Here is a 287,579-nt window from a genome sequence, read left to right as displayed (position 1 = left end):
CCGGGACTGAGGCCCAGCCCAGGCTGCATTTTCCCTGCAGGATTATTTTTAAACAGCTATTCAGGCTGTGGCGCCCGAGGCAGCTGCACCACTTTCTCTCACACTAATTAAAGCCAACTCGATGCTCCTTAGCATATGAATCAAAGCGCCCTCGGAGTAGGTGGTGCTGGTACCGCCCTCCTGGGCTCCCCTCAGCCGCCCCGGCGCTCGTGCCCAGGCAGACGGAGGCTGCGCAGGTATCATCTTCCCGTGGGTTGCAGATCGCACAGGGTCCAAAAGCGGCTTGGAATCCACACCAACTAGGAGACAGATACTTCTGCTGGAACATCAACGAAACAGAAAATGCGAGGCTCGCCCCTCCCTGGATCCTTGGGATTCAAAACTAAAGAGGATGCTGGAGATTCATCTGGCTCACAAGACTGGAGGAATTTCCCCCCAGAATGAGGCACCCTGGGTTTCCTGTTTCCCGCAAAAGTCCTGTGGCTGGTGCTTCTTTGTATCATTATTTTGGGAGATTAAGACCAACTCATGTTCTGAGGTTGCTGTGAACTCATATGCTGTGGATTATGTTGAATACAATGACTGAGTATGTTTTGAAACGAAGCAGGGAGGTGCTGAGGACGATGGTGCCTTCACACCCCTTGGCGAGAAGCCTGGACCTTTCTGATAGCCAGTCAATGTAAAAGGATGTGTATTAACATTAGCGATTGGAAAAGCGTAGGTAGCTGAGTGTACTACGTGAGTATTTTCCTATAAACGAACCCTCCGCATCAGTCTTTAATTATCTCCCTTTTAAGAATCACAGAGGGGCTTCCATGGTGGCGCAGTGGTTGAGAGTCCGCCTGCCATTGCAGGGGACACGGGTTCGAGCCCTGGTCCGGGAAGATCCCACATGCCACGGAGCAACTGGGCCCGTGAGCCACAATTACTGAGCCTGCGCGTCTGGAGCCTGTGCTCCGCAACGAGGGAGACCGCGATAGTGAGAGGCCCGCGCACCGCGATGAAGAGTGGCCCCCGCTTGCCGCAACTGGAGAAAGCCCTCGCACCGAGACGAAGACCCAACACAGCCAAAAATAAATAAAAAAAAAAAAAACAAAAAAACTATTAAAAAAAAAAAAAGAATCACAGAGAAGAGATCGTGCAAAAGGTCTGAGGGTTTTGTGGCCTGGGGTCTGTGGTCAAGCAGAAGGTGTGCAGAAATGAATTCCCGCCCCTGCGGCATGACACACATCCCTCGGACCTAAACAGTCCCCTCCTGCCAGGACCCAGGGAAGCGAGCCTCAGCTGCTCCTGGAAACCCCTTATTCTTCCATCACGCAGGGGTTGGAAAGCCCTTGGGGAGGATTTCGAGGCGCCCAGAGTCTCAGTGGCCCACTCTGCCAGCTCAGACCCTTCATTTTGCCGCACGCCGTTTGCTCAGGGTAGACCCAGGCGTTAAATCTTTCCTGTAAGTGGCCCCTCAGTTATGTCAGCACCAGGGACGCTGACTGAATAAGCCAGAAATCATTCTTGGTGACCTAAGTACCTCCCGTCTGTCCAGGGAGAGCAGACACCGTATCAGGGATCCTGCTGCTGTGTCCGGCTCGTTCTGCAGGAGGGGGGTGGAGCCTGCCAGCGCTGCGGGCACTGGGGGCCCCTCCTCATCTCCCTCCCAGGGGCACATCCTCCAAATGGGGGAGACTCGCCCCCAGCCAGGGGTGCACGGGCAGCCCAGCTCCCCTGCCTTGTCCGACCCTGGGTCTCAGCACACGTAGACCCCAGAGCCGCATTTCCAGAGGTGTTGCCAGATCCCGTAGGAGCCCAGGGAGGTCAACGAGGCGTCAGCGTGAGCCCTGCAGGCCTCTGTCCGGAGACGGTGTCAGTTACAGAAGCAGGTGGTCCCCAGGCATAAGCAGGAACCACAGTCTCCAGAAATCAGAATTCGGGGACTGGGACCCGATCTGAGTGATTTGGGCAAAACTCGTGGAATGAGAAGCTCCACCAGGACAATCTGGGATCTGGGGGGCCATTTAAGAGAGCCCCGTTTTGCTCAGGAGAGGGACAAGCCAGTCTGTGCTGGGTCCCGAGAGCCTGGAGGACACGTGATGGCCTGGGTTAGTCTCCTCCCGGCCCCAGAGCATCTGCACCGATGGTAATTGCCCAGCCGTGAGGTCCTAGTGTGATTAACCAGCTCAGGACCCTGACCGCTGAAGGACTTGCCGTCCCTGCCAGGTTGGCCCCAGGTGAGGCCACATCAGAGGGTGACTGGCAGTGCCCATGTGGCCTGGACACTGCTGCCCACTGGACGTCACGGCCACTGAGCTTGTGTCGCGGAGATGGCAGGAAAAGGAACTCATGACTCCGGGGCTTGTTGCAGAGCTCAGAGCTGGGGAGAGAGCCTGAGGGAGAGGGGACCGTCTGAAGGGAACACGACAGGGACATTCAGCCGGTCTCGGGCTCCTGGTGGCGCAGCTGGGAACGTGGCCCCTTTACTGGGTAGCAGCTCTGGGTCGTGAGAAAATAGGGTCAGGCCCATCCAGGGAGGGCTCCGAGAGACGCAAACCAACCTGCTCTGGGGGAGACGCAGGCTGAGCCCCCAGCGACTTCAGGGGAGACGGAGCCACAGCCCAGAACGAGGACCGGGAGGTGGCACAGGTGTGGAGAGGGGTGGACTCCAGGGGGAAAGGCAGAGCAACTCCTGTGGCAGAAATGGGGGGGTCGGGGGGGCGTGACGTGATGCTGAGTCGGCAGTTTGAAGCTGTTCCCTGCCCTGTGCCGGCGGCTTCACACCCCACCTCGGAGTGGCTCTGTGGACCCAGCTCTGTGTTAGGGACGCTTTGTGGGGAGAGCACACAGAGCAATGTCACCCATGACAGAGGAGCCTGGCAGCCTGCTGGCTGGTCCAGGAAGCATCTGGATGAGCTTGAGCCCCCACTTGCCCCTCCCCACCCCCCAATCACAGAAATCTCAGAAATACTTGGAAGGGGACTAGATTTCCCACAACAGAAAAGATGAGGCCCAGGTCCCACGACTGGGTTTCCAAGGGAAAGAGTTGATCAGAGGCTGGAAGACACAGGGAGGCCTCAGTGTGGAACCAGTTCAGCAAGAAACAGAGCAAGTCACCACGCCAGGGGCACCTGGCAGAGCTCTGCTTCAGCCGGCAGGCATAGAGCAGTGCCACCTGCGCCCTCACTGAGGTCTCCACGGTCCAGGTGGGTTCTGCCTGGAGGCTTCAGGGCAGCCTGCATGGGGAGGCCCCATCCAGCCCTAGAGGGACTCCTGGGGACTCGGGGAGCGGCCGAGACACTCGTGAACAGCTCAGATAAAGAGGAAGTAAGTCAGCCTCCCCGTGTGCTGTGTGGTCAGCTCCTGGGTTAAAGATAAAACACTTTAATTTCCCAGCCTCATCGGTTACTAGATGACCAAGTGATGCACAAACGTAAGATGCATGATGACCTTTCTCATTCAGAACACACTTGGTCAAAATCTGCCAAGTCCCTCAAAAGTTGGGACAAAGTTCTTAGTATTTTCATTTTATTATAAATACATGTTCGATTAACAAAATACTGATCATCCAAAAAGTACTTTGACTGATGACAAGGTCGCTGTCCCAGGGAGCATTTGTCAGGGTGGGGAGTTGCCCCAGGTCGGCATGGGCTTAGGGGTACGGCTCGCTGGCTGGTCGTAGGTTCCACCAACGATGACCAGACCCTAGGGGTCCTGTCTTTTCCGCTGCAATAAAACCAGCAAGGATTTGTCTTTCTCGGCACCAAACTCACAATCGGAACGTGTTCTCCCAGCCACTTCTCGGGACTTGAGGACAAGAGGGCCTTGTTTCTTGTTTGGCCGGGAGGTCAAGGTCCACCACAGTGGGCGTGTGGGTTTTCCCATCTCAGAAGACTCTCCTGTGAATGTTTCTTCAGTGCCTGGTGCTGCGTCCTCCCTCCGGGCAGAAGCCTGTCACCATTGTGGGCAGACGTCTGTCCCTGCGGTTCCCACGCCCTCTGGCCCTCAGCCCTCACTCCATCTCCGTCTCCGAGAAAAACTTCCTGTGACAGCTCCTGCTGACTATACCAAAGCGACACCATGAAACGGTTTTGCCCAAAATGAAATACACACGAGTCCACATTTGTCATTCCATGTTGGTGCGTGTCTGCCTGCACTAACTGACTTAGTGGGAAATGTAAATTTGGTCCCCAGTCTCTGATGCAGTTTAAGAATTCATGGCTGACAACGAAGACTTCGTGGTGGCACCTACTGAAGGGGGAAGAGGGATAGTGACCGCTGTGCTGGACATGTGGGGAAGCAGGAGACAGAGCAGGCAGGGGCCGAGGCCAGAGACCGGGGCCCTGATGCGGCGGCCGGCTCAGCATCCTGCTCTGTTTGGGTTTTCCACCAACGTAAGTCCTACCACCACCCAGCACATCCCTTCCTGAGAAAAGATCCATTTTTAGGGCAGATAAAAGACAGTCCTACACTCAAGACATGTGCACTGAAGCAAACCCCTGGCTCCAGATCCAAACCCGAATAGCTGCCCCTCCTGTGGGCCACTGCACGCCGTTACTGTAATACAACCGTCAGCAATAGGCACGCTTGTGTCTGTGAATTAAGGCCTTGTTCTGGGTTCTCAAGAACGCATCCAGGAAGTTCAGCAGTTTCTGATGGAAATTAACCCCACACCCAGAAGGAGTGGAAACACCTGAAAAACAGTATTTGAAAATCTTACAAAGAAGAGATGAACCCTTTCCCTCAGACTGGGTGGGGTGAGTAATGGACCCACCGCAGCCTCCGATTTCAGTGAATGGGACCTGCTCTCCGAGACGCTTGCCAGAGAGAAGGGGAAACAGTGTGAACAACCAAGACGGCAGGTGAGTCCTCAGTCACCTCAAGGAGACCACACGGGCCACCGCGGTTCGGTCCCACCGGTCTGGACGCATCCAGGCCCCTCGCCTCTCCCAGCTGTTCCGCATCCGCTCCTGCAGCCCGGCCCCAGTGCTGCCTGCAGGAGCGGGAGGGGCGACCGCGTGGGCTTTCCCTGCCCGGCCCCTGTGGCCGCTACCATCCCTGCGCATCGGTCAGTCACCGGTCACCCCGGACGGCCTGCATGGGCCGCGCCCCCGTTGTGGTTCTGAGAGCTGTCTCTCTTGTTTGACTTTTCAATGTTTCATTTCTTATCTCCTAAACCGGATTTCAAGCTTCCTGAGGAGACGTTGTTTCTGGCTTCTATCTCCCCGAACTTTACGCCTTAGTTTCGGGGCTTTTTCAGTCACTCTCATGTAGTGCTACAGGGCTCACTGCCCTGACTCGGTTCCTTCCTCGCTCTCTCCTCGCAGGGACCAAGGGAGGAAAGAAGTGGGTGCCCAGGAGCCCCTGGAAACAAGGGGACCTCCTCCCCTTCATCCAAAGTGTTAACGCATCAGAGGTGCAGCCTCCCTCCAGATTGGGGTCGGGAGGCGGCTCTCACGATCACCGCAGGTTCCTTAGGGCCTGTCTCCCGGGAAGCGTCTCGCCCGCTGACGGCAGAAACCGCGTCCTACATGCAGCGGCCAGTGCCGGGTTAATAAGCAGACATGTGTGATTGACCAGTGCCGCTGCCCGCCCCTTCCTTGCCGCTGGGTCAGCTCGAAGTCAGGCAGGAAGCGGGGACACCTGGGAGGCGGGCGAGGCCCTGCCAGCCTCTGACCCCAGCAGGGACCAGGAAGGACACAGGTGCCTGGTCACCCCACACCTCTGTCCCTGCACCCCTGCACCCCGTGGCCCGGGCAGCGTACAGTTAGATGTGATGCAGAAAAGGACGGCCCCTCCACACAGCTTCCCTTCATTCCTGGTCAAGAGCAGGAAACGTTTCACTTACTGAGCTGGGAAGTGACTAATGTGATGGTGTGTGAGCGTGTGCATGTGTGTATTCAAATGTGTGTACCTATGAATGTGTTCTTATGTGTATGTATGTGGGTATAGGTGTGTGTGAGAGTGCGTGTTTGTGTGTATGTGTGAGTGTATGTGAAAACGTGAGGGTTTGTATGCAAGTGTGCAAGTATGAATGTGCATTTGTGTGTATGTATATGTGGGTGTGTGTGCATATGTGTGGGCACGTGTGTATTCAAGTGTGTGCATGTACATGAATGTGTGTACACCTGGGGGTGTGTGCATATGTGAGTGTGTATGTGGGATCTGGAGGAGTGGCCGCCCTCTTTCCCCAGAACGAGGGCAGAGAATGGCCGAGAGCCTTCGTTCTAAGCCTTTTGCCTCCTGCCCCCAGAGGAAGAGGAATCAAAGATGCATCAGACGTCCTTCCTTGTTGCAGGCGTGTGGCTCCAGGTTGCAGGGCTTTCATTGAAATCACCTCCTTTTCGGTGGCCTGAGCTGTGGGTTTCATGATTACATGGGAAGCAGGTTTCTGTCCTGGTGAGTGGGACAGACGCCAGGACACGGCAGAGCCAACGGGGGCCAAGGGTGCTCACGTGGAGCCCACAGCAGGGAGGGTCGCATTGCTCAGGGTCCAGCTTGGCATCTGCAAAACCCGCCAGCACTGCGGGGGATTCACTGGGAAGGGAAGGCAGGGGTCTCGGGCGGCCTGCGATCCAGGACCCTGAACCTTCAGACGAGAGTGCAGGTTCCATGACGAGAGAGGATCCAGGAAAAAGAACGGAAGGAGGCAGGACCGGCTCCCGAGGAATCCAGACGGTTTTCAGAAATCGGGTCAGCAACGTGGAAAGGGATCTTGGAACGAAATGGTGTCATGGGTGTGCCGAAGGGTCTGGGACAGCACCTCCAGGAGTTCCTGCCATCAGCCTTCAGGAGCGCGGGCTCTCGCCTGGACTCCCCTCCCTGTGGTGTCACGGGGGTGGTCTGTTCTACACTGAATCTCACACGCACATACGGCGGGAGGTGGGCGCATGGAGAGACCCCGATGGCAGCTCCACTCAGGACTCGGGGTTCCCAGAGAAAGAGCCACGAAGTCTCGCTCTTCCGGGGTCCATGCCCGCCCTCCCTGTTCTGCCACGGGTGGAACCCATCCCCTCACCTGCTCTCCCTGGTGTCCCTGGAAAGACCCGTGTGTTCCCATCTGAGGGTCCATGGCATGTCTGAGCTGTGAACTCACTTCAGTACGTGGTGGTGGAGCTGGTCCCCACGTGGTGACGTTTGCAGACCAGACCCTGCTATCGGCTGAGGACAGTTGTCCCCCCCTGGGCCCCTGCCCGGAGGGTGGCTGCTGTGAGAGTCTCCTCTCCCACTGGGAAGATGGGGCCTCACCCTGGCCAGGGCGCCACGCTGCCGTCCAGCCGCATTGGCTCCAGATGCCCTGCAGATGATGCTCGGCCCCTCTCCAGGCACCGTGCACGGCGGTGGCTCAGCTTGGAGACTGGGGCTCCGTCCCAACCGTGCCCTCATTCTGCCATTCCTGCAGCCTTTGCTGAGAGGTCTTGTCGTGCAGCTCCCCCAGAGGAATAGCACACAGACAAAGGGATTTATGGAAAAGTCAGACTGCTTCCACTGTCCTACCCACAAGGCTTTCAGTCAATGGGCACCAGGCTGCTCAGGCAGGCTTTTTCCCATTAAGTCATCCCAGAGTTTGGTCGAGCTTCTGTAGAAGCTTCCTCTTCCCCTCCATTCCCCTGATTCTGAGACCTCCCTTAATCAGAGTTGGGAATCACAGGGCGATCGCCCATTTCCAAGGCCCTCTCCTCCCTGGCTCGGCAGCCCCTCTGAGCCCCTCTGGCCCCCGAGGACGGCCGCAGCCCTGCCAGCCCCGAAGGTCTCTGGGTCAGAGGTGATGAGGCTCTCCCCGGCCTGTGTGCGGCCGTGGTGCTGACGTGGACGCCCGTGCATCTCCGTGCAAAGGACAGCGACCTGCTCTGTACACCCACACCTGTGACGGTTTACAGGTGAGGCGGCCGCATCTCCACGTCCTGCTGCCCCGCGGCCCCAGGGAGCCAGCACCCCGCCCAGGCCACACCGCTCAGCGCGGCGCAGAAGGTGGGGAGAGACGTCCAGGCCAAATCCCAAGGGCCGGCCCACAGTTCCTGGGGTCGCGGGGAGCCGCGGCTCCATCGGTACTTAAGAGGAGAGTGTCTGCGGTCACGGCAGGAGGGGCGTTGCCTTCTGGGCGGCCCAGCGATGTGCTCAGAAATGAAGTCCAGGCTTTCCTGGCCACATGGCCCCGGGGGGACCCCCAAGACCCAGCACTGTCCAACAAGGCCCCGAGGGGGAGGCCGAACCTTCACCTGAGAGCCCCCCCCAGCTCCGTGTGCACTCACGGGGCCCCAGCTGCTGACCACACGGTTCAGAAAACAGGAAAAGTCAGTACCAGGCACTGGGAGTTTCAGGCACCAGATGAGGACATTTGTGCAAACCTAGTTTTCAGGGATCACTTAACCACCCACCAGATTTCCTGGGTCAATGGCGAATACAAAGCTTTAAGAACGAAATCACTTCCTGTGCTTCTGAAGGTGATATTTTGTTCAGAGTTTAAATGGACTCTTTGAACATTTTGCTCAGTGGACAGAAAGTGAGACGAGCCCTGGAGCCCTCTCCTCGTCACCACCGCCCTTCTGGATTCACCTTGTTAGTGGTAAATGGCCTGTCTGCTTGGAGGCAGGATGTGCTTCCCACCCTCTCTGATGCCTCCTCTTCCTTCAAGTTCATGCTCCGGGACCTCCCGCTGCAACAGAGTACACGTCTGCACACCTAGGAATAGATTTAAAGACCCGAAACAGACTTTTCGGTTTGCAGCGTCATGATATGCTGTGGAAACTGCCGTGTGCACCAAGCCGGGTTCTCGTTTAAATAAAGCATCAGATCAGAGCATCTTCATTTTCTTACATCAAGTTTGCTGTCAACATCACCAAGGCCACAGGTCAAATTTAAAATACCACACTGTACACTTGGTCTGGAATCAGCTTGATAAGATTAATTCATATTCTTATCCTTATTAAGAAACTAATGCTGAACTATTCTAAATACGAGGCTTTGACACAAGAGCGGGGACTTTATCCGGGTCTATTTACTGTCTCACCCATGGCTGAGTTTGCATGTGTGTCTTCTCAGCTGCATTATATCCTTGGAACAAACGGCCTTCCAACATCAGGTCACCAAATGGTCTACCTTAAATCAATAAGGTCTTTCTTGAAATACCGCTGCCCTGATCCTTGAAAGGCAGCGAAGCAACGATCTGCTCGTCCGTTCTCAGGGGCTCACAGTGAACTAAGCGGAAACACTAAATACGACGAACTCAGCAAAGAGCTGCGAGCGGTGGGGCCTCAGACAACCTAGACCTCCTCCAACGAGGGAACCTCAGGAGGGCTCTCAGTGTACACCTCCCGTGATGCACACCCCCTAATACACACCCCCCCATGCACACCCCCCTCCCCCTCTCCGTGACAGAGGACCCAGGAGATCTGACAGAAGCCTCTTGATCACCAGAACTCAGCTCCCCATGGCAACAAATCCCCAAAGAGCTGACTTCAAACACAGCTTACAAATTCTTAATATACAGCCCTTGGGCCATGATTTAAGGGAACAATTCAAATATGGTCCAGGTAGACAGAAGCCAGCAACAGTATTCTTGGGAAGAAAGCAGGCCAGAATAGAACTTCCCTGTTCAAAGATGGATGATAAGGGGGAACCCTCCAGCAAGGAACCTATAAAAGGTCCTTATCAGAAAAAGAGGGGGAGGGGAGGAGGAGAGGGAGGGGGAGGACTGAGAACAAATAGGATATTAACAAGACAGGTGAATGGAGAATATGAGGCAAGAAAAGATTATCTTAAATATAACGGACATCTGGGCATCAGAGACAGAGTATCTACAAAGACAAAAATCAACCAGCCTCAGACTTATCCTCGGTAAGGACAGATGCGTGAAGGCAGAGGGACATCGTGCGCAGAGAAAGGAGGAGAAGAAGACCTGCCCTCATTACACACCCTGCCCAGGTGTCACCTGTATGCACGGGCGACAGAGCGGCTGCATCTCATATACAACCTCGGGGATCAAAGCCCGGGGAAAACTTCCTTAAACGTCTGCTTAACTTCAGAGTGTAATCCAGCGAACCCTGGATGAGAACAAAAAATTTACACTTTTCTCTCCCTCTTCCCTTCCTCTCCTTCTTATTTTCTTGAAAAATATTTATTAGTTCTCTTCCCTCCCTTCCCTTGGTCTTTCTTGAAACGGTGGGACCAGTGGGGTCTGCAGAGCCGGAGCCAAGAAGGTGATCACAGCTGACTAGAGGCTCCAGACTCACCAGAATTTTCTGAAAGATGGAGAACATAAAAGAATTCTGTTTTAGGAGAAGTGACAGAAGTTGCTACAACATAATATAAATATAACTTTCATAGGCACTGGGAAACCAAAAAATTCATGTCACTCACTTTTTCCTGATATTCACTTTATTATGGTGGTCTGGAACTGAACCCACAGTATCTCCGAGGTGTGACTGTACATTTTTTTGTTGTTATATCACAGCATATCAAGGCAAAACTGAATAATATCAAAGACAAAGAGAAAAATTTTAAAGCAACCAGAGAGAAAAAGACATACTACCACCAAAAAACAATAATTTAACTGCAATTGGACTGATAAACGCTGAGCTAAACTATCGTTCAACAGGGAGAGAGAAGCTATTTCCAGACAAAGACCAAAAGAGATCCACCTGCAGACCCCCATGAAATGACTGTGAAAGAACTTCATTCAGTAAGAAGAAAATCAGAGCCAGAGAAAAAATGGGATTTGGTAGGAATGGGGCCAAGAAGCATATAAAAACAACGGTAAATGTAAATAAACACTGACAGTAAAATCCATCATCATAATAACACGAACCGTAATGACTATTAGGCGGTTAATAAAAATATGAAACTAGACCAATACCAGGGAGATGGCAGCCCAGGTATCCCTACTTCCTTGAGGTCTTCAGACCAGGGTACCGGTTATTTCAGGTCTTGTTAAGCGGAGTGGGCTTGCTGAGACATTCACAGTCAGCACAGGAAGGGTAGACGGAGGACGTACAACTTCTAGCCTCCGAAGGAAAAGGGGGGACGTTTCGGAAAACCTGATCGTTTCCATAAGGGGTAAAAAACCAAATCTAAAGAAAGGCAAGGCAGATCACGGCAAATAGAAGCACCTGTTAGATGGACAGCAGAGCCCAGGTCCGTGTTCTCATGGGAACCATCTGGATCCACGGTGGCAGAGCCGACTTGCAACCCGGGGAATCGTGTCCCAGACGGTCCCAGTACCGGGCTTCGAGAAATGGCTAAAGCCACGAGAGCAGACAGACGATCTGGGTCTAGAATATGCAGGGTCTTCTTGCGCAGTGAACTCGTGTTTCGTGTGCTTATGCAGGCCAGAGTTAAGCCTCCCCTCTCCTCTTTGGTACGGGCCTCCTCCAGCCTCTCGGGCCCCGGGGAACAGAACCCTACAGGCTGCTACCCAGACCAAGCCCTTTGTTTCCTGTGTAGCCCCACGGAGCCCTGCCCGCTCCTCCATTCTCCGAGGGGGCTTGGAGAGGACACATTGACTCCTAGGAATGTGCCCCCAAAAACATTCACCTAAATTCACAAAGATTTGTGTACACGGATGAAATAGCAAAAGTTGGGGGAAACCCAAATGTGGATCAACCAACGCTTGGTTCATAAATCCTGGTAGAGCCGTACAACGCAGCTGTTCAAAAGAATAAGGTAGATCTGTAGTCACTGATGTGGAAAGACGTCCAAGACATATTATTAAGTAAAAGAAGGTAACAGAGTCACATGTATAACAGGATCCAGTTTCAGGAGAATTAATTCATATGCTCTCTTTGCTTCGGTTCAGGCCCAGAAAAACAAAACAGGAAGGGTATCTGTCGGCTCCGATTGTGGCTCTTTGAATGGAATGTGGGCAGGACGGTGGTTATGGAAATTTTTATTTTCCAATCTTTCCCCACTTCTCTATTGTTTTTTTCACTAGATTGTATTTATTGTACAGACAGGGGAAAAAAGTAATAAAGAGAGGGTTTTTTACTGTAAAGTTATCTTTATATGAGTTTTTAAATTGCTCTTGTCCTTTGTAATAAGAAAGAATTTACCCTGACACCCTGGGCTTTATCTGATCTGTTTATCTACCCAGAATTTTCAGGATTATTACTCTTACACATCTAAGCAGTGCCAAGGTTTTTTTTTTATGGCCTTTTTGCAGGGAGGAGGGGTGTGGGCTGTGAAAAACGCACTTGGCAAAGGATTCCTTTTGTGTTGGGAAAGAATTTGTTTTGATTGTACACCACGGGGTAATTTTATTCCTATAATAGCACTCATAACTTCAAAGCTAATTTCAATTATCATAGTATTTATGAACAAAGCGACTTTTACCTTGATGAATAAAACCAACGAGATAATTTAAATAACATCTTCACAACCATCACCACCCTTATACCACGTCCATCGAGTCCTCTAAAAAGGTTTGTGTAGTGAACGAACAACGGGAGAGTGTTCACATCATTAGACCAAATCAGTATCTGAGGCAAGGCCATCGGGCCATCATTCCCAAATTGCCGGCCACTGTTCTTGCAGTCATGGCTGCCCACGGGCCTCTGTCCTGAGCTGTGGCCCAGAGTGTGAATGGTCCTGCTCCTGCCCCAGGGATGCTTCCTCTTTTTCCTTTTCCAGCTTTCTTTCTTCCTTCCTTCCTTTCCTTCTTTCTTTCTTTCCTTTTCTTTCATTCTTTTTCTTTCTTTCTCTTTCTCTCCTTTTCTCTTTCTCTTTCCTTCTTCTTTTTCCTTCTCTTTCTCTTTTTCTCTTTCTTTCTCTTTCTTTTTCTCTTTCTCTTTCTTTCTTCCTCTTTCTCTCTTTCTCTTTCTTTCCCTTCCTTCCTTCCTTTCCCTTTCTCTTTCTCTTTCTTTCTTTCTTCTTTTTTTTGTAAGGATGTTAAAGACAGCACTAATTTCCAACAGGTCAGGCCGATGGGCACCCAGGAGCTGCAATGCTCACAGCCATTGCTAGGGGATTCCTGGTGTGGGTCCCCAGTGACTCTGCCCCACCGCAGGGACGGAAGGAGGGGCAGTGATTACAATGTACTTGGGACACTTACAGCCTCTCGAGCTTTGAGCCCTCTTTAATTTAATGCCTATGGTACCACATGACACAAGGTAATACCCACGTCCCCTTTTCCAGGTGATGAGACTGAGACTTCGGGCGGGGATGAGGCTTCCCAAGGTCATGTGGCCAGTCTGTCCACATGGGAGGAAGGCTGCACTCTGAACCCGGGCCGTCCGCTTCCAGAGACGGGGTGCTCAACCAGAGACTCTGCTGTGTCCAGCGGAGGGTCGCAGACTTGCTAAACATACCTGCCCTGCTGGACAGGGACGTGCGCGGGGGACAGTCACCACCTGCCGCATCGGAGCTCTGCCCGAGTTTGATGTCACAAGTGGCTGGACACGCCAGGCAGCGGCTGAGAGACATGGAAAGGGAGTGAGTGGGCAAGAGCCCCACGTGGGAGGAAGGAGGGCGGAAGACAGAGCAGGCCAGGAGAGTGGGAAGTGGGCGTCGGAAAGGGAGGACACGGGGGTCTCCTCGGAGGCGGGCTCTCGCCCAAGGGAGGAGCCGGGCACTGGCACTGACCATCCGCAGGAAAGGCCACGTGGCTGGGTGCAGGGGCCGGAGGCGGGCTGGGTGCTGTCCCGTCCCCACCCACAGAGGCGCCCGCTGGGCAGGATGCTCTGCACCTGCCTGACGGTCAGGAGCCAGCGGCACAGACGCCAGGTCTGGCGCTGGACGTCTCCTGGCCATGCGTCTCTGCCCCTCAAGGGCTCCCTGCTTCCTGCTCGGGGCCCGGACCTGCCTCCCACTCCTCGGGCCATGGGTGCCCTGGTCTGTGGTCCAGGCACAGGGTGGGTGGCCAGGTGGGTCCACCTGGGCCCAGCTCTGCAGAGCTCACGCTTTTACATCAGCCCCCAGGTCTAGAGGTGGGGAGACCGTAGGAGGCCCCCAACTTGGGTGCCAGCTAGATTCCCCAATCCAGCTTCACCAAAGCGCCCCATTCTCTGGGGCTATGAGGCACTCGCCCTGTTCATGGAGCTGATTCTCCAGCCTCCATTGGGTTTTTTCTCGTCTCCACCAATTAGAACACAGGAGGAGGGTAAGCAATCTGTCCCCCCCAGCTCCATCCACAGGGGACACTTTCTCCCGCTGAAAGAACCACAGTTTTTAAAATTTTACTGACGTATAGTTGATTTACAATGTTGTGTTAATTTCTGCTGTACAGCTAAGTGACTCAGTTACACATATATACACATTCTTTTTCATATTCTTTTCCATGATGGTTTATCACAGGATACTGAATGTAGTTCCCTGTGCTGTGCAGCAGGACCTTGTGGTTTATCCATCCTGTACACAACAGTTTGCATCTGCTGACCCCAAACTCCCACTCCGTCCCTCCCCCAACCCCCTCCCCCTTGGCAACCACAAGTCTGATCTCTGCGTCTGTGAGTCTGTTTTTCTTTTGTAGATACAGAATCACGATTCTGTTCCCATTTCTACCCCCTCCCCATGTAATCTCATCTTCCTGCGGCAGGGGTTGCAGTGGGCCAGCCCAGCCAGGGGTCTGCAGCCCTGGGGTCTAGGGCTCAGGACCAGAGATGAGCCTCTGGGCACACAGCTGGTACCCCATCCGGTCACAGTTTAGGTCCTGCAGGGAGAACAGTGCGTCAGAGTACAAAGAAAGATCCCCAGTCCCGCGCTGGGGCGGGGCCCTCTCCCTGGGGCTGGCGTGGAAGCTGCAGCTCCTGCAGCTCTCAGCGTCTGACGACAGGGGAAAACCGGCCTTCGGATGGAGAGCCGCGGATGACCAATGGCCGCGCTGAACCACTGATTCACGGCATCCACACCCCACGCCCGCCCAGAGCTTCCCGTTTCCTGATGTGTGAGGTAATACATTTCCTTTTTTCTTTTAAAGCCAGTTTGAGTCAGAGTTTCTGTTTCTTGTAGCTGAAGGCACCACCTATTTCCTTTCATGGCTAAAACCCATTTACCCACAGTCCTAGAACCATAAAAGCAACAGTGCTGCAGCCTGATGGGGCTTCAGGGATCAACTGCCAACCTTCCCCAACCTTCCCGGTGGAGGGAACCATAAAAAACAAAAAAGAAGTGTACTGTGAGAAATCAGCTCTTCAGTTAGAGAACATGTTTTGTTCATGCTTTACAATTCTCCAACTTTCGTATTTTTTTCCCGTAATTTCAGCCATATTTTCTTACCACTTGCAACATCATTGCCTTTTATTTTTCCTTAAATTGATTCACTTTTTAACTTAAAAACATAGTATAGCTTTTTCCTTAAGCAAAAATAACCACCAGGTCATGGGTCTGCAGTATTTTCTTTTCCTAATACACATTGAAACAAATAACCATTAAGATAAAAGCATTCAGTATAAAGAAGGTGTGGTACGTATATACAATGGAATACTACTCAGCCATAAAAAAAGAATGAAATCATGCCATTTGCAGCAACATGGATGGACCCAGAGATTATCATACTAAGTGAAGTAAGTCAGACAGAGAAAGACCAATACCGTATGATATCACTTATATGTGGAATCTAAAATACGACACAAATGACCGTGTCAACAAAACAGACTCAGAGACAGGTTTCTGAGCTCTTACTCCAAGCTCTGCGTCCCCCATGGATAGAAAATCGATGGACAGCTGCTTTAGCCCTGGCGTTTTTTACTTAAAATGTCTTTCTTAAGAACTCTTGGTACATTGAAATGTTATTTCTTAGGGTTATTAAAATATTAGGTGTATGATTTTGTCTCCTTGGATATTGAGTTTAGGAGCTGTAAATGAGGATTTGTGAATAGAAATACAAGTACCTCTTACTTAACCTTATAAATATCCCCAAATTGGGGTAATAGTCAAAACACTGTGAGCACTCAGAAGAAGAAAAAAATCACATGCAAAGAGATACAAATTAAGATTATCTTAGATTTCTACAACGCAGCCCTCTGTGCCAGCATGGAAGGAAGCCACATAGAAAGAGTTGTAAGGAGGAGAAAACGTGATCCCCACACCTCGAAGCCGGTCAAGCTTGGATTCCTGTGTAAAGACAGGCTTGCATGTTTAAATCATATTCTTGTGCTCTCATCAAAAAAGATTATTTAGTTAAAAACAACAGGAATCATATCAAATCCACAAGAACTTACAAAGAATACACCTTCCTGGAAAAATTTACTTGAAAATATGTTTCAGCCACTGAGGTAAGAAGCAAAAATTAGCTCAAGAAAGGGAAAGTCATCCATGGAAACACTGGCCAAGACCACTGAGAGTAGTTTAAAAAAAGCGAAACTTCTAAATCTACCAAGTTCCAAAAAAAAAAAAAAAAAATCTGCAAGATAGAAAAGGGACAACAAAAGCTATCAGGAAGAGAAACCCCAGATTAAATGAGCAAAAGTCAAGAAGCTGAGGGCAGAGGGGTGTGGGGCAGGGAGGAGAACAAAGGGTCCTTCACGGCCTCTCTCCTGCACGTACGTACACACGTGCACACGCATGCACACACAAAACCCACTTTGTACACTGTTTCAAAAGTGTAAATTAAATAATTACTTTGAAATCTTAAATATACTCACTCACTAGTATAATTTAAAATAGGATATGTGATTTTGCAAACACCGAAAACAGCAATAGCAAAGAAAATACAGTCCATTTACATGGGTTATGTTGACATGACAGGAAAAAGGAATGAAAAACAGAACCATAAAAAAAAAAAAGAAGTGTACCGTGAGAAATCAGCTCTTCAGTTAGAGAACATGTTTTGTTCATGCTTTACAATTCTCCAACTTTCGTATTTTTTCCCATAATTTCAGCCATATTTTCTTACCACTTGCAGCATCATCGCCTTTTATTTTTCCTCAAGTTGATTCACTTTTTAACTTAAAAACATAGCATAGCCTTTTCCTTAAGCCAAAATAACCGCCAGGTCATGGGTCTGCAGTATTTTCTTTTCCTAATACACATTGAAACAAATAACCATTAAGATAAAAGCATTCAGTATAAAGAAGGTGTGGTACATATATACAATGGAATACTACTCAGCCATAAAAAAGAATGAAATCATGCCATTTGCAGCAACATGGATGGACCCAGAGATTATCATACTAAGTGAAGTAAGTCAGACAGAGAAAGACCAATACCGTATGATATCACTTATATGTGGAATCTAAAATACGACACAAATGAACGTATCAACAAAACAGACTCAGAGACATAGAGAACAGACTTGTGGCTGCCGAGGCGGGGGTAGGGGTCAGGGGGATGGGTGAGGGATGGTTTGGGAGTTCAGGGTCAGCAGATGCAAACTATTATCTATAGGATGGATAAACAACAAGGACCTACTGTAGAGCACAGGGAACTATATTCAGTATCCTGGGATAAACCATAATGGAAAAGAGTATGAAAAAGAATGTGTACATGTATGACGGGGTCACTTGCTGCTCAGGCAGAAATTAACACAACATTGTAAATCAACTATACTTTAATAAAAGAAATTTCAGAAAAAGATCAAAGCATTCATACATGGACTACCTAAAGTTATTTTCTAAATTACCAGTCATATATTCCACACTTGGGAAACACGTATCTTGGAAAATATTAATAAATAATATTTGATAAGTTTAATTTATTTTGTCTTTACTCATTATAACGAGTATCCAGAAGAACACAGATGGTTTTAGTAGCAGGTGGCTTTTGAAATGTGAGGTTTTAAAAGCAGAGCCCACGATGCTCCTTAAGGATTACACGCTAAAAATCTCAAAAAAATCAGAGCACACAAACTCATACTGAAACATAAAGAGCTGGAATCCCACTAAGGTTCTTTCTGATGCTGCTAGAGCCCACGGCGTGTTCGCGGTGTGTCTGTGCTCAGGGGACCCCCCATGTCATGGTGAGGGCCTGAGCCCGGCTGCTGTGAGACCAGGATGGGCCATGCTGGGCTCGTGGTGGCTGACCCTGAGCTCCGGCCCTCACACTGCACGGGGTCCCGTTGTGGGCACCTTGGAGACAACTTGCAGGAGGCTGTGACCCTGTGAGAACCCACCCCCTGCCAGAAGGAGGTCAGGCTCAGGGGGAAGGAGGGCGTGTGTGTGTGTGTGTGTGTGTGTGTGTAAGTGTGAGGGTGTGTGTGCATGCCCGTGGCAGCGACGGAGCCCAGGGCGGGTGGTGTCACCGAGAGGGCAGAGGCACAGGGCTGGGCGCTGCCCTCTGGCAGGACAGTGGCCTCTTCTCTGCCTCTGACGGGCCAGGCCTCTCTGGCTGTGACACAGTTGGTGGCTGCCCATCCCTCCCCGGCCTCCGCCCCTGGTGACTATGTTGGGTTCCTTCCTCCCAGGCGTCCAGGGTGAAGGGAGAGCGTGTGAAAGTCCCTGCCAGCCCCTCACCCAGCGGGCAGCTCCCAGGGCACTGGGCTCCTTCGGGCTGTTCTCTGGGTTCTGCGGGGAGGCTCCCCGGGTCTCTGGGGAGTGTCTGAAGGTGGCCCACCTCAGTCCTCAGGACACGGCCGGGCACCGGGCTGAGGCCTGGAGCTGCTGCGGTCCCCTCCGGCGGCCTGTGGTTGAGGTAACTGGGCGGCCTCCTCTCGGCCCACCTCCCTGGGGACACAGGACCACTGCCATCAGAACTCCTGGTGTGTGGCCCCAACGTGGCCGCGCTGACAGCTTCAGACACTCTCCGAGCTCCTGAGGGCGACCTCGGGAAGCTTCCAGAAGCTTCTTGAAGAGCAAGAAAGTTCCTTCTCACAGTACATCTTGTGGATCAGATGTCACCTCCTCGGACGGGCCTTTTCTCCACCATCACATCTGTCCCCTCCAGGCCTCCTTCCTGATTTCTAGGGCAAGCTATACTCTCCCCCTTCTCCCCCCTCTGGCCGCGACCCCCAACCCCTCACGCAAAGATCAGCCTACACCTCTTCCGGGGCTCCCATGGCAGCTCCCTCCTCACCGTGTGGACCCAAGTGTCCTGGGTCTGCCATAAACACTCAAGACATGAGGAGAGGAATGGTAAATAAAAATGAATCTCAAGGTGTTAAACAGTCTCGGGGTGGTTTCTTCCCTTCACTGCTCCCCGGTTCACTTGAATTTGTTTGAGCAAAACTTTGTTTTATTTTATTGCATGACGTTTACAGAGAATGCACATTATAAGATTAAAGTTAAAACATAAATAAAGAACTCAGAGGGAAGGGAAAGAAAAAAATAAACCAGTAAAATAAGACCAGGGAGAAGAATAACAAACAAAAGAAATCTAAGTAAGCTTCTTCCCCATTTCTGAAGTTAGGCTGAAAATTTAATCAAGAGCTTCCTAGTTGCCAAAGCAAAAAGGAACACAAAGTTGTCAGGAAAATACTTATTAGTTTTACGATTTTTGCTCAATTTTGCTCTAAATACACTTTTAGAAAACTATCCAGAGCGTGGAGGTGTGCATCATAGTTTTCTCCACCTGCTGGGCTTTAGGGTGACTTTTTCCACTTTGCACATTTTTATACCTTCTACAATGAATGCTCTACAGCGAGCATGTCTGGGAGGCACTACTGTTTTCTCATCAGTTATCTGTTGCCATAGTGACAACCACAGAAGAAACCACACGACCTTGGGAACAGCCGGTGCCACGTTCTTCACTCACCAGTCTGGGCGCCGCCATATGGGCAGTTCTGGGGTGAAGACTCAGGGACACGCATGTTTCGGGGTCTGCTGGGTGGCCTTGCTGTGCTCTGCGGAGCCCGGCACCGTCTGGAATGAGTGGCCGGCGTGGCTCAGCTCAGCCGGGTTCTCAGATAATCATCTCTGAGGAGGCGGCACCGGCAGCCAGGACCCAACAGCCCGGCGACCACGGGGATGTGGTTCTATTTTAAGGACCGTGAAGCCAGGCTCAGGAGCTGTGGTTGGAGTGTCGCGCTCTGAGAGCCGTGGCATTTTGCTAACTTATCCTGTCAAGGCGCCTGCACGGCGGTGACAAGGAAAACGCTACAGCACTGGGGGGCTGAGCGATGATACCCAGGCTGCGCGCTAGGGGGGCGGCTGCTCCAGATGAGGTCAGTGTCACCCCGGCTGTTTGCCTCCAGAAGGAAGGGGTGGGGAGGACTCCTAGGCTGGCCTCTGCCAGAGCAGCCTGTTTTCTCAGACACTGTGGACGGGCGGAGCTGTGTCACTGGCCTTGGGCGGGTGTCAGGGCCACTGGACATCCCCTGTGAGCTCCTCAGCAAACCAGCAAGAACACAGCAATCAGAAGGCCCCAATTCAAAACTGGCCGAAAGCTTAAAGCATCTGGACAGTCACTGAGGATGCATGTGTGGCCAGGGATCCCCTGAAAACCTTTCTACACCCCAGAAGATGTCACCTGAGTGGCTGTAGGAATATCCCAGAGGCAACCCAGGCTCCCTAACCCACTGCCCCCCACCCCACCCACCAGGGCCGCCTCCCTCTCCCAGGAGCCCCGCACAGCCAGCAGATGCCCCAAAGCACCAGTATTTTATCCAGGCTGCGCCTTCCCAGGCCGGCACCCTTGGGAGCACGTACTGAACTTCACTTGGATGTTTCTTTCCTTCTGGGATAATCCCGTCTGCACCTTCTCCTGGGCCTGTTGTGTGGCCCAGCTCCAAGAATAGATTATGCCAGAGCATTCGGCACCTGCCCCGTGGCCTGGGAAGAGCCCCACTTTTCCTACTATCCCATGGGAGCAGAGAGAGCAGGGGTGCAGGCATGGGCAGGCTGTTTATCCGACATGTTTAGGGAGTTCTTCCAAACCGTCCTGGGTCAGTCTTGACTTTGGTGTTAAAACTCGGGAAGGGAGAGAGACAGAAGGAGGAAGAGGGGTGGGAGGAAAGCAGGTTTCAGAGAAGTCAAGTAATTGACCGGATGACACAGCTCACACGTCTCAGAGCTGGGATTTAGACCCAGGCCAGTCTGACCCTAAAGCCAGTGTTCTCTACATTAGTGAAAGAAAAATAAGCGAGAGAAGGGAGCCACTAGCATCAATAACTCTGATTTCCTAAACTCTGATCCAGTGAAAATTGTGCAGATACGCTGGGGTCTAGGAATTCCCTCGCAAGCCCATTCATTCATTCCTTCGTGACCAGCGCGGGAGGGATAAAATGAGGACTGTGGTATCGTGCAGTCCCAGTTTTAAAAGCTCAGAGCTAATTGAGAACATGAGACACACGTCTATAAAAGTCCAGCAACTTAAATGGGAAGCAGGACAGCAAGTCCCAACCACATGCAGCAGATGTGGTGACAATACTGGCTCATTAAAAAGCTGGGACCTGGGGCCACACCGAGAACTTTATTTTCCTGATGTGAGAGTTTATTAACATGAAAAGTCTTTCAAAGATACACAAACGGTGCATCTGCTTTATGCCCTTGAGGACTCGCCCTCATGGACAGCAGTGAGGTGTAGGGCCGACCGCTCTGGGGGGGCGGGTCCTGGGGAGGGTGCAGGAACACAAGGATTAGAGCTGAGAGTCCCGGGGACTGGGGGCGGGTCTGATGGGGTTTGGGAGGGAGGGGCCCTGAAGACAGGACCACATCCCATTCCTCTTCATGTTCCGAGTGGCCAGCGAGGCTTTGGGCACCTGGAAACTGCCTGGTTGTCTTTTAGGCAAATGCATCACATGTGCACGGGTTAGAATTCACCAGGCACGTTCCTGCAAGAATGAAACGCAGTCACATCCACCGTACATCGGGTGTGAACATCAGAACACTTCCTTGACATGTTTGTTCCAAATAAGGCATTCTCGCCCAACAAGTCCTTGAAGTCTCCTAATAGGTTAGCTTAGGACTAGTTAATGACTACTTTTTCATGCAAAAGGAGCTTTGTTTTCTAAAAGAGTGTGTCCTTTGGATTAAAGGGGAAAGAAACTCTGGACCACCCCCAGGTTACCCAACAACGTGGCTGGGAGGCCATCAACTCGGGAACTGGACGGCCGGCGTTTCCCAGAGTTTCTGGAAGGCTCTCCTGAGGGAACAGGTGGGGTGGTGCCCGCGAGGGCTTGTCCCGGTGCCACCGTGTGCCGGACACGAGGCCAAGGCAGTGTTCTCTGTCCACATCCCGATCCAGATCACTCCACCTCCCGTAACCTCTCAGGGCAGGCCTGGCCAAAGGAGGAGGAATTCTTGTTGAAAAGACAAGGAAGGCGTCAGTGGTCCCCGGGGTCTCCAGGACCAGCCCTCCACTGGGCCACTGGGCCCAGGAAGCCCCCTCCTCAGGCCTCAAAGTGGTTTCACTGCATCCAGGGAGCCCAGCCCATCCTTTGAGGGGCAGCGTGGCCCCCACAGCCCGGGGACTGGTCCAGCGCAGCCAGCCCGGCCCAAGGTCGGCCCAGTCGGCCCAGGTCAGTGCCCAGCTCCTCCCGTATTGTGGGCCCCTGACCACCCCCAGAGGAGGACCGACGTTCTACCCACCCCCGGCCCTGAGCCGTGGAGCCCGAGGAAGGGCAGAGAGAGGTGGCTGTCCAGGGCGGACTGCCCCACTCACCTCGGGTGGATCCGAGCGGAGGACGGGAACTGGAGCAAGAAGGCCGGCAGGGGCAGCGGGCCCAGCAGAGGAGGCCCGGCACACATGCAAACGTCCCGGGTGGGGCTCGAGCTGGAAGGGTGGCCGGTCCTAGCAGAGGCTGAGGGTACACCCAGGAGAAGAGGCCCTGCTGAGAACTTGCTTGAACTAGGATAGGCCGTGACTCTAGGCTCTTAACAAAATACGCAAAACCAGGATCAGATTTCAGCTCCAATAACCAACTTTGACCCCAGGTACACCTGCCAGCAGCCCCAGAGCAGGGAGGATACAAAACCCAACGCTCAGAGGGAAGCTTCACTTTACATTTAGGCACATAGACGATTCAGAGAGACCTGCCCCCACTACATGAGCGAGAGAGAGAGAGAGAGAGAGAGAGAGAGAGAGAGAGAGGGAGAGAGAGGGGGAGAGGGAGAGAGAGAAGGGGTGGGGTGAGGGAGAGGAGCGAGGGAGGCACGGGGACCACTCAACACATCACAGCTATAAAGGAAAAAGAAAAAGAAGGAGAGAGGGGGAAACAGCATGCAAAACATACACGTTACGCCTACTCTTAAAACATACTCCGGGAAATAGGAAAAACGTTTCAATAGTAAATTATATGAAATTTAGCTAAAAATAAAGAGAATCAGAAATGACTGAGAAATGAATTCAAAGATGAAATGAGACAACAGAATAAAATGAAAAGTTGCCAAGATACGGAAATGGATTGAGGCCAATAATTCATTGTTAGAGAGGTAAGGCCTATATTCAAAACCACAAGGAAACGGGCAACACAGCTCACACCTAATTAGTTCCACTGAGGACAAGCTAATCGCCTTTCACAGAGATATTCACACAATGAGAACAAAGACGAGAGCAACAGTAAGAAAGGGATGATTGGTCGAACCAGGAGAAAACGCCATGTTTGTAGGTTTAAAAATGGCCCAAAATGGCAATTCCATATGGCTCGACCTAATTAGACATAGAGGTGAGCCAGACACGAGGGCAATTGGTCTATCAGAAACGAAAACGAGTACACAGGAAAAGTATATTACTGGGAAGATTTTCCTGAAACAAAGAAAAAACAAGTCTGCAGATATAAAGGGCACTTTTTCCTGTTCCAGGAAAAATTGGTTCACAACCATTGATCCCTGAGACTTATCTGAATTTACTGACTTTCAAGGATAAATCGCATTGTCCGAGTGTCCAGGCAGAAAGGTAGATGTCTGCATCATCTAAGATGGAAAAGTGTAGGCCAGCCTCAGACTCCACCCCAGGGGCACTCGGGTCAGAAGACACTGTGGTGTCAGAGGCCCTGGGAAAGGCACTCAGGGGTCAGAACACCCCGAGAAGTTCTCCTTCTCCACCAGGGAAGAGTTCAGTCAATAGTGTCACCCACCAGCCCTTCTCGAAAAAAAATACTTAACCCCAAAAATTTAACCAACGCCAGTTGAATCAAGACTTTTAAAAAACTTAAGTATGAAAAAGCCTGGAAGAAAAGGACACTGGCTCTATATTTGAATACAGAAAGGACTGCGGCTAAATACTGTGCAACCATGGACACAGAGCAAACACTGGCGGTGTAAAATGCAAGTCTGTAAAAGTGGGAAAACCTACAGCAGTCGTGGGGAAGGAAAATGGGCGGGGGAAATGCAGGTGCAAGGAGGAAATCAATGGGTTTTTTAAGTTATAATATTAAATTTTTAAAAATTAATTAATTAATGTATTTATTTATTTCTGTCTGTGTTGGGTCTTCGTTTCTGTGCGAGGGCTTTCTCTAGTTGCGGCAAGCGGGGGCCACTCTTCATCGCGGTGCGTGGGCCTCTCACTATCGCGGCCTCTCTTGTTGCGGAGCACAGGCTCCAGACGCGCAGGCTCAGTAGTTGTGGCTCACGGGCCTAGTTGCTCCGCGGCATGTGGGATCTTCCCAGACCAGGGCTCGAACCCGTGTCCCCTGCATTGGCAGGCAGATTCTCAACCACTGCGCCACCAGGGAAGCCCCTAATATTAAATTTTTAAAAAATTTAAAAAAGAAAATTGACCCTAATTCCAACTTTTTAGCTTCACTCTTTTGAGCCTTAGAGTTTCTAGGAACTAATGTCACTTACGAAACTTACACATTTCCGTCCTTTTCATCTTATTTTGTTAAATACAAGTTATATGAAATCTAATAAATGATATATATTTTTAAACCATTGAGCTCATTTTTGTAAAACTTTGTAAGAATGTCTATCTACTTTCCTCTGAGAATATATGCACTGGAAATCTCTGAAATGATGTTGAACAAACATGAACAGTGACGATTTCTGGGCCACAAGATTTGGGATGAATTTTTGCTTTTCGTACATAGAGCATTCTCACCAATACAATAGTTATATTTGAAAGAAAAGAAGAGAAAGTCTATCAATGCCGTAGTCCCCACCTGGCTGTCATGGTGCTCACCCAGGATTTCTTCTTCTTCAGGTGTCAATGTCCTGTCACCTTGTGGACCCGTGAGGGCCCTGCTGAAGCTTCGTATAAACATAGAACCTTGTCATCTCCATCCAATTAAAATCATCTGAGAAGGTACCACACAGTCAAAAATGTCCTCTGTTATGCAAAAGATGGTCATGACCCCAGTGAGTTAGTGATCCGTGAAGGGGCAGCCCGACTGAATTAGAGTGTTGAGAACAGAACAAGCACGACCAAAAAGGCTTTTGGTAAAATAATGATGATTCACTCACAGCTGCCTGGCCCAGGAGCCCCTGAGCCCTCCTCTTCCCTCTGCCTTCACAGAGCGGCTCAGAGCAGGTGACGCCCGCTGTCGGCACAGGACACAGTCCCGCAGGGCCTGAAGACCCCTGACTCATGCAGGCTCTGCGGCGGCTCTGGGGGACCCGGCAGAGGGAACACGGAGTAGAGAGGCTTTGTATCTCACAGGGTCAGGAGCTGGCTCCAGGCACCCACGACCATGAATCCAAGAGCAATTCTTCTTCTCCTTTGGGTCACAAAACTCCTACAAACTGGAAACAGAAACATGTCTTCTGTGAAACATACTTCCCAGCTCTTGCTATAAGGATGGCCATGTAAGAAGCTGTTGGATGGGGCTTCCAGGAAAGCTATCTAAAGGTGGCTGATTCAGCTAGGTGGAATGTAGACGTGATGGCCACAGCCACAATAGACATTTTGCAACCATGAGGAAATCTGGAGCAGAAAGAAAAGGCCTATATCCCTGATAATGGGAGAAGGGTTGTGTGAGAAACCAACTCTAAGCAGCCTACCTCCAGATTCATTTTATGGAAAAGAAAAATAAATCATTATCTGGTTCAAGTCTCTCTTATACATGTTTTCTGCTATGTGCATCTGAACCTAATCCTAAATGATACAGCTAAGAAATTTTATTAAAAAGTCAGCTATTTATTTCCCTAAACTCCTGCAGTATTTATACTTTGCACTAAATAATTTAGCCCTGAATTATACATATATGTATTATTTATTAACCAACCGCATGATAGATGATTCCCATCTTACCTCAGGATCATAAGCTCTGTGCATGGACATGAACCGTTTACACGGCCTGCTGGGGGCTCAGAGCCCCCCGGGCCGCCGGCCAGGCTCACAGCGGCCTCTCCTCTCCACCCTCTCGTTCGCGACGAGTACGCGGAGGACAGGGGAAAGCGAGTCTCTCTGTCTGCTCTTCAACCGGTGATGAAGGTGTTGTTTGCACGGGCGATGGATGAAGAAATGAAGGTTCAGAGCCATGAGTCGCCTGCCTGGGCGGCTCAGCAGGAAGATGGCAGAAGCCGGTGCACACGCTGGTGCCCCCGCTGGGCGGCCTGGTTCCCGGGACTCTGGCCGCCGCGCCCCTCAGCCCGACGGCTTTGCTCTGAGAAGAACCTTGCTGGGTGGGATCTCCATCAGCGGGCAGAAGAGTTAAAATCGTTTCTATTTTACTCTTTCACTTTGGGTCTGAAATGGACAGCAGCCTGTTCCCACAGCGCTGCCGCGGGGACCGTGAGGGCGGTGGCTGTCCCAGGAGGGGCAGGAAGGTGGCGCGTGTCCCTCGGCGCTCAGGAACCACCCCGGCAGGGACAGGGGCGTCTGCACGTTGTCCCGCCCCGCCAGCTCCCCCTGCGGAGAGCGGTGAGTTTATCTCACCTCGCAGCCCCCTCCCCTCGCACAGGGAGGCTGGGGGCCCTGGTCTGGAACGTTCTGGGGTTTCTCCCTCCCAGCAGGTCCCAACGAGAGGCGACTGGGAGAGACAGAGCTGAGCCCCTCCTTGCCTACCGTGGCTCCTGTCACGACCTGCCCACCGGCACCCCGCTGTGCTGGAGACTCGGGACGAGGCCACCACTGCGTTATCCCTAGATCTGCCCACAGAGCAGCTCGCAATAAAACACACGTCCTGGTGAATGAAGCTCTGCCGCGTGTTAAGGAGGGCGCTGCCAGGTGCAGGCAGCTCGGGACTCCGCGGTTCCCAGGTGGTTTGGCTCTGACCCCAGAACATGCCTTCATTATAATTATTATTATTCTTCTCGTCGTTGGCTGTATGAATTTCCAGTGTGGCTGCTTTTCTGCCAAGTTTAAATGTAATAACAGCTTCTGGAGCAGAAGTTCAAATTCCTTTTCTACATCCTCTGTGATCACTGGCATCGACTTTCCATCTTCGTAGGGCTCAGCCTCCCAGTCTCCGTCCCCTCAGGACCTACCACACCGCAGGCCTGCGCAGATATACAAAATGGAAAAGAAGCGCGTTATTGCTGACCCAGAAGGATTCTTTTAGACCACCAGGGAAAAGAACTAAAATGAGAGAAAATCCTTTAGAAACAAGAGGAACGCTTGTTGTCATGACTTCAGTGGATTGAACCTTGCCCGGTTTTTAGGCAGGCTGTGACCCCGTAGGAGATCGGGGGTCCAGCTGGCACCATGTTCCCTACATTGTTTTCAGGCAACCGAACCCCCCACTCCCGAGGGGAACCGACTGGGTGGGGCTTGAACGAGGCCGAACCCACTCCCCACAGCTGCCTACTGGGGGTCAGCGCTCCTGCCACCCCCGTGGGTTCAGGGGTGGGCACCTACCTCGCCCCCTGAGGCCTTCCTGCAGCCGGAGGAAGACAAAGGCCTCTCTTCCTCTGGGAGGGTAAGAAGCAGATGTTTACAGAATGAGACCGTAAACAGGGAGCAGCCCTCGAGATAAGGAGAGAGAGGCGGGGCACCCGTGTTTGAGCCCCTGGGTTGAGGTGGCCAGGAAATACAGATTGCCCAAATAAAGGTGAATCTCAGGTGAAGAACAGATACGGGATGTACTTTCACTAAAAAGTTATTTATTCTTCATCTGAAATTCAAATTTAACTGGGTGTCCTGGTTTCGTTTGGTTTTGCTTTTGTTTTTTTGCTAAGTCTGCCATCTTACCAGACTTGGATCCATCTGTGCCTGAAGGCCAGCATGCCCTCACCTTCCCGGCGAGCGGCTGGGTTTCTCTGCTCACAAATGGAGGGGCGTTTGCTAGTCTGTCCTTCTGTGGCAAACGCTCTCCTCCTCCGCGGGAGAAGAGAAAGTTATCCGGGGTCCACGAGCGCCAACCCTAAAGGAGCAGGAGTGATGCCCCCGCTATGCTGCTGTTCCGTAAATGGAGAAGCGTCGGCTCTCCCGAAAGCCTGTGGTGTTGGTAGGAATGCAGCTTCGTGCACCAATGGGATGGTATAGAGTCCTGAAAGATCCACGGGCCGCGGCTCTGCACGGCCGGTGGGGAAGGAGTGTTTCTGTGGTCTGCTGATGAATGACAAAGCACCCCAAAACATAATGGCTTAAAACAATCAAGTATTAGTCTTACTTTCCGGCTGCAGTCCTGAGCTGGGACGTTCACGATGGCACGCGCACGCACGCGCCCACGTGGCTCTCAGCGGCTCATTCTTCGCTTTTCCTGCACGTGACCTGGGGTTTCTCAAGTTTGGTTCCGAGAGGGAGCCTTCCGAGCCTGGGGCAGCAGGAGTCTCAGACTTCTCACGGCACAGCCTAGAGGTCACATGGTACCCGCTGATTGAAGCAAGTCCCAGACTTGTGAGCGTTTCTCCATGTATGTGACACTTCAATAAAAGTCTATTGAAAAACATTAAACAACACAAATTTTTTGTGGTCAAATTTATCAGTCTTTCATTTCTTTGTCTCTTCTGGGTCTTGCTTAAGAAGGCCTTTCCTATCCCTGAAAACTGAAATACTCTCTCATTTATTTGCATTCATTAGTTTTAGAATCTTTTATAACATTCAGTTTTTTAACTGAAAATTATTTTTGTGAATATTATGAATTAGAATGAAACTTCTTCCCAAAAATAGATGAGTGATTGTCCCAGTACCATTTATTAAATAATCTACAATTTCCCTTACTAATTTGAAATAAGTCTAGACTCTCCATTCTGTATCATTATAGTGTTTTTTTCACTCCTGCACCGCACTAATTCAAATAACTTCATACTACATTTTGATATCTGGAAGGGCAAATTTTCCCTCTTTGTTCTTTTTTTTTGGTTATTCTTGCAATGTAAGTGCACCTTGTCATAGCCTTTGGTTTTACCAATCTTAAACTTTTATCCAGCAATAACACAATACAATAATCTTTACCTATTTACCTATAATTTGCATATACTGTACATTGAGCAGTTTCTGAAAAGTGTTTTCAGACCCATCATCATATTTGATTTTTCACAAGCAGTGCATTACTACCATCCTCATTTTTACAAACGAGAAGACACACAGAGAGGCTGCCTTCATCACCTGCGGTCATACACACCAGACTATTAAATGGCAGAGGAAATAGGAACTCAGGCCTTTGGGCGTTTGGTCTGCTGGGCCCAGGGCCACCCTTCCCCACCATCCTCATGTGCTGGTCAACATCGCTGAGCTCTGCTTCCACAGTCCGTGAAAATGAGATGCTCACCAGCATCACTTTGGCTCTATTTGGTAAGTTGTACTTTACCGTGGGTTCAGCTGTTCTCTAGGTAGGAGTTCCCTGGCACAGAATGAAGTCCCTAAGCCCACATTCTCTGTCACCTGCTTTCCTCCACGGGGAATGGTGGGGTTCTGTGTACAGAACGTGAGTCGAGCCCGCTCAGAGCCCTGCGTGGCGGAGGTGCGGGTGGGCATCTCTTCCCCCCGCGCGGGGCTCAGGGTCACGTTGCCGGTTACTAAGCCGATGCTGAGAGCTGCTCGAGCGTTTAAAATCTGTCTGTCTCGATAGGAAATGCAGAGAGGAAACCCTGGGTGACTGGCAGGGCAAACTGGAGTCCTGCGTGCCAATTCTCTTCCCATTTGCAAATTAATTAGTAAGACGCCCAAAGCAGTCAGGCCAGTGTCACTAATCCAGCCTCACAGAGAGACCCTCATCTTAAAACAGAAATGGGACATTCCAGATTTCACAGCTGTTTATTTGGCTAGTATTCACCCTGAATTCAAAAGAAGAAAGGAAATTCTGGCTCAGGAATGAGGATTTTACAGGACAATACCTTTCCAATTGTGACAAGACAGGTCATTACTGAGCTGATGATATGAAAAGCCCAGATGTTATTTAAGGCATTTGGCTGAGGGCAGCCAAACAAAGCATTTGGCTGAGGGCGGCTCCTTGTTAGGGCGGCTGAGAGAGGAAAATGCTCTCCGTCCTTTTATAATTTCAGTGTTTAGATAATTAAAAAAAACAAAAACTTTCCAGAACATATTTATTAAGTGGTGATTGACTATAAATCAACGTTGAAATAGGGTTGCGATGAGACATTCAGAAGCGCCTGCATCAGTGGCGGCTCTGGGGCTGTCAAGCAGGATGCAGGGGAGGCTGGGAGAGGGATATTCGATGCAGAAACAGGCCCTTTCTCTCCTTCCCTGTCTCTTCCTCGTGGGCCTCTTTCAAGGAAGAAATGAAACAGGAAACATTCAAAATGTGTCTCATACGTTAGGCCATAAAGCTCATTCATTCATTTGGTAAATAATTATCCAGCACTCCTGTGCATGGGCACGGCCGAGGGCTCTGGGGACGCAGCGCTTCCCCGGAGCTGATGGATGGTCAGGAACACCAGCCGGGCAGGCACATGGGTCCTCAGACCCCGCGGCTCTACTTGCCCTGGGTCCTCCCTCACTCAGGCCTTCCTTCCTCTGGGCCCCGCTCTTCTGTCCTGACTGGAAGACTTGGACCACCAGGCCTCTGGGTCCATCCACCCCAGACCCCAAGTCAGCTCGGAGGCCGCTCCCCTCGCCACGTCTTCATCTAGAGCTGGAGCTCCCACGGCAAGCCGTCCTGGACGGTGCCACAGGGTGTGCACTGCACAAACGCTGGCGCCCCTTAACACCCAGCGACGCGAGCTCCCCAGTGCCCTTCATCCCGCTGTGACACTGCCAGCCCCCGCCTGGTGAGGGTCCAGGCCTTGGACCCAGAGCTTCACGTGTGTGATCTCACTCAGCACTCGCTTCCCACGCAGGTGTCCTCTACTGAGGTCGGGACATGACACAACGTACCTCACTGGAAAATGTGCATGCATGTGTGCTCACCTGTGACTTTTTGTCTGTCCAGCGTCACCCTTTCCGGAAGCCCCTCCCTCTCCATGTTGACCTGTCATCACGTGGCTCTGCACCTCCACTCCCCCCACTGGAAAAGGGCAGGTGAGACCCAGTAGGACCCATGGGGAGAAAGTTCTCCCCTCTGGCACCCCTGCCCGGGGTGGCCCTGTCCCCCACGAGCAGTGAACAAAGCCAATGCAGAGGCCGGGGCAGGGGGAGGATGGACAGAGCTCCCACCTCGAGCTGGCTAGAGCTGACCTCTGTGTCTGGCGGCTGAAGCCTCATGACTACTGCAGCACCGTGTACTACTGGCGAGGAGCGGGACGGGGATCTGAGCTCTGGCTCCAAGGCTGACGCCATTTCATCACACCCCACTGTCCCAGGTCCTCCCTACGCCAGGGACACTGGTTATCACCCCTCCTCACCCTGGAATCCATCACCCAAAAAACTACATCTAATCAGTGGTCAGTTTGTGTTCCCAGCTCTTCTCCATCAGACGGACTAAAATAGCTCACCCAGCCCCTAATGGACACTTAGACACGCCAAGCGAGTCATTCCAGCTGGAGGAGCCCGGGGTGTCCCAGCTTCAGCAGCCTGTCCTGAGCGCGGGCCCGCTCTGTGGCACCGGTGGTCTCCCTGGCTGTCCCTTCTCAGCCCCCCAGCTGGGCCCTGGCCTGCAGTGCCTCTCAGAGCCGCCCCCGGCTGCCCTCTCTCTACGCCCATCCCCTGTCACTGCCCCACTGCCCTCCTCTTTCCAGAACCATCATCTAAATGCTGATGAATCTTAAATCAGTGACTCCAGCCCCGATCTCTTCATTGAGCTTCAAACCACACACACAGGCCCCACCCACCACTCCCGTCACGTGTCCCAAGTGGCTGCAAGTCCAACATGGTCAAAACTGTGCTCGTCATCTGCCCTGATGCCAGCCTGCCCCCCTCCCCCTGCTCCGCCAGGGGAGCTTTGCTGCATCGAGCACCCAGCTGCTGGAGGCGGAGACTCCTGGACCCACACCCCGCCCCAGCCCAGTCAGTGACCGCATCCTAGCACAGACGACTTCCACGTCCACTGGCCTGGAAACCAGTGTCCACCGTCTGTCACCTTGGCTGCCCGTGTCACCTGTCCTAACAGCCCCCTTCGGGGCCACCGGAGTGAGTAACCCCAGTGGGTAAACAGTCCTGCAGGGGGTGCTGGTGGCTCGAGGACACTTTCCCGGGAGGGGCCCCAGCTGCACGGGGGACTGAGCCGGACAGGAACACGTGTGCCCGGAAGACCTCCCAGACCTTTGACCCAAATCCCAGCGGCATTTGGTCCTCTGCCTGCAGGGCAGGACATCTTCCAAGGACGGTGTGAGGACGCGGGCCCCTCCCGGCCTGAGCTGCCCTCGCTGACTCACTGTGGGTCCCTGCCCTCCTCTCAGTGTTTGGACAAGTGTGGGCTTTCTGACCAAACATCTGATTTTAAACAATGGCCTAAATTCATCCCTCAGAGACTGACACTCAACCTACTGTTTTCCGTCTTTGAACTCCGTGTGTACTTGGACCCGGGTTGGACGTTGTGCAACTTCCTGCAGGAACGTGCCATTAGCCTGGGGGAGGGGCCGCTTCAACCCCGGCTTCGCCGACACTCAGCCACAACAAACCCGACCTCCCAGTGCCCCGTCCCCTGAACTCCCAGTGCCCCTCAGCAATCTGGGTTTAATTACAGCGTTTTCAAAGGCGGCTTCCCAGTCAGCCTCAGACAGTGGGGTCTGAGCCTAAACCCCGCGGTGCCACGGGCGTGACGGGCGCCGGCCGTGGCCTGGGTGGGACCCGAGCTCAGCACACAGCCTGGGGGGACGGAGCGTCCCTTTGGGGGACGTGCCCCCGGATGCCCCGGCTTCTGGGCAGGGGTGAGGAGGCAGTGCACAGAATCCCACCGGCCAGGGATGCTGTGGGTCTGGTGTGCGGTTGTTCCCCCGAACCGGCCTGTGCCCCAGGATGGTGCAGGACCAAGACCCCTCCCGGCTGGGCTGCAGGCGTCGATGACCCTGACCATCCCAGAGCTGGGCTTCGTGGTCAGTAATCAAAGATGCACAGCTTTGTCGGGTCATCATTCCTGCCCCTGCTTTAATCAGCGCCTGCTCTGTGCGGGTCACTAGACACCCACCCACGAGGGAGGGAAAGTTCCCGCTGGGCGATGACGTAGCTGGAGCTAAGGCTGAGTTTCAAGCCAGTGCCGGGCGATGGACTCTCCCCGGGGCTGAGGAGGCCCTGTCCCCAGTGTCCCCAGGGCCACAGAATCCTCACGGCAGCGCTACTGCTGCAAAAGGCCATTTTGCAGATGGATAGACTGAGGCTTTGATGAGTTAAGAAACTAGGCCTGGGTTTCGCAGCAAGAAAGGGCAGAACAGGGATTCGTATCCAGGCCGTGTGACCCTGGAGCCACGCCCTTAACTGGATACTACACTGGCGCCTGGTCGGCTGACCAGCTGGGAGCCCCTGGGGTCACTGGGGGTGGGCAGCCCAGTCAGCTGGTTCCTGTAGAGGAGAAGTTTCCCCACATCCTCTGCCCGCTGAGCTCTCTCGACCTGCTTGTGGAGGTGTGTGTGCCCCCGGCCCTGCCAGCAGCTGCCTAGCCCCTGGGGCCTGGTCCCCTGCGGCTCGGCTCACGGACCCCAGCCCGCAGCCCCCGACCTGGCCCCGCCAGCACGGCCAGTCTTCACAGTTCAGCCCTGCTGCCACCAGGGCCAGAGGACGTGCGTGTCGTCAGGCCTTTGGTGTGAAGTGCTGCTTCATGATTTCTATTCAGACAGGACAAAAGGCCTAAGCAGCCTGCTTCCCGTCATGGGCGGGGGCCCCGTGGTCCACCCACAGTGGACACGGGGTGAGGGTCCCCTGGGCCTCCCGGGGAGACGCAGAGCAGCAGGAACCAGCAGGGGGCGCTGCAGAAACACAGGCCAGCGTGAACGAGCGCGGGCCAGTCCCCGCCCTGTCACCTCTGCCAGCTGAGCCCCCCTTCCGTCCCTTCAGTGCCCAGAACGGGCCACCTGTGCTCACCTGTCTGTGCAGCACGCCCCTCGTGGAAGGCAGTGCCAGATCCCAACCTGCAGCTTCAGAGCAGGATGACGGGCCGGGAAGCCGACCGCTGCATCGCCAGCTCCCCAGCAGCGCTCGCCACGGGGCGCGGGGTCAACCCAGCATCCTCAACGCGAGCAGTCACCCCGCTCCCTGGTCATAGTCACCAATACGCTGCTCCTCCAGCCCTGCCCTCTCCCGCGTAGCTGGCCCCACGGGAGCCACAGGTCACTCTCCTGGTCCACGGAGGCCCCTCCAGTCTGTTCCCCCTAATCTGTCATCCCAGTTACCTCTAGGATGAGCCCCAAAACACATCCCGCCACTTAAGGAGCTGAAAATCGCTCTGGGTCCCCAAGCCCATGCGTGGCCTCTCCTGCTCCCCGTCCCCACCCATGCTGAGCCCCCAGTGGCTCATACCCCTCCACACGCAACTCCATGCCCCCCATCACTCTCCCCCTGTTCTCCTGGCTGGTTTCCTTGCATTCTGCACCTGTCTGTACACCTGCACCTCCTCCAGGACACCACCCGAAATGTCCCTCTTCTGAGCTCTAGAGCATTCCATGCCCCTGACCTATGGCAGAACTTACCACATCCTTCATCAGTGCAGGTCTACGTGTGTCTCCCCTATTGGACGAGGTAGTGTCCACCTTTGTCCATCCAGAACCTAGACCCCCGCCTAGAACACGTATTCAGTACATGTTCAGTAAAGACTTGTGGGAGGAACCCATGAGAACCCCCCTCCTGATGGAGACATGAACCCCGTGAGTCTACCTCCTTCTGTGACAAAGTGAATAAGCCCCGAGGAAGGCTGCCCTGGGCAGCGATGTCACCTGTCAGCCAGGCCTTTCCCTCCCCATTGAGACACCCCTTCTGGTGGGGTAGAGGGAGTGTCGGGGCACGAGGCATACCCCACTTTTAGTTAAGAACCTTCCCCTTCTCCTATGATTACCAGCATAGGTGACTTTGTTGGGATTTCATGCATAATCTGTATTATTAAAACAATAGTGATTCTCATTTTTATATAGAAAAGTATAATAGTGACTAGATTTTTCAGAGTAAATTTCCCTCCACAGGAGAATCACTGGCCTAGGGGTGGGTTGCCCATTAACTGGGGCCTATTGGCTACTCAGGCTGGGCTGCAGTGCTGAGTGCGGTGACCAGGCCCGGCCCTTCTCCTAACAGGGCTTCCCCGCCCAGGGCATGTGTGGTGACGTTCCCAGGAGCCAACCTGCCCCAATCCTCCCAGACACCCCGACAAGCATCCTGGCTCTGCACACACTAGCGCCGAGAGAGACAAAAATTGGAGGAGATTGGGACAGGAGAACTGCTGGAAGTTGAGAACCACGGCAGAGGGGGTACACTGAGTTCCACTTCACAGCTGAGAAATATCTCAGGGGACCGAGAGGAGAGAGGGCAGCGAGGTTCCCAAATAGCAGAATAACTTTAGCATAGTTTTTAACATTCCTTTTATTAAAGACTGTGGTGGGCAGTAGCTTTGGAGTCTGACGGACCTGAACTTGAACACCAGGCTCTGAGGACAGGGGACACTCCGTTGATGATGGTTGTCCTGGCTTTGGGTGTTACTCTTTTGCATACGTGTCCTGCACATGGGAACCACCCCCAGACCAGGATCCATGAACCTCTAGGAGGCCACGGACAATGGCAGGAGCTCACCCTCAGTCCCCTAAATCACCCACAGTGAAACCCACATCTTCAGGAGAGAGAGAGAGTTTGCTGAGTGTAAACCCCTCAGCGACTGCCCAGGCAGCTGTAAGTGACCGACTGTTCCTGAGGAAATTCCAAAGCCACCAACATCCAGGGTGGGCTTCCTCGAGTCCCTGAACCCTCTGGTGTGGAATGCAGAATTTAGTGTGTGCATGCATACGTGCCTTTTTCTGGGGACAGGTTATGCAGCTTTTCTCAAACCCTCCAACGGACGCATGAAGTTGTCCCAGACCCTGGAGGGGGAAAGTTAAGATTCTTGTTTGTTCTTGGCGGGAACGTGATTCACGGGATTCCCTGCCCTCCGGACTAGACACCAGCGTTCAGCAGGTGTAGGGTTTTGTGGTCATTGTGAAACCCCACATTCTATGCATCCCGTTATGTTACATCATAGACTGGTATTCTGCAATCAGTTTTTATTTGGGGCGAACGCTGTGTTAGAGCAGATGACTTTTGATGGTGGGTGGGGACCCCGTGGCAGCCACAGCCGTATCTTCTCAATGAATCCAAACAGACGTATCTCACAGATAAACTGAAGCACAGAAAAGTTACACCACCTGCCCGAGGTCACGTGGCAGGCCATGGGTCCAGGACTGGAGATCTGGTCTCTCAGATCCCAGAGATGAGAGGCTTTGGAATGGAGAGACAGCAGCCCAGCCTTCTCCTTTCAGAGACGAGAAGAGTTGAGGGCCAGAAATGACTCCCCACAGAAAGTCACACAGAATGAAAGGGCCAGTGCCAAGATCGGGGCACCCCCCACCCCGGGGGCCAGTCTCCCCAGGCCCGGCTGGGTCTCAGCGCTGCCAGCCTGCGTCAGGATGAAGAAGCACTAAAAGTGAATCCCAGGCATTCCGAGGGATTCCACTGGCCCTGCTTATCAGAGGGTTTGTTGGGGTTACTGTTATCTCTTTAAGTATCAGTGATAGAAGTCTTCCATCACCCCTGTCTATCATCTGCAAAGAATCCCATGGGCGTGTGGTAACATCTCAGATAAGAGAGGACCAGGGGGCTGGAATCTTTGGGGTATTATCTATTGACATTTCCCTTCAAACGTGGTCAGCTGTAACATAAACGTACATATTCAAATCTTATATGATAATAATACTATATAGTAAAATCGTATGTAATATATGAGTATACTATTTAACGTAACATATATTTTAAAGCTTTTTAATATTTGAATCTTAAAGAGAACAAGAGCTCAGGACAATGGTGTAGGCTTGGCCTTGACCGTGTAAGTTAGCTCACCTCCCCCTCCTGTGAAGAAGTGATTGTTTCAAAGAATAATTGTCAACCGGACTGGCAGGAAGAATTTGGTGTTAATCACCGAGAAATCAGAGTTCTAGCCCCAGGCCCCCCTTCCATGCCTGCGGGACCTGGGACAGGTCTCCTCCTGCTCATGGCCTCAGGGTCACGTCTGCTGAAGGAAGGCTGGGCTCAGGGCCTGAGCAAGGACTTCTCTCCCACAGGCCTATTTGTTTGCCAATATTTTTTAATCATGAAACTTCACTTAAAAACTTAAATATTCGGCTTGTCTTTAAAAGAAAGAAGGCGCTCTGGCACACAGGCCCTTCCTTCCTGCTCTATCGGCCTTTGCCTCCAGCCCCCAAAACCCTCAGCCGGGGACCCTCCCCCTCCCCGGGGGTCCCGCAGGCAGCGCCGGTCTGGACCCCTCGCGCCGGCCGTGTCCGCGATCCCAGCCAGCACTGCCATTCCACGGCTCTCTGGTTCCAAACCAGATGGTCGTTGACCACGCACAGTGTCAACTGGCCACTGGAGAACATGGGCCCTTGGCTCTGGGGAAGCAGAGTTGCCGAAGCCCAGCGAAAAGGAGAAACTCCACTTAAGAGAAAATATGTGCCCTGTCTTTTCCACAAAGAATCCAACCATAAAAATGTCTGGATGTGCAAAAGAGTCTGCTGCCGAACCATGGAAACGAAACCAGGAAGTTCTTGAATGACACAGCCCAGGAGGGCCAGGAATTATGGGCTCAGCATTCCTCCATGCCTTTTCTCTGCCAAACCCTAATAATAGTATCCCGCCAGGGACTGGGACGGAGGCAGCCGTGTCAGAATGGTACCCAGAGTCACGTTCTCTGTGGAAGAAGGTAGCCCCATATCTGTGTCCACCTGGCCTCATCCCCTCCTGCCTTCTCGGCTCTGGTGTCCTTCTGGATCGGGCGGTTTTAAGGGAACGTCAGCTGTGCGGTTTGGGGACAGCCGAGTGTGCCCAGGGCCAGCCCCTCTTTCACAACCAGCCCAGCTTAGTGGGGTTGGGAAGATGTTTATCAAGTGACTCCTAGCTGTTTGGAATATTTTAATGATTGGATTTTACATGACCTGTGCTCTGGGGCTTTTTCAGTAAAGAACAATTTTAAGACGAGCCTTCTGAACTTCTATGTGGAAAAAAAATATAGCGATTCGTGTATGTTTCTTTTCCGGGCCCGTCCTCCTGAAGTCCGGCTCCTGAGAGCACGTGATCATCTATCCCCCAGAAAAGATCTTAATCCCTTTTGGGATTGCTTTGCAGACTTCAAGTGCTTAAGAGCTAAGCCTTCGGTGCTCAGTGTGTAGCACGCTGAGCCGCGATGCGCACGGAAACCTCCGGAAACCGCGAGGGTTCTCAGGTAGGTGGGGTGGGCACAGGGAGACGCGCGTTTGCTCCGTCCTGTGGGTGAGCTGCCCTCTCTCCTCTGGATGGATTCTGCAGTGTGTTGACCGCAGAGGGCGGAGTAGTGAGAGACGTGAGTCTAATTTGGTTTTTTGGTGCATGGCCTGAAGCAAATTAACGTTCTCCAGCTGGATGCATTATTGATGGGCATGTAAATTTTTAAACAAAATAAATAATGTATTTAGAACAGTGTCAGTGTATGTCTGCTTACCGACGGGGTGGTTTAAATGTTGTACCCAAACTATGTAAAAATACTCTTTCGGAATTAACAGTGTTTGAGTAAAAAGACAACAAATTCTTACTTTTAAACGCTTCTTTTTGTGTCTCGTGTTATTGTGTCGACTAGTGTCTGTGCTATGGAAGAAAGAAGCGGTGGGGAGGGAGGAGGGAGGGAGGCAGGGAAATAGAAGAGCGATCAGAAAGAGGGAGGAAACAAAGGCTAGAGAGAGAGACGCAGGGAGATGTGATCACGTTTCCTGAATTCCTACGGCCAGACTTGGTGGTGGTGTGCACGCGCGTGTCTGCGTGTGTGTGCGTGGGCGTGAGCACTGGGAGGGAAAGGGAGTGGGGTGTGAAGGGGGTGTGACTCTGTCCCGGGAAACGCTCCCGTCTGAGTAGGGCCCTTAACCCCAAGAGCAGACGCCTTCTCCACTCTTCGCTTTCCTCCTCTGTCCCGGGAGCCCCACGAATCAACGGAACTCACAGCACACGGGCGGCAAGTGCTCGATAATCGTTTTCCCTGTTTGACGACATCATTTAACCTAATTCAATCCGTTGACCGTCGCACAGACGGAAGCAAAACAGGAGGCTTTGCGCCGTGGATCGCCCAGCCCCGCGCCCGGGACTTTCCTTGGACTTCTTCCCCGAACCGCGACGGCTCTGGGGTCCGGGCCTGAGAGTCCCCAGCCTGGGACTGAGACGGGGATTCAGCGGGAAGGGGGCGCCCAGGGATCCCTGACTCAAAGCCCCCCTGGAAGCGCGGAGCCCTCGGACCTGCCGGGCTCCCTCTGGAGGGAAGGCACATCTAGTCCCCGAGGTGCCGCTGCGGCCGGGCTATGAGTTAGGCCCTGAGCAGCTGCTTCGCCCTTTGTCTGTATCCCCGCAGGCGACGGCCCTTGGTCCCAGAGCAAAGGCCACTCCATCTGTCCCCACTGCAGAGCGCTGGCCGCCCACACAGAACAGGTGCGGAGCCACCGCCCTGGGCGGGCGTAGGGGGGGCAGGGTCAGCCCCAGGGCCCCGTGGGAGCCGCGGCGAGCTGGGCACCCAAACACCACCCACCAGCCCACCGGCCGCCTTCCCACTTGGAGACACGAGTCGTCTCTAGGGCCGCGGAAGAGATCACTCCTATAGCTCCTCTGATGACCTGGAAATGCTGGGCCAGGCTTGGCTGGGTGTAGAGTGTCCAGGGGCCAGGGAGTTGTGCAGATGGCGGCCTCGGTGGGTCGGAAAGCCACCCTCACGGGACAGCTGTTAAAGGTGAGATGCAGGCCACACCCAGAGGGAGGGGACCGCGGGGTCCCGGACAGCAGCACCTGAAAACCTCCTGACATTTTCTGCAAAGTTATGTTTGCGTGTTTGTGTGTGTGTTTCTGGGGAAGGGGTTTGTAGCTTTTCAGATGTTCAAAGGCCATCCCAGAAGGTTAAGAGCCATAGTTATGGAACATTCCTACATTTTAGGCAACCGGAACACTTGAAAGATGTAGAGGACTTATATTCTTCATTCCGACACCACTTCAGTGCGCGCTTCTATTTTATTTTCTTCCTTTCTTGGCTGCACCCCACGGCATGCAGGGTCTTAGTTCCCCAACCAGGGATCAAACCCGCACCCCCTGCGTTGGAAGCGCGAAGTCTTAACCACTGGACCGCCAGGGAGGTCCCCTCAGTGGGCACTTTTAACAGCTCTGTTGGGGGAAAGGGGGTGGCTGCAGACAGCCTCGCATGAGTAGAGGGTCATTTCTAAAAACCAGTCTCATCTAAGGCCTTTGAAGGAAAAAAGCTCACAGTTTATTTTTTTTTTAAAGCATTGATGGCATAAATGGCAGGTAGCATAATTTTATTCTCACCTTGGGATTCCAAGTTTATTAAAAGTTTCTGTTTACAACCTCTCTCCTCCTGGGTTATCAACCGTATGCAGGCCTCCACACACCCTTGTGAATAAATCATTTGTACTTTTCACTACATTTAATGAACTGCCATTTTGATGACCTGTAAAATCTGTCTTAGTACCTTTTTTATTAGAAATGCAAAATAATCCACAATGTCCAAGTCACACAGCCTTGGGGAAATGCCTTAACCGCACGGGCGTGTTTCCTGACCTACATGGAGAGCCCGCCCTGCTGGTGGGTGTCGATTTAGGGCTGGACGAGCCCAGGACAAGTTCCTGAGACAGGGCACAGCGGGAAATCAGGACATGGAGTTTGCCTGGTTCCCTTCATGATCTGAAAGCTTCCAGCTTTTCTCCAGACTCGAGAGGGTCCAAACTGCCATGACCACCTAGTTTTCCATCTCGGGTTGGGTTCGGATCACACACTCCCTGCGTTTGAGAGGCCCCGTGTTAGGGTCCAGGCCCCATGGACTTTCGCTCTGGGTTTCAGCTGAGACTCTGGGCGGGGAGCCAGCCAGTGGCCCCAGGACGGAGGGTGGGTCCTGCCTGGCCAGCAGGGAGGAGTGGGGCTGCTTTGCTCCCCGACTGGCTTTTCTGGAAGTGCTGTGACACCGAGTCCACGGTCTGCTGACTCTGAATCCCACGGGGGCGGGGGTGACCTGCACGTCCGCCCCACGCGGTGCCGGGGAGGTGGGCGTTTGTTATTTCAAGAGTAAGTTACGTAAGTGACCAAGTCCGGGCCTGGCCCTGCTGCTTCGCAGACCCACCCAGCTGGATCCATTCAGGGATCTTAGCCCGTGTGTGAGAAGAGATTTATGAGTCCTCCGAGTGAGGCCCTCCGTTCAGGCAGGACTCTGGATGGCTCCCAGTGGAGATGCCAGGGCCGCAGGGAGCAAAGGGCGTGACGTTGGGTTCTCCCCCTTTCCCCCTCCCCCCTCCCCCCCCAGACTCCTTCTCCTGCATCCAGACCCTCCAGTGGCCCCCTTCTCCCCCTCCCCGTTCTTCTCCATGAAGAACCTCAGAACCAGGTTTGAGGCTCAGTGATCGGGATGGGTTAGCCCTTGAATGACATGTGTAAAGATCTGGTTTCTCTTACCAAGCCCCAGTTTCAGATCTGAACTCACCACTCTGCCCCTTCACGCCCACTGTGGTGAGAATGGCTCCTTTTCGGGGCAGGAAGCTTAGAAATTACATTCAGAAACTGAAAGCTGGAAAGGGTGTTCAGAATCATCTATTTCAGTGTTTTCTAATCATTTGCAGCTTCCCAGAGCCCTCCTTGGCAAGTCTGAGAAAAGCCGGAGGTTTGCTCACCGGAGCAGAGTTGCAGAAGTCGCACACGTGTGGCTCATCCTCTCCGGGGATTCTCGACACCACCGGCCCCCGGTGCTCACCCACCTCCCAGCGGACCCTCAGCTGGCAAAGGCTGGGCGGTGGCACTACCCAGGAGCCACGCCAGCTGAGCAGGGCTGGGCCTCTCTGTGGGCAGCCCACACACCCGCCGAGTGACCGCAGGCCTGTCCCTTCTCTCTCAGCCTGTGCTTCACCTGGAAACAAAGGACGTGCCCTCACCGGGCTCCAAGGCCTCTTCGGCTCCAGGCTGCTGCGAAGGGGCAGGGATGGCACTCACGCCCATGAGTGGAAGCAGCGCTGGGGCGAGGGCACCAGGCCCCCACTGCACCCAGGCTGCCAGGGGCTCTACATGGGGTGGGGGGCAGAGGTGTCCCCTCCCCTCCCACAGGTGCTCCCCAGCCTCCCCTGACTTCAGGCAGGGTGCCCTCTGTACACAGAAAAAGTAGATTTCTGTGCGCCAGGAGGTTATTACAGAACTTTTCAGGTGAAATTCAGGCAGTCGTGGATGAACCCAATGAATGCAGTCATCAGAAAGCAAGGTGTGAAGGGGTCAATTATTTCTGAAGTAAAAGATAAAAAAACCAAAACAGATTCAAACACCTGACAGTCCCTTCCAGGAATCCCACGCCGGACTCACACGTGCGACACCAAGACGGCTCTGGACCCTCCGCGGCCAGTGTAGACTGTTTCCTGTCTAGAGCAGAGCTTTCCAGGCTCTGTGACTATTTAAGGAAAAGCCTGGAAAACCTTAAAACAGAGACCACTTTCCACCTCCTCTTTCAGAGAGAGGAAGACCAGGGCGAGGGCTGGGGGTGACAGATCCACACCTCCCCCCCCCGTGACAGGCTTCCTGCTTCTCGCCGAGACCAGTCAGCGCGTCTTATCTGCTCCAAGCAGATAAGTTGGCGCCAAGGCCGTGAGAGGGGACTTTCTCCCTGGGCTGCATCAGGCCCCCGCGAGCTGATGACGGACTGCCCCCTCCCGCTCACCTTCCTTCTCATCCTCGTCTTGGGCATCTCCAGATGCCGAGGTCCCTCTAAGCACAGCTAAGCAGGAAGAGGGGACAGCCTCTCTGTGCAGCCAGATTCATACTAGGAGTAAGTGCCCTCCCTCTGGAGTTGAATTCCCTGGGCTTTCATTAGAAAGCAAATTCCTTGCTTTCTAAGTGGTTTTCCAAGATGCTCACACATGGGCCGTCCTGCCAACCCATCCTCTGAGCAGGGGCTGCTGGTGCAAGATCGGACCCCAAAGGAGGTTGAGGTTATGGACCCAACAGGACATTTGGGGATTATCTCTGCTGTTCTCAGAAACCCGGCGCGACGGGCCTGTTATTTCAGCTTCTCTGAGCAAGATGCCAACAGGGCCAGGTGGGTCCAGGACAGTGGGGCGGGGAGGGGCAGGAACAAGGGCATCGGGACCCTGAGCCTCTCTGCTGCCTCAGGACCGAGCCCTTGTCCTCTGTCTGTCTGTCATGTAGATTGGCTCTGGGAGGCCTGGGCGCTCTTGTCACATGATGTCACTGGGCTGAGACGCCTAGAGTCGGACACAAGGCCACGTTCCCTTCATCTCGACATTATCGTTCACCAAGGGGGCCTTCTCCTGGATCCCATGTCCACTCGCTATACTGGGAGCACTTTGGGGCGTGAGGGTCTACAGGCCACGTCGAGAGGGGCACGATCAGAAAGATGTGTGGTCACCAAACAGTGTCCCAGATGGTGTCCTGTCCCAAAGGGGGCAAAACCAGGAAGCTGTCCCTGCCCGCCCTCCTCCCCGGCCCGTCACCTGCACCACGGGGTTAGGAACCAGAGGTGGCGGGGGTCACAGCTTGCCCCGTCCATCTCGCCCACCCCTGCCTGGAGCCAAAGCTAACTGGACGGAGAGGAAGTGCTGCATTTTCACTGACCCTCTTTCTCTGGCTGCACTGACCAGCTGGAGCTCGCCTTCTCCCCCAAACCGTCGGCCGCCTCACTCCCGGCCCCACCAGGCCTCACGCTCACCCACAGCCCTAAAGCAGGCCGTGCATCCAGTCTCAAGGCGCTTGGCCCATGCAGAGGCCCAGGCCCCAGGAGTCACCGTCTGTAGTGCAGCCCTCCCCCCATCCTCTCACCCCCCATGACCCAGAGGCCACACTTGACCTTCTCACCCATCCTTAACCTTGACCCATCCAGGCACTTCGGGGCAAGCCCCTGGCTTCAGCTCTGCTGCCCCACAAGTTTTATTGCTGAATAAACAGTTGAGAGCCCTTTTAAATAGTGATTAAGAAAAAGTACAAACAAGACCCAAAGCCATCTCAAGCCTTAATCCACAAAAGGAGAAAACGGAGCAGCCGTGGCTCACGCCCAGGGCTGGGCATGGACAGCAGTCGGGGGGGAGCCACCTGCCAGCAGTTACGCTGCCAACGAGACGCCCAGTCTGGCTTCACCACCCCCAGAGTCCAGAGAGAACCTGAACCATGAAACGTAAGGCTCAGAAAGACCTCAGAAATTCAGACCGCGCTTCAGAGCACTGTCTCTCGAGGGTCATTTGCCCAGGAACTCGTGGGTCCGGGGACTGACTCTGAGCCCATGGGTCCGGGCGCCTGACACTCTGCATTTTTACCAGCTCCGCGAGGCCGGCGCCGAGGCTGCGGGGCCCATGCTGAATGCAGGCTCAGGGCCCCTGCCCCCGTCGGGGAAGGTGGAGGCGCTCCCTGTTCCGTGTTTCCTGGGGAGGACCAGGGCAGACTGTGCTCAGCAAACCTCCTCCCAGACAAGCTCCCATGTACCTGCAGGCTTGAGCCACCGCAGCACGGGCCGTGACCTCTGCAAACTTCCAGCTTCGTGGTCAGAAACGCTGAGCTTTTAAAACTGACTTACAGGTTTTGATTTATTATGAATTTTTTTTACGAGTTTACAACAACACTCAGGCATGGGCTCAGAAGAGGTCTTCTCCATTTGAAGAGTGTTAACAAAATGCTTCAGGCAATGAAACACGTCATTGGGGTCAGCCTAGGAAGGCGGGCATGGGAGGGGTGTTGTGTGGTGTGTGCCACTTAGGAGCTGGGTGGTCTTGGACCAGGTGACAGCATTTCTGTGCTTCAATAATCTTACCTGCAAAATGCGGATAGCCGTGGGCCTCGTCGGGCGTGGCAGGGAAAACACGAGGGTTAACACAGGCTGCGCCGCAGCTCCCGGCACGCGACGTGCAGGAAGCCCTCATCGAACGTGAGTTGCTAAGTTGTTGTTGCTACTCTCTCCTTCATTGGCGCCTGGGAGGGGAGACTTACACAAAAGTGCAGGTATTCCTCAGCGTGGATTGCAGACCCGAGTGTGGGAACCTGGCTGCATGTACATTCAGTAACGGGGGCGATTTCCAGGCACGAAGCAGACGGAAGAAATGGGCCTTGGGTGACAGGTGAGATTTACATGGAAGATGCGGATCCGATGGAGCCAGCCCCCAGGACCCAGCTCCACTGCAGAGCCGGGGGGCAACCGCGGGCCCCCAGGGACCAGGGGCTCCATACTAGGAGCTGGAAAAGCCCCACCCGCCTTGGAAGGTCAGAATTCCATGAATCACTGAGAGTAAAAGAGTGCCTCCAAAGCGGGCTCCAGCTTCACCCAGACCTGGCCTTGGTGTTCTGGGGTCACACACCGCATTCTTTAAGGGGCCAAGGAGACGGGTAGGCGAAATGCAGACCGGGAAGGCTGTCAGCCCGTCCCCTGCTGCGTAGGGTCTCAGGGTGGAAAGTGCTGTCAGGAAGCTAAGCAGCCGTATTGGAAGGTCACTCGTCTTCTGGAAATAGCGCTTAGCGCGAACAGGCCCTCGGGTTAACCCTCCCAAGCCTTTCACTTCTCATTAGGCCCAGGGCCACATTGCCTGGGGTGACCTGGCCACTCAGCCGTCTCCACCTCTCACACAAGAAGGCCTCAGTGTTTCTGAGCACAAGAGATGGATCAAGTTAATCAGGTATTGATCGACTCAAACGTCTCATCAACTATTATTATTGCTATATCCATTAGCTGAAGTTACATTTTTTCAATTGATGAAATTCTCAAATTATTTGGCATGTGTAGACACATCTGTGTAGAGAGGAACGTCCTTTGCCCTCATATTGGAAACAGGACGGCCACTCCCCTGGGACAGGGCTCAGCGGATCAAGGGAGCCTGCCGGCCCATGGCCTCAGGTCAGAAGGAGCATGGCCTGGGAGACCAGGGTGCCCATGGCATTCCACGGTCAAGCCAGAGACTGGCACTGAGAGATCCCAGCATCCCAGCTCATCCAAGAGAGAATCCGAGTCACTGACGCAGCTTTAGAACCACACAAGGTAGGTGTGAGCCCTCCTGGGGCTCCCCTAAATTATTCACTCACCAGCAAATACCTGTTCTGTCAGCCACTCCGTGCAAGGCGCTGTGATGAGTAACACACGAGTCTTTCCCTCAAGAACTCTATCATTTGGAGGAGACAGGCGGGTTAATCACTAACTCTTACGCGGGGCGGGATGAGATAAATGCTTTAATAAACGTATGGGCGGTGCCTTACGGGGCTGCTGGGAGGGAGTGATGAGCCCTGACTGGAGGCCTGGGGGGTGAGCCAGCATTGAAGTTGGGCCTCGAGGGCCGCCACGGGCAGAGAAGAGCGCGGGAAGCATGGCCCAGGTCGTGAGCTGTGACTTAATCCGTAACTGTGTTACTCCACACCGTCCAAATATTTCAGCGACATTTAAGGATGTGTCTACCCAACCCCCTCGCCTCCCCGTATAACTAGCCACCTGTGCTAGGTTTGTGCCTATCTTCTGTGCTCCTTTAAGCAAATGAAAGTAATGCTAATATATCTTCTTACCCAACCCGCCCCCCATACACAGTCTGTCGTCTGCTTTTCGCCCAGCATCGCGTCCCGAAGGCCTTTCCCCACCGGGGCACAGAGACCTTCCTCATCCCTTCTCGCCTCTGCGTATCATCCGGGCTGCAGAGACCTTTCCGGCTCCTGCTAAGCATGGCAAACAGCATGTTCTCATCAGTTCTTTATTCGATGTCCACCTAAACATCCAACGTCGGTTTTAGGAAGTCAGCAGTTCCACGTCCCGAGCTCTGGCGCTCGGTCATAGTCTCTCCAATACAAGTGAAGCATCTGAGTCCGGGAAGCCCCTCCTGAGAGCACAGCGACCGTCTGCTACGTGTCTGCCACCCCCCCAGCTTAGGGTGGTGCGGAGGCCTTGCTGGTGCTCCGTACCTGAGGTCAGAGCACCGGCCAAGGGTCCAGAGGGTGCAAGGACGCCTCTCCCATCACAGCCTGGACCCCTTTCCTCTTAGGCTGGAGTCCGCCTGTCATCCAGGCCCCCAGGAAGTGAGTGGCTACCAGTGACTCTGGACGAGGCCCTGGGAGACCCATTTGTCCATCTGCGGAACCGGAACCCCAGGCCTGTGTGGTCACCCCCCCAACTGTAGCACAGCCCGAGGCTCAGGACTCAGACCTCCTCAGACCTGGCCCCCGGCAGAGGGAAGGAGGAGCCGGGGACCGCCGCTGAGGGCAGGAGTCGGTGTGGAGAGTTGGAAACACACGAATATTTCTAATGAAATCCAAGTGACACAGAGGTCACGGGGCAGTAGGGTGCTGACCTGAGGTCGAGCGGGTCCAGGGTGAGCCCCACGTCTCATGGTCGCTGCGCTCAGCCCGACACCGTGCGTAGTGGTCGTACGGGGCCGGTGGAGCCGTGATGCGCCGGTGGCCCAGCGTGGTCCCTGGGCAGCCACTGACCTGGCTGGTTCCGTGCCCACCACCTGCACCTGGGAACCGAGGCCCGTTGGCCCCAATCCAGGCGACACCCAAGAGGGCAGAACAACGACGGCCCAGAAGCACCTCTCCCACCAACCACTTACTGACGTGCCCCCCAAGTGAGCAAACACCAAGCAGGAGCCCCGAGCATCCCCAGCCAGAACTGCAGCCTCTGTCTCACTCCCCCTGCAACGCCCTCTGGGACTAACCCTCCTGGCCTGGAAGGGATGCACAAAGTCCTCCCAGGAAAAATCACCCTTCACCCGAGTGACTGGGGCCGCTGGGGTCCAAGCTGCTGCCCACCCTCTGGAGCCCCCATGGCCTGCGGGGGAAGGGGACACAGAGGGACTCCAGGTGGGGGTCCTCGCGGCTTCCCCACCCCGACTCTCACACGCCCACACAGAGCCCCAGCTCGGGACTCTTCACCTGGAGAAAGTCCTCCTCTCCTGTCCCCATCTGAGCCAGGTAAGGATGCAGACAGAGCAGGAACAGTGCAGACGCAGACGGTCTCCGCCCACCACCCTGGGGACGTGGGCCACCATGGGCCTCCTCGGCCTCTTTCTTCATCTGAAAAATTAGGAACAGGCCTAAAGGATTTTTCAAAGATTAAATACAATCATCTGTACAAAGAGCCTGCAAGTGGTTCGGTTCTGGGTAGATTCTGAAGCTGGAGCGAACATACTTGCTGACGGTTGGGCGTGAGGGATGGGAGGTCAGGTTGCGGGCTGGCGCCCGGGGAGGCCTGTGCAGCAGGAACGCGGGCTCACCCCAGCCGAGACGGGCAGGGCGTGGCAGGCAGGCTGGGGAGGGACGGGAGGGACATGCGTCCTGAGACGCCCACCAGGCATCTAAGCGGAGGGACCCAGGAGCCAGCTGCCCAGGTGAGTCTGCAGTTTGAAGAAGGGGCTGCCCTGGAGCTCGGATTGAGGGTCACCGGCACAGAGACGATGCTCAAATCGGGGAGAGGAGACCCCCCTCTGCCCCCCGCGCAGAGAGGGACGAGGATGGAGGGCTGGGCCAAGCACACCAGGGTCAGATGTCGGGGAGCAGCCAGAAGGGGAGGCCGAGAAGGCCTGATGAGGTGGGAAGGAGCCCAGAGGCCCCGGAGGAGGGGAGGAGGGGAGATCTGGCAGGCAGATGCTGACGGGATTCAAGTTCAAAAGACGGAGATGACGCCTTGGGTCAAGCAACGCGGAGAAGACCGCGACAGAGCAGTGGGGCGGACCGGGTCTGCAGGACAGCACGAGGGGGTTTCTGACGTCAGATGGAGATAAACATCAGGCAGAGACAACGTGTTAAGAAGTTTGCTGACGGGAGATGCAGGGAACTGGGGCCGAGAGGAATTTGGGGCTTTTTTCCTGAGAGGAGAGAAATAACAGTACATTCCTGTGCAAGTTGGAAAGAGGGAAATCGGACGATGCAGGCAGGGAGCGTGGAATTGCTGCTCCCAGCCCAGGGCAGCAGGAGGGTGGGCCTGGTGCTCGGGGAAGGGTCTGGCCTTCAGCGGAGCGTGGCCGCTCATCCGATCCCAGAAGCGGGATCCACAACGATTCCCAAATGAAAGTAGAGGCAGGGCTCCCGCAGGGTCAGCTGGCTGATTTGTGCAAAATAGAGACATTTGCAATGCAGGTAGGCTTGTGCGTTTTGAAAAGCTCTCCGGAGACATTTAACGGCCGTCCCCACCTACCCAGCCCGGCCCCATTACAAGGAGCCACTGGCATGCGGGATGCAGTGATACAGCCAACAGACGGCTGGGCCTCTGGGGCCCTGGGGATGACAGTGGAGTGTGTGACAGAGGCCGTTCTGGGCACAGGTGGCAAAGGAGCAGGACGTGGGGCAGTTGGGCCTGCAGTCGGTGGAGAAACCGTGTCCCCATTCATTCTATTTATGGCTCTGCTCTGATTCATTCATTGCGATTTTATAGATTATTTTCATTTTAATGTGCAATTTACTTTCCCTGTTTCCAAGCCGGCAGGAACATTTCACTGCTGCCCCGCTGGGTCCCTCTCCCCATTCAGCTGCCCCTCTGCTTCAGATCCAGACAGGGTCATCCTCATGCTGGGATCCAGCCAAGACCCTGAGTGGTGCAAACAACCCTGTTCTAGTCACTATTCTATCCCGCGGCACGGTCCTACACAACCCCCTACACACACACACACTCACACACACACACAGAGAAAATAACCGGAGAACCACACTCCCAAAGGTAACCATCCTCTAACTTGAGGTGTCAGTAGGACGTCCAAGTTTCTCTCCTGGGGCTGTAATGCCCCGTCTCACTCCCTACACCCCTGGGGAAGGTTCTCCCAGCTCTGCAGTGAAGGGCTCGCATGAAGGGAAGAAATTGAGATTGGGGTTAAGGAGGAGAGAGAAGGAAGGGGACTGAGCCCCCGGTGATCACCTACCGGTTCCTGCCCCCATGGTTCTCGGGGGAGAGGGTCCCCGACTCATGCCTGCCAAACCCAACCTGAATGCCTGGCGAGCGTCAGGACCACACAGAGTGGAGCGGGAGGAGATGGTTTTATGGAAAAGACCTGACGGGGGGTGAGGGTGGAGGTGACGGAGCCTGGAACCGCACCTTGTATACAGTAGGCGCTTAGCAAGGATCTGTGAGAAGGTGAATGGATGAATGGAGGGCGAAGCGGCACCCGGTGAGCAGAACCTGTCGTGTGCCGACCCGGGGCCTTAGGACGCAGGGCGGGAGCCAGTCGCCCAGGTGGGAACGGCAGCTGGAGGGTTTCCTGAAGCCCCATGCACCCTCCACCAGAGACCACAGGCTCCGCGGGCTTCGTGACAGCCTTCGAGTGCCAAGATCAAAGGTGAGGAATGTTCTGAAACTCGGAGAAGTCTGGGCTCCATCCCTGGTTTCCCAGCCCCTCTGTCCAGAGTCCGTGTGACCTGCTCCCTGAGTGGAGTTTGCACAGTTTTTCTCCAGCCCAGCTGACGCAAAGAAGCCGAGCGGCTGGGAGGCTCTGCCACTTAGTTAATCATCGTAAATGGACAGCAGACCGTTCCACATGCTTTCGTGTATTTCCTCACTTAATCCTCACAACAGCCCTGTTTTTATTCACATTCCACAGTTGAGAAGACTGGGCAGTTACAAAGCCCCCCAAGGCCACGGTGCGTATACAGGCCCCTGGGAATTAGACACAGGCAGTGTGGCTCCACAGGGCTTGCTCTTAACCTCCAGGCTATACTGCCTCCCTTAAGCCAAAACACTAGGTTACGGCTATCTACTCTGTGTCCAGCTGTCCATCCATCCACCCGACCATCCATCTGCCCACCCATCCAGTCAGCTGTCCACCTGTCCACACATCCATCCATCCGCCCATCCGTCTGTATATCCATCCTTCCTACCATCCATCCATCCCTCCATTCAACCATCCATCCCCCCGTCCATTTATCCATCCGTTAATCCATCTTTCCATCTGTTTGCCTGTCCATCCATCCACCCATCCAACCATCCATTCATCCATTCATCCATCCATCTGTCCGTCTCTCCGTCCATCCAACCACCTATATATGTATCTATCACTAACAAGTCTTATAGGATACCGGTTAGGCAGGAGTCCAAACAAGATGACAAAGGGAGGAAAAGGAGATGACATGCCTATTGTCTGTATTATCACATGTATTCGTCTACACACATGGAGAAAACACGAAACAGAGGCTGAGGTCTGGTGTGCATTCTTCTGCGGCCCAGGAGGAAAGCTTCCCCAGGTGTCTTCCCTATTGACCCCCTTCTAGGCCCATCCTCACCCTTATTCTACCTGTTATCTCTGCACTTCACACCATCCTTACACTCCCCCAGGAAAGCCTTTCTTCTCATCCCCCAAGCTTCACCTTAGTTCTGGACAACACTGCATTTTTGCCAAAGCATAAACTTCATTTATGGAAGGAAACTAATTAGACATTTGGTCATCAATTACCAGGACGAGAGTGACCTAAGGGGTCGACTGCATTGATTGGTGAAATTATAACAAATCACATCCAATTTTCCACCATCTTGGCATCATATTCTCTGACAAGTGAAACTCACATTCTCGGGACAAGCTCTGTTGTAAATATAACGATGAACTATGAGCTATTTCTCAATCTTGTTACCACCAGCGTAAATTCAAACGTCAGCACACAAGCGATTGCCAGGAGACAGCGTGAGTGCCAGCACATAATGGAGTCTTTGTGTTTCCATCTGGTGCAAGAGAGAGGAAACAGCTTTGATCAATAGATAATATGCACAGTTGTTGGGGGCTTTCAATACAGCCAATAAACACAATCTTAAAATTGAATTCTGTAAAGCTACGCTCACCTTTCGTTTCTTTGTACTGGCCGTGATCGACCTTAAGCTTCTGTAATGTTGCTACCTATGGGACAAAGTTGAAGGACAAAAATTAGAATGAAAGAAACGAAAAGTAACCTTGCTTTTCCTTCTGATTTTAAAACAAGGTCACTATTTATCACATCCATCTTACATATTGCATATCTCAAGGTCCTCATTCTCCTGTTAGGTGAATGCTTGACTAGCTATGCTTTTCTCAACAACAATAGCTCATGTTGACTAAGTGCAGAGATGGCAGCTAATGTTGCTCACTGGTACCCAGGAGACCCTCCAGCACGCAAATCCCTTTCCTCTGGCCACTGGTTCTGGCGTCCCGGGCCCAGAACGAGGATAATGCAAACCCAGAGGTCTCACAGCTGATGCCCAGTGGACGTGTAGAAGGAGCAGAAACTGACACCTTGGGGTTGTCAGATTCTGTGGCTTCTTGCAGCCTCCCTAATAAAAGTGCCCACTGGGCACCGGACTCTGTTCTAAAACCTTTAGCTGCAGCCACTCATTTTGTGCTCAGAGCAGCCCTTTGAGATGGAGTCCGCTCATGCCTAGTACAGAGCCTGAGGCACAGAGTAGAAAGGTTTATGGTACCCTTACACCCCAGTGCTTTAATAAATCAAGTCATTTTATAAAACTCAGATCCTGTTCTTATGGCCTTAAATATTCAGTTTTATGTGCACAGCTGTGGATGACAACAGCAAGATGATTTCCCCTACTTCTTGAGAGTGAGGGACATCAAGACTGAATAAAGGATGCAGACCACCCCCCTGACCAGTCGGGAGTGGTCCATGACACTCGCCCCAGAGCAGTCAAGAATGGGAATAGAACCCACCTTCCAAGTGGGTAGAGCTGCGTCAACCTCGTTGGGCCGGTTTCAGCCATGAGCTGCTGAGCCCCGAGCCACACCTCCCCTGCCACCCCAGGACCTTCAGCTCGGTGCTGTCGAAAGGGGTTCAAACCCTGGGGTTTCCACAAGGAACTGCAACGGAAGAGAGTGAGGGCTTGCTTCCGGAGCTCCACCCCACCCCCAGCTCACCAGATCGCCTCTGCTCCTGGATTTATACACTGGATTTCCATTTCAACCTTATTTGAAGGAAGAGTTCCATGCCTTGAAAGAACGTTGAAACCCACTAGTATAAAATAAGCCTGCACTCAGCACTATTTACAATAGCCAAGACATGGAAACAACCTAAATGCCCACCGACAGGTGAATGGATAAAGAAGATGTGGCACGTACATACAGTGGAGTATTACTCAGCCATAGAAAGAATGAAATTACGCCATTTGCAGCAACATGGATGGACCTAGAGATTATCATACTAAGCGAAGTAAGTCAGAAAGAGAAAGCCAAATGCCATGTGATATCACTTGTATGTGGAATCTAAAATACGACACAAATCAACATATCTAAGAAACAAAAACAGACTCAGACAGAGAAGAGACTTGTGGTTGCCAAGGGGGAGGGGGGGAGGGAGGGATGGACTGGGAGTTTGGGATTAGCAGATGCAAACTATTACATACAGGATGGATAAACAACAAGGTCCTACTGTACAGCACAGGGAACTATATTCAATATCCAGTGATAAACCATCATGGAAAAGAATACATATGTGTATAGCTGAGTCACTTTGCTGTACAGCAGAAATTAAACACAGCACGTAAATCAACTAGACTTCAATAAAATTTTTAAAAAAATAAGCCTGCACTCAGGAGGCACACAGAGCAGGTCTGCGAGCCGACTTTGCACTTCCGAGTCGCGCAGCCTTGCTGGAGTTACCTTCCCCACTACTTTAGTGCCTCGGGCATAAGATGAAAATAATAGGATATGGGACTTCCCTGGCGGTCCAGTGGTTAGGAGTCCGCGCTTCCACGGCAGGGGGCACGGGTTCAATCCCTGGTCGGGGAACTAAGATCCGCAAGCCTTGCAGCGTGGCCAAAAAAAGAGAAAATATTAGGAAAATTGTGCCTACCTGGCAAGGCTGTGGAGCCGCTCCAACTGCACGTAGACAGTAAGGCTTGTGATGGATGCCAGGGCGTCCGCAGGGCTGGGCAGGACGGCCTTCCTGGAAGAGGCGGCATCTGCACTCAACCTGAAGGATGGAGAGGAAGTAGCTGAGCTCGCCTCTGCACGTGGTGGGGAAGCACGGGGTGAGACCGCTGCTGTGCCACACTGATCAGCTGCTTGCCATGGAAAGGACCTGCCTGCTGAGGTTCTTGCCTTTTTTGTTTCTCAGCTGCAGGCAGGGTGTAGAGTGGAGCATACTGCTGCCAAAATAGATTTCTAAGATGAGAGGCTTTGAATCCTGGCAGAACTCCCGGCTGGATTTACGCTCCATCCCTGTGGATTTCTAATTCTATGTTAGTTACCTCAAACGTAGCCATCTTCAAAGAAATTCACCGGCCCATGACATTTGACTTAATCATAAAATCAGTCTCCGGGAGGAAAATCTCGTCCTCCAGGCTCTGCCCTCCGGGCTCCAAATCACGCGGTAGCAGCGGGGACAGAAAACAAGACTGAAAAGTACACCTTGGCCTCAATTAAGAGGCATAGTTTGTGCATGAAAAACCAGTCAAATTGAATGGAACTTTTCTATGGGAATTTTCACTGGCGTAGGCCGGGGCTCTTCAGTGAGCGCGGATTCCAGGAGGGAAATGGTGCTCAGGTGGGCAGGGGCTTCCTGATTGCCCTACCTCGGCCAGGTTTCTGCGCTTCCGGCGGGGGAGGGCACCTGGAGGGGGACTCCCGTCCTCCTGCTGTGTTCCTCCAGCCAGAGACCGAGGGCCCGAGGCCTGTGAGGACACAGGGAACATGCTTCTGAGTCCCCACCCGACGCAGGCCGGTGAGAAACGGGACACGTCCCTCAGTGGGGGGCAAGCACCTGGACAAGCATCCCGTGAAGCCACCGGGACGTCCTCCTCAAACCCGACTCTGCCATTCATTCATGAACCGCGTGTTCATCCCCCGCTCTCCCGTTCCAACCCCCCAGAGATGCCCAGGAACCGCCTGCTCTGCACTGGACGGATTTGATCTCCATTTCACTGATTTAACTACCATTTTTGGTGACCTGGGTCCATCAATCTGATGTCCACAACCTCAGATTGTAACTCATTTTAGGCAAGCTTTCCCTAGTGACCTGGCTGTGACCTGAGCATCGCTGGCACCTGTGGCACGTGTATAGACCCACGTGAACACACCCTTGCTTTCCCACCCGCGCCGGCGGAGGTGATGTGGTTCCCACCAGGCCCATCAGAGGCGGGCAGGGTGGTACTTCCAGCTTGATGGGTCCACGCTCTTCGAAGTCAGCCTAAGCGGCTTGAACCAGCTGCTGTACCGCCCGGGAGCTCAGGTCTCGACCTGTGCACTGGGGAGGACAACACCTTCCCCACAGCAGTGTGGCGTTTACGCACACAGTGCCCGTGGATCCAGCAGGCATCTTGTTTATTTTCTTTAGTGGTAGCCGCCGGCTGAGTGACCAACGTGCTCCCCACGGGCACTTCTGAGGACCTTGCCTCCGTCGGCTCGTCAGCCTGCAGGGCCGCGCCATCCCCAGACACTCCCGGATGCTGGCGGTTATCACCAGGGTAGCTGGGATCTACAGATGGCTCAGGGCCCTCCTGCCGGTGGGGTCTCCCTTCTGAGACGGGGCTGTGCTCGGCCCCGTGGAGAGGCCGACACATAGGGGCCAGCCTAGAGGGAAGGGGCGACTTCCCAGAACAGGTCTGACGGGGTTGCTTAGTCACCAGCCACCTGACCTTCACAGCAAGTCACCCTGGGGCCTGTGGTCTCCCTCCTGAGCAGACCCCACCTGGGCGTGCGTCCTTGGTCCAGTCAAGGGGCGGGGGTGGCATCATTCACGCAGAAAGGACCACAGAGAGCCCGGCCAGCACACGTCAGCCGCTCAGAGCTCCCTGGACTTTTCTCCAAAGTGGTCCCTGATGGTGTTGTGAAAGGCTCTCCAGTATTCAACTAACCGTGTGGGTTGCGCGGAGCGTTCGAGGGAATAGTCCTGGGGAAACATCCCCACAGGCCCGGGTGTGATGCAGGCGCGAGAGATGCTGGCTTCATCTTGGCGGCTTCATCCTTGACCCCGGCACCTTTGGTGGCCAGTTATTTCCTCTCTAGTTTGTCAGAATCGTCTAAAAATGCACATGGGAGTTTTCCAGATTCCTTTCTCTTCTTCCTCAGGTTATGACTCTATGATTAGTACTTGGATGTATTTGAAAGGCTCCTCGGGGAGATGGTGCTGCTATCATTTTCTGTAGAATAGCCTTCGTTTTCAGGAGATAACATCTCTCAGTACTCAATCCCTCTCTGTGATCATCAGAATAGTACACCAAGGTTCTATTTAGTTTTATACGGGGACCAAGTTTTAGCTGAAGAAACAGAATGAATGACCAAATGTAGACTCGAGAAATACAGAATTAGGCTCATTTTAACACGTGGGTTGTAACATAAGAAATACGTCTGGCGTGGCTCCCCCGCACGGCATTATCCCTAAATATGCACGAGACGCGTTCTCCTCCATTGCAGTGAAACATTTCGCCCTAAAACAGTCCCCATTTTTGCACCTGATAACCACAAACGGGTTCGTGTCACCTGTCCCCAGGCTCACGGGGAGTGCCTGGCGACCGAGGAGGAGCACCAGGGGGCCGAGCTGAGCCACGCACAGGAAGAGGCGAGCCGCCGGGACCCCAGAAGCAGGTCTTCTAACCAAAGTCCACAGGCAGGCAGGGCTCCAACGACGACCCCACTTGAGAGGAAGGACGCGATGCCCTCCCAGGAAGGACACCCCGACAGTCCTGCCCACACTTGTTGACGCTCAGCCCCCCTTCCTCGCCCTCCATCCGACTCCAGCAAAGCCCCCGATGGTCCCGCCAGGGCAGCGCTTCCCAGTGGGAGGTGGAATCGTCCAAATGTGGCCCCTAGAGAGGACGAGGGCGCCGATGCCCGGAACTGTGGCTTTGCATCCTGTTACCTGAGAATACGACTCTCTCAGAAGACAGGGATTGTCCCCCGGGGTCGGGACCGAGGTGTGCAGGATGCCCATCGCGGAGGTGAGAATGGAGCCTCCGTGGTGGGACAGCCAGGAAGGTCATGGTCCCACATCTGTTAGCCGGTCCTCTCATGGGCCGCCTAGGTCTGGGGCACTGGCGCATCCTCCGGCGGAGGACTTGGCGGGTGACCTGTCCCAGACCTGCGTCCTCCGAGATTTCCGAGACTTTGGCAACAGAACTTTGTTCTCTGAGGCCTTCATCCCCCCAGGGTCCCTCTCACCGTCGCCTGTCCCCTCTAGGTAGCTGAATCTCCCCCGTCTCCCGATGGCCCGCAGAGCGAGGGCGCCTACACGCGACGTGTGGTCCAGGCTCTCCTGTAGCCGCGTGGACGGTGCCGGATCTGCCCCCCTGTCCCCTCCTTGCTCCTCCGCCCAACCTCTCTTCCTGCGGCTTCTGAAGACCTGTCCTCCTCGGCACGACCCAGCGCCCCTGCCCCTTTCCTCGTTTCTGCAGAACCTCTCCACCCGGACCCCGCGTTCCCAGCACCTCTTTTACACATCGCCCCCTCCTCCCCCAGTCTCTCTGCCTACGAGACCACATCCAAGCCCCCGAGCGTGGTCTTCGTTCTTCTCTGCCCACCCAGCCTCGTGATGCACGCCACTCCTTCAAGCCAGGGCCCCGGTCCCGAGAGTGCCGTCTGCACGCCCTCGGGGCCACTGCTCCAGCAACCCCAGCTTCCCTGCCCCCGGCCCCACTCACAGGACCAGCCTCTGCTCTCCTCTCCGGGTGCTCAAATCCTGACCTCCGTGAACGCAGATACCACCCTCACCTCAAGCCTGAACATCCCAGACCAAACGGCTTCGGCCTCCTCATCGTTCTGGTACCCTCTGTGGGCTCTGTCATTCATCCGGCCCCCCTCACAGGCACGTAGGTGGTCCCTGAGGATGGGAGCATCTTCAGAAATGATGAAAGCCTGCCCATCAATTTTTATAAACCATTCCTCCTGGTCCCGTCCATTTAGACACTCTGCAGTGGGGAAGCATCAAAACAGTTAACTGAACGGTAGACCAATTTAATATGTAAACCAACATATACTTTAAAATGATACAATATATTCCCCTTCATTCTCTAAACTACATAATTATCATGTGAACATCTTTATATATGAAACCATTTACCAAGATGTAGGAATTGGTAGCGCAAATTGTTTACCCAACCTAATAATTTCCAAATCATCGACAGACATCTAGGACTTCCCTGGTGGCGCAGTGGTTAAGAATCCGCCTGCCAGTGCAGGGGACATGGGTTCGAGCCCTGGTCCAGGAAGATCCCACATGCCGCGGAGCAACAAAGCCTGTGCGCCACAACTACTGAGCCCGCGCTCTAGAGCCCACGAGCCACAACTACTGAGCCCGCGTGCTACAACTACCGAAGCCTGTGCGCCTAGAGCCCGTGCTCCGCAACAAAGAGAAGCCACCTCAATGAGAAGCCTGTGCACCGCAACGAAGAGTAGCCCCTGTGTGCCACAACTAGAGAAAGCCTGTGTCCAGCAACGAAGACCCAACGCAGCCAAAAATAAATAAATAAATAAATTTATTTAAAAAAAAAAAAACAGACATCTAAAAACTTGGGCGTGACTTTTATTTGACACAGCTGTCCCTATAAGATGCCTCTGACTGAGTCACGATTGACATGGGAACCCCAAAATCCTTCCGGCTTCCCTCTTAATCACACCGTCTTTAGGCGACTTTAGTTCTTTTAACATCTTTGACATGCTTCATAGGACAGAACCCCGTGTGAGCATTTGCAACACTAACATCCATTACGTGTAAATATTCCAGCTCTAAGAACACTGTCTGGCATTTTCGCGTGTTCAATATCTCTATTAAACTAAATCTTGAAAATTGGTTCTTGGATTGTCATATTCACTAGCTGGCTGAATTTTCTTTCTCCACAGAACTTCACACATGTCATTTGCCCTAGTTTCAGAATTCCAAAATTTAAAAACCTTAACACTTCATTTTATTTTTTCACTTTTTTCATTAAACCACAAGTGCATTTTCACATAATTTATTAGGCAAGCTGGTAGTTTTTCCTCTTGGAATAGCTACTGTATGTTTTCATTTCAAATTTCATATCTTATTTCTTCCCTTGAATATAATCTTCTACTTTTCCTTCATAGTTTCATTTATTTGTTTTCTGTGTTCGTTCACTGAAGAAATATTTGTGGAGCACCCACCAGGGGCGAGTGACATTTTAGGCACATGGGATACATCAGTGATCAAAATCAACAGTAATATTAACAAAAATCTCTGCCCTGAAGGGGCTTACAGAGTAGAGGAAAGAAAATAAATAATAAACATAGCAAAAAAGAAAATGATACCTGTTTAAAGATGATAAGAGCTACGGGGGAAAAAATAGAGCAGGGAAGAGGGTTCAGGAGTTCTTGGGGCAGTGGGGACTGCTTTGAAATTTTAAATAGAATTCTCAGGGAAGTTCCCACCTTCAAGAATATATGTCTGAAAGCTTTCTTCATCCTTGCCTTAATAACTGAAATGTCTTTCTTAATGCTAGAGAAAATACTGACACCTTTGTTGGAGAGTAGTGTGCATTAAAGCCAATATTTAAATGTTTATCCTCTCCCAGTTCACTAATTTTATTAGAGAGGCTGAACTTACCTTGATACTCTTTTTAAATGCTGTAATACCTCTAGCTGTACAGGGTACCCATTCAGATCCAAATATTCTTCTAATTTCCTTCATTTCTATTCCTAGCTCTTCAGGTATAGTATTTATAATTCTCTCTGCTGTTTCCTTGGTATATGAAACAAATATAAAGCTTTTGAGAAAAGCTATAAGGTGATCAATTTACATATTTTATTATATCATCCAGATATAATTGAATGTGGTCATGTTAGACGATCTAAATTAAAACATTTGGAAATTTTGGCTAAATAAAAATTTAGCCAAAGTGACACACTTTCTCTCTCCAATTAATTACAATTAAACTACAATTACAGTGTAATTGTAATACATGGCTGATTATACGTACCCAATATGTTCTCTATAGGAAGATTTTCCACCAAAATTATTTTTTCAAGCACTAATAATAATGATTGATGTGTAGCTACATCCACCCCTTCCAGAACCACGAAATCAACCAAACCATTAAACTATCTTCAAAGCCCTGATTTTGCACTTCAAATAAAAGTTTACAACATTCTTAAGTGAAAGAGATGAAGCATGACCAACAGTGATGGAAATTTTGCTGGTTTGGTTTGTAAGTTTTTCTAGAAGTTGTTTTCACATTTCAATAGATGCACATTTTCAGTTAGCAGTGTCGAAAATCTAGGTTACAATGACCCACTTACATCAATGTTATTTTTTTTTTGAAATTCTAGTAAATATTTCATGTCTGAAATGCCTGATTAATTTTAGCCACAGAGTAGGTGGTGTGAAAGATTATGATAGTACTTTCTCAGTGTTTTTTATTTGATTTATCAATACCCTTTAATAAAAATGTTATGCTTTTATTATTTTAAATATTTATTACATGAAACTGAATTATGATATTCTTTTAAATTTTTCCACATTAATTATCACAAATACTCTTTACATAAACTATGCCTTTAGCAGAACAAGTTTATCCTTGTGCTAAAATATGTAGGTGATTAGCATTTTCATTTCTAACAAACGTTGGCACCGTTTGTATTGGTATTTATATCAGTATCAATAGGCCACTCAAGTTTTGTTGAAATAATCAACCTGATTTTAATTCCAGGAATAGAGCTTTTCTAATGCATTCTTGCATAATATCCAATCCTGCTCCAAGCTAGCCTGGTGTTTACATGGTATCAGTAGATATTCCAGGCAGCAGATCTCATTAACATCATTTCTTCTTTGTTCTGAAGACTCAGAAGATGCATGCTTATGAGATTTAAAGGGAGCATTAACACACCTAAACAGAGCGGTGTTTATAATATTTTATTATAAATCTGCAGTTACTACTTACATAAGAAGTTCAATGCACCATTGCAGTAAAACCAAAAGTTTCTCAGCAAACAGTGAAATAGGAAGCCCATTTATCTTTAGAAGTCGTAATGGCTGTAACAAGTTTACATGGCCGTAATGAGTTTACATCAGCATTTATATCATTATGAAATATTACCACTATCACAGATACTGTTAAACTATTTACCAACCACTGGGGAGATATTTCAGTATTTTCACCAACAGTTTCTTCTTGAGAACAGGTTACTGCATGGCCATATCTGGGCATGCTAGCTGGGTCTCAGCCGGACGATTATTAAATTATGGTCAAGGGCTGTCCTTAAGAACGTGCAGATGGCTTTTTCATCCAACTAGAAGAGCAGAGTTGGCTATAATCATCTGTCCTCGCACCACCCCCAGATTCTAGCACAGAGCCCTGCATGCACCGCACGCTCTGTGGTCATCAGGGCGTTAACGTGTGATGGCCTTGCCTCCGTCATGCCTCTCTGGGTGCGTGGCCAGACTGCACGTCTTGTTCTAGGGAAGGGCCTGCATCATTCACCATGTAGTTTGGGCTGTTTTAGCCCCCCCCAGCACACTAGATCAACATTTTTAGGAAATGGACCAAAGAAAATTCTCAAGTCCCTTTATCCAGTTTCCTTCTTTGAATGTTTTGAGGATGAAATGAGAAAATGTATACAAAGCGCCTGGTTCGTCTTCAGCACTAAGTAACCATCAGCTGCTCTTGCCATGCAGTGCCTGCCCAGCGCTCCAGACGCTGCTTGGACTTTTCTCCCAGACGCTCGTTCTCAGTGGCACTCACTTGGCATTTGGTGTCCATCTGTCCAGATGTGAGCCTTCCTGTCATATTTCATCCTCCCGACACTTCCTATCTGCATGCTTTAGGATCGATTGCAAACTTGGTGATTCATTCCTCTGGTTTCTCCTTTAAAGGCCTGACTTCAGTCAATTTTCTTCTAACTGGGGGTCTGACAATCCAATTCAAGTATTTTTTTAATAAATGTTCTGTTTCTTCTGTTGCTTCCACGTGGGTATTTTCCCAGCATCCAGACAGAAGAAGGCACGCGGGAGAATAAATAGCGAAACCATTATCAGTTAACTCTATAATTTGCTGACTAATCTTGCCATAGGATTGATGAACACTACAATTATTACACAGATTTGGAATTTCTTGCTGTCTCTTTTGACTGCCTAAATATGTAGACACATGGTATCTAAGCCATACGTATTTCTGTTCCCAATTACTTAGTTCTCAGCTTGGCCCACAAATAGAGAATGAGATTGTTTTGTTTACACTGGAGTGAGAAAGTCTGTTTTGCGAAATCCAGAGAATAGGGTTTTCTAAACTGGGAAGGATTCTTGATAGAAATAGGAGAGTTGCTGTAACTATTCTTCGAAGGCGAGTGGGGAGCAGGGGCTTTACCAGGCTTAGAGGACGTTTCAGGCGTTGAGACTGAGGCTCCGGGGTCAACGTCAGACCTGCCGTCACCGCGACCTCCAGGACAGCATCATCCACCCACGCATCTGCAGACCGCATGGACCATGGGCCCGGGAGTGCTGAGGCTCTCCTGCAGTGGCTGCCACCTTCAGCCCGTGCCCACACACTCCCTGGTCTCTAGCGGTTCCACAGGCTCCGGGGTTCCACCGGGTCTGCTACTGAGGACCCCGGCAGAGGAGGAAGGGTCATTGAGCCGGACATCGCTGTCTCCAGGGACGTGTTGGGATGTCATTTTAACATATTATAGCGCTCTTGCTATGGATAATAGTAAAGGGACCCATGCTGATGGGTGGGAAATAGAAAATTAAAAAACTGGGGAGGGCGTTTCCAGGTAAAAGGAAATGAGCCAAATTCAGCTCCAGGTCAAGATGTAAAAGTATCCACCTTAAATAAATGCAGGTGAACTAGGTCACCAGCTGTGAACCCAGCACAGAAGTACCGGCTTGTTTGGCCTGTGCATCTAGTATACACAGCTCACACAAAGCACACACCGCCTGGTGGGCTGACACGTGTTTTAACCGGTGCGCCACGTACGCACACCAGTTTGGCCAGGTAGGAGTGGTGTGACTGTCCCCAGTTCTATTAAATACAGCATCATTCAGTTCCCTGGCCCAATGGCAGCTGCTTCTGAATGGGAAGCGGTGCTTGTAATATACTCAGGACCACGTTCGCTTCCCAGTGGCCTTTCACCTCTGCTCCTGAGCACTGGATGGGGAGGAACTATGTTCACAGCCTGCTGTGCGGCCCCATCACCCATGGGCAGCAGACCGACAGGTCCTCCCAACATCAGCACCAACCCGGCCCCCAAGGCTGCGCTCAGCTGCACAGAAACACGCCATCCTCCCTTGTGGAAACACCCCCGTCCCCTCTCTATCACCACCACCACCCTAGCTCTGTGACTGCAGGAAACCGACAGCCCCAGCTGGGTCTCCAGCGGCAGCGGGGGCTCCAGCAGCCCGGACCCCGTCCCCCTCCTCCTCTAACTCCTCTCCCTGCTCCTCCCGGCCCCCCACCGGTCCAGGCAGTTTACAGCCCGACCCCTAGCGCCTCCCACCCCTCCAGGATCTCCCCCTCCAAAGCCACAGCCAGACTCATCCCCGAGACACCCGGCCCTCCGTCCAGCCTCTCCCGCGCTCAGGAATGTACACGCCTCGCAATTACCGACCACGCGGGTCACCAACTCGCTCGTCTGGTTCTGGGGCCTTTCCGTGCCATCTGCATCCAGCAGGCAGGTGACGCCCGATTCGTCCTGTCTGCCCCCGGCCCCTGGCCCCGCCAAGCTTTGGTGCGGCCACTTCCCCGGCCTCTCCTGGCTTCCTGCCCCAACTCTTCCCAGCAGTGCCCACCGTGCTCTGTGCACAGCACTGCACGCCTGTCCCCTCCCCACATAGCAGGCCAGGTGCGCGCTGGAGTCCCCACGGTACAGCCTGGGCCACAGCTCAGGACAGCTGAGCAGCTTGCTCCAAAGCAAGGCCAAGGCCGGGCCCCGGGGCCGGCCCGTCTGCTCCGAAGCCCACGAGTCCTCACCCCCAATCGCACGGCCTCCCTTTCCTCCAACTCCTGGACCAGTTATTAGAGGCCCCTGAAGTGCAGCAAACATTCTAGATAATGAGGGGGGTGCTTGGCCTAAAAGAGCCTGTGGTGAATCAAAAGTAGAAAGATACGAACAATAAGAAGAGTGACTATTAGTATAAGGCAGTGAATGATTAATACCACACGAGGGGCAGAGATCACGTTACTACAGAAGGAAGAAAAGCTGCATCTGAGGCTAAAATGGCCTGGAGACGGTGCTGTGAAGAAGGTGCATCTGAGCTGGGCCTAGAGTGACAGGCGTGTCCCTATGGTTTCGATAAACAGACAGGTTGGGGGAACCAGCTTCTGGAAGGAAGGATCGTCACGTGACTCCTCCAGCTCCCGAGGCCCCCTCACGTTCTGAGTTTCTACTTCTCTGCCAGGTTGCAGTTTGTTGCTGCCTAACTGTCCCCTAAGACTCAGTCGAGCCTCCCCAACGATGCGTAAGGTATCGTCTTACAAACACAAATATATCCAAGGGTTGAAATACACACCTTCTCCTCCTCGGCCAGGACAGGGTGTCCGGGCTTCAGCTGTTCATGGCTTGTACGCGTCACGTTTCCCTGGGGCGCTGGTGAGTCACCGGTGCTTCCACTTGCAGGCCTGCTCCCTCGGTCCACCCTTCTTTACGTCTTGAGAGGCAAAGTGCCCACATTAGCTGTCCCAGCAGCCACCTGCTCGCGGAGGCGCGTATTCAAAAGAGAGAGGCTGGGTCGCCTGAGTCTGAACAGCTGCGGTGCCAGCAATTACGCTATTTCAAGAGACTCACTTTCTTTTATACCCACGGATGAAAGTCGGAGACTCCACTGAAAGCCAGGTGGTCGTGCATGGATTCTGAATCTCTACCCGAGCATCCCTGTGCCTGCTCGGCGCCAGCACTGCACTCGGGTTTCAAGATCAGGGATCTCGGCCATCACTATTCGAAGAGAATGGGGAGGGACTTCCCTGGTGGTCCAGTGGTTGAGACTCTGGGCTCCCAGTGCAGAGGGTGCGGGTTCAATACCTTGTCGGGGAGCTAAGATTCCACATGCCATGCGACGCAGCCAAATATATGCGCATATAAACAAAGAGAACGGGGAGGATCAAACATCATGAGATTTAAACCCCTTCTGGTGTTCCCTCCTTCCACACACATCAACGGGCCCATCCAAACAAAGTACGTGGCCTTGGCTCTTTGGCCACACGTGTAGAGGAGATGTGTAATGCGTTCCAGAAAATAACTCTGCAGCTTCATGAACCAGGCCCTCGTCAAATGCTTGGTGGGTGAATAAGCGGGTGAAGGACTGAATCACTGAGCAGGTGGCCTCGGCACTGCACGGGCTCAATGGACCAGAGCTGGCAAACGCCAGTGTAGGCAGGAGGGCTCCCTGGGGGCAGAGCCCTGCTCCACAGCTCCCCACCCCCGATACCAGAAAGTCATACAAACAAAACATTGCTGCACGGGCCACAGAAGCAGCTCTAGATCCACAAGTCATCCAACGTCATTTCACCCTCCCAAGAAGATGTGTCCTTTTCTCCGTTCCCTAGGTGATAAGACTGAGCATCCCAAGGTGGTAACTCAGCTGAGGTTAGCCAACCAGCCGGTGAAGAGCTGAGTTTCCAAGTCCGACTCCAAAATCTAGACTCTGAATGTCTGTGCTGTGGTCGTGCTTCTCAAACCTTAATAAAAGGAAAAGGAAAAGCCTGGGCTGGGCTTGACAACCTGCGTTTTGAACAACCAGCCGGCAAAGCCCTGCTGGTGGCCGACAGACCTCAAATCGCTCTCCCCGGTCAGTGCCGTGGTGATCTGTCCCTTAAGGCATCGCCCACAGCTTGCCTAATTATATGAATGATTCCAAAGTTTTATTTTTGTAATTCAGTTTTGTGTTAGTCAAGATTCCCCAGGGGGACTTCCCTGGCGGTCCAGTGGTTAAGACTCCGCGTTTCCACCGCAGGGGGCAGGGGTTCAATCCCTGGTTGGGGAACTAAGATCCTACATGCTGTGCAACACAGAAAAAAAAAAAAGTTTCCCCAGAGAAGAAAAACCAAGAGGAAATACATACATATATAGAGAGAGAGATTTTAGGAATTGGCTCCCAGACTTGGGGGGCTGGCAGGTCTGGAATCTACAGGGCAGGTCAACAGCCTGGATATTCAGGTCATAGTTGATGTTACAGTCTTGAGCCTGAAGACAGTCTGGAGGCAGAATTCCTCCTTCTTCAGGAAATCACAGTCTTTGCGCTTAAGGCTGATTGGATGAGGCCCAACACATTCCGAGAGTCACCTGCTTTACTCAAAGCTGGCTGATTTAAAGGTTCATCACATCTACGCAACGCGTCCACAGCAGCATCTGGAGGGTGTTTGAACAAACAACTGGTCATCATAGCCTCGCCAAGTCGACCCTCAAAATTAACCATTGCAAGTTTCAACTTCCAGGGGCATATCCCTCCTTCCCCTTATCGGGGCAACTACTCTTCAAGTTCTATCATCTCTGCCTTGGAAATAGGTCTCACCTACGGTCCTCTTTCTCCATTGCCCTTTCTCATTTCTAATTTTCACCCAAAGCCTCAAATTCTGTCCTTGCCAAGAAACACTGTCAGTGATTTCCCTTGAAGAGACAGGCTCACTTCATTCATTTTCTGGCAAATGTCTGCCGAGTACCCAAGTTATTCTGACATTTGTTCTTTCAAGTAAAAAAAGATGTTCCATGGAAAAGTGGAGAGTTCAGCTTGCAGCTCAAACAGCCCTCAAGTCACCCGTCCATGATGTGTCGGCTTCTGGAGAAGGCTGTGCACGCCTGTCCCATTTCATTACATAGAAAATTTTAAAGATATGTAAGGTCTCGATGGTTGAGACATAATGAGGTTCATTTTTACTGCTTCACGTTCTTAAGTGAAACTGGCAATTTTCTCACCAAAGTGCTTAGTATGGAAAATCCAGTGACCACCCACACAGGGAGTGGCGGTCCTGGGTGGTCCTGAGACACCAGGAGTTCTGCATCAGGACACCTGTCAACACGGGGACAAAGGAAAATGACATTTATATTCTTACTACGAATATAGTTTTATTTTCAGCTTTATATTTACATGGAGTACTATTATGAAACAGTTTTGATCTTGCAGACCTGAGAAGATGTTAGGGTTCCCCAGGACCCCACAAACCACACTTTGAGAACCAGTGGCCTGGACTATTACATTCTACTCCTTATCTCACTCCCAATGCCCTTCACAACCTGACCCCTCTCACTATTACCTGATAATTCCATTTCTCACATCACCTTCAAAATAAACAAAAAAGTTTATGTCAGTCAGACTTGTATTATAACACCAGCTCTGTTACTAGCTGTGTAATCTGGTGAAAATTAGCAAAACTATCAACTTCAATTTTTCTCATCAGTAAAATAGGGGTCAAAATACTTACCCATCAGACAGCTGTGAAAATTAAAGGAGTGAATATATGTAAAGAACTTATCATTCATAAATATTAACTCCCTTCCTTTGTCCCCCACTGTGGCTAAAAGGAAAGCAATTCCCTAAAAACCCTGTCATGCCGTAACTCAAGCTTTAATCAGATTTCCTTGTGTCTGCAGGGAATTCCCAGGACTCCAAAATCACGCTCCAAGATCCTTCCCCAAAGATTGGCTGACTTCCATCTCCTGCCTTTGAGCACGAAAGGCAAGTGTTTTCTGAATTATTCATTTTAAGTTAGTCATACGCCTGTTCATTAACTATTTCACAAGTGTACCTTCTACCTACAACTAAAATCTAAGCTTTCAGAAGATGAACTATTTAAAAACTGTTATAACTCTTTTGTATTCGTGATCTGTTGCCCCATGACAGATTACCCCAAAATGCGGTGGTTTAAAGACAACAATGAGCATGATGCTGTCTCCTGTTTCTCTGGGTCAGGTCACAGTGAGATGCCTTGTCCCTGCTCCGTGACAGCTAGGGCTGGAATTGGCTGAAGGCTCTTTTACTCCCATCAGTCAGCAGATGCTGGTGTCAGCTGGGGGCCTGGTGGCTGGACCACCCACATGTGGCCTCTTCAGGTGGCCTGGGTTCCCTCACAACATGGCAGCTGGGTTCCCAGGGCGGGGGTCCAACAGAGAGACAGAACTGGGCAGAAGCTTGCTGCTTTCGATGACCTAGCCTCCAAAGTCCACAGCCTTACCTCCACCAAAGTCACTGGATGGGACACCAACCAGATCCCACAGGGACTCAGAGGGAGGAAACATTGGCCCTCACCTCCCCAGGAAGGAAGGTCAGTTCCATGGCAAGTTTCAGGAAGAGTATGTGGGGTGAGCTAAATAGGTAAGTGTGGCCACCTTTTGAGAAATCCTCCTACACCCTCTAGAAACTGCCTCTGAATGAGTGCAAGTGAGCACGCGTAAATGAATAAATGAAGGGAGAGATGACTGTCGTTTGGAACAGATAGTTTTTCTCAACTGAAGTGAATCAAGGTGTAGCCTAGACTGTCACACTGAATTCTGTTCTCTGTTTATTCATCTGCTTCTCCTCCACCAAATGGTAAATTCTTTGAAGGCAGAAACTGTGTCTGGAATCCTCAGAGATTAACCCAGAGACTGGTAGGCAATAGGTGCTCAGTAAGTACTGATCGGAAAGACTAAGGAAGGAAGGAAGGAAGGAAGGAAGGTGTGAGAGGAGGGGAGGGAGGGGGAGGGAAGGGGAGGGGAGAGGAAAGAAGGTTCTTTCAGACTGCTATGAACTCTAAGATTCAGTGATGTGGGCTGTTCTGGTTTCAGGAACCCACAGTTCTCATCATGCAGGAACCACAGCAAAATCGGGATAGAAATGAAACATAAATTAATTCACTGCATGATTCTCTCTCCAAGGCCAGGAGCCATTTTTCCCTGAAGGGGAAAAAAGAGCCATTTCTTCAACAAAGCTCATCTTTGGACACATTTTATAAATTCAAAAGGATGCACCAGAATGTTCTATTTCAAGTCAAATAAAAGCTACCATACCTAATAGTGATTTCACCTATTTTTTTTCTTCTGCACACCAGGGAATGTTTTTGCCATTTTAAAAGAAATAATTCGCTTACACCTCTATTGTACATTTCCTTTGAAAGCATAAGGAAGAGAACACTTCAGAGATTAATGTATTTGCTAATGTTAATGCTGGGTCAGAAAGGAGAGCTTTCTGTTTTTGAAAATTAAACTTACCTTTTTAAAATAGTTGATGGAAAAATGAGTTAAATCCAGTAAGAAGCCTAGAGGTTTACATAAAATCTGATAATGAAAATCAGCTTCCTTAACTACTCCAACTTTATGAAAAGAGAGAATATTTTCAAATCGGTCCTGAGTTAGGAATTCTACCAAATTACTCTCTTGATATTTCTGTATGACATCATAATTATTGTAAGATAAATAGGCTTTTCTCCCCAATACATTTTCCTTGCCTTCCATTTTCAGGCCGAATTTCATGAAATCAGGTGTTTGTGTGATAACGTGCGTTTGCCTTCCTTCTGACCCCAGCCTGTGGCCAAGACACCAGCACAAACATCCATCTCCCGAACTGGACCTTCCACCGACCACTGACTTGAGAGCTTTCAAAATTATTCTAATCAATGCCTTTAGTGTTTCACCTGTGAATGTTTAAAAATATTCATCTACATTTAATTTTTGAGTGGGTCCTGTATCCATAAGATCAGACACACCAGCTAACTTCCCAGATCCCAACAGGTAACCACGGTTCTTGGTAAACAGAGGTGGCTCCTTGCAGGGTCCTCAGCAAAGCCCACTTGGAGCCAGAAGGACAAACAAGCCAAATAATTTAGGCTTTCAAAAGAAAGAGAGAAGGAAAAAGCCCTGCCTTCCCTAATAACAAAGGATAATTTGGGGTGAGTTTTTCAGATAGCACCCCGCCTGTGTCACCATGCTGCTGCGCTCAGGGTCATCTCCAGCAGGAATTTCAGCCACCGAGTCTGACCCGCACCTGTCCCAGCGGCAGGAGTGTCTGTCAATACCTCAGCAGGTTCTGATCTTCTGCGGAATGTCAGTTTATAACCGCAGAGACTGATCACAATTACTTCTTCCCTTGAAGAGTTCCTTGCAGTCAACAGCCAAAACGACCCTCTGAAATAATCTACACTACTTTGAATCTAATGCTCAAAATATACGCCCCACCCCAACTTTTTCCCACTCTTCCAACCTCACTAAGGCCTTGCTCAGAACTGAAACCTTTAAAAAAATTTATTTGCAAAATATTTGCATGCACTTAACTTTCAGCATGCCTGTACCAGGCATATGAACATCAGTGAAGTTGTACAGGTCCTGGACCACGCTCCTCCAAAGGCCAGTTTCATTCACTTTCACTACTCAAGGTGCATCAGTTACTCAAAAAAATCTCAGAAAGAATGTCATTTCATTAATAACTGTGAAGAGATTATATAAATATAATAACTATATATATTATATAGTAACTATACTATGTAATAATATATTATATTTATATATAATAACTATGAGAAGTCAGATGTAAAAAAGAAAATGTCATTGGGTATTTATGTGATCTTTTGATGGAGAAAGGCTGTTTTTGTTTTTGTTTTGGCCGCCCCTCACGGCTTGCAGGATCTTAGTTCCCCAACCAGAGATTGAACCCAGGCCACGGCAGTGGAAGCACCGAGTCCTAACCACTGGACTGCCAGGGAACTCCCAGAAAGGCTGTTTCTTTTTAACACACAAAAGCAAAGAAAGAACCCATAAACAAAACTGTGACAGATTTTTTTACCTAAAAATGTAATATCTTTATCTGTCAAAATCTCAATGAACAAAATTAAAAGCAAATGAAAATTGGAAGAAAATATTTGTATTATATATTAAGAAAAAGCATTAATATTTCTAACATATTTGATTATTTTAAAAATCAGTAAGTAAAAGGTAATCCCCATGACAAAAATGGAGACAGGGAATTAATTGGCAATTCATTAAAAATATATAACAAATACATCAAATAGTATTCAACTTCTCTAAAATTCAAAGAGTCTATCAAAACAATGAGAAATCTGTCTGTCATTGAAAATATTGTTTTATTTGGTTTTTATTATGTTTTGACAAGGGTCTTTTTTGGTGAAGATCTGATACACCAGACACTCTCAAACACAGGTAGAGGGAATGTAAATTTACCAAGAGACTTAACAATTTCAGATGCTATAACCCATTTATTCCAGTTCTGTGAATCCAAGGAAGAATTGGAAATGTGCAAAGTTTTGGATAAAAGGATATTTGTGCAGCATTATTAACAATAATGGGCGGGACTTCCCTGGTGGCGCAGTGGTTAAGAATCCGCCTGCCGATGCAGGGCACACGGGTTCGAGCCCTGGTCTGGGAAGATCCCACATGCCACGGAACAACTAAGCCCGTGCGCCACAACTACTGAGCCTGTGCTCTAGAGCCCGCGAGCCACAACTACTGAAGCCCGCACGCCTAGAGCCCGTGCTCTGCAACAGGAGAAGCCACCGCAATGAGAAGCCTGCGCACCGCAACGAAGAGTAGCCCCCACTTGCCGCAACTAGAGAAAAGCCCGCGCGCAGCAACAAAGACCCAGCGCAGTCAAAAATAAATAAATAAATTTATAAAAAAACCAAAACAAAAAAAGAAAAAAAACAATAATGGTCCTAAATGTTCAAAAACAGGAGACGGGAGGAATTAACTACGTTTTTTCCTGTTTGGTAGAAAACTATCCAGCCATTTAAATAAACATGATTTTAGAAACTTATCTATTGACCCTGGAAAATGCTTATGACAAAGTTAAGAGAAAAAAGCAGGCTCAAATCACAATGATTTCCCCAGCAACGTGTGTCAAAGTTCCCTGTGTCTCTGTATTTATTAAAAGTTCACTCGTTGATTCTAATGTACACCCTCCACTAAGAATCACCAGTATGCTGTATTATCCCAGTTCTATCGCATAGAGAAAAGATTGAAACAAAATCCACAAAGTATAGTGTTTTTCCCCCTAGATAGCGGAATTAACAGGTAATTTTATTTTGGTTTAAAACATTATTTTTCCCAAATTCTCAATAATGCGTATTCATTACATTTGTAATTTGAAAAGGGGGCTATTTTTTAAATGTAAAATAAAGTCTTTAATCTGGGATGAGATATGCTTTGAAATGTTGACAGAGCTTGCTTCCCAGAGTGGTGAAAATACCAGACATCCTTGGTAACAATATAAAGAGCATATTTATTGAGTGACTAATAACTTATAATCAGTCAAGTTCTAATTGTTTAAAAATTATTTCAAATTAATTTGTGTTCTCTTTCTATCAAAACCAACCCATCACTTAAACCCTGAGAATCAAAGCTTCCCTGAGCACAGTCTGCTGTCATTTCTTGGTCCTCTGCATTCCGGCTGTGGATCCTCTTTTCCGCATTGATGCCTACCCCACCTGTCTTCATCCAGCACCCGGTTAAGCTCGAAATCTCAGGTGCAAAGCCGTAGATCCTTACCAAGCACATCATGTACCTGGTGCTCAGAAGGCACAAGGTTCAAATTCCTGACGGTAACTTGGACTACAGACTAGAATCTTACAAACCCCAAAGTCACGGAGGTGCTAATGTCCTCAGCCCCCAGCAGGTGTGTTTAGGGCCCAAAGGAACACACGCTGGGAGGTTGTTCTAAGCCAGAATCCACCAGCAGGTGAAGGGCTTACCTGGGCTGCACACGCTCAAGTGCTGTGGGCACCAGTGGGTCGTTGGAACTTGGGTAAAAGCGTGTGTTTTCACGGACCACGTCCCAGCGGCACTGCCCAGCGGGGGCCTCTGCCCCTCAGAGTTTTCTCCTGTGTGGGCCGCACGCCGCTCGGCCGGCCTTTCCCCACAGGCCCTCTCGTGTCAATCACAGGCCACCTCGGCCCCAAAACATTCCCTGATCCCGTGGCTCGGCCCTGTTCTCTGCTGGGTTCTAGTGGTAACAGAGTCTTCCTGAGGTTAAAATAAACTCACGTCTTCAAAACAAATAAAAAAACAAGGCAGAATTCGTAACTTAGTACATAACTGACCTATGCTATGGACTCTTAGGGTAAGCATATTTCTCTGCAAACACGTATACTTCCCTACCCGTTATTACAGCTTGTGTTTGAGATCCCCTCCTTCCAGACCCTGACCTCCTGGAGGGCAGAGCCGTCCCCATCACGGGGCATCCCCACCAGAGCGGATGGTCATTGTGGCCATAGTTGGGGGGGGGTTACTCAGCCTTTCATGAAGGGGTCGCCGCGTGATTATGTGGCGTTTAACATAATCTGATCAACAAATTTTTCTTTTTGCATGAAATTTAATTTTATCTTTTTTCCCTCTTTACGTGGAAATTTTAACGTTTCGTTTTTAAACCGCCTAAAATAATGTGCTTCATAGGAGAAAATCTATCTAACTAGGAACACGCGCTGCTGGAATCTCTGGCCCATGCCGTGTCAGTTAATCTCCTTCCCAAGGAAATGGGCTCAAAGCAGGTCCCCCGGCTGCCAGGTCAGAGTCACGCGGGGGCAGAGCTCTCACACTCCAGGCTAAAGGCCGCCTCATCCGCGTCAGAGGGGTCGCCCCTTGCATGTATTTCACCTCGTGTTTTTACCTTGGACTCTCTGATTTCTCATAAATTATAACGGGGAAGGATGTACGTGCTTTGTGCTGGAGGGGCATGCGATGGAAGCGTGGAGGCCAATGTCCCAGGGCCCTTGTGTCTGAGGCAATTTTATTCTCTGGCAGGAAATCGAACACCCAGCGGTGATGAGGGCCCGCAGGGGAGGATCGACGTGCGTTCTGGTCCGGCCCTGGGGACCCAGTGTGCCGGCTGCTCCCACAGATGCAAAGCTGATCGTCCTGAATGTTTCCAGGAGATCCTGCTAATGGCCAAGGTCAATGGCGAGACCAGTTGAGTGCAGCCAGCCGTCAGGGCAGGGTCTCCTCTCATCCGCTCCCGCACCGTGCCTGGAACACGCGGGGAGGCACTTAACGCTAAACACTTAGGCAGGAACGAGGGGCACTCAGCAAAATTCTCACCAAATCCTCTTTCGGTTTACACATCTACAAAATAGGAAGCCTCAACTAGACGATGTTCATGATTGTAAAGTGGCTTGGTTTAGAGAATTCCTGCTTTTTCCCTGATTATCTATTTTCATACACGATTAAAGTAAATTGTAATCAAACCTCATTCATTTATAATTATAGGAGTAAGGCCCACCTAGTTCACTAAAAATCTGAATTATAACATATCTGAAGAGAAATGCAACTTTATTATTGGTAAACTCAATAAATTGTACAAAGATGTAAGTGAATAAATGTAAAATGTTATATGAAAGGACTTGTATGCTGGGGGTCTAGACTGTGAACTGCAAATTATAAAACATCCTAACAATAAAGTATAGTTCTGAACCTGGACCCTGAAGACATTCAGTGAAGCTCCTTTGTGCTGTTTTGTTGAGTTTGTTATCTATTTTAGATGTTTTAGTCTTGTCTCTCCAACAAGATATCAAGTCTCTAAAGCAAGGGAGCGTGTACTACAGGACTTATGAGAGGGCTCTTGAAATTTTTCAGGAGTAACTCAGAGATCCTGAGTCAATAGTTGCTGTGGGCTGAATTTTGTGCCCCCCAAATTTATGTGTTTAAGCCCTAAATCCCAGTATGCCTGTATTTGGGAATAGGGCCTAGAAGGAAGTAATTAGGGTTGAGTGAGGTCATAAAGATGGCACCCTGACACGACGGGATCCATGTCCCCGTAAGAAGAGACACCAGACCTCTCTCGCTCTCTCCCTGCTTATTGGCACAAAGAGGAGGTCACATGTGCGGGGAGGCGGTGGGGGGTGGCGGCCCCCTGCCAACCAAGGGACCCCCGGACCGCAGCGGGATGCCTATCCTGCCGGCACCTGGATCTTGGACTCCCGCCTCCAGAGCTGTGAGGAGTGAATTTCTGCGGTTTAAGGCCCCCAGTCTCTGGTACTTCGTCACAGCAGCCTGAGCAGACTAACCAGTGGTGACTTCAAACGCCACGTGGATCTGTCCGGCATCCTGTGGACAAAGCAGCTCCTGAGGTCAAGGCTCCTATCTCTGCCCCGGGCCCAGGGGGATGCAGCCTACCCTCCATCCTCTGTCCCTTCCCCCAGCCAGAGACTCGGGACCGCCCCCCCCGGCCCCGCCGGCACCAGGACCGCCCCTCACACCCCGCTGTCTTCAGGAAGATGCCATCTGCCATCCCCGCCCTGACCTGTCACCTCTGCAGTAGGCCTGCTTCACCCAAGGACACGAAGTCTTTCCTTGACCACCACCCTAACAAAAGGTCATGGAATCAACCAAGGAAGAGCGGCCCTTCCCTCCCGCCCTCAGGGACCCACCATCAGCCCCGGCCAGCCTGGGCTGTGGATGGAGCAGGGTCCGCGCAGGGCGTGGGTAAATCACAGGCTCCTCTGTCACCTCGGGCTTCAGAGAAACCACGGGGAGTTTCTTAAACCCAGCTAGAGTTAGCCTGTGCAGCATACTCTACCCCGCTGTGCTCGTGTGCTGTTATATACTGGATGATGCTGAAGCTCTTCACGGTGCACCTGATGGTCAGATTGCCCAGCCCGCCGTGTTTCCTCTGCTCTGTCTGGTAACCCTTTCCTCACGGGAGGTCTGAGCTGGGACATCGGGGCAGGGACAGAGGCGACACAAATGAACGTATCTACAAAACGGAAACAGACTCACAGACATAGAAAACAAACTTAGGATTACCAAGGGCGAAAGGGGGTGAGGAGGGATAAAGTAGGAGCTTGGGATTAGCAGATACAAACTACTGTGTATAAAGTAGATAAACAACAAGGTATAGCACAGGGAACTATAGTCAATGTCTTGTAATTACCTATAATGGAAAAGAATCTGAAAAATAATACATATATTACTAATGAATATATATTTATATATACATAAACGAATCACTTTTCTGTACCCCAGAAACTAACACAACATTGTAAATTAACTTAAAAAAAAAAAAAAAAAGAGCTGGGACAGAGGGAAGGTGCCGTTTCCTGGCCACGTCCACCACCCGTCGACAAGGCTGCAAGGAGGTTTTCACGGGAAGGAGTGGGAGTGCGCCTGAGTTTTCACTCATTCCCGGGAGCCGTCGGTCCCTGAGGCCCTGCAGGAACCCACGGGCACCTAGGAGGACGCGACCTTCATCCTCAGGAGCTTGTGGGTGACAGCTTCCCCCATGACACAGCCCTACCACGTGGGTCGGGCCACATCCCTTCTTGCATTAACCAGAGCTGGGAACTGTGCAGGTCTGAGTTCTTGAGACGCCTGTTTTGATAGATGCTGACTTTGTTCTGCTTAAATTAAGATGTCAGGACGCTATCGCACCTTGACCTCTGTGGGCTGTTTCTTGGTTACAACAGAGTCGCTTCAGCCTGGTCCTTCCTGCCCTTCTCGGGCGCGCAGGCTTTAGGGCTGAGTCTTCACAGTATGATTCCTCTGGGGTTTGCAGTAAGAATATGCATTTAGCTGACACTGTATCCTGCATTTAGCTGACACTGTATCCTGCCTTTATCTCCACTTCTAAGCAATAGTAAAATATCATCTCTAGTGTGTTTTACAGTAAAATTAAAGAACAGAAAAATATACAGTTAAAAAGTAATGAAAAGCTGTTTATGGAAAGCACAAAAAATAGCAAAACAAAAACCTTTCAGAAGTCAACACAGTGTTTGTGGGGATAAGGTGGGTGACAGGGCCTGGAAGTGGCCAAGGAGGCCCTGGGGTCCAAGGGTGCGGGTTGGATCTGCCCTGATGATGAAGGGGTGCTGGGTTTGTGAAATTCACCACGCTGACGATTTAAGTACACTTTTCTATATGTCATATTTCCATAAGGAGTGAAAGCATTTTTAAGAATCAATGGGAAAGAGGGCGTGGGTCACACAGATCAGAAGACCCCCAAGGCACCTGCTGACGGGGTGCCCACGGTTCTCAGAAGGGCTGCTTTCCACAGAGTGGTCAGATACGCAAATGCATATTTAACGGCAGAATTTACATGCCTAAAAGGCAAAAACCTGTTGAAACAAACTGTCCCTCCATCTGCCTCTTTTCCCGACGGTCCCATTTAATAAGGCGCCAGGCAGTCCAGGGCCACGGACCACGTCCCTCCTGGGCCTGCCCAGGTGTGCGGCCCAGCCAGGAAACGTGTGTGTTTCATATATTTTCCTTTAACCCTTTGAAAACAAGCGCATGTGAGCGCTGTGCATACATGTTTTATGGCCTCATCCGAGGCCACAACTTTCTTTCCTTTTCTGACGATACTCAACGTAATTTTTGATAAGAATGTGACCAAAGTCCTCACTTTTGACGTCTCAGAATTTCAAAGCAGCCCTGTTGTTGGGTTTTCGGTGCAAACTCTAAACGGTCCAATTAGATGCCAAGTATGACCACTGTGATCCTAGTAGACTTTCTCCAGCACCGGAGGCAGCCTGGGGCTCTGAGACCCTCCACCCGTCTTGGTCCCTCCCCCTAAATTAGCTCATTCTCCTTAAAAACCGTCCGTATCTGGCAACTGCCAAAGCATATGCTACCCCGAGATCCTTGATGCCCATCAACACACACTCCCTGCGTTCTCGGTCACGGAACTCTTTGTATTTTCACTGCACATCTCTATTCTACTTGTCCGGGTGATTTTGGGGGTTCCTGGGGGGCAGATGTTTCCACCCGCTGTTTTGCGACCATCACGTGCCCTGCCTGACACAGAGTCTCTGCCCAACAAACATCAGTTGATAAGTAAATTGTAGTTACACAGAAGCCCAGGGGAGGCAAACGCCCTCCGTGTGGCTCTATAATTCAGCACCCGGAGCACGTTCCTTCCCGTGTACGCTGCAAAATTGTCCCTCTGAACCCGCGGTCACCGCAGCCTCTGCAGGTGTCCCCGCTCACAGCTCCCTGAGAAACCTGTCTCGCCCACCGTGACCCAGAAAACACTCGGGCGTGTGTGGACCGGCCCCCAGCCCTGGCACCCACCCTAGGCGGCAGCCCAGGGAGACAGCAGCCCTGTGACCGGAAGGTCCCGGCACATGGAAGGCTCATTGTCCCAGGACCTTCAGGGCAGGACCCCCTCATACAGCTTTAGTATTTCCTACCGCACTCAGCAAAGAGGGTTTATTCCTGTTCCTCCAAACATTTACGACCCTACACAGATTCACTGTCATCGCAGAGCTAAGCAGGCAGAGAGCGGCTCATTACTGGATACAAGAGTATAAAGATTCCCAGAGCTAAAGTCAGATAGCTGATAGATGGATGGAGAGAGAGAGAGATAAACACATAGATAGATAGATACATAGATACAGAGCTAGATACATAGGTACATAGCTAGATACATAGATACATAGATAGATACGTAGATAGGTGAGAGAGAGATTGATTGAGAGAGAGGTGATCCCTGGTTGAAGAAAGTTTGATCACTACCATTTAGACAAGTGACAGACTCTGGCATGTGGAAGTTTCTGGTGCTGTGCCGGTGTGCATATGTTATGCATAAAAGCATTTTTGAAGGGGAAAGAGTGGAAGGAAGGAGGGGGGTAGAGAGGAGAAACAGGGGATAGAGAAGCCAGAGCAGACCTCCGTTTTTCCAACAGGTGATTAACTGGGCAGCTGCAGCTGGACCCCTCTGTGGTTTCCCCATGCCCAGAACAACGCATACAGTTCCAGATTCCGGAACCATTATATCAGAGACTCTTCTCCATATTCAGACAGCTCATGAAGCAAACAACTGGAGCAAACTACTTGCAGATCGCTCCTCTGGGGCCAAGGTCACTCCTACTGGCCGTTCCCAAGTGTCAGCCATCATTGTTATAAATGGGGCAGGGATCGACTACAAAAAGGACGAGGAGGTCCCCATTCTCCCCGCCACCCCCTCCTCCTGGAACACCGTCCCATCCCCAGCATCCATCCCCTGGCCCTGCGGGACCCTGCCTCCCGGTCACTGGGAAGGGAGGGTGTGGGACTGCATCTCCTCCCCAGCTCTGCTCTGGCCCCATCTCATCATGCGCTTCCATTCCAAACGCTCCTTCCGGGGACTGAAAAACGAAATCACATGCATTTCTTTAGTTTCTTTAGTTAAGAAAATGAAGTTTCACAGGAGTTGTTACCATCCAGGTAGAGGGAGAAGGGGAAGATGAAAAATCAAGTGGGAAAGTTCTGCTCTGAGAAATGAGGAGGGGAGACATTTATTAAGCGTCTACTGTTTACCCTCCATAGGTGTCCGTTCACTCGGCCCCGACAGCAGAGCTGTTGCGTCCCTTTTACAAGGAGGTTACGACGCTTGAGGACCAGGCAGCTATCACCTGTGAGGTGCAGCGTCTTCAGGCTGCTGGCAGGAACAGAGCGACGATGTGGAGCATCTAGACAAAGGTGGTGGAGGTCAGAGCAGGTGGAAAAACATTCAGGAAGAGGTGTCCCAAGGTCGTGAATCCAGAAAGAGGCAATTCCACTCTAAAGTTAATGCACGCTTCCCCATTATGAAGAGAGAAATGAAATGTGTTCTGTAATAGTGGTCCCTGTGCTGTGTTGCATGAGAAACGGTGTTATTCTTGTTACGTGACAATGACAGAAGAGAAGACTTTTAATTCATCCATTCTGGAAAATTCCTGAAATGACTGAAGAACACAGACTCTGCAGAAAATTCTAGAGGCCCCTCTCCGTTTTTCAAGAGACTGTAATGTGGTGGTGATACAATCACATAAACAGTCGTAAGGGTTGTTATAAGTGTGAAGTGATGACCGGGACCCCAGGAAGAACGCCCTGTCACGCAGAGGGGCTCAAGACAGCCCCCGCCTCGGAAGAAGTTGCTGGGAAACAACTACTGTTGCTTTTTTAATGGCATTTCATCCACTGTTGCTGCTGATTTGGCAGTAGAAGGAGCCGTGAGCTGAAATTGTCTCGGAGCTCTTCTCAGCCGTGCTGTTCTGTGATGTTAACCTTGGTGGGAAGATTCTAGGCTGTTCCCAAAGGACAAGCCAGAAAGGACTCGCAGTCTTACAAATCAGAAACAACCTCGCCTCTGCGGTTAAGAGATAACCTTCACCATCGCCGTGTCCTGACCCCCCTCAGGCCAGGCCTCAGTTTGGGGTCGCATCACTGGGTCCAGGTCCACGGGCAGCCCCAGCGCTGGGCGCCTGAGCTTCCGTCTCTGAAATGGAAATAGGAATAGTGCCTGCCGGGTGGCACCAAGGGCCCCGATGAGACAGGGGAAAGCTACAAGTGCCTTGTGACGTTCAGTACCGAATGTGGGGCTTTCTCTCTCAAGAAAAGGTTATAGAAGAATGTAGGATTGACTAATAAATCAAACCATCCCATTAATTGATAAAGAGGGAAAACTTTCTGAGGTTAAATGAAATTTCCAGAGGTTAAGTGATTTTTACCATCCAAGTGAAATAGAACTCAAATTTTATCTGTGGTTCTGAAAAGTCCCCCTTTATGATAGGGTTTATTCAGTCCAGTTTTGAGTGGGTGTACTGTTGGGATACAATTATTTAATCTTCACCCTTCATTTGTCCAAATTGTTCAACATGTGAATTTGTTCTTGAGGAGAATGACTCAAATTAATAACTAGATCTTTTTCCCCATCTTTGGAATGTGCTACATCAAGTTCTGCCCCATTTCCTGGTGATTCAAATTCTAATGGTAACCTTCACTCTTTTGAAACTTCCTTTTGTGACAAGGTTGAGGCTGTCTTAGCCGCAAAGAGGAAACAAGAGAGGCCTGTGTCAGACACAGAAGGACAGTGGGACACTGACTGTTTCCTGGCACCTCCTTCTAAGTGGACCAACCCTTTCTGATGCCCTAGCACCCCAGAGAATTGGGGTACAGTCTTTGTGACTCTCAGCGATGCCGGGGGTCTCCAGCGAGGGCAGGGCAACCCCATATCAGCTCTCAGAGCCTTGCCGACTGCTGCCCTGGCCACACTGCTGCCACCATAACATCTTCTCATTACATCACTGGGTGCCTTCTTCTGGTTCAGTTAAGAATTTTCAGTCAGCTATTAGTGAAATGGAGACAATAAGCAGTGTGCCGAAGGTCATGGAAATGGTACGTCGTAGCTCAAAATAGACCAGCTTTCCTCATTTTCGGGCCAGCGTTCTATAAGTCAATCAGATCGTGTCTTTGAGTATGAATTAGACACCCATAGCACGCTTAGTGTCATGTAAAAGGCCCTGAGGACGGAGGCGAGGAGGTGTGCATCTGGGGCTTGAACCATTTATATTCTAGACCAGAACGTACACCCACCAGAAACAAAAGTGAGAAAAAGCAGAGCAGAAGAAAACAATTACGGAATGGGGTTAGAGAGGACTCCTTGAAGAAGGGAGGATCTCACGTCACAACATCCTCGCTGAAAGCTCCTTGCATTTGGTGTCAGGGCAGGGTTCCAAGCTGCAAACATTTTTCTTTATACCTACTAGTCTACAGAGGAAAATTGAAAGGCAAAACTACTAAGAATGAATACACTTGCCAAAAACAACTAAATTTAATTTAGTAACAAAATGAACCAAGTTTAAAGTTGTTCAAGTTGGCAAGTAGTCGTCCTTTTAAAAAAATGTTTTTTCTTTAAAAAGGGGCACTGGCTAGTTCAGGGAACCCCGGGGGTCCAGCTCGTGAAGGCTGGACGGTGGCTTCCAGGCACGGGCACTGCAGCCCCAGGGCTTCGATGCCATAGGCTCTGTCACCCAAACAGCCAGCTGCTTCCTTCCTGCCTCTTTTGTGAACATTTTGTTATGTTTTGTGAACATTTATTACTGACACTTTATTTGGTCGGCGTTATTCGAGAGTGAACTGTTTCATACAATCTATTTTTCGAAATAATGGAAACTCACTCCCTTAAGGGCTAATACTTTTTAAAACTATTTTAGATGGTTTGTAATATGTGAAACTTCTTTTTGCATTCTTAAACACATAACAGTTTAACCTTTTTGCATGTGTGTGATTCAGTGCCTTTGTTAGGAGAGTCAAATTTTGGACAATTATGTCATTTAGAGCCACTGAATTAGAGAGGGGTCTTCGTACCCACATTCAATGGTTCCAGACTTCAATTACCTTAATCTTTTGTATTTGCTTTTCATAGTTTTTCTTCTTCCTCCCGCGTCTTGCTGTATTTTTCTTTAATAGATTTCAGAGCTCATCTTGTGGGCTAAGACACATAATGGCTAAGTAGTTAAAGAGAGTGAAGAAAAGCTCAGGACAGAGAGAGGAATCAGGATAAAGAGACTAGAGAAAATATCAAAACTGAGATTTGCTGTTGTTGTTAGAAAACCCCTGCTACCCGCCCACCCCGGCTGGGAGCGAACACAGAAGGGGCTCCGCCAGAGCAGCAAGTACAGAGGGCGGATGCTCTTCTCATATTTTCTCTGTCTCCTCGTCCCGGTCCTCTAGGTCCTGAACATTTTCCTCTCCTCTGATGCTGCCCCATCGCCATCACCAACGTATTGTACCGTGTCTCATTCAAAACCCGTGGGCTCTGCTCTCCCTGTTCTGCTGCCTTTACCACCAAACTTCTTGATAAATTGCACTTCCTGTTTCGACTTCCTCACTTCCCTTCACACTCCAAAAAGCTGAAATTTGATTACCTGCCCCCCAACTAGTAGGGAAATAAAATTCACCAAACCTGACTCCCTAAAGAAGCTGCCCTTGCTGGTCACCCACGACTTCCTAAACTGATAAACCTGCGAGCAGGCTCCCACCTCCACATCTCCCCAAGAACCATGGCCCCCTAAGGGCCCTGCCCTGATCCTTCCAGAACTGCTTCCTGTATCTCCCTCACTCTCCCTCATCCTCCTTTGTGCACTTCCTTTCTTCCACCTGCCCGTCAAGGCCGGATCCGCCCAGGGATTCATGCGGACTGTTCTCCTAACTCCACACTCAGCAGAAAAGCTGTCAACCCACAGATGCCCCCGCCTGTCAAAAGGCCGTGGCTCCACCCGCTGGTTTGGAGCTTTGCTCCTCTTCCCGCAAACTTGGGTTTGTTTGCTGTGTGACCAGAGCCAGCGTTTTGCCGTGCAGAATGTGGTGGGCTGGCGAGATGGGGACGTGGGGAGAGTTAAAGGGCGTCAGAAGATGCAGCTAAAGGCGCCTGGGAGAGCGACAGGGACCAGGGGCTGGGCAGGTGTTGGGCGTCTTCACACTTTTCAAGGAGCAAAGGAAACCTGGGGAGCTTCCAGGCTTTCTATGGTCCGGAGCTTGGCCTCTGCGGGCGGGGGCTCTGGGATGGAGCCATGTGGCTACACCACTTTCCTGAACAGCAGTGTCGTTATCTCCCTGCCTGGCGGCATCTTGTGGCAGATCAAAGCGACTCCAACCCAGAGGGCCTCTGCTTCGGCTTCTTTATTAAGGGCATCACCCGCCTCTGAAGGCCAGAGCTGGGAACTCAGTTTCTCCAAATTGGCAAGCAGGCCTGAACCAGTGGGGTCCTGGCCCAAAAGGTGGCACACTGCAAAGGGTTTAACAGAAGAGAGTTTTATGGAGGGACTATTTATACAGATGTGGGCAGGGTTATGGGAACACAGAGGGAGGGGGAAAAGTTGGAGGAGTCCTCTTCTGTGAAATGTCCAGCATGGGCAAATCTACAGAGGCAGAGAGCGGATCAGTGCTTACCTAAGGCCAGAGGCCCGGGGGCCGGGGGCCGGGGCAGGGACCGCTGGTGGGTGCAGGGTTTCTTCTGGGCTGATGAAAATGTTCGAAAATTGATGGTGGTGACAGCTGCATGACTCTGTGAATGTAGCCCAAACCATTGAATGGTGTACTTTAAACGGGTGAATCGTGTGGCATGTGAATTATATCTCAATAAAGCATATGTATATATATATATGGGTGGAGTGAAGCTTCTAGACATCTCAGAACTAAGCAACAGGGGAACTGTTGCCCCCAGACAGGAGGGGAGGGACCAGTGATGCTGGACCCTGAGAGGGTGGCTATCCTGAGGACCACCTGGCAAGAGTGGAGGCTGGAGAAGAACAAAGCCCCTGCCAGATGGCAGAAAGTCAGGGAGCAGGGAGAAGAGAGACCCCGCGCTCTCTTTTCCCCCACAGCCTCCAGCCTGTGCTCCCTAGTGTTCACACACAGTCAGGGGAGAGGTCAGCCTCCCGGGGCACAGAGCAGGTGCCAGGGAAGGCAGATGGAGAATAGCCAGAAAGTATGAATTCACAGAATTATGAATTGCTTCATCCCGTCCTCCACTGTTGATACGTTTGCAAGGACCCTCATTAGGTCAGGCCTTGAGCGTAATAGAATCCTGCTTCTAAAGCATCCACAAGACAGCCAGTCCTCACATGGATGCCACGGGGCCTAGTGCCAGGATGGGGAGCACGGGCCGGGATGGGAGCAGCGAGACCACACGATGTGGCCATGGCAGGACTGTCTGTGTGGAGGAGCGTACACACATGGAAACCGAGTGAGGGGAAAATAGCGATGTTTGCACAGCATCTGGACTCAGGGCAGGGGTCTGGCTGACCCCAGGCTGCCTCTATCAGGCACTTCTGGCCTATTCTCGCCTAGACGGCATATTAAACCGCTGCTCTCAAATAACAAAGAAAGTAATCTTCATGTTCTGTGTTAGCATTGCGTATTCCCCAGCTATAGCCATAAACATCATAAATGTAAACAAGGCATTTGGATGTGGAAATGTGTCACAGACTAAAAAGGAAACTCAAATCTTCTCCAACAAACTGCAAATCACATCCAAGGGCATATGTTCTGGGAGTGGGTCTTGAAAGAAAACTCTCCAGAAACACTTTATAAAGACATTGTTCAATGAAACTAAACACAAGCAGAATTTGGTGGTTTGGATGCTTTCCTTAAACAGAAGTTACAATAAAATGTTTTGACAAAGAAATGCTAACTCACATGGTTTAATATTTCATGATTTCCTTGTGAAAGTTTTACGAGGAGCTCTGGTAAGAATTTCTAAACGTTGTAACTCTTGTGGGTGTAGTAGCGTGGCATAGGATCAATATCCAATACGGGCAGAGGCCCAGCAGGCACGGATGAGGCCATAGAAGTTAGAGAAGTGTGTCCGATCTTCAGTTAGGAGCTAGAAACAGAAGAGATCGCCACAGTATTTGTGAGGCTCTCGCAGAATTTACCCCCGAGAACGCTCCACAGTTAGTCCCATGTCACACTGAGGCAAGCCTGAGCAAGTAGCTGGTACCTCTCAGAGAGAATGATTTCTCATTATCCTTTTTATAATCTACTCATAGCCTACTCTTCTATTTCCTGTAAACTACAATAAGAAAACACAACAAGACAGAATTAATGCGCGACGGACATTCTTTGGTTGCATTTTTTCTTACAAACATGCTGTACTGTATAAGGTGTACATTCAATGGATAACACTTAAAATAGGCACCCCATGCCAGATACTCGGGTACCACCTGAACATGAAAGCTTTAGTCTATCCTTGGAGACATCTGAACAGCTGAGTTGAGCTGAGAGAAAAACGCCAGAAAATGCTTTTACTTTTCATCTGGCTGTTTGTCCATAGATGTAATTAGGATGTGGAACTTGAATCTAATTATTACAGGTACCAACTGAAAACTGAAAGAAAGTAATGATGAGTTGACAACTATTTACAGTCAAAAAAACCAAATCTTGGTGTCAGAGAGGAAGGAAGCAATTTTTGAGAGACGAGCATTTGCCAAGGTGATCTGGTGCCTCTTCCCATCCTCACAATAACCCGAAGGTGGGTGTCAGCGACAGGCACCTGTCTCGACAGGTGTGCGAGACTTCACCCTCTGTGCAAGCTGACAGGTTAGCCTGGCACAGTGCCAAGGATGCTGGCAGAAGACACAAGCCTCCTGGCTCAGAGACAAAGGGCTCTACTGCTCCCAGCACAGCAGGCAGCATGAGTTCCATGCCTACCTCTGTCCTCCTTGACCCCCAAGTCCCACACGGGTGATGCAGCACATCCTGGGTTTGTGTCCCAGTGGACCAATTCCAGGCTTAGGAACCCCCAGTCTTTTATGATGGGTTGCAAATGACCTGCCCCCTGCCCCAGAGGGAGACATTATCCCTATTACAAACAACAGCGAATGAACCTGCCCCTTGCAGATTAGATGAAGACACTCCATCTCCCCAGACTGCTTGCCCTACTCCCATCCTGGGAAAGACCGTTGTAACAAAAGTTGTCAGTGCGTCTACTCACAAGAGAGCCGTGGACAGTCATCTCCCGACTGTGGGCAATCTTCTTCCAGTTATTACAGATTCGTAAATCAAACACCGGAGGAGGCATCCAACCTGCTCAGGGTCACAAAGCTTAAGTTGAAGCATCAGGATTCCAGTGCAAGTGGGTCTGATCCCTGAGGTCATCTCTATCAGACAGCTGGACAGCATCCTTCCACATGAGAGAGCAATTCGTTAATACAAAAAGGCATTATTACCACAAACTCCTGAATTTCCCACCTAGCTCCTTGAGTATGTAGATTTTTCAATGACAGACCTATTACCATCAATCCTTTAAACAGGCCTCACAGCCTAGCACTACCATTCTGCATTTTTCACATGTAGAACATGAATTACAGAAAGTAAACCAGCAGGAGAATCAGAATTGTAGCAGGGACAGGGCACATCCTTACTGGGTTTGGTCCCAGCTTTGGAAAGCAAGGCAAAGCAGGGACCCCTGTGTCCCCTTAAATCTTTGACTCTTCAGACCAGGCCATTTTTAATGCTACATGGTGTGGCACCTGAATTTGGGCACACCGTGCAATTTTTTTTCTTGTAAAGCCAATAATATTATATTTCTCGATAGTTTGGTAACCCAATTGAAAAAATTTTTCTGGTCTTTAAACAAATTTTCTAAGTCATTATTATGTATGCATTTCTGCAGGGATTTCTTACCAGAAAACACTTTTTAAAAAAATTGTATTTAAATTTAAAGATTATAATTCTTTTCTAGACACAGAGAAAGATTTTATACAATTGAAATGTATGGTTTATTCCCAATATTGACTACTGATTTACTTCTAAAACGTTTGTGCTATATGTGCCCATTAAAAAAAGAGAAGCAGCGAAATTGCCAAAATTAAATGGTCTTAAAAAGGATCAGAAAGAAAAAAGTGGCCAGATTTTTGCCTAAGTCTAACTACTTCAAGAAGTGAAAACCACACAGGAAACCACTTTGACCAAGTGCATGACATTTCCTAGATATATGACATGATTTGGGTTTCAGATAGGGTAGAATCTTTTTTGCCAGCTTTATTGAGGTATAATTAACATACGATAAGATGCACATATTTAAAGAGTATAATTTTTTTAGTTTTCACATATGTACACACCCATGAAAATATCACCACAGTCAATATACTGCCTTGTGATCCACTGTAATCCTCATTTTCTCCCCTCCCCAGATGTATGTGTTGTAAATATTTTCTTCCAGACTTGAGTAGAATCTTGACATCTCATGAAACCTCAGACATAAATGTTTCCAAATTAAAGCTTCTCAGATTAGCTGTGAAGTTTTACATTTTTAATTTGTATAGAAAAGCAAGATATGTTATACTCTATTTTTAACTAAAGCTTTCAATTTAATAATTATATCATACAAAATACATTAGCCAATTTTTAAGTTATATTTAATAATTTAGGAAGATTTTTTCATTGACTAAGAATGCATTTTAGAAATATTAATTGTACAAACTTATCCTGCAACTTGATTTTTTTTTCCTTTCAGCAAAACGAACTAAGGCGAGAATGTTTTAATCTATAAAATTCATTATAAATATTAGCACCTTATGAAGCACACTGGGCAGGGATAACTAAGTCTTATACTGTAATAGTAATGGTTACATTTTGATCATATTATAGGATTTGTATGGTAATTTTTTTCATGTTAAAACAAAGTTGTTCTACAACAGGATGACCCTTGAAAACATACTAAGTGAAGTGAAAGAAGCCCATCACAAAAGACCACATATTGTATGATACCTTTTAAATGAAATGTCGAAAATAGGCATGAAAGTAGAAACAGAAAGATTAGTGGTTTACTAGGGTTGTGGGGTTAGGCAAAGTGAAGACTGACTGCCAATAGGTTTGGGGTGGAAGGATGTTCTGATATTAGCGGTGATGGTCGCACAGCTCTATATACAAAAACCCACTGAACTACACACTTGTAAAGGTGAATTTTATGGTATGTGAATTATATTTCAATAAAGTGAGTATTTTTTAAAATTTGCTGAACTTCCTGAAAAATATCAATAAAGCCCATCTTCCACTCCAATAATTTGAGTCTCTTTGTATTCTCAACCAGATACTCAACGTTTCCCAGAATTCATGTCCCCCTTAGATGACTGATGCTAATAAATAAAGCTGAGACTCAGCTCTTGGAAAGGATTAGTGAAACAGATAAATCTCAGCACATAAATCTGAACTTAAAACATTCCCACCTCCACTCCCCACCTCCACCCTCCACCCCAAAACAGAACTCCAGGCCAAAGTCAAATCCAAATGTTTAAAGAGGGGTAGGGGAGATCAAAGAAGAGAAAAAGGGGGACCTTTCCAAGTAATTTTTATGAGACTAACATAAGTTTGACATCAAAATCTAAAAGGACATTATAAGAAACTAAAGTGATAGGCTAAACTTCCTCATGCATACGGATCTAAAATTTATAAATAAACTATTAGCAAATCAAATATAGCAAAGTATAAAGAGGATAACACATCACAAAATTTGGGGTTCATTCCTGGGAGTAGCATATTAACATTATTTTTTCTAAAAAGAAAAATTATGTAATCATAGACTTGATAAAGAAAAACCATATGAAATAATTTAATCCATTTATGATTTGAAAAGAAAATCTCTTAGCATCTAGGAATAAACTTATATTTCATTATTACAATAACAGATTTTTTTTTAATAGTAATCTTATTTATTTATTTATTTATTTTTATATTTATTTTTTTGGCTGTGTTGGGTCTTCATTTCTGTGTGAGGGCTTTCCCTAGTTGCGGCGAGTGGGGACCACTCTTCATCGCGGTGCGCGGGCCTCTTCACTATCGCGGCCTCTCTTGTTGTGAAGCACAGGCTCCAGACGCGCAGGCTCAGTAGTTGTGGCTCACGGGCTTAGTTGCTCCGCGGCATGTGGGATCTTCCCAGACCAGGGCTCGAACCCGTGTCCCCTGCATTAGCAGGCAGATTCTCAACCACTGCGCCACCAGGGAAGCCCCAATAACAGATATTTTTTGAAGGTAGGAATAAAGTGAAACGTCACCATCATGGTAAAGAGAATTTAAAAACATATTTAATAGTGAAATTTTGAAACTTTTCCACCTGAGATTAGGAAGTAAACAAGAATGTTTGGTGTCACCAACACTATTCATCATTAAACTATCAGTTCTAGCCAGTGGAATAAGAATATAAATGTTGGAAAAGCAGTAACAAAGCTGCCATTATTTGCAGATATACGATTGTGCATGTAGAAAACAAAAATTATTAGAATGAATAAATGAACTTAGCAAAGTTGTTAAACACAAGTCACTATTTTAAAAATCAAATATATTTCTATGTACAAGCAATAGAACAGCTGGAAAACAGCTGGAAACATATCATTTACAATACCATAAAAATATCAAATATTTAGGACTAAATCTAAAAAAAGATGAACAAGAACCACACAGAGAAAACTACACGTTATCGCGAAAAAGTAAAGATGATCTAATTAAATGGGGGCTATACCATGTACATGGATTAGAAATGTTTTTATTATATCAGTTTTACTCAAATTAATCTATAAATTCAATGCCACCCCAATAAAAATCTCAGCTGGATTTTTTTGTGGTAATTGACAGCTGATTCTAAAATTTACTTGGGAACACAAAGGCTCAAGAAGAGCCAAGATGGCTTCTAATAAAAAGAACACAATGGAAGGACTTAGTCTACCAGATGTCAAAATTTATTATAAAGTTTCAGTAACTAAGGCAGTTTTTTAAAATTGCAGTATAGTTGATTTACAATGTCATGTTAGTATCAGGTGGACAGCACAGTGATTCAGTTATATATATGTGTGTGTATATATATATAGTTTTTTTCAGATTTAAGGCAGTTTTTTGTGTAATGATAGACACAAAGACCAAAGAAACAGCATAACTAGTTCAGAGACAGTCTCACACATATGAGCACTTGATTTATGGCAAAGGTGGCAGCATGCACAGCAATAGAAGGATTTTTTTTTCAATAAATGGTGTAGTCAGCAGTTGCTGGATCTTTCAGAATGCATTATAATTATAAATATCCCCAAATATTGGATACCTGGTTTGCCAGTAGAAAACCCTGAGAATCTCATTTTGGACGAGAACACTTTCTCTGGGCTAATTATCACTGCCCTCCAAGAACAGCTGTGAATCTGATGTCTTCTTGGTTTCAACAAGGCAAGTATAGTGAAATCAAGTCCCATCTGATGAGAAGTGGACACTTTCCTCCTCTTTTACTTCTGTAACTTAATATCTCTTTATTAGCTAATACCATATATCTAGGTTTTTGAATTAATATTTTGTTTCATGTCACCTCTCATTTTTATTTTTTTTTAACCATTTAAAAATGTGAAAGCATTCTTAGTTCGTGGGTCATACAAAAGCAGAAAGCAGGCTGAATCTGGCCCACAGGTTTGTAGTTTGCCAACTCCTGGCTTAAAATATTAACATTCGTTCACATTAATCTGTAGTCTACGTGACCTCAGAATAGGGGTTGCTTGTGAGGGTGTAGATTTGTGTAGAAAATTGTACAAGACTGAAAGTACTTAGAATGTACCTTTTTAAAGCAGGAATTCACCCTGCCTTGCCACTCCTTATAATTGCCTTGCAACAAGTAAACCAAATTATTAAACTAAAGAAAATAATTTTTTTGCATTTGTCTTTGAATGGGCATCTCTTCATGAATTTACTATATTTTAACAAATAGTTTTTAGGTAGAACATAACTCTTACTTGTAATTGGGTATATATCTGCTGGATATTTTGTCATATATATATTCTTGGCTACAGAGCCCTCTAGAAGTTTATTTTTTACTCTATTGCCAGTTTACTATATTTATAAATTGAAACTCAAACTGTAATCCTGTCTTCTTTATTTAATAACTGTGTGGGGAATTAATAAACTGTGTGCTTCTTGAAAAAACTCGTTATTAAACCAAAAGAGTCTGTTTCCGGAATCCCAGTGCAAATGAAAGGGCAGAATCATAGAAAATTCTCTCATAACTAGCTGCTGAGATTAATGTTTTAAAAGATGCTAATGATGTCTTAAGCTTCTCATGGGAATTACAACCATGAAATACTCAAACTACATAGTACCTATTCCTAATACTGTTTAGTTAGTAATATATTCCTGACCACGCTGTGGCTTCCTGCTAGCCTAGTGAAAAAGTCATGGTCTCGGGACGTATTAATATATAATTATTTTAAAGAATTTTGTATCTAAACAACAAATTGCTTCAATCTAATCTAAAATGTGAGTTACTCTATATTTATTCATTTTGATCTTGATATTTAAGTAAGTCTGCATTAAACAAACAAACAAAAAACCCTTGAAACCAAAAATTGTCATACTTTTCAAAATAAATACTCAGGTCAAAGGAAACTGGACACATTATATGAACAACTAAAATTTTTCAGTCTATGATTTTCATCTTTTCTGATAATTGGGGTTTTTTGTATAAATTAATTTTATTTATTTTTGGCTGCATTGGGTCTTCGTTGCTGCACGTGAGCTTTCTCTAGTTGCGGCAAGTGGGGGCTACTCTTTGTTGCGGTGCACGGGTTTCTCATTGCAGTGGCTTCTCTTGCTGCAGAGCACAGGCTCTAGGCGCATGGGCTTCAGGAGTTGTGGCACGCGGCTCAGTAGTTGTGGCGCACGGGCTTAGTTGCTCCATGGCATGTGGGATCTTCCTGGACCAGGGCTTGAACCTGTGTCCCCTGCATTGGCAGGCGATTCTTAACCACTGAGCAACCAGGGAAGCCCTGATAATTGGTTTTCTAAGTTGATTTTCCTTGTGAAAACTCAATCTAAAATTTATTTTTAAAAGATAATATTATTGTGTAATAATATAATCAAATTATTTACATAGTTATGGTTTGCCTTGGTAACCACCTTAAAAAATAAATATGTATCAATATCTGTGCCTTATTTTAAAAAAAATCAAACTGGTAAAAAAAAATCAAACTGGTGAAAATATTGGGCAGAAAAATTTATCTGTGCAGTCTTGTAATTATTCTATACATCACAGAGATATAAAAATAAAATCTTATTCTCTGAAATTACTTTAAGGTTAGTGCGTTTTCTATACCAAGAGGAGAAAACGATGTCAATGTAAAGGTTTCCCATTTAGGGAACACTGCATCTATATGATTGCAGGATTGTAGTTCATTCATTTTCCACAATTCTGAGGCATCATGTCAATTATTTAGACAAGAAAACTGGGTTTCAGAAAGAGAATTGGGCATTAGTGCCCAACAGCAGTTTGACATTCAAAGAGGGGTCTGTGCGGCTCTGAGCCCGTGGTCTCCGTCACACCGGGTTACGATTGCAAAGAGAGGTACAGACCACCTGCACGGGTCCAGCGGGAGGAGGGGCCTGCAGTTGTGGTCAGCGGGGAGCACTTCTGTGAGGGCGTGGGCCTGGGTCTGGAAGTCGACGGTACCGAAGACAGGCCACGTTGTGCCCTAGTAATAACTGGCCCCAAATTTCAGTGCTTAACGCCCACTGCGGGGCCCAGTGACTCTGCAGGGTCAGCCAGGGCTGAGACCAGCTGATCGATTTTATGGCACCTTCACTCCTACGTGGACTCAGTCACTGCAGCCAGGGAAGACGGGGCTGAGTGGTCACTCACTGGGTCTTCCACCCAGAAGAGACATACTTTGCGTCTACACCATTTCATTGACCAAAACAAGTCAAGTGGCCATAGCTGACATCACACGTGCAAGGTGACATTCTGTGTGCTTAGGAGAGGGAAATCGAAACCAGTCCACAGAGCTAACGTCTAAGGGAGATGGTTAGGATTTCAACCGGTGGGTCTGAATGGGGCATTCCCGGTGGAGGGAGGAGGATGAGCGAGGCTGGTAGGCAGCGGGCAGAGGCGTGTTTGTAAGATGGGAGGGGGACGATCTGCTGGGAACTCACATGTGGAACAGTAGGAAACTGAGCTACAAAAGGGAACTGGGCTGAGTTACCTCAGATGCTAGGGTTCTTTTAGGGTGAACAGAGACGTGATCAGAGGAGTGCTGGGAAGATGGGGACAGTTTGAGCTGAGGAGAGGATGCAGCAAAGAACCCAGTAGGAGGGGTAGTCATAGAAAGAACCGCTAGGATGAGGAGCCCAGTAGGATATGGGAAATGAAAGAGGAGGAAGAGTCAGGGACAACACTAAGATCAGAGTGACACGCCCCTAAGCCAGGCCTTCAGAGGAGCCATGTGATGGGGGGGGGAGGTGGGGAGGGGGAAGAGGGGGGGGGCACTGGCAGCAAGACGCCGTGAATCCTGCAGATGGATAACAGCTGGAAAGGTGGCTTAGTAATTTAGGAGAGGAGAGAGGAGCACTTGTTTTCCCCTACACCTAGAAGTTTAAAATTTTACAGTATGTAACGTACCAAATTCAGTGTTGCAATGAAAACAATTGTAGTACATAGCCCAACAGGAATACAGTCAGATAATTTTAATTCTTTAATTCTATGGCTTGAAACCCTCCCAAGGCTTACTGTGACATTCTGAGCAAATACAAGTTCTAATGCAGTGTCTTTTAATAATTAAAATACGCATACAAAGTTAAAATTTAATGATTTTTCTTTTTTTCCACATACATAAGCATGAATACTTCTATACTGTTTTACTCCCATCCAAGTCTATTAAAAAAAAAAAAAAAAAGCTTTTCTGGACTTTCCTTTTTCTCATGTACCTTTTTATCCCCTGCAGTGCCAATATTCAAATCTAAACTGAAGACATTCCTATACCCATGGACACTTGGAGAATACATTCTCATGCCTTTAACTTAAACCTTGTTAAAGGCTCCGTTAGGTGTGTTGTTCAGGTCATTGCCATCAAGAAGTTTATTTTTTTGCTTGAGGAAACTGAGCCTCCGAGAGCTACAAGGACCCCATTCACTGTCCTACAATTCGTGTAAGGGATGGATCTCACACTGGGGAATTTGACTCCTTCCCCAAAGCTGCTTTCTCATTCTAATACCTCTGATCACATGCATAAAATTGACTTCCATGCTAGTTCAGCGATATAATGGAACCAGCCTCACCCAGGAGAAAGGAGAGGTGTGACCGCAGATGTGTGACATTGGAAAAGTCATAGTCTCAAGGTCAGAAAGGACCTAAACAGTCATCTGAGCCAGCGATTAGCAGCCCTGACTCTCAGAATCACTTAGGGAGACTTCAGATATACAGGCTCCTGGACTCACTCCGCATGCTGGTCCTGTGTCTGGGATTAGGCTGAGGAAACACACAGGTTTAAAAAGTCCTCTGAAATGTGAACACTGAGTTGATAGTTGATGACTCTTATTGTTGTCAAGGTATAATAATAGTAGGGGAATATATATTTTAATAGTCCTAGTATTCTGAAGATACATCTGAAACACTAATGAAACAACACAATGTCTGGTTTTTGTTTTAAAGTAATCCGGGGATGAGGGAAGAGGGCAGCGGGTCCATGAAGCAGGCTTGTGGTAACTGCTGGAGCTGGGTGATGAGTGGGGATGGAGGAGGGGCTTCTTATTATGCCTGCATGTATCACTGAGATGCTTCTATAATAAGGAAGTTGCAAAAAATACTCCCCAGGAAATTCTGATCCGACCACACAGCTCTAATGACAGAGGTTGCCTGTGTCTTGTACTGTGTGCGCTCACCTACATCTTTGTGGTATTGCTGAAGATCACTCACCAACACACGCCAAAATGTGGAAATGGTTCGACTGAAATAGGGCATTTAGAATATAGAGAAGTGAGCAAGTGGCTAGAAGTGTTCTCAGATACGGTTTGCTCCCCCAAAACCAGGGACCTATTTTCTGGGTCCACTCTTTGATACTACTCTTTTCCCCCCCTTTTCAGTCCATTCCCAGGTAACTTGTAACATTTCCACTTTGACCTTTTACCCTATAGTTTCCCTACTTTGTGTCCAGGTGTGGATTTAGTCTCATTCATCCTGCTCCACGTTTGAAAGCACTTTTAATCTGAAGACTCCTGTTTCTCACATTCTGGAAAACTCCCAGCTTTTATTGCTTTAATTATGCTTCTCTGCCGTTCCCTCTGTTCCCCTGGAATTCTGATGAGATGAGACTGACCTCTCCCAGACTATTGTTCTTGTCTCTTACAGACTCTTATTTTTTAAAATCTTTCTTTCCATTCTACTTTCCAGAGGTGTTTCTCAGCACTTTTCTTCCTTCTATTGTGTTTTTTATGTTAACCCCTAAATGGATCATTTCTAGGATTTCTAATTGGTTCTTTAAAAATACATTCTTGTTTTATTTCTGTGAGTTCTTTATTTCACAATTTCTGATCCCTTTTTATGGATTTATTCCATCATATATTCCCTTAAGGTCCCTAAACATTTAAAGCTTTTTCTAGACTGTTCTATTACTTTTATTTTGTCTGGAGTGAGTTCATCTTTAGATTGCTGCTTTTGATGGTCCTTTAGCATTCGCTTTACACGTGGGTATTGGCATTTTGGGTTTGTCAGCTCAACCTAGGTGTGGGACTCTCTGCCATGGTCTCTCTCGCTGTGCCCCTTTGCTCACCCCTGCCTCTGGCTAACGAAGGCCTTGACCTGGTCCACTGGGGGCCCTGCTCCTGGAGCGAGTCGTGTTATCTTGACCGGAGGCATCCCAGATGTAGCCACTGCAGGGCTCAGCTCAGCCCCAGGCCAGAGGCTGTATCAAGGTTTTCTCTCCTCCCCGTGAGCACTTTGGTGCCCACGACCTGACAGGAGCCCAGCTTCTGGCAGCATCCACCTGGTTTGGGCCCCTGGGTTTGTCAGGATGGCCCCTCCGGCCCCTCTCACCACTGTGCACTTGTGTCTGGACACCGATCCTCAGAGATGGTCACGTTGTTTCAAGAGCCCTCTAAACTTACATTTTCTCCTTCTTTTTCGTCTATCACTCGTGTATATTTAGAGCAGGTATATGTGTGTGGCACGGGAGCCTCAGAGCACAGACTTAACACCACCATCATGACAGGAGCCTTACCCAAGCTTTTCACTTCTCATGGAATTGTTGCAAACGTCAGCAGCACTTTCAAAAATGCGTAAGTTGCACTGCATTTCCAAAAGCAAACACCTGAAATGTGGTATTTCGGATTTCCAGAGATGCTGGTGGATGAAGAAGAGATTCGGCTTGGGGGAAGTCTGGGGATGTCCCACTCCTGGGTTTCCCACGGACAAGGCACTTGTCAACACTTTCTCCTCTGGTTTCTCTTATTTTTACTGCTGTAAAGCATTTAATAGTACATGTTCCCTTCATTTGGTATGTTTTTATTTAAGTACAATTTAATGGGAGTTTGCATTTAAAAATGTTTCCAGGAAAAATTATGTATATGCTATACCTCAGCATATATTATATGTCACACAATTATATAAAATTTATATGCTTATATTTATATAAATAATATAATGTATTATAAGTATTGTATATATATATATATAAATACCCGTTTTCTAGCAAGAAAGGGCATGAGACACAGAGAATAATAGTTGATATATTTGTACCATTTGTCTTCTTAGGTCTATTAAGTTCCTGATCTTTTTCCTGATACTTTCTATTTTCCGGAGTCTGTGAAAATTGGGCCGGGAGTCAGGTTTATTACATTTAGTTCATCTTAGAACCTGGTTTCCATAATGATGCCTACATTTTTTTCCTTTTGTTTCATCAGTGACAGCCAGTTGATAGAGTCCTATAAGGGCTGCTCAGGAGCTCGAGACCTCAATTTCAGGAATGAGGGAGGCACTTTGCTCGTCTAGCCCCAGTTTTTGGGACTATTGTCAAGAGAAAAGAGAAAGGTTGATGGAAAACTCCCAAGGCCTCCACGCTGAGGAAACTGCCCTTGTGAAGACCCCCTCACTTGAGCAGCGGCCCACCGGGAGCTGCCAGCAGCTGTGGACGCTGTGTGCCAGTGGCCCCTCGGCACGCCATGCTCATCCAGTTGGGGTGATGTGTGTGACACCCGCTGCGCGCAAAGCTCTGTGCGACACTCAGCACCAGGAGCGGAGACAGAGTCAAAAATCAGGAGATGGGTCCAGACACCAGGGGCTGCGGACAAAAACAAGGTTCATGAAGCAGCCTTCCAACACATTGCAAGGGGAGTGAGCAACGTTCACGGGCTGTAATTCTCCCTCTAACACACACACACACACACACATTTAACACAGGGACACACGCAACACACATGGACACACACATACAGACAGACACACACGGGCTATTTTCTTTGTATTCAGTGCAAATATCTTATTTAACTGTTTTAGATTTGGCTTTTTTTTTCAGCATTATCTTAGGTTATAAAATGCTAGAGAACACATTTAACCACAGAAGTCTTTCTGCATTAGTAATATTTATTTTTTTAAACAAGTAAGATTAATTTCCTGTTTTAAGGGATTTTTTAATATCTCTTCTTTCTCTGAAATCTTGTTTCCTGAGAATTCTATTAGGTAACCTAAAATTTAACTAAATATCAGGAACATTGGAATATAATGAAGAAGAGTTTAAAGATACATTTCTCCATTTATCCAATAAGGTAGCACATACCCTACTTATTTCTTGAGACTTTATCCTCTGGAATTTCTCTCTTTTTTTTTTTTTTAACTAAATTAGCCACACTGACCTTTTTAGTCATGGGTTAGGCAAAGGAAGAGTTTGGTTATTTAACTTTCTAGATCAGCTAACTAAATTAACTTTCACTTGCGTAGGCTACTGAGGAAAGTAGTCTACCCTAGAAATTCTTCGATTTGAACCTTTATTATATCCCTTTAATTTTTGTTTAAAGACCATCCTCTGAATTGATATAGCTAATAAAAAGCTTATAAGATGCTTTGTACAATTACAGGATGAAATATTTTAAAATTTGGTTAATTTACTGAAATATGAAATCTATTGGCGGCTAGAAAATGACCTCTAGGTCATTTAATATAGCTAATATAGTTAAATATTGTTAATATATTTGTACCATTTTTTTCTTCTGAGATGGATTAAGCTCCTGATCTTTTCCCTGGCATTTTCTATTTTCCAGAGCCTGTGAAAACTGCAGCAGGAATAAGTTTATTCCATTTGGTTGGTCTCAGAAGCTGGTTTTTATAACGTTTCAAAAAATATTTTTAAATGTTCAAAGCTTAACCAGAATTTAAAGTTTTCATTATTTATTTGTTCTTATATATTTATCCCCATTACATGATACTGCAAGGTTTTAAGTAGATTTAAGTTTTAGAGATATTTAGAACTATTTGTAGATCAGTGCTGATTTAAATAGGAGCTCTTAATAGTGTAGCTAAAAATAAAATAATACTTAAAAAAAGAAAACCAAAAGGTAAATATATACACTGCAAAATAAATTTTTAAAAATGGGTACTCAGATTAAAAAATCTGATTTAAACCTCACCCAATGAAGCTTTGTTTACCTTCGGTCTGGTCTCTCACCCCACACCTTAGTTCCTCTGTGTACACGGCAGGTTTAATAAAAAAATCCCATGACTTAATTTTTATACAGCATCTCTTGAATAGCACTTAAATATGATTTCTGAAATGTATCAGAACTCAGCAGTGCCATGAGAATAGAAGATGGACAGCATGTGTACTTACAAAATTAACATATGGCTCAGTATATTTCTTACAATTAGTAGAAGAATTTGTTAGCTTGCAGGTTTTCATGGCCTAAATATACCAGCTCTAAGAGTCTTCATGATTTAATAATCATACGCATTCTATGGGTCTCACCTTGCTTTTAAACCTTTGTCAAGAAACTAATGTTGGTTGGGACCTACTATGAACTGTATACTCATACGCCACTCACACATAATACCAATGGGGATTTTTAATGAGTCAGAAAAACACTAATAACTAACATTGATTTAGAGCCTTCTACGTGTCCTGCATCAAACTGTAGGCATTTCATGTATGCTACACGTTTATTACAAAAACAACACTGCACGGAGCCCATATTTATTTTCCAGCAATACTGACTTTTCTACATGTACTTACTTCAGACACCAGCAAACTAATTGCCAGCTTTGCAAACTAATTTCTTGCTCTAAGAGCCAAGTCATTCTTGCTAATAGCATAGTCAGGAATAAAGTTCTTACTGTTAGAATTCAGCTGACACTATAGCTGATGATCCACATGGCATGTGTGGAACTTAGCTGGACAGTTCTGAGCTGTATGGACACCGTGGTGTTCACCACAACAAACAAACAAGATCCCAAAACAAAAACCAACTTGAGTCTATAAAGAAGCACAGGAACTAAAAAGCATAAAGGAACAGAATGTCAGAACACGGATGTGTCGTTTATATACATATGCTTTTCCGCAAGTCACCACATTTTAATTTTGAGAAAGGAGGCTAGAGATCTATTGAAGAATTCATTCCCCCATGGCACTGGTTCAACCCCGCAGGCTTCTCTGCTGAAAAGCCTCCTTATGAAGCTGAACTGTACCAGTGCCGCAGAAAACAGAGCTGAAGACAGAACCCAGCAGGGATGGTAGAATTCTCGTCTTTCCCAGAAGAGAAGAAATCCAATTGGTGGAGGGAAAAATCATCTCACACTGGAAAAGACAATGACAAAAATAAAGAGGCTTTGTCAAATGCAGCTCACTGTTTTCATCACTTAGCTGTGGTATTTCAGAGATGAAGGTTTTTGTTGTAACACATCACAGATAACGCAGGAGACTGACTTCACCTGGCCCAGCACTGCACGGGGGAAATGTCTGCTGGCAGGCGTTCTGCAGCCAAATTTTTTTTTTTTTTGGCGGGGGGCGGGGGGGGGGAGGCAATTAAAGAGAAAACACCTAATGAAATAAATACTCCTAAAATGTACGAAACTTGCTGCTGAAATGAATGTTAGGTCTGCAGAGGCACCGGCACACTCGGAGGCTCTAGCGCTGTGGAAAGGCAGCATCTCCCCGCGCCCGGGGGCACCTCGAGGGACCCCGTCACCTACGGCTGCAACCTGGTGCTGCGAGGAGACGTGTTTTCTGAACCACACGCAGCCAGGCGGCCGCTCCGACCGGACACCGTGGGACCAACACCGACGTGGGGGTCCAGCTCCGGGGCGGGGGGACCCGCAGCGCCACGACAGACGCGCCCCCCCCTCGGGAAGAAGGCCCAGCAGACGGGAGTCACCCTGGAGCCCGCACGGGAACGGGGCGCTGCGGGGCCCAGTGCGATCAGCGCCCAGAGGGGCTCTGCGAGTCCCAGCCCTGCGGCCTCCACGGCCCAGCGCGCCCAGCCGAACCTGGCCCGCTCGTCTGACCCGGCAGCGCCCGCCCGAACTCCGCCCACTAGCTAGATCCGATACCGCCCGTCCCCACACGGTACTATACGAACCCAGCCCGCCCGTCTGAACCCACCGTCCGAACCTGGCCCACCAGTCGGACCGGTACCGCCCATCCGAACCCCGCCCACCGGTCGGACCTGGTACCGCCCGTCCGAACCCGGCCGCCCGCCCGTCTGACCCGGTACCGCCCGCTCGAACCCGATACGGTCCGAACCTGGCTCACCAGTCGGACCCGGTACCGACCGTCGGAACCCAGCCCCGCCCGGCGGGCGGCGCGGCGCGCAGGCGGGCGCAGCATCACCTAGCGGAGGCCGGAGGTGCGGGCGCGGGCGCGCGGGCGCGGGGGCGCGCACGGCGGGCGGGGCGGCGGCGCGTGCGGGCGGGCGCTCGGGGCGCACACCGGCCGGCGGGCTGACGCGGGGCGGGCAGGCGGCTGCGGCGGAGAGCGGGGCCGGGGGAGGCGGCTGAGGAACCCGCGGAGCCCGAGAACTCGAGAGCTGAGGCGGCCGGACGCGGCCGCGGAGCCGGGAGTGCGGAACCGGGCGCGCGGAGCCGGGAACCGGGAGCGCGGGGCGCCGGCCGGCGGGGCCGAGGCGGCCGAGCCCCGAGCCGGGCCCGCAGACCTAGGCGCGTGGCCCCCCGCCCGACCCCGACCCGGCCCCGACCCCGCGGCGGCCCGGGCGGGCGGGCGAGCGCGGCCGGAGGATGTCGGCGGGCGGCCGCGACGAGGAGCGGCGGAAGCTGGCCGACATCATCCAGCACTGGAACGCCAACCGGCTGGACCTGTTCGAGATCAGCCAGCCCACCGAGGTACGCGGCCGGCCGGGGTCCCCCCTCCCCGGCGACGCCCTTCCGCCCCCCGGGACCCCCTCCCGCGCCGGCCGCGCCCCCGGACCCGGGGTGGCCGCGCCGGGCGCGGGCGGAGCGCGGTCACCTGTGCCCCGGCGGGGGGCGGGGGAGGCGGGCGTGGCGGGGACGTCGTTCGCGGGTCTCCCCGCCCGCAGCCGGGGTCGCGGCGCTCGGCCTGGGCCCGCGGACCTTTGTCACCGGGACGCGCGAGCATGTGACCGCGGCGGCCGCGGTGGTTTTGGAACTTGGGGGTTGGCGGCCGGGAGCGTAAAGTAAATATCGGGAAAGTTGTTCCAATTGTGCGGCTCTGCTGATAACGCGGCCCGGAATTGAACTCCCGTGGAAAGAAGGTTTCCTCCCATTCGCTGCCTGCGCTCAGGTGGACGGGAGGGCGCCCCTCCCCGCGCCGGCCGTGCGCGCGTCCGCGGTGACCCAGGCTGGGGAGGGGGAGGGGACCTGGGCTGGGGGAGGGGGCCCGGACCGCGGGAGGGGGGAAGATCGAGGGAGGGGGTGGGGCAGAGGACCTGGGCTGGGGGAGGGGGCCCGGACGGTGGGGGGGGGGGGGGACGATCGAGGGAGGGGGCCCGGACCGGGGGGGGGGGAAGATCGAGGGAGGGGGAGGGGGGCTGGGGGGGCTGGGGGAGGGGCTGGGCGGGGGGCGGGCGGTGGTGGCCGGTCCTGGGCGTGCTCCTGGAAAAGGAGGAAATCTCTCTTGCTCTCGGCCTGGGACAATGGTAGTTGTTTATAGCAAAGCTGCTGAAGGAGTTCCCAACAGCTAAAAAAAAAAAAAAAAAAAAAAATAGGTTTCGTCCCCATCCGCCGGTCTGGGAGAGCTGGGGGATGGGAGTGGAGGTGAGGGTCAGGGAGGGACCCTGAAAATGGATTCATCCCAACGAGCGCTCAGAGCTGTGCTTGCTTCTCAGGCTGTAGTTGCACAGAATTTAGCCACACGAAATACACCTTACAGAGGATTTACGTTCTCTTAGGAAATTATTTTAATAGCATCTGTTTCTGATTTGTTGTAGTTGGTAGTTCAAAGTTAGTATTATTTACTAAAATGCCAGCTTTTGGGCAGCAATCCTGTTTGGCAAATTTGAACATTCTCATGAAATTTAATCCCTATCATTAAACCCCAGTTTATATTTCTGAGTAAACTTGACCTTCACCTTTTCAGCGTCTTGATTTTGCCTGTGGTGGGAAAGATCCATTTCTTCTGTCTTCCTGGGCAGAGCCATTTATCTTACTCCTTAGTTGAATACTAATATAAATTATTAGGTTCAGGTTGCCGATTTGCACACCGATACTGACTTACTCCTGATTCACAGCTCACCTTCTCTAATGATTTTATGAGTTAGGTGCCAGTAAGTAAATTGATAATATGTAGGTAGGTGTTCATTCATAGGCTTATTAGCACGTCTTTTGAAAGGTGACTGCAGTAATTTGGCCTTCAGGATTATGTTGTCTTTCAGAATAATGAGTTCATTTTTCTTATCTCTGGCTTTAAAAATTCGGATGTAAAATATTATTGTGGTAGATAGTTGTTTTTTTCTGTCTGAATGGACCTATTTATAATTTTTTTTTTTTTTTCAGCGATTTCCCAAGTCTGGTCGTGAAAAGGAATATTTTTTCAGTTTAGTAATAGGTAATTCAGTTTACTCTTTGGGATTTTAAATTGCATTGGCATTTTAAAAAATCCTGAATTAAAAACAGATTAGAGTTCATTGATTTTATTAATTCTATTTTTAAGCTCTCGATTGAAACTTTTTCTCTATTTTTTTAGATATAGTAGTTATTAAAGTAAAACTGGCCTCTCATTTGGAGAGCTACTCTTTTCCTAGTTATTCTGTGGGTGAAAAGTTGCCGTGCACACGTGTTGAGCAAAAGTTAAAGGACATTTCTGGGAAATGATTATATATTTCATTTAGTAGTTTCTCCTCCCCACTTATATCTGAACATTTCAATTTTTAGAAATGATTCTCCGGGATTATGTTAGAAAGCTCTTCATAATGAAATAAGTTGGTTTTTTAAAATACCTGTATGTTATTTTCTTAGCTCTTATATTATCTAATACCTAGTTCACACTTTACTTTTTGTTTTCCGGAGAACCTTTGCATACTATTAAGTTTATTGTGGTCTTGGAAGTTTAAGCTTCACATTTAGCATGTATTTTTCATTATGATGCAGGTAAAAACTAAAGTTAATAATTCTCTAAATCACTATTTCAAGGCCAACAGTTTCGATTTACTTTATCTAAACTTTGTTGTCTGCAGTTTTTTACCATCTGAGAAATAATGAATTTTTACTCTATTTGTCCGTCACAAGTCATTGTTCTTAGTTTTCTATAAGAATGTAAGCATTATATTGGCCTTCATTATGGTCAGTAAATGTTGAGCAAATTTACTGCAGAATTTGATTTGTAGGAATATGATTTAAGCCTTATATTTATATATTTGGATAATCTTTTTTATGTACATATATGAGAGCTTAGTTGTGGTTTGTTTTCTTTTGATTGCTTTTTTGGGGGCTACAGTGATCAATATCTGTTATCAAATTATATAACTATAGATCATCTGTGATTGGTTTCAGGCAGCCTTGGATAACCACTGATCTGGGGTGTCTATGTTTAGGAAGATGATAAACTTGGCTTTTTGGGTTACATTCACTTTTAAAGAACATTAGAATATGTTTTAAAATCAACTTGGTTAAGTTTGCTTCATATTCACCTTTGTGTGTAAGAGGGCTTCCAAAGAAAAAGCAAGTTATATTTTATCATTGTGTATTTTTCAACCCCTTCCTCACTCTGGATCCCAGATCCTTTTGGAATTTAAAATGAGAGTTGATGATCTAAACTTAAAGTTGATGTTTTCTCACCAGGAGATTGATGTTAAGCTGAATTAATATCTTGATTACTATGGGAAACTATAGCTCATAATAAATGCTTCTGAGAGCTTTTTAGTCCTGTCTGTCCTTTTCTTATTTTTGATGTTAAGTCTTTATTTCCTTTAGGGATTTCTGATTATTTATTATGGCAGAGTTCTTGTTCCTAATCTCATTACCTCCTCAGAAGAGGGCTTCTCTAGTTACCCAAAGGTCTCCGTGTTGTTTTTTGGTGTTCTGTTGTTTAACTTATCCCAATTTTGTTATTATAGCCGTTGGTTTGTCTGAATCCCTCTCTGATTGCATGAAGGCGGGAGCTTAGAGTTTTATTGTTTTAAACAGTTTTATGGCTGTCACATGGTAGGTGCTCAGTAAATATTTTGTGGAAAGAATACTGAATATGGCTTCCTTCGTGTGTACCTTTATTCTTGACAAAACAAGATACATGCTTTTTTTAAACTTAGCGAAATTGGCTTTTAGGATCTTAAAGATTTATCTTGTCAAGTCTTATTCTTTTGCATAAAGTTTACACCTAAATGCAAAAACCATGCTAGGTAGTTGACCACTTCACTTCATGAGACATTTCTTAAAGTCATTTGTTTTATTACTTATTGAATTCATTGCCTTCTTTTTGCATTGGTGGGAAAAAAGTAACCTAGAATTTGTGTGGATACCCATATATTCTTTATTAAAGGTAAATATGTTATATTTTAGTATTCTGATTAATCTTGAGAAGTAATGTGGTGATTCATATTACCCAGAGGTGTGTGTAAAAAATAACTTCCAGTTTGTCAGCAGAGGTGGAGTAGGCAGTCTTCAGATGAAGTAGCAGTAATTGCATAACTTAGAGCTAAATGTATATTTCAGACTAATGCTTAGGTTGTGACTATGCTTTAATCATACAACTTAACTATATTGGAAACTATTTTGAAAACAACAGTTGTATTATTAAACGTTGGTACTTTAGAACGTCTGTATTTCTGGTGACTAATGTATAATGAGATAGGCAGTTGCCAGTGATGTGATTTTAGTATTTATAGGCATCTCTGCTCCTTTTAAAAAGTCTTTACTTTTTTTTCCTGTAATAATTGGTTACAGTTTATGTTTGTGGGTGTGTGCTTGTGGGTGTGAGGTCAAGGCTCTGTTTCACATGGCTTCCTTACCTTGTAACTGAAGCGGCATCTTGACTCGCTTCACTTTGCTGTGCTCCTGCCAATGAAAAATAATTTTACTTTATGCAATTTATAGACTTAATGGAATGTAAGTGTTGTAAGTGTAGGCTTTTCTAGAGCTATCAATTTTTGATTGTGGTTAATAGTAGAATAGCAAAAGTGGTTCTTTCATATTCATGAAAAAATTTGATTTGCAGAAGATCAGGATATGGTACCAAGTTGGTGGGGTGTTTAAGAGAACAAGGTTTAGAGTTATGTCATTAAGTATTTAATTGAGCAGTTGTAGTGTATAAAGTATTATTATTAGTGGTTGGTTATTATTCTGGTGGCGTAGATTAATTTGTTTATAAACAGTTTTACCAGACTTGAACTGGGTGTAATATCAGAAAATGCTAATTAATAATATAGCAGTTATTTTGATATTAGCTTGCTTTCCTTTATTATACATAAAAATGTATATATGAGTAATATTTATGGAACAGTAAACTGACCTCTTAATTGAAAAGTATTTTCAGGTTAGGTAGAGTCTGTTGATTTTTGTTCAGAATGTTGCTGTTGCTATTAGTTTCCTGGCTGATTGTATTTCGGATACGCTCCTTCACCTTGACGATGTCTAGGACGGTGGTAAATTTTGTTGGACCTATACTTACATTTGTAAGTTAGGTACTAAGCAGTGAGCCACATCCCACAGACCCACTTACCAGGTCTGGGCGCGTCCCAGTCGTCAGCCGACGCTGACAGGCTGGCAGGCCCTGCAAGTCCAGTGGTGGCTTCCGGTCAGCGTCCCACAGGTACGAGGTAATGGTAGGTGTGGGCGTGTTGTCCGGGTGGACCGTCTTTATGCGGGAGCTGTGCACGAGCTGGAGCTTTTCCTTATATTTGGGGTCATGGACGGGGTCTAAATAAAGCAGGCTGAGGGCTGGTGGGGACGTATTGGCTGGTCTGTCTCAGGTCATCTGGTTGAGATTTTGTTCTACAACAATAAAAATATAAAAGCTCACTTATCATTTTGGCATAGGTGATTGACCAGAGCCATAATACATTTAATTCAGGAAGTGAGTGTCCTTCATAAAGTTAACGTAAGTACATAGACAAGTAGCAGTAGTTCACGTGGAAGCCAGGGAAGTATTTTCCCAGTATCAGTTGATCCCAAAAGATAAGGATAATTTGAATTTTATACTTGCAGTTTTACAATTGTGTCATGAATGAAATTATTTACAGGAACCGAGATTGAATAGTTTACTGTGACTGGAAAATAGCCAAAATTTCTATGTTTTCACTCAAAAGAAGTTTAATGTTAAGGAAAAAGTAAGTTGTGTAGCTTACAGAAGATAAGGTGTGAACTTTTGTCGCTGTCGTTTGCGTTGTCGTGTTTCTAGGTTGGATACACACAGCATGCTTTGCTTTCTCAGGGAGGTCACTGCGTTATAGTTGGGTTGACCTTATGGAGCACTGTTGTGAAGACTGATCACACCAGGATGACAGGCGTGGGGGGGGGTTCACTCTCGCGTGAACAAGATGAACTTGCTTCAATTGTTTGTGTTTTCCATTCCTGAGGTTTTGGACTTCCCTGACTTTACTAGTGCTGTTCGTGCCCATTTGATCTCGGCACGCTGGACAGGATCATTCACTTCTTTGGGTTTTGAAAGAAAGCCATTTTCCATTTCGGTTGGACGGAGCAAACTGGAAGAGGACATGTCACTGTTGAGTCTGGCTCTGCTGCCGTCGGGCAGTGCGAACAGTGGGACAGGTGCTTCCGAAGGAGAAGTCTAGCCCAGCTTCCTAAAACCCCCCCTGAGGGTTCCACTGTTACTCAGAGTAGAAGAGAGTTTGACCCTCAAAAATAGGACCCAAGAAAAAAATGCTCATTTGTTACTATTGTTTGGGTATTTTATTGGTTAAGAGCAGTCTAGCTGGTGTGTTTTATTCCAAATCATAGCTTACAGTTCTCTGTTGCTTGATTTCACACATGTTCTGTTAAAGGAAAATCAGACTTTGGTTTTGGCAAATTTAAACCATTTGTTCCTTTAAAGAATGTACCTTCTCTTTACCCTTGTTTGCTAATAGTGGTACTTTCCATGGTGACTTACTTATTATACTTTCTATTTCCTGATTTTTGCAGGAGAACTAACAAAATTTCTATCTTATAATTTCTTTTTGTGCTGCTGTTACCAGCTTTTGGTACTGAGGCTGGAGGTTGCCAGTTTTCCCCCCTTTTGCTATGAATCTGGTCTAGTTCCATATGTTGAGGAGAGGAAATGAAATGCGAGCAGCAGTACAGTCACCGTTGGATACGATCAGATGTTTAAAAACCACTGTATTCTTAAAATGCATGACTCTTCCTGTATACATACTTGGTATAAAATGTATACCCTGGGAAGGTGTCTTTCAAATACATTATTTTTAGGTAGGTATTGATATTATTATCTGAATAAATTTCTGAGTGCACCAGACTTGTAGAGAAATGCTTGTAAAATCTACCGTGGTTTTACATAAGTTTACAATATACCGTAATTTTACATGAGCTTCTTAATGAGTTCTTAGGTTATGTTACATTAGATTTTTCACTTTAATGAATTTTTTTGTTGGCAAGTATTTGGGGGGGATTATTGGGGTGATTATTTTTAAGAGACATTGGTAATAAAAGTAAGAATCAGTTATATGAAGATTTCTAGTTTGAACCTAAGTATTTTATTTTCTGGTACACAATTCTCCTTTGGAAGATTGTTTTAAATATTTTTCATATTCTGTTACATTAAGATCCATTTGTCTGTTTTGCACTTTGAATGGATCTTGTACCCATGCGTGGTTTTGTGCCATCATGCATTGACCATTTGGAAAATATTGGTTCACTGAGCTGTGTGGATTTTCCACATGTTGATAAATTTCTTTAAACAATGTAAAACTATCACATTGTTAATATCATCACTGACTAGAAAACTCTTAAGTATTGGGAAGCTCTCAAGCTCAGTGGTGGAGACACATTTTCAAAACGCCTAGTTTTCTGTCAAAGCTCAGATTTTATTGCCGGCAGCCCTGCCACGGCAGCACTTGAAGGAAGGGGCTCTCGCTTCGTTTGTTTCTGAGAAAAGGCCCAACATCCACACCCGAATAACTGTAGTTTGTCAGCAGCCCTTCCAGGTGGAAATGGTGTTCCGTGAAAAAAGCGGCTTAGTTCACAACGTTTACGCGGTCGCACACGTGCTTTTTCTTGAGAGAGCCATCAGACTCTGATAAGTAGAAGTTCTTTATGTGCACTTTGTATTTTGGCAAATAGGATATTGAACAAATATACTCAAGAGTCCAAGTGAAACTGGCCTTTTTTTTAGGTGTGAATGCATAGCAGTGAAAAATACATGGACCATTAGGACAGTTTGCTGCTGCTGCCTCTATTTGCGGTAACGTGCTATCACCTTTACTTGCCATTACTTTTTACCGTCAGTATAAATGCCAACGTGGTGAGAGAGGCTGATACTGCCTAAGTATTCGTAGGAAAAGAGTTTTGACCTCACAGTTGACCTGAGAGGGTCTGAGGGGGGACCCCAGGGATTCCTGGATTACAGTTTGTGAGCTGCTACCCTAGAATACTTAGTGATTGGTTTTAAGAGTTTTGGTTTGGGCTGATTTTTAAAATACATTCTCAGGTGGATATTAAAGTCTGTATTCATGGTATTTTCCAACTAGGGCTATAAAATTAACATATGTAACATTTAAAGCGTGAACATAAGACTCATTATGATAGAAAGGTAGATTTTAACATAATATTAATTTATTTTACATATATATTTGCTTAATTTTTGTTTATAAATACCTATTTTAATTTTTAGTTATCAGTAATAAGATGCAAGCATTTACATTTTTGCTGTTGAAGGGTACTGACCATAACCTAGCTAAAGCAGTGACTGTGAAGTTTTATTACTCTGATTCACTCAGGTTATGACCTGGGCCACTCCCTCCTGGGCCGCAACAGTGGCGTCTAATCTTCCAAGTAGCGTGGTTGGTGGGTGTGTTGTTGATGTGGGCTCATGTCTTCAGGCGCTTGTCTGTCCTTTCCAGTCTTTCCTTACGAAACATCAGCTCTGCATTATGCCAACCACTGACTGTGTAAGGATGTTTTTGTTGTTGTTGTTGTTTTTAAATTTTATTTATTTATATTTGGCTGCGTCGGGTCTTTGTTGCTGCGCGTGGGCTTTCTCTAGTTGCAGCGAGCGGGGGCTACTCTTCGTTGCAGTGCGTGGGCTTCTCATTGCGGTGGCTTCTCTTGTTGCAGAGCACGGGCTCTAGGCGTGCGGGCTTCAGTAGTTGTGGCTCGCAGGCTCTAGAGCGCAGGCTCAGTAGTTGTGGCACACGGGCTTAGTTGCTCCGCGGCATGTGGGATCTTCCCAGACCAGGGCTTGAACCCATGTCCCCTGCATTGGCAGGTGGATTCTCAACCACTGCAGCACCAGGGAATCCCATAAAGATGTTTTTTTCCTACTGTTTTTAACCAAAAAACAGTTAGTATTTTCCCTTAGCTTTAATATATCTCCCGAGAGAGAGACAGCACAGGTAGTATTTATATTTTAAAACTCGCCATGCATGATACGAAATTTTAATGCTTATAAATAATAGGTGAACATATTACTTTTTAAAATGCATATGGTAAAAACAAAATATTAGAATATTGAATTTATGTTAAAGATTAGCAACACTTAAGATTAATTTAGCTACTCAGTGGCAACTTTTTTTGCAGCAGATATATTGTGTTCTTCATTCATGGCTAGGTGTAAGTTCATTTTGAAGCTTTGGTGACCATTTCCTTTCTACTGATAGTATTACTAAATTATTTTGATGGTGCACTGTTTTTAACCACTTAGTGAGACATGTTTATTAATAGACATCTTGTTTTAATTTACCAGAGTAATAATATACAGATGAGAAATCTGAATTGCTGAATAAGTGACTTTGTGACTGATTCCTTTGCAGATCAGCTGAGCTCTGCTTATTCAGAGGAGGAGCCTGGCGGGAGCGCCATGACAGACAGCGTTTTCACCACATTTCACACTTAGGACCGCGGATATTTTGAAATGCGTGTTTAATTCTAGTTTGGCAAAGGTGACCTTGTTGAGTTCATAGTACAGTTACGGTGTTTTTGTGCCAAACTTGTTGATTTCAGTTTTTAAAAATAATTTTTTATTACCTTCATGAAATTGTTATTTTGGGAATATCGAGGACGGTAAAATTAAGACCAGTAAATCTGGAAAAGCACTAAAAAACATTTATGATGTTCTTCTATGGTTTACTTTTGAAGTATATTCTTGAAAATGTTGTTAGACATCAAGGAGTTAATGCATTTGCTTTTTTTCTATTGTGGAAATTATGTGCTTATTTTAGAATATTTGGAAGTGCTTGAAGTATACATGTATATTTAGTTGCATTTGGCTATTAATTATTTACATTTTAACCAGTACTGAATCATGTTATGTTATTAATCATGTTATTTAGATTATCTAATCAGCCAGGTCTGTCAGGAATCCAGTTTTTAAAAGCTTCGTAGGTTATTCTGATAACAGTTATAATACTTAACATTTCGTAAATGTATAGTGTCTATACACATGACATTAGTGTAAATGCTTTGCATGTATTATCTCTTTTAGTTTTTATAGCAATCCCGTGAGGTGGGTACTTTTGCTAGTCTCATTTTGGGTGAAGAAACCAAGGCACAGGGAGATCAAATAACTTGCTCAAGGGTATAGAACTGGTAAGCTGGGAGCAGTGATCGGAACCCAGGTAGTCTGGCTCTAGAGCCTTCCCGTAACCATGATGAGAATTTGGAGAGTTAAGATCACTGCGATTTAGAAACAGAACAATTTAGAGCTTAATTTTAAGGAAGAACCACAGGCATGATACAGTGAAACCTTATGTGCATACGTATGCATATCTTATATATACATGAGTGTATGGATTTTCATCTTGACTTTTTAAAGCCCTATTATATCTTTTATCTTTGAGACAGGTGATTCTGTGTTTTGTAGTCAACGTGGTGCAGCCATATTTTATTTTCTAACTGTATGCAGACTGTTGGATACCTTGTATCTTGCACAGTAACCAAGAGTTTGGTAGCTTCACTGATAGCTTTCCTGTGCCCGAGGGAAGGAAAGGTAGGCCCTACCTCCCTGAGGTTCTGGGCACTGCTGAGTTCAGACCCTCTCATGGCGGCAGGGCGGTGATCGGAGTCCTGCCGTCTGCTCACACCGGTTTACTTCGTCCCTTTTCCTCTTGATGAGCCTCCTTCACTGCCTTTCTTCTACACTTTACTCTGGATCCCGGCTGTGGCCCCGGCCCTTTCCTGGTCTGTGCCTCAAATGAAATGACAAGCAAAACTTGTTTGTTCTCGTCACTGCCGGGGCTCAGTTAATTTAACTTCATGAAGTGTTGTTTACATATTACCTAGCAATTCCCCCCCAGGTAACATTGGAGTTTCAACAGAGTCTTCTAGAGCTAATTACTTGTTGGTTACTGACGATTCTGACTAACGTCTACTGAGTAAATATTTGCCATTCCCAAACTGGAAGGGAGAATTTCAGACAAAAACGGCCGTTTTGGAGAACAGTATAGTGGACCTTCGAGATCATACACACTTACTTCTCTGTCATGAGCCTACGTTTTCTCTTCTTGAAAGAAATAGTAAAGCGTGGAGGAAGTTTCTCGGTGGGAAGTTAAGTGTACTTTTCTTTTATGAGCCAAAGGCTGAGTATTTGATTATGGGAACCCCGCGTTAGCATACCCAATTTGTGATGACAGCAAACTAAGTGTACTCACTAAACTAGTGTTACAGGGTGATTAGATGCATGTAACTTCAAGTTGTCACCCATCATATTTTCCTTATTTGTATCAGTTTGATGTTGCATTTGCCTTTAGATTCTTGTGGTTCATATTTCTCGCACAAAATATAATTTAACTTTAAAGTTATCATTAATTTTTTTTACTGAGTGGCACCTAAACTATTAAATATTACTTGTTTGTGGTTTGCACAGCTTCTGAACAAATTTCCAGTGCTTCAGCAATGTTTCCATTTTATTGGTGTAATGACGTTTTTAGACATTTTATCTTTAGTATGTAATTACAAATGCATGTGATTGGTATCAACAGCTTGATTCTTGAGAAGCATTACAGATTTTACATTAAGTACAATGATAATTCTTGTTTGCTTCTATGAACTTGTGAGCAAAAATTTTGGAAATGGTTATGCACTTACTTCAGGGCCTGAGTGCTGTGAGAAATTGCTTCTGTGGCATATTTGTTTTTGTTTCTTTTTTTAGTGGCTTAGCCCTGTTAAAACTATGGCATTTAAACACTTCTCTTGGGTTTGTCATAGGCTAATGCAGTATTCATTCATTCAGACTAATATTTATTGAGTGCCTCTATGTTTTAGGCTTTGTTTATAGGGACTGGGCCTACACAAGAGAAAGCTGAAATGCTCTATCTGAGGGAGGGAAGGGAAACAAGACTCTGCATAATGGCCCCGTTGTGCCCTAAGAAGAAAGCTTAAGCTGTAGCCCGCAGTGCCGGCAGCGCCTGGGCCTGAGGTGGAACCCTGGCCCTCCCACGCGGTACCTGTGACCCTCTCTGCTGCCGCATATCCGTGGGCGCTCACTCAGTGGTCACCTACTGCGTGCCAGTCACTGCGTAAGTGCCGAGCACGCAAAGCTTAGTGGACACCTGATCCTTTTCTCAAGCAGCTCCCATTCTAGTGTGGCAGGTAGACTGAAAGGCATGGCAGTAGTGTGGTGAGTGCTCCGTTGGGATGCTGAGGGGCAGGGGCCTCTTCATAGACTGTTGAGATGGGTCTTGAGATGATGGGGAATTTTCCCTGTGGATCAGGGGAGGGTGTTCCTGGCAAAGAGCGTTAGTAGTGCAGCAAATACGTGTTCATCTGATACCTGCGGGGCAGCGATCAAGGGAGACACCTGTGTGCCGGTTTGGAGGAGCCAGGGGAGCACCTGGGGGCCGGGGGAGCACCTGGGCGGGCACAGTAAACAGGTGTGTAGGCCAGGGGAGCACCTGGGGGCCAGGGGAGCACGTAGGAACGCACAGTAAACAGGTGTGGAGGCCGGGGGAGCACCTGGGGGCCAGGGGAGCACGTAGGAATGCACAGTAAACAGGTGTGGAGGCCAGGGGAGCACCTGGGGGCGAGGGGAGCACATGGGCACCGCACCTTTCCTAGAGGGCAGGTCAGCAAAGCTTCACTGAGGTCATTTTAGGAAATGTTTACTCTGAGTCCTGAGGAATTTGTAGAAAAGGTGGAAAACTTATTTAAAAGTATTCAATCTGGTTGAATCCGTTTTTGTGCCCGTGAACACGCAGGTGCATTGGTGACCTGCAGGCTGGCTTGTTCCTCGTTACTTTCTGCTCCTCCCTGAAAGAGGATCGTAGGGCCTTGCCTTCCTGGCACCAGGCTTGACCACGTGGCTTGCTTTGGCCAGTGACATGCCACTCTGAGCAGCAGCTTTAGGTCCCACATCCATGCTTCTGTTACTGCTCTTCCCTCCTCCGTGAATTAGTGTGTCCCAGGCTGGGGCTGATGAAGAAGGCTGGAACAGAGTGATCATGAGAGAGAAATGAAACTTTGGAGTTGTGGCCACTGAGCTCTTGGGTTCATTTGTTTTTGCAGCATGGCCTAGTGTGTGTCCGTGTGTGTCTGGACGGACGAGTGTGCCCGCTGGCCTGTCTGGGCCAAGGTGCCAGCTGCTGGCTGTGGAGCTGCAGGTGTTAACAGGGCTGGTTTCTTGCGGGCCTTGTAAGCCAAGGTGAGAACATTGCAGATGAAAGAAGGTGATGAAGTTTGCAGTTGAGCGCGCCTGGCCTCGCTGGCGGCAGAGTCTACGGGGCAAGGGGAGAGCGGGCCTGTAGGCAGGAGGCTGACAGGGTTTATGGCAGGTGTGTCTGTGGGATCAAGGCCGCAGTTCACGTGGAAGGAGAGGATGAAACTTGAGGAGGTACAGTTGGGACTTGGAGAGTGGCAAGGAGATTGTTTAAGAGAAAAAGTCGTCCGGGATCATCCCAGGTTTGTACTTGGCTACTAGGTAGGTGGTGGTACCCTTAGCCAGAGTTAAAAAAAAATACAAGTGGTAGATTAGATTTGGGTGGGGAAATAAAAAGCTGTCTTTGAGATGTATTGAATTTGAGGTGCTTATGAATGTCCAGGTAGAAGTTTCCTACATAGACAGCTAAGAGGAAGGGGATGGGGGAGAAGGGTGTGGCTGGAAGGTAGCCAAGGTTGGGCGAGCCTCAGGAGAGAAAGGACCTAGGACAGAAAGCTTGAGAACCAAACTCTCTGAGGTCGAGCATATGGAAAGCTGGAGGCCATCCAGGTCCAGTACAGGAGAAGAGCGTATTGCTGTCCAGCCCGGGGGGAAGGTTTGGAGCGAAGGTGTCTCGTGCTGAGCTTTCTGTTCTGTGATCTGCCGCCTTGTAACTCATCTCATCCCTGCCTTCTTGCTTCCGGTCCTCCTAGCCTGCTAAACTGCTTTTCTCGAAGTAACCTTGGTTTCCTAACTGCCAAAACCAGTTGCCCATTGTAGGACCACAGAAGACTTTATTTGCCCCCCGCTTTTTCTTTGTAATGGTATTTGTGCATTTCCACCTTCCCTGATTTCCCTTGGGTGACTCCATTTGGCTCTTCTTTCTTGGCGATGTAAGTATTTTAACATTGGACTCTATCCTCTTATTTTTTTTTTCAACAAATTTATTTTATTTATTTATTTATTTTACTTATTTATTTTTGGCTGCGTTGGGTCTTCGTTGCTGCACTCAGGCTTCCTCTAGTTGAGGTGAGCGGGGGGGCTTCTGTTGTTGCGGAGCACGGGCTCTAGGCGCGCGGGCTCAGTAGTTGTGGCACGCAGGCTCTAGAGCGCAGGCTCAGAAGTTGTAGCACGTGGGCTTAGTTGCTCCGCGGCATGTGGGATCTTCCCGGACCAGGGCTCGAACCCGTGTCCCCTGCATTGGGAGGCGGATTCTCAACCACTGCGCCACCAGGGAAGCCCTCCTTATTTCTTTAATTCAGAAAAGACCTGTAATTAAGTATGGGACCATTATCCTGAGATCTAGCAGGCAGATTGGTGTGGGCCGGAGCTGACACAGCACGCTTACTTAAGACATCGACTGTAGACGGCGCTCGCGTAGCTACTGGTACATGTTGCTGGTGTTGCTGGGTCATGGGAGCCGTGGGGGGGGGGGGTGTTCGTGGGAGGGCTGGTGTCCTGGTGGCCGCTGCCCCTGTGCCGTCTTCTCTCCTCCTCTCCTGCGCCACGAGTGTTTCAGAGTTGCTGTGGGGTCTCTGCAAGAAGACAGGGGCCTAGCGTGATTTTACTCTAGGAATTAGGGAATTTCTAAAACATGTGTAGCTCATTGCAGACACTAACGACTTGACAGCACATCGTAAGAAATAATAGATTCTTTCCGGAAAAATGCTGCTGCTTTTCACTTAGAGCTGTGGTCTCTAGTTAGAACCTTCTGTTCTAAATGGTTACATTTGTGTTGACGGTTCAGTGTCTGACTGGCCCCAGGAGCAGAACCTCCATGGGATAGTGGCTGTTGAAGAATTAAAATTAAGTACGACTTTTTAGGTGAGTACTAACGGACTTATTTTTACTCAAAAGGAAGCTATAGACGCCTTTATAACACCTATAGAAAATTCTCTTAATTTTTGACAGCTGTGTAATTAATATTCCGCGTACTAGTCACACTAGTCACGCTCTGCAATACAATGTTTCAGTAATGTTCCTGTGAACATTTTGCAAACATCTCTTTCTGTAGTTGTATTTCTATAAAAAAGATTTCCAAAAGCAGAATTTACATCAAAGGGCTGTACGCACAGAACATTTTGATAGACTTTGCCAAATTCTTACCTTAAAAGGCTGTTGCAGTTCATACCCCCATGGTTGTGAGTATGACCCTTTACCTAACGTTGTATATTGGGAACCAATCTTTTTTCAATCTGACAGTTGAAAAGTCATCGGTTTCAAACTTCACATTTCCTCGTTCATGGTTCAGGTGGAGCGTCTTTCACGACTTCTCTGGCCATTATACTTTTTAGGTGAAGTATCCCTTTTTCTGTTGGGATATTTGTTTTAATCTTTTCAGTTTGTACAAATGCATATTGATGTTTTATCCTGTATTTAAAAAATTTTTTTTCTACTTAGTCATTTTGGTCTTCTAATTTTATATCCATAAGTGAATGTATTTTATTGGCTCATTTCTTTCTTCGTTTTTATGTACTTGAAAAGTAGCTAAAAGATCAAGGGAGCACCTGTTTTTAAAATTGTAGCTATCTTAGCTTGAGTTACAGCTGAGGGCTTCTATCTCTTTCCTTTTACATTTAGTAATTACCATATTTTGTAAGCATGTGGACAGTCTTTTTTTCTTAGATCAGGCTCAAATCTATTAATCTCTCCACTACCAGACTTTATAGTATCAGAAGGAGGCTTGCACATAGATAGGTTTGTTTCTGAGGTCTTTAAATGTTTAACTAGTTTGGAGTTTTGCTTTATGTCCCTAGTTTTCAATATAACTGTAAAAATGCTAAATTAATTTTACTTTAATGATTTTATTTATTTATGCATTGAGAAGATTCTCAGAATGAACTTTAGGGGTATGTGTTTCCTTTTTAGCAGTAAATGAACTTAAAACCGTTTCCAAAAACCAGAGTATGAACTTTAGAAGTTCAAAACTAAGTCATGAGCTTTGCAGAAATTAGCTCTATTGTTAGTTGTAAATAGTTAAGGTTATCTGACTACTTAAAACTTGCTTCTAATTGATTTGATTTGTTTTAGTGATATGGTATGTATTTTTTTCAATTTATGTTATTTATATAAACATCACAGTAAAGAAATTAATATGTTAAAAAATGATGATTAGCATTAAAAAAAAAAAAACAGGTGGTTTTGTTTCCTGGTATTATCTTTTAGAATCTTCTATGTGATTTGGGGGAGAGGTAGCGTATTGGATGCCTAGTAAATGGCATTTTCAGGGGAATCAGTCATTGTAAAAGTCATCATTAGAACTGCACGCGCGCGTGTGTGTGTGTGTGTGTGTGTACCAAATGTTGTTTAACTCTGCCGACTGATTCTGCCTTGTTAAGACAATCAGTAATTATATGATTATTTTGCTGGTTTGGTAATTTGGTTGATGTGACCAGCCACCTATAAAAGAAGAAAACCGTGAAGTACAGCTGTACTTTGCTATCAATTTAAATTGTCTGATTTTAAAGATGAAAGTTAAATTTTAGAACTTTGTCGTTGCTTTTCACCCTAAGTTACTCAACCCTCGACTTCACCCAAACCAGTGACCTTCAAACCGCCGGATCCGTCACCACCTCGCACCCCTCCGACCTCCCCCCCCCTTCCCCCCCCCCCCCCCCCCCCCCGCCGCCCGACTCCATCTGCACTTGGCCTCCGGGTCTGGTCAGCTCTCCTGTGCCGCGGGGAGGAGCGCCCAGGTCTGGCTGTGACCCCCCCTCTGCTCCACAGGAGCTCTTTCCTTCTCAGGGCTTCAGGTGCCGGCACGGCCCAGTTTATATCTGCAGGTGTGGTCACTGCCCTGAAGGGACGTGTCCGGCCCCAGTGCTGACTCCCCACTCCGCGCACACCTGCATCCCCTGCGGCCTCCCCGCCTGAGCGCCAGCTCCAGCACCTCCAGCACCAGCTGGCCCTCCGCTTGGCTCGCTCCTCGCGCCCCAGCCTTACGCCCATTCCGGCTCGCAGACCTCCCGTTCCATCAGGCCGCGGCAGAACCTGGCAGCTCTGCCTTCCAGGCATCTTCACCGTCCCGCCCGTCCTCGGCGTCCCCGCTGCCTGCTGCTGGCCCCGTCCAGGCGGGCCTCCTCTCTCACCTGGGTTGCTCCAGTAACCTCTTGCCTTTTTTTTTTTTTCCCTCCCATTGCTACCTTTGCCCCCCTCACAGTCTGTTTCCCATGCAGAGATACACTTCTAAACCTTAAGTTAATAATACAGTTTTCTGTTCAGGCTCTCAGGCGGCTTTACTGTTACTCAGAGTGTACCTCAGCCTCCAAAGCCCAGCACGATGCTGTTTTCTGAGAAGGTCTAATGCTGTATTTTCCCGTCTCATTCTGCTCTAGCCGCAGTGGTCTCGCTGTTTCTCAGATGTGCCCACCAGGCTTCTGCTTGGGGTCTTGCTCTTGTTCCCTCTGCTGGGAACGTTCCCTCCCTACGGCTCAGGTCTTGTTCAAGTCCCCCTTCCACTTACATCCCCCAGTGACTTTTGGTCCCTCTGCCTTACTTAATTCTTGTATCACCATCTGTCATTGTTGTGATCTCCTCCTGTTCGGTTCTAAGTTCCGTGAGAACAGAGACGGTTTTGTTCGTTATTCTTCCCCCATCGCCTAGAGTTAGGGAGAAGAAGAGGAGGAGGGGGTGATGATGGTGATGATTTAACTGGAGATAAAAATGTTCTACCCCCTAGGCTTAAGGTCTGTTCTGAGTCTTTTTTGGTTACTAAATTAGTTTTCATTTCTTTCTGAAACGTTTACTATAGATTGTTATTCCTGTGTTACTGAATATTTACATTTTTAATATAGCGTAAAAACGTTACTGTGAAGTGAGCTTTACCTTTGAACTGGTTGGTGTCCCAGCTTTGGAAATCTGACCTATGGTGATGGTTTTTATTTTGTCCTCCCTTCTAGACAGTTCCTTCCCTTTTCTTCCTTTCCATTCCTTGAGAATTATCACTGGAAAATTGTAGGGAACTCTTGTCCCGAAGAGCTCTGGCTAGGAGACTCATGGTTCTACCACAGTTGGCATCCTGGGGGGTCCTCTGTCGTGGGGGTAGCGCTTTGGGGGGTCACGCGCTCCTCCCGGCCCATCTCCTGTATGAGTGACTGTCGCGGCCACGCCTCTGACATATTACACGCCGAGCAGTGGTTTAGATGCACAACCAATCTGTTCCTCCGTTTAATTCCCAAATCAACAAGGGATGTATTATTATTACTACCTCCGTCTCTTCCAGCTGAATGAGGCTCAGAGAATTCAAGGACTTAGTAGTTATAGTACCTTCTCCCTTTCGGCCTCCAGAGATAACTACTGACCTGAAGACCAGAGAGAGTCGTTGGTGTGTTTGAACTGTTGTGTAGTATTCCTCTGTCCGTTATCTCTGCTCCTGTCCAGGGACAATCAGGTTGTTCATAGCTGTCCCGTGTTACAAAGGAGGATTTACAGAACACCCTTGTCCGTGTTTCCTTCTGTGCTAATGACAGTGTTTAGGAGGCTATCTAGAGGTGTAATTTCCCGGTCAGAGGCCATACACAGTTTCTAATTTACCAGGTTCTGCCAAATTGGTCTTTGAGATGGTCTTTGAGATGGTTATGCCAGTTTACATTCCAGACCTCAGAATTTCTCACATCCGCAATATATTCAAATTTTTTTGTAAGCTGGAATATATGAAATAATAATTACTTACGTTAACCTGATTTCAGTGAGTGAACATGTTTTCTTATGTCTGTGGTCGTTCTGATTTTCTCTTTGAATTACCTATTTATATATATTTTGTTCTTATCTTTTTCAGTGAGCTGTTTGTATTTTTCTACTTGATTTGTAGGAAATCTTTATAAATTCTGAATACTAATCTTTTGTACATTATATATTTTGCAAATATATTTTTCTTTATAGTTTTTTATTTTTTACAATGTCTTATCACATAGACTTAAAAACTTTAAAATGTAGTTGGGTTCATCAGTCTTTTCCTTAAACTTTTGTTAGACCTTTTCCCTCTTGTTTGATGAATATGCTCCATGTTCTATTCTGAATGTTTTACAGTTTAACTTTGTACATTCAGGTATTTAGTCTAACTAGAATTTCTTTGCAATATGGGACTCCCCCGACCCTCCACCCCCATTATAGCCCAGTGCTTCAGTGCTGGTTTTTCTGGCCTTCCCTTTTGGACTTCTCTTTAATAAACTCAGTGTGTGTCAGAAAATGCTGACACATTTGTGTTATCTGTCATGTAGTGGGATGCTTACCGATTGTTTAGTCTGCATGTGGCTGGAAGTGGGGAGGGTTACAGCCTTCTTTTATACAACAAGGTCAGAGTCTATAGCTTCACATGGTGGTTAGAAGTATGGCCTCTTGTTTGAGATTTTCCTGAGTAAGAATTCTGACCCATTGGTATTAGCTGTGTGATCATGGTCAAGTGCCTTAGTTTTTCTAAGGCTCAGATGAGGATCTGTAAGACAGGAAGATAATGGCACCCACCTCATAGGGTTGCTGCTAGAATTGAAGTAGATGATGTAAAGAAAGCACTTAGTTCAAGGTAGCTACTTTGCTTCTGAACCAAGGAGACTCTTTTAGGGTGCATACCTACATGTGTCAGGTGCTCTTCTATTTGTATTGTTCTATCATCATTATTATTTGGATTTTTCTTCCTTTCCATGTTTTGCTTTCTTTGCTCCAGCAGACCGTCCTCCTTGTTCATCTCAGGACAGAAACTCAGATCTGTTTGCTTAGCCTTGTATCAGTTGAGGTTATTTGTGGGGCCCCATTGTATGTTTTAGGTTGATTCTGTATTCCATATCTTAGATTGAAAAGAATTCTTATTTGTTACTGTTTCTGATTTTGTCTAGAAATGGTAATATCTTCTTCAAAAGATATAGTATAACTTTATATATAAAAATAGAATCAGTGGTTTTTGAGGCTTTCATTTCACAGAAGCTGACACTTTTTTTTCATGTCTGTATCTTTGTCTTTGAGTTCATGCCTACAACATAGTCCATTAATTATCTAAAGAATTTATTCCAGAATGTACTTGTTTTTAGTATATTGATATATGTGTTATAGTTAAATATCCCACATATTTGGAATATTTATTTTCATTGTGGACAGTTCTGGAATAGAAGTTGAAAGTGTTATTTTGGTGAGCAGAATGAGAATCGACTTCAGTGATTGCTTCTTTTCATGAAAATTCTCATTTGCAATTATGTTAAGAAAACTCCTCAGTTGAACAGTGAGCTGTTCTCATCAGTGTCACTTTGCCCTTCTAAGTTCCTTTGCTAGATTAGTGCTGTTAAAAGTCCTCCTAGTTTTTGCCTTCAACAGGAGTTCAGAGATTGGTTCAAGATGGTGGAGTAGAAGGAGGTGCGCTCACTCCCTCTTGAGAGAGCACCAGAATCACAACTAACTGCTGAACAGTCATCGACAGGAAGACACTGGAACTCACCAAAAAAGATACCCAACATCCAGAGACAAAGGAGAAGCCACAATGAGGCGGTAGGAGGGGCGCAATCGCAATAAAATCAAATCCCATAACTGCTGGGTGGGTGACTCACAAACTGGAGAACACTTATACCACAGAAGTCCACCCACTGGAGTGAAGGTTCTGAGCCCCACGTCAGGCTTCCCAACCTGGGGGTCTGGCAATAGGAGGAGGAATTCCTAGAGAATCAGACTTTGAAAGCTAACGGGATTTGATTGCAGGACTTCGACAGGACTGGGGGAAACAAAGACTCCACTCTTGGAGGGCACACACAAAGTAGCGTGTGCATCGGGACCCAGGGGAAGGAACAGTGACCGCATAGGAGACTGAACCAGACCTACCTGCTGGTGTTGGAGGGTCTCCTGCAGAGGCGGGGGGTGGCTGTGTCTCACTGTGAGGACAAGGACACTGGCAGCAGAAGTTCTGGGAAGTACTCCTTGGCGTGAGCCCTCCCAGAGTCCACTATTAGCCCCGCCAAAGAACCCGGGTAAGCTCCAGTGTTGGGTTGCCTCAGGCCAAACAACCAACTGGGAGGGAACCCAGCCCCACCCATCACAGACAAGAGGATTAAAGTTTTACTGAGCTCTGCCCACCAGAGCAACAGCCAGGTCTACCCACCACCAGTCCCTCCCTTCAGGAAACTTGCACAAGCCTCTTAGATAGCCTCATCTACCAGAGGGCAGACAGCAGAAGCAAGAAGAACTACAATCCTGCAGCCTGTGGAACTAAAACCACATTCACAGGAAGACAGACGAGATGAAAAGGCAGAGGGCTATGTACCAGATGTAGGAACAAGATAAAACCCCAGAAAAACAACTAAATGAACTGGAGATAGGCAACCTTCCAGAAAAAGAATTCAGAATGATGATAATGAAGATGATCCAGGACCTCAGAAAAAGAATGGAGGCAAAGATCAAGAAGATGCAAGAAATGTTTAACAAAGACCTAGAAGAATTAGAGAACAAACAGAGATGAAATACAGTAACTGAAATGAAGAATACACTAGAAGGAATCAATAGCAGAATAACTGAGGCAGATGAACGGATAAGTGACCTGGAAGACAGAATGGTGGAATTCACTGCTGCGGAACAGAATAAAGAAAAAAGAATGAAAAGAAATGAAGACAGCCTAAGAGACCTCTGGGACAACATTGAACGCAACAGCGTTCGCATTATAGGGGTCCCAGAAGGAGAAGAGAGAGAAAGGACCCAAGAAAATATTTGAAGAGATGATAGTTGAAAACTTCCCTAACATGGGAAAGGAAATAGCCACCCAAGTCCAGGAAGCGCAGCGAGTCCCATACAGGATAAAGCCAAGGAGAAACACGCCGAGACACATAGTAATCAAATTATCAAAAATTAAAGACAAAGAAAAATCATTGAAAGCAGCAAGGGAAAAACAACAAATAACATACAAGGGAACTCCCATAAGGTTAACAGCTGATTTCTCGGCAGAAACTCTACAAGCCAGAAGGGAGTGGCATGACATATTTAAAGTGATGAAAGGGAAGAACCTACAACCAAGATTACTCTACCCGGCAAGGATCTCATTCAGATTTGATGGAGAAATCAAAAGCTTTACAGACAAGCAAAAACTAAGAGAATTCATCACCACCAAACCAGCTCTACCACAAATGCTAAAGGAACTTCTCTAAGTGGAAAACACAAGAGAAGAAAAGGACCTACAAAAACAAATCCAAAATAATTAAGAAAATGGTAACAGGAACATACATATCGATAGTTACTTTAAACGTGAATGGATTAAATGCTCCAACCAAAAGACACAGGTTCGCTGAATGGATACAAAAACAAGACCCATATATATGCTGTCTACAAGACACGCATTTCAGACCTAGGGACACATACAGACTGAAAGTGAGGGGATGGAAGAAGATATTCCATGCAAATGGAAATCAAAAGAAAGCTGGAGTAGCAATACTCACATCAGATAAAATAGACTTTAAAATAAAGAATGTTACAAGAGACAAGGAAGGACACTACATTATGATCAAGGGATCAATCCAAGAAGAAGATATAACAATTATAAATATATATGCACCCAACATAGGAGCACCTCAATACATAAGGCAACTGCTAACAGCTCTAAAAGAGCAAATCAACAGTAACATAATAATAGTGGGGGACTTTAACACCTCACTTACACCAATGGACAGATCATCCAAACAGAAAACTAATGAGGAAACACAAGCTTTAAATGACACAATAGACCAGATAGATTTAATTGATATTTATAAGACATTCCATCCAAAAACAGCAGACTACATTTTCTTTTCAAGTGCACATGGACCATTCTCCAGGATAGATCACATCTTGGGTCACAAATCAAGTAAGCGTCAGTAAATTTAAGAAAATTGAAATCATATCAAGCATCTTTTCTGACCACAATGCTATGAGATTAGAAATCAATTACAGGGAAAAAAACATAAAAAACACGAACACATGGAGGCTAAACAATATGTTACTAAATAACCAAGAGATCACTGAAGAAATCAAAGAGGGAATCAAAAAATATCTAGAGACAATGACAATGAAAACACAACGATCCAAAACCTATGGGACGCAGCAAAAGCAGTTCTAAGAGGGAAGTTTATAGCAATACAAGCCTACCTCAAGAAACAACAAACATCTCAAATAAACAATCTAACCTTACACCTAAAGGAACTAGAGAAAGAAGAACAAACAAAACCCAAAGTTAGTAGAAGGAAAGAAATCATAAAGATCAGAGCAGAAATAAATGAAATAGAAGCAAAGAAAACCGTAGCAAAGATCAATAAGACTAAAAGCTGGTTCTTTGAGAAGGTAGACAAAATTGATAAAGCATTAGCCAGACTCATCAAGAAAAACAGGGAGAGGACTCAAATCAGTGAAATTAGAAATGAAAAAGGAGAAGTTACAACAGACACCACAGAAATAAAAAGCATCCTAAGAGACTGCTACAAGCAACTCTATGCCAATAAAATGGACAACCTGGAAGAAATGGACAAATTCTTAGAAAGGTATATAACCTTCTGAGACTGAACCGGGAAGAAATGGAAAATATGAACAGACCAATCACAAGTAATGAAATTGAAACTGTGATTACAAATCTTCCAACAAACAAAAGTCCAGGACCAGATGGCTTCACAGGTGAATTCTATCAAACGTTTAGAGAAGAGCTAACACCCATCCTTCTCAAACTCTTCCAAAAAATTGCAGAGGAAGGAACACTCCCAAACTCATTCTGTGAGGCCACCATCACCCTGATACCAAAACCAGGCAAAGATACTACAAAAAAAGAAAATTACAGACCAATATCACTCATGAATATAGAAGCAAAAATCCTCAACAAAATACTAGCAAACAGAATCCAACAACACATTAAAAGGATCATACACCATGATCAAGTGGGATTTATCCCAGGGATGCAAGGATTCTTCAATATACGCAAATCAATCAATGTGATACACCATATTAACAAATTGAAGAAGAAAAACCATATGATCATCTCAATAGATGCAGAAAAAGCTTTTGACAAAATTCAACACCCCATTTATGATAAAAACTCTCCAGAAAGTGGGCATAGAGGGAACCTATCTCTACATAATAAAGGCCATCTATGACAAACCACAGCAAACTTCCTTCTCAATGGTGAAAAACTGAATGCATTTCCTCTGAGATCAAGAACAAGACAAGGATGTCCACTTTCACCACTATTATCCAACATAGTTTTGGAAGTCCTAGCCACGGCAATCAGAGAAGAAAAAGAAAGAAAAGGAATACAAATTGGAAAAGAAGAAGTAAAACTGTCACCGTTTGCAGATGACATGATACTATACATAGAGAATCCTAAAGGTGCCACCAGAAAACTATTAGAGCTAATCAATGAATTTGGTAAAGTTGCAGGATACAAAATTAATGCACAGAGAAATTAAGGAAACACTCCCATTTACCACTGCAACAAAAAGAATAAAATACCTAGGAATAAGCCGACCTAGGGAGACAAAAGACCTGTATGCAGAAAACTGTAAGACACTGATGAAAGAAATTAAAGATGATACAAACAGATGGAGAGATATACCATGTTCTTGGATTGGAAGAATCAATATTGCAAAAATGACTATACTACCCAAAGCAATCTACAGATTCAGTGCAATTCCTATCAAATTACCAATGGCATTTTTCACAGAACTAGAACAAGAAATCTTAAAATTTGTCTGGAGACACAAAAGACCCCGGATAGCCAAAGCAGTCTTGAGGGAAAAAAACGGAGCTGGAGGAATCAGACTCCCTGACTTCAGACTATACTACAAAGCTACAGTAATCAAGACGATATGGTACTAGCACAAAAACAGAAACATAGGTCAATGGAACAAGATAGAAAGCCCAGAGATAAACCCATGCACCTATGGTCAACTAATCTATGACAAAGAAGGCAAGGATATACAATGGAGAAAAGACAGTCTCTTTAATAAGTGGTGCTGGGAAAACTGGACAGCTACATGTAAAAGAATGAAATTAGAATACTCCCTAACACCATACAAAAATAAACTCAAAATGGATTAGAGACCTAAATGTAAGACCGGACACTATAAAACTCTTAGAGGAAAACATCACAGCAAGATCTTTTTTGATCCACCTCCTAGAGTAATGGAAATAAAAACAAAAATAAACAAATGGGACCTAATGAAACTTAAAAGCTTTTGCACAGCACAGGAAACTACAAACAAGATGAAAAATGGGCAGAACACCTAAATAGACATTTCTCCAAGGAAGATATACAGATGGCCAAGAAGCACATGAAAAGCTGCTTAACGTCACTAATTATTAGAGAAATGCAAATCAAAACTACAGTGAGTATCACCTCACACCAGTTAGAATGGGCATCATCAGAAAATCTACAAACAAGAAATGCTGGAGAGGGTGTGGAGAAAAGGGAACCCTCTTGCACTGTTGGTGGGAATGTAAATTGATACTGCCACTATGGAGAACAGTATGGAGGTTCTGTAAAAAACTAAACGTAGAATTACCATATAACCCAGCAATCCCACTACTGGGCATATACCCAGAGAAAACCATAATTCAAAAAGACACATGCATCCCAATGTTCATTGCAGCACTATTTACAATAGCCAGGACATGGAAACAATATAAATGCCCATCGACAGACGAATGGATAAAGAAGATGTGGTACATATATACAATGGAATAATACTCAGCCATAAAGAGGAATGAAATTGGGTCATTTGTAGAGACGTGGTTGGATCTAGAGACTGTCATACAGAGTGAAGTAAGTCAGAAAGAGAAAAACAAATATCATATATTAACGCATGTATGTGGAACCTAGAAAAATGGTACAGATGAACTGGTTTGCAGGGCAGAAATAGAGACACAGATGTAGAGAACAAACATATGGACACCAAGGGGGGAAAGTGATGGTGGTGCGATGAATTGGGAGATTGGGATTGACATACATACGCTTATATGTATAAAATGGATAACTAATGAGAACCTGCTGTATAAAAAAAATAAATTAAAAAAAAAAAGTACTCGTAAACAATATGGTTCCTTTCCAAAGTCTGCACTGATTTATGCAGGTTACCTTTTTGTTTTTCTCTTGCCGGGTACCAAGCGACATTCCAATCTGCTGTGGTCATTTGATAATGAAGAGTGAAACAGGAAGTACAATCAGGAGGTACTGGTTGGCACCAAATATGCAGTTCAGGATCCCTCATCATAGCAGGGGAGAGAATGTCAGACACTTGTACCAAAACAAAGTCTTTTGTTTTCTTTATAAATTCCAACTAGAAGGCAGTAATGTTCGTCACTGCTTTTGCACCCTCTATCCAAAAATTATTTTGTTTCTAATTTGTGCTTTCTACCTTGTTCCAACCCCCTTTCAAGTGTCTTATATAAGATATGGAAGGACTCAAAAAACTGCCTGTGTTTCAAAATGTATTGTTTACTAATGCAGTATATACTACAGTAGAGATTTGAAGATATTTTTAATTTAGGTAAGTTGCTTGAGGGTTTTTTTTTAATCAAAATAGGTTGAGTACTGTGAATTCAATTTTTAGTATGTTAAAAAGATTCAGATGGAAGCATTTTGATTATAGGAAGCTTCTTTGAATCAGTTGTCATAGTTTGAGTATTTACTTTGATATGAAAGTTACTGTAAATACAGTAAATGATAGTCTGCCAGTTTCTGTATATAATTTGTATGGTGCATTACCCTTGTTCAGATTTAGAAACTTCTTTTTAATATTTCACATACTTAAGACTCAGTGCAGATATAAGAAGCAGGTTTTAAAAGAGAATTTCCTCATTTATCTTTCTGGATTTTCTTTTGGATATTATAATATTGCGGTTGAGTTCAGGGACATGGTTAATCCAGATTTCTTTGGATTTTTTCCCAGAGTCTCTTTTTATGAAAACAGGTTTATATTTAATACTATTTAGTTTGTACTTATAACTTATTTTCATATTTTTAATAGGAAAAATTTCAAACATAGATACAACTCACTTATATCCACCCCCCAGACTTCAGAATTTTCAAAATTTTGTCATTCTTAGTTCATTATTTTATGTTGTTGTTTTTAGCTGAAGTGTTTTAAAGCAAATCCTAAAAACTAACATTATTTCCCTTCTACTTCAGTGTACATCTCAAAAAAATTTAACTATAAATACAGTAGTCCTATCACCAAGGTTAACCATAATTCCTTATTATCTAATATCTAGCCCATACTCAGATTTCCCTGTCTCCCTCAAAAATGTGTTTTTACAGTTAATTTATTTGAATCAGGATCCAAACAGGGTCCACACGTTATATTTAGTTATCTTATGTTTCTTTTAATCTAGAGCATTCTAACCCCTCTCCCACCCCCATTTTTATTTCACGTCAGACTTGCTGAGAAAAACAGTGCTTAATTTTCCTGTAGGACATCCCTGTTCTGGACTGGCCCTTTCTTTTTTCCAAGGGTGGGCGGTGGAGCGTGACTTGTTTCTGTAGCTTCAAAGCCGGGACGGGATCCAGCAGGGCCTCGTAAGCAGTGCTGTGTGTGTCCTGGGCCCCGTACTGGTAGCAGAGGAGGAGCTGGGACAGCCTGCACCTCTGCACCCTCAGTGCCAGGTCCCCTCAGCCTTTCTGTCCTTGGCTTGGCCAGTGCCAGTCTTCGCCTAAATCAAGGAAGGGTGAAAAAATGGTGACTTTGGAATTCTGTCATTTCTTTCACATTTATTGGCTGGAATTCTTTAAAAAACAGAAACACATCTTCCTCCTTTAAGCTGCAGGAAGGCAAAAGGAATTACTAATTCTTTGACTTTAACTGCTTATTTTCCGACTTAGGAGTTGGTGCCCTTGTCACCTGCAGTGGTAACAGTGATTGTGGTTTTGTTTGGGTTTTCTCATTTCTCTTTACTGTCATTATAAACTTGAGGATTTTCATGGATTCTGTGTCTCTGTCAGTTGCAGCCGTTATTCTTGCTGGTATTCAAATTGTCCAAATTTGGCCAGGTGCACCTTTTGTTTGGCTAGAGGGTTTTTTTTTTTTTGAGAAGTTTTTTTTGAGAACTTCCTTGTTTTATGGCATAACAAGGTGTCCCAAACTCATCTTGTCCATTTTGTGACCTATACCTGGATTAAACCGTTTCTCCAAGGAACCTGGGTTCATTTTAGTGGAGAATAGTATTTAGAGATGACAATCTAGGTGCTAGAGAGGCTTATTTTTACAGCTTGTCTTTTGCTTCATGACCGTTTCAGTGGCAAGAGCTAGAAGATACTTTTCTGTGGGGAAAAATAATCCATGAGTTTCTACTGATGTTTCCAGTTCAAATTTGGCCCTGCTGGGTTTATATGTAATTACTTTGATTTTTAAAAGTCTCTCTTCTCTTACATTGAAAATTGTGTGTTTGTAACTATATTAACACAGTACTTGTTTGCTTCGTTCTATCATGTAGTTATTGTATTAGACATAATGATACTAATATTATTACTAACAATAGGGCTTCTGAATAAAGATTAACATTTTTTCGCAAAATAATTATCCTTAGAATAGAGTCTACTAGGAATGTAAAGTCAAAACACTTTTCTAAGATCACTTGAAAATCAGTCTTTTTTTTCTGTATGGCAGTGTGACCAACTTCATATATAGTTAGACATTAATTTCTGTTTGTTTTAAATTTTTAGTGTTTACTTTTCATTTAAATTTTAATTTTTATCATTTAAAATAATTAAATGGGTCCAGAGTTGAAGCTATGTAATAAAGTGGATTTAGAAAGGCTTTGCTTCCATCTTTTATTACATTTTGGTTTATCCACTTTAAGGAAGGTTTCTTTCTGCAGATATGATCAGGTGTGTGTGTGTGTGTGTATGTGTATGTTTGTGTGTGTGTGTTTCTTGCCCTTTCACATAAAAGATGCATACCATGTATACTGTTTTGTTCCTTGCTTTTTTCACTTAACTGTGTATTTGTGCTCTGTGCCATGTCACAGTGTGAAGAGTTTCCTCATTTCTTGTAGTGGCACCATTTTATTCCATTATATGAAGGAACCAGAGTTTATTCAACCAGCATACCTCGCTGCATCATTTCCAAACTTTTGCTGTTATAAATGGTGCTACAGTGAATAACTTTGCTAATGTATCTTTGGGATATATCCACAAAAGTACAATTGCTGTGTCAAAAGGTACATGTGTATCTCATTTTGCCAAATATTGCCGCAGTTCTGCTCCTTGGTGTACCTTGTTTTGCCAGCCCCACAAATAGAGGATGTTGTCAAACTTTCAGATTTTTACCAATTTGATTGAGAAATGGCATCTTATTATCTTATTTTAAAGTATTGAAGTTGTTTTATCATTAATGAGGTGGTTCATCCTTTTTTATATTTGAGTCATATTCACTTCTTTGTGAACTACCTGTTGGGGGTTTTTTTGCCCATTTTAAAATGGGTTATTTTTTTTTTCTTCTCAAATTTTAGAGACTTTTTATATATTACATTATATTTCTTTCTGTCACGTAAGTTTGAAATGCTTTTTCCCCAGTGTGTCACTGGTCTTTGGACTTCACTTATTGTGTGCCTTTTTTTTTGCCAAATTCAAGTTGTTGGGTTTTTTTTTTAATTTATTTTTATTTTTGGCTGCGTTGGGTCTTCGTTGCTGCGTGCGGGCTTTCTCTAGTTGAGGTGAGCGGGGGCTACTCTTCGTTGCGGTGCGTGGGCTTCTCATTGCGGTGGCTTCTCTTGTGGAGCACGGGCTCTAGGCTCGCGGGCTTCAGTAGTTGTGGCTCACGGGCTCCAGAGCACAGGCTCAGTAGTTGTGGCGCACGGGCTTAGTTGCTCCACGGCATGTGGGAATCTTCCTGGACCACGGATCGAACCTGTGTCCCCTGCATTGGCAGGCGGATTCTTAACTACTGTGCCACCAGGGAAGTCCCATCAAGCTTATTTTTATGTAGACAAGTTTATTAACATTTCTTAAATTGCTTTATGATGACATCTATAATTTTTAAAGTGTGGGTTTCCATAAAGATGTTTATTTATTACACAAGTTTTAAAAGCAATGTGTAAACTATTTATACTAACACTGTAGAGATGAACTTAAACTATTCATAGAAATGCTCTCTATGATTATGGTAAGACTGAAAAGGAAGCTGAATCTTGGGGTTGGAAAGCTTTGTAATCCCATTCACAGGAACCAGCGTGGCTCAGTGGATACAGTGATGTCATTTTGTGTGTGTGCCTGAGTGAGAGAGAGAGAGTAGGGCTGCCAGATTTGTAGATCAAGGAAATGCATTAGTCATGATGTGTCTGGACTTTTATCAGGGAATTCAACAATGTCTTTCATCCTGTTCTTCTGTTTAAGGGCTGGATCTAAGTACAGTGAGAAGAATTAGGAACCAGGTGATTAGTTTTACCCAAAGGCTGTTGTTTAACAGATTAGTGCCAAGCTGGAGAAAGGTTACTGGGTGGACTAATGGGGCAGTGACTCAAGACTTGTCATTTTACTGGAACCTCATGTGAAACAGCAGTATTAGGTGGTCTCCAACAAGCTAATGTCATCTTAAATTGCATTCATTGCAGGTATGGTATTAGAATTAGCAGTATATTTGCAGCTGGTTAGACACACCTGGAGTTCTGTGATCAAGTCTGGAAACTATTTGAGGCTCGGAGGCTAGAACATGAATGTGTTCAGGAGAGAAGTGAACACAGTAGTAAGTGGATCTGGGATTATGTCCCAGGAAGGAGAACACTTGGATGAATGGGAATTAGAATGCGATGTTGAAGAGGTTCCAGGCTTATTCTGAGTCATGGGTCCCCACCGGGACAGTTTTATCCCCTGGGGAGTCTGTGCAGGTATCTGGAGACATTTTTGGTAGTCACAGCTGGGTGGGTGCTGCCGGCATCCGGTAGATAGAGGCCAGGTATGTTCTAGGCAGCCCGCAGAGCACAGCACAGCTCCCACAGCGAGGAATCAATCCAGCCCAAAACGTCAGAAGCCCTTTTCTCCATCTAAACCCATTTACCGTGACCGGTAGTGAGAAAGGACTGCCTCTTTCCTAGGAGCCCAGGGCGTGCACAGGAGGGCGCCTGGAGCTGAAGTCTCCTCGCCCAGAGCGCGTGGTGCCTGGGAAATTTACTCTGCCCTGCTTTACGTCATCAGTGAATGGAAAAGAATGATCATTCATAAACCACGGGTTGAATACAGGTCTAGATGATACCAACAGGCAAAGTTAAGCAGTTGGCAAAGCGACATGAGACGAATCTTGCTTTTGTATAAGGCGGTACTTTATAGCTGTCGAGCTGCACAAAGAGCATCCATCGCTTGGCTAGATGGTGCGCTGGTTATCACTGGCGTTGTTCCAGGGCGTTCTTAACTTGAGGTCTATGAATACATCCCATGGGATCTTTCAATGTGGATGAGAAAATAAGTACATCTTAATTTTCAGTAAATTTTATTAGCCTCTAACTGAAATTTAGCGTTTTCTTCATTTATGAGTTTATACTCATATCTGCTTCAAAATTGGAGTTGTAAAATTTTAAATGCATAAAATAAGATCTAGGCCTTATTTAATGTTAATAAAGAACACTCATGTTACTATGTCACAGGTTTTAAAAATATTTTAATAATTGTATTTTAATGTAATTGTTCACTTTGCAATCCTTTGTATTTTATTTTATGCATTTAACATTTTTATTCTGAGAACAGTTGCATAGGCTTCACCAGACTGCCGAAGGATCCATGGCAAAGTCGGGTAGACCCCCGACTAGAGAGGTGGCTTTGAGGGTTGTTTTGTTTACCTCTGTGTTGCACTTTACATTTGTACAAGTGCAGTACTTAAAGGTTACAGGAGAAATAAAAATGGTCTTTAATCACATTTGTGGTTATTGCTCTTTGGTCCTGTGGGTTTAATGTGTTCTTTAAGTCGTCATATCTTTCGCTTCCCCAATGTATGTTGTGTGGTAGGTATTCAAATACAGATTAAAAATTCTGAGAGGACCGTGGGGAAGACGACTTTTTGATCCCGTTATAATGCTGACTGAGGGCGGGTAGAGTTCCGGGTCCATCGGAGTCTCACAGGGAAGCACAGATGGAACTTGCCTTGGAAGCCAGCAGACTTCCATGGCTCATAGTCTTGTACTGTGAGCAGGCAGTTGTTAAGTAGATAATGTTGGTAGTGATTACCGTGGCCTTTAAAAAAAAACACGTTGGCTGATTGGTTTTCATGGCAGGCTGTGTTTTCTGGCAGAGGATTGTCTTATTTATAATGTTGACGTGGTTGGATACTGGATGGATTTTTGTTAGAGTTCCTAAAAGTGGCAATCTGCGTGTGTTCTCTCTGTGGGACGTGTGTGTTTTCGATCAGTTTTTTAGTCCAGAAAACGTTTACTCTTATCCTGAAAGATGACTTTTTCCCATTTTCAGTGAACTTGGTCTTTCTCAGCTTTGGTAAGCTAGCCTCAAGATGTTAGGAGAACAGTAGTTGGCTCACATCCAACAGGTGTGCATTGTGATGTGTTAGAGATTCTGCCTTTATTTTCAGACAGAAAGATGTACTGAAATCATTTTATTATAAAGACCAGTTAGACGTGTGCAGGTGTAAACTGTTCCTGAGGATTGCTGGGTCAGAGCAGCTGCTCTCAGATGACGGCTCAGGCCCGCTGCAGACACGGTGGGTTCCGTTCCAGATGCCGCAGTAAAGCGAGGCACACGGATTTGTGTTGGTTTCCGGTTGCATGTAAAAGTTATGTTTACATGATCCTGTAGTCTGTTAAGTGCACAGTAGCATTATGTCTGAAAAAACAATGTGCATACCTTCATTAAAAAAGACTTTATTGCTAAAAAATGCTAACCATTCATCATCTGACAACGCAGGGTTGCCGCAGACCTTCAATTTGTAAAAACTGCAGTATCTGTGAAGTGCAGTGCAGTGAGGTGTGCCTGCCGGCCAGTTTATGTCACACAGTGACAGGGCCCTGCAGAGGCCGGGTGATGAAACAGAAATGATTGCCGTGGGCAGAGGTGGGTGAAGGTACTTTCCAGATAGTTCTTTTAAGCTTTCAGGAGTATTTGTGTTGCAAAAGTTTTAGGTAATGAAATGCATGTAATTTTAAAAAGTATTCTTGAAGTACTGGTTTAAAAAATAGTTCATACAAGTTTAAAAGGTAGTGTTTATACAAGTAAGATTGCAGAAACCCATATTCAAGTATTTCTTCCATTCTCTACCTAACCTGTTGACATTCAAGTGTTATTCCTGTTTTTAACAACGTGAGTCAGATGGCCGTTGTGCTGTTGATGGTTTATGTACAGTGATGTGTGTTTTGAAGGCACGGCTGTATCTTTTCTAACATTTTGCCCCTGTCTTGGAGGCACCAGCCCTGGGAATAGTGTGTGTGTGATAATGCGGTGGTCCTGTCAGTGGCTGTGCCCTCCATGGGGGTTGGGAAGCTGATTACCTGTTTGCAGGTAGCATTGTTGTGCTACAGGCTAAGACATGGATTTCAAATAACTGCTGAAAGTGGGGAGAAGAAACGTGAGTGGAGCCCGGTTGCCCTGTTGAAGCTTTAGAGCAAGTAGTTCTGATTAGCTTGAGCCAAAGGAGATTTGCGGTTGCCCTGGTGAGTTTCTGCTTGTTTGCATAAGAAGGCCTATTGGTTATCAATGTCATTAACTAATGAGATATTGATAAAATATTTAAAAGCAAGTCTCCATCTTTAACTCTTGGTTCCTTGCTTTGGCTCTTTAGTATGTAATTTCATAATAAGCCTTCTCTCTCTTTTTTTTGCCTGTTGTATTCTTTCTGATAAACATGAAAATGCTTTTGTTTCAGAGTGGTTAACACAACCCCAAGGGGTGTTGCATTTCTGTTGTAGTAATCGTCAGTGATCTTGTTTCTCAGGGAAGACTTTATGTAAAGGTGAGTGTATACCTTTAGGAAAAAAATAAAGGTGTTTTCCTGTCAGGAAAAGTAACCATCAAGGAAAGGAACCAAGTGATTGTTACATTGTCTTTTCCTTCCCTCTGCGCTGACCTGTTGTGATGGATACGCGGTACGCAGGTGACGGGAGGGGGTCGGTTGCTGTCCCGCCAGCTCCAGACAGAAGTTTCACCCTGAAAACTCGCTGCCAGCAGGCAGCACTTCACCCAGATACGGGAGGCCCTGCAGCAGTGCTTATATTTTAAAGATTTTTTTTTTTTTAAGGTCAAGTCTTTTATTTATTTATTTATTTATTTATTCTTAGCCGCGTTGCGTCTTCATTGCTGCGCGCGGGCTTTCTCTAGTTGCGGCGAGCGGGGGCTACTCTTCGTTGCGGTGAGCGGGGGCTACTCTTCGTTGCGGTGCGCGGGCTTCTCGTGGCGGTGGCGTCTCCTGTTGCGGAGCACGGGCTCTAGGTGCGTGGGCTTCAGTAGTTGTGGCTCGCGGGCTCTAGAGCGCAGGCTCAGTAGTTGTGGCGCACGGGCTTAGTTGCTCCGCGGCATGTGGGATCTTCCTAGACCAGGGATCGAACCTGTGTCCCCTGCATTGGCAGGCGGATTCTTAACCACTGCGCCACCAGGGGCGTCCCAGTGCTTTTATTTTAAATGCTGTTTTCTCTTGGGTAATAGGTGTAGCCAACACTAAGGAGGGAGGGATCTTTTTTAAGGCAACATTTGCCTTTATAAAATTACAGCCGTGTTGGCTGCAGCATCATCAGAATTCCAGCTGGCTATTGATTGCAAATGTAAAGTTTTGTTTTTCAGAGTTCTGATCAGGTGAGAACAGACAGCCACAGCTGGAGGCATCAGACATTGTTGCTGGAAGTTTTGACTCAAATGTGTTTTGATTTTTATGTGTGAAGCATTAGAGACCGAGGGAGGACCTGAACTATGAATGAAAGTTCCTCATCTCAGAAGAGCTGCCGTCTGTGGAGAGGCTGAGAGGAAGTCACCTTAGGAAGGGGCCCAGGCACTGCTGGCGCTTCCACTTTATAGTTGAGGGCATCCGAGCTCACGTGGGTGATGCAGACTCCCTCAGAGGTGCAGCTGTTCCGCCGGGGTGCCTGCTCTCCTGTGCCCTGCTGTGCCTCCCCCAGGTGTCCCCCTGCGCCGGGCTGGGCCCCGTGGGGAGTGGAGGCCATGAGGACACCTGCAGCTGAGTATGTGCTGTCCAGGTCTCCAGCCCCTCTGAACCTTCGCTCTCAGTTACTCAGCTGTCCACTTGTTTCTTCCAGGGCTCCTCTGGTGCCTGCAGCGCGGCCACTTGGTGGCTGTGTGATTGTAGCTCATGTGCTTAGCCTCTCTGGACCTCCTTTTTCTTTTTTCCCCTGTGCAGTGGGGATGATGGTAGTACCTAACCCTTAGTTTGGGGAATTAAATGCTGAACCGTCAGTATCTGGCACATGGTAGACCGTAATATATATTAGTTACAGTTATTACTGTGTGTTAGTTTGGTCACTACATGCCCAATTTTTAGGTTCAGGAACTTGATTTTAGCAGTCTTCTCAGGTTTGATAAAATTCTGTGGACTTATTCACACCAGCCAAAATTAGCTGAATAATCGAACAGAATGCTAATGTGTTAACTTATTAAGGGACTATCCCGGTAACGGCTCTACTCACATGTTCCTGTGTGATGTCAAGGTCACCAGGCAAACTAAATTAATAGTTATTTATTAATACTTATTTAGTGCAAATGAAATCAAATCAAAGGTAGTTTTTATTGACTGCTTTATTTAGGCTCAACAGACCTGGAGAATTTTTTCTTTAAAAACATCAGTAGAAATATTATTACTTCTCTGTAGACAGCTGTTGCTTGCTGGAGACCTGTATCTGTAACCTTGGGTTTACTCTATTTAAAAAAAAACCTTTTATCTCAACATTTTATATAAGATCAGTAGCTGAACCACATTAATAATGGAGGGTTAATATTTGTAGTTTTCTTTTTACCTATAAAGGGTAGTAATCTGTATGTGAGGGACTTTCATGAGGGTGACCAAGGATACGGGAGACTGTCTCCAGGCTTGCCTCGATCTGGTCATTCTAGATGCTTTCCTTTGTGTTCTTGCCCAGTTGGGGTGGGCAGTCCCTCTCAGCCACAGATGCTGCCTCTGTTCCTTCAATATCTGGTAGTTGGGAATTACTTGTTGACAGTTCTCAGAGAAGCTGGTGCTTTCGTGTCTTTTGGGACCTGTAGGTGTATCTAGCTGTTTATTCTCATCACAAATGATGCATTTAGAACGACCCAGTTATCAAAATGATTGAGTGCTACGGAGGGTAATTTAGAGAGGTGTAATGGTGGGCCTTCAGAGGAGACTGTTAGGGGCAGCGTAAAGATGATTTCAGGGCGGCGGTGGTGAAAGGATCGCAATTCTGGGATAAAAATGTGACTCCCGTAATAAAAACTTAAATGTATGTAACCAAATTTCCAGGCTAAGTGTTGTTTTCTGAAGTGCTGTCTTAGGGGCCTGTGGAGGAGGTTGGTCGGTACGAAGAGTGAAACCTGGAATGGGGGTCCCTGAGTGATTTCACGGGGCTGGGCCCCTGGGGGATCCTGGGGCCAAGGGAGCCACGTAGAGAGTGTTGAGCACCGTGCCTGGGGCAGAGTGCGTGCTGAGTGAGCCTTGGCTGTTACTGGTGTTGACCCGAACCTGCGTACAGATTCTGAGTTGAGGGGCGTCTCTCCCGTGCATCCTTACTTACGGCTTTTAGGGTTGCCAGACTAACATCGAGATGGAGATATTTATTTTTAAAGGATATCAGCCTAATTTTTTTGCTGCTTGACCCAAGCCAGACAAAGAAGACTCCTACTTCATTAAGCGCTCTCAGCGCTCACCGCGTAAGCGTGGCCCTGCTTCACCCCAGAGCCTGTGGTTCAGTGGTGTTCTTCTGACACACACGCTCACTTACCTGTGTTTCTCCCGGGGCAGGGGGAACAGGGAGGGTGGGTGGCCCAGTGGGCAGGGTCTGGGCGAGCACAGTACAAGCTTCGGGGCTAGAAACGTGCCTTATAGTCTCGTTTGTCCGGTTTGACTTTCGTATGGTTACACCATTAACCCCATTCTATCAATAATATTCCATTTGCCTTACTTTTCTTCAAATAAATACTTGTCAGTTCGTAATTTTCAGGGAAGCTTAGGCTAGTGGAGTGGGGCGTGGACAGAAGCTTGACTGTGATGGTCGCTGAGCCCCGCGGGAAAACCTTGACGCCTGAGAGCGAAAGCCACTGCAGGGAAGAAGGCGCGGACTGATTCATCTGGCTGGGTTTTAGCAAGATGTTGGATGGATTCTGGATACGTTTGCAGGTGGAGAGACTTGGTGTGTCGGCTGTGGCAGGGAGAGAAAAGCGAGCGTTGAGGAGCGCCCCGGCCGAGGCTTTCTGGTGCAGGAGGCCGGACACAACCTCGGGGTTGCAGGTGCTCCTCGGAAGTTTGCGGGGAGCTGTGCTTTGTTCTGTGTTCAAGGGAATAACGGGGTACACAGGAACCCTGGGCCTCACCCTCTCGCATCCCCGGATAAAGTGTAACCTACCAAACAAAAACGGATTCGCTCTGATGCGATGGTTCCCAGTCTGTGGGATGCCAACTGCAGAGTCTTATTATTATGGTGATAGCAAAGGGCCTAAATAACCGTCTCGTAATTGATTGAAAAGGAAAAAAAAAGGAAGCCATGGGAAGGAGCCTTCCACAGTCGCGTGGGCTTCAGCGTGCCTTGAAGTAGTCTTTGGTTGACACTCTGTCGAATTTTTCTCTAGCAGTAAGGTTTTAAGAAAAATCTAAGTTGTGTCTGTTGATTTGGGGCAAGTAGTTCATATTGAAAATTACTTACAATTACATTCCGCTAACGTTGAGTTTCCATTTATTCACATTCCTGGTGGGATTGGGGTTAACATTTCCCCTTGGCTTCTAGAACAGTCTCTTCTTCATTTAGGCTTTGTAATCTCAGGATGGGATGGGACCTCAGGGACAGATAGGCATGGACTTCAAAGTTCAGTGGATCTGGGTTTAATTCTGGATTTGCTACATAACGGCTTGAGCAAGACACTCAAACTTCGTGAGTTTTAATGACCAAATCTTGAGAATTGGGTTTGATCTAGTATCTCCTTCACTGGGTTGTTGTAAAGACGTGATAAAACGATGCCTGTCCGGGTGTGCCTGGCGCTTGCTGAAGACTGACGGCAGGTGCTCTACAGCCGTTATCTTATACTTGAGACGCGTGACAAGGAGACAGATTGTAAATAACTCGGCCCAAGTCACATAATTAAATTTGAAGACATCATTTTAGGATGTTGTTTTTCCAAAAATGTATCATTTTGTTTTCCTTTTAGGATTTGGAGTTCCATGGAGTGATGAGATTTTATTTTCAAGATAAAGCTGCTGGGAACTTTGCAACAAAATGTATCCGGGTCTCTAGTACCGCCACCACCCAGGACGTGCTGGAAACGCTCGCGGAGAAATTCCGCCCTGACATGCGGATGTTGTCATCACCCAAGTACTCCCTGTACGAAGTGCACGTCAGCGGAGGTCAGTGGACACAGACGGGGCTTGTCGGCCATGTGTGCTCATCTTGAGACTATCACAGTCACTTGTCCCAGGGGTCCTGCTTTACTGCTGACCCCCTCTTTCTTTTTCTGGAGGGGCTGGGGAAGCAGTTAACAGGTTGGCAAAACTTGAGTATGTCTGCGAAATGTCCTCGTAAGTTCCTAGCAGGTGCATTTGTTGGGAGTTAGAATGAATAGATTAGTTTTACATATGCTCACTTCTCCAAAGATAAGTAGCATAACGTTTCATAATTGAAATTCTCCAGCAGATCTGTCACATACATTGATGATACAGTAAGCTGCTTAATTTTGGAGAAGTATTTCATGTAACTCTTCTGCATAGATTATAATATTACAATTAATGATAGATAACCCAGTGTTTTATGAGTACAGTATTTTATGAATAAAACCCAGTGTTTTATCATACTTGCTGTAATATTTTTGTAATGTGAAACAGTAACGTTATTCTTTGGGAACAATTAGGGCATCTTGAGGAAACTCTCATGTAGTTAGTAATTTCTCCTTGTTTTAAGATTTGAAATTTCTGCAAGTATCCTATATATCACATGGCAATTGAAGTTGAACTGATTAGAAATGTAGAAATTTATAAAATTTTTTGAGTGCTTTTGAAGTACTGAGTCACCTGTTTCAACAAAAAAAATAACAAATTCCAGTTAATGCAGTAAACAAAGGATTGTATATAGTACAAGCCCAATTTGAATACCTGTTTAAGTTTCAGCCACAAAACCTGTTTGAACATAATTTATTTTTCTTATCTTCAAAAGTACAGCTTTCTTTGTACGTTTGAAATTGGGCTAAAATTTTTGTAGTGTGTGGAATTCAGGTGTCACCAAATGCTACCAGTATTATATTAGGTGGGCTGTATTTGTTTATCACTCTTTTAAGGTTACTAGGGTATCACCTACATAAATAATACCCAAACTAAATTTGACAATAGCGGATGGTCTCAATTTTGGATGTTTTTTTGAGGTTGAGTTCTCCTTTTACCTAAGAATCTTTTTAAATAGGTTACAAAGAGGAAGAAAGTATTTCTCACTTTCAGCCCTCTTCTCGCTGCACCGTTGGGTCATTTGAATACTGCCAAGTGAGGTCTTTGGAATGCTATCTAAGATTGGGATTTGAGATCTAAAAATGGAATGGGTTTGATTTTTTTTAAAGAACATTTTTTCTTTAAACTTTCTTTGCTAGATTTGTTTTTAATTAAAAAGTAAAATATGTTACTTGTAAGGGATGAAAACACAAGGAAGGTGTGTAAAGAAGGAGGTGTTCCGCGTCTCCCCCCGCCCCTGTAGTGACCACTAGGCTAGCCTGGCCGTGTCCTTCTGCACCTTCGTACCCCGCCAGGGTCTCAGACAGGAGCAGGCCCTGGCGTGCAGGTTCTCAATCTCTTTCGGGTCACGGAGCCCTTAGTGTGTCAGTAATTTTTTTAGTGGCATCCCTAGGCCAAAGGAAATACCTAACAGGTCATTTTACTGCATAGATTCAGACAAGTTCATCAGGATTTATGCTTTAACAGCTTGGTGGATGTTTGAAAAAATAGTACAGATCAAATGAAAGGAAAACTGAAAATTTCATTCCGTTCTTAATCACAGTGGCTCCCTGACGGGGCACGTGTGCCTCCTGGGCCCTGCCCAGCTCCTGGGCAGGGGCAGTGCCCTCCTTTCCTATTCACATTGGTTTGCGGGCAGCGCTTGTCTCTACAGCGCCGTGGAAAGCCCGGCGTGACCCTGATGGGACAGTGCGCGACCTGGTGGGGACCAGCAGCTCCTGCCGCATCCGGCAGGTGCAGCTCGTTCCCCTGGAAATGTAACGTGCTACTCAGTGAGCCGCTGGACGCAGCCGCTGGTGTGTGAGCCAGAGCGCTGGCCCGGCACCGTGGGAGCGCCGCTCTCATCCCTTCTCTGCGTTAGGGTTCCTTGTGTGAGATCAACTGGAAAGGTAAAAAGGGTTCTGCTCTTCTAACGTAAGGCCGAAGAAACCTTAAGTTACAAAGCTGTGGCAGGGCCCTAATTATATTTGCATGCAGTAGTTGGGCACGTATGCTTTAGGGCAGCTCACCTTGCTTTTGTTTGACTTTTATGATTTAGACTTAATTGTTCTTAAGATTGGTTCTCTAAAAAATATGCCATGAGGGATTTTGATCTAGTGCAAATTCTGCAACACAAACAACTTGGTAATTTTGGTTTGCAGCAGGAATTTGAAACTTCTTGATCCAATATGTGATTTATTACTCTTTTCTCATATTTTCAGTTGATAAAATAATGACTTGGAATTTGTTTTTCCTGTATTCTGATCATTAACACTGCTGTTTACCTATAATATTTACTAAAAGCCTCTATAACTCTCCATCTTCTCAGTTTGCCCCGTTGACTCTTGCTTCCTGTACCATTGTAATCCACCCCCTCTGGTCTCACTGCTTCCTGTCTTTGCTGCCCTCCTTGTGGTGCATCCTGTGTGCGTTTACCTGGGTAGTCTTTGCCAGCTCTCAGCTTCTAGTAGGTGGTCAGGCTGTGTAGGGCCCTCAGTGGGCTGCCATGAGGCTTGTTAGGTTTCTGATAAGGAAGGGAGTAGTCACTTAACATAGCACTTCATCGACAGAGAAAAGGCTGGTGCTTCAAGGTGGGAGGGGCTGTGCGGGTCGAGGCGCGTGCGATTTGGAGACGAGAGTCAGGTACAGGGGGAGGAGGGAGAGTGCAGTGATCACTTCCAGACTGATGACGGTGGCGCCATTTCTTGACAGCATCTTAACATTAATATGAGAAGAAAAATCCCATGAATCAGTGGAACTTCTGTGTGATATTAACATTATTTCCGTATTTTCCAGTTGTACGTGAGAGAATTTGATTTATAGAAACAAACGTATGGCAAAGCCCTGCTTATATTTTTTTCTAGTCCATGTGTATTTCTCTTATTTTCTGGGTTAGATTCTAAGTGTTGTCAGGAAGCTGTGCCTGGTCCGTGTCTGGCATTGGACACGTGGTAGTACACATACAGTAGCACCAAAATACTGAATTAGTCATTGAAACTCTAACTTCACATTGTGAATTACACTTCAGCCTATCAGTAAGTAATCAAGGTAATTAGGTATTTTTTGTCTGTAAAATTTAATGTGTATCAGAATGTTGTATTGGCTAGTGCCATTAGATAACCATGGCTTATTTTTTTTTCTTTTCATGTTGTGAAGAAGAAAGAAGATTGGATATAGACGAGAAGCCCCTTGTTGTGCAGTTGAATTGGAATAAGGATGATCGAGAGGGCAGATTTGTTCTTAAGAATGAGAACGATGCCATTCCTGCTAAGGTGAGGCCTTGGGTCTCGGCCCGTGCTGTGCCTGGCCTGTGTCTGACCGCGTGTCGTGTCGGAGGGGTTCATTCTCTGTTTCGCTTCTCTTCCGAAACTACCCTTTTACCCCCGTCCTGGAACATAATTTAAAAGTAGCCCAGCTTCTCCCTGCTTCATCCTCTGTTTCACTGAATAATCCAAAATATTACTCCTTCCTTTTCAAAGAAGAGTTATGTAAGCTTTTGTTCCTAAGAGGCTTAGTGTTCAAATCAGCTTCAGGTTTTTTTCCCTAAATTATAAAGTCAAAATAGGTTTTAATAAGAATCAGAAGGGAAAATAAAACTTTAATAACCTATTTATATGTGAACTTTTCGATACAACTTAATAAGGCATATTTAAGACCTTTTTCATGTTATATGTGTAAGGTTAGAAATTAGTAAACTTTCTTGAGTTTCTTTGGATGATGAAATAGAGTGAGTCTAAAACTTTCTCAGGTAGTAGGATGTCTGGAATTCCTGTGCTACTGTTCTTTTTATGTGGAATACTATGAAATATTGATACAATTTTAAAATAATTATAATTCTGTTTTAAGTCAAGTGGCCTCTTACACTAGAATTCAGTATTGACAAGTGATAGCAAATGCAGAGGTTAAGAATATTTTGAGAAAAATCCTGTATTTAATTTTTTGCCCCAGCAGACTGAGGGGAAAGTACCATTATTTACTTTCGGCAGCAGTTTTCACGTTGTCTGTGCCATGTCCTGTGTGTTCCTGTTCCTGCGCTCCAGGGGCTTTTATTGCCTTTGTGGCAAATACATATGATACAAGAATGGATACTTTTGTGTGTGTGTGTGTGTGTCCATGTTTTATTTTGTTTCTGCACCATGATTTCAGCTGATGTACCTTTTCACGGAGCCACAGACCCTGCTTGCTATGTAGTAGAACTCTTCTGGGGTCAGGATGACAGCAGGGTGCTGGAGTAGCTTGCAAGGAAACGGAGTTGCTCACTCACAAAGCAGAAGGCAGTTTTCTTTCCCAATAAGATAATCTTTTATTTTCCTTGATTCTTTACCAGCCAACCTATTAAGTCATATAAAAAATAATTTGTCTCTGTGTCATCTGCTGGCAGGCCAAGTTATAAATTAAGAATAAGGAAACAAATAAGTAAGATCTGGAAAAGAAATTAGAAGTTTTTGCACAGACACAATACTTATAACTTTGCTTCATAAAAGCCAGTTTATTAGGGCTACTCTTAACATTTCTTTTGAAGTTAAAGAAGACATATTTAAAGTAGATGATGATTCAAACACTTAGTTATTTCCATATTTTCATTAGTTTCCTTTTATTTAAGTTACTTCATGTAAATTATTTGGATTTTTATTTATTAAAAATAATAAATAAACTGGTGTTATTCCAACCCCAGTTTTCTAACTGGGTTTGGATTTTCTTGTGTGTTTGCTTCCTTGGTTATTAGTTTTGAATTAAGATAAAATTTACACACGGTGAAATGAGATCTTGAATGTGTAAGTTTTGATCAGTACACTCACGTAACTGTCGGCCCATCAAGACAAAGAACGTTTCTCACCCCAGACCTTCCCCTGCTCCAGTGGCTCTGTTTCTGGCCGCAGCGTGTGAGGTGAAGTTAGCTAAGCCATAGACAGCTTTATGTCATTCTGTGTCATAGCCAGTGTAGTGATAATGTTACTTTTATCAGAAGGCTCAAAGTAACGGACCTGAAAAGCAGGAAAAAGAAGGTGTTATCCAGAACTTCAAGAGAACTCTCTCAAAGAAAGAAAAGAAGGAAAAAAAGAAGAGAGAAAAAGAGGCAATAAGGCAGGCGTCTGATCGAGACGATAGACCTTTCCATGGGGATGACACGTAAGTTAATTTAGGAAGTATTCCTGTTTCTTTGTGTTCGAAGCCCAGTGTTTTTCGTGCAGCAGACCTCATTGAGTTGCCAGGTGAAGGCCGAAGAGGGTGCGTATCAGCTGAGCGCGCTGGGCGTGTGCCGGCTCCGCGGCGTCGAGGGAAGCCGGTGGGGCTGTGGCTGCGCAGCACGCGTTGCTCACGGTACCGGCCTCGCGGTGCTTGCTCTTCTTAAAGATGCGGGCTGACGGACAGTACTGCTGTTCCTGGGGAGACCGTGGGTGTCAGGCTGCTCTTCACCTCTGCCTGGCCTTTCCTCTCCTCTCATTGCTGTTGTTCTGGTCCTTAAGGCAGCAGTGGATTCTTAGACACCTCAGGTACGCTTAACACCTGATCAGAGGTTGGCAAGGCCAGTGAGAAAAGCTGGTGTTCGCTTTTCAGGCTCAAATGCACCATCAGGCTCACTCCAGCCCCCGCCCGCCCCCCTTCCTTATTCTCTCACAGCAGCCCCATCACAGGTGTCTTTACCTGTCTGAAGGGATTTGAGCTTCTGACCTCGGAGCTGAGGGCATAAGGGAAACCGCTGTGTTTCGTTACAACAGAAAGGAGCCATGAGCAGCAGCTGGCCTTCCTCCTCACGTGGCGCCTCCTGGCCTCAGCGCAGCCTCCTCAGTTTTCAGTTCAGTTCATTCTGTTAGCGTGGTTTCTCTTAGGCCTCTTCCTTGCCTTGGAGTTGATGGCATAGTATTCTGTTTACAGCTTATTTTAGAAAGTCAGAGTAGGTAGATTTGCCAGAAAGGGAAAAGGAGTTTCTTGTCACGTATGAACCCAAAGAGAGCCGTAGTTTGTTCATGCGACACAAATATATACGCTTCATATATCTATGTAGAGAGTTTTTAAACAAGTGTAATCAGTCTTTTGAAACCAGAACTTTTCACATGACATTTTCCCACTAAAATTCTATGTATTTCACATAGATACACATAGTCAAAATATATATATTTTCACAAAAAACATACATACTAAATAATTTAAATGATTGTGCAGTATTCTATCATATAGTTTTCCCATAATTTATGAAACCAGCCCTTTTCATGTACTTGTGGATAGTTTACAGGGCTTTTTTGGTATTATAAATGATACTCCAGTGAATATCCTTGTTTTTACAATTTTGAGGACTCATGTGAATATTTCCTAAGGAAACGTTCTGGAAGTATGGCTCACAGACACCTTGGGATGCTTGTGTTGCCGGACAGCCCCTGGAAAGGTCTCCATGGCCCACGAGCCCTCTCATTTCCATACCCTTAGTACTGCCGAGTGTAACAGAGCAGAGTACGGTCTCTGCAGTATGTGAGACCTTCAATAACTCGAGCTCACTGTATCATGAACAAGGTCGATGTCTCTCTGCACGTTAATTAACCGTTTCTATTCTGCTGCTGCTGCGGTGACCTCTTCAAGTCTTTTTTCCATTTTTTGGTTGATTCTAAGTGTTGTGTGTGTCTTGAGGATATTAACCATTTGTCGGTGAAGGGAGTTTACTTTAGAGGGGAATTTGAGCCCATTGTAGAGTGCATCCAAATGGATTTAGATATTAATCTGTCAGGCAGAGACGCCTATGGGGTGCACATGAACTCTTGACTATAGTATTACATAGTAAGGCTCTACGTAGTGTATTTATGCAAGAGAAAGAACTTGTATACATAGATTGTTCATATATGAAAAATATCAAGGAAAAGGAGAGTTAAAAACTTAGGCTACAGTTTGTTCTATTTATTTAGTTTATAGGGGGATAAATTATTTGTGTTAAGGAAATGAGCTACTTAAAATGAGTTAAGTTTAACTTGATTGATTTGAAGCTTGACTGACTTAATGAAATTATTTTATGATTTTAAAAATGGCATCCTTAAAGTATATTTATCAAAATTTAGTCAAGCATATCAATCTTACCTAAATATTTAGTTTTCAACTCATCATTCTATACAGTGGACTCGTTATAGGAACTTTTGGAGCAATTTCCTTTTAAAACTTCAGCTTCAAGAGAGTGAATGGTGGTAAATCTCTTAGTTGTTAAAAAATCAGGCTGTTTGAGTTCTTCAAGATTTACTGTAATTTGAAGACAGATTTTTACTAAACTAAAGTATGTTCAGTCCTTTATTTCTAGTGGTTGGCATGTTGTATCCCTCATTTAGTCTATTTTAAGATAACCGTGGTAGAGATAACTGAAATGTATAATTTATACATTTTTCTTCTAGCTTTATTAATGAATACTCAATAATTAAGTTCTATAAACTCACTATAAAATTTTAATTATAAATTTCTGCTTAGTTCAGTATTTTAGCTTGTATTGAGAGGAAGTTTATTCTTTATCCGTAGTAATTAGCACATGGTGAATGGTACATGGCAGAACTATGTAGCCAAATAACAACTGCCATTTTGAGTTTTGTATGATTTCAGTATAATTGTTTCTAATATAAAATTTTAAAAATCTTGTTATTGCCTTTTTTTCCTTACAGTGAAAATTCTCGACTGGCTGCTGAGGTTTACAAAGACATGCCTGAAACTAGCTTTACCCGAACAATTTCTAATCCCGAGGTGGTTATGAAACGACGGAGACAACAAAAACTGGAAAAGAGAATGCAGGAATTTCGGAGCTCAGATGGGCGACCTGATTCAGGTGCAGACTTTGAATTGTTTTTCTGTTATACTTGTTGTAAAGTCTATTAATTTAATAATCCTTTTTATGTATGCATGAGGCCTTGAATAAGTAAAGTTAATGGATGATGTAGCCTGTTCATAGCAAGTGTGTGCCATGTGTGTCTGGCACAAAGTCACTTTTGCCTTCAATATGTTTAGTTACGTATTTATCCCCAGTATGGCTTTTTTTTTTTTTTTTTTTTAATTCTGGAAAATGTCAAGTATATACAAGAAAATAGAGATATAATGAACTTCCCATGTGTTTATTACTAAGCAAGCTTCCATAATTAACACATGTTTCACCTCTGCTTCTACATATATTGCTTTCATTCCCAGACTGTGTTATTTTTGAATCAAATCCCAACTTTCTTATTATTTCATCCATAAATATTTTGATATATTTTCCTGAAAGGTAACCATTCTAAAAAAGCAAAAACAAAAATAAAGCAAACCATAGTACCATTATCACATAGAAAAGAATTGACAGTAATTCCTTAAAAATCATCAGATACCTGGTCATTGTTCAGATTTTCCTGATTGCCTTAGATAATTCCTTTAGTTGAGTCAGGATACAAATAAAACCTAAATATTGCATTTGCAATTGGTTAATTTGTCTTTTATGTCTTTCATTCTAAAATCCCCTCTCCTCTCTTGTATTTTACCTCTCAGTTTGCTTATTTGGTTTGTTTTAAAACCCTAGGTTGAATGTCTTGTAGGTTTTGCTGACGGCATCCTGTTGTGCGGTTTACCGCTTTTTTCCTCTTGTTTTCCTTGATTAGATACAGATACAGGGTTAGGGTTTTTGGTGGGAGGCGGTGGGACAGAAATACTCACCTTAGTGTCATCCGCAGGTGAGCAGTGGTTTGTAAAATTTTAATAAGCTCATGGATGTAAAGCTTCTCAATGTTTGTCCATCTATTGCGGTTATTGACCTTACTGATTCTTGAATGGTCGCTTCGAGCCAGCGGGGCTGTCTTCCAGCTGGCACCCAAGTCTGTGACATGGCCCAGTGATCTTGAGAGCTTCCCTGTAGGATAGGATGTCTGCTCACCTCGTGCTTTCCTGCCCCAGCCTAGGAGTCAGCTCTTCCTCGGAGGAATCCTGTTCCTTTTGCTGGGATAAGTATCTGGTTGCTAGGAGTGCTCCCTGTTACTGGTTAGTCTTTGCTTCTAAGCCTGTTTAGTGGACAGAGCTTAGGAAATACTTGGTTTTTTACTACTTTGATTTTAGAAAATCTGGGTGTCTTTTCTCAAGGTAAAATTCTTCCTCCTAAGAACAACAGAATAATTATTTACAACATAATTATATTAATCAGTTATAATACCAAAATCAAAATAGGGCTATTATTAATAACAATATGATACTGAAAACATTTTAAGCCTTTTGTGAAATCTGTGCTGTGTTTGAAATCGCATATTTGATTCCTGTGTATGTGATTATATACCCACATTGATTTACACATAGGTTTATTTGTTTTATTTTCCTTTTGACTTTGAAGGTTTGCTTCTTTAAAATTTAGTGTTGTTTAACAGTTTCTAAGTCAAATCTGCAAAACAAGGTACATTTAGAGAAGTCCAGCTTTTTTGTCCCTGTGGACCCCTTGAATCAAAGGCAACATCCTGTACACATGTCCCACTGTGATGTTTCCTGGAGATCACCCTGTATTGCTGAGGGAAATAAAGGTTAAAACGAGAAGTTAAAACACATGACTACTCTGTGAGCTATAAATTGGTTTTGTGTATTTTTAGCCATTTGATATAAAACTTTTATTTGTAATTAACCTGTAATTATACTCAGCAAGTAAAATAAAGTAGTTTTACTTGCTAAAAAATAATAGCATAATCATTTGTTTCAAAAAAAATCATTGTATTAGAAGGCTGTATCGTTGATCCAGGCTTTCCTAAAGATGTCTGACCTGGTTAAGTCATCGCCTCTGTGGCTCTTCTGGAGCGCTGCACTCAGGCGCTTAAGGGCGGAGCGTCACCCTGTTGCATGCTGCGCACCTGCTAGCTTACTCACTAATTTTAGGGTTTGAGTGTTGGGACCAGCGGCTTTTCTCTGAAGCCGGGTTTATAGCAGTTTTGGTTGGGAAGGTTGCTTAATTGTGGGCCCATTCTCTCGACTCCAAGGCTGAGTCAAAGGGTTAGTCCCTATCCAGACCCTCTTATTATCCGATATGTTTATGTGGCAGCAGGTTGGATCTGTCAGGGGAAGCTGTGCTCACACTCGCGTCGTATTCGTGGGAGCAGCGTTATTCTCTATTTTATTAGTGGTCTCTCTTACCTTATCTCCATTCACGAGGTAGTCTGTGGACCATGGTTCTGAAATGCGTGGTTGCTTGATTCTGCCCACTTGACAGAAATTGCTGGTGACCCCATGTCTTGTGAGCTCGCTCAGAGCTTTGTGTTAGGGTGGCGTGTCATACAGCACCAGCCACGGTGGGAGCCGGCCCTGAAACTTGGTTGTCTCTCCAGCATCACATGTTTGTTTTGACCCTTCGTGCCTGTGTGAACTGAGTCTTAATTATATGTTTCATGGGAATTATAGTATCGGTGATTCAAAAAAACTAGGACACTGAGAGACTTATTAGTTCTATAAATAATTTGATAGATGGCTTTTGAGACCTAAGTGATTATCTGTTTGTATATATTCTGTCTTATTCAATCAGGAATTGAAAAAGACAAGAAAAAGAAAGTAAGGAGAAAGGAGGGAGAAGCTACAAAGGTGAGGAAGGAGAAATGTAGTAAAAGTCTTAGGAAGGGCGAGAGGAATGCTCAGCGGTACCTGCCACATGCTGACCGACCGCGCTTCCGACCACGGGGAGGAGTCTGGCATCGTTACGGAAGTAACTTCCTCAGTGACCCCTTGAGGGATATTCAAGTATTGGCTCAGGGGTATGTGAGTCAGACTAAGGATAGCTGGCTTAGAGTGTCCGTTTTTATAAGTAACTTAACAAAATCTTTTTATAAAAAGTATGTCTTTAATGTGGGTCAGGATGCAACGTTACATATGTTGTTAAGATAAAGCAGGAAACTTTTTGCAGGTAACTTCAGCCTGTGTCCCCAGAGATCCATATTTGTTTTCCTGTGCCACTGGGGGTACTTTGATGGAAATATTTGATATGATCTGTTCATAAACCGCTGAAAGAGTTTTAAGCTAGGGATTGAGAACACTTTCAGTTTAGCCCAGGCCTCCAATCTGGAGCGGTTACTCTGAGAGCAGAATCGAGGGTTGATTTGAGGGAATTGTGGTCAGAAGCAGGCGTCCCCCTTCGAAGGCTTGTGTGGCCCCGGAAGGCCCGAGTCTCTGAGCTCAGTCGGGGACAGTGGCCATGAAGAGAGAAAAGCGGGAGCAATGTTAAGAGAGAGAATGATCGGGAAGCAGCGCCAGCCTGAGTTTTCTGGGGAGAGGAGGCCTTCAGGATGACGCCCTGCTTTGAGCTGGATGGATGTGGGTCTGTGGATGAAGGAGCATCCGGAGGAGAAGACAGGCTTCGTCTGTGTGTCTTGGGAGCGGCCGGCGTGGTGCAGGGGGATGCCTTTAGGCTGCCAGCTCGGTGGCTGAGCACTAGTCAGCAGTGCCAGGTGGAGAGAGAGATTCGGGAGCAAGCTGTTCTTGGGATGCAACATCATGGGCATGGAAGAGATTTGGTGGAGGTAGGAAGTATACAGGTAATACACGGCCATTGTTGGGAAGTAGGCCGAGAAAACAGGAACATAACCTCCAGAGAATTAGGAGAAGAAACAGCAAAACACCCACTAGAGTAGAGCTTGTCTGTTACAGGGATGGTTGGGTGGAAGGAACATTCTTCTGTACAGGCTCCTAGGAAACCCTAAAAAACTGGATACTGTTGGCAGAATAGCTGTTTGTGGTTAATATTAAGGCAGTCAAATATAGTAAATTCAAGTGTTCTGTTGGTTGGTTTTTAATAAACAACTTAGAAAACCCTATCCTTATAACCTGCTGAGGCTGTTAGCTTAGCTCTCAGGTTGGTGAAGAATGTTGTCACGGGTGGGTAGGGTTCCCGGAGAGTAACAGCCGAGTCTGTAATTTTCCTGTCTTGTTAGCCCGAGCATTGGTTCCCCAAGTTCTGATGACGTACTTAAAGAGATCTGTCTGACTCACTTCACGGCACATCAGAAGTCATAACTTGTAACAAGCCTTGGCCCCAGAGCTCATAAAGTATTTTTAACACTCAGATGTATTTACTTTCTTGATGTCTTCCAAGTGTAATTGACCTCAGAATGCCCTTGGGAGTCAGCCCTTCTGCCTCAGTTTTCTTGTGGACAGTCTTGAAGGTGTGGAGTGCTAGGACACGGACTCTGGAGTTGGGTTCCGGTAGGCACCCTTGTGTTCCGTGGGCCACGCTTTCTTCATCTTCTGAAGAGGGGAATAATCCTCCCTTAATTTTAGAACTGAAATGTATATTTATACAAACAGATTTTAGTCGATGGTAGAATTTTAAAATGTTAACTTTTCTTCTATCTCTCCTTCCTTAGGAAATTGGGAGGTATGTATTTCTGTTGTGATGATACTATGGTATTATGCTTTTAAACTAAAAACCTCTTAAATTAGACTGTATCCATTTATTTACTTATTAATCTGTCCATGGATGTAAGTGGGACTGAGGTCCTCTACTACTATTGTGTTATTGTCAGTTCCTCCCTTTATGTCTGCTAGTATTTGTTTATATAGTTAGGTGCTCATGTATAGGGTGCGTATGTATGAATTGAGTATTCTTCTTGTATTTATCCCTTTATCATTTTATAATGCCCGTCTTTGTTTTTTGTTATAGACTTTGCTCCAAAGTCTATTTTGTCTGATAGGAGTATTGCCACCCCCATTTTCTTGTCATTTCTACTTGCATGAAATACCTTTTTCTTTCCCCTCGCTTTCAGTCTGTATGGGTCATTAGCTCTGAAGTAAGTTTCTCATAAGCAGCACATAGGTGGTTCTGGTTTTTTATCCAATCAGCCGTCCTATGTTTTTTGATTGCAGCATTTAGTCCATTGACATTTAAAGTAATTATTGATAGGTATGTACTTACTGCCATTTTATGACTTGTTTTCTGCTAGTTTTTGTACTTCTCTGTTCATGTCTTCTTTCTGTTTCTTCCCTTGTATTTTGATGATTTTCTTTAGTGGTACTCTTGTGTCTTTTTGTTTCTAGTTCTTGTGTGTTTATTGTAGGTTTTTGATTTGTGGGTACTATGGGGTTCGTATATGTTGATCTATATCTACTTGTGGTAAACTAGTAGTCATTTAGTTCACACACATTGTAAAAGATCTGCAGTTTTTACTTCCCTCCCCTACGTTTTGTGTTTCTGATGTCATATTTTATGTCTTCATGTTGTTTCTTGTTCGTTTTCTCCCCCTGATTTCGACCCCACAGTCAGGTTGCGAGCTGTTTGGCGCCGAGGACAGTGACCAGTCTGTGCTGCGTCCTCAGCGTTGGGACGGGCGGTGGGGGGGGCCTTAACCCCTGTGAGTTTGGAGACAGCCTGACCCCTGGCCTGTGTCAGCAGGTCCGCAGTCTAATACCAGCCTGGGCTTGCTGATTCTTCTTTTTTTTTTTTTTTTTTTTTTTAAACATCTTTATTGGAGTGTAATTGCTTTACAGTGATGTGTTAGTTTCCGCTGTATAACAAAGTGAATCAGCTATATGTATACATATATCCCCATATCTCCTCCCTCTTGCGTCTCCCTCCCTCCCACCCTCCCTATCCCACCCCTCTAGGTGGTCACAAAGCACCGAGCTGATCTCCCTGTGCTATGTGGCTGCTTCCCACTAGCTATCTGTTTTACATTTGGTTGTGTATATATGTCCGTGCCACTCTCTCACTTTGTCCCAGCTTACCCTTCCCCCTCCCCGTGTCATTGCTGATTATTCTTAAAAGACCAGCATTATTTTATTGTAGTCAAGTTGTCATAATGCAGGGTGTGCCAGACTTATTGAAAAAGAGGGCGTGAGAAATATTCAGTAGCCAGAATCACTGCATTAGAATTCAGAAGAGGCAAAAAGGAGTCATAGAAATTTAGAATTTGCTTCAAGAGATCCACAGATGTTTAATCTAGCTCTTTAACTTAGAGGTGAGAAAAGGAAGTCGGGAAGCCTCCCCGAGGTCCCACGTAGCATGGGGCTGTGGCACCTTGCCTGAGTTGCCTACCTGCCCCCAGTAGTCTTTCAGCTAGACTTAAGATTTTAGGGCTTAAAAATCTTAGATCATAAGTAAAAAGCAAATTATGACACCAAAAATGTCAGTAATATAGCATATGTAGGATTGCATTAAAAAGAAATATACTAACAAAAAGAAAAGCTAAGGATATCCAAATTGCTCTGCTCTAGTTGACTTTTTTTCCTCCCAAATGAGTTCACAGCTAGAAATGACATTCTGGTTTGCAGTACCTGGAAATGTAAATAGAGCCCAGTGCTTTGGTGGCAGGTTCCTTATGAAATGTCTTTGGACTCCAGCACCTGAAATGTCCTGATTTCTGGTTCACTTTTTAAAAAACTGAGTTATTTAGTGGGATTAATATTGTTTGGGGTTTTTAAGTTTCAGATTGTTGGTCAGGAAGTAGCAGAAATGGGGAAAGTAGATGTCTAATGCTGTATAGGTAAGGAAATGAGAAAGCAATCGAAGAAAGAACAGCACTTTCAAGAAACTCCAGGGTTTCTTCCCTTTCTGTCCTTTACCCACAGTGGACATCAGTTCGTCATTATAAAAACTGCGTGGGCTTGAAGGGAGGACAGAAACAGCCTAGTCACACAGAATTACTCACCCTGTCTAGCACAGGATCACTGGGTCAGCATGTCCCTGCCAGTGTGTGTCACCTACCAGGAAGTGGGGATAGAATTAGCATTCAGATCTCTGTTATTGGAATAAAAGTTGTGATCAAAGATGTCACAATGTTTTTTTTCAGGTGGAACGTTGAGAATTTATGCCGATAGTTTAAAACCAAATATTCCCTACAAGACGATCCTGCTGTCTACCACAGATCCTGCAGACTTCGCTGTGGCTGAAGCTTTAGAGAAGTACGGTCTGGAGAAAGAAAATCCTAAGGATTATTGCATTGCCCGCGTGAGTACCTGCCACGTCGGTACTTACCCATATTACACGTGCTAGAACTTTGCATTTAAATGGAAAGATATTCTTTAAATGAAGTTAAACTTAGGCTGAATTTCTCCACACTGTATCACTTAGAATCTGGTAAACTGAAACCATGCATAAATATATATAAGAAACAACATTCTCCTTTCCATTACAAAAGTAATATGTGTTCCTGCTGTAAACTAAGAAAAGTATAAAAAGGCAAATTGAAGAAAATCCTCTATAGTTCTAATACCAAAGGATAAGTGCTATTAACATTTTGATGTATATCCTTCCAGTTTTTATTTTGCGTATATATAGGTAACAATTTTATTTTAGTAAAATCTGCTTTAATGATTTTTTTCTTAGGGTTTTTACTAAGATGTGTCATAACGACCCAACTTTAAATAAATCTTGGTTTGCTGTTCATCGTTAACCAACATTTGGCTGATAGGTTTAGTAGTCATCCATAATTTCTTGGAGATAAAGGGTGTATCTTTGACCCTGGTACTCAAGAAATACAGTGAAATTTTATGCCTCGGAGTTGAATTGGTGATAATAAGTAAAATCAAGCAGATTTTCTATTCTAAGACAAACTTTTTGGAAAATTATTAACCTTTAAGTCAGTCGCAAGTATATAATAACTTCTTTATAACCATTATTTCTCTGTCAAAATCTCATTGGAAGTAGATTTTTTTAAGAAGGTATCCTTCTTTCTCTCATCTTAGCAATTGATTATTAAATAATGAAAGTGTGGTTGTTTTAGTTCTTGACCTCACCAAGATTATTGAGAAATAATTAAAGTACAATGTATTACATGTATTTAAAGTTTATAATACCATCAGTTTGGGCATGTCAGCGCAATGAACATTTCCTTCACCTTCAGAAGTTTCCTTATGCCTCTTTGTATTTTTGTGTTTCATTGTATGGATATGTCACACTTTGTTCATCCATTTACCTGTTGATAGAATTTGCATTGTTTCCAGTTTTCAGTGTTTGGCTCTTACAGTAAAACTGCTGTGAGCATACATGTGCAGGTCTTCTCATAGAAGTACTTTTTTTCTTGAGTAAATACTCAAGTGAATGGCTCCGTAAGAGGCATATGTGTAACTTTTAAAGAAACTCTTTTCCAACCTGATTATACCATTTGCATCCCCACAGTCGTGTATGAGAGAGCCCGTTGCTCCGCCCCTCACCCATGCTTGGTTTGGTCAATCTTTTTAACTAGTAGGCATTCTGATGGGTGTAGTTGTATCTCATTGTGGAAGGAATTTGAGTTTCCCTGATTATCTATATACATGTCAAGTCCTATGTATGATACATGTACTGCGAATATTTTTTTCCCAGTCTGTGGCTTGGCTTGTCTTTTCATTTTTAAAATGGTATCTTTCAATGAGTAACAATTTATTAATTTTGTTGAAGTCCAACTTGTTAACTTTTTAGTGCTCTGTACTTTCTGGATGAGAATTCGCTTCCTCCAAGGCTGCAGACACTTTTACCTATATTTTATTTTAGAAGTTTCATAGTCTTAGGTCTTAGGTCTTACATTTGGGTCTGTGTGTTCCATTTCAAGGTAACATTTGTGTATGGTGTGAGATTAGGGTTGATGCTCAGTTTTTTCTGTACAGATACAGAAAAAAAGACTTTCTTTTCTCCCACTGAGTGCGTTGGCACCTTTGTTGAAAATCAATTGGCCATATATGTTTGGTTCTATTTCTGGAATCTATTCTGTTTCATTTATATATCTTATATCTTTTTGCCAACACCAAACTGTTTTGATTATTGTGGATTTATGGTGAGTCTTAAAATCATATGAAGTCCCAATTTTGCTTTCTCCTTTTGCTTTTAAAAATTGCTTTGGTTATTCTAGGTTATTTGCATTTACAAATAAATTTTAGAATCAACTTACCAATTTCTACATAAAAGCTGCTGGAGTTGTGACTGGGTTTGCATTGACCTTGTAGATGAATCAGAATCCTAACAACGTTCAGTCTTGCAGGCTGTGGACAGAGTGAGGGGGCTTCTGTAAGCGCTCAGCAGTGTTTTCTAGCGTTGCTACAGAGAGAATTAAATAAAAGGCCTTGCTTGAGTTTTATGGCTTTTTTCTTTTTGCTGAAAAGCTAAGACTTTATATTCAGTTGGAAACACCATTTGGTAGATCTGTAATTGTATGAATAAAGCCCAGTTTTCATCTGAAAATAGATGAGGAAACGGATGTTTTTATTCCACTGAGATGACAGTAAAGGAATAAAGCCCTGTGGACGTGCGCGAGGACAAAGAGATGAGTGAAGGGCTGGCAGAGCCGTTGTCGATGAGATTCTGAGGAAGTGGGCGGGTTCGTATCTAAGTTGCTGGACCTGCAGAGGGGGCCGGCCGAGGGGAAGCACGCAGCTACCTGTATCCCAGCCCCCAGCAGACTCAGGCATGAGGGGCTCTAGCACGTTCTGAGGCGGCATTGAAAATTGGGCTGAAAACAAATTGGGTGGAAAGTTTTTATAAGCAGTAGTAGCCTCCAGCATACTGCCTTCCCATCCAGCTACTGCGTCGTCTCTCCATCCGAAGGCCAGAGTAAAACTGATGGGGGAGGAGGCCTTGGCTTTGGGGGTCACTGGCATAGCAGGGTCTTTACCACAAGCAGGAGGATGGAGGGGAAGGCTGTACCCAGAAGATTGAAGGATTCCTCCCAGAAGGCACTTTCTGGTCAGAGAAGAAAGATCTTTATGGAAACTGACCTTCAGACGTCTGGTCCAGCAGCCGTCCTCGCCGGTACCGTCAGCTTTCCTGTGACTCGCTGTCAATGTGAGTGGACGGCCCAGACTCAATAGACATTTGCAAATGCCTTTAAAATGAAAGACAGACCAACACAGACAGATCAGAGAACCCAGAGATACAAGAGACAAAGCAGATGGAAGTGTGGGAAAGCTAAGAGACTCGGCGGCAGGAGGGATGGTGCATCCGGAGCACAGGGAGGAGAGCATGCGGGGGGCTCCTGGGGACTGAGAAGCCCAGGTAAATAGGGGGTGGGGGCAGAATGTCGACGGAGGGATGAAAGAGCAAGCGGAGGAAATCTGCCAGAGGACAAAAAGAGAGGGGGTCGGGAATTTAGATTACCGGTGCAGAATATCTTAAAATTTAGCCCAGGAAGGACCAGGTAGAAAAAGCAACAGGAAATGGAGAGAGAGAAGTTACCAAAGAAACAATGCTAGACCGTCTCCCAGGACTGAAGGATTTGAGTCTCTAGGCTGAAAATCAGGCCCACTAACTAATGGGACAGTTGCTTTGAAAAAGGCCCAAAGCAAGGTGTAGTGAAACTGCAGGAAACTAGAGAAAAAGAGAGGATAAAGATCCCAAAGAAGAAGATTCAGGGCTTGTATAAAGGGTTGGGGGACACAGTTGCACCAGTCACTTCAGCAGTAACCATGGACTCTGGAATTCAGTGAAGCAGGGCTTTCTGATGCAGAGGGAACTGAGTTCTAGCCCAGACTCTCAGTCAAGCGTTGGGTGGGTGGAATAAAGACGTTTCAAGACACACACGGCAAAAATTGACCACCCGCGCAGCCTTTCTCAGTAAGGTGCTGGAGGACATTCTCCAGCAAAATCATGGCGGAGGCCAAGAAAGAGAAAAACAGGGTATCGCAGAACAGACTCTAGTACGGCAGAAGGTAGTCCCCGGCAACGGGGAAGGAGCGTCTGGGGGATTGCTGTGTGGCCATCCTCCGCAGCACCCGGTTCAGAGTGGAGGTGATGTCTGAGATTGAAAATATTCTTTAGAAGTACGGTGGTAAATATTACTTATAACCTCAAAATAAACAAATAGCCAGTAAATTCCTGAGTGTATTTCTGTAAAGACTTTTTCCCCCCGTGTTGTGTGTTATAGCAATAAACTAAATACTCATCACTTAAGGAATATTTTGAATACCTTGTCATTATGAAACATTTTGACATATTTACATTTTATAAAATACCCTATTTTTGGAAAAAGTCACCATACAATAAAACCAAACAACAAAATTCTGTGTGTATGTATACGTGAGCACCAAGAAAGGTACATGCGTAGGAAGGATACACACCAGCTTAACTACCTACATGAGGGGAGGGAGAGGAACAGAAGACTTTAAAATGTTACATGTGATCAAGCCATGCACCTTCTTATGTAAAATAAATGCATAATTATAGAAAGCATGATCAGGAAAATACACTTATCTCACAGATTTTTTTCCCCTCCTCCTCATGCTTTTCTGTATTTGAGTTGTTTACGTTGAGCCTGTGTTATTTAGAATTCAGAAAGAAATACAGCAAAGCTCATTTCATTGTAGGGTGGAGGAAGATAGATGGATGCTCACAGGTATTTGTTTTTTGCTGCGCCTTTTCTTTGTTTTGGTCTTATTAGGAAAGAGATTGAAAACCCGCCTTACTTTGGGGAGGGGCTGGGAGGGCGAGGTTGGGAGGTTAGGTCATCGGGATAATCACGCATTCTCTCCAAAGGGAAAGAACCTGAGATTCAGGCCACACTGGGCGTTTTCCTCCTGCAGGTGAGTTTGAAACAGAGGGGGACCCTGTTGTCATGCTGGCTTCCTTGCTTTCCCGCTCAGGAGAAATAGCAATATGGAGCAAGCATTAGTGTATGTATGGAAAATACATTTACACCTAAAGAATAGTTGTGTCCATGGATAATGGTAGATTTTGATACATGTTCCTCATAGTTTTGGTTAATAACTGCTGTAAAAATTGTTCTTAGGATAAAACCAGTAAAACAGTGGTATAAATAGGGTCTGCATTGCTAAACAGAGGGCTGACCCTTTTCCAGCTGGGTCCCTGTTAGGCTGTGAGCCCAAGGGCAGGAGCTTAGTTACCACTGCCGAACACTTGGGATCGCTCAAGTGTTCGCCAGGGGAATGTTAAATTTTAAGTGTATATAAATCTATTAAATAATCCTCAGTTCCATAAAGGTGCATTTGATAGGATATGTGGTAGTGAACTTTATGACATTTTTTTTCCTTTCTTTAATTTCTGCCGTATTTTTACCGATGAAAATCAGAAAGTGAAAGAACACCTTACTCAGCTTCATGAAGTTACTGGGATTTTACTGACAGTCCCTGTTGAGATCATGTGATGATTTCTTTTGAGGGTCGCCTCGTTTTGGTGTTTGTTCTTCTCTGTTCTTGCGCATCTTCTTTCGCCAGCTTTCGGCAGGATAAATTAGGAGTTGATTATTGTTTTAGCCTTGAGATAGAAATCCTTGTTTCCTTGCCATCTCATCCATCATGTAATATGTAGCTCTGTCATATTCATTCATTCATCTATTATATCTATTCAGTGAATTATTCAGTAAATATGTAGGTTCCTCTTACTTGTTAGATACTGTGCTGGGATGCAAAAATAAGAGCTGCCTTCAAAAGAGGTTACAGTAAAGGGAGACAGAGAGTCCGAGAAAGAAATACAGTCAAGGAGCTTGAAATTAGAACGGAGGTCAGAGAAGGCTCCCTGGAGGAGTTGTACTTGGGCTGAGAGGTGAGAGGGCACGCTAGCTAGACCGGAAAGCTGGGGACGGGCCTTTCAGGCACAAGGGATCGTGGAAGCATGAGATTTCATGGCCCAGTCGAGAATTCGGAGGAGTTCTGTGTGACTGGATCTATGAGGATACGTGGTAAAGACTGCGACTAAAGAGATGAGTGAGGGTCAGATCCTGAAGCAGTGTGTGTTCCAAGCCCACTATACTACATTTAATACAAGACGCTGTGAGGAAAGGTTGGTTACTTTAGCATAAGGGTGTGTTGTAATAAACTTGTCTTTTTAGGGTAATTTGCAGTAGTGCAGAGAGAAGTTTTACAGTTCTACGGAAGTCTAACCCATTTGGTATATGCGCATGATGATCTAATTGGGAGTAAGGTCTATTAGGATAACATTATTACATTAACTCCAGGTTGAAAATAATTTTCAGGTGCCAGTGACTGGCGTCTCCTATTTTCTGTAACCGTGGTTTGGTTGGTGTGAGCGGTGGGGCAGAAGTCGGCAGGGCGTCGGAGACTGAGCCCTGGTCACTGGCTCTTTTCTCTGTGTTACAGAGGGTTTTCTCGAACGATTGAGAAAAATCGTTTGCTGTAAAAACATAGAATAAAGAGTAATACAGTGTTACAGATTTTTGAGTGTGGTGAATGCAGTATCTTAAAGCATTTGTTGAATGAATGGCCCAGTAATACATCTAAATGATCTGATTAAAATTTAATCATAAAAACGAATTTTCTACAAGAAAAAGAAAGCTAATCTCTTGTGTTGTTATGTGATGGTTATCCTAAAAGGTTACATGTTAGCTGAAACTACCGTATTAAAAAGTTTGGTTATGAAAGGTGGGTTCTGCAGTCACCTTTCCTGAAGGAATTACGCGCAGGTTGACTGTTGCGTGCAGTCTTTCCAAAAGAGAGTTTGTCAAAAAGCAGACTCAGACTAGTATGGGCCGGGGAGCAGGGCGGAGAGCAGAGAAGCAGGTGAATGAAGACGGCCCAGTCGGCTGGCTAAGCTTTTAATTGGAAACGATTTTCCTTCACTTCTGTCCGTGTTTTTGAGAATTGTTTATTGTGTTTGACCAATTCAGTTCTATCTACAGTGACTTTTTTATTTCCTCAAAAACAATAAATTCTTTCTTTTAAATACCTGCTAATTCACCTTTTGGGTGTGGTCACAGTTCATTGTTATTCCCTCCTAGGTGACGCTTCCTCCAGGGGCCCAGCATTCTGATGAGAAAGCTGCTGAAGAAATTATCCTTGATGATGATGAGTGTCCTTTACAGATCTTCAGGGAGTGGCCGAATGACAGAGGTAAAGAGTAACCTTATTTGTCAAAGAATTACCTCTGTGATGCGTTACACTCCGACTTGGAATATTAGTCGTTTAACTTACTGGAAGGTGTAGGAGGGTGCGCTTGGCAGAGTCTTTTGAGGGCTGTTTGCTGTGCAGGTTTCTGCCCCCTTCTTGGACTTGCTGGGTGGTTCCTAGGGGGTCCCCGCATCCTGAGGGCCGCTCTCTGCTGGTGAGTCTAGTGGGAGACCCGGCACAGACCGTTTTGTGGCAGCAGGAGTGCCGTGTCCTGAAGGAGCTGGACTTGCGCCCCGTGTCAGGACGTGGGAGATGGTTATCTGTCAGCAGCGGGATCCTTTCCCTGCTGACCGCCTGCACTGGTGATGTTTGGACGGATTGGTCGTGATAGGGAAAATAGCCTTCAGCCCTAAATGCCATCTAGCGATTTAGTCATTTCATATAATGCATCCAGACTCTTCACCATCCAAACGATTTCTCCTAATCATGTCAAAGCAGTGAGGGTTTAAAGGTATGTTTTTTATGAAACAGAGTTTTCTTGCTTTCAGATACACATCTTAAGCTACCTGTTGCTCAGTGGAGGGCCTTTGCATTAATAAAGACATAAAAACTGACTGCCAGTTAATCCTGTCATATTTGAATGTAGATTGCGAGTTTTAAACATACACTTGCTTAGTACCTTTTCTCGACAGTATAAAGTTAAACTTTATTAAAGTCAGATTGCTTTGAATTCTGAGTTAATTCAATTGAATTAAATAAAATCAGGTTAACTAAGAATGTACGTGTATGTGTATTTGTGTGTGCATGTGTTATTACATGTGTGTATGAATGTATTTATTGATCATAGGGTTCTTTACCAATAGAAACATTCATTTATTCTGAAACTGGAGTGTTGTCTTTCATGCATGTAATATGCTTGGGTAGGTGTTAATTTAAAATAATCGTTGGAAATTGCTTGCTAGAGTTTTCAAGAACACGTCAAGAGAGTAGTATTTCCTCTGTTGAGGGAAAGTGTAAATTGGGTAAGCTTTTGCTTAATTATTCCCTGGGAGATGTTATTAAATTACATTTTCGTGATAAATCTTTGAACAGTTGATTGCCAGTCAGCTGGCCGTCTACACTCGAGTCTGGTTGATAATTTATAGTGTTACTGTTCTAGGGATTTTAGTCTTTCAGCTGAAGAGGAGGCCACCAGACTACATCCCCAAGAAAAGCCAGAAGCACGTGGATGGGAAGCCCCTGCACGGAAAGGAGCGAGTTGATGGGTCTGGCTACGGCTCTGCACTCCCGCCGGAGAAGCTGCCCTACCTCGTAGAGCTGAGCCCAGGTGAGAGGCGTTACAAATGTGCATTCTCAGCTTTGCATTTTATTCTTTTTAATGAATGTTATTTAACTGGTCTTTCTTTTGACTGACAACCTTATTTTAAGATCACTTATTTTAAAAAGTAGCCGTCATAAGATGGTATTTATTAAAAAAACAAAAACCCTTAATTAAGCTTATAGGATATGTATATTCATGCATTAAAAATAAACTTCACATGCACAGAAATGAATACTGAAAAACAAAATTTTAAATAGTGAATATAGAGAGTTTAAGAAGTTTAAATGATACACTCCCTTTAAAATTTTTTTTCCAAAATAACCCTGTAAAATACTTAAACTACTAAAAATGACAAACTGAAATGTACTCCTTTTAGGACAGACTTCATAGAGGCAGGTGTGTGTGTATTTATCACACTGTTGCTTAATGTATGAACAATGTCAAAAGAATATCTATAAATTTAAGTACATCTAAGAAGTCCAGCTGTAAGAGGAGCGATATTTGCTTAGTTTTAAAATTATAATAGACTAAGTTTATGTTCATGTGAGCCTTCTAAATATTTCGTTTGTTGAGCTCTCTTAAGCTAAAGCTGTTGTTATAACTTAGCCATCAGGTAGAGAAATACATTGACATTCTTAAGGAAATATTTTATACACATACATCGTATGTAGTGTACGTATTTGTACACATATTTAGTATATGTGTGACACGTTTGTTTACCATTCAGCTGAACTGCATCATTTCTTATTTATTTGGTTAAAATGATGGTATGTGACCTTTATTGTAAAATGCTGTGAAGAACAGAGTGTTGTCCCTCCCACCCAGAACTGCTTTTTAAATAAAGCTCAGTAAGTAATTATAGAAAAAGTTAGCTAGAAACAAACTGGTTATGTAGATAATCTGTGGTTCCTTGGGCGGGAATTATGTTTTTCTCTTTGATTCTTGAGTATTTATTTTTGTTTACAAGATTATAACTAACTAATGATTAGATGTGGTACTTGTGGTCCAGTGGTCTCCATGGCACAACTGGGTTGTGTTATACTGATACAGGGGAAATGCTGTTGTTTTGACTGATACGCCATGACTAGTAGTCCGTGGCCGTGTGCTGCAAGTAGTAGTTTTTACGCTTAATTATGTTGGAAGGTTTTTTAAATTGATTAGCTGTTTGTGAGGGAGATGTGAATGTTGCCTGGTCTCTCAGTTCTCCGGCTGAAAGTTCATGAGACTTTGGTTTCTCACAGTGGTTTGCAGACGTGATAGTGGTGAGGGTTTGGTGCTCAGTGGTCCGAGGCAGTGAACGGCAGCTGGAGGACAGCCATTTGTTTTTGAACTTAGAAGTTTTTAGGATCTTTGGGCATTGGGTCTGCCCTTCAAGATTTTGCATTACGTGCTAGAAACTAATGATTGTTTTCTCCCAAACGGAAATTTTTGAAAATAGGAGTATTAACCCAGAGAGAGTTGATAAATAGCAACTGACATAGGATAATTTTCAAATGAATAGTGGAAAGTTGACGTGGGTGGGTAGCAGAGACAGGATGAGAATTCATCCATTTATTTATTTGACAAGTACTTATTGAATGCTTACTATGTGTCAGACACTGTTCTGGACCTTGGAGATAGAAGAACACCAGCAAAGCAGATTAAACCCTCTGACCTTGGGAACTTACATTCTAGTGAGAATTGCTGTTTTGACTGCTTATTTCATCCTTACGGTCTCCCGGGTAATAAAACATATAGAAATTTTTTGTCGGTGTAAGAAACTGATGGATCCGAGATAAATGCTAGTTGTGTCCTACTTGTCACCAAGTACTGGCAACAGCATCTATCAGACGCTTGTTAAAACAGGGCTTCCTTCACAGCCCTCTGCTACTTTAGTCAGCGTTTACCGAGCTGCTGCTTTAGGCTGTGCAGTAGGTACGCAGGTGACTCAGGTTGCTTCCAGAGAGCCTTGTAGTCCGAATAGCTGGGCAGCCGGGACCCCCGTCAGCCTGGCGCGCCCGCGCGCGGGGGCTGTGCCCGCTGGAGAGCCCCAGCTGCTCCGCAGGTGCCGGAAGTTCAGCTCCGCGCCGCACTCGCAGGTGAGCAGGTGAGGTGGAGGAGGCCTGGATGCCGGCCGGGGGCTGTCTCACTCCAGAGCTGTTCTCTTCACCAGGTCACGCTGTCTTTTTAAGGTGTCGTTGCTGACCGAGCCCAGTCAGCACGCGGAGTGAAATGGACTTATTTTCCCTGTGTTCGTGGATGCTGACTTGTTACTACGAACGACTATTTCCCTGGGCACGTTGTCAGCCAAGCACGTGTCCTCGGGCTTGGGCCGAGGTCCTGTAGGTGTCGTTGGAGGCTTTTGAGATGTGGGTGGGCGCTTCCACTGTCTTTTGGAGGGACGGGGGTAAAAGTCGCTTTGTCCCTTGTTCTGGGTTGGGCTGTGCTCCTCAGCGGAAGGAGCGGGCTGGGTCTCCCTGTGAGGGACTGACGGCCGCTCCCCTGCTGCTCGGGGACTCCCTGTCGTCTCGGTGTCCCCTCAGCAGTCTGCCCACGCCGCGTGGAGCACGGCTGCCGTGTCCCCCAGCCCAGGGCTGGGGCGGGACGTGCCTTTCCCCCTGCACAGCCGCCTCCCTGCAGCTCACCCTCTCCTTCTCTCCCCTGCACGCGTCTGCATGGCCTCTGTCCGCCGCTGCCGCCTTCACCTGGGCCCTGCGCATGTGTGCTAACCCCAGGGAGAAGGGGTCACTTTGCCTGCTACGACTGGCACGCTTCCAAAGGTAATGCTGTGCTTCCTGCTACTGTCTCATCTCAAGCACTGTCAACCTCACGGGCAGAACAGCGTTAACTGACCAGATGCTGGACGTGTTGACTTTTCAATTAACATAAATAACTTTTCTTAAGAGTTTAATGTACTTTCATTTTATCCCTATCTAGTTAATTCTTCCGTATCCAGAATTCATTTCATTTAATAGAAGCTTATTTTGCAGAAATGTCCAGTGTCTTTGTTCAGGCTAAGTTTTAAGTGAGAATTTGGACTAAAGGAGGGAGAGAGCTGTTTTCCTGTCCTTCGACCCCGCGTGCCCCCAGGAGGAAGAGGGGGAGACGCAGGGGGAGGAGGAGGTGCGGACGGGGGCGGGGGGGGGGAAGACAGAAGGAGAGCGGGGGTGGTGGGTGGGGGAGGGAGCGCCGATCGGGGCCACGTGTCCGGTGACCCCAGGAGGCTGAGGAGGAGGAGGCCGCCACCCACTGAGTGCCGCTCGTGTCTGTATCTTTCTCGTGAGGCGCTCGCTGCCATCATGAGCAGGTTTAGGGTGTCCTTGGCCTCTGCTTGCTCTCCTGCTTGAGGTTCATTTCTGGTTGGCAGAGCTGTACCTTCTTACTTGGAATTTGTTTCTCAGATTTTGTGCATTAGAGTCTATCATCTTAAATAGTACATGGAAATACTTCCTTTGTCTGTTTTTATATTTTAAGTGTCATTTTTACATGTCAAATGTAACAATCAAAACTTTCTCATATATAAAGTTTACTCAACCTTTCAGCATCTTATATCGGTTTGTTGAATTTTCTCCAAACTGATCATACAGGTTTTCATTGGATATTAACCAAACTTGGAGTTTTGGTTTTTTGTTCTTTTAAAGAAAAATGGAAACAAGGGATATTTAGTACCTATTTTGATATAATACATAAAGTAGAGTCTAAGACAAGTTTCTGTTGTTATTTTATTCCTGAAAAGGATTCCTTAATGTTTTCACATGTTGGTTACTTTCATACTGTAAAAGAATGGAGCAAATAGACAAATACGTTTCCTTTTTCGCCTGGTTTGTACCGAAAACAGTTTCTTCCCTGTTGTACTGGTTCGCTAAAACGTAAGCTCTCTGGGGGCCAGGACGTGAGCTCACTTTCTCACTGCAAACCTCCGGCGTCAGCGCAGCGCCTGGGACATGGAAGCGCTGGTCAGCACTCCTTAAACGCGTGAGTCCCCCGCCCTCCATTCGCAAGCGGGAGGCAAAGAGCCGCCCCAGGCCATCGTCCACCCAGCTGCCCAGAGGTTTGCCCTGGGGGCAGCCAGAGGCAGAAGCAGGCCTGGATGTGTAGACATGCTGTGCAGTGAAACCAAAAGTGCCCTGAAAAACATTCTTAGGCTTTGCTCAGAGTGGTCTATTTTAAGTGCGTCCCAAATGTTGGACATTTGACTGGATGTTGCGTATTCCGTTTGGTAACCCGAAATAGTATTCTAACGCCTGTGCAAGCCAGGAGAAAGAAGAACATGAATATCGGGTTGTTTAATTATATACGCATAAAATAGATTCTGAAGATTTGCTTCTGGCTGGGGGGAGGACTACGCAGGGGGCAAGGTGGGGAAGGGTACGTTTCACCGTGTCCTTTTTGTGCCTTTTGAATTTTGCACCATATGAATGTGTTACGTATTTTTAAGGCAAAAGTATAGAATGTTTCTAAATAGCATTTAAAGCCTCTGGAAGAAGCACTCGTCTGTGTGGTAGGGTTACTTCGGAAGACTTATCTCCGCCTTCCGAGGCACTCTGGATCTGTCGTAGCTCTCAAGTGAGGAGAAATGTGCTCCGGCACTTGAGCCAGAAATAGAGCATTTGTAGAATCCCTGTTGCGGAAGGGGATAAAATTTTAAGATTTTTGTTTTAAGCCACAGTTTTACATGTTTGTTACTGCCTGTGAGATGACTGTGCTTTTACTAAGGAGGGGCCTTGGATCTACAAGAAGCTGTCAGTTCCATTGTGAACATGACCCGCCTCCGTTTCTGTTTTCTGCCCGAGGTCCCAGAACTCCGTTTTATCTATGACATCAGTGGCCATCGTTTAGGTTTTTCAGGGTATACCTGTAAAGGTGTCTTTGTTTTCTGTTATTACTGTGAAGCAGAAAGAAAGAAGGGATTGGGAAGGTTTACTTCTGATCCGTCTATCGATAGATTTCTGTTACAGTGAAAGGTGAGAAAGGAGAGACTGAGAAAGTTTGTATCTCTCCCTTTTTATATTTCTAAATTTGTGGATGTAAATGTTGATGCAGAAAAGTATATAATACCCATTTATTAGCTCACAAGATACCCTTCAGAAGCATTCAAAATTCAGAAGAAAGCGAATGTGGATTTTTCTTTCACCCCTAAACAGACATATTTTTCATGTTCTTCTGTTTTTTTAAACATTGTAATTGAAACAGTTGTTCTTGATCACTTATTTGCTTCTCTTGCTTCCTTTATAATTCACTTGTATAATTCTGTGTGACCGTATTGCATTATTCTGTTCTCCGCATTTTTAGTTAATAATTCTTCACTGTTCACACATTAACGCTTTATTGAGCGCACGCTGTGGACCGCACGCTGTACTGGGCACCGGGTGTAGAGAGGTTGTTGTAAAGATCTAGCCACCTGGGCGCTCAGGGCTGGGAGAGGTGAGGAAGCAGAAACCCTCATCAGACATGGGCAGTGGGGTTGAGACGAAGTGGTTCACGGTGCTGTGGGTGCCGGAGAGAATGCTTCTTGACGAGGACTGTCCTTAGGGCTGCCTGTGGTGTTTAAAGCCAGCAGAATGATAAGTACCCCTCAGGGATTTGGGCTCAGCGGGTCTAGAAGGGAACTGGTCCTGCCCAGGGAAAGCCCCACGGGACTCTGAGGCCCCGTTTTGGATCAGCACTTGGAGTTGAAATAAAGTTGTTTAAATGAGGCTTCAGCTGCCGCCAAATCTGATGAGGATGTGCTGTGAAGCAGCACAGACACGGAGCCCGGTTTTTAGTGCCTGTGAGGCGTGGTGTCTCTCGAATGCTGCTTCAGTCTCGTCTTACCTTCACCCAGATCTCAGAGATTGCTGAAAATTTGTCGTTAGCGTGTTATCTTGTGCACTCTCAAATTGGCAACCGTTCTAACAGCCTGCACACCCGTGTTCCTGGTGTCTTTGGTCTGTGAGAGCGGAGACCACACTACACTACGATTTTAGCGGTCTGCACTCTGTGTGCACTGCGGTGTTTACACTCCTGATCCTGGGGACTAGAGATTTTACCTGCAGCTCAGTGAGCGATTCTGAAGTCGCTGAGGCTCTGGGGCAGCGGGGGCCTGCACAGCATGGGCACAGCAAGGCTGCTGCTGTCACGGCCCTGAGACGGCGTCCTGGTGCGTGGATGCCGAGGCCCGTTTCCTCCTGTGCGATAGCGCTGAGGTCAGAATGACCCTCTGTGTTAGGTGGGGTGGGTCAGCAGGCGAGGAGAGAAGGAGCACATCCGGGTGTCAGTGGGCAGGGATCGCGGCTCTTGTGGTTCCACTTTGTCCCCCCAAAGCCAGCCCATCAGAGAAAGTCATACACAGGTGAGGGAAAAATCTCAGCAGTTCCCGGAAGTATAAAATGACACAGAAATAAAAAACCCAGTCTCTCCTTTTGTCCTTCACCCCAGTTCCACTCCGTGGAGGTGAGCACTTTTCACGGCAGTTCTTACTGGAACTTCATGCCAGTGGTGGCCGTCAGAATCATGTGGGGACACGAGCTGGGGCCTCATCCCCGGGGTCGGTCTGGTCCAGGAGGTCCGGGGTGAGCTGGGAGGTCACACTCCCTCCATCGGTGGTTCCGCTGTGAGGAGGTCTGGTCTGGAAGGAGGGTCTCCCTGTCTTCTTTAGAATCAGACACGAGTCCAGGACTGTGTGGTGGGGAAACATTTTTTTATGTGATAAGAAAACGTGGTCGGTATGAATGACGGTGTTAGTACCTTGAATTATATTTTAAACAGAAGCTGATGTGCTTATGTCTTACTTTGAATTTTGTGTATTCAGTTACTTAAGTTGCAGGATATAAATTTGGGGAGTTCTTTGAATAGAAATCCTGAGAATTGAGAACAGTAGTGTTGCTTCAAAGGTAACCTGTTGTTTGCTTGTCTGTTTCAAATAACATGATGAGCACATTCGACTTGGCTAGTGAAGCCCTGTCCTTCTCTCGTCGCAGATGGTTCCGACTCCAGAGACAAGCCGAAGCTCTACCGCCTTCAGCTGAGTGTCACTGAGGTCGGGACAGAGAAGTTCGACGACGGCTCCATCCAGGTGCGTGTCCTGCTGCCGCTGTGCCGCTTCGGTGGGTCATAGGGCGGCGTGCGGGCCTGCCGCGCTGTGGGTGAGCGGAAGGGAGTGAAAGCCTTTGTACTTGAACGTGAGCAGCTTGCTTGCTCTGGGTCACTTCTCTCTGCTTCATTGTGAACAGAGCGGAGTGTGAGTTTCTGTCCCACCCCACCCCCAGACCTCCAGGGCTGTTTGCTTTCCTCCAAAAGATGGTGATGGTTTTATAGGTTGTTTCAAGATTACAAGATTAAGGGGGATAACGTACATGGAAGTGCCTGTCACTGGGTCGCACACATGCAGTAGGAGGCGTTCAGTGAAGTGTAGTGAAAATGTTAGCTGAGCCGCAGTGCTCGGGCTGGATTAGAACAGAGCTTAGAGTGTCTGTGCGTTAGGAAGGTCAGGGCTGCTCGCTTCCTGGGGCTTGAGCTTGGGCAGATGTCCCTTTCTCTGTATTCTCACTTCTCAGTTGTGGAATGAGGGGCCCGATTACTAATGCCATTTTCAGTTCTAACCCCTTCCTCAGCACAGCAGTAAAACAGGTGAACAGGGATTTGTAGCCCTGATGATCTGTGTAGATTTACCCATTAATTGTCTAATATTCAAGATGACCACATGCTTTTTTTTTTAAATAAATTTATTTATTTTATTTATTTATTTTTGGCTGCGTTGGGTCTTCTTTGCTGCGCGCGGGCTTTTCTCTAGTTGCGGTGAGCGGGGGCTACCCTTTGTTGCGGTGCGCGGGCTTCTCATTGCAGTAGCTTCTCTTGTTGCGGAGCACGGGCTCTAGGCGCATGGGCTTCAGTAGTTGTGGCATGCGGGCTCAGTAGTTGTGGCACATGGGCTCAGTAGTTGTGACTCGCAGGCTCTAGAGCGCAGGCTCAGTAGTTGTGGCTGTTGGGCTTAGTTGCTCCGCGGCATGTGGGATCTTCCCGGACCAGGGCTCGAACCCGTGACCCCTGCACTGGCAGGCGGATTCTTAACCACTGAGCCACCAGGGAAGCCCCCATATGCTTTTTAATGCAGAGTTATAGTACCCCTTAAATCAAGCTGCTGGATGGTGAAAATACTCAGTTATTTTGACAGTGTTTAATTAATAGATTAAGGGAAAATTCCCTGAAGGCACCAAAAATCCAGAGTTTATTATATTTATCATAAAAGGGGGACTCACAGTCTTAAAATTCAGTTTTTAAATCCTCTGTACTTGATGATGGAAGTTCCTTTGATTTTCCTTTCTTTTTAGTTGTTTGGTTCAGGAATCGAACCCCATCACTGCGACCTCACAAACATGGATGGAGTGGTCACAGTCACGCCGAGAAGCATGGATGCTGAGACCTACGTGGACGGGCAGCGCATCTCGGAGACGACGATGCTGCACAGCGGGATGAAGGTGCAGTTTGGGGCGTCCCATGTGTTTAAGTTCGTGGACCCCAGCCAGGACCACGCTCTGCCCAAGAGATCCGTGGATGGAGGCCTGATGGCGAAGGGTCCCAGACAGAGGCCTGGGTAAGGAGCATCCATCACCTTTAAGAATTCCAGAGTGTTGTGATCATACTGAAAATGATATGAATTAGCCATAGATGATGTGTTTTATTGTCTTTTAATTTTTAAAAATTCGAAGTTTGTGGTTTGTGGTTCAGGTTCTTGTTGATTTGGGTTGGTTTCAGAGAAGAAGAAAGGTCTTGACTTCATCTTGAAATTGGAAGTTGTGGCTGGTTTTTAAATTATTTTTAAATTTTGTTTTTTAGCTGATACTTTTTTAAAAATAAATTTATTTATTTATTTTTGGCTGCGTTGGGTCTTCGTTGCTGCACACGGGCTTTCTCTAGTTGCCACGAGCGGGGGCTACTCTTCGTTGCGGTGCGTGGGCTTCTCACTGCGGTAGCTTCTCTTGTTGCGGAGCATGGGCTCCAGGTGTGCGGGCTTCAGTAGTTATGGCGCGCGGGCTCAGTAGTTGTGGCTCGTGGGCTCTAGAGTGCAGGCTCAGTAGTTGTGGCTCACAGGCTCTAGAGCGCAGGCTCAGTAGTTGTGGCGCACGGGCTTAGTTGCTCCGCGGCATGTGGGATCTTCCCGGACCAGGGATCGAACCCGTGTGCCCTGCATTGGCAGGTGGATGCTTAACCACTGCGCCACCAGGGAAGCCCTAGCTGATACTTTAAAACAACACTTTATTTGAATTATGGTGTTCTGTGTAATGAGCCTTACGTCACCGAGGTGTTTTTGTTGAGGTGTACCTTCTCTATTACTGGTAATGAAACACATTGTTCTTTGTTAAGGAATTCAAGGTGTTTGGCTCCACCTAGTGCCTGTCTGAGGACTTGCAACGTGGGCCGGGTGCTGGAAAAGGAAACTCCTTACCGCCTGGGAAAACTTCTCTGAGGGGGAGGGAATAAGACTTCCTTTTTGATAATAACATTGTTTTCATGAATATACTGCCCAGTGACTTTATTACCCATTTTACAGGTTGATAGGGTGTGGATCTTGGGAAAACAGGGGCAGTAGCTTCTCCCCCGCCCTGTTGAGAGCGCAGACGTAGCATCCCGGTGGTGGTCCTCCTTGTTCCTGTGCCCTGGATTCCTGCGTGACCGGCCTCTGGTTGACCGCTCAGAGCTTCCACCTGGGGCCACGTGGGGATCGTTACCGTCGTTCCCTCGTGCTGGCCCTTCGCCAGCTCACTGCCGGCACTAGGAGTTCTACCCTGATGGTTGCTGCCAGGCTGTTGAGGACGTCTTGGCCTCTCTTCTCACTCTGTCCGCATTGAATCCTGGCGGTGGAGAAGGGTGAAGGGCAGTCGCGGTTGGTGCAGATAAGACGTAACACCTCTCCCAGGTGGACGCTCCGTGGTTCGCCCACGTTCGCGTCAGCAGGATGGATGTAGGGACTGCCGTGCGGGTGTGGGGATCTGGCGTCCCAGCCTCTCGCCTTCAGTGCCAGGGTTCAGCAGATGGCCGTGCTCCTGGTCCCCGAGAAAACCGGCGTGGGTCTGCACTTCACAGGAAGACCCCTGTCTTCCAGCTTTAAACTGGACGCGCGATAAGCCCATCCTTCCCTTCTGTGTCTGGCAGGACCAGTTTTTTAAAATTCCTTTCTTCAAGTTGTGTTTGTTTATCAGCCGTCTCCCCATTTCCTGTCTCTCGTCACGACCTTCCCACTGGCTGTTCTCTTCAGCAGATCGTCTTGCTCAAATGGTTTCCATGTTAATTAGCAGCTTTCCTTCGCCCCGTTTCTTCCTTTCAGCACCAGACACCTGGACAGGGTAAAGCCCGCCTGCTTGATAGCCTCACACTTACTCCTCGGAAGTTTCTCCAGAGAACTTACCGTGTGAGCAGTTCTTCTGGTGTGTTGTGTATCATCTCTCAGCAGTGCCTACGATTACTGCCTCTTATTTGCAGCTGGGCTTTACTCTAGGTTTTATATCATATTTATTTTGATGGTGTTAGTTGGTGGTGTTACCGTCATAAACACAGCTCTACAAACTGTCTCTGTCCCACTGTTGCAGTCGGCCCTTCAGTCTTGCAGGCGATGTTTTTCTGTGTGAGAACATCCGTGTCCTACTGCTTTTTGCCTTAATGGTTCCTGCTCTGTAGGCCTGCGGGTTGTCGATTCTCGTCTTGTCTCTGGCTGAAAGCGGAGATTGTGTAAGGACGTGGCGAACATCTCATTGAGGGGTAGTGCTGCTGTGATATTTTATTTTTATTGCATCTTTTTCCTGCAAAACTAGTCAAAACTGCTTAGTGGTTGAGTATACCAGTACTTACACGTACATCCATAAATTAGAACGGACTTTCCTTTTTTATAAAAATTACTACTGTTCTCATGTTAAACTATTACGCAGATTTCTAGGTAGATAACTCATGTATTCCTTTTTTTCACACATGTAGGTATATTTCTTAAATGAGCTATAATTGGCATATTAGTTCAGGTGTGTGACATAGTGATTCAGTATTTGTATGCATTGTGAAATGATCACAGTAAGTCTAGTTACGTCCATCGCCACACATAGTTATGCAGAGTTTTTTCCTGTGATGAGAACTTTTGGATCTACTCTCTTAGCAGCTTTCAGTTACGCAGCGCAGTCTTATGAAGTGTAGTCACTGTGCTGTGCGTTACATCCCCAGGACTTAATTATTTTAAAACTGGAAGCCTCTACCTTTTGACCCATTTTGGCATTCCCCCCACCACCCGGACGCCCCTGCCTCTGGTATCCACCAATATGTTTGTATCTGTGAGCTTGGCTTTTTTGTTGTTACTGTTTTTTTATATACAGTTTTCAAAGGTCACTTCCCATTTACAGTTATGACAGAATATTGGCTCTGCTCCCCACGTTGTACAACACATTCTTGAGCCCGTGGTACACCCGGTAGTTTACGCCTCCCATCCCACAGCCCCTGTACTGCCCTTCTCCCCACCCCCGTCGTAACCACTAGTTTGTTCTCTGTGTCTGTGAGTCTGCTTCTTTTTTCTTATATTCACTAGTTTGTTGTATTTTTCAGGTGGTATCTATAGTATTTGTCTTTCTCTGTCTGACTTGACTTAGCATAATGTCCTCCAAGTCCATCCATGTTGCTGCAAATGGCAAAATTTCATTCCTTTTATGGCTGACTTGTTTTAAGTTCCACATATAAGTGAGATCATATGGTAATTGTCTTTCTCTGTCTGACTTATTTCAGTGAGCACAGTTTCTTCAAGGTCCATCCATGTTGTCACAAATGGCAAGATTTCCTTCATTTTTACGGTTGAATAATATTCCTGTGAGTGTGTATACACAGATACAGGCGTGCGTGCGCACGCACACACACACACACACTCACTACATCTTCTTTATCCATTCTTCCATCAGTGGACACTTGGGCTGCTTCCATATCTTGGCTATTGTGAGTAAGGCTGCAGTGAACATGAGGTGAGGATATCATATCAAGTCAGTGTTCTCATTGTCTTCGGATATACACCCAGCAGTGGGATTGCTGGGTCATACTGTAGCTCTAGTGTTAATCGTTGAGGAACCTCCATTACTGGTCTCCATAGTGGCTGCACCGATTTCCATTCCCACCAACAGTGCACGAGTGTTCCCTTTTCTCCACACCCTCACCAATACATACCTCTTGTCCTTTTGATGATGGCCATTCTGATAGGTTTCAGGTGATGCCTCCTTGCAGTTTTGATTTGCGTTTCCCTGGTGATTAATGATGTCGAGCATTTTGTCATGTACTTGTTGGTGATCTGTATGTCTTTAGAAAATGTTTATTCAGATCCTCTGCCCATTTGTTAATTGTTTTTTGTTTTGGGAGGAGATGTTGTTACTGAGTTGTATGAAGTCTTTATATATTTTGGATATTAACCCCTTATCAGATACATGGTTTGCAAATATTTTCTCCCCTTGCACACATTGCTTCTTCATTTTGTCGGTGGTTTCCTTTGCTGTGCAGAAGCTTTTAGTTTGCTGCAGTCCCACTTGTTTATTTTGCTTTTGTTGCCTTTACTTTTTTGTCAGATCCAAAAACTCATCACCAAGACTAGTGTCAAGGAGCTTAGTGCCTATATTTTCTTCTGGGAGTTTATGGTTTCAGATCTTACTCAAGCCTTTGATCCATTTTGAGTTAATTTTTGTGTTTGGTGTAAGATAGTGATCCATTCTCATTCTTTTGCATGTGGCTGTCCAGTGTTCCCAACACTTTATTGAAGAGACTGTCCTATATATTCTCTGTCATTGTATATTCTTGGCTCCTTTGTCATAGAATAATTGACCATATATGTGCGGGTTTATTTCTGGGCTCTCTATCCTGTTCCATTGATCTGTGTGTCTGTTTTTATGCTGATATCATTCTGTTCTGATTACTATAGCTTTGTACAATAATATAGTTTGAAATCAGGGAGTGATTTGTTCTTTGTTCTTTTTCTTTGTTCTTTCTCAAGGTTGCTTTCACTACTTGGGATCTTTTGTGGTTCCATACAAATTTTAGAATTGTTCTATTTTTGTGGAAAATGCCGTTGGAATTTTGATAGGGATTCCACTGAATGTAGATCGCCTTGGGTGGTGTGGACATTTTAACAATATTAATTCTTCCAGTCCGTGAGCACAAAATAACAAATATCTTCCATTTATTTGTGTCTTCTATTTCTTTGATCAGTGTCTTGGAGTTTCCAGTGTACTGGTCTTTCACCTCCTTGGTTAAATTTATTTTTAGGTGTTTTATTCTTTTTGATGCGGCTGTAAATGGGATTGTTTTCTTAATGTCTCTGATATTTTATTACTTGTGTATAGAAACACAACATATTTTTGTTATTGGTTTTGAACCCTGCAAGCTCACTGGATTGGCTTATTCTAACAAATTTTTTTTAGTGGAGTCTTCAGGGTTTTCTGTATGTAACATCTTGTCGTCTGCAAATAGTGACAGTTTCCCTTATTTTCTGATTTAGATGGTTCTTATTTATTTTCCTTGCCTAATTGCTCTGGCTTTGTTGAATAAAATTGGTGAGCGTGGGCATCCTTGTCTTGTTCCTGATCTTAGAGGAAATGCTTTCAGTTCTTCACTGTTGAGTATGATGTTAGCTTAGGTTTGTCATACATGGTGTTTATATTGATGATGAGGGATGTTTCTAATGTACCCACTTTGTGGAGAGTTTTTATCATAAATGGCTGTTGAATTTTGTCAAATCTTGTTCTGCATATGTTGAGATGATCATGTGATTTTTTATCCTTCCTTTTTGTTAACGTGGTGTACCACATTGATTGACTTGTGGCTGTTGAACCATCTGTGCATCCCTGGAATAAATCACACTTGATCACGGTGTATGAGCCTCTTAACAGGTGTCTTAGGGCTCTTTTTCCCCTTTGGTTGGGCCTCTCTCATGAACTGGAATAAATGGATTGCATTCACCCTTCATTTGTGCCGAAGAGCTGTAGCTTGCCTCAGATTGCTGACTCTTTAAAATGAGATTTTGTTTATATTCTGAACTAATTTTTCATAATGATACGTTTAACAGTTTTGGTATTTTTGAGATTTTCTTAAAAACTGTTTAGAATTACTCTGGATCTAATTATTGACATTATCAAACATTTCTCCATTTCTTTATTTGTAGCCTAATAGTGGTATCCGTGAGCTTTTAAAAAACCATCAGCTTGGCTTTCAGGCAGGAGTCAGCTGGGCCTGTGCCCTGTCTTCATGCCCACTCCACCCCCCTTCCCACCCCGGCCTTCCCTGAGTCCACACATGGGCTCCTGGCACCTCGGGCGTCTGCGCTGTGTTTACGTGCCATTTGCAGCCTAGAGAGACTCACTGATGGAACAGCTTTCTCTTTTTTTCTTTATGCTTCCTGTCAATTTTTTGTTATTAGTTTTCAAAAATCTGATCTTGAGAGTATTCAATATACATTGGTAGGAAAAGTTCATAAAGTTACAGTAGTTTTTTAATTCGTTAAGTTCATATTCTGACAGTAAAGTGATTTCTTGAAGATCTTTGAACATTGGGATATTTAGCTAACTATTCCTTTTGTATTCTAGAGAAGAGACTACCTCTTATCATTGGAGAGTTACTAATTCTATGTATTTCTTTTTTTACCTCGACAGGACTGTTCAGGAGACAACTTTTGATGTAGGAGGAGACGTTCACAGTGGAGCAGCGTTACCAGCCAGCAAGGTGGGTGCTTGTCTCTTGCCTGCAGGACTGTGTGTGTTTGACACAACAGGACGTCCTTGGTGAATTGTTGCTAACATACTCGTAGAAGTATTGTACAAACAGACTTTAATAGTGGCCCACGTGTGGGTGTCCTAACCGCTTGTGTTTCCCGCGGTGATACGTGAACAGCAGACTGTCTTTTCCCCTGAGGCCGGGAGGTTGTGCTTTCTCTCCCAAGCAGTGTGTCCCAGGCTTGTCCTCTGTGTGACCAGCCTTTCTCGGTCAGGTCACCCCAAGGGTAACGGGCTCGGGCTCTTCCTACCTCAGCTTGGGTCCCAGCTGCCACCTGTCACTGCGCGTCCGTGGGCGCTGCGCGCTCTCTCTTGCACGGTTGGTTTACTTCTGTCCTCTTTCTGGTTAGCGACTGCTGGGTAACACCCCACGCCCAAAATTGGTGGACTGAATCAGCAGTCGTTTTGTTTCTTTGTAGCTGTGCAGAGTGGTTTGGACTCAGTCTGCTTGCCGGTCTTGCTGGTGGCTCCTTGTGTGCGATGGTTGGTGGCCGGGACCCCTCGCCCATCTCTCTCCACGGGGGCGGCGGCCGTCTTAGTGCCTCACGAGAAGCCCAGAGCTTCCAGGCCTTGCTGGGGCGGGGTTCTGGAGCGGGCACGGCCTTGCTCCTTCCAACGCGCCGTTCACGGGGGGCCCAGGCTCGGGGGCAGGAGCTGCTCACGTGTGGGTCATCTCCCGGCACCGGGACAGGTTTTTAAAACCCTTCCTGTCCTCTCCAGCCACTGCCCGTTTCCTACTGTGCTCTCAGCATGGTTTCTGGCAGGGATCATCGGCGGTGGCCGTGTCCACGGCCTGCGCTCCCTCTCCTTTCCCGCTCCTGTTTGACCCCTGCCCGTTCGTAGGGACGCGCCTGTCTCGGGCACCGACGCCCCCTGTTCCGGGTCCCGCGTGGTCCGTCTCGGCGCTGCCAGCACCACGCAGCGGGCGCACGCCCTCCGCCCCAGCGCCTCTCTCGCCCCGGTCTCAGGGCACCTTCCTCCTCAGTCTTGATTGGTGGGTCCCCCCCCCACTGCCTGATTCTGAAATTGGGGGCCAAGGCTTCAGACCTTGGGCCCCCCTCTTCTGTTGGTACCTGTTCCCCAGCTGACCTTAGACAGTTGGATGCCCTCTGTGTGCGTGCCACTCCCGTCTTGGGCGCCAACCCCCCCAGACTCTGCAGCGCCCGTCACATTCAACGCAGCTGAGACAAACGGAGACTTTCTTTCTCACGCACCTTCTCTCCCTCACCCTTCCCCACCTCGGGGCCCGACGTCCCGTCCTCCAGCGTCCTCATCATCGCTCGACAGAAACCCGTCGCAGGCCGCCCTGGTCCCCCTCCTCGCCTCACCTGGTCACCCCCTCCCCTGGTCATCGGCAGGTCCCGCCGGCTGGGGCCCTGCCCTCTGACCCTCCTTTGTCTGTCGTCCCTGGGAGAGTCTGGCTCAGGCTGCAGCCGTCCTGTGGCGGAGGGACCGCAGAGCTTCCTAGACGGCAGCCCCTCCTCTGCTCTTCCCCGGCCCGTCATTCTCCTCCCGGCAGCTGGGCCGAGGGATGAGAGACGTGAAGTAGACATTGCTACTGCCCTGCTTCCGAAGCCTCCGGGAGGTTTCTTGTCCCGCTGGCACACGGTCGCCGCTTCGTGTCACACAGCTCCGGGGGCCTGGCCCCCTTCCCTCTCAGCTCAGCACGTGCCGCCGCTGCTTCGGTTCCCGGGACGCCCGCCCCCGTCCCACCCGAAGGCCGGGTGGGCCCGCTGCTCGTGGGACGCTCTCTCCGCTGCTTGTCCCCCGGCGAGCCCCTTCGTACCTCGGACTTCATCGGAAGTCTCCTCCATGCAGGAGCCTTCCTTGAGTGCCCTGGCGCTAGTACACACCGTCCTTGAAATTCTTTGTGCGGCCCTTGGTACCGGACGCTACTTGTTTGTTGGTTGACTGTGGAGTGTGAGCTCTGTGAGGGTAGTAGGGCCTGTGTGCTCGCCGCTGGGCCTGTGTGCTCGCCGCTGCACTTTTGCTGCTTGGAAAAGTGCCTAGTAGTACATAAAAGTCTCAGTAAAGATCTACTAAGCAATTTAATGAATAAGTACTCTCAGAACCCAACATAATAACCATCTTTATAAAAAATTTTGCTTCTTATAAAAATGCATAGTCCAATATAGAAAACTTGGTTAAATTGAGAAAACATGTAAAAAAACCGAAAACAGTTCATCCACAGTTCATGGTTGGCTTTTGCTAAAATTTTGGTAGATCCTTTTCTGAACTCTTTTATGCATGTGTGTGTTCATGTGTGTATTTTAACATGATTAAATCCTTCTCTACACACAGATACACACCTTTCTTTCCTGCTTCCTTCAGCTGTTTTGTGAGCATTTGTTCTAAAAATCATTTGAAAACAGCTAAAGTGGTTTTGTAACATGTTAGTTTATAAACATATCAATTTATTTGTTCATTGCCTTACCATTATTCATTTATAACAACTTTTTGTAGTCTAAATACTGCCATCCACTGACCAAGCAATTTTATTTCTGTAGCTGTACCTTAACGAAGTAATTAATTACTGTGTGTGAATATATATATATGTGTGTGTGTGTATATAGATGTATATATATACACACACACACACAAGCACAGCTCTCCTGACACTTTATACTGATGAACATTTTAAACAACCTAATAAAAATTGGTTTAATGAACCTTGATGAATAGACATCAAAATGTTAATACAGCCATTACAATTTTGTAACATGAAAATAATATTACAAGATGTCTACAACATAAGAAAAAGTATCTTTTACAGAGTATAGGCTGTGTAATGTCATTTATGGGAAATATGAGGAATGGAAAGGTACATCCTGCACAATGTTAATCTCTGGTTGGTAAGGCCAGGATGATTTTTATTTACTTATCTGTGCTCAGTTTCTACAGTAAGGGATGTAGCAAGAAGTCTTACATAAATTTTTTGCTGCAATGGATTTTTTACCTAAATTTATTGATTCTGTTCTGATTGTTTTCTGAATATTGGTAACTCATCTCTCTGTCAGCCACAGGCTGGCTAGGAGTGGGCACTGCTTGGAGGGACTTAAATGTACTGTGTTGGGTTGCTTTATAGGTGTCTTTTCCCTGTGTTGATGAAGGGCAAGAAGTAAGCCAGTTTCTGTACTGAATTCTTCAGTAGGTTTTGAGCTGTGATGAGTGAATTTTTACATCCTTCCTTAAAACTCACAAGTACGCAAAGACCTGCCTCTTCACATTGTGCACATACCCTGTCCACTGTGTCCTGACCCAAGAGAACTTTGTGGAGTCAGGTCGCTTCTATTACTGTGCTTTCTGCAGGGCCCTGGTGTGTGTGCCCCGTGCCTGCATGCCTGTGTTTTAGAGCCAGGCGGGGAAAGTGGCCGTGTGTGCTGTTATGCTCTCGGTGACTGTACTCTTGGGCACACTGCTGTGGACGTGGCGTCCTCGGCACTGCCGGGCCCCTCCTGGCCTCTGCTGTCCCTCTGCGGCCCCCGCGTGCTGTGTTTAACGCCCTGTGTTTCCCCTGGACTTAGAGCTCCTCCCGGCTGGACAGCGACAGGGGGCTGTCTGCCGCCAGCACTGCCGAGCGAGGGATGGTGAAGCCCATGGTCAGAATGGAGCAGCAACCGGACGACCGCAGGCAAGAAAGCAGGTGGGAAGTGGGTGCCTTTTTCATTATGAAGGGAGTGAAAGTATACCTGGAGAGGGTTTGGGTTAAAGGTTACTCACCCTAGAGGTTTAGCTGACATTCTTAGAATGTTAGCAGTACTTTAAGGTTATTTCCTTTTCATGTTACTGAATTGAAGAAAAAATGCTTCATCGACAGTTATATCCCTCACTTACGTGCCATGGCCTCATCCAGTTGAAACGGGAGGCAGTTTGAATTAAGATGTTTCAACGTTAAATGTGCTACTTGGTAAAAACAGGGAGAAAGGGAATATTTGTAGGATTTTAATATTTGATCGTTTTGATGTTTAGATAAGACTAATCATTTTACCCATTTCTAGAGGAAATCCTCACGTGTTTAAAAATACACAGAGCCAAAAATGACGTTGAAGTTGAGTGTTTCAGAGTTACGGAGTGCCATCCTACTCTGTCTCACGCTCTGATGGCTCCCTGTTGATAGCCGGAGATGAATCTTTTTCTCTGCTGGCGTTGGTCTTGCCTAGTTTTTTTGAACAGAGAACTTAGACCTTTTGTTATTTCCTTTTCTTAAGATTTTTAAATATATGTCACCTTAAGTCAGAGTTCTATTTCCTTGTGGCTTCTAAAATTGTTTCAGTGTTGGAAAGCGTGGTGGTTCATTGTAGGTGCTGAGCCATTCTGCTCGGACGGAAACAGGGGAGCTTGGTGTGAATACTCTCATTATCAGCAGTGGAACCAGGAATGCTCGTCTTTTGGTGCTATTCAGATTTTTGATGAGGCCATTCTGACTGTTCCCTTTCAGAGATCCAGTAACCAAGGCATTAGCTGAGGCAGGTCACTTACCAGTTTGGTGACAAGCGACTGATACAGTTCTTAAGTTTTCCATCTTGCAGCAGAGGGCACTGTACATTATAAGATTTTAATATCATTCATCATAGTAATTAAATCTGTAGACTCATCTGGGAATCTCAAGTTTTTACCTCATTTTTATTATGGGCTTTTGGTTATCATTCAGTATTTTTTTGTGAATTTTTTTACAATTACAATATGAATCATTATACATGGCGAATTTTTTGTAGATATAATACTAAATAGCCTAGTTTCTGTGTCCGTACTTGTTTTTGGTGGTGTGTTCTAGAATTAGATGCTCAGGACGGTGAGTTAGTATCATAAGGGGTTATCCTCCATTTACTTGTAAGGTGATCGAGAGGCGTGCATCATAGTTCTTAGCCCGTAAATACTTGAATAAGCAAATAATCGATAGGGGAGGGGAAGATTGATTAGGATATGCAAAATTAATAAGTATATACTTATTAACTTATTAATATAGTTAATAAGTAAATATATGATAATGTAGTGTCAGAATAGCCATATGATGATTATTTGTATGTCAGAAATTATTTTTTCCTGTGAGCATATATTTTAATTAAGTTTTTTGCAAGGTCATATTCTTTTGTTTTGCCAAGACTTGTTTAAGTTTTATTGGAACTATAAATATGTGTTGCTTTGTTGATATGAAGACAGTGATGGAAACAGATGGTTCTTCCCATTTTCAGTCTCTGTATTTTTCGTGTATATAATACATTGTTAGTATAAGCAGTTCTTCTTCATTGGTGTGGTCATAAAAATCTAAGTGGCTTTCATGAGTGATTAAATACTAACTTTAGTCCAGGAAAAAATTATGAATGATGGAAAAGACTTCTAAAGTATCACTGACACATTTTTAAAATTTTTTCAATGAGAATTTAAATTCCTTATTTTTAATAGATTTGTTGAAGTGATGAAGCATTAAAAAAAATTGGTAAAATTTATCCAGGTTCACATTATGGGTATTAAATTGAAAATAACTGCTTACCTACAATTTCAGATGTTTACAAATACGGCAGCATAAGAAAGACATATTAAAATAATTGAGCTTTTGAATTACTTCTGTTTCTAAGAGCATTTTTATACCTAAATTATTGAGTTAAATCCAAATTAATAAATCATAGGCTGGATAATAAACTTTGAAGCATGTAATTTGGTGAAAAGAAGGTTTTTGTTTTTACTTTTCATGTTTGTGATAGTTTGAATGAACTCACATTATGTTTCTCCTTATTCATCTTTTGGTGCGTGGAGAAGATGAGGACGGAGGAACATTTGTTGTTGGAAAGGAATTACTTTAGTTCGCCCGTCTGTACCTGCAGATCTGTAGTCAGCTGTGTTAGTCATCCTACGGTGTGGTCGCTGTGTGCGTGTACAAACGCTAACACTGAGTGGCCGAGGGGACCTGGACCGGCAGGGGTCACGTGTCTAACCTTTATTGGGAGAGAAAGGCGAAGTCTACCTCTTAGGACACTTTTCTTTTTCCTGTGTGAGAGCTCAGTTTCAAGCTCAGTGTGGTTTAGATTTTCTCTGTGTCTCCCAGCAGTGTCTCTTCATTGTCACTTGAGCCATCGCGGTAGCAGGTGCCTGGCAGCCTGGTCTCTCTGCTCCACACGACGTCTTCATCAATAATAAAGAAACAGGGTCAGATCTGTTCTCCTGACGGAAGCAGATACTTCAAGGACCTGACCTCTGTGAGGAGCTGGGACGCGGTCACTCCCAGTTCACTCATTTGAACATTTGAATAGGTTCCACATGAAAACCAGTCATCGGGTTGTGTATTATTTGAAAAAATTTTATATATAGACATTTAAAAAATAGTTGCAGAAATCTGCACTGGTTGTCAGTGATGTTATTAGCTAATGTGACTGGATTTTAAGAAATGGCCACTTTCCTCTTTCAGAACTCAGGACACTCCTGGGCCTGACCTGATACTGCCTGCAAGCATTGAATTCAGGGAAAGTTGTGAGTAATTTCAGATTCCATTGGTAGTGAATTAACTTCTTGTTCCATTTTTCTCCATCTGATTTTCATGGGGTTTTTTTTGTTCTTTTTTTTTTCTTCTTCTTTTTTGAAATCTTTTCACAGCTGAAGATTCATTTTTATCTGCCATTATAAATTACACTAATAGCTCTACAGTCCATTTTAAGTTGTCACCTACATACGTGTTATATATGGCGTGTCGGTATGTATTGTCCAGCCAGTACAGACCCGATGTCAGTCCCGCAGAACGGACGCACAAAGTGATTGCCATTGTCAACAAGATGGTGAGCATGATGGAAGGGGTCATTCAGGTAAGCGCCAGCCTGCAAAGCCGTGCCAGTTCAATGACCGCGTTTGTAATTTTTAAATCAATTAAGTTAGTTTTTTTTAACGTTTCAGATTTGTTTACGTGTTTGACTTCATCTTAAGAATTTTTTCTAAAACGAAGGTTTACATAAGTAGGATTAGAAATTGTCTAGCTTTAAAAGTTGAAAAGAAATGTAAACTTCTTGTCTGTTTCTTCCCTACAAAATTTAAAATAAGGGAAGAGAAACTGTACATGGTAACATAATGATCATGAAAAAGACCCTTGAAATTACACTCGTTGTGAGAAGGCATTGAGAATTTAAAAAATAATGATAAATTACTGAGGTGAAATTCACATAACGTAAAATGAACCATTTTAAAGTGAGTAGTTGGGCAGCATCAGTACATTCGCAGTGTGGTGCAGCCTCCTGAACTTGGCTCCGTAGCTTTTCCACCACTCCAGGCAAACCCCTCACCCACCGAGCCGTTTCTCTCCATTACCCGCCCCGTCAGTTCCTGACACCTTCTTAGAATTTTTTAATGGTTATGAAAAAGGACTTGTTCTTTTATAATGAGCCTACTAGGATGTTGGTAGTTAGCATCTGGGTTTTTTGATAGCACTTGTGTAGGTATAATGGACATCGTGACATTTCTCACTTACGATGAAAATCAGATTCAAATTCTTTCATAAACCAGTTTTTAAATTTTCAGGAAATAAGGATATTTTCTTGGCAGAATGGTTTGTTTCCTTTAGTACTGTCTTGTCTATAGTTGATAAAATTGGCATAACAGTTTTCCAAACTTTTAGATAACTTGGAGATTTAAAGTCCTTAAAAGTAAATTTACAGATTTTTTTAAAAAGTGTTCCTAAATCACTTGTCAACACTTTATTATTCAGCTGTGAAACTCTAGGTATATAATGTCATGTAACATGGCTAGATGGTTTGATTGTTCTTCTCCTGTCAGGATACTTTTCAAACTAGAAAAGACTAGTTTGAGGCAAACTAGTCTTTTAATTCCCTCAGAACTGTTTTAAAAGGCCGAACGTTTTCAAGAAAGGTTTCTTTTATGTTTGAGTGGTTAGCCTATGGATTTGAGGAGGTTATGAGTCTTTTACCCAAGTGAGGAAGTAGATAAAAAGGAAAGTCGTTTTATTTGGATACCATTTTGTTACTCTTATTATTTTATAGACAGATGTGGATTTCCTTTCCAGTTGTCATCAGAGCCATTGTCTGTCTTCCATCACGCTTGGATTTCAAATTATCAAACTCCCATCAGCAAACGACTTTTGATGGACTTTTCTTAACTAGGCAGTGAAATCACCATTATCAGGACAAGCCTTTCAGACTTCAGATTTAGGTTCAGTATGTGATTGGAGATCTAAGAATCTTCAATATTCAGATTGAAGATCCAAAAATCTTCAATTTTTAGAGAGAAATTATGGAATAATTAAAATTCTTTAATTTGTAAAAACCTACTTTCAAAAAACAAGTTACTCCTTTCTAGTATAGAAATAATATGTTTTTAATACGTTTTTAAGTTCTCAGCTCTTACTGTTTCTGCTGGTCTTTCTCGTCTCTTCATTCTTATTAACTGATCCAGGAGAATAGACTCTCAAGTTGTGTATGTTTAAGTCGTCTCAAACACGCAACGTTGTTAAGAGATGTTAAGAAGTCCTTTTCTTCGTAAATCTTTTAAAGAGATCAGTGTATTCGTTTGTTTATTGTAACATCTTCTTTATAGATAAACTCTAGGAATTCCCTTCGTTATTGTGCCAGTTTTAAGAACATGAAACTAATCGTTTATGCCCTAGACTTCCAAAGCTGCCTCAGAACTGTAAATGAGTGTGTAACATGGGAATAACGTAACTAAATGTCGTACCCTCATGTCGTACCTTCATGTTAGTGTTTTGATTTTTTTTTAACTGTCATGATTGTTTACAAGTTTCTTTCTCTCGTTCTGCTTGGTTTCCCCGCGTCTGTTTTTCTCCAGGAAGTAGACCAGGTTGATCAGGTAGGACATACTGCTGGGAGCCGATCCTGGCTGTGTTGGCTTAGCTGAGTTTCTCATGCTGCTTCCATGTCAAAGTACAACAACAACTGGACCGAGGCTCATAACACTCATTTGGCAGCTGGAACATGCAGTACTAAAATCCTTTTTTGACTGTGCAACCTTTATCAGCATTTCATAACTTTTGCTTAATGCACTTCAGTGTGGATATGAAATGACAAAAGTTCTGTTTCTTCTCTTTATTGTTTATCCTTGGTTCCTATTCTTTGGATCTCATCTGAGGTTGCCTGGCCTGCACATGTGGTCGGGAGATGACACGATAGATCAGTACTTGATACCGAGTTGCTTGGTGTCCAAGCCAGTGACTTCGAGTATCAGGGTGGCTGTTGGGTAACCATGGATACATGTGTGTATACTTCACAGATTACCAGATAATGCACAATCTCCAATTTGGTGTTGTATTATTTGATACCTCCTTCCCCCCACTGATTCCATAAATTGTAGCTCATTAGATCCGTGTGTCTATACATGAATCCTAAGAAGTTGCAGTGGGTTTTTTACCTTCCATTGCTATGTATGTACCCAAATTCCTTTGCAAGTATCTGGTATCTGTGGTAAATACCTTGGTGAAAATGGGAAGGTACTGGTCTATCTTCAGCAGCTTTTCAACAGCATTCCTTTTTATTTTTATTATTGTTGTTTGTCCTGTGGTTGCTTATGGAAACGTGTTCTGTCTACAGAAACAGAAGAATATTGCAGGGGCACTTGCTTTCTGGATGGCAAATGCATCTGAGCTTCTCAACTTCATAAAGCAGGACCGAGATCTTAGTCGAATCACGTTGGACGCCCAGGATGTTCTAGCACACTTGGTTCAAATGGCCTTTAAGTAAGAACATGTGTTTGGAGATGATACTATTCTGTAAAGATTTAAATCATGTTTTCTGGTTAAATTTTCAAAACTAATTTTAAGGGTTTTTATTTACCCTAATTGAAGATGGATATCAAGAAGCATAAATAACTATATGCAAAATGTGTTGATTTAATAAATTTAATTCAATTGCCTATGTTTCAAGAATCCTGAGAGTAGAACTATTACATATATTTTTTACATGGAAGATATTTCTAAACAGTACGAATTGTTTCACTTGTGATATTATGTCTGATAATAGCAGGGCGTCATTCTGAGATTATTAAAATTGTTTATGTATTTTCAGATACCTGGTTCACTGTCTTCAGTCAGAACTGAATAATTACATGCCAGCCTTTCTGGACGACCCCGAAGAGAACAGTCTGCAAAGACCAAAAATAGGTTAGGATTCTCTTTTTCTCCTTCGTCCCCTCCTTCCCTCCTTCTCCTACTTGTTTAGCTTCATTTTAATATTTGCTGTATGTGAGAGGGAGGTATTATGAAAGTAAATGAGACATCCTATTGGATTTCGCATTCTTTAAATAATAAATTGTAACCACCATGTGTCTTGTTTAAGAAGAGTTCTCATTTTGTCGCATCACGCTGGTGCGACCTCAGACTTTCCCAGAAGTCTGTCCAGGTGAACTGAAGTAGATACAGTTCATACCGCTACGTATTGGTAGTTCGAGACCACGTCTCTGCTTCCTGTTGGAATGAGATTGCTGTTCTGAAGAGGTTGAACAGATGTTAATGCGCGTTTACCACTAATTCCGGAGCCCTCTCGGTGACGCAGTGCCGTCTCCCTGCACAGACGACGTGCTGCACACGCTCACGGGGGCCATGTCGCTGCTGCGCCGCTGCCGGGTCAATGCTGCGCTGACCATCCAGCTCTTCTCCCAGCTCTTCCACTTCATCAACATGTGGCTGTTCAACAGGCTGGTGACCGACCCCGAGTCGGGGCTCTGCTCCCACTACTGGGGCGCCATCGTCCGCCAGCAGCTCGGGCACGTGGAGGCCTGGGCGGAGAAGCAGGGCTTGGAGCTGGCAGCCGACTGTCACCTCAGCAGGATCGTGCAGGTGGGTGGTCGCAGCCCCGCTTCCCCGCTCAGTGGGCGCTGTCGTACACGTTTCTGGTTCTGTCACGGGGGGAACGTGGACTCCGCAGAATTCCGCACCCTCCTTTTGGGGTTTTTCACATGTACAGATAATGAAACGGTGGTTTATTAGCTTGCCTGGGTTGCTTGGACAAAGTACAACAAATTTGGTGGCTTAAACAGCAGAAATTTATTGTCTCTGGAGGTCAGAAGTCTGAGAGCAAGGTCAGGGCACGCTGGTTCCCGCGAGGGAGAATCTGCTCCAGGCCTCCGTGGGCTCTGCTGGCTGTTGGCAGTCTTCGGTGTCCCCGGGCTTGTGGACACACCACCCCTCCCCATCTCTGCCTTTGTCTTCCTGGACGCACATCTGTGTCCAAACACCCGCCTTTTATAAGGACGCCAGACCTACTGACCTGATTTAACTTGATTCCTTCTGTTAGGATCGTGTCTCCAAATAAGGTCACATTCTGAGGTAAACAGGGTTAGGACTTCCCCATATGAATTTTGGAGGATGCAGTACAGCCCGTAACAGGTGGCACTCAGTAGAATAAATACCTTAAAGGGTTTTTTAAATTGAGAATAGTAAGGTATATTTCATAAAGCTCCATACTGAAAGATAAATTCCAATTTGAAAATGGATGATGATTGCCTCTTTAAGAATACAAAGCCAGGTAACCGCAGAGCAAAAACTTATAGCAGATACACAGATAAAGAGAAAAAGGAATCTAAGCACACCACTCCAGAAAATCATCAGATCACCAGGAACAGAGCAAGAGAAGAAGAAAGGAACAAAGGAGTACAGAAGAGCCATGTCCTAATGGCTTAACCAGTTCTAGGAATTTCCTAGGTATTCAAAGACTAGGAACTGGTATTTTGCAGTTAAGGAGATGAGTATCTAGAGCCTCATACCCTAGGACATTTTTTTAGTATTATTACAGTGTATAATTTTGTACTTTTTTTCTCAGTCTCTTAAAAAGATTTAGTTTCAAAAGAGGTTTCTGCCCTCTTACTTGGATTGAATCAGCTCGTTATTAAAAAGGTCATTACAGGGACGTCCCTGGGGGCCCAGTGGGAAAGAATCCACGTTACAGTGCAGGGGACGTGGGTTCGATCCCTGGTCCGGGAACTGGGATCCCACATGCTGCGGGGCAACTAAGCCTGCGCGCCACAGCTGCTGAGCTCGTGCGCCTCAGCTAGAGAGCCCACGTGCGGCAAACTACAGAGCCCATGCGCCCTGGAGCCCACGCACCACAACTAGAGAGAAGCCTGCCCACCACAACGGGAGATCCTGCGTGCCTCAACGAAGATCCCACGTGCTGCAACTAAGGCCCGACGCAGCCAAAAATAAATAAATAAAACAAACAAATAGTAAATAAATCTTTTAAAAAAGAAGTCATTACAATGGTATTTTACTCAGACCTTAGTAATTGGTGATCTTAATTGTTATATAAATGTTTAAGTTTCTAAGAAGTTTTAAATGCTCTCTGAACATAAATTATTGAGTCTCATTATAAATATATATTTTAATAAAACAAAGAGTTCATCTAAAAACCTTACGATGCTTTGAGTTCAGTTTAACACATATAGGTAACGTTAATGGAACTGTATTTTCTTAAAAACACCTTGCATTTCAAAATCAAATTAGCAAGTTATTGCAGTTTTACAAATGTTATGTAAAGGGGAATATTTATGAAATACTTTTAAATCATGATATTTCATGTTGCTTATTCTAAAATAGGCAACCACTTTGCTCACGATGGATAAGTACGCACCCGAAGACATCCCAAATATAAACAGTACCTGCTTCAAGTTAAACTCACTGCAACTTCAAGCCTTACTTCAGAATTACCACTGTGCACCCGATGAGCCTTTTGTCCCTACAGTAAGTGACAGCACTACACTGCCACTCCATGCGGGCTGTGTCTGCACAGGGAAATGTGGAGGAAAAGGAAAGTTTATGTAATCAGTTCCCTTATTTCTTTAGTAAATAAGATAATTCACTTGGTCATCTCACGAGGTCACTTTTGCTATTGATGTCTGTATGAGTTACGGGTCGGTGCAGGAAGTAGAAACTACATAAGCATGTTAAGTAGAAAGGGATTTAATTCGGGGAATGAGGTTGTTGGGAAATGGTTGGAAAGCCGGGCCGGGGAGTGAGGAAGTTGCCCTGACGTCTGAGTTCTCGGGCGCGGCGCTGTGACCTGAGACCCCGAGTGCCATCCTTGTGTTCACGCAGCAACAGCTGCAGGGCCTCCCCAACCTGTGCAGAGGTGTCTGCCTGGTAAAACCCAGGTTCTTGTCCAGAACGGAGTCTGCTGTTTTGGGATGCCTCCTGGAAGGGACAGAGGGTGAGAAACACAGAACACAGTACGTGCCGCAGCTGGCTCTTTACGGAGAGGAACGCTGCGTGCGCTCACCGCCACAGTTAGCCTCAGCTGGACGCAGGTGCCCTGAGAATTCGGTAGAGAGGTAACCTAATTGGATGGCTGGATTGATCTCCAGTGTGGGGTTTATGCCTACAGAAGACAGGTACAGAATCGCCCAAACCTGGAAGCCACTACCTGTCCCCAAATAGACCGTGTCGCAGTCTGGTAAAGGAGCCTAACGTGGCTGCACAGCAACACGGGAAGTCAGATACCGGCTCTACACCCTGGGCTTCCCTTTGCACGGGCTTGGGGACACAGGAGGAGGCGGGTTAGAAGCCTGGGTGGCCAAGACTTTGGGGACGGAGGACAGGGCAGTGAGGGCGACAGTGAGGGCAGTGGGTGTGGTTCGGTCCCCCGAGCGGGCTGGTTGGCGGGGGCGGGATGTTCACGTGCTCGGCTGTACAGTCAGGATTTGTGAACCGTCCTGTGTGTACGTTATCTCACTAACGGAAAGTTTTTAAACAAGAATCACCCATAAACCCATAATAAGGCAATAACTTCTGCGTAAGCTGGGAATAGGTATTTTTGTCCTGATTTTTTTTTACATTTAACATTGTGTGAGCTTTTTCCGATGTCATTAAGTATAAAAATAAGGTTATTAGCAATTGGATGTTAAAAAATTGTGCAAAGAAAAAATTATTTTTGAGAAGGGAGAAAGACCGTTTTCTTGTGATCGAACAATATCTTTCTATTTAAAACTACAGATCTTTTGAAATTAATAATTAATATGGTAGCTGATATATTCAGAGTATGTGCTGTGCTAGTGTTTTATTGCTTTACAAGCTGATTTGAATTGTTGATAAATTCGCCCTCGCTGCGTGTGTGTATGTAGCCACGCTACGCGTGGTTAAACGTTGTTCTACCAGCTGCTGGTCGGCTGCGCCCGTCGCCGAGCGTGTCCTTAGCTCTGTGTCTGCTTCCCAACCAGGACCTGATGGAGCACGTGGTGGCTGTGGCGGAGAACACGGCCGACGAGCTGGCACGCAGTGATGGGCGGGAGGTGCAGCTGGAGGAGGACCCCGACCTGCAGCTGCCGTTCCTTCTGCCCGAGGATGGCTACTCCTGCGACGTCGTCAGGAACATCCCAAACGGCTTACAGGAGTTTCTGGACCCTTTGTGCCAGAGAGGTGGGTAGCGGGGCCCACGCCTGGCACCCGAGCTGGCCCGCGTGCAAGTGAGCCTTGCACGCGTGTGTCGGTGTGTGTCAGCCCACCCGTGTTGTGTGCGCCCTGTGTGCTTCTGAAGAAGCTGGGGGTCCGGCGGCTTGGAAGGGAGTGTCCCGTGGGGAGGTGGGGTCAGAAGCGTGCCGACCGCGGGGTCCCGGGTGTTGCCCCGGTGCCCGGGAGCACGTCTCTGCTTGCCTGGTGTCGCTGTCACAGCAGGAGGGACCTTGGCTCTCCTCCCTTCTGGGTTCTGTGTGAGCCTGGGAGCTCCATCTGTCCTATAGACCCGGACCGTAAGTTTCGTTGGGGCCCCCAGAGCAGAGCCGTCAAGAGCAGCCCCAGCGCTAGAACCAGACGGCCTGAGCTCTGACCCTTCTGTCACCTTGGACCTTCCCCGTGCAGTGGGCGTGTCGACGGTGCCACCCCACGGGGCTGTCTTGAGGACTGAGCAGGTTGCTGAGCGTGGAGCCCCTGGCACTGTGGCACAGGGCGAGCCCGGGCACATCACGATGCCAGGCTCGCACATGCGTGTATGCCGACGCACGGGCACAGCGCAGCGTGTCTCCCGCTTTTACTCCATGCCCTCTGTCCACTCTCTTGTTGATGTGTACCGAGGAAGACGCAGGCCGACCTCGGAGGCGTTGTGGGTCTGGTTCCAGGCCACGGCGATGAAGAGGATGCCGCAGGAAATCAAGGCGCGTGAAGCTCTGGTTGCCAGTGCATGTGTGGAAGTTATGTTCACACCGTGCTGTAATCCGTCTGTTAGGCGTGCAAAAGCATTACATCTGAAAAGCAATGGACATGCCTTCAGTAAAAAAGTACTTTATCGCTGAAAAATGCTGATCACCGCCCGAGCCTTCAACAAGTCTTAGTCATCACAGATCACAGGTCACCGTAACATACATGATAATAATGGAAAAGTTTGAAAGAGTGCAAGAATTACCAGAATGTGACACACAGACATGAAGTGAGCAAATGCTGTGGGGAAAGTGGCGTCGATAGCCTTGCTTGATGCAGGGCTGCCACAGACCTTTCAATCTGTAGGGGAAACAATCTTTGCAAAGCGCGATAAAATGAGGTCTGCCTGTACCACAGTTATACCTGAACCACGAGCTTTTAAATTAGACCAGATTTCACTTCTAGTCTGCTGTTTTTTTGTAATGTGGAGCTCAGATGAGTAGCAAAAGAGATGCAAAATTTAGGAGTTAACTTATCTATTATTTTTTTTTTTATTTGCTTAAATTAAGGTCCGTAGATATATAAATATATAAACTTAGTGAGTGTGATTTTTAACTTCAGTGAATGTTTCACTCACCACAATAGGTCTTTACATCTTCAAAGGTTTTGATCGTTTTAAAAAATTCATTTTATAAAGGCTGCTGCTTGTAACGAAATGTGTTTGTACAGCAGCTGGCAGGTGTGTCTGTGACCCTCCCAGGAGCGCTGACTGAGCTCTTGGTGCTGTCCTGGGAGAAGCACAGGCAGGGTGGGATGTGGTTCTTAAAGCATCCGTGTGTGTGCAGGATGAAGGGGCGGGGGCAGGGGCGGGCCGGCAGAGCCCTCAGTTCAGCCCTGACTCTGGGACGAGCGGGGCGGAAGGAAGGGGTGCGGGCTGCGGGCTGCGGGCTGCAGGCACGTCTGAGAGAGCTTCAGTCGGGCAGCGGGAGTCCCTGAGCCGCAGTGGCCTGAGCGGGGGCGTGGTAGGGAAGTGGTGGCCGGGGCAGCCGCTTTGGGGCCGTGGGGCTGCTTTGGGGTGTCCTCCCTGCTCCCGTGGGCTCCCCGGCACTCACGCAGCAGCCCTGCGCCTTCACCGCCAGGCTCGTTCGTGCTCTCCTGCTCTGAACGTCCCCGTCACCTGCCGTTGGGCGCGGCACCATCCCCTGCCAGTCCTGGCCCCCTACCTGCAAATGCACGAGCCGTGTTCCCAGCACTGGACCGTGTGCTGTGCGTCCAGGTGGTCGCGCCCCGCGTCTGCTCCGCTTCCCGCTGTCTGACTCCTGGCAGTGGCCCTGTTTTCTGAAATTCCAGCCAGCGTCCCTTTGTCTGGGGGCTCAGCCTCTCCCTCACACGGCTGCCGCCTTCCCCGCCCGTGGGTCTTCCCTTCTGTGGTGATGCTTGGTGCCAGCGTTTGCGCCGTCTGCGTGCGGGAGTGGGAGTCCGGCCGGACAGCCTGGCGGTCGTCCCTGGTCTCCGCCTGCTCAGTGCCAGGCGGAGGGCCGTCGGGGCCACGTGCTGGCAGGGCTGCTCTTCAGGGCCTTGTGAATAAGCCTGCGGAGGCTGACTCACCAGCACCCGTCGCACGTGCTAGGCGTGCTGGGTACCCAGCTGCCGGCTCCACGGTAGGTGCTGCGGAGAAGGTCTTTGCCAGCCTGGGGGCAGTGCGATCCTGACCAGATGATGCCATTTTCTCCGTGACTTCCCCTTAGGCTTTCCTGAATGATTCGTTGTAGGACGTATGTGGTATTTCCTCACGGTCTAGGCAGCCCCACGCTGTTTCATACATCTTAGATGATAATGCAGCCAAGTACAAAGCTGCTTTTAAATAAGACTTACAGAGAACTGGGTGTTTTCTTCTATAACATCAGCGGTTTTAATGCTTCATGCTCAATTTTTTGTAAGCCAAATAAAGAACTGCTGTGTGTTCTCAATTTATGTTCCTTTGGCGTTTTCGTGTAATACGATTCTATGAGAGAAGCCATAAGGCCAGCACGGACTCATACCTGACCTGAGATGCGTTCCTGATGCTGAGAAAGTAAACCGTCTGTGTGCACATGGTCCAGACATCGTGCAAACCTGATGTTTAAAAAATTAGAAAATTACAGCTGTTGACGTTTCAAAACTGTGATAATTATGATTCTCTAAAACATGGGAAAGAGAAGTAAATTGTAGGTAATATTTCAATGAAACTGGATTGAAACAGTGATTTTTTTTTTAAAAAAAAAAAGGACTAAAACTAAGTAAAAATAATTTGTACCCATATTTTAATTGAGTATATTTGTGACGTCGTCTTTTCCCTCTACCACAAACAACCTTGTAACTGTCCAAAGATAACAGCCCAAGTGATCCTTGCCGGTGGAACACTAGTGTGGATGAGGGTGCCAGCAGGGGCCAGCCAGGACCCCCGCCACCCCGCTCCAGCACCCAGGTCATCGGGACCAGGGCGTGTCTGGCAAGCAGTGTGCTCTTCGTAATTGTTAGCTGCTGCTAATAAGACCACTTTGGAGAACAGAAGAATTGTGCAGGGCCTGTGTGATCTGACTTTGTCACGAAATCTCTGAGAAACTCTGTAAGATCTGACAAATGAGGAATGACATAGGCTTAGTTTTGTAAAGATGTCATTTGTCCCTGATGAAAATATCAGAGATATTCTTTAAAACAGTATAAAATGATTCTAAATTTCGTTTGGAAGAAATTTAAGTGAGTGTGACTTGTCAGAAAATTTGGGCAAAGAGTGATGAGAAGGAGGCCAGTCCTACCCCAGAATTGCTATACGAGTGGAATAAATCGTTTACCCCAGCGTGTGAGCCTGTGCGCAGACGTCTGTGCTGGTGCCGTTCTCTGGCCCCTCTTTCCTCTCCTGTGTTAGAGATTCTCAGTGTGACTGAGGAGCTCTTAGTTGAGCAGAGCAGACCAATCTGCAAGGAAGCAATTTCAGTGCACTTCTGTAATTTTTCATTGAGGTAAGGGAAGAAGTCTTCAGAATAAAGAAGAGGGGAGACCAATTTCACTTCTCTGCTTGGTGTTGAAATTCCACTGGACCAAAGCAAATACGCAATTTTAAATGTCTGATAATTCAGTTTTCAGAGAGAGTAAAAGTAATTAAGAAAAATAAATGTTGTCATTAGGTATCATGCAGTTGCTGCTTTCTGTTGCTTCCCTTGTTGAAGATTATGGGTCTGACGTGGTGTGCTTTTCATTCTTAACAGTTTGCCTATTTTCTCCCCAGGATTTTGCAGGTTAATTCCTCACCCACGTTCACCAGGCACTTGGACAATATATTTTGAAGGTGCAGATTATGAGAGTCACCTTATGCGGGAGAACACAGAACTGGCAAGTATTGTGAGAATGACAGACGGACAAGAAAAGGAAACGTGTTCCTTACGATTTGAAAATTTTTTTTTTTTTTCAGGCCACGTCTATATAGTTTTGTCTATAAACAAATGGTACTTTTAAAAATAAAGCATACTTATACCCACAGTTACATCAACTATAATACCTATTTAAAAAATATATTAATATGGTAGTCTTAATGGGTTTTATTAGAAAATTTTTCTTTGGTAAAAGTTTTTTCTAGTCAGTTCTACCTTGTCTTAAATGTGTGCCAAATCATTTGCTAATATTTTGTATCTTTCTGAAAGAGCGGTCATCCCAGCATTCACTAGCCTCATAGATTTTAGGGAAAATTCTGCCTTGCTTCCCACAGAGAGTTTTAAACAAGAAAGGGTGCTTTTCCGTGTCTTAGAAAGTGATGCCAGACCAGAGTTGTCATATGCTACGTACACTGGCAAGTCATTCCAGGAAAAATACAAACAAATGAAATTTTTCCTTTTAGAACTTGTTTGTTCCGTTCCATTTACCTTAAACATGTAATTGCCTCTTAAGCCACGTAAGGGTTCAGAGGAGCCAAGCAGATGTGACCACACGTTTGGCAGGTTACTGTGGATGGGGTCAGTGTGTTACGTGCGATGGACGTGGCAGTCAGTCCCCTGGCCCTGATACCGGTGTGCCCGGGCCAAGATTTGGGGATTCTCCTCTATGAAAAACAGCCACGAGTCTTCTGAAGCTTCAGAAACTTCCTTGTGGTGTCCTAACTTATTCCTTGGTCAAAACATTGTGCCTAATACTTACCTAATTTCTAAGAAAACAAGAGTATGTAAGGTGACAACACTTAATGTAAGGTGAACAGTGTGATGTGTGTTTTGTATATTAAATTCAAAGTAATTATTTTTGCTTAGTAGCAAACTTTAGATTTGAGCATCTCCAAAAATTGAATTAGTTGGTGATTGCTGTTACACCAAATAGATCACATTTAACTAGTGATACAGTCAATGTGCCGCTAGTACTCTTTATTAGCTGTTGTTTAGCCACTAGCAAGTAATAGCAGCAATTTCTAATTCCCAGATTTTATAGGAAATCAAGTACCTTAGATGGAATCACTGATTTTTTTCAACTTTCTAGTTTATTCATGGATCCCTGAGAAGATTTCAGGTCTTGATATTTTAAAAAGCTTTGTCACCTAATCTTATTTATTTCCCTTAAAATATTCTCATCTAGACTTTGGTTCTAAATTAACAAGCCATGTGTACAATTACCATTTCTTGGCCATGTGCCTGCATACTTATGTATTTAACTAAATTCTCTCAGTGTGGGCACTGGGAATTTTCTTCTTTACTTTTGTTAACTCTTTCACATGAGGCTTGACACGTACGGGACATGTAACTTCAGTGGCTAATTTCACTTTCTCGTTTGTTTGTGGATCTGTTCAAAAACTGGCCTATCTTATTGGTCAGTAACTTATTCCACAGCCACGGGCTTCACAGAATCATGCAGAACTTTGGGTCCCACTGTCTGAAGCCTGTGGCTGCTGTATTTTTGCTGTTGAACTTTCCCAAGAGACAGAGATGTGAGGTCATCTTTGTCAACACTGTTTTTGCAGTCCTCCCCATAGACAGTGTAAAGTAAGTGTAAATTTCTTTTTTAAAAAAACACCTAGTAATTGGTGCTGAAAGATAATAAAGTAAAAATTTAATTTGGTCTTTATGATCAGGTTTTTCTCATGTGATAGTAATGCAAGGTTGTATTTTATAAATTAAGTTCTTTAAATAACATTTAAATAGCATCTGTGATGATTCATCTTTAAGGCTCTGGAGTCAAGACTATTGGTATTTACTTTTCCAGATTACTCCATGAGGAGTATCTGTATTCATTGATTTTTACTGTTTCCTTTTCCACTCTCCGTTGGTTTCCTCTCCCAACTACCGGAGAGAAAACGAGTGACCGAATGGCGGTACTTGCATTTCAGGCCTGTAGTAAAGTTCCGTTTCCATCCCTTAGGCTCAGCCTCTGAGGAAAGAACCAGAAGTAATCACGGTGACCCTCAAAAAGCAGAACGGAATGGGCCTTAGCATTGTCGCAGCAAAGGTAGGACGGGACAGGTGGTGGCAGAGCTGCCAGCCTTCATCCTTTAAGTCTTGGGCCAGCAGCTGTCGGGGCCGAGCTGCGCGTCCAGTTCTGCGTCTGGGAGGGGGCGAGGGCGTGGGAATGGAGCTCCGGGCTCGCTGCGTTCCCGGGGTGACTACTCCGCGGACGGGCCAGGGTGCGAGCTCCCCGAGCTGGGCAGGTGGTGCTCCCGGGGAGCCAGGGCGGGAGGGACCCGACACCCTGCTCCCGCGTCCGTGTGCAGCGGGCCCCCGGGTTCCTGGCCCCCCGCAGGCTGCAGCTCCTGGCAGCAGGGGTCCTAGAGGCCGCGACCCGCATGCGGGCACCACGTGGGAGCCGCAGCAAGGGAGCGCCCGCACGGCCCTGTCTGGGGAGAGCGGAGGGGAAAGAGGCGCTTCGCTCATTTTAAAGACTGTGATTGACAGGTGGGGTGTTCTGTTTCTCAGAAACGAAAGGGTTTGGAAGAAAAAAGGGACATGGTGAAACCGAGATTCTAGGGCATTGGTGTGCAGGAGGAAGTACAGCCCTGGGACTAAAGCAGCCAGAGGAGCTGAGCCTTTGTATTAGCACGTGGAAGGCAGGTGTGGTCTGGGGCACAGCAGCCTGGGTCTGAAGCACCGCATCACCTGGGCTCACCCAGGGAGGCCAAGGAGCCAGGCCCGCAGGCCGGGACTCAACACTCACCCCTTCCGATGCGGTCCTGCTCGTGGGCCACGTTTCCAGCCTGTCGTGATCAGGTGGGCCCACAGCTCAGAACACTGGGGGATGTGAGCGGGAAGTTACAGGCTGCAGACTGTTTTCCTCTTTGCTCACCGAGTCAAATGCCCATTTTCAGGGAAAAAAATAAATCACTAGGATAAAAATTACCCCACCACACTCCAGTATACAGAAAAAATGTAACCCCCGTATTTTCTGAGTTTTACGTGTATATATGTATATAAAAATCGTATTTCAGATACTTGTCTTACTTGAGATTTGAAATTCTCCTTATCTCTTTCAATACAAAGCTGCCTGTTTTCTGTAGGTTTAAGTTGGATCTACTTAAGTGTCTCTGGGCCCTTCCCTCTGGCCCGAGTCCTGAGTGTAGCAGACAGTGAGGCCCCGCGTGGGCTCCCCCCAAACCCCCTCTGGCTGGCCTCTGGCCTCGCCGGGCTGCCAGGCGTCGGTGGGCAGTTAGGACAAGGAGCCAGGCTGAGGGTCACCGTCCAGCCTTGTCCCCGTGCCTGCGGTTGCCGGTGGGAGGCAGGAGCAGAGGGTGCTAGCCCCAGGGCTCCGTCGCCCCAAGCACGTGGCCGCAGTCGGGTGAAGAGCAGCCGCACGAAACCCTCTCCCTGCCAGCGTAGAGTCGGGATCAGCGAAGGCCCCCTGAGGAGATGCCTCGTGCGCTGGCCCTCGGAGGGTGAGCCGTGAAGCCTGGTGGAGGGGCGGGCACAGACTTCGCGGCCCCGGGGCCAGAGCGCGGAGGTGAGGGGAGCCCTTGGAGGTGACCCGAGAGGAGGCGAGACCAGACGCCGAGGAGCAGGGTCTGCAGGCCCCCCACGGGGCCCAGGCGGGCAGACACTGCTCGGCGGGCGTGTGGTCACAGCGGGAAAGCGGGCAGGGCAGTGGTCAGTGAGGCGTGTGGCCGGGTCCCCAGGAGACTGATTCCAAGAAGCCCGAGGGCTCGCGTAAGACGTGGTGGGATCAGAGTGCAGTCCTGAGAGTTTATTCTTCCTGCCTTGGGGAGCGTGGTCCGAGGGGCTCAGAAGTGCAGCCAGGGGCTAGTGAGGGAGCTACGCCTGGTTTTGCACGCGGCAGGAGTGTCTGCTCAGCGGGGGAAGGAGGTGGCAGCGGAGACGGAGGCCAGGCAGCCGCGGCAGCACGTTTACTCGTGGAGCAGCGTGGCGTCGCTGGGACAGACACCCCTGCAGGCAGCCGGGCCGCGGCTCGTCGGCCGCTGCAGGGCTGCCAGCTTCTGGTGCACCTTGGGCGCGGATGTGTGCGCGTTGAGTGGCAGCTTTCGCCTTGGTCGCTGAGCTGGGTGTAGTGAGTGGAAGAGAGAAGTGTCGCAGTGTACCCCGGGTCTGTCTTCAGCAGCTGGGCGTGTGGGAGTGTTGGCTGAAGGTGGGGCTCCTGAAGAGGAGCGCGCTTCGGCAGGGAGAGAATCGAGAGCTCAGTTTTGAGCGCGTTAGATTTGAGAGCTAGGAGGGTGCCTGTTGAGCTAGACAAGCGAGCGCTATCGCGTGCGTCGCTGGATACCCACGCGTGGAGCTCGGAGGGAGGGTCGGAGGCATAGGGCTGCTCTAAGGGGGTAAGAGCGTGCTCTAGTAGCCGGACGGCGTGCCGTTTTCAGGCATGAAAAAGTGTGGCAATGTCTGTTCTTAAAATGAGACACGACTCTAACAGTTCACCTGTGGACTCCATGGCTTTTTCTCCAGCTGAGCTGTAGTCTCTTCGGTGCTCGCAAAGCAGTGTTGAGCAAGAGTGAACACGTCCTGTAACGGACACACGTTGCTGAAATAGCGCTCTGCTTGATGCCCGGCTAGGTCTGTGTCAGCCCGCGTGACAGCGCAGGTGGCCTCGGGAGACTCCGAGGCCGTGCGGTGAGTGCGGGCAGCCGGGCTGCAGGGCCTCTGCTTGCAGAGCTCGGCGTCCTCCGTGGCGGGCGCCAGGGCTCAGACTCCCCCCCACTCCACGCGTGCGGCCCGGGGCAGAGCGCTTCCCCCTACACGCTCAGCGTTGGCCGCACCTCGAGTCTCGGGGAAAGGAGGCTGCAGGCCGCCGTGTTAAATTCTACCCCGGTCACCCTTACTTGCGTCTGTGTGTTTTGGTCCTTTCTGTGAGCTGCTGCGGCCTTTGTGTTCGGCTCCGTTCTTCTTTACTTCTTCCTAATTAGCGTGTGGCCTCGCGGCCATGAGCCTGGGCAGGGTTCTGATGTCAGCCCGCCGACGCCCCTTCCAGGCCGCGGCTGTTTTATGGAATCCAGATGCCTTGGAACCGTTGTGCGCCGTCCACTCTGTGAAACCCTGCCTTGGGGAAGCTTGGGGCACTACTTCTCACTCAGCTGAGGGCCGGCACGGTGCTTCCTGTTTAACTTGGATTTTTAAAATAGAAACCATTCCCTCCTTTTTATTTTTCTAGCTCTTTTTAAAGTTTAATAAAGTATAGAGTAAACGAAAATCTGAGCTTGCCCGGTTACGTAAGAGTCCGAGTTTGCATCGGTCTGGCAGGAGTTGCTCAGTGCCGTCCGGGTTGTGGCGTCCAGCTCAGCTTCGTGGTGGCGAGCCTCGAGAGGCCAGCTATGTGCCACTGTTAGCACCGGGGGAGGTAGACGGTTGTGTTTCAGCGGGAGGAGCTGGTGCGCCCGAGGGACCAAGATGTGGCTCTCTGTTGTCGGGAGAGCAGAGTCTGTGGTGAGTCTCTTCGGGGGCTGTGGTGGCCGTGGCTGGTCTCTTTAGAGGCTGCCTTCCCTCCACGGTAACGCGCTTCAGCCTGTCCGGGGCTCGCTTGCCCGTGAAGCCGCCGTGTAGAGAGCTCGTAATTACATACCCAGATGTTGACTGCTCTGCAGCTCAGCACTGTGGATTCCTGAGGTTCGTGAAACTGTAAGGCTTCTATGTACTTTTTATACAAGAAAAAACCATTAATCTCCTCCTGCTGGTTACGGTACGGTGGAAGTTGCTTGAAGTATTGGTAGCCGCTGCTGTAGAGTTTGCCAAGGACGTGCAAGAATATCCACGATGCAACTTCTTTTTGGCCGTTTTAGGTGCTTTTTACTGCAGGCTTTCTCCAAAACCTGTTTTTTCTAAAGGTGAACGTAAAAGTGACAATTTGAAAGGTACTTAGGATATTTTACTATTTTATTTAAAAATGAATGGTTAATTGAATCTTAGTTTGTGCTCTGACTGTATACGGTTTTTAAGTTTTTAAATCTTACTTAGTTACCTTAAAACACAAAATAAAATTCCTGTGCCTTAAAAAGGAGAGGATAAAAGCAGTGTTTATTGATAATACTGCCTTTTCACCACTTGAAAAGTGAGTTTGAACTACAGTTTAGTCCTTTAAGGAATTTGAGACCTTCACCCTTGTGTTCCTTAGTGACCTTATTGAGACCAGGTGGGAAAGACCTAGTCAAAGAAGTGAGTCGGGAAATTCTCAGTTCCCTTTTAAGATCAGTTCCAAAGTACCAGGTGACTGCAATTTCTCCCGTGGACATGCCAGGAATAGCTTTCCGTTAAGTTGTGCGAAACAACTGAGTGCCCTGCGTGGCTGTCGCTTATGAATTTGGAAACAATGTTTTATATTTCTGTCCTAATCGTAAATTATATAAAAGAACAACGTTTTACCTATACATTTACAGTAACAGCCTACGTGCAAACTTCTTGGGTCGACCGAAATAACTGAATTCAATTACAATATTAAAATAATGTAATCGGAAGAGTCATGTTAACCCTCTAAAGCAGAGCTATCTTTTCACGTGGTGGTTGGTACACGTAGAGAACGACGGTATTTGTAGGGTCCCCGGGTGGAGGGTTTGGCTGTGGAGCAGCCCAGTCTGGCGAGGCCCAGACAGCCCTGGGGCACCTGCCTGAGCCGTGCAGGAACCGACGGGTCACCTTCCTTGTCTCACTCTTGAGCCACAGACGCTCTGAGGCTCCCGGGGAAGCTGCCCCTTCGCCCTGGAGAACCCTCCTCGCACCCTGGGTCGTGCGCCCACCCCTCCGGGCTCCGAGGCCTCCTGCAGCCCATCTGTAGGGCCCAGTTCAGAATCGGTGTGGTTTGCTTCCTTTACTTTACGGAGAGTGAAAGGATAGATGACACAGTGTTGTTTGTTTGTGCTTTATGCAAACGGTAGACAGATGGGCAGAGCTGACCCTGGAGCCTGCCTCTCTGGCAGGAAGGGCACTTACCCCGCGAGTGCCGTCCAGGCTGCTAGGGGGAGAGTGTCTCAGGCATGAGTTTGAAAACTGATTGTTTCAGAACTAAGGTAATTCCTACCAAAAAGAGAGAGCCTGACAATGTTTTTAAAAGTCTAGTCTGAATTTTAGTAGTTCATGAATCAGAACTCTTGTCTGACTAGAACTAAAGCAGCTCCAAACACAGAAGGGGGCGGCTGGGCAGAGCATTGTGCTGAATCGGCCTGATGAGTTTTAAATACTCCTGGCTCTCAGGTCAGCCCAGCCCACTGATTGTTTGAAAGCCTTTCGCCAGAGTGCAGGCTGTTTCCACGCCGGGAACAATAGGCTGAACTCATGCTGCTGTGGCTGGCCAGTCTGTCTGCCTCCTGCTGCTGCCTTTTTTTTGGGGGGGGGGGGATTGTCTTTTAATGATGTTTTTATGCTGTAACTCATATCACACTCCCACACTCACTCAGAAATTGCAGCTGGAATGTTTGAAGCGAGGTTGCTTCTGATTGAGTCTCTCTGAGCGGGAGGTGATAGCACCTGTGCTTCAGCCTTTCCCAAGGTGCCTTAGAAGATTTAGAGCAAACAAGGTATTTGGGAGCAGCCTTTTCTAAACTGGTAGCCGGTTCTCATCGGATGCATAAGGCAGCTGACTGATAGGTGCGTGTTTCTTTTGGTTCTGGGGAAAGCGCAGTGTGGCTTCTGCTGTCTGTCCTTCTGTTTGGGCATCATTTTTGTCAGCTGACCGCCGTTCTCTCGTGTAGCTATTCTGCAGGTAAATTCCAGGTGTGGTGTTGCTTCACCCCCTTCAACCTCTGCCCTTTCCTTCTCTCCTCCTCCTCTCAGACTCCTTCTCCTCAAGCCTCCTTCTCTCCCTTTTAAGGGAAAGGAAAGCAGCTTCAAGATGCATTTTAAGGTTAAATACTGAGATCACACAGGAGTGACCTTTGTTATTTCACTTTAACTGCTTTTTTCAGGACTGAGGATCTGGCCCTCTGCCTTCTTTTGTGCCCCTGGCTAGTGTGTGTGGTCACCATTCTCTGCCCACTTGAAATTACGTTAAAGGCCACAAATGCCAGACAGCAGCTCGAGTGCTGTACTGCGTGGGACTCTCATCGGTGCCTCTGGAAGGGAAAATGTGGTTTTGATTTTTAAAAATGTACTTTTAATATTTAATTCCAAAGTTGTATCTAGTGAAATTCATAATTCCTGATGCCTTTGGAACATATAACTGCTTTCCAGAAGACAATTTTTAAAAAGGAATTTGATTTGTCAGGTGAGGAATGGATAATTCCAAATGGTTATGCTTATTCTGTTCATTTTAATTTTACAAATAACATGGACCAAAAATGCAATAATATCTTTTCAAATGCCGGTTTAGACAACTTTAGGCAAGTAATTCTTAAAATACTTTACTCTTTATATATTTACTTATTATACTGTGGTTCTCTTCTCATGGTTGGAAATCAGGGTGTATAATGTTAGCATATATATTGTGTTGCAGTTAGATCTTGTTTTTACCCAGTTATCTGCCTAGTTATAGATTATTGCTAGTATCTTTGGTTACTAATAACATAGATATACTATGAAAAGCTTATAGTTTTAGAGCAGTGCTGTCCAATAGAAATAGAATACGTGGGCCGTGTAGGTAATTCAGAATTTTCTATTAGCTACATTTACAAAAATAAAAGAAACTGAAATTAACTTTAATAGTGTGCCTTCTGTTATGCAGTTATGATTTCGTGTAGTCATATAAGTCGTTAGTGAGATAGTTTAGATTCTTCTTTTGCATACTCAGTCTTTGACGTTGGGTGCACTTTGCACTGAACTACACGTTTCGGTTTGGACGAGCCGCATCCCAGCGCTCAGCAGCCCCTGGGCCTCGTGGCTGCCGCGCCCGACACGCCTAACGTACCTTCACGAGCGAGCATCTGGAAAGCTCTCTGCGTATGTTCGTCTCGTGGGCTTTTGGTCAGTGCTTAGGCAGCTCGTCTTTACATTCTTCTAATGACAGATGTGCTGCCTTGATACGTAGCGGCAAAAAGGGATGACTTGTGGACTCCGTTTTCATTTCTTAATTAGAAAAGTAGAATTACCATAAAATGAATTTTAACTTTGTGCGTATGTAAATAAAAGAGGAACTTAATAGAATTTGTTTAGTAAGTTTTTTTAAAGTTCAGTCTTACTGGGCTAGTGTGTGCATTATTGTGTAGAAATAAGACATAAGTGGTTTAATATTTCTGGAATTAATAAATTTTGTTTTATTCATTTTTTTATCGTAGTCTATAGCGTTTTTACTTTTATTCAGATGAAATGGGGTGGGTGGCAGAGAGCTCTGCAATGTTAAGGAACGATTACGTCTTTCCCGCAAGCTGACCTGCTCCCAGTGCAGATGGTAGCGGGCAGGGACCCACACAGCTCCCCAGCTCCCCAGCTCCCCAGTCACGGGGGCCGTTCCAGCCAGGGCTGCTCTGGCCAGATTGAGGCCTTGGATCGCCTCAGCGTCGCTCAAAGATTGCGGTCTTCGGGGTGGAAAGTAACTATCCATGTCGATTTTATAGAGAGAAGGAGAGAGAGAGAGAGTGTTAGAAATTCCTTAGAGTTCTTTCATCTCCAGGTGGTATATTCATCTTTGATTTTGTTTTTCTAAAATAGTTACCAGTGGAACTGTAATTTATCTGTACAGCAGTTGCATTTACAGATTTTTATGGCCAGTTTATAGCCGTGAGCTACCCACGAAGTACAGGTAAGATTCAAATAAGGAGAGATGGGAGGGATCCAGCCTGGAAAGGGGGAAGGGCCTCCCCATACAGACAGGCAGCCTGCAGAAAGGGACACGCTGACAGACGTGCAGGCAGGGTGCTCTGTTAAGTAAGGCGTATTCACTAGGTAAATAGTGCGAGGTCGAGACCACATTTGGAAGATTCAAATGCCAACCAAAGTTGGCAGGGATTTGGGAAGCGGCCCTGGCAGGGAGCTGGGGGAGGAGCCGCCTGTAACCCTCTGAGGGCACACAGGAAAGCCCATGGGAACATGAGCGAGCAAGAGGTCACATCCTGCCTGGCCTTGGCAAGGTGAGTGGGCTGGCAGGTGGGCCTAGGGATCCAATGATAAAAGGATTTTGGCAGAGCCATTGCAGCAGAAAGTCGTTTTGTGTGGTGAGAACAGCATAAGTAAAAGCAAGGACCTGGCAACGGGGTGGGAGGGGGGATGTGCAGGGCAATCGGGTGGGCGTGGTGTGCTTGAACTTGAACTTGGGCGCCCTGTGCAGGAGGCTTCTGCTCACTGACAGATAGCTGGTGACCTCTTGGGTCAGGAGAGCTTTGTTGGAGGCATGCGCTTCCGGAAGGGGAATTTTCTAAGGCAGGTTGGATATAGGGGGCCAGCGGGTCAGTCATAAGGAGAGTTTCCTCATTTTGCCAGAATTTTTCTGAAATTTATAATGTAAACTAATGCTTGTTTAAAGATGTGACTTCAATAAAAAATTTTTTTAAATGATGCTATCAAATATCTATTACAGGATCGGTTACTTGAATACTTAAACTTAGATTTATTAAATTTCATATTGCATATAATGCGTAATAAATTATCTATTTAAAAACATTAGGATTTTGGGTTATTTCAGTGCTACTCGCAGCTCATATGGAGTCTGCTGAATTTAAGCCTGTGTATTAGTTGTCTAAAATACAGAGCGGTTGTGAAATCCTGGAGCTCGGTAGTTACCCTCAGGTGTGTGATTACTGGTCTAAATGAAGAGGTTGAAGACAGGAAGTAATAATGTAGTGAAGCTACAGTTTATCGTGGATGTGCAGCCAGGGCATCTTCCTGGAGGGAAAGCTGTGACTAACAGAGGCCCTGACGGATATGCAGCGAAAAGCGTGTTTGCGAGTTCTTGGTTTATCAGGAGGAAGCAGAACAGTATTTTCATGGTTTTCTTATACATTCTATTTTGTGACTTTAAAAAGATTAAAGTTTTCTTATCACGGTTTGTCTAAATAAATGAGATTTTTTTTCTTTATTAATAATAATCCTTCATACCAGAAATGGGGAGGAGGGCTTGATTTATTGTTTTAAAATATCCAAATATGTATTTGGTATTTTGTTTACATCAGTTACTAAAAATACTGTCTTACGGGTATTACTGCTAGAGATTTCTTTTGTCAAAGGTAGTGGTGATTGACTATCTTATTAAAAGTACAATTTTTATTATCTAAATTACAAGGACAGTATTGCATTCCCCAAAAATAATGCTTGTGAAAATGTAGTGTGTCCATTCACACTAAAAACTGGGATTCTGAAGTTTGTTTAGAAGCATTGCTTTCACATCAGTCAAATAGAGAGCAGAAGAAAAAAGTAACTATGCTTTTAGAACCTTTCCAAAAAAATCTGGCCTAGTTACAAGGAAATGATCACGCAGCGTTTGCAGAAAAAGATAAAGAGGGATTTTCAGTACCCCGGTCAGAAATATTATTTGACAACCGCAAAGAAAACTCCTCTAGAATATAAGCTCCTTTGGGGGCGGGGACGTGGGGAGGTGTCTGTCTTGTTCATTCACGTACACAGAGAGCTTAGGGCGGTACAGGCAGTCAGCGACCATTTGCGGAATGAACGCAGTGGTTATTCAAACAGCCCAACTAGGTAATTAATCACAGATTACATCAAAGTATAGAATATTATTTGAAGGAGTCATTTAATTAGGTAATATAGGAGGAGTACCCACTTTAACAAATGGGGCAGTGGGGCTGCCCTAGAAGTAGTGTCCCCCGGAGCATCTGAGTCCTCAGGTTCCAGGAAACCATACTGGCATAAGGGACGTCAGGTGAAAGCTGTATTTATTGCTTTTTTGCTAAGTGATGGGCTAAAATTCAGAAAGTTCCCGTTTATTGAGTGATTATATATACATATATGTACACACACACGTGTGTGTGTGAAATTTCAAATGTACCCAAAAAAGTACAGTATTTCCGCAGTATCCCAGTAATTTTGTACGTGAGGCAGAAGGGCCAACTGAGTCCTCGGGGCGTGTGGTTGGGTGTCTGGACCGGGCAGGAGACGTGTAATGAGGCAGGGTGGGTGGATGTCGACGTACAGATAGACAGACAGACAGAGACGGAGAGGGGTCTTGAGGGGAACAGTCGGGAAACCTCAGCCAGAGGGTCAGGAGCTGCTGAGGAGAATTCGGATTTTACTTACCTTGTGTAGAGCTTTTATAAACTCAGCTCCCAGGGAATGTTACCCCAGGAAACCTGGAGTGGAGCTGTTGCGCTGAGGCAGTGTGTATGGTCTTCAGAAGGAGGTCAGCGGTAGGTGCTTCTAGGCTCACAAAACGGCACCTCTGCCGGGTTTTCCCTGAGGCGGGAGCAGGGCGATGACTAGCAGTGCTGGTGGGTCGACTGTCCTCTTTAAACCTGTTCTGGTAACTAAAGGGAAAAATGCGTTTTCAAGTGGAAGTTTGGGAGTTCCAGAGTGTTGTAGAAAATTGGTGTCAATTAAGTCATTTGTTGAACTGTCTTTATACCTTTCTGTGATACCTTATATTTTTGCTTTTGTGATACAGTATTTCATAAGTACTGAGGTTCGAGCCGAGAAATATGTTCTCAGTTGTAGAATATTGGTAGTGACATCCAAATGACGTTTCATACGTATGAATGCTTCCTTTGGTGGCCCTCATAAATTATCTAAAATTTTGATGTTACGTTGTAGTTGTAACATCCAAATAGAACACGGGCGATTCTGTAAGGCAATTGTATCTGTTTCTTACATCCGCCTCACAGAGGTTCCTTGCCCGTCCGTGATGTAACGTGCAATGAAGCTCGCGTGCGCGCGGGTGCTGCGTGGGCCGGTGCTTGTAGCTTCAGGACTTCCTTAGGGTTACAGTGCGTGACCCTTTAATTGCGGCAGTGTAGGGTATTTTCTGCATAATTGTCTCTACCCAAGTCCCTCTTCTTGTTTGCCACAAGAAGGTTTTTCTTGTTTTAGATTTTAAACTATATGTGTGGAAAGAATAAGGGTGTAAGGGGAGGTGGGTAAGTTTTGGAATGCAGAAACCCTCTGGTGAGCTGCTTTCGTATTCAGGTGAGTCGTAGGGCTTGCTGCGAGCGTGGCCCACGCACACCTGTGTTGTCAGGACTTATCTCTGCCTTCAGGACTGCAGGTCGGTCGTGGTCGCCTCACCAGCTGACCGGTAATTGACTGATTTTTCAGGAGTAGTTTTTCTTAATTTGGAAAGACAAAGTAGGTGCATTTCCTGTTAGTTTCTTTATATTTACTGGAGTGTTAATTCTATTAATATAGTTTTTGCAATTCTAATTTTCATGTAAAAACAAGAGCTAAGACTTTTCTTACAGTCATCTATATGCATGTTTTATTTTTACGTTTCTTACTGTGTATTTTCAGTGCGGTGTTTTCCACCTTGTTTTTGTTTAGGGTGCTGGTCAAGACAAACTTGGAATCTACGTCAAGTCTGTTGTAAAAGGAGGTGCTGCTGATGTGGTGGGTATGACTCTTAGAGCGGCCAGCTCTCAGCACGCCGTGTGTTTAACAAACCACGTGTCACGTTGCGGATGCTTTAGCGTGTGGAAAACCCAAGTCTGAGCGTACTTACGTTGGCTTCCTCTCCCCTCTCCCCCTGCCGTCCCCCCCCTCCCGTCCGCATGCCGTCCGGGTGTGTTCAGGACGGGCGGCTGGCTGCAGGTGACCAGCTCCTCAGTGTGGACGGACGCAGTCTGGTAGGACTCTCGCAAGAAAGGTATCGTTTATTTATTTGTTTAAAGCTTCAGAAGTGCACTTTTTAGGGATGTTTCATATTAAATTTTGGAATTGGAAGACGAAAAACCATGCTAAAAACTATGCCCTTCCTCTCTAAGTGTAGAAGTCTTGGTGTACATGAAAATTATGTATTTTAGTCTGAATACGTTTCTTTGACTCTTAGCACTAGCTGAAATTTCTGGAAATCATCTACTGTTCTTATTGATAATCAGAGGGAGGGAGTCTGTCAGAACTTGACTCAGGCTGGCGGGTGAGGCCGGCGGGCGTGCTGGCCTCGCTCTGACCACAGGCTGCCGTGGTGACAGGACAGGTGCCTGAATCACTTCTCTTACAGCTGTGATGCTCTCTTCCCAGGGCAGCAGAACTGATGACAAGGACAAGCTCCGTGGTGACGCTGGAAGTAGCAAAGCAAGGAGCCATTTATCACGGTCTCGCTACCCTGCTCAATCAGCCGTCCCCCATGATGCAGAGAAGTAAGGACTGGGGGGCGGGGGGTGCTGCCGCCTCCATTGACTGCTGCCAGTCGTAGCTCATGCTTACCGATCAGCCGCCGTGTGCCAGGCTTTTCCCGGTCGTGGCCTCTTCTAATACTCACAGGCCCTGTGGAATAGGCCCTGTTGTCACTATTACCCCGGCTTTAAAGAAGGACGCGAGGCTGAGCGCGGTGCCCGGGATTACTAGATCATGGGCTGCTGGGGCCAGTCGCGCTACGGTGGTGGTAGTTTATTAGGGCCCCCCCCCCCGCAAGAGCCACTGACGACGTGCACACGCCTGGTGACTGCAGGGGACCCCACACGTTCCACATGCCAGCACTCAGGGCACTTGGTCGGTAGTAAGTGGAGGAATGACTTTTCATCTTTGACAGACAAACAAACACGGGATGTAAAGCCTTCAAAGAACGAGTAGAATTCTCTCCCGAAGGAATGTGTACACGCGTGTGTATGAATAGTTGTTTCAGTCTTGCATGCTCTGAGATAGGGCATGATTGTTATGTAGAGAGTTCACTTTAACTAAAAAGCTCAGTTTTTGAATAAATAATTTGTTGGTGGGAACCATGGTTTTGTAGGTACATCAAAAACCTCAGAATAAAATCAATATAAATGTGGGGCTTTGTAAAGAATTAGTTGAGAAACCAGGGGAAAACCATTATGATTCCCATTGTCTGTTAAATCACCACATACTTTGCATGTCCTTGGCTGGCTGTGTGCATCCCCAGAGCCGGTGCCTAATAGTGACTGCAGCCGAAGCACTGAGAGCCTGGACCAGACAAACACAAGGCCTTCACACGGCACTGTGTTTTTGCTTTTTTCATGACATGATACTTAACATATTGGTTGTCTAATGTCTTAGTTTATAGTCATTTGAAAGAAGCAAACTAGATGATGAGTTTAGGACCAACGAGGGAAACTGTTGGAATAAATAATAGGTCAGGGCCGTGGAGTGAGAGGACAGGAAAGCTAAAAAGTAACGAGTGAGTAATCACGGCAGTGACAGCGGTTTGCGATGAGGACAACAGCCCTGAGTGATGAAAAGAATTAATGCACATTTTAAAAAGTGAGGGAAGTGTATTTATGTTGCAGCCAAAGAAGTCACTTTAACAGTAATCCTGTTACCTAAAGCAGGTAAGCTTGTGAGAAAATGAGCTTTGAAAGAGTAGTTTTTCTCATCAGTGACCCTTAAATGTTGCTTTCTTTGAAAACTTCCTAGAGATTCTTTAGAAAGATTTTACTTTTATATAAAAGTCACCTCATTTCTTCTGGTAAAAACAGATTCTTACTTCTGGAATTTTAAATATTTGTAGATTCACCTTTCCTTTAAAACTAAACGGTGTTTAAGATAAGATCTTGAACAAAGGAACAGATCTTGAAGGTGTTTTGATTTCAGTTTCAGATCGTCGTGGATCAGGTAAACCCCGACCAAAGAGTGAAGGTTTTGAGCTCTATAATAATTCAGCTCAAAACGGGTCCCCGGAGAGCCCTCAGATGCCTTGGGCAGAATACAGTGAACCAAAGAAATTGCCCGGCGACGACAGGCTGATGAAGAACAGGGCTGACCACCGCTCCAGCCCCAACGTCGCAAGTAAGAGGAGCCTCGCGGCCCTTCTCCCGTCGAGGCACGCACCCCCCGTCCGCCTGCCCACCCCCCGGCACGTGCCTGCTCACAGCCAGAGGGAGGAGGGTGCCCCGGGTTTGCTGCGCATTAAAAGAACATTATTACCTGCGTAGATTAGCTAACTGGGATGTGTTTTTCATGAAAGATGCTACAGCTAAGGTTCTAACAGGAAATAAAAACTAGCCCGGGAACTTTGATTCCTGGATGCTCTGGGCAGGTACACTGATGAGGAAGAACGCAGGTTGGTGGATGCCCCGCGGGGCAGCAGACGGTCTTTATGGCGTTAAAGGGTTGTCAGCAGGAAGCAGCAGCGGTAGGAGACATGCCCCAGATACCAGGTTCGCACATACAGCTTCGTGGCTCCGGGCTCTTGATGATTCAAGAGGCGGGAGTGGGCGAGGTGAGCCCTCACCTCCACGCGCTTGTTTCTGTGTCTGTGCTCGACACCTCGCTGGCGGCGTGAACGTGCCTGGCGCAAGGTTACTGCCCGTAAAGAGCTCTCGCGATGTTATGTCGGGCTTGTTTGTTTAATATTAGCTTTCTTTCCTGTTTTCCACCAACAGAGGAGCCCCCTAGTCCCGGCGGGAAAGGCGCCTATGCCTCTGGGACAGCGGCCAAGATAACGTCCGTCTCCACTGGAAACCTCTGCGCTGAGGTCTGAGATATGAGCACACAGATGCTCCGACAGTAGACCCTTGGGTTCCCCCAGGGGCCCTGAGTTATCTAGGAAAATGTTCTCACTGTTTCCGGTTCCTGAGTGTTTGGGTTTTGAATTTTTAATATAATGGGTAAATGAGCTTTAAATTAGTAAGTCGGGGCAAAATAAAATGTTTTTTAATTATTCTCAGTACAGGATCGAACACTTTAAATTTTTAACACCGTTTTTAAAATACGCGGATCCTACTTTAAAAGAGGTCATTGGAAATTAGGTCAGTCTGTGGTACAGACTGCGGAAAGCTCAGCTTCCTTCCCTCTCCCCATCTGCAGGAGCTGACCCCTCCGCCCCGACCCGAGGCCTACCCCATCCCGACGCAGACCTACACCAGGGAGTACTTCACCTTCCCGGCTTCCAAGTCCCAGGACCGCACGGCTCCGCCTCAGGACCAGTGGCCCCGTTACGAGGAGAAGCCCCACGTGCACACGGACAGCAGCCACTCCAGTACTGCAGTCCAGGTGAGGGGGGGCTCCCGGCACGCCCTGGGCCCTCAAGGGGACCAGCTCGCGGGAGAACGGAGGGGTTTCCGAGGCACAGGTGACATGTTCTGTAGAGCAGCACTGCTCCTGTTCCTGTTTCTCTCATGGGTTTTGGGGTCACCTGAGGAAAAGCGGGCATAGGAGAGAATACTGAGCGTGAAAGGCCGGTTCTCTGCTCTCTTACTGAAGGCTTAACTAGGGTCTGTAGGCGAGGCTCACTGATCCTGGAGTGAGCGGGGGGGAAGCAGGAGGCGTCCCCGGCACTCGGCGCGCATCGGCGGCTGTTCCAAGCCCCGGGAAAGCTGAGACGGCCGTGGTTCCGCCCGTGAAGCTGAAGCTGGGGTGGGACGCTCACCTAGACCGTAATTACGTGAGCTGGGTTCTGAGCTGAGCCCGGAGGGTAAGAGGCCCGAGGAGGGTCGCCTCGGCAGGGGCAGCGTGAGCGAGGCAGGGAGGAGCCCCGTCTGACAGGCCCCGGGCACGAGTCACCTGGCGTGTTCTGTTCGCCCTTAGGCAGACCTCCTTCCGTGGGTGGAGGCACGTGGGTTGGACAGCGCCAGGGACCTGCGTGCCTACGGCCTGTGAGTGCTGTTTGCCTCTGCCTCACAGCGTGGGTAATAAGCACCGGAGGAGGGCCAGGGAGTTGAAGGGTCACTTGCGTGGATGTTGAAATGACCGAGAATTTGACAGGACTTATCGGGGGTGGGGGCGTGAGTGGGCACCAGCAGCGAAGTCAAGTCTTCGAGGAAAGCGAAGGATGACTCGGTTATCACTGGATTCCGAGGGTTAGCAGGCGTGTAGTCTGGATGCACGAACTCCAAAGCGTTATGCTCGCGAAGTGCCTTGCACACGCAGCAGGCAGTGTAGTCATGCTTTTACGTGGGCTGTAGATCGTGCGCCCACTCGCCAGAAGGCTGTGCTTCTGCGCACACAACAGCAAAGCTATAGAAAACGTTGGAGTAAATGTTCCATTTTTCTATCAGGCTGCTGGTTTTTCAAGTGATATATTTCATTTTTTTGTTCTTGGTGTGCCTTTTGAGAAAAGGGAAATAGTTTATTTTCCAGATTTGTGTCTTCAATTTCTACTCATTAGGGCTGGAAAAAAAACTGGCTGGGACATCGTAGCAGATCATTTTCTGTCACATCACGCTACTTTCAGACATGCCTCTTCCACGCGCAAGACTAGCCTCGGAGGCAGGCGTACTCACTCTGTCTCGTACACGTGCAGCGGGTGTGTCCCGCAGATTACCCCGCCGCCTTTCTGAGACTGGGGTACAGGCTCGTTCCTCCTCGCCGCGCCCTGCTCCATCTACGTGCTCCTGGGCCCGCGGTCAGCTGGCGGGACTCAGAAAGTCGCAGAAGGATCCCGTGGCTAGGATTTGATAATTAGTCTGAATGCTAATTAGAATTTTACTGCAGAGAAGTAGTTCTTGTCGCTCTTCACGACACCGGACTAAGCACATTCCTCTGCTCAACGTCAGCCCCGTGTCTGGCACCGCGGTGCAGACGCCCGTGAGGGCCCAGAACGAGGACGGTGCCGGACGTGAAGAGCCCGAGCCTTCGTGCATTTCGCTGTTTGGCCATGGATGCGGAGAGGACGCGCCGCTTTCCCTTTTCCCCTTTAGCTTTGTAACAGATACAGACGTCCTCTGGGAAAGCGCTGTCGCGGGAGTAGCGCTGGCTGCGGGCAGCCTCAGCCCGTCCTGTACGCTCACCGCACACTTTCCCTAACACTCCTTTCTTCCTGAGCTGAACTGTTTACTTTCAGTGACTTCTGACGGTGGCTGAAACATAACGGTTTCCCGTTTTCTTTTTCCAGCGTGTGACGCGGTCCCAGGAGGAACTCCGGGAGGATGTCGGGTGCCACCTGGAGCGGCAGAGGGCGGCGATGGAGCGCAGGTCTGACGGCGGCGACGCGTGGCTCAACCAGGGCTCCTCGCTGGGCTCCAGCACGTCCAGCCAGGAGCACCTGGGCCCCCCGTCCAAGGCGGGCACCCCCGCGTCCACGCTCACCAAGAGCGGCCCTGGGCGCTGGAAGACCCCAGCCGCCTCGACGCCGGTGCGGACCGAGCCGCCCCCCGGGCACTACGGCGCCGGCGACGGGGACGGAGTCCCCTTGGACTCGCCCCTCGCCCCCCCCCACAGCGGCGCCCAGGCGGCCGCCGAGCGGAAGAAGCGGGAGGAGCAGCAGCGCTGGTACGAGAAGGAAAAGGCGCGGCTGGAGGAAGAGCGCGAGCGCCGGCGGCGGGAGCAGGAGCGCAGGCTGGGCCAGCTGCGGGCGCAGGCGCCGCCCCCCGGGCCCCCGCCCCCCGGGCCCCCGCCCCCCGGGCCCCCGCCCCCGGGGCCGCCCTCGCCCGCCGCCCCGCCCGCGCCCGCCCGCGCCCCGGACACCGTCATCCGGGAGCTGCAGCCCCAGCAGCAGCCGCGCACCATCGAGCGCCGGGACCTACAGTACATCACGGTCAGCAGGGAGGAGCTGGCCTCGGGGGACAGCCTGTCCCCCGACCCCTGGAAGCGGGACGCGCGGGAGAAGCTGGAGAAGCAGCAGCAGCTGCACATCGTGGACCTGCTGAGCCGCGAGATCCAGGAGCTGCAGGGCAAGGCCGAGCGCTCGGCCGAGGAGAGCGACCGCCTGCGCAAGCTCATGCTGGAGTGGCAGTTCCAGAAGCGGCTGCAGGAGTCCAAGCAGAAGGACGAGGACGACGAGGAGGAGGAGGACGACGACGTGGACACCGTGCTGCTCATGCAGCGCCTGGAGGCCGAGCGCAGAGCGCGGGTAACGGGCCGGGCGGGCGGCGGGCGGGCACGCGGGCGCGGGCTCCCGGCCTCCGCGGGGCGTGGGCGTGGCCGGAGCGGCTGTCCTGCGGCGCCGGGGCCCGATGCTCTGGGCACACGCGCTGGAGAGGCGCTGGTTCTGCGCTGTGGGGCGCCCCTTGGCTGCGGCCGGCTGGCTGGCGCGTGGGTGGGGAAGACGCGTTAATAACCGGTCATCACCGTGATCAGGGGTTGGCAACGTGTCTTTCAACGGCCGCAGAGTAAACGTCTCTCAGGCTCTGGGGGCCGGACCGGCTGTTCACTGCCCCGCTCTGCCGTCGTCGACGGCACACGGAGGCAGGCGTGCTGTGCCCTGAAGCTTCATGCCGGGACGGGTGGCCCCTGGTCTCCATGGCCCGTGCTCCCCGCGGGTGGCAGAGGGGCGGTTCACAGCTGCAGGGTCAAGTCCGATGTCACGGCCCAGATAGACGGAGACTCTGAGTGTTATTAAAGTGCTAAGCAATTCTATTTCAGTGGTAGCTTAACGAGAGTAAGAACTTAGGATTTTATTCATGGTTCTCCATGTTATAAAAATAACATATTCCTTTTGTGTCAAGTCAGAGAAGAAAATTTAGATTTATATTAGTTTAACGCAGTCGCTTGTTAAAATGCTACGTCTGAGATTCTCTGTTACCCTGTGTATCAGGAGAGTTGTCGACAGAGAAGCACTTACTGGTATTAATTTGCAGCGAGTGCTAGGGACCATTTTACGTTAATGCACTTTAGTGATTTTTTTTTTTCTTCAGATATAATGCAGTATTATGAGAAAAGACAGCAAAGGGCATGTCCTTTTTGTCTTTTGGATTTTGTTTCTAACTCCACCTCTGATGCCATCTGTACTGGAGACCTCAACCAAGGGTCTCCTGTCCCATCAGACCCTTGAATCTTTACAGCTCAGGATGAAATTCAATCCTAGACCCTCGGCAGTGAGTGCTTTGAGCCGGCACTGTGATGCCTTTTCACTTTGCTCTGTGAATTATTTTCCTGGAATGTCACCACACACACTTCTTGTTAGCTACGTGTTCGCAAGCAGACGTATATGTAACTTGGTCCAAAATTCAGCTGGAATCCCTCTGAGGAAACTTAAGTTTCTTAAGTGAAGGTCTAAATGGTAAACATTACATTGTTTTATTAGTATTTTCCAAGTCATCAGTAGTAAACGTTCTCAACAACTGTGTTTACCATCAATACTGTTTTGTTTGAAAGAGCAACTGTTTGATGAAGAACTGATTACTTTCAGCATAAGGATCCTTTGAACTATTTCCACCTTCTGGTCAGCACTCTGGCCCGTCTGTAGGTGGTTAGCTGTGTGCCCGTCCCAGCCGCCACCCCTGCTCCACCCGGGTCCTAGTGGACGCGCTGCTGGTGGGCTTCCCGAGAGGCTCCTGTGGCCGTGGCCCTGGGGCTCTGTCCCCACAATGCGAGGCAAGAAGGCTTACCTCTGCCGCAGCCTTAGCTCTGAATCTAAAGCTGATGTTCGTGGTAAATAAGTGGACGTCATTAATATTTACTGTTGAGGGAAAAGTTAGAAACCACGTTGCAATATTTCTATAATTATTCTTTTCTCTGAAGGCTAAAATTTTATTGAATGTCTGTCAGTTTTTTCAAATGATTAAAACACTGAATATTTGAAAGCCTCTTAGTATGAATTACGATATTTTACGATAGCTTAAAGTATCTGTGTGTTTATCATTACTTATTTTAAGATTAATATCTTAGTCTCCAAATAAGAGAGCTAAGGGAAATTTTACTCTTTTTAGTTTCTGTGGTCTTAATAATAAAGCTCAAGGATTTAATACCATGTGGGCATTTTTCTATTTCTGAATACTGGAAATTGGTCTGTAGTTTCCTTACTTTTCTCACTGGGTTGTCCTTCAAACACAGATGAAGCATGAGAACCACAGATACGCTGGTGGCGGATACAGATCTAAACTGAACCTTTTTTTCACACTTCATCTTTCTTTTTTTTTTTTCCTTCTCTGTTACCTGCAGCAGACTGCTATGCCAGCAATCTCTGTTCTAGATTTGGTATGTTCTTGTTTCTTTCCCTTGGGTACTTTTTTCCTGTCTTGATTTCCTTTTTTTCCTTTTAGTGGTGGTGGTTTTATGTTTTCAGTAGATCTGGTTCTCAGGGGTGTCCTAGATCAGGATCTGTAGTTCCCTGACTCTAGAAGCATGCCTTTGAATGTGTTTAGATTTAGTTATTCTTTGCTTTTCTCTGTTACTTTTTAAGTGTTACTTACTGTTTGTTTATGCTTTTGACCTTTACTCAGTTTTAGTCATAGAATTCGTACTCTGTATTCTTAACGTACTCATAAATACATGGGCAAATGAGAAATTTTGCAGTGAGTAATCTATTTTTTTCTTGTTACATTAGAAATACATTTTAAGTATTCATTATTAGAAGCTTAATTCAACTGGTATTGACATTGTTTGCCAATTAAGATGTAACTGTCTAGGGTGTAACTGTCTATTGGTAGAGAAAGAGAAATTTCCAGTAAACATTTATTCTGTGTTTCTTCAGTAACACCACATGATTTTAGTTTAGTTTATCAGCCATACCAGTTCATTACCAAAAAATACTTGAGGTCGCATTCTACTGTAACTGTAATGTGTTTTATGTCCATATTGGGGAAATTGAGTTGGTCATTTAGTGCCCCTCATGCTCGAGGACGGTACCTCTGTCATCTGCCAGACACTCATGCTCTGGTGTATTGACACTGACTTTAAGTCAACATTTATTGTTAGTCAGCTTTTAAATGATATAAGGCCAGTATCTGACAATACTTTAAAAAAAATCTCTGAATCCAGGTTTGACTCTAATGGCCTTTTCACCAAATAACATCCCTCCTTTTTTTGTTTTGTTTTGTTTTGTTTTTTCAATTTAAATAGCATGTTTCCAAAGGGAAACCGCTCTTGAAAACATCTCCTCTCCTCGATGACTGAGAGGCATATTTTCTGGGCTTTGCATTTTTCTCCGCATGAGACGGAGATAAGAAGTATCTGCTTCTTTCCCCGCCTCTCTGTGTGTTAAGGTGTCCGTATGGAAGGGGGTGGGGGACACCAGTCAGTCCCACTCGTCTCCTCAGGTACCAGGTCCTTGTCACACGTGTGCAGGCCAGGCGGCCTGGGGCCTCAGCTTTGAGATGCGCCTACTGCAGCCCCAAGAGAATCCTGTGCCGCGGCAGGGCGGGGGCGGGGGGGGGGAGCGTGGTGGTGACAGGTGAGTGACAATACCCAAGGGTAAAGGGTGCACTAAGATTTTTATTTCAAAGGCGTACTTCGGGGTTTTTCTTCCTTTAAAAGATAATTATTTCGAGTGCTTATGCTGACGGGCAGCACCATGTTTGCGAGCATTTCTTAGCCTGATTCCCCAGTAGAGGTCGAGCTCTTGCCTTGTCCCGGGGGCTGTTAGGCACTGGGCCCCCCGGGGACGATGGGGACCGGGTGCAGGCGTGTGCCCACTTGTGTAGGGCCCTGCCCGTGTGGCCTGTAAGGCCTTTCCTTAGGCTTTGACGCGTGGGATAAATGGGAGCTTCAGAGAGGTGGCGAGGCTGCCCTGGCGGCTCTGGTCCCCGGCCCCTGAGTGCCCGTCGCCCCGCGTGGGCCCGGGGCCGCCCTCGCCTGCACTCACCTACCTCCTCCCCGACCCGAGCTGCCCCTGTGGCCTCCCTGCTGCGCCCGGCTCTCCCAGTCGCCCAGTCTGGGGAGCCTGCGGTTGCCATGGCGCCTCTCCCCTCCCTGCGGAGGGATTCCCAGCTTCCTTGGAACCTGACCACCTGCCAAGTGGCTCGCTCGCTCGGGCCCCGTGCTCCCTTTGCAGGCTCTCCTGCACATGGCCGCCGCCGCCCGGCAGGTCGCAGAAGCCCCGTGACCCTGCAGCGGCCCCCTGCCCCTCGAGAAGCGCCCCGGGTCTCCTGGCCCGCAGGACGCCTCCCGGGCCCACCCGGCGCTGCGGCCGCGCCTGCTGACCCTGCTGACCTCTGAGGGGCGGCCGGTCCTGCCCCCTGCAGACAGGAGGGGAGCTCAGGCTTCACTGCTCTAGGCGGCTGGGTGGCCGCTTCTGTGGCCCTCTCGTCCTTCGTGACCACCTGCGATGTGCGCAGACGAGAAGGGCAGGCCTAGTACCCGATATCGTGTAGACTGAGAGTCGAGATCCCGACCAGAATATTCTGGGTTCATATTTAGTATTCTTTGTGCTTCATGAAGATGTCTGCTGCTCATAAAACGGTTACTGTGAACCGTCTTTCAAGGAGACGCTTCCGAGACCAGCGGGCTCTCAGCTGGCCCATCGCAGCTTCGTCTGCTGCCAATTGAGTGGTTCATCTTCCGACTCAGATGACCCGACAGCTCACGGGAAGAATCCCTCCCCCTTGGGTAGAGCAGGGAGGGGGTGTTTTCAGAGACGCTGTGGGCTGCCTTCCTGTTTGGCCTTTGTGTAGAAATTGGCCATGGCCCTCCGGAGCATCCCAGTCATGGAAGCAGTTGAATTAGAGGCTTTGTAGAAACTTCAAGCAAGAATCAGTAGGAACCCTAACGGAGAGTGGTACTTGCGGAGGGGCCTGTCTCAGAAGGCAGCGGAGTGTTCTCGGCCTGTTCAGATGGGAGACCCTGCCCAGGATGTTGAGACTGGAGGGTAGACACAGCCCACCTTCGGGAAGCGTCAGTTTTATTCAAGGAGGAGAAATAAGTTCATACTCAAACCAGCATGTGTGCGTTTGGGAGTAGAATACGGAGTTCCTGTGGTTGTGTCAGGGGGAGAACAGTTGCCCTAGGCGAACTTCAGATGTCTGCTCTGGGCTGCTGTGCGCCGCACTTCTTACCTGTCTCTGCCGCTGGAGTAGGCCAGCACCTGTAGGTCTTCCCTTAGAACTCTGGACAGAATCATGTTCCTTCAGTTACAAAGAAGGGGACGCCTGCACCCGGGGAAGGGAGCCCCACTGACTGAGGGCCAAGAGCTGGTGTCGTCCAGTGGCAGCCCTTCCCCTGTTTGCTGACGGGGAGGGCCCTCCCTCCAGAGGGAAATTCCTCCCCGAGACGCGGCAGGAAGCCAGAGTCCTGTCCTAATCAGTGGCCTATCAGGGGGCCTCTTTATCTGGGGGCCTTAAAGTTTTTTTAGGGTGAGTATTTTTAACGGGTGGCAGCATAAGCAAAAAAGGCCTGCAGAGAGAAAGGGTAATGTGCTTAACAGACCTGTAGTTGCTTTTCAGAGAAAATGTCAAGAAGTAAAGGATGTTTTGGCCCCGTTTTGTATTCAGATATTTCAACATGAAATTAAAGATACAAGTTACCGTATTTTTGTGGTACAAAAGTATAAAATGTAAACACACAGATCTCAACATACTATTTTTTTAACTATTTTTTTCGGACTGCCTCAGTATCGCAAGGCCTTGGGTCAGGCTTGTGTGCTGCTTTCAGAATCCCAGCCTAGTTCTTGGCTGGAGTAGCTTCGGTCTGGGCTGTATTGACTCACTCTATAAGAATGATTACTATGTCTATTCAGGTCCAGTTTCCCCAAGTAGAACGTCCTACGAGACTGTTTTGATAGCATGGGACTTTTCATTCCTTTAATGTGAAGCAGCGAGCTTGTCTGCTTTTCATGTAACCTCACAGTGTTCGTGCCCAGTCAGTCACCGGCTCTCAGAACCATTAACTTCCCGACTTAAGTTGAAGTGCCCTTTAACTGTTGTGAGACGTAACCGTACACCTCAGTGTACCACCCGGGGGGTCTGTTATGTGGGGAAAAGTGAGAGGTTCTCTTTTCTTTTTTTTTTTTTTTTTTTGAGTAAAGCAGCATATTTTTGAAAAACAAAACAGTCTGTTTTGAAAATGAAAATACGTGAAAACAGCTTACCCAAGAGTGGAAAGAAACTGCCTTAGTTCTAACAGCACTGGTTCATTTGCTACTTTAAAATAGAAACCAGTGAAACTGAGCACAAGGGGAAGGCTCCTTGTTTACCACCGTCAGGATTTTAAGAGAAAATGCCTGTTTATAGATTTATAAGATAGAGTTCTATACCTTTAATTATGAGAATTGAAATTGTTCTGATTTCTTAAAATTATACTCCTATTTAACTTAAAAGAACTAATTCAGTGTACACTGCTTTTCTTGCTCAGAACTTGTTTTTAATTAGGTGTAGAAAGTACTGATATAACATAATGAAATTAGTTTTTGCTTTATTGGGTAACAGAAACACCTCTGTTGCATTCATGCAATTTTACATTCTTCCATAAATTACTTTTCTGTAGATGTTTAATGTGATCAATTGCTGTTTTATTTTGTTATTTTTATTTGGGTGCTGTTTCCCATAATTTGTGCTGATGACTCTAAAATTCGTGCTAAGTCCTTTCCTCTGCATTTCCATGCAGCAGGGCACTTCTGACTGCTTCCATGCTTCTTTGCTTCTTAATCATTAGCATCTACTCCTGCTACAAAACTTCCAAAACCTAATAATTATCCTAGCATCCCTCTGGGCTTATACCTAGAGTATACTAAAGAGGCAGTTAAATTAATTTGTCTCCTTGAGAAGGGAATTTTAATTTTTTTCTGAGATGTTTTATTTTTGTTCGCTGACATGAAAAAGCGTGATGACACAAGTTAGTTACTTTCCCACCAGATACAGTTGTTGTTCCACAGAAACCAAGCAAGAGTCAAGTTGTTCAGTTTTTGTTTTTGTTTAGGAAAAAAATACACTCCAACAGTTCAGATCCAGAAGTTAACATTTTCTGGTTTTGCTATGAATAATCTATAGAATAACTAGTAATTATATAGATGCTGAAGTACACCTTGAGTGATTTTATGTCAGGGATTCCTGCAGTGGTTAGAGGTTGAACTAGATGGCCTCAGTGCTATTTTAATTTAAAATTTTGAGTCACCTCTTGTGCCGCGCTCGCCCAGGCCTGGAACAGAGAAGAAGTAAATGGAGAATGCGAGCTTTTCCAAGTCACCATTACCTTAGGCTGTAACTACAAAAGTAGCTGTAGCCTACGGACATGGCAAAAAGAGAGTCTTACTCTGTTCTCTGCTAGTCAAATGCGCTTTTAATTCACGGCTCCCTAAGGCGTTTTCGACCTGTATTGTACAGAGAAATGTGACCAGGAGGGTACAGGAGCTGAAAGCTGAGTAGAATATGTCTTTAGGTGTTTGAAGGTGTCCTTAAGTATTTGAATGGTATGAAGGACAGATATTAAATTTGTTTTGTATTATTTCAGAAAGGCAGAACCTGAAGGATGAAAAATAGACAGCGATGAGGTGATGAATTTTAGAACAGCAGGAAAGCTTTTGGACTAGGAGTTACCAGAAAATGGAGTACACTGTCCTGGGAGGCAGGCTGTAGGCCCCAGACACTGAAGGTGCTCGAACAGAATGGACAGTTACTTGGCAGACATGTAGCAGGACAGAGTTCCAATCAGGTTCCTCCCAAATTGCAGCTTCACATTCTGTGAATCAGACTTTGGGGGATCCTTGAACTGGGAAGGAATTCTTGGAGTCTGGGGTGGGACCCAGAGGGAACGGATGGCAAAGGGCCAGGACGGATGGGAGGAAAGCTGGAAGCCTTGTCCCTAAGGCGAGGCAGGCCGCTTGCCCGCTGGAGCTTCTGCTGCCACGTGAGCCTCACCCCACCCCATCCAGAGGCTAGTGTTCCCCTGCCACGGGCCGCAAGAGTGGGGAGTCTTTCTTGACCTTCACAGTGGAAACTAAACTGGGGCGAAGGAAGGGGGTGGTCGAGTGTGTTTCACGGCTCCATGCGCTGGAGTCCGTCTCTGCCTCCACGTGAGCTGCCGAAGCTGAGTCTATTCTAGTGAAGGAACTGTGCTTGTTTCACGTGTGACCGTCCAGGATAAACCCCTCCCGCTTTGAGCCGCAGTTGATGGAAGCGTAGTTCTGGAGCGGTGGGGACAGAGTCGTTAGGCGGCGGGCTCTGGTGTCCGCCGTGACCTCCGCCTGGTGTCTGTCCTCAGCTGTGCGTGTGCTCGTGTCGTGTGCGCGTCCTGTGTCTGGCGCTGGGACGCTCCTGGCGCAGACTGAGGGGCCCTGTCCTTAGTTGCAGGACGAGGAGCGGCGGCGGCAGCAGCAGCTGGAGGAGATGCGGACCCGCGAGGCTGAGCAGCGGGCCCGGCAGGAGGAGCACGAGCGGGGCCGGCGCGAGGCCGAAGAAAAGGTCCTGGTGCCCTGAGGGCTGGGGCTGCGCGGCGGAGGGGCGGGGCCTGGGGCGCACGGGTGGCGGGGGTGGGGGGGGCGCTCCTGATGCTAGAGCCCCGCCGGCCAGCCCCGCCCCCTCCCTGTCCTCCCGGCTGTCCCCCCTCCCCCTTCCCCTCCGGGCTCTCCCCCCACCCCCTCTCCTCCGAGTCTTGTCGCTCAAGCTTGTGGACTGTGGGGCCTCTGTGTGCTCGGGGCTCTGGTCTTTGCTGGACGGGGTCCAGCTTGTCACTGTGAAGGTGACAAGTGTCCAGTTGTTCACAGGGAGGTCGGGCCGTGGGAAGGACAGGAAACTAGGAAGTCACTCTGTTAACCTTAAGGATTTCAAATAGGTTATTTTATGACTTAATTCTGGTCAATGGTAAAGAGAGCAAATGGCTTATAGAAAGCACGATACAAGGAAATTTAATTTAGTGTGTAATCTGGTAGATATTCTGAGTTATTGCTTTGTTTCCATATGTGGGTTTCTGAGATTCAGGTAATCCTTTTAATTGCTTTTAACATGACAGCACACTTGAGCTCCCCTGAGAAATGGGCGCTTGGTGACGCTGCCCTCCAGGCCCTGCCGTCTGTGGGCGCGTCGCCGCGGCTCTGGGCTCGCTTCCGGGTCTCTCCAGGGCCGGCCGGTCCCTGGACGAGGTGTGGGAGAAGCCGGCCTTCCGTTACGTCCCTTCCGTGAAGGCGGGAGCTCTGAGGCCACGGCTCCCAGTGGGAAAAGTCCAGCGAGCACCCTCACAGCCCAGCCTGCAGGAGGGAGCCTGGGGGCTCTGGTAGTGACGGGGTCTGTGGGGACGCGACAGGCAGAGAGTAAGACCATGGACATGACGGATGACTCGGTTAAATGCGAGCCAGGTGGATGACGTGGGCACACCTGCACTGAAACGAGCCATGTCTGCGGTCTGTTGGCCTTTACCGTTCCTGTCATCGTGCTCTCGGCTGTGCCTCGAGCTTGTGCGCTGTTCCCAGAGTCCGGGGTTTCGTGGTGAGGCTCCCCTCGAGCCTGTCAGAGTCAGTAATGCGTCTAAGGAAATGGGGTTTCCACAGTTTGAGCCGCTAGACGCGGGTTTTACAGTGTCTGTCGCGCTGCTGTCCCGGGGCTGCTCGCAGCGGGGTGCTTTCCTGGCCGGGCCCCTCGGCTGTCCCACCTCTGCCTGAGCCCTCGGCCGCCCGGGAGTAGTGCCCGCGGGGAGGCGGCCAGGCCGTGTTCTCCACGTTGGGAAACTCCTGGGTTATTTGCTTTTTTTCCGGTGTGCATTCTTACAATTCGTGATCGTGTCAGATGCACCTGTGTGTGGGTAACTGCTTCTATAATTGAGCGCTCAGTGTAAAAAGAAGCCGAATAACCTATTTTTTATATAGAATGTCCAAAATTGATGGGTTTGCTCTGTCATAGGAAAACGTGCCGTTCACTTTTTGGGTAGAATGAAGTCTTCTCGGTTCATGTGACTGTATACCTGCTCTTAGTGTAACTGAAAGAACATGTTTTGGTTTCCCTAAAATGTTACCAAGTGAGCTTTGTACACATAATACTAAGATTCCTCACAACTCCACTTAAACTCTGCAGAGGTCATTCCAGATTTAATTCCCCACTTGAAGAGAATGCTCATTTTGTGTAGAAAATAAGGTAAAAATGTTTTTCCTTCAGGGTGTCTCAACATAGTGTAAGAAGATAAAGTGAGAAATGGGGCCCAGGGCCAGGACTGAGGCTGGCATTTGTTCTTAGCATTTTCTCCCTCAGAAGGTGAAGCTTTGCCCACTGTGTACTTATGTGTGTGTGTGTGTGTGTGGAGGGAGTAGGGGGAAGACACAGTGTGCAGAGTGAAATGGGGACTAAAAACTTTAATCCTAATGCCAGCAAGGTCCCTAAAATTAGTCATCTTCCGTTGAATGAATTTAAAGTCCACTGTACTTCCATTCTGTACATTGAACATTGTACATTGAACATTCCTCAAGTTAAGGCAGATTATTCTGTTTGATCTTTCATCTCCTTTCTTCTTCACTTTTTTCTTGTGTTCTGCAACTTTTGTCAATCTTCAACAAAACTGTGCTGTTACCTTTTTTAATGTTAAATTAACACTGTCAACTGTAGTTTGTGCAGATGTATGTCAGAAAAAATGTACAGCCTGTGTCAAAATATATTTGAATATCTTGTTGCCTGGCTCTCTCAATTTTCTGTCTGGCAGGGAGTTTATTAAGATTTGAAATATCCATTAAGAACCATGGAAAGCATATTGGTTACTTGTGACCTTGGAAAGATGAGTAATGTTTTTTACAGTTCGGGGTTTCCTATTCGCTTCCCTCTGAATACCTAGAAGTCAGCCAGGTGACGTAATCACGTCCTTCTTGTCAAGGAAGGACCGCTCTTCTGAGTTTACCGGGGTTCGGTGGAAAAGCACGCAGGGCTGCACTTCTGGAAGTGCCAGCTGTAGAAAGGCAGTTGCAGCCTAGCTTTGGTGTGCCTTTGTCTTTAAACTCAGGAGTAACAGGTAAGTTACTGTCCTACCGGCGACAGAAGGAGAGAGAGAGAGAAGCGGCTGGCGAATTCCGCCGCCGAACCCTGGATGGGACAGCCATGTGGTACCTGGGGCTGGGGCCCTGACAGCTCCTTCATTCCTCCCTCCGCCGTCCCCACGCGGTCTGGCGTCGGAGACTCGAGTCCCCGGGGAAGACGGTGTCCGGGTCCATCCGCCGTGGTGCTGGGGGACCCGGGGCAGGCCCGTCCCCTCCCGCCCGCTGACCTTGCGCTTTTGTCCCCTGCCACAGAGGCGACAGGAGGAGGGGTATTACAGCCGCCTGGAGGCCGAGCGGCGCCGACAGCACGACGAGGCCGAGCGCCAGCTGCTGGAGCCCGAGGAGCTGGGCCTGGGCCGCCCTCCGCTCCCGCGGGGCTACGAGCCCCCCGCCCCCGGGCCCCCGCCGCCGCCCCAGCGCACCGCCTCCTACCTGCAGGCGCAGGTGCTCTCCCCCGACGCCCTGTACACTGCCAAGCTCGTGGCTTACACCGAGGAGGAGGAGGAGGAGGAGGACGGCGGCCCGGCAGGTCAGGACGCGCCCTCCCCCGCCGCGGCGCCCGGCCTGCGATGGCGTCTTCTCTCCAGCCCACCCCCCGGCCGCTGCCCGCAGTACTGCGGCCGCCCCCTCCCAACAAACCGAGCTGCTGCCGTCTGTCCGGCCGGCCCCTCCGCTCCGCTGGGCACGCGCCGCCCGCCGTGGAGCGGGGCTCTCTCTGGATCGCCGGGCTGGGCGTGGTGATCCGCTCTACCCGCAGCCTAAGGCCGGCGCTCCTGCTCTGGGGCAGGCCCTCTCAGGGCGCCAGCAGTAATCTCTGCACTGGAAACCGTCCCGTTTCCTCAGTCAGCCGGCGGCGGCAGCCCTCCTCCGGCTCCCTGATCGCTCGGAGTGCTGTTGGTCCCGGCCTTCGTCCCCTGCCTCAAATAAGTGGGTGCGCGATCGAGCAGCTCGGTGTCCACAGTTACATTTCTTCTTGTCGCTAGTGCCGTCGGCCCCTGAGTACTTCCAGCTGTTTAACACACGCAGAACTTGTGTTGCCGGCTAAGCTGCCCTGTCGGGGTGGGTGTGAGGCGACCCCCGCCCCAGCCGGCCCCGTCCCTCCCGCTCCCTCCCACGCTCACACGTCCCGGCCCTGCTGGCCAGGCCCCGGGGGCGTGTGGCTGCCTCTGGCCGTGACCCTCCATGGACCGCAGAGCGCACCCACGGGTGCTGCAGGCCCGTGTTCCTAATCAGCTTTGGAGACAGCGCTGAAAGTTAGATTGAAAGTATAACTGTGCGTTATCAAGATTCAAACTTCAGCCTGATCTGACCACTTTAAACAACATTGGGAGGCTGGCAGTAAATAGTCTCAAATTGAGTCTTCTCGGTTCTGCAGAGTCCGTGCATCGGGCTCCTGGCAGTTCTAAAAGAACTGAATAATCAAACTCAAGTAACTGTGACTTACGTAAACGAGTTTTACTAGGATCTTTCTTGCCACCTGAGTCAGAGCTTTGATTCACTTGGAAAGTTTAGTAGGTATCCTTAGGTCGAGTCACTTAGAAGCCAACATTAAATCTTTTTGTAAAATTTCTGTTGCAAACATCTAGAATGTGGTACCTTTAAAGACCTGTGTGATAATAGCAATTTTTGAAGCAAGATGCCATCAGTCTCCTTGCATCAGATTACAGGCTGAACCTTAGATATCTTGTGAGTGTCGTGACACAGATAAATAGGAGGTTTGGTGAGGGATACTGTAGTGAGGTGTCACTTCTAACCATCTGGGCTTTCAGTCACATCACTAACCCTTATTCTATTTCACACCACAAGTACCACATGGGAGCAGGTTACACCCTGTGTCTGGTCGCTCCTGCTTCTTGAAGATTCCTCGTAAAGTGCAGAGCTCTCTGCGTTCTGGCCTCGCACCCGCCGTCTCTCTCCCATCGTCTCGCCCTGTTGGGCTCCTCCCTCTGCCGTGAGCCTCTGTGGCCTAGGCTTGGTTCTTGCCCTGATGCTGTGAGGAGTAGGATTAGGATACAGATTGGAGTGAATGATGTCAAATTCTAGCATAGCAGCATGTTAAAAAATGTGCTTTCCTAAAGCTCTTTGAAAATGATTGGAAGAATGTGTAGTGTTACTTCATATATAGTCAGCTGAAACTATTTAATATTCTGATTAAAAATTCTGAAATTTTTCAAGAATTGATTTTTACCAGTGGGAAGAAGCAAGTATTCTTAAATCAAAGCTCAGAAGATAAAACACAACCTTTTTTAAAGCAAAATGAAGGAAAAATGTAGAATTAAAATTGAAAGCTTTCCACTCTGCAAATAATTTATCTAAAGGCCCGGAGCAGATTACTTTAAGTTAGAGATGTGTTTCTCTTTAATCTTTTGAGTCTTTGCGGAGGATGACTTCCCGGGCCACGACCCGGCGGCCTGCGCTAGCTCATGAGGGAAGATGCAGTGCGTGGAGGGACCCGTCAGAAGTGGCTGAGCTCCGTCTTGGATGCATCAGACATGGCTGCACATCAGACGCTCCTTTTATAAAGGGAGGAAAGAAACATAAACATTCATTTTTGCGCAACCTGTCTGAAAAGGATAATTTTAGTGTTGAAATATTGTGATAGTTTTGTGGCCTGTTAAATCCAGTGCACGACACTGTCAGTGTTTGCTGAGTACGTTGAGCGTTTATTCCTCCGCCCTAGGTTATAAGCAAAAGATTTTTCAAAGTGTGAAATTTTCTTGCTGATGTTAACAGTTAACAGAAATACCTTAGTACTGATTTAATCATACATCCTTAGTGGCATTATTACCTTATATTTGGATGCATCTGAAGCTTTTTACGTGCATCATCTCTTTTGATCTTCAACAGCCCTTTGCAGTAGATGAGCAGGTGGTGCGGGTACCAGGCCGGCCCATGTCACTCGCCCACAGTTACCGGCCGGGCCATAGGCCGGGTGTCGTGACAGTCACACCATGCTGCTTCAGGTCTCCTTTTTATTTTGTCAGTGATTTTGTATATGCAGCGTTAGTATCAAACGTTAGGGGGTTTTAGTACCTCACTTTTTTCAAAAGTTTTGTTTTAAGAATTATAGCCATTTATTTTGTGGAGGAACAATTCAGTAGCTGTCCTGAAAAGAGGAGCATTACTTCTTAATCTTTGGGTTACGTTTGCTCTCTGTGATTTTGTAAGAAAATTCTTAGTGTCAGGAGTGTCTGAAAAATTTTGCTATCTCCTCACTTAAGTCAGTCTTCTGTGGATTTTTATTGTGAGTTCATGATAATTACACATTTTACCTGATTTGAGCTTTTTGGCTGTTACCCCCCTAAGACTTAGGCTGGTTTCCTCTCTAATAATAAAAGGCAGCAGGCCAGGTACTTCGCACCTTGTGAGGGTCCTGATTGGGTTGCTCAGGCCACTGAGGGACGTGATGGATCCAGTCCCTCCAATTGATGGATCTTTTACTGATTTGAAGAGCCTTTGGCTGCTTCTTTATTCAGGACTTAAAGACGTCATGAGCAGTGCATCTTCATCATGAGTGAAGTTTTGGAAATAATGCAAGTACTTTAACTTTGACTTTTCCTTTTATGGAAAAGGACCAAACTCTTACGTGGGATCTGCTGGAACACTGATGGGGGCCCATGACGTTTATCGGGATCCGAGAGAGAAACTGTCTAAAAGGTATTGCTAAAGCTTGCTAAAACTGAAGTCGTGCTGGACGAGTGTCTCGTTGTCCTTAAGGACTTTTTTCTTGCACCACCGTTTGTGAGGCGGCATTGAAATTTCAGACTTCGTTGTCAGCTCAGGTGTTTCTCATTGTACAGAATTGTGTGAGCACAGAGGCTTTGTTTATCTTGTGTTGTTGCTAACATAGTTCTGCTTCAGGCGGTGCGTAGATACCAGGCTTCCTGGTCAGAACTTTAGAAGCAGCTGGACACATTGCTGTTTGCTTCCACCAGAGAAGGTCGAAAAGTCCAGGGCAAAAAGCCCAGGTGTCCTGATGGACGACGAAAGGCTGCCCCCTCCGTCTTCAGGGAACGTCCTCAACTAGGTTTTAGTCAGAACGGCTGATGCCCAAACAGTTCTTAAGTCATTGACGTTGAACTAATCCAGAAAATCTTTAGCATCTTCCTGTAACTTTTTATGAAGTTAGTATATTGATAGATGCCTCTCGGATACATGTAGGATTCATTAAAATGCTGGTTTAAAATGATACCTCTTCAGTTAAACTTAACTACTGAGCATTATCTGCTTGCTAAAACTGAAGTTACTAGCTTTTTGAGAGTTGGGTATGACTGGAGGAAGTTAACATTTTAGTAAGGAGAACATTTCGCCCTTTTTCTACATGGGTTTAAATACAGCCCACAGGCAGGAGTATGACAAAATTTAACAAAGAATGCGTCTCTCCCTTAGAAAATTTTACTTAATTGCCCATTATGTAAACTTAGCTACTCATTGACGGGTTATTCCTATTTTGAACAGTAACCCTTTGCATTTCCTTCCAATGCAGCCAAGACGCGGATGTACCTGGGGGTCCTGGAGCCCCGGAAAACCTGACGTTCAGAGAGCGCCAGCGCCTCTTCTCCCAAGGCCACGACGTCTCCAATAAAGTGAAAGCCTCTCGCAAATTAACGGAGCTGGAGAACGAGCTGAACACGAAGTGAGGAAGGCCCCTGTGTCCAGCCCAGGCCTCTCGCTGTGCTTCCGGGCTGCGCCTGCCTGAAGGATGGGGCGGGTCACCTTCCCAAGCCATTGGTGATTCCTGTTTCTAGAAGCGTTGGCACTTGGAAGCGTTCCAGCGCTAAGAAATTCCATTTTATTTTACCAAGAGAGTGTCATTTCTACAATTTAGACCCTGTCTGCTTTCTTAATTATCTGACTCCCACGAAGATAACTTTTTCTGTTAGTTTCTCTTTTAGAGTCTGGGCTTGAAAGGGGGCAGAATGAAGGGCAGTAGAGGATAATGAGATGCTTCTTCTCCCCTGTCTTCCCCCAGGGAGCACAAAGAAATCCTGTTTCTGTTCTGTCTCTGAAACCTTACGTTCGCTTGTCAGACAGAGTAGCTTGAACTCCCCAGACTGTCATTCGCACTGTGTAGCGGCACCTGCGGTCTGTGTTGCGGGAGAGGCAGGTTTCACCTTCCAGGAGAGACCACGCGGAGACGCGCTTGTGTGCTGAGGAGCCCAGAGCTGGCGTCCTGCCCCTGCAGCCAGGAAGCAGCCCAGACCCAAGCGTCCTCTAAGTAAGATGCTCCATCCGGCTCCCTACAGGGACAGCCCTCCGGATCAGCTCTAGTATTTGATTAAAACAAGTTTCTCCAAGAAGAAAATTTTGAGGATTTAAGCTTAGGAAATTTTATTTTTATAAATATCAGATTATTATTATACCAGTAAGTCATTGGTGATTTTGAAGATGGCAGTTACGTTAGAAAGTTAACTGTTTCATATATTCCAAGGGAATCTATAAAAGAGGACATCTTTACGGAACAGTGTTGACATGAATAGGAACAAAAATATCTAAGAAGAATGAGAGCTTAGTAGGTGACACTTGAGCACAACTCAGAAATTTAAAATTTGAAAAAGAACTGGATTTACATCGATCTGCTGTCAGGGAAAGGAAGGGGTTCGATTGCATATGGCATCTGTAATTTAAATACTGTAAGAAAAGTTCGTATGGCAGTTCAGGCTATTTTTTTACATTCTAATAGAGTTATTTAATTTTCATGTATTGAATTATTAGTTACCACTGTCACTTCTTCAGCTGTGAATACGTTGCTGGTGTTGGGGAAACGGACCTCACTTTGTTTTATATTATGTGATGTTCAAACAGTAAATTACTTTGTGATTAAGAGCAGATTTTCTATTTGACAAGCCCTGCTGTGGGTCTAGATGATTTTTCTGTACCATGTTGTTCTCTTACCAGTAGGTGTGTTAGGAGAATACGCACACTTTCATGAGAGCTCTATGACAAGTCATTAAAATGCGAGTTGTAAATAGTTTCTGTGTCTGTCAGGGTTCTTATTTGGAAGTGTGCTTTTACCATTTCCCTTGTTAAGTAAGAGTGAAGTGGTTCTAAGTGTTTATGAAGGATTTGCATGCTTGCTTCTCCCAGACGTCTTGAGAACACTGGCAGCCTTTTGGGGACTAAATCCACACCTTCCTTAAAGAAGAAGATGCAGGTGAACTATTATTCTGTTAATATATAGAAAAACAACAAATACACCTAAGTACATGCAAGTACATGTAAATATTTACACGCAGGGATATTGGTATGTGTGGTTGTAAACCCGTACACGTGGATTTGGCCGTCCTTGGACGATTAGGTCAAATGTGAATATGTGTAAAAGTGCTTTTCATAACTGTGCATTACTATGGAGAAGACATCAGAACTGCTGTAGTTTTCCATTTCTACTGTATTTCATTGGCAACCTATTTTTAATAAACTTTGTATGTATTTAAGTGTATTTGCTATTACTTTGACAGTGCTGGAAAGATTGCCTTTGTGTTATCAGTCCGCCTTCCCTTTCTCCCCCTCCCGTCCACTCATCCGTCCACCGGGCGTCACTCCCGAGTCGGGAGGACGCTCTCCGTCCCGCTCGCACGGCCGGACGAACGGAGGGTCCAGGTCCCCTGTTCCGCGGCTCCTGCTCAGCCTGCGGGCGTCCAGCACTCGCCTTGCGCTTCGGCCGCTCTGTCCTGCCGGGCACCGAGGCTGCTGCTCGGTCACGCCATCCCACCGTGGCCCATGTGTGTGAACAGGATGCCTGTGCCACGTGCTTGAGGGCAGGGGCCCGCCCACCGGGCGCTCGTGGGCGCCTGCGTGTCCAGTTCACCTTCACCGTGGCCTCTGAGCAGGGCTGTCGGGTTTCAGGAAAGACTTTCCCAAAGGAAGGGGCATCTCGGTGGTAGAAACTCAGGAGACCTTCTCGTAGCACCGGCTGTTAACGTGTTGGGACTGTAAGTGTTCACTTTTAGTGTATTTTAACGCCCAAAAAGGTACTTGCAGTCGGGAGGACGAAAACTTAAAAGAGACGGTGTTAATGCTGATTCCGTTTCATCCCAGGGCCACAGTTCTGTTGCTTTTAATGGCAGTAATGACTCTGCCCGCCAGGGGTCTGTCCGCTGGGTCAGGGAGCACCGGACAGCTTTCCAGTGTGGCCGTGGGACAGCGGTTTCCTCTCTGCTTTGCCTGTGGAAAGCTGATTTCAAGGATTTAGTTATACATTTAGGGTAACATTCGGCCCTGGCAAAACTGAGGTGGAATGGCTTGCAGAAGGGAAATAGGTACAAAAAGTGACCAGTTCTCATGCCTGTATTCATCCAGTTTATTCAAAGAAGTCATGTAACCCCAAAGATACATATTCCACTTGAAATTGGGATATAAAAGCCAATTTCTTGCACAATTTATTGAACAAATATGAGTGCCTACCTGTGAGTCACTGGTCACCCAGGTATCCCAAAGCAGATCTTGGGAGACAGGAATACATAGTTCGTTTACATAAACATAGTAACTATGAATTTGCATAAAGAAGATGTCCAGGGCACTTAGAAGGCTTACTAGAAGGACCCAGTTGAAATCACAGAGATGGTAGACTGAGAAAACAGCCCTCCCTTTGGGAGACAAGACTGTTACAGGCAGACCCTGAGGCAAGGCTGCTGCCCTCAGAGCAACGGGCCAGGGCGCCCGAGCCCAGGCAGAGCGGTGCAGGGGGACCAGGGGGCGCGGGGTGGGCACGCAGCTTCCTGCGGGCTCTGAGCAGGTGAGGGAGGAAGCCAGCGCCCTCCTGAGGGCGGCTCTGGCCGCCGTGGGGAGAAAGGGCAGGCGGCGTCCGTGGGGTGACGGGGACCACGCACCTCGGGGGCTTGCCCACAGCGGGTTTCCAGCTTGAATGACCAAGTGGACGATGGGCTGCTGATGGAGATGGGAAAGAGGAGGGGCGGGGGGCGGGGGCACAGCTGAGGTCCAGGGGGAAGTCGGCAGAGTTTATGGAGATGCCGCCGGGGAGCGTGGGCAGGGTGTCTGCAGGGCCACGGCAGTATCTTCACGTGTCTTCGGTGGGTTAAGCCTCATTTTTTACTGCTCTTGTAAAGCTTGTATTTTATTCTTTATGGAGAAGACAGGTGCAAATGGCCTAAATCGAAACTGGTGACAATGGTTCCAACTTCAAACTGGGATTTTTAAAACACAGTATGAAACATTAAGTGATCTAACAACAGAGAAAGGAGAGACCTGAAAAACACCAGGTTAATCGTACAGCCTGAAAAAAGCCCTGTCTCCCCCAAGTTTTTCCTCCGTGGGGATGGGCCCAAACACGAGGACAGCCTGAGTTGAGCAGGAGGTGTGATACGCGCCACGCGGCGTGTCCAGAACAGGGAGTGAGGCGTCGCCGGGGATCGGGGCCTCCTTGTTGGTTGTCCTGATTTCTGTTCTTTACCTGTCGTTACCCGAGTACTTGAAGATTACTGACGGACATGGAAACCGTCCCAAAGCCTCCCGATCTTGGGACATAGAGTTTGACGTATTTCAGTGAACCCGTCTCTCCTGGTAGTTGGTGGCGTTTCTTGCTCATTCTTCCCAGTTGTTTAATTGATCTTTAGTACAGTTAAAATGATGGCACAGAGGAAACTGGGTGCCGCTTGATTTCCCCCTGAATAGTCCATTCAGGTCTCCTCTCAGAAAGGCTCCCCATCTCCTGTGGCAACCAAAGACACGAGTGGAGTCCAGTCAACCCCAGGAACTCGGGAGGAAGAGTGGCCTGCGGATGGGGGTCCCACCCTCGGGTGACCAGGACGGAGCCTCCGTCTCGCGGGCACTTTCCCAGGTGGCACCCGGCAAGGACGGCGCCGACGGAGTCTGGCCCCCGTAGCAGAGAGACGCCCCCTCAGCGGGGCTGGCGGTGGGGAGCGGACCCTCGGGCCGGTGATGCCAAGTAGCGGCGCCTGGCAGCGGTGGAAGCATTTTGCTCCGGAGCCGCTGCAGCGCGGGGGTGACCGTGCAGCCGGGGCTCAGCTCCAGTTGCAGCGGGGACGGGGGGGGGGGGGCTCGGGCGATGGAGTGTCGCTGCACACACAGCAGGAGCTGGATCGGGCTTACCCCCCTTCCCCCACCGAGGAGCGCGTCCATCTGTCCGTGGAGCCGGGAGACACACAGAAGTCTCTCTGCTTGGTCCGCGCTGCTCACGACCCCTGCCCACCATCTGTCACGTGCCAGGCCGTCACTGCCAGGTCATCGCCTTGCCGACGCCGTGAGCTGTGCGCCCACGGGGACCGAGGCACCTCCCCCTTGGCGCCGGCTGCAGCACAAAGACGCGAGTGTGGGGCGAGGGAGGGGTGAGGACCCGGCCCCGGGGCGCTGGGCGGGAGACGGGACCTGGGTCTGCACTGAGGCCGGCACCTCAGCTCTGCGACCCTGTCCCGCGTCCTAAGATAAAGGAGGGTGCAGTAAAACACGATGCTAACCACTTAGGAAACTTTACATTTTCTAGTAGCCACTTAGAAAATGGGTGAAATAACTTATTTTGCCCAATATATCCAAGAAGTGTAAGATGGGTCCGTGAGCTATTCCACGTCCTCCTCATGCAGCCCTGGCGATCCGGAGTGTGTTTTGCACTCAGCACGTCTCCGTGTGGACCGGCCGTGCCGAGCGCCTGCGGGTCACCGGGCTCCAAGGGCCGGTGCTGACGGAAGCAGGCGGATGTGCTTCAGCAGCCTAGTGACCAGGCCACGTGCTAAAATACGGACGGGCATTCCTAAGTGTTGGCCACTGGTGTTGACTGTTTATTAATAACTTCACATCAAAGGGCTTTTTCTGTGTATCTGAATCCAACTTCTGCGTTACATGAGGCAGACCGTGTTCGTATTTGGACACACAGGGTAATCGAGGCCAGGAGTTCAGCTCACGCTGTTGGCTGGTGGTCCGGGCCAGACAGTGGGAGGCCCACAGGGCAAGTCAGCAGAAGGTGGACCCGGAGCCCTGGGCTGGTCCTGGCTGCCTGACTTCACACTGCTGGGTGCTTCATTGCACTGGCTCCTTGAGCTGCTGATGTAACTAAGAGAACATTAGCAAACGGTTCCAGCTTAATCAGTTGATGGCAACAACTGGCACAGACTTTGGAAGCTCTTAAATATGAAAAACAATGACAATTTATCTGCCAGAAATTAATATATACTCTCAAGGCTTATTACTCCTTTGAAGGTGACAATTTAAAATTTGCACAGTGACCTCCCTGGCGGTCCAGTGGTTAGGACTCCGTGCTCGCCCTGCAGGGGGCGTGGGTTTGATCCCTCGTCAGGGAACTAAGATCCTGCGTGCCTCACGGCCAAAAAATAAAATAAAATAAAATTTGTACAGAACTCGGTATTGTCTCCTCCCCGGCGGAATAAAGTTACTCCTGGCATATCACTGTACCAAAATCCCACCTACCATTTGAGACTCTGCTCAGAGACTGGAGGGATTTTCCAGAGACTTCTCCTTCCTACCTCTCACCTGAATGCTCTCTCCTGCCCCAAACTGAAGACCCAGGACAAGGGACAAACATTTTCCTGCTGGCACTGGGATTCGTCCTCAGGGAGCACAGCCTCCGGCGGCTGCGGGGAACACCGGGGCAGGCGCAGGGCCAGGGCCTGCGGTGGGGCTGAGGGCAGACGGTGCCGGGACCTCTGGCTTTCCGGGAATGCCTGCGAGTCGTTCTGTAAACTCTGCGAAGAACAAGCAGTCCAGAGGCAGAGGTGACCCGGAGCATGGAAACCCGGGTGGAGTCCGCAGACTCAGTGCGTGAAGTGGGCATTCGGGAGCCCAAGACCCCAGCTGTCATGGGCTGTCAGTCTTTGCACGGGTTGCATGCCATCTTGAAAAACCTAATTCTAGTCACTTGCAAACTTTTAGAGATATACAGATATCATCATAAGAGGTCAAATTTCGTTTCTCATCTTCCTGGGCATCAGTTTTTTTCTGTCTAGAAAAATGAGATAAGCTTGCAATTACATAACTGTTGAAAAAATGTTTACCAGGTTCTAAGTGACATGTTTCTGCTTTTTTGGTTTAATGCTGTTTAAGAAATGCATGCATGCCATTTATAAAAATCAACGTGCAGAGAGGCTTACAAAGCAAGTCACAGCTCCTCTGCAGTCTTCCCCACGCCCCCGTCCTTCTACCTAAAGGGAAAAGCAAGCATTTTTTTCCTTTTAGTTTTGGACCTAAAATGCGCAAGATACCCCTCTGTCCATGGCACGTAAGTATCTGCTCACACAGGGCTTCTCCTCGCAGCTCCCCACTCCAGACAGGGCCGCCGGGGGTGCTTACTGTGGGGGGCATCGCGTGCAGTGCTGCGGGTGTGAGTTGCAGAGATGCTGTCGGCCACCACTTCCCTCCACAATCCATGTCCTTGTGTGTGACCTTCCAGGCTGTCCTTTCTCTCTAGGCCAGAGGCCCAGGCAGTGCACGGTGGCCACATGTGGCCTCACACCCAGTGACGGGCTTCTAGGTTCCCTGCAATGCCCTGCTGCCAAAACCCGTGCAGCGTCTTCGGAGGTGTCCCCGAGGCACCCAGGGCAGGTCTCTAGGAGCACGACTACTGTCTCACACGTGCACAGCACACACACGTGGGTCATACACGTGCACATCATACCTGTGCCCACACTGCATCTCACGAGGCAGTGCCAGCAGGCGGTCCGCAGTGGCCTTGCCAGCCCCCGGAGTGCATCCCCCCAGCACATCTGCTGCAGTTACACCCAACTCTATACCGTTCTCGGGGTATTTATCTTCTCTAGGCAGCCTCTTCTGATTAACATACCGTGGCGGATGAGCACGTAGCTTGTTGGCAGGTCCTCTCCGTCCCCTGCTGCCTCTATGTTTGATTCAGTTATTCCACGGAATAACTAATTGAACCGAGCTCCTGTTACATGCCAACACTACTGTAGCTTCTGGGGAGTCATCAGCCCCCGTCCTTTGGAGCTGCAACGACCAAGTAGCTCTGCATCTCCTCTGCCAGAGGCCATCAGCCCTGAGAACAGGGCAGCAGGATAAGAGCGGCTAGGGAGTCTCAGGTGGGATGGTCCCACCAGACAGAGGGTGGGAGGGAGCCTTGGGAGTGTCTGGAGAGAACTGTGGGCGGAGAGCGCTGGGGGGGGGGGGCGTGGGCAGAGTCGGGGGTGGGCAGGGAAGAAGCAGCTGCCCAGGCCCCCCAGGCTGCTTTGGATTTTATGCCAGAAGAATGAGAGGCTGCTGGGAGGAAGTGACCTTAGACTTTTAAATGCACCCCATTGAGAATAGACCACAGACGGCTATTGTAACAATCAGGCCACGGACAAAGGTGGCTTTGCAGGGATGGGGTGGTGAAGGGGCCATCCCTGTGTGCGTCCAGTGGGGTCTGTCGACAGATGGGATGTGGCTGAGAGACCACGAGAAGACCGGGTCCGAGGCTGGGGTCTGAGTGAGCAGGGGCCTGGGGCTGCAGGGGGGCCGGGCAGGGAATCTGTGTGGACATCCCCTGGGGCGCTATGATGCAAGGGAGAGGGCAAGCTGGACACAGACGTGGACGTCCTCAGGATACAGGTGGCACTTGTAGGCTGGAGAGTGGCTGAGAAGACGGAGAAGGAGCCCCAGTGAGACAGAGGGAAACCTGGACGGCCGGCGCCCTCTAAGCGGAGACCCCTGGACTTGGCCTCGGGCCGGACCCGCCACCTCCCCTGCTGGGTGGAGGAGGGGCAGGCCAGGGAGGGTGCTGCCGCTGACCTTCACCCCCCAGAGCACCCGGGCTCCCTGCAGGGTGAGCCGTCACCCCAGCTCTTAGGGTCTGGGGTGGAGGGGGTCCTGCCCCTCGGTCCTCTGCCAGGCTCCGCAGGGGGCCGCTGGGAGGGGCCACACCCACACCGTCCCCTGTCCCCCGGCCCCCTCGCAGGTGTGCTGACAGCTGCTCTGCTGGGCCGCCCCCTCGCCCGGGGGCCTCTGCTGGGGGCCTGTCCCCCTCGCCCGGCGATCTGCTTCCTTTGTGTCTTTTCCTTCGGGTGCTTTGGCCAGCTGGTCCTCAGGTTTGCAAATTTACCTCCAATCCCTCCCCCGGGGTCCCCCTCCCCCGCCCCGCCATTGGTGCCCACGCCCCACGCCGGCCCCCACTCACCCCCCCCGCGTCGCCTTGGCAACACGCGGGGCCCTCAGGCTAGGGCGACGCGGGGGCGGGGCGGGCGGTGGGGGACCTTCTGGGAGCTGCGGGCGAGGCAGCTGCAGGTCAGCGACAGGTGAGGGGGGAGGGGGCCTCGGGCCACCTGCAGCCCAGGCCCCGCCCCGCCCACCTGAGGTCCCGCCTCGCGCTCTGTGCTGGGCGGTGGGCTGCTGGGCCGCACGCCCCACCCCTACTTCTCCCCCTCTACGCCCTCCCGGGCCTCCTCTGCCCTCCCACCAGGGACGTCCCCCCCCCCCACTTTACTGAATGTGTTCTAAATACTGTGCTAAATGTAGGCAGTCAAGCAACAACAGCTGTCACCTGTCTAACCCCCGCCCTCTTGGGGTACACGGTTGAATCAGAGAAAGATTAATACAAAATCACAAAGGAAACGTAAACTATGAGAGGAACAGATAAACGCCGCCCAGGGGAGACACTCCGTGTGGTCAGCGGTTCTGGTGCGGCCCGGGGGGGGCTCGCCTGAGCCGTCAGGGAGCGTCACCTGCAGAGCTGGTGGAGCTGAGTCCTGGGGAGGTGGGGTGAGGAAGGAACCGCGCCCCCCAACCCCGGGGGAGCGACTGAATGAGGCTGTGTGGTGAGCAGGGTGGGCTCAGGGTAGACAACAGGCGAGGCCGTAGCCGAGCCTGAAGAAATTTAAAAGGACAGAAATCGTACAAAGAATGTTCTCTTACTACAGTGGAGGGAAGTTAGGAGTTAATGACAAGGAATTGATAAATACACAAATATGTAAAAATTAAATAAGACACTTCTAAATAACCGAGAGATTAAAGAAGAAATCAAAAAAGAGGTTAGGAAATATTTTGAGATGAATGAAAATTAAGGTTCCACACACCAAAATTTATGGGATGCAGCCAAAGCAGTGCTTAAAAGGAAATTTATAGATGTAAACACCTGTATTTTAGAAAAGAAGGTAGGTCTCATGTCAACAACCTAACCTTCCACCTCAAGACACTGGATAAAGCCAAGAAAATGAAAACCAAAGCTAGCAGTAGGATGGAAATGATGATGATTAGAACAGAAATAAATGAAAGAGAGAATAGGAAAACTATAGAGAAAATCAACGAAACCAAAAGTTGGCTCTTTGAAAAGATCAACAAAATTGACAAACCTTTAGCTTGACAGACTAAAAAGAGAGAAGACTCAAATTAGTAAAATCAAGAATAAAAGAGAGGGCATGACTGCCAACCTTGCAGAGATGAAAAGGATTGTAAGAAAACACTCCGAACAACATTGCTGACTAATTACACAACCTGGATGAAATAGTCAAATGCCTTAAAGACAAAACTACCAAAGCTGATTCAGGAAGAACTAGAAAATGTGAACAGAACTGGAAGAAGTAAAGAAATTAATAATCAGGGGCTTCCCTGGTGGCGCAGTGGTTAAGAATCCGCCTGCCAATGCTGGGGACATGGGTTCAAGCCCTGGTCCGGGAAGATCCCACATGCCACGGAGCAACTAAGCCCGTGAGCCACAACTACTGAGCCCACGAGCCACAACTACTGAGCCCATGTGCCACAACTACTGAAGCCCCTGCGCCTAGAGCCTGTGCTCCACAACAAGAGAAGCCACCGCAATGAGAGACCTACACACCGCACTGAAGAGTAGCCCCTGCTCACTGCAACGAGAGAAAGCACACGAGGACCCAACGCAGCCAAAAAATAAATAAATAAAATAAATTTTTTGAAAAAGAAATTAATAATCAAAAATCTCTCACAAAGTAAAGCCCAGGCCCAGACAGCTTCACTGAGGAATTCTACCAAACATTTAAAAAGGAATTAACACCAGCCCTTCACAAACTTCCAAAAAATAGAAGAGGAAGGAACACTTCCCATTCCATGAGGCCAGAATTACCCTGATACCAAAACCACACAAAAACATTTCAAGAAATCTACAGAGCGATATCTCTTAATGAATATAGATGCAAAAAACTTCAAAGAAATATTGGCAAACTGAATCCAGCAATACATGTAAAGGATTATACATCATGACCATGAGGAATTTATCCCAGAAATGCAAAGTTGATCTAGTAACAAAAATCAGTTAATGTAATAGACCATATCAATAGAATAAAGGACAAAACCCCCATGATCATTTCAATAGACCCAGAAAAAGCATTTGACAACATTCAACTCCCCTTCATGACCAAAGTACTCAACGACTAGGAATAGAAAGGAATTCCTCAACCTGATAGAGGGCATCAAGCAAAACAAACAGTGAACATCGTCCTTAATGGAGAAAGGGGCAAGAGAAACGTGTTCATCCCCCCGCTTCTGTTTAACATCGTCCTGGCGGTGCTAATCAGGGCATTAGGCAAGATAATGGGGGGGAAAGCCATCTATACCAGAAAAGAAGAAGTAAGACTGTTTCTGCTTGTAGATGACATGATCTCACATATAGAAAATCCTAAGGAATCCATCCCCGCCCCCCAAAAAAAAACAAAAAAAAAACTATTAGCACTAATAAGTAAGGTCAGCAAGGCTGAGGGATACACAATCAATATGCAAAAATCAATTGTACTTCTATTCCATAGCAATCAGCAGTATCATCAAAGATAACCAAATACTTTGGAAGAAATGTAACCAAATACTTTGGAAGAAATGTAACCAAAGAAGGGTAAGGTTTGTACCCTGAAACGATGCTCGATATCACCAGCCACCAGGGAAATGCAGATCAAACCACCGTGAGGTACCACTTCACACTCCCTAAGAGGGCAGTTGTCACAACCACAGAGGGTGAGCTGGCAAGGGGCGGAGGAATCAGAGTTCTCACACACTGCTGGTGGGGACGTAAAATGAACACAGCCTGGCATTTCCTCCAAATGCTAAACATAGTAACTGTACGCAATTCCAATCCTAGGTGTGTACTCAAGCAAAAGGAAAATATGTCCACACAAAAGCTTGTGCGGAAATGTCAGAGCACTATTCATATTAGCCAAAGAGAGGAAGCAACCCAAATGTCCTTCAGCTGATGAGTGGATAAAGTGTGGCCTCTCCATACAATGGAATATTATCAGGCAATAAAAAGAAATGAAATACCGATGCATGCTGCAACGCGGTTATGCCTTAAAAACATGGTGCTAAGTGAAAGAAGCCAGTCACCGAGGACCACATATCGTGGGATTCCATTTATGTAAAATGTCCAGAATTAGCAGATCTGTAGGGACAGAAAGTAGACTAGTGGTTTCCCAGGGTTGGATGTTAGGGGTGATGGTGAAGGGGTGTGGGTTTCTTTTGGGGGTGATGAAGATATTCTAAAATTAGTTTTGGTGATGGCTGCACAGCTCTGAATATACCTAAAGCACCTGAATTGTCCACTCAGCGCGGTGAATGGCGTGAGGGTGGATTGTCGCTCAGTGAAGCTGTGGTCGGGGGCGGGCAATGACCACTGCGCCTGTCCAGGTAAGAGGTGGTGGGATCTTAGAATTAAGTGGACTCCCAGGGAAATATTCGAGGGATTATTTTTTAAGAGGTAAAATTGACTGAACGTGGTAACAGAAACCTAGATGGCTCCCAGGTTTCTGGTTTTCCAACCAATCACAGAGAGAGTGTCCTGAAGTGACCACAGTTCTCTGTGAGCTGCGTGTCAGCAGCCCTGGGGGAGAAGGGCTCCCTAGCAGGAGAGACCACACCTGAGCCTGCCTTCCTGGGAACTGGTGCTTTCCTCTCCACTAAGGCCTCCAGGTGCTGCCTTTCTCAGCATTACTGTACGCGGCTAATACTTCACCGCCTCTGCCTAAAACCCTGCAGTGCCTTCTTCCTTGCCCGCCCACTGGGCCTCAGGCTGGCTGATCTTCTCTGCTCCTTGGCTTGCTAAGCTCACTCCCGCTGCAGGGCCTTTGTGCAGGCTTCCCTCAGCCCCCCTCCCTCTCAGGGGGCCGCCTGTCCACGCTCACATCACCCTGTTTTCATTCTGGCGGAGCCGCCTCTGTCCCCGCTTGTCTGTTCCATCCACGTGTGCATCTGTTTCTCCACGGGGGTGTAGACTCCACAGCACCTGGACAAGCGCCTGGCACCTGATAGATTTCTAACAAGTGTATTTTGAATACGTGACTAAAAGGAAAGAAATGGTGGGTTTTGGTGAGCAGGGTCCTCGGAACGTGCCTTTCAAACTTACATGTGCACAACGGTCACCTGGAGAACTTACTGAAATGCAGACTCGGGTCCATTTGGGGTGGGAGGGTCCAGGATTCTGGGTTTCTAGCAAGTCCCAGGAGCTGCTGGTCTGGGGCCCACACCTGGGGCCAGGGGATGTGGACACAGGGCCTGGGCGCCCGTCAGGGTCCGAGGTGCCCCTCCAGCCCACCTCCTCCCTTGTTCTTTGCTGGCTGTGTGCTTGCATCCTTGGATGTAAGTCTTCCTTGTGAGGATGGAAGTGACTGCTGGTGAATTTCACTGACGTTGATCGTTTTCCTTTCTGGATCCTTGGATGTAGGCCAAAGAAGAGAGAATAGTTGAACTGGAAACCGAAAATGCCTTTCTTCATCTGAAATTGGCGGAGGTAGTATTTTTACATGTCTTGAGATTGAGCTGAACTATGTCCAGCGCCCAAGTTTGTTTTCAGTCTTTGCAGAAGGAAGCAGTTGAGGTGCTCTTGTACTTTTCCTTTCCCACCTGGTGAGGACGCTTTAGTCGAAGTTTAAAGTATCTTCTTATACTGAACCAGCTTTAGTTCTAAGTTCCTATTATCTCTGTGCTCACAAGTATTTAGTGAGTAATAAATTAATGAGGTACCTGTGCTTTTCAAAACAACTTTATTGAGGAATAACTTAGGTACCAGAAATTCACTCAGGTTAAGCGTACGGTTCGGTGTTTAGTAAGTTTGTGGTTGCATCCCCACCGCTGCAGTCAACTCTGGAACTCTCCCTTCGCCCCTAAAGATAAACCTCTGCATGATTCTGCCCACGTCATCTGGCTACCTCACCAAGAGAAGAAACAGGTGGGGGGAGGCCTCAAAGACACCTCTGCCCACCTTCCCTTGCAGGTTAGTTCTTCACTTTGAAAAACAAGGGGACACAGATGGGGAACGTTCGGTGGATATTGACTCGTTTTATTTGTACACGATTTGCTGTTGCTGCCTCTGGTCAGCTGAAAAGTGACCCCCAAAGATATCAGGTCCCAATTTTGAACGCTGTGGATGTGACCTTCTCTGGGAAAAGGGTCTCTGCAGACGTGATTGAATTTGAGGTGGGAGCCGATCCTGGGTTATCCAGGTGGGCCCTCAGTGCCTTCCCAAGTGTCCTTATAAGACAGAGGCAGCCGGCAGCGTGAAGATGAAGCCGGGAGGTGTTTGAAGACGCTGACCCAGGACGGGGGCTGACACAACACACGCAGTGGTGGTGTCGGTGACCCCAGGGGCGGCAGAGGCGGGAAGGACCCCCGAGCCTCGGAGGGGTTGCGGCTGCACCCACACCTGGATCTTGGCTGTCTGGCCCCCGGGACGGAGAGAAAACACATCTGTCTGCTGTTTCAGCCTCCCAGGTCGTGGCGCTTTATTGCAGCGGCAATAGAAGAGGAACGCGCCGCCGTTAGGTGACTCACGCCGTGGGGCTCCTCCTCTCTAAACTCGGCCCCTAAGGCATCTCCTGAGACCCTCCTGGTGGAGGCGGCTTTCAGACTCCTCGCCCCCCTCGAATCGCCCTGTCGAGTTTCCGCGACAAAAATCGGTGCACTAAATTTGCCTATTAATTTAGGGCTGTTCCTACTACCTCTTAAATTAAGTACATATTAATTTATTAGCTCATTTTTAAGCTCATGATTTTCTGGCACTTCGGGCACATTTATGACATGACCCATCTCAGCCACCAGCCGGGACCTGAGCTGCCGGGAGGTGACACCCTGAAATCACACCCCTCCGGCACTTCACAGCCAGTGAGGCCGGCGTCCCGGACCCAGGCCACCTGCCAGCGCTGGTCACTCTACCCAGAATCCCTTGTGGCTGTAGCTGCTGACCCCTCAAACTTCCAGCCCGTGTTCTGGGGTTTTCACGTCTGTCTGCAAGGTTAGCTCAGACAGAGTAGATCTATTCAGACCTGTCTGTGATGTTCTACCAGTGGGGGGTAGCTGTGAAATGCCAACCATTTTTCCAAGCATCACTGAGACCAAGAAAAATGTTTTACGTTTAAGACCATTAGCTATAGAATGCCAGGTGAAGTCTGCAACATTTGGGGCATTTGTATTGTAAGCCCCTATATTCTTTTTTGATAATTAAATAACAGAATGTCTTCATGTTTGTGGCCCACACCCCCTGCACCCTCGCAACATCCAACACCGTTGCCTCAGCCCCTCCGAACCGCAGTGGGCACGGACGGTGTGTGTGTGGATGGCGTGTCCAGCACTAAGGACTCTGCCACGAAATGGTGTTCTCATTTTCACCCCCAACCGTGCAGCCCAGGGACAGCTGTCGTCCTGACCCTAAGCTAATGTCGCTGGTTACTGCAGCCCTTCCTGCCCACCGACCTCCCCAGGGCGGCTCTTCCTGCCCGGGACTAATACTCCTGTTTTCAGTTTCACACTTGCCTAAAGTAAGTCCAGGACCCTTCGCCCGAGTGACAGTGTTTGTATTCATCCAGCCTGATTCCTGCCTCTCCCTGGTGTGCGCCCTCCATGAGAAGCATCGGAAATCTTCTCCGCTCTTCTCCCATCTCTGCTCACCCAGCCGCTGCCGAGTATCCCCTCCTCCTGGCAGAGACGCTGACCTCCTGTTGCATAGTCGGGCTTCCTGCCTCTCCAAGGTCAGGACACCTGTGTCAGCTTGCGTCCCTGGAGCACTGGGGTGGGCATGCCCTTCTTGCTGGGACCAGCCTCCCACCCCGTAACCCCGGCTGCTCAGCCGCTGAGACCCGTCCCTTGGCAGGGGCTCCTGGCGCAGGGGTCAGCGTCTGGTCCCTGTCCTAGCTCGGTCCTGGCTCCACCTTCACGATTCCATGTCCACTGTTCCAAGCATGTGCCTTGGGCCCTCTGTCCTGGCCTCCCCCTGCAGCTGGCATTATTTTGCGTGTCCCCCGCCTGCCCCCCATGGACAGTGTCACATGGCATCCCTCCCCCGCATCACCACCCAGATGCTTCTGCCCTCTGCCCCTCCCGAAGATGAGAAGTGGGTTCCCGCTCAAGAAGTGAGCGCGTATCCCGTATTTCACATGGCTTTTGAGCTGTGCATCTCAGTGCTGGGTACACGGTAACTCTGTCTTATTATGCAGGTGATGGCATGATGGTGGGTGGTATTGGTAGTTTAACCAGGTGTTGTCACTGTACGGGAACATGTGGTTGCAGTTCTGGGGGAGAAACTGTTTGCAATGTTCACTGGCTTATAAGGATGTAGTGTGAGAGCATAAACACCTAAATAAATAGAGTGGGAACCAAACAAAATGAAGCGAAATCCCAAGCTCATGACCTTTGCCCCAGTACCTCGTGGCGTCTCCCCACCAGCGGCTCAGGCCAGAGCCTCGTTCCCGTCCCGTCCCGAGGGTTTGATCCATTGATCCGTCCCTAGTGTGACAGTCTGACGTCCAGGCCACCATGGACGGACCTCTGTCCGTAGTCTGAGCGGTCTGCCCCTCCCTCTCCACAAAACACCTGGAGTGATCTTTTTCAACATGGACCTGGGCTAGAAGTCCTCTGCTGGCTCAGCACCATCCTTAAATCCTCAGGTGTGTTGCTTCCCCCCCCTCCCCCTTCGCCAGCAAGGCTGTGGGAGCCTCTAGGCCTCTCAGGCTGTCCTTCCAGCCGCTGGCCTCTCCCCTCACCTCCGGGGCCTTTCCAAGCGCTGCTCCCTGTGCACCAGGCCCTGCCCGGGGCCTTCAGGCCCAGCCCCCGGATGCGGCTCTGACCTTGGCCCTGCGAGGCCAGCCCAGGTCACACGCAGGGTTGCTTTGGTGGCCAGTGCCCCGCGGCCGCTGAGGTTGCCCGCGGCCTGGGTGGCGGTGGCTCCTTGTGGGCAGATTGGGGCCCAGCAGGCAATCAAGAAGTGTTCTTCCCGCAGAGAAAAGGCACCTGCTTCAGTTCCAAGGCTCTAAATCATCTTTTACTTTTTTCTGGGCAACGGTGCCAAGAAATGACTGGAAAGAACAGCAGTGAGGGCGCACAGATGCGTATTCTTCACGGGCAGCAGGGGCGTCGGTGGAGACGCGCGCTCGGCCTTGACCCAGCTCTGTTGCGTTGCCCAGGTAGGAAGAATTTCCCCGGAAGTCAGTCTTCATTTACACCATGAATGTTGCTGTTCAGCAGTGAGAGTGATTATTTTCTGGTGAACTGTGTAAGTCATGCCTGTCAAAATACATCTACTCTGTATTTATTTTTATTGGAGTATAGTTGATTTACAATGTTGTATTAATTTCTGCTGTACAGCAAAGTGATTCAGTTATACATATATGTACATTCTTCTTTTAAAAATATTCTTTTCCATTATGGTTTATCACAGTAGATCTACTCTTATGGAATTAAAAGAAGCCTTAATTTTAGGAAGTAAACCGCTCCACGTATTAGATATAGATTTTCCATTCCAAGTGACTGATCTGGCCTTGTTTATTAAATTATAAAATTGTTACCACTTTTATAATCAATTGTAGAGGGAGTTCACTTTGGGAGTTCTTTCTAAAACTACATAGAAGGCTAAGCCTCAAAACATGATTGGGGTCCTGAGCAAAAATAGGAAGGAAAATGCATTTTGGCCATGAGATGAATTGCTGCATTTACCTGGTCGTTGAATTTCATACATCGCAGTTGCTCTCATTTTCATTTCGATGTCAAATGGTAGAAAGCTGGTTTGTATGTGTCTGATTAAGTGGCATTAATACAGCGGGTCATCAAAGAAAGCAACTCCTTTTAAACCACCGTGCCTTCTGGAAGAAGCTGGAAAACTATCCACACAATCCACTGGCAGATCTCCAAGGTGGATGCTTTTAAGAGCATTTTTCACCTTTTGTTACAAACAATGTGACCAGGGTAAAGATTAGAAGGGGAAAAAAATATAATTATTACAACAATAGAAACACCATCTGTAAACAGGATTAATTTGCCCTTAGGGGTGATTTGTTCTGGGTTCCCACCCCTACCCCGCATGAACTGCTTTAGTATGTTTAGAATGGGTTTATATAGAACTAATTCTTCATTCTCTTCCACCTGGCTAAAATTAATCCATCACTGAATAAAGTATATAACTTTATCTGCATTCTGTATAGTAAAAATACTTTAATTCAATTTAATTTTGATGTTTTATGAAAATGTTTCCCAAACATACTAACGTGATCTCCATTTTATAGCAAGAAAAGACTTAACAAAAGAGACAAAGAACATCTATTTAAGTTCAGTTAAGGTTTCATGAGTTGAGTGTTTGATATTAAACAGTAGTATCTCCGTTCTTTCATTCCATGGACCTGTCCTCAAGCCAAAAATCCTTCACGTAATTTCAGGAAGAAGAAAGAGTACCTTACGTGTAGTATTCTATTTTGTTGCATTGTTGCATTGTTCCCAAAGGTCTCTGGAAACTGTAGTGTTTATGTGCCTGGAATTCCATTGTGCACATTTATATCCCTGGCGTGCATTGTTCTCCCCATGGCTTGTGATCGGTTGGCTTCCAGGGGGTGGTCTGGATAGTAGATTAGAGCTTTGTTCCCAGGAGGGGAGGGCGGGCATCACAGGAAGTAAACAGCAGGCGGAAAAATGTCCTAGGAGAGCTCTTCACCATGGGATGAGCTTTGCTTCCTATGGGCACGGGTGACAGACTTGATCTTCTTAAATACTCCAACTATGTAAATATGTAAAATCACATGTGCTGCTTTGCAAAGTGCAAAGCCCGGATCTCCTGGCTCCGAACGTCTGAAGTGAGCCCAGGCATGTACGTCACTGAAACTCTCGGCCGGCAACAGTGCGTATGTCTGTGATTGAGGATGTCGGCTTTGAACAGATTTAGTTCATGATCAATTCATGTCTGATTGTGTTAAGGCTGTGTCCTTATTTTACAGAAGCTTTGTGGTTATGCTGTGATGATTAGTAATCATAGGCATTGTATTAGTCGTGCATGTTCTTGTTTTGTAGAAGCTGAAACAAGACGTACAGGAGCTTCACTCCGCTTCTCGGGGGCTTTGCAGGAGTTACCGGGGTGAGCATCGGGGCTGTCTTACTGAGACAGCGTCCAGCAGCTCGGCTCCACCTCACGGCTCTGCTACCTACGTAGGACGGGGACCCTGACCAAGGACAGTCTGCTTCACGCAGAGGCAGGGGCCCCGCAGGTCCGCCAGCCAGCCTGCCTGGGGCGTGGGCGCCCGGCTCCTTCAGCCCCGAGCGCCGGCCCAGCTCACAGGCAGGACTGAGTCCCGGCCTCCCGGCTTGGGAAGCGCCCCCCGCCCTCCTGCTCTCCCCGCGCCCCACCGAGAGCGATGCTCCTTCTCTCTGGGTGATCTCAGGGGGGCCTTCACGACCTTGCCCTGCGGCTGATCCGGGGCCTCTGTGCGAGGTCCCCCTGGGCATGTGCGAGGGCTCTGGTTCTGTGGAATCCGCTCTGCCCTCTCTCTGAGAACCCCACCCTGCTCACCCAGGATGCATCGTGACCTGAAACCCCTGGACCTCACGCCCGCAGGTGTAACCGCCCCCACCTGGCGGCGCCCCAGGAATCCTCCGCGTGCCCCCCCCCGTCCACACCGTGGGGCGGGCTGTGAAGATGGGGTCAGCATCCACGGGCCACCGTCCTGAGACGCGTGCCCTGCTACGAGGCTGACACGTTGCATTTCAAGTGGCCTGGGTGCCGAGGGTGCACTGGGTGCAGGGGGTGGTGGAAGGGGGCTGGGGACCCGTCCGGGAGCTGCTCTAACTCAGGGTTAGAGCTCCTTCCCGCAAGGAGCCCCCGTCCACCTGGCCAGCGATCCAGGCACAGGTGACAACAGGGCGAGGCTCCTAGGGACGTCCTCTGGGCTCTGCCCCTGATTCTTTGGGTCCTAATTACATGTGACTTGATGGAAATAAAAAGGCAGGTTGATTATGTTTGAAGATACAAGTTTGAAAGGAATAGATAGCAAATATGTTGAATATCAAAATAGTTCAACAGGTTAGAGCGGCAGCCTCTACTGACTTGTCCCCAAAATGCCAAGTGCACAGGTGCTGGAGAGAGAATGTGGTCCCACCAGCAATGGTGGCACTGCTTGAGCTGCAGTCAGTTTTTAAGTAGAAATGAACATGTTGGGACTGACATCGTCACCACCATCTGCGCTGTCGTCACCAGTGGACCCTCTCGCCAACTGCGGCAAAAGCCCGGATGACAAGCCCCCTCTGGGGTCGCTGTCCCTCGCCCTCCAGGCTTCTCCCACCGGCTTCTGGCTGCCCAGGCGCAGATGGCGTGAAGGCGGCCGTCCCCTCCTGGGAGGTGGCACCCGTCACTCCACAGGTGTAATAACCTCCCAGGTCACCGGACGTCACCCATCCATCCACTTTCTCCCAGTTTCCCTTGCCTTGTCCCTCCCCCTCCTTTGCCTAAGTCTCTTCTGTCCTGTGAGTCGGCGCAGGCTTCCCGCCACACACTCGGGATTCTGGCTTGGGGCAGTGCTAGGCTTCTGGCGGGTCTGCCTTCCTCCTGCTCTTTCTCCTGCTTTCCCGGGAACGTCTCCATAGCCTGAGGGACGGGGCAGGAGCTGACGGCTCCCTTGGGTGGGTCCAGAGTTCCCTGGGCACCAAGGGCGTAGGGTGTCCGTGGCGACCCTGCCGGGCACTGGTCCTTCACGGCCGTGGCTGCCGAGCGAGCTAGTGGCTTGCCCAGCTGCGTGGACAGAAGAATGTATGAGTGCCAGAGAGGGGGAAGGCTCCTGCTCCTCGCCGTTACCCGCAGCTAGAGACGTGCTTCTCATCCTGGACACGATGCTTCAGGAAGGACACAAACAGGCTGGGTTGATTTTAGCCGTTTCGGGACGATGGTGGACGCGGCCCAGAGCGCTGAGGGCCGGTGGGGGGAGCGGGGAGTGTGGTTTCTGGAGGGCGCCGAGCGGTTTCCAACAAGCTGGCCTGTGGAAGAGGAAGGGGCCCCTGCAGTATGGCCCCAGAGCTATCAGAGGGCAGCGGGTAGAAGATGCCAGCGCAGCCCCGGGAAGCGCTGTGGAGCGGTGAGCCACAGCTCGCCCGGGGACGGTGACTTGCTCGTCGTCAGAGCGGCCCAGGCCCGGCCTGGTGGAAGCAGAGCCACGTCTATGTGGCTGACTCACCACGATCTTGACATGAGTTCATCCCTAAGATGACATAAGCCGCAGCTTTCTTAGTCCCCAGAATGCAGGAAGGTGCGGCTTCATCTCTGGGCCGGGTGGAGGTTCAGCCCGGTTCTGATTCTTTGTTTCCGTCTCTGCAACGTCTCAGCGCTGAGACGAGCCCCTCAGAGGGTCCGGATAATGAGCAAAGGTACCACGTCTCAGAAACCTCCTGAAATGCCTGAGAGATTTAGCCCAGGATGCCGTTAAAAGGTATCGTCTTGATACACCTAACCGAGTGTGCCACATGAACAAATGTAAGGATGAACTTTTTTAAAGCTTAAAATAATATGGACACTCACTGCTCCACAGGGGTTTTTTCACAAGTCAAGGCTTGGTAGGAACTCCAGTGCTCACATCTTGGGGAAATGTTTTTCAGTAGATCTTCTTTGAGGAAATGGTCCATCAGTTCGGTGCGGCTCCTGTGCCCACAGGGAAGCTTCTTCTAGTTGTAGGAGCTGAAAGGCAATATCAGAGGTCACTGTCGGATCCGTCCTCCGCTGCCTTTTGATGATGAATCTCATGACCCGGTTTTACAGAACAGGTAATTTGCTTTTGCACCGTGTGTGTGTGTGTGCGTGTGTGTGTGTGTGTGTGTGTGTGTTTTAAGGGAAAAAGTATAGAAGTGGCAACAATTTCCCATGCCTCCTATATTCCGGTGCTCTGGGTGAGGTTCTCTTTTCTGGATAGAGCTGCTTTGCTAATAATGAGTAAGTAGCAGACCCTCTGGAATGTGGCTGAATGTGGCCACAATATCTGAGCAAGAAAGATAGGTGTCGCAGGGGTTCTGCTGTCCAAGGGGTCAGGGTTCTTTTAGTGATTTGCAGGGCCAGGCACTTGCTGGTCCTTCCCCTCTATGCGGCGGGGGGGCATCCCTCTGGATTCCCTCCAGAGACCCGTCAGAGGTGCAGGGAGGTCATTAGTGCTGATTTGGCTAATACTTCTGACTTAGAGAAACTTTCGATTGTATTGATGAATAACACAAAATTATCTGAAATTTGTTTACTGGAAAATCGTACTGCTGACTTTTCCTTCTTTCCCCAATGAAACAAATCTCCCGTGGACGTCTCCACTGTGTGGTCTGTCGTCGCAACTCCCAACTCCAGGCCCCCTGCCTGTTCCACATCCCGTACGTCCTGCAGGTTTCCTCTGCTTCCCTCAGCTCAGGCCCATCAGTGGGTTCGCACTGGCTGTTAAGTGCTCGTTCCTGCCTCTATGATTTTGCTCGTGTTGCTTGTGTTATCTCAGGGCCCTCCCCTCACCCTGTCCAAATTTCACTCTTCTTTATGGGCCTAGCCCCAGTCACACCTATCTTCATATAATATAATTTAACACTTGACTTTAGAAAGTCTTTAGAAAGCTTGGTCAGTCCTATAGTGTGAAACAAACAATTTGTATCTTTCGAAGGTGATGCAACATTTTTTCCTTCAAGACTTTTATTTTGCTACTTTAGTCCTTAGCATCCTTTGTTGACTGGTCCTGACAATAGGACACGTCTAGTACAGCAGTGCAATCCAGCAGTCAGTGGTCCTAACATGTGATGTCTCCGTGAACGTGCTTTTGGAGTGGTGTTTACAGAGTGCCTTGTCTCATTATTATCTACTTCTGTGCTGCCTGATAAGGTAGCTTCCGGCCACATGTAGTTTTGTGACTTTAAATGAATAAAAGTTAAATAAAATTAGATGTGTAGTTTCTCAGTTGCACTGGCCACATCTCAGGTGCGCTACTGGACAGTTCACGTGGTACGTTTCCATCATCACAAGAAAGCTCTGTTGGACGGCACTGCCCTGGGCTGATCAACTTCACAAAGGTTCGCAAGAGGCTTCGTGAACTATTTTTTATGCTCCTATATTATTTACATTCATTTAATTTTAGTTTTTAAAAATTTTTTTTGTTTTGGCCGCACTGTTGGCATGCAGGATCTTAGTTCCCTAACCAGGGATCGAACCCCTGCCCCCTGCAGTGGAAGCACAGAGTCTTCACCACTGGCCCGCCAGGGAAGTCCCTAATTTTAGTTTTGAAACATGTTGCCTCTTTCCGGATTCATGATTGCCTTCAAATACCTGAGCTCCTGAAGGCGTAGGCCTTGGTATAACTTTCCTTCTGTCTCAGTCGCCCCCAAGCTTCTAACCTCAGGCTGTACATTTGGGAGGTATTTAAATATAGACGCATGTATCACACAACACAACTAGGGAATACAAAAATACGAAACAAAGCAGAGGTGTGAGAGAAAAAATGCCAAGGGAAGGTAAAAAGGAGGGAGGAGAGATGAAGCTAGGAAAAGGATAGAAAAATCGAGACTTGGGTGCGAGAAGATGTCAGGGAACAGAAGGGAGGAAGCAGGAAATAAACCCCAATGCTGGAGAAACAGAGGGACTTCAGAAAGAGTTCCATCGTAATGTGTATTTTACGTGTTGTTTCACCCCCTCAGCTCTGTGTCTGGAGGAGTGGTCTACGCAGTGGATGATGTGAGTGAAGTTTCCTAACACGTTGTATTTGGAAGTTTTCTATTGGATGGTTCAAATATCCCCACCACTGAGAGTGATTCAGAGGTTGAATGAATGTACAAGAATTTCCTCCTTTATTCATGCTTTCTTAGTTAATGAAGATTGTTTCTGGGCTTCCCTGGTGGCGCAGTGGTTGAGAATCTGCCTGCTAATGCAGGGGACACGGGTTAGAGCCCTGGTCTGGGAAGATCCCACATGCCGTGGAGCAACTGGGCCCATGAGCCACAACTGCTGAGCCTGCGCGTCTGGAGCCTGTGCCCCGCAACGGGAGGGGCCGCGATAGTGAGAGGCCCGCGCACCGCGATGAAGAGTGGCCCCCGCTTGCCACAACTAGAGAAAGCCCTCGCACAGAAACGAAGACCCAACACAGCTAAAAATAAATAAATAAATAAATAAAAATTAAAAAAAAAAAAAGATTGTTTCTGTTTCTTGATTTCTATCAGACGGGAAATTAATGAGGCATTGGGTGCACTTTCCCACGTGAACCCATAAGGCTCCTCACTTGTAGCGCAGCGTGAGGAAAGTCACTTCGCTTTCATTAATTTTCCAGCCCCCAAATCAGTCAGTGCACGTGTGAGTCCTAAAATTTGTAGCATAAGAAAAGAAACACAAGCATAAAACTAATAAAGTTAAGTATGACCTTAGTAGTTTTAAATTTGAAACAGATATTTCTACTATGAACTCATGATTGTGTTTTCCCTTTAAAACCCACCTGTTTCTTACCTTTATCTCTAGAAAAGGCCTAGAAGTGGCAGTGGGGACCCAGACTGTGGTCTCTGGGTACAGGGCAGTGGGACTCCTTGAGTGGGCACGGGTCCTCAGGTGCCGGAAGGGCTGTGCCAGACAGGAAGTGAAGTGTCTGTCAGTACAGTGGGGTCGTGTCAGAGGACGCAGAATCCACTTAGCGGGACGCCCCCAGACGTCGGATAGAGGAATGGAGCTTAGGAAGTGCCTGAAGCAGACTGAAATACACACTCCTGTGAAAACCTTCAGTTCATAGTTATTATTATTTTAAAATCTCATGGATCACCTTGGGAGAGGGCTAGAGCATCAGTCCTTTATTCTAAAAAATGCTGAAGAATTAAACATTGTGATGCCTTTCCTGCATTGATGAGGGAAAATTCTTCTTTATTAGGAGAGTCTGGTGAGTAGACTCAGAGTAGATGATAAAATTAGAAAATCACGATCTGAAACCCCTAATGACTCTAGGTAATGGTCATCAACAGGTGTCAGACCACTAGGGCTGACGGGATCTTTACGGTGGGGGGAGCCCTCTGGACCCCCTAAGCACTCTGGTTTCACTGGAAGCAAGCCTCACGGTCATTAGGGGCTGGAGGTGGATGCAGTAGGCCACCCACAGCCTCCGTAACTGAGGCTGCTGCTTTTGGTCAATCTCAGCGTCCATCCACAATCAGCCAAATCAGAATGGGGACATTTCGCAGGACGAATGACCTGATTCCTCTAACTGATGAATAACGTCAGTAGGCGGGAGTGAGGGAGTGAGGGTGCTGCGGGACAGGGGGCTTACGAGGCCTAGGACCACCGTGGTGGGGCCTCCTTTGAACCTGACTTGAAGGAGCCACTGCCAAGACATTTTGGAGACAACCAAGGAAAAATTCACATGTATTGGGTGGTTTTAACTTTATAAGGTAAGATTAATGGCCTGGTGGTTATATTTTAAAAAAAGGTCCTATCAGTTAGATATACAGACTGAAATTAAATGATATGTTGTCTGATATTTAACTAAAGATATGCCAGACAACAGGGAGGCGGGTAGAGTAGGAATATATATAAAACAAGATTGGCCAAAAGTTAAAGATGCTGGGTGAGGGTTCATTATCCTGCTTCATCCATTTTTGTATATATTTGAAAATCTCCATAAATAAAAGTTTGAAAAGATGTTGGGCTTATACTTAATTCTAGCTTTATTATAACAGTCACAAAATGAATTTGGAAAGCATACGAAATGCTAACGTTTTAGTTACTATTGATCATTTTCATTGAACGTGAAAGTCCCAGGCCCCCTAGAAGACAATGACCATTTTGAAGGTGTTTTTGTCTTGTATTGATTACTCTAAATCCCGGCCCTTGTCCACAAGGCCTGTCGTCTGAATCAGTCTTATTATGGTGACACATCGTAAACTTCAGCAACTCTTTTTAAAGTAGTGTCAGTTAATGGATTGATGGCTTTATTTTTTACAAGGAAGCCGTGAAAATTGTTGTAGCTGATTGTAAACTTCCTTATAAAACGAACGCTTTAAAAATTCCTTGTTTTTAAGTACGTTTTCTTCTATCATTTTATGCCTGTACGTTTCCTTCAGTACCAGTATTATTGAGGTTAGCAGAAGGAGACCAATTAATCCTCATTATTAGGAGTCTGGGTTAGAGGGGGTCCTGGGGACCATCTTACTACCTCACCCGTAGGTGAAGACACTGAGTATCTGTGGTTAAGTTACTGCCTTTTCTACATTTTCCAAGCTCTGAGGGCATCCTGGTCAATGCGAGGAGCTTTCAGTGGGAGGATATCGGCCCCACCCCTCCCCCTTCCCCCACTCCCCTTCCCCATCCCCATCCCCCTCCCCCACCCCTCCCCTCCCCCTCCCCTCCCCCTTTCCCCACCCTTCCCCATCCCCTTCCCCCCACCCCCTTCCCCATCCCCCTCCCCCTTCCCTTCCCCTTTCCCCACCCTTCCCCAACCCCTCCCCCTCCCCCTTCCCCACCCCTCCCCTCCACCTTTCCCCACCCCTCCCCTCCACCTTTCCCCACCCCTCCCCCTCCCCCTCCCCCTCCCCCCCCTGCCCCCAGCACGCGGTGGAGGCTCATCCCTGTTGCTGTGCTTGGTTACATCTTCATCGTCCTGACGGGCCCTCCCGTCCCTGTCAAATTTCCACGGAATCTTCAAATTCAGAAGTTTGAGAGTTTAAAAAAATATTTTACCCATCATGATAAGAAAATTTCTTTTGATTGGGGCATTTTGGATTATGTTTTAGAAAATCAGCAGAATCCAAGTTGTTTTTTAACTTTAATTGACTTGTTTGTTAAAAGACTGCATATCATTAAATCTGCTGAGCACGCAAGTGAACTGTTTTGTGACACTGTAGCTCTTGGCTTCCACGTTGTTTTTATTTCCAAAAGTCTAAAGAGAGTTTGCGTTTGTACTGGGCGTGTAGCACAGCACTTCATCTCAACGTGCAATCGAATTCCACACTGAAGCGTTTTGGATTCAGCCTATGAATAAAATCAGTCTCAGCTGGAGAGTCCAGGTCCTGCCCTAGTTCTCAGGGGCTGCCGTCAGTGTTACCCATTTGCGTTTCTCATTTAGTTTGCACCTGCTTGTTTGATAATCAGCTGTGGAAGAACAGATTCCTGGCTTGTGTGAGAGCCTTTGGGATGGCTCATTCGGGTCTCAGACATAAACTTTCTAGAACGAATTCTCGATTGTCCCTCCAATGGCCTTGAACGCGACAAGCCCTGTGTTGCCTCAGAGCCTCGGCACACGCCCCTCCCTGGCCCGATGCTCCCCCCACCCACCTGGCTCACCTGCCCACTCTCACAGTAAGCATCACGGGCTCAGGAAGACCTCGCCTGGTGTCCAGTCTAACGAGGACACTCTCTCATGCAGTCTCACCATATCTGTATTTTTCTTCGAGGTTCTTCATAGTATTTTGTATGATTCTTTTGTTAAATTTGTCTGTGTTGCCAGACCTTGAGGCTGGTCCAGGCAGGCTGGCGTCTCTTCTGTCCACCTGGAGACTCCGCTAAGGGTGTGGCACAGACGCCTCTCCAAACATACTTGCCACATGAGTGACTAAAAAGATGAAACGCACATTTCTAGCTTGTTCTGTTTCTGGGCAGATTATCCTCAGAGACTGAGATTGTCTTTGCCAATAATTTACTTAACCCAGGTTCACTGTGGGAATGAAAATAATTTCATAAGCCCATAGCACACAGGATAATTTCTCTTAAAAAGCCAATAAGGGAGTAACACACTACAAACAAATGACAGATTGATCACACATTGTTCCAGGCAAGGGGGATGAAAGAAAGTGCAGATCGAGGTGAGCCTTTCTAGAAGCTGGCTCTTGGGAGGGGCGGTCTCACCAACCACACGCCACAAACCCAGAGTCGCTGTGGCTGGAGCACGTGGTTGGATCCAGCCTTCACCTCGGCAGGAGCTACTGCCCCGAGGTCTTCCGGGGCTGGGTCAGCGAAAGGCCGCCTGCCCAGAAGGGACACACTCGGATGGTCCCAAGTGTCCCTTCCCCAAAGATGCTGTCTCCTCTGTTCTTATGGAGAAGAATCCCCCAGCAGGGGCCCCTCGGACGCTGGATGGGTGACAAGATGATAGGACAGCATCCTGACACAGCTCACCTCATCCTTACAGCAAAACACCTCACTTCTAGAAGCAACTTCATTCTGGGATCAAAACAACTTCACTCTGGAAAACAATTTCATTTTTGCCATCAGCAAGTGGATTTGAAATCATACCAAACCAGTATACCACGTAGCTCATCCCAGGGCCCTGGCGTGTCTCATCCGCACGGTGACAGAGAGATTTCCATGGAAACAAGACCCGAGTCACGGGCCGAATGTGTGACTCTTGTCACTTTACTTCTCCAGGACGGTTGAAGCTTTGCTCTTTCCTGCTGTAAAGTTCTACGTCTAAAAGGGGCTTTGCTAGAATCAAGATTTAGTTTCTCAAATATGAACCATTTTGAGGAATTGAAAATTGTTATAATACCAAGTATGGCTTTTACAAACTGTGGGCAGAGAAAGACTTGGATTTTTTTAAGGTATTGTAAGGATTTAAGGAAGAAATTGTTTCAGTTTCCATCAGTTTACTTCAAACTGATTCTCTATATTTTACATTTTCTTCTCCTACTGATTGGTTGTTTTATATCTTTAAATCAGATTGACGGAAAGGATCTGTCCCTCATCACCTGTGTTCAGGGAAGGATGTTGCTATTCTTCCAGAAATTTCGGCCAAGTCTTCTGCACAGTGCTCTGTGTACACGTGGCGTAGGCTGTGTTTTATACCAGTTTGTTTCGGGAAATGATCTTCTCTTGCGTAATGCCTGTAGAAGTGTTTTCCTTTACTGTAGTGAAAGTTCCTAATATTTTCTTGTTTTATGAAAGAATTTAACCCAAATTTTAGATCCGCAGACTCAACGAATCATATAATTGTAAGGCCACTCTAGGACTAGCCTCCACACCAGCGCATTTGACCGACGGCAGACAACGAGACTTTAAAAAGATAAACGACTTGCTCAAGGTCACATAACTAGTTGGTAGCAGACTTGGAATTAGCAAAGAGGTTTTATACCAGTTCTGAAGAAATCTGTGACCGTTCCTTACCCGGGGATCTTGAAGAACAGGGGAGCCTGCACACAGCTGCCGTCGGGAAGCTTCTAGGAGGCCCTGCTCAGCCTTAGGGGACGGCCTGAGGCCAAGTGGACACCACGGTCCATGGGCGAGCCCGGTGTTGTCTGGTGTCTTTTCCCCTCTCAGCCACTGTGGAAATCTACCGGCATCTATTTTTGAGAATCATTTTCCCTTCTTACCTTTCTAAACATTGAAGTATAGTTGACTTACAATATTATATTAGATACCATATGATCCAGCAATTCCATTCCTGGGTATGGGGAAAACAAAAACCTAGTTTGAAAACATACCTGCACCCCAATGTTCATAGCGGCATCATTTACAATGGTCAAGGCATGGAAGCAGCCTGAGTGTGCATCAGCAGGGGAACGGATAAAGAAGGCGTGGCATCTGTCTACGTACACAGTGCAATGCTGCTCAGCCCTCCTTACCGTGATCCCCGCACACACATACGCACATGAAGCTGTGAGAGCGGCCCTTCCCCCGACCATGTTCCTGATCTCAGAGGGTGTGGCAGGACACCTGGACGTGCAGGAACCCTTGCGCAGGGTCCCCTGTCGGTCACCACCGCACTGTGAGAGCAGAAGTAACCAGGAGCTACATAATAACACGTGTTAGTAACACACAAAAGTATTAATAAACCTATTCTTCCAGCTGCTTAAAAAAAACCTCCAACAGGAAATGAACATCATCCCTTGTGTTCTCTCATTAGTTTAGCAGTAAAACAGGATTACTTACTATTGCTACATAAGATAAGTTAAAAAGAAGCTTGTTGTGTACCATACACGATATCATGAGCGATGTGCTTGGAACTAACCCTCTTGGTTGTCATCAGCGCTACACCAAGCGTCTCTATTCTGAGGTCATCACAAGAAGTGTATTAGCGTCCTTCGGCACTTGGTGTCCGGTACCGTACGTGTGGTCTTTGCCTTACAACTGAAGCCAGGTAGCTGTGAGCAGAGGTCGATTTGGGGAGGTAGGGAGTGGGTGTCACTTTCCTGGCCCTGACGAGGACAGGGGTGCAAGTGCAGGACCAGCCATGAGTGACAGGGGTGCTCCGGGCGGAGCCCCAGCCGCCCGTTCTACACGTAGCAGCTGTAAGGTGACAGACATCGTGTTCCCAAAGACGAGAACCAACTAGTGAAGCCGATTTGCCCGTTAGGCAGAAATTCAGAAACAAGAGGAAGAAAGATGTAAACAACCCCAGCGGCAGGTTGCCCGTCTTTCCGAGCTGAGGTGCACACGGCGACAGTGGACACACAGAGCAGTCGACAGATCGACAGATAGATCTCCCGCTGGAATTCAGAGCACAGACTAGGAACAGGCTTCCGGAAGGTTCCACACTCACGGGACATGTGGAAAAGTGCCTACAAACCCAGACAGACAACCCAGCTGGGCCCCCCAGCTCTGTGTCCTTCACTCCATGGTCACAGGTCCTGGTGCAAATGGCTTCGGTTTGGTGTCTGTTCTCATGGCCACCCCGGGAGGGATCCCGCTCCTGCCGCTGTCCTGCAGCATGGAAGCACCTGTCTGCTGCCTCATGCTTGTGGTGGGAAGGCCCACATGGGCATTGGACGCTGGGTGAGCCGGTTCCGGGCAGGAGGATGTGTGTGACCCGGCATGGCTGCTGGGGAACGGGGTGGCAACCGCGTGGACCTGGTCAGACGCACCCGGTTTCAGATCCTTGTGGTCTGTTGCCCGAGGGCACCTCCCCAAACACCATGGTTCAGTCTCACCCGCTTTCAGGTTGAGTCCTTAAGTCTTCTTGGCCTTTGGTTCTCCCCTCTCCTCTCTTCCCTACGGTTTGTCTGTGGAGCAGTTGGGGCCCAGGACCTGGGGGTTTCGCACCGTCCGCGTGATGCTGACGACGTGTCCTTGCTGCCGCTCAGCGTGTTCCTCTGTCCTCTGTGCATCACGGAGTGGCAGGTGGACCCCGAGGCTTGGCCAGACCGGGTTCAATCCCGAGTGGGAAGGTGGTGGCTCTGGTGGTGGCATCAACAGCGAGGATGTGAAACGTGCGGATGTGGTGCTGTCACCTCTTCCTGGAACCTCTTAAAGAGCTGCTTTCCCCACGCCCTTGTCCTCCCGCAGCACCATCACCCAGGGACAGCGGGACGACACTCCACTCTTCCCCGGTTATTGGTCAGCTTTCAAACGAGGAGGTGGTTCCTGGCTTCCTGCAGTGGCCACCAGTGAAGCTTTTTGTTGAGCATGATTATGATCTTGTGGATCGAAGCGTATGGGTGGGTTTTCATCCACAGCAGTGGTCCTGGCGCCCGAATTGTCCATCTCTGCCCAACGGGAGCTGCTCCAAGTCCCACCCCATGGGAACTGCCGTCTCAGGGTCTCAGGGCGAACCCTGTTGCTGTTGTGGGTTCACCCCGGTCTCACGTGCAGCCACCACCTCCCCACCCGCTCGGGGTCTGCAGGTCACTCACTTTTATAGTAAATATCGTGGGTCTTTGGTTTTACCATCTGGTCGCTCTGTTTTTTAATGTGGAGATTTAGGGTGATTCAAAGTCTGTGCCTGCATATTTATTTTAATAATGTCCAAACTTCTCTGAATCCATCACCCGGTATGGACCTGTCTGTATTTGCTCGCAAGAAGTCATTGGTTGGTTTTAGCTGTAATCTGGGGGGACTGAGTTTTTATGCAGGTGCAGGTGCCCGGCAAAGGCGCGGTGACACGTTGGAGGCCGTCTTCTTTGGGACCTGGTACTTGATGTCCCCTCCTAGGAGGGGGTCATCGCTCTAGGTCTGCAAACTCAGGGCCCATCACAGGAGAAGGATGTGCACCCTCAAAGGTGGTGCCGAGTGTTGACTGCAGCGAAGGGAGGACTCCGATACCTGCTGTGACGTCACACAGCGCTCCTCCCCGGCCCCCCCGCCCCGGGAAGGTGGAGACTAACTTTCCCTGCTGCACGTGGATCAGGGCATGACTGAGGCCCACTGACCTTGGCGAGGGAGGCTTCCGAGGCTCAGAAAACGCTGAGACAGCCTGAGAGAGGCAGGGGCTGGGGAGAACCTGCAGGGGAAGCAGAGGCCTGGGCTTTCCTTCTGGATGTGGTTCACTTACCTCCGCTTGGCCTCAGATTTCTTTCTGGAAAATGTGGGATTTGGATTCAAGTTTACCTTTAGCTCGAAAACTTGATGACTGAGTTGATGCCAAAGAATTTTATGCCCCAGATGCTTTGAAAGCTTCCCAGGGAATTGGATACAAATAAGAAAATAGATGATACAGCAGCTAAACGTAAGGGAAATAACCTGCATTGATTACTGGCTCTGAGCCAGGCACCCCTCTCGTGTTACTGCGTCTGAGCCATTCCGTGAGGTGGAGGCTGTAAGTGAGTTCTGGAGACCAACCCCGGTGTCCGGACCCACGGCTCTGCACAGCCCAGGTGCATCCTGAAAGGAAGGATCTCTAGCGGTCAAGAGCTTGAGGATTTTGATAAGAGGGAGTTACTCTAAAAGGCCAAGGGGAAGACTCTTGTTTGTTTGTGGGGTGTGCACAGGCAGGGAAAACATTGAAGCTGTGCTTGGAAAATTAAACTCTGCTCTTGGAATCATCTCAGACGTTGTTTAAAATCTAGTGATCACACTGTGAGATGCCATTCTAAACGGTCGTAGGGAGATTTTGGATTCAGGCTTGTTTTTATGGCTTTGAATGTTCCTCATATGGTGTCCCTTGAGCTTTTGGGTGAGACACTGTAAACCTTAGCATTTTTCGCTTGTTTTTCTTTATGGTTAAAACGTAGGCGTTTGAGGACATCTGTAAAACCCTTTGGGGGGTGTGTTCTGGGCAGTTCGTCCTTAGGGTTCCATTTTGGCCTGATGTTAAAGGAGCAGTGTCATAATCAGGCAGCAGAAGAAGGAAAGTGCGCCCCGGGGGCGGTGGGTGGAGCGGGGCGGGGCCCGGGCGGGTGGACAGAGTCCAGGTCCAAGAGCCCGCAATCGGGGGCCCGGGCCTCCCACCTGCGTCAGAGCCTTGGTCCTGGTGAGCGTCTGAGCTCTCCTCCCCGACCTTCCTCCGGAGTCTGGGAGCGGAAAGGATGTAAGAGCTCCTTCTGCCATAGGGGACATCGCTGGCGTTATATCGGGGTTACACCTCCTGAAACAGATTTCCGGTGTCCAACGAGGCCTCCATGGAGAGACAATGTCTCAGTCAGTGACTCCCCTGGTAAGCAGGTTAGAACCCAGGCACCCACGCCTCCCTGTGTCCATCAGAGGAGGCCATCTCGGCGGCTGTGCCGTGGTCGAAGGCCCCCATCACCAAGCCCACCTCTCCCTCGCTGCTGAAGCCACCGTGACTGGTGTCCACCCTCATCCGCCCTACCGAAGGGACTGAGGGTGTTCATTATGCTAGCAGAGGACCTCCCAGGACACATCCAACTGGTCACTTGCCATCAGGACCTAAGTGACCCCACGGTGACACACTCTGCGTCACTCGTTCCTCCTCAAACCTCTCTCTCCAGCCCCAGTGATTTCGTCCACTCCCTCCTTGTTTAATTTACATTTTGGAAATACCTCTAAGGGAGCAATGTCAAGAGTATGCTAGAAGGGCCGTAGGCTTGGGATGGAGTGACCAGCCGGGGGATGGTCAGGGGCCGTTGCATCAGCCTGGGTGGCGGACGAACTAGTCCCTTAGCAGGTGTGGAGAAGGGGAGAATCAAGATGCTTCAGATGAAGTCAAGGCTGAGTCAACAACCGCATGCGGCCAAGGAATGATTCCCGGGGCATCTTCCCTCTGATGCTGAGACAGCAAAGGATCACATCTCTGGGGATACCAGCATTTAGCACCAGGAGACCCTGCAGTGTCCAAATGTGGCAGCACCCACTCCCACAGCTGCCCGTGGCCGAGCTCTTAACAGAAGAGGAGACGGCGGTGGGGCCACTGCAGGCGGGGAAGTCGCCAGTGGTCACCTGCCCCGTCTGGTGGTCGGGGAGGGGGCACCAGCTCTGTCAGCTGAGATGGGAGCATCCTCCTTGGTCGGCGTCTCAGTGGCCATACACAGGGTTCAGGTTGAAGGGGAGGGTCCTCGCTGTGGCGCTTGGGCTGAGCCCAAAGAGAAAGGAAGGAATGTGTGTAACTTGCTGTACAACTAGGTGATTGGAAAAACTGAAATTTAACTCTGCACTCAGGGCTGATTCTGGAGTCTCGGCACTCAGGATCGGCTGACTTTACAGGTGGTGGACCATGTGGGTCTCAGCAAACAACAACACTGTTTATTTTCTAACAGCTTTTTATGGAACTAGTAAATGTCACAATATTTTATTTCAGTTCTGAAGGAAAATCTCAACAGTTTCAGCACTTAACTCATTTTTAAAAGTAAACGTGGGTGCAGGGGAAAGCACGGGCTTTACCACTTGGGAAATTATAAATGGCTCCATGGTCAGAAGAAAGTGGTTTAGTAAGTAGAATAAAATATTATTATTTAAAAAAAAAGCAAACTAAAAGTAACAGGAATTGACCCAAAATGCAATGGGAAGAATAAGTCACTTTTATTGTTTTGAGTATAATTTGTGTATCAGGCAGCTGGAGGCCTCTTGGCTGTGTTCTTTTACTGTGTGTGGTTATGCCGTGATGTATCTACCAACATATTTGTAGTAATTTCTATGTGTAGTCATTCAAGTTCAAGCGTAGACTGACCCCCAGTTATGGGCAAGACACCCTATTAGGTACGACGGGCACAGGTAAGGCGAAGATAGTCCCCACGGTCAGAGCTGCACGTGGGGACCATGCCGGGGAGCACAGGACTTGGGGCTGAGCACAGAGATGCAGGTGCGCTGGCCACTGGGTCTCCACAGTCAGCTGACCGAGAGCAGCCAGGGAGAGAAGCAGAGAAAGGGCCGGCCTCCCCCGGCCACCTGGGCCTGCCTTTCCTCTACCTGCTTAGCTCACCTGTCAGAACCCGCTTCCCCATCGCTTCCCCGAGGGGGCCCGTTGTCGGCCTCGGGGTGGCTGCCGGCTGCGGCGAGAAACGACATCTCTCCATGGCTTCCCTTCTGAGTCAGACCCCACGTCCTTTCATGTGGTTGAGTTGGGGGCATTTCTTTTTTTCTGTGAACTCTTCATATCTCTAGCTGTTTTCCTATAAAAATATAGAAAGGATTTCTAATAGAAGGAATATATAAGGAATTTAAGGAATATAAGGGATACTCTTTCTATTATACTCAATTTTTTCTTCTCTATTTTTAGGGGCACTTGATATATTAGGGAAATCAACCTTTTGTCAGTGATTGAAGTTGCAGCTATTTTCCCTAGTTTGTCACTTGTTTTTTTTTCTTTGCTTCTGATATCTTTCAGCCATGCAAAAGTCTTTTATTCCCCTTTAACATAATTGTCGTTACGAAGGCTGCCAGGTAATAGACAAATATACCTGTGTGCTTTAGCAGTTGCAGTGGCCCGGTTTCTTACATTAATCAAACCTCATGACCCATCTGGAATGAGACCTAGTGAACCATATGAGGAATGGTTCCAGTTTTATTTTTTCATGTGTCTATCCAGTTACCTCAGTACCACGTATTAAAACACGTCTTTCCCCCTAACCTGGGATGTCCCCTTTCTCAGAGAGTACATCGCTCTTTGCGGCTGTGTCTGTTTCTGGATTTTCTCTCCTGCCCCAGGGTCTGTCTACTCACCACGTGCCGACCGCGCTCCCCGAAGCATGGGCTTCACCACAAGCTCCACGTCCCCACTGCTCTACCCCCAGGGTTCTCCTCTCTATTCTGCTCTTTGATTTTGCTAAATAAGTTTTTTTTTTTTTTTTTTAAACATCTTTATTGAAGTATAATTGCTTTACAATGGTGTGCTAGCTTCTGCTTTACAACAAAGTGAATCAGTTACACATATACATATGTTGCCATATCTCTTCCCTCTTGCATCTCCCTCCCTCCCACCCTCCCTATCCCACCCCTCTAGGTGGTCACAAAGCACCGAGCTGATCTCCCTGTGCTATGCGGCTGCTTCCCACTAGTTATCTATTTTACATTTGGTAGTGTATATATGTCCATGACACTCTCTCACCCTGTCACATCTCACCCCTCCCCCTCCCCATATCCTCAAGTCCATTCTCTAGTAGGTCTGTGTCTTTATTCCCATCTTGCCACTAGGTTCTTCATGACCTCTTTTTTTTTTTTTTTTTTTCCCCTTAGATTCCATATATATGTGTTAGCATACTGTATTTGTTTTTCTCTTTCTGACTTACTTCACTCTGTATGACAGACTCTAACTCCATCCACCTCATTACAAACACCTCCATTTCATTTCTTTTTATGGCTGAGTAATATTCCATTGTATATATGTGCCACATCTTCTTTATCCATTCATCCGATGATGGACACCTAGGTTGCTTCCATGTCCTGGCTATTGTAAACAGAGCTGCAATGAATATTTTGGTACATGACTCTTTCTGAATTATGGTTTTCTCAGGGTATATGCCCAGTAGTGGGATTGCTGGGTCATATGGTAGTTCTATTTTTAGTTTTTTAAGGAACCGCCATACTGTTCTCCATAGTGGCTGTATCAATTTACATTCCCACCAACAGTGCAAGAGTGTTCCCTTTTCTCCACACCCTCTCCAGCATTTATTGTTTCTAGATTTTTTGATGATGGCCATTCTGACCGGTGTGAGATGATAAATAAGTTTTATAATCAAATTGTCTAGCCTCAGAAAAAAAACTGACAGTATATGTGGTATTTTGGGGGCATTCAGCTCAGTTTATAAGCTAACTTTGGAAAAACTAACATCTTCATGTTAGGACTTCATATCCAAGGACATGGTGCTGCATATCTTTTCATTCATTGAGTTGAATTATGTGTCTTTCAGGAGTGGCTTATGGTTTTCTTCATAAAGGATTTAGACATTTCTTATTAAAATCTGCACCTTGGTTTTTTTATTTTCTCGTTTCCTATCATGTATACAGTCTTTCTCCCGTTATATCAGGGAGCTCGTTTTGTTTGTATATATGAATGCCATTGGGTTTTGTACATGAATTGTACACCCTGCTACTTTACTAAATTCTGTGGTTGATTTGGTAATTTTCTTCATCATGTGACTTTGGATTGCCCAGGTGTCCGGCCGTATCACCTCTAAGCAGTTAGTACTTCCATCTGCTTTGTGATCCTCATGTCCCAAGTTAGCTAACGAGGACTTGGTACCATGTTGAGTAGTGGTGCAGTGGCAGGCCTGCCACCTTTTCCTCCTGTTGGTGAGAAAGGCTCCAGTGTCTCTTTAAGTAAGATGTTCACAAAGCCTAAAATATTTACTATTCAGAAAAAGTTTGCTACCCCTGAATATCTATGAAGACATTCAACCAGCTGCAATGATTCTTAAAAACTGACAGGAAGGGCTTCCCTGGTGGCGCAGTGGTTAAGAATCCGCCTGCCAATGCAGGGGACATGGGTTCGAGCCCTGGTTCGGGAAGATCCCACATGCCGCGGAGCAACTAAGCCCGTGCGCCACAACTACTGAGCCTGCGTGCCACAACTACTGAAGCCCACGCGCCAGAGCCCATGCTCCGCAGCAAGAGAAGCCACCACAAAAAGAAGCCCGCGCACCACAATGAAGAGTAGCCCCCGCTCACCACAACTAGAGAAAGCCCGCGCACAGCAACGAAGACCCAGCGCAGCCAAAAATAAAGTAAATAAAATAAAATAAATTAATTTTAAAAAACTGACAGGAAAAATAAACTTATTAGAGAACTGGAGAAATGTGTATGCTACCCACATCTTGGATGATATAAAGGAATTACTGTTAACTTGTAAAAGCGTGACAATGGTAACATTGTGATGATTTTTAGGAGTCATCATCCCTTAGAGATGCATACAGAACATTTACGGACGAGCTGGACCTGAGGTCAGTTTCAGAGGGCTCCGGGGTGAGGGGTGGCTGTTAGGTGAGGTTGGGGACAGTCGGTGATTGTAGGAGCTGGTGGTGCACAGATTGGACTCATTCACTGTTCTTCCTGCTTTTGTATTTTGGTGGGACTTTTTCGGTGAAAAGTTAATTTAAGAGTTCAGCCCTGTTCCTCTTGTTCTAAATGTCCTCCTCAGCGACTTCCCTGGCAGTCTGCTGGTTAGGACTCCACGCTTCCACTGCAGGGGGCGCGGGTTCGATGCCTGGTCGGGGAACTAAGATCCCGCATGCCGCGTGGCGCGGCAAAAAAAAAAAAAAAAAAGCCCTCCTCGTCGTGTATAATAAGCAGCATTTATAAGGAAGGCCCTTCAAGTTTAAAATCAGTCCTGCTTCCGGACGTGATCTGGCTCAGCTGAGCATTAGGACAGCTTGAAAATGAAAGAAAAGTTCGGTTCCAGTTAAGTAAAAACTTGTATTTCAGAAAACTAAGCTTAAAGTCTAAGCATATTCAATTCACACATGACACACTGTGGCTTTGTCAGCAGTGGGCGGCCCATCGCTGCCTCTGCCCTTGGGGCGCTGTTCGAATCTTGTTGCACACTGTGCAATGAACCATGGTTTCTGGAAGCCGCTTCCTACTTGGGTTTATTTGTACATGTTCGTGAACACACAGACTGTCCCTGTCATAGCCGGCATTCCGGTCCCATTTTGTGTATTAATGTTCGGCTGAACCAACCTGGGGCCTAGGAGAGCAATATTTTTAAGAGCTTGAACATAAAAACTCAGCATTACATATCAAATATTGCCGGAGTAGGATTTTTACATCCTTGTTGTTGGACCCACGTAAGTGGAACTAATTTAGTTATGGGATAATTATATGGTATCCTTTCTTTTTTTCTTGCTTGCTTTTTCTTTCTGCTTTGCAAGCATTTATAACTTTGCTTATGCTTATTACATTTTTATAGCAGAGGAAACAATTTTCATTCTTAACCTCTGTTAGCTTGAAAAGTAATCAAATTAATCTTTCATTGTTTAAAAATGTATGAATCTTGACTGTGTTGGGGTTCACGTGAGAAGTACATAAGGATATTTTGTTTCTTAGGTTTCTGTATTTGGATAGTAAAGTACATCTCTTTTTCTAACAAGAATGCATCATTTTCACTTTGCCTCTCAGAGTTTATGGTCCAGCAGAACCTCAGAACGCGGTGTTTGAGGATGTGTGTCCCCTTCTGACGTCCTTCTTAGGTGGCTGAGTTAAAATATTTCTGAGGTCAATTATCACAGCTACATGTAAATGTAAGTAGATTTCACTCGTGCTACACACGAGAGTTGAACATGAGCGTCTGCGCCTTTTATGTGCGTGTAGAGCAGACCCACAGCCCAGCCTCCATGGCTCTTCTCCTAGGAGGAGACGTAAAGGCGATTTGAGGAATAATTGTTAAAGGAACACATATGCCTTGGGTCCAGATGATCCTTCAGTTGCATCACGTGTGCCCTAAGACTGAGATGGCAGCAGCCTTCTTCTCTCTGGGATTCTTTGTACGTTTCAGGCTTTTCTAAAGTCTGTTAACAATGTTGACACTAGATCAAGGGGCTTGTCCCTGTGGGAAGGAGCCTTTCCCCATGGAAAGTACTACTGGTTTCCAAGGCAGTGGCCATGACCTAGGAATGAGGGTCACTTTTCAGCAGTAAAGTGCACAGCTCTGTCGACTTAACTGACACACAATAAGCCAAGACTTTCCACTTCGGGGCATTTTGAAGAATCTCGGTTTGGCGGAGAAGTTGACATCAAGCGTCCTGAAGGAGATGCATTTGTGTTTGTCCAGCACAGCCAAAGCCAACAAAACGGGAGCTGTAATCAGAGGGCTGGATCCAACCACAGCGCTGCAGCATCTGACATCACGGGGTGCAGGGAAGGCTCGCGAACCCGGAGGTCGGGTCAGCACAGAAACCGCGTGTTGCCAACTGCATACACCTACCCGGCCCCTCCTCTGGAATACTGGGGTTTTTAATGTCCGTCTGACAAAAGTTCTTCCACTGAAAACGATAGGAGTCTCTCTCTCTCTCCTTTTTTCCTAAGTAGGCATCTAATTAAGCAGATTCCAGAAATAAAAGATGGCCTCGTGGTTAAAACGGTCTTTGCCTGAGTTGCCTTTTCCATGATAAATACGAAACAGATGGCATGTTTTAAGTCCGGGGCCAGTTCATGCCTCTCTGCATTCCTCAGTGGTTTGAAAGATCCCTTGAAGAGCTCATTTACCCACTGCGGTCAAAGACATCCCCCCGCTCCCCCGCCAAATACACATGCATCTCTCAGGGAAGGTGTAAGAGATGTGGAATGCTGTGGGGTCATGTTATAAATACCTGGAGACTCTTCAGTTCTGGAAGAAAAAAACACAGGATGGTAGCAGAGAGGGCTTTGATCAGTTCTTGCCCCCACATATGGTTTCCATCATCTTTTCAGGGAACAGTCAACCTTGGAGGCGGAGGCCTCCAGGATCTCTAGGGCTTTTCGTGTCACTGTTCAAGGTCAGAACCCATCAGAACTCTTCAAAGTCATTTTATCAGAGCCACAGCCTCTGTTTGACTGGAGGAGGGGAGGGGTCTGATTAAAGGTTGATCAGTGGAATCAGAATCTCTTCGGGTGGGGCCTGTGCTTGGATGTTTAATCTCCCAGGAGACACGAAAGGGGGTCGGGGCGTAGCTTCAGCCACTTGTGGGCCAGGGTCACCTGCACCTTCACGGCCAAGCATATAAATGTGTACCGTAAACTTACTTCAGATGTTTCCCATCTTCTCATTGACGTCTTGGGCTAATAGCACAAATGGAAGAAGACTTACGGATCCTTCAATGGTTCTTGTCTTCTGTGAAGTAAGCTGCACCAGAATAACCCCAAACTGTAGGATTGTGGTGGGCAGGCCGGCCTGGCCCTGAGAGGCTGTCGGCACAGTCTGGCTGAAATGAAAACCCTAAGGCCCTTGGAGAAACAAAGTATAAGAATACTTCACAACCTTAAGTTTAACTGTAGTCAGCAATACTGGCCATCATAAATGTAATGGGGAAAAATATTTTTAGGACATCAAAAGAAAATATGCCAACTTTTATATCGTCTCATATACGCTTTAGTTAGCCTGATTTTATCAAGATGAGCTTACTTCAGGCAACTCCGCAAGTTCGAATGAGTGGAATTTAGGAGGAGGGCCTGTCTCAGGATGGCACCCTCGGGTGGGCTCTGAGGGCACGAGCACCAGCCGTGGTGTCCCACGAGGAACTGTGGAGACACCTGCGAGAAACAGGTAACGCTGAGCTGCATGTGTGGGTGTAAACGTGAATATGATTTAATCCAATGTGTAACCAAATAACCACAAGGGTGGATTATGCAAAAGACAGTTGCAGTTAAATGAAGGCCCGGATTCTCAGGAACGGAGGCACAGAGGATTCAGAGGGAAGTGGGCTCAGGAGTTTCACCCACGTGGCACTCTTCTGAGAGTCCAGGCATGGCACTAGGCCCACCGTGGGTCTTTCTGTCCTGAAGTCCGGCTTGCGTTTTAGGTACAATGTTTGCATCATGGCTTACGGACAGACAGGAAGTGGGAAGAGCTTCACCACGCTGGGCCCGCAATCCAAGGGGGAGCCGGCCCCACAGTCGGAAGCCCTCGGCGACTCGGGCGTCATCCCCAGAGCCGCTGGAGAACTCTTCAGGTACCGGCGGGCGGTGAGGACGAGCAGAGATACAATAGACGCAGGTGGTGGGAGTGACCGTGCGGGAGACCACGTCCCATCCTCCATCAGGACACGTTCAGAACTGCCGAGCGTTCACTTCTGGGCGTTATTACCACAAATGCTAGAAATGCTTATGACACATTTATGTCGAAATTCTATCAGTGAGACGACACTTCTCGAGGAGAGCTCTAGTTAGACGGCTGCCCCGGTCAAGGGAGGGTGGCGGATGCAAGACAGAGTGGGGAGGGGACAGAGTGAAAACCTGTGGGCTTGCCCTTGCTTCCTGCCTGGGAAGAGCAGACACACTTGGTCCTCTTTGTGGGGTGACAGCGAACGTGCGTTGAAGAGTCTCCTGTGCCACTAACGCGGCCCCAGGAGCCACAGAGGCACGTCCCCTGCTGTTGTCACGATTTTCCCACTACAGTCACTGCTAGAAAAAACCAGTAACAGTTGCCCCGAGTGGTCCAGGAGGCCGTGGTGCCAGTGTCTCCTCCCGTTGGTCACTGACCTCCCGCCCTTGGGGAGTCCCGGTGTGAGATACTCATCTTCACTTTTTTTAAAAAAATTAACTAATTAATTAATTAATTTATTTTTGGCTGCATTGGGTCTTCGTTGCTGTGTGCAGGCTTTCTCTAGTTGTGGCGAGCGGGGGCTACTCTTGGTTGCGGTGCGCGGGCTTCTCATTGCGGGGGCTTCTCTTGTTGTGGAGCACGGGCTCTAAGTGCGCGGGCTCAGTAGCTGTGGCATGCAGGCTCAGCAGTTGTGGCGTGTGGGCTCAGTAGTTGTGGCACACGGGCTCAGCAGTTGTGGCGCACAGGCTTAGTTGCTCTGCGGCATGTGGGATCTTCCCGGACCAAGGCTCAAACCCGTGTCCCCTGCATTGGCAGGCAGGTTCTTAACCACTGCGCCACCAGGGAAGCCCCAGCTCATCTTCACTTTTGCTCACCATTTCGTAAGAGCCGTGGCTCACCCTGCGTGCGTGCTGTATGTCCCCAGAGCCTGTCAGCCCCTGGAGGGAAGGCGTCTCCTGCAGCAGGTGTTCAGTGGAGCCAGCTGGCCCTCTGTGCTCCTATAACCCCTGGAATTCGGGTTTTGTCTCCATATCTTCTTACGTCATCCTTTTGTGTCTTAAAATCAGAGCCAAAACATAAGAAGTCCCACAAAAGCCTGATATTTTGGTTCCTCTTTCAACCAATATTCTTTCATTATTAGTGCACATGAAAGATGTATTTGTTAATTTACTTCTACTAACCCCTTCTGGAAAAAAATCTTGGTGAAATATTTCCCAATTTTTGGTAGTTCTTGTTCTCCAATTGTCTCTTGTGATTTTCAGAATCAGATCGTTTCCTAGGAGATCGAACCCGTCAGCACTGGTGAGGTGCTGCTGCGGTAGCATCCTGAAAGTCCCTGAGGCCACAAGGCCCTCGAGGGCTGTGCTCAGCCTGGCCACCAGAGCGCATGGAGAAGGCCTGGGACGAGGCCAGCCCTGGGGACCCTGCCTGTCTCGTCGGCCCGAGAAGGCACAGGGCCAGGCCTGAGTTCCACGGGCAGGACGCTTGTGGGCAACAGAGCAGCCCTCCCAGACACAGGGGTCACTCATTTAGGGATGAAGCCCTCTTCTGGGGACACGGCACCACGTGAAGCGTTTGGTTCCGTTGCAGGTTCAAGAGACAGAGGCTTCGGTGTGAGTCAGAACTTCTCTGAAGAGCCGCTGGCACTTGCCAGGGGTGTCACCTGGTCCCTCTCCAGGGACCCCTCAGCTGGCCACAGCCATGCTTGCTGGAAGTTGGGTAGCACCATGGGATAATGTGGCAGGACCGCTGCAGCAGCATGTGGCTTTCCTGGATGTCATGGAAGAGGGACACGGGAGAGATAGGTAGTGGGTGAGAGGGTGGTGTTGTGTCCGCCGCGGAGAGGGGTCCTGGGGAGAAGCGCTCCCCCCGTCTCCCCGGCCCTCATTTTCTTACCTACATTTAAAGTGCCTGCTCCGAGCAGCACCTGCGCTGGTAACGCTCACAACCGTCCAGATCAGTGGAAGCAACATGGCTGGTGCCAGGTATCAAAGCACTGACCGGTAACTTACCTCCCTGCTAAGCATACTTTCAAGGCCCAGAAACAGAGAGGTGAGGCGATAGAAAGAAGAACTCAGGTCAGAAACGGGGCCAGAATAGAGGGGAGTTAGAGAATCCTCCCCCTGAGCCTCACACGACCGCCGTCTTCTTGTCTTGTGCTGGGGACCCCAGGGGGCAGGCAAAGCAGAGTTTTGCTTCATTGAATCCGTGGTGTGAGCTGTGCACCTGCTTACAGTCTGTTCCAGACGAAGCTGGATTTGCAGACAAATAACATACAGGTCATGTGTATTTGGTTCTGGAGCTTGTCCACGAGGGCAGCAAACAGAGGCCAAGGACTCAGGGCAGGACAGAGGCTGCTGAAGGTGTCCGGAAAGAGATCCATTAGGACTACACTTGGACAGTCAGCCTCTCTAGAGATGGGACACACAGCTTCACCAAATAGGGACATCACATTGACACATTATTAAGTCACCTCGTTTCTACAGTGGGTTTATTCATGTTTTGAGTCTTGGGCATGAAATGATAACTTAAATTGCGACAGGTGCTCCCATAGAGCTTGGTGTCTTACAGCATTCAGAGCCTTCAGACGGGATTTTGACTCTGTTTTTCTGAGTGGGTGGTCACGGGCGAGGCTTACCTCCCCAGGCCTCACTGTCATCGTTTGCAAAATAAGAATGATAGTCCAAACGTGGAAAATTTTCTACCTCTTTGTTTTCTAATCACAAGTGGACAAGATCCAGAAAGGAACGCGTGCAGCCGTATTCGTCGGTGAGTTTGTGCCCAACTCAAGATGCAGCACAAAACCATAATAACCTCGGGCATCGGTATCAGAGGATGTTTATATGAACCCTTTACCCTAAAAAAGGTTACTCTTAAATTGCTAAGGGGACCAAAGGAAGGTATTCCCCTGCCATTTTCAATAAAGCAAAATTCTAGTTGGGGTTCTTTCTGCCTAACACCCTCTCCTGCGTCCTCGGGAACCCGGCTGCTGGCCTGCCTCTTCTCCAGTGACCTCGGCTGTCGTTCTTCCCCATGGCATTTACAAGGCTTTTCTACCTGCTAGACACCGCTGCAGGCACACGTGATCATATTCAGCCCTCAAGGTGTCTAGAACAGAAACAGACAAATAACCAGGACCCAGGAGGACCCGGGCAGGAATAGATGAACAGGACGAAAGTGGCCGAGGACACCTGGAGGGGGTGCTCGTTGGCGGGGGGTGTGATCGACCCGCCACCTCCCTCCACCCTGACTCTGGGCTCAGCGCCTGTCCTGCATCTCATGGGAGCCTCTGCGTATTTTATATAAAATGTATCACACTATATTGGAATCATTTGCCTACTAAACACTTTGTTTCTTCAAAGCCAAGAATGAAGACTAGTTTTAACATTGTTCCCAGAATCTAGCCAGTAACTGAGTAATACTTGTGTGAGGAATGAATCAATGCATTAAACAAATCAAGTACTTAATTTAATGGAAGAAAAATCTTTCCAATTAGCTCCCCAGTATTGTATAGATAAGAAATGTAATTCAGGTTTGGGGCCCCTCGGAGGGATGGAGCCAAGGGCTGAGAGGGGGTCTGTGTGCATTTTTCCTAACGTGTGGCGGAGGGGATGTACAATCTGTGGCTTAGCGCATCTTGGTTTTTCGCTTTTGAGACAGATATTCTTCTTACAGTGTTCTCAGCAAAGCCCAGTGCTGAGAACAACCCAAATCTGAACTCTTCGCCAGCAATTATTTTCATCAGAGAATTTAGCTTATTTTTCTTTCATTGTCGTCTTTTTGATTTTCTTTTTTTAAAATTTATTTATTTATCTTTGACTGCACTGGGTCTCCACTGCTGTGCGCAGGCTTTCTCTAGTTGTGGCGAGCAGGGGCTACTCTTCGTTGCAGTGCGCGGGCTTCTCATCGCGGTAGCTTCTCTTGTTGCGGAGCACGGGCTCTAGGTGCGCAGTCTTCAGTAGTTGTGGCGCACCGGCTCAGTAGTTGTGGCTCGCGGGCTCTAGAGCGCAGGCGCAGTAGTTGTGGCGCATGGGCTTAGTTGCTCTGCGGCATCTGGGATCTTCCCAGACCAGGGCTTGAACCCGTGTCCCCTGCATTGGCAGGCAGATTCTTAACCACTGCGGCACCAGGGAAGCCCCTAACTTTCTTAATTATCATTAGAAGACATTAATGGCTCATTTTATCCATAGCTCTCTTGTGGATGCTGATGAAAAACCCAACCCGGCAATGGTTGAGTAGGACCCGTCCAGGCCAGTGCTCAGGATGTCTTTATGGACAAGAAAAAGCACAGTAGTCAAAATCAGACTGGTTTTGCTGGGCAAGTGTCCAAGATGAAATTGTTTGTTCCTTGGTGACTGGGTTGTCTGTCAAAGGGACAAAGCAGGGACGTGGGCGTCGGGGAGGAAACCCAGGGTCAGGGTCACTTCTCCCTGGGGTAGGACTCTGGGGTTTTGCTCTAAGTGTGTAGTGTCTTTATTTTTAAACTGATCTTCAATCTGCATGTAGTACTTTAAAACCTGAAACAAAATAAGATGTGTGGTTGTTTTCTTAAGAGCCTGGGTGGGTTTTAGAGAGGTCATGGTCAGGGCTTAGTTGGAAGGCGCTATACCAGTGGAACTGACTCAGTTCCATGGACTCAATCTCCCCTGAAACAGAACAGATTTTAAAATAAACAAGCCCAGTTGCTGGACCAGTGCTCAAAGCCTTTGCAGCTTGCTTTGGGCTTCTGGGTGGGATTAAACTCGGGTGTGGTGACTTCTGAATCAAGGCTGTGGGCTCTTCAAGCATCTTTATGGAGTGTGATTAGAATCCGAATGCTGAAATCATTGATTTAGATACAACTCAGATAAAACCGTCTGTATTCCCAAGACAGTTACTTTTCTCTGCAGTTTAAGGAGGACGTTCCCGTCTTCCCGCGTGGTCTCGATTAGTGAGATGCTGCCCTGTACTCATGAATCATGAGTTTTGCTGCCCATTTTCCAGGACTGTCTCTCGTTGAAATCATTCTCTAACCACTTTGTCCACAGGATTATCTAAGTTCCTCTGACGGTTTAGTCTCTTGTGTGTCCCTCCCTGCCCCTCCTCCAGGCTGATTTCAGAAGATCCGTCAAGGAGCCCCAAGGTGGAAGTTTCCATAGTGGAAGTTTATAACAATGACATTTGTGACCTCCTGGCCAACGACAGGTGTCGAGAGGCGTCTGGAGCGGCAGGTGCCGACAGCCCGGGAGGGGAAGGAGGTCTCTGGGCTGACCTACGAGTGAGTAGTCCAGGTGCCGAGCTCTGGGAACAACTGCACCTTCAAGGGGCCCCACGTGGAACCGGCCGCGTCATCCAAATCGGTGCTCTCCCCGAGAGATGGTCCACTGTGTCTCACTGCTTAGTGTGTGGTTCACAATTTTCAATTTGCTTTAGAAGTGAGCTTTTAAAATCACAATGAAAACAAATTAATTAATCCTTTAGAATATCTCCATTAAGAGTTGATGGGACAGGTGTTATCCCCGCAGCTCAGCTGAGGGAACAGGTGTGGCGAAGTCACAGGACTTGCCCGAGGTCACTCAGTTAAGCCCAGTATCCTTGAGCCCCACTTGTCATATCAGTATTTTACCGAATGCGCTAAGGAACCCTCCTGTGAAAAAGCACAGCGCCTCGTCTTAATTAGATCTCCTCCTCAGAGCGCTCCGTTCTTAAATCCGTGTTCATGAATCAGGTTTGCTCCAAGCGGGGGGTCACCTGACTGACCACACAGGGAGGAGAAGGGATAAAGGGTCAGGGTCATGCTGCCCGTGTCTTGCGGTCTCGAAGTTATCGAGGGAAGGGTCTGCAAGCTATTTCTAACACTTGAAAAAGCCTAAAGGAAATCACGGTAAGTTTACACAAGTTATCCAAAACTGTCAGCTTTTGACTAATAGACAATAGGATCAAAATATTGTCTCCTGCAGATCAAAAGTTCTACTTAGCTGTCATATCTCATTAATTAAAATAGGAAAGTAAATTAAATTTTTATTTCATAAATTTGATTAAATTTGATTTGATAGACAAAGTATTTTAAAGTCTTGAGGTTCCTGAGGGTGCCATACCTAAAAGAACGCTTGATGTTGAAAAGACTGGGAACCTCCATCTGGTTCCAAAACAGCTGATTATTTCAGGGTGAAGCAATTAGAGATACAATAAGGCAGTTAGGCCTCATAACAGTAAAAATCTGATTTATGATGTTTAATTTTGTCTAAGATGTGCTGCTTTCTTGAGCTGGGTACGCTTAGCTTGTACGCGAGGTCTGTGCGGAGAGTTAGAGGTTGACGTGCAGGCGGGCCTCCCCGGTCACTCGGGGACGTTCGTGTGCCCTGGGCACCCTCGGGGTCTGCCCGAGTGTGGTGGGCTCGTGACGCTCGTGGCGGGGTCCGCAGCTCCGGGCAAGGCGGCCACCACAGCGCCTGCCGACTTCTCCAGATCTCACCTGCTGACCACGGTGCGTCTACCACAGCCGCTTCCCCCGCGGCACCGGCGAGCGGCCGTCTGCCCCCCGTCAGTTGCCTGTAATAGAAAGCCACGTGCGAAGGATAGAATCCGCGCACCTGTAGGCTCTGGGCATAGCACAGAACCCTGGGGAGGAACTGCAGCCACATATTCGGAGGATCTGGAACCCAAACCCAAGAGCCACAGGGACCCCAGGCTGAGAAGAAAGGGGGGATGGGGTGGGAGGGAGGAGGGCGCTTTGTTAAATAAGATGCAGCACAAGAAGGAAATGGCATATTTTTACCTTGGGATGTGACGCATTCATCATGAGTGACACTGTAATTGTGATTTGGGCTTTGAAAGTTACACACCAGTATATAAATGATTCCCGTCGTGTAAGAAAATCATGCACGTGTCGCCAGGGTCTGTAGGTCATCATTGGTCGGAACGTCTAGGGGAGCGCATGTGGGGTCACCCGCGGGGTTTGTGGAAACACAGACACCCCTCACCTCACTCCGTGATCGCAGCCCCAGGGCTGGGGCGAGTCCGAGGGATGTGCATTTCTCCACGCTCACGGACCCAGAGCCGCCGTGGAGAACCACTGGTCTAGGGCCTACACTCAGTAACAAAGATCACAAAGCAGCCCCGGGCCTGGGGGTTCACCCTAGAAAGGGCGTCCTCACTCCAGTCTCAGGGCAGTGTGGGCTACGTCCCTGACCCATCTTGTCTCGAGCTCACTTGAAACTCATGGCCCAGGCAAGGGGGCAGAGAGCGGAAGGCGATGCCCGGATTACTAACCACCCGCCAGCCGGACTCGCACTAACCAGTCCTAGGACCGGCCTCGCCCCCAAGGAGGGCCGGGCGGGCAGCGCTGCCAAGGGAGCCCTGGCTATTCGCGCCCGCAAGTCAGGTCCACAGACGAAGAGGCTGGGCACGCCCAGGCGGTGGGCCCAGAGTCGTTCTGATGTTCTTCCTAAACTTGACTGAAGTGTGTTTTCTTTGTTTTCTACATAGGGGTACACTATTCAGGGTTTTTTTAAAAAATCTTTTTAAAAAGTCTGTTTAGGAATAACACACGATGAAACTGATATGTACATCAACGTGAAGAAGACTTTCTCAGAATTTTTGTGGTGTATTATTAAACAGAAATTGTAGAATTTATTTCTATAAGGTAACAGATTTTTCGGACTGGGATCTTAATTAATGTCATTACCAAATCTTTCTAACAAACCTTAGTTCATTTTCTTGGAACTACTTAGGCATTACCTCAGCTTTCAACAGTGAAAAATGCTCTCTCCTGCCTGTTCTTTCCTATTTTACCCAGAGGATCCCCTCGGGGTCACTGGGCCCCTTTCCTGTCAGCGTTTAAGAGGAAGGGATGAAGCCAACCAGGGTCTTGCTCTATGTGAGGTGTTGGCCTTTGGGATGGAGCTGGAGGGGCCTCAGCGGGTGGGAGGCTGAGGGGAGCTTGGGGACCGTCTCCTGTCACTTGTCACTCCCCTGCAGCAGACCCGCGGTCAAGTCGGTCACTGCCACGGAGCTCCTCTGCCCTGCGCCCCAGTTGCCGGCCACCGGAAGGAGGCCGAGCACGTCCCGCAGAACCGCTTCTGTGTCGCCGAGGACCCAAGGACTCGGGCGGGGGTCCCTGAGCCCCGCCGGCCACGTGGAGCAGGTGCGCACCAAGCTGAGGCCCGTGGACCTGGTGGGCAGCAAGTGCGCAGGAGAGAGCAGGAAGCGTTCCCCTGCGTGGCCTGGGGACGAGGGGTCTTGACCGTGAGTAGACGGGGGCCCCAGGCCCGGTGTTCCCTCCCAGATGCCCTCTAAATCCCAGCCCCATCCTCCTGGTGCTGTCTCAGCACCGAGACCCTGCGTGTCAGCCCAAACACTGCTCCCCATGGGCGACCTGCGGGGAGAGGAGCCCAGTTCCCCTAAAAGCTTCCCCTGCTGGCGCCGCGTGGTTGTCAGAGGGGGACACCAAGGGGACGCAGGGTCCCCTCCACCTGCTCTTCCCGAGAAGCCTCCGTTTTGCTTTTCTGATTCATCTTGATGTCGCCCCGAATTCATGTAAATCCTGTGTGTGGCGGGGTCTCTGCACTTTCCCAGGGTGTGTGGAGCGACGGGATCGGCCCTGAGGGAGACTTCGTGCATCAACCGGAGCCTGGCGGCCCTCGCAGACGTCCTGGGGGGCTTCCCGGCCCTCGGGGTCACCGCCGGCCCCTCCTCAGGATTTGCAATGCTGTTGAGATCACTGCTGCTGTTCTCGGTGTTGTCTGGCCCTGAGTGGTTTGTGGAGCGTGGGCACCACCTGCCCCTCCGGCTGGGCTCCCAGCTCCTAGGGGTGTGGCACACACAGGGGGTCTCTGAGCTGTGGGACTGCACCGCACCTGCACGGATGCCCCTGCTCTGGGCTGTGCGCCCTGGCTGGCCACGTGGAGGCTGGACTCCTGGTTGCAGGTGCCAGAGACCCGACTGAGTTAGAAGAAGTGTGGGCGACCCTCGGGGCTGTTGAAGCATCAGGCTGTGGGTTTGGGGATCGAGGTGACCTGACGACGTTGGCCCTCACCAGCTCAAGCTCCGAGCCGATGGGGGGGAGCTCGATGGGGGCTCTGTCCCGCACCAGGCTGTCTGTCCCGGCAGGCAGGTTCCTGAGCTGAGCTTCTCTGTCAGACTTGCCTCAAGGCAGCCCCGGCCCAGCTCAGGCCGCCCACCCAGCAGGGAGCTCGGGACAGGAGGGGCAGGGTGGGCACCGCCAGCGTCTCCTACCGGATTTGACAACAGTTCAGTGGCTTGTCTTTCCTTGGGAGACGCTGGTCATGGGAGGCTAGTGGAGCGCCTGCCATGGGGGATAAACATGGGGCAGGGGGCTGGAAACACACAGGGGAGGGGTAGAAACGCAGGGCAGGGGGACAGATTGCTCTGCTTGGAGCTGCAGCCCGTCCTGGGATGACTGAGGTGACGCTCCAGGGCTCCTTCTGCCCCTCGTCTCAGGATCTCCCTCTCGCTCTGTCCACGGGATGAGAGGGGGGCTGCTCCCAGGGCCGGTGCTCAGCCCAGGACACGCATGGCTGGGGGGAGGGGATGGAGGGGCCAGGCGCCCGCATCCCACACTCTCGTCTCCACGGCCTGACTGTTGTTTTCGCCTTCTTTTCCCTCTGCTCCCACTCTTCCCCTGGCTTTGGTCTTCCTTCCAAACTGTTTACCCTACTGTTGGCCTTTGAGGAAAGCAAGAGCTGGATTCCACCGTGGGGAGAAGCCCAGGTGCTCCTTCTCAAGGGCCCGGAGGAGGCCGAGGGCACCGCGAAGCACAAAGCGGGACCCCAGCCTCGCCAGGCGCAGCCGGGGGCCTCTGGCCCCTAAGCTGCAGGGGCACTCCGCGGGGAGGCCATGGGGCGCCTGGGCTGGGGCTGCTGGGGGCCGGGCTGACCCCTCCTGAGCCGGCGCGTACGGAGACGGTGGGTACGGCCGCGACCTGGGCTTCGCAGGACTTTAGAGATGCCACTTTTTCATTAGAATCTTTCCAACTGCGTGTCATCACTTCTTTTTTCAAGGAGGTGATGCAAAGTTACGGGCGATCGTGGGCGTGGCCCAGGCCAGAGGCACGTGGCTGAGATGCTGCAGAGCCTGGGGCTTGGAGCCCGAGTGCCGCAAGCGGAGCGAGGCCGTCCAGCCCCCAGAAAACTCAGGTGAAGGAGAGGTGGACGCGGTAATGGGCTTTTCTCCCTTAAAATGTGCTTCCTGGCATTGCCTTATAATGCGTGTGCTGTGAAAATAAACACACTGAATTTGGAGCCTGTAAAGCCGGCCCACATCTGGACAGATCACTGAGGCAGCAGGAAGCTGGGGGAGGCAGGTGCATCCGAGGAGCCGCCTTTGGCGGGGGAGGACTTGGGCGAGGCCCATGGGTGGGTTCCAGGGGCTGGCTGGCTGCTGGCAGGAGGGACGGGGCAGCCCGTCCCCTCATTTGGCACAGACGGGGTGTAATGGGGTGCCACGTGCACGCACCCCGCAAAGTGCAGGTGACTGTGTCCTTATTCCGCCTCACGAGGACCTGCTCCAGCCCATGTCGGGGGGCCGAGCATGATGCAGACTCGAGGGGGGACCCCGGCCCTCAACTCTGGGGCCTGCGGACAGAACTGGGGGGCCCTGCGGACTTGGAGAGGAGAGCGGAGCAGCTTTACCCGCCCTGGAGACCGGCAGCTGCGAACGTGGGAAACACACCCCATCGTTGTTCCTGGCTGTGGTTCTGGCTGTCCCTACATCCCTCCTGGGACAGGTGCAGCCCCGTCCACGCTTCTCAGAGCGTCTGAGCATTGCTACAGGCCCGCCAGACTGCGGAGGGCTGTCCACAAGGGTGGACCATCCATGTGGCTCTCCCCACATCACCCCACTGCTCCGAGGGTTTGGCATGTGCCCAGAGAGGACGGTCCTCGGGAGGGAGCTGCCCGGGGCAGGGCCCGGCGGGCAGGTGAGCGTGGAGGCATCAGCTGCTTAGTGCGGCGTGGCCACCCGTGTCCCAGCAGGAAGAGTCTGTAGCTCCACAGCAGGGAACACGCGGGCATCCCCGAGAGAGGACCAGGGTCTGGTCACCCGTCTCACAGAGGGCGTGACCCCAGCCTCCGGGAGCCTGGTGCGTGAGGCCTGGCCCTGGACTTGCTCTGTGGGGGAGGGAGGAGGATGAGCGGGAGAGGGGGGTGCCCGGGTGGGAAGACCCCCGCAAGGGCTGCCACGCTCCGGGCAAGAGGAATCCCAGAGCCGCGCGGAAGATGCGCATTCTGATTTAGATCAGAATGGTTGAGATCTTTTCAACAGGCGGAAATGAAAGCGATGACACCCAAAGACGAAGCGAAAAGCTGAGGACCCTGGCGGAGACTTTGTGCACAGCGCAGGGAGTGGGTCGCAGTGGGTCCGGGTCAGCGCCCAGGCACAGCCAGCACCTCCAGGAAGGAGGGGACACACTGGTCCCAGCCCAAAGGAGGGGCTCCGCTCCACAGTGGCCGCCAGTGTCTCGGGCTGGGCACTCTGCACCCCTCCAGGGCACCCACCTCCCGAGCGTGCCTTCTGGGTGCCCACGACAGGAGGGGTGGCAGCCGTGCGATGCAGGAGCCGTGGGCTGCTCCCCGCGTCCCAGCCGCCGGGACACGGCTCCCCGGGGACCCGAGGGGCCAGCGCTGGGGGCGGGAGGGGTGCTGCGTGGAGGAATCACGCAACATCAACCACACAATTAGATCCACGATAGATGGGTCAGCAGAGAGATGGCAGACGATTTCAGCAGAAGGGCTAAGTGGACCTATTTGTGTGTGACACCTGCACGAATGTGGCAGCTACGGAAGCAGCAGAGCACAGAAGTGTTTCATAGTCACAGCCCAGATAGCGTGAGCAGCGTAGCCAGTGGAGATAGAATCTTCTAAAATGGTGAAAACTCCCTAACGTGACAAACAAATCAGTTTCAGCTTCCCTTGATTCACGTGACTTTCGCGTTCCTGCGAAGAGGGGCGTTAAAGCAGCAGGGGCGATCCTGTGTGACGTGGTGGGAAGCAGGGTGGGGCTCCAGGCTCAGCGCCTGCACGGTCCTCACCTGGGAGCGCGCGCTGGCGTGTCGGCGGGTCCTGCGGACGCGAGGGACGTGTTCGCGGAACAGGACCGTCTGCTCACTGCGTAATCCTAGGACGCCCAGCCCCGCCGTGGTGACAACCTGAGACTCCCACGGCGCCGAGTTGCCCCTGAGGGCTTAAAGGGTTGGCCCTAAAGCAGGTGGATGTGACTCCAGGGAGCTCCGTTCTCAAACTGTTCCTCACCTGCTTGCCAAGGTTAGGAATTCCGTTAGCGGGACGAGGCCTTTTGGGGCGGATTCAAAGCCTTAATACAGCAGGACAGCAGTAACCGAGTTTATCCACAGGACAGGCGCGGACCGCAGCAGCTGGGCAGGACCGCTGTCAGGTCCTGCGTCTATTTCAGTGTAGAAGAGGGAGCTGGGGGACACGGGTGCCCAGAGAGCCAAGGACAGGTCACAGCCCTGAGGGCTGCGAGGCCAGAGGAGCCGCCCGCCATGCTCCCAGGGCGCCCGGCTGCGTGAGATGGGCTCTGCCCTCGGGGACAGGGGCCGCTGCTCTAGGCACTGGGCCCGGGGCCAGGCTCTGCGTGGCCATCCGACCGTGTCTCTGTTCGTCCCCCGGGCCCACGTGCCCACTGCCCCCGCTTGGCCGTTCTTTGGGGAGAAGCAGGTGGCACCGGCTGTGGCGGGTACAGCGCCCCCTCCTCTTCCGTGCGTGTGAATCAGTTCTCCCTGCTCCACCTCCCCTGTCCCCCCACTGCCCCGTGTCCTCCTGCAGTGAGAACAACACCCGGGAGACGCTGGATGCCCACTGAGGACATCCCTTGAGACAGTCACTGGTCGCCCAGGCCTGGGCCACCACGAGCCTCACGGTTGGAACAGCGGGCCATACACTGACAGACGGTGACAGGGGCATGCGGAGGACGGGGGAGAGCTGCCACAGGCCAAGGGCAGGGGTCCTGGGGGCCGGCCAGGGCTGTGCCAGCACGTCGTCGTGGCCGATGGCGCCCCAGCCCTCAGAGTGGCCACGGGCCAGCCTCAGGGCAGCTGTCCTGTGCTCTCTGACTCTGCGCTGTTGGCAGAAACAGAAAACACTTCATTTGTGGAGGAAGCAGACGTGGGGTCTCAGGCTCACCGTGGTGTCCCTGTGGGGCGCCAGCACACCGTCCAGGCTCCAGGGGCTCCCGTCGTCCAGGCACGCGGGCAGCTGCCCACACCCTCCCTCCCGGGGGAGGCCCGGGCTGGGCCGGAGGCAGGGCTCGCGGGACCCGGAGGGAGCCGGCACCGCCCCCTGGGCCCCCTGGGCCCCTGCACCAGGAGTGTCGCCGTCCACTCACTCACTCAGTCACGGGGCCACCGCTGAGAAGCCCACTGCACCACGCCGCGTCCTGTGAGGGCACCGGGCTGTTCCATACATGTGGCAAAGCCCCGCCCTCGAAGACTCCAAAACCAGTCGAGGGTTAGATGTGGCCCCCATGTCTGCTCCCCCATCCACACAGTGGCAGCAGGGGCAGGTGTGCAGACCAGAACCCCTCAGGTAGACCCAGGTGCCCCCGCCCTGCTGTCCCGGGACGGGTCTCATACAAGGACAGTTGAGGGAGGGAGCTGGCCGTCCTCAAATTTTGGCAAATAACTGCTTCGGGGACCTGTTGCCACTTTGGGGAACCTGCTTCCGGACTTGCTCACCCCTTGCCAGGCCGAGCTGCCCGCCCTGGACAGCCCAAGTCCTTGTGCTACACCCACCTCGCACCTCCCTCTGCTGGCTGCCCCCTCCCCCTCAAAGCCTCCAGCCACGCCCACGAGATTCCTGGGGGGGCCCGTGGCCTTTTCAGGTGGCTGAGGTGTATTAATAATTAACGTGTTCCTACATCTGCTCTCGGAGGAAAGCTGGATTTGCGTTCACGGGAGCCCCACGCCCCCCGGGAGGAAGCAGAGAGCAGAGGGGGCGCTGGGACATGTTCCCGTCTGTGACCAGAGGTCCTCGGGCAGAGCCCCTGGTGGGCCTGGGTGGGCTGGGCCTACGGCCTGAATCTCATATAAACTGATGGTGATGGGGACCCTCCCGCAAGGGAAGAAAAGTAAGGTGATGCACTCTAAAGTAGGTAGCAGACAAATACCTAGAGAAAAACTTAAACACCATCAAATCACAACTTCAAAACTTTTCAAAAGCAGGCGAATAGCACAAATAACCACAGAATTCCGCGAGGCACTTCCACCACTTCATTCGACAGCACCCGCAGTCTTTCCTGGCTGTGTCCTCGACCACGTACTTGACTGAGGAAGTCACCCTGCTTTCTCCCGGTTTCCCCCGACACTGGTGTTTGCGGCTTGCTCCCTTCACAGCCACAGGTGGGCCTGGGAGGTCTGTGAGCCGTGGGCCTGCGGGCCTCCCTGCCGCCCCCGCCACCGCTCCCCCCTCCCGTGCCGGCTTTGCTGCCGCGTGCTTCCGGCACTGGTCGGTCCAGGTCCCCACGAGACATGACCTCTGACCGCAGGGGTCCTCCCGCAGGCCACTGCTGTCCCCGTCCGTGACTGTGAACCCCGCGGGTATCTCCCACCAAACCCCACCTCCCCCTCGGCTGGGCCCCAAGTGCCCGCCGGCTCCGCCCACGGGGAGGGTGACGGGGTGCACGGTGGGTGGAGGGACAGCCAGCTTAACCACTGACGGTTAAAAAGTCCCAGTTCTGCAAATTTTTCCAAACGGTGTCACCATATGAACATGCCGATGGGGCCCAAAGCCCAATGCTCATGGCCTGGCGGTCAGCTCGCCCTGCCTGGCGCAGTAAAGAGGCCCGTCTCCTCCGTGCCTGGGCCGCAGAGTGCCCACCGCAGGAGCCCCGGGCGGGGCCTGCCGCCAGGCTCCCCAGACACAGCTGAGGGATGCGGTCCCCCGCCCACACGCTCATCTCTTCTGAGTCTCAAACCCCACGCAGCCCTTCTTGGGGCACCAGGCTTTTCCGGAGAAAGGACACCCTGAACCCAAATTCTGTCTCCCAGGAGGGAGCCAGGGCCAGAGGGCAGAGCAGGCTGCACAGAGCGGAGGTGGCCGGCTGGACACGTGCCCCGGACTCCTGGCCCATGACCGAGAGGGTGAGGCCCCCAAACGAACTGCCGCCAGGTTGGGCTGCGGTGCTTCCCTGGCCCCAGAGTCCCCGGGGCAGATGGGCCACGCTGGTCGACATGCAGGTTCCCAGGG

At 47.9% G+C, this 287,579-nt stretch overlaps 1 protein-coding gene and 1 long non-coding RNA gene across 14 annotated transcripts; one reads left to right on the top strand and one right to left on the bottom strand.

Annotated features, from left to right (window-relative positions):
• Window positions 1–51,273: 51,273 nt before the first annotated feature.
• LOC133102521 (uncharacterized) lies at window positions 51,274–54,383 on the bottom strand. Of its 2 annotated transcripts, XR_009702980.1 has the most exons (4): window positions 54,335–54,364; window positions 53,938–54,229; window positions 51,947–52,001; window positions 51,274–51,829 (listed from the first exon to the last, which is right to left on the bottom strand). It is a non-coding gene; the product is annotated as an uncharacterized LOC133102521 (long non-coding RNA). The 2 variants fall into 2 exon arrangements; XR_009702979.1 differs by having other exon boundaries at window positions 53,938–54,383.
• A 46,751-nt stretch (window positions 54,384–101,134) lies between these two features.
• On the top strand, window positions 101,135–232,865 carry AFDN (afadin, adherens junction formation factor). Of its 12 annotated transcripts, none has more exons than XM_061207559.1 (34): window positions 101,135–101,289; window positions 139,410–139,605; window positions 142,831–142,943; window positions 144,638–144,801; window positions 147,303–147,463; window positions 154,404–154,561; window positions 161,274–161,385; window positions 162,542–162,709; window positions 169,642–169,736; window positions 170,992–171,254; window positions 177,316–177,385; window positions 180,960–181,078; window positions 183,839–183,900; window positions 184,024–184,229; window positions 186,217–186,237; window positions 186,975–187,120; window positions 187,449–187,543; window positions 187,953–188,218; window positions 189,974–190,117; window positions 191,590–191,788; window positions 195,771–195,874; window positions 197,879–197,965; window positions 209,293–209,358; window positions 209,541–209,614; window positions 209,989–210,107; window positions 211,519–211,713; window positions 212,310–212,401; window positions 212,734–212,919; window positions 214,760–215,716; window positions 223,800–223,916; window positions 226,718–226,994; window positions 230,038–230,122; window positions 230,952–231,101; window positions 231,438–232,865. In XM_061207559.1, the coding sequence occupies exons 1-34, from the start codon at window positions 101,185–101,187 to the stop codon at window positions 231,472–231,474; spliced, it is 5,409 nt and encodes a 1,802-aa protein (XP_061063542.1). In that variant the 5' UTR covers window positions 101,135–101,184; the 3' UTR covers window positions 231,475–232,865. The 12 variants fall into 12 exon arrangements, with proteins under 12 accessions (XP_061063542.1, XP_061063543.1, XP_061063541.1 ...); XM_061207560.1 differs by having other exon boundaries at window positions 142,828–142,943; window positions 144,641–144,801; XM_061207558.1 differs by having other exon boundaries at window positions 142,828–142,943.
• The last annotated feature ends 54,714 nt before the right edge of the window (window positions 232,866–287,579 follow it).

This window comes from Eubalaena glacialis, chromosome 12, assembly GCF_028564815.1.
Source record: "Eubalaena glacialis isolate mEubGla1 chromosome 12, mEubGla1.1.hap2.+ XY, whole genome shotgun sequence".
Taxonomy (NCBI): Eukaryota; Metazoa; Chordata; class Mammalia; order Artiodactyla; family Balaenidae; genus Eubalaena; species Eubalaena glacialis.
The sequence above is the reverse complement of the archived record's forward strand: the minus strand, read 5'-3'. Positions and strand labels throughout refer to the sequence as shown.

Excerpts from the sequence above, each read along its gene's own strand:
- AFDN (XM_061207558.1), top strand. The coding sequence starts at position 101,185 with ATGTCGGCGGGCGGCCGCGACGAGGAGCGGCGGAAGCTGGCCGACATC. Across the intron at positions 191,789-195,770 it reads GGACCCTTTGTGCCAGAGAG|GATTTTGCAGGTTAATTCCT; the intron begins GTGGGTAGCGGG and ends TTTTCTCCCCAG. Across the intron at positions 209,359-209,540 it reads AAGGAGGTGCTGCTGATGTG|GACGGGCGGCTGGCTGCAGG; the intron begins GTGGGTATGACT and ends GGGTGTGTTCAG.